A 277,292-nucleotide genomic window follows, 5' to 3' on the forward strand; every position below is an offset into this window, starting at 1 on the left:
TTTTAACTAGTTCCAGCAGTGGGTGAATATTGAGTTGTGAGTCAAGCGTACTATTTTGAGATATATATACACCCAAATATTTAAAACTAGATACAATAGGCAGCGAGGAGAGCTTCTAGCTGGGGAATTGGGGCGTGAGAAAGGGGTAGCAGAGCGGACTTCTCCCAATTTATATATAGACCTGAGTGTTTACGGAATCTATCTATAATGGCAATTACTTGTAGTAGAGTCTCATCCACTTCATCCATGAACATCACCATATCGTCAGCATATAGACCAATGGTGTCTACCCGACCCGCTATATTTATACCTTTAATACCAGGGGAAGATCTAATACGTATTGCCAATACCTCAATCGCAAGAACAAATAGGGCCAGTGAGAGGGGGCACCCCTGACGAGTCCCCCTATGCAATGGAAAAGACTCAGACACTGAGTTGTTCACTATAATACGGGCTTTGGCTTCATATATAGTATTTTGATGCATTTTATAAATTTATCCCCAAAGCCATATCTTTGTATGCACGCGGAGAGGAAAGGCCACTCAAGAGAGTCAAACGCTTTGGCAGCATCTAGCGATGCCAGTGCCCACTTGTTGTCTGGCATTAGAGAGCTATATTGGGCTTTTGACTGGACCCGTCTGATGTTAATGGAAGTGCTCTTACCAGGCATAAAACCTGTTTGATCAGAATGTATAAGGCTCAATATAATCGAATTCAGACTGGTAGCTAGAATCTTAGTAAAAATTTTATAGTCCACATTTACTAATGAGATAGGGCGGTAGGATTCACCTTCCAAAGGGTCGTTCCCCTCCTTCTTAAGCACTATGATATTAGCTTCGTAAAAGGATTCAGGCATAGATTTCCCTTCCCAAATTCCCTGAAATACTTTAACCAAAAGTGGCGTTAATATATCCCTATATTTTCTGTACAATTCAATAGGGAATCCATCCAGCCCTGGGGCCTTCCCAGCGGCCATGTCTGTTATGGCATTTTCTATCTCCTCCACAGTAAATTCAGCGTCCATAAGGGCCCGTTCAGGATCTAATGTAGGGAATGTCACATCTGACAGATAGTCTAAACACCCCAAGCTGTCACAGTCACTTTTAGATTCATATAATAATAATCTTTATTTTTATATAGCGCTAACATATTCCGCAGCGCTTTACAGTTTTGCACACATTAGCATCACTGTCCCCAATGGGGCTCACAATCTAAATTCCTTATCAGTATGTCTTTGGAGTGTGGGAGGAAACCGGAGTACCCGGAGGAAACCCACGCAAACACGGGGAGAACATACAAACTCCTTGCAGATTTTACCCTTGGTGGGATTTGAACCCAGGACCCCAGCGCTGCAATGCTAACCACTGAGCCACCGTGCTGCCCATATATTATAATATATATAATTACCTGTAATAATCATAAAAACAGCCAAGTATTTCTTCGGTTGAAGATACCAATGAATCATCCGACTTACGAATCTGTAGTATTGCATTTGAGGTGTTATGTTGGCGCACCAAATAGGCTAAGAGTTTGCTTGCCTGGTTTCCCAGCTTAAAATACGACTGGCGAGTAAAGAATAGATTACGCTTGGACTTAGTGTCCTTATGCTCAGCATATAACCTCTGAGCAGCCAACCACTCAGTCCCGTTACCGCTAGTTTGGTTAGATATATATGTAGCCTCTGAATCTTTCAATCGCCGCTCCATCTCATCATCCTCCCTTGAGTTTACCCTGTTAATATAAGAAATCGTGGAAGATAAGCAACCCCTCAGATATGCCTTAAGGGCATCCCAAAATAAATTGATATCTTGAGGCTCTGGGTGGGACGAGATGAAGCAATGCAACCGAGCGATCGTTCTATCTGGAGTCGCCATTAACTTTAACAAAAAAGGATTCAGCTTCCAGAACATCCTTTTATTTGGCTGCCCATATTTAAGTTTAAGAATGACCGGACTATGGTCTGAAATCCCCCTACTGCCATGTTCTATGTTGTCTACCCACATTGCCAGACCGCTGGATCCGAACATATAATCTATGCGTGATAGAGATCGCTTAGTGGATGAGTGGCAGATGTACTCCCTTGTTTCAGGGTGACGCATCCTCCATAAATCTAGCCACCCGCTGCCCTCCATAAATAATGACAGTTGGGTCACATTCAACGAAGAGACTCCCTCAGACATGCCTCCCTCTAATCTCAATTTGTCAAGGTGGGTATTCATGACCATGTTGAAGTCTCCCATGCAGATAACATCCGCGTCTGGATGATTTAAGGCAAAGCTCATTGTTTTTTGAAGAATGGACATATTGGCCGGTGTGGAGTTATAAACACATAGGATTACATACTCCCTGGTATTTATCAATGCATGTAAAAAGACAAAGCGACCTTCAGGATCCCTCCGGGTCTCCCTGGCTTCCCATCTAACTTCTCTATGTACCAGCAATTAGACCCCTCTCGAATAACTAGTGTGAAATGCATGGACAGACCATTGTACCCAAGGTTTCTGCACGCACTGAGCAGTATCTCTGGTCAGATGCGTCTGCACCAAGGCCACAATGTGAGGTTGATGTCTGATCTGCGAGAAAACCTTGATCTTTTTCCAGGGGGGCCTTTATACCTCTCACGTTCCATGTCATACATATCATCTCAGACCCCATACTTACTCCATTGAATATGGCATACAGTACTACCCGAGCAGAATTTAGAGGCACCACATAGAGATTGAGATTGCCATTGGCTGCTGTGATGAAGTCAGCTTACGCTGAGTCGACTTTTTCTTTAGAGTGGACCCTCTGGGTCGTGGCACCCACCCACCTAGGGCGAGCTGACCTTGTGAGGAACCACCCCCTATACAGGGAGTGTCAGGGGCAAGACCAAAGGGGTGAGCCACCACAACTGCTGGCACCAGACGGCCGGCTCAAGTAGACACTAGGTACGAGTGCAGGAATCAGGACAAGACAAGACGTAAGTTCAAGGTATCTTCATTAAGGCAAATTCAGGATAACATTCAGTGCAAAAACATGATAAGCAAAACACAGCAAGGTGCATGCGAGGGCACGCCAAGGTCCATAGCATGGTACGTGCCAGGTGGCACGCCTGGGTACAGGCAAGGGTTCAATGGCATCAGACTCTAGACAACTGGCAACGATCGACAGGATCAGGGCATCAGGATGTGGACATCAGCTCTGGACATCAGGCTGCAGTCATCAGGCTTACAATATCTGGCAGCGATCGGCAGGTTCAGGGCATCCGGCAGGCAAACCAGGGTTCAGGCAAAGAGGCATGACAGATCTCCAGGCATGGTGCGTGTTAGGGAACACACCGAGGTCCAAGGAAAGATTCCAGGCAGGGTGCGTTCTAGGGGCACACCAGGGTCCAGGGCAAGGTGCAAGGCAAGGTGCGTGTGTAGGGGACACGCCAGGGTTCAAAGTTCAGCATACAAGACAGGATGCGTGTGTAGAGACACGCCAAGGCACAAGGGACAAGGCAGAGTCCTGCGCGTGCAGAGGGGCACGCCAGGGTCATAGTTCAAAGCAGAGTCTTGCGCGTGCAGAGGGGCACGCCAGGGTCAGGGTTCAAGGCAGAGTCCTGCGCGTGCAGAGAGACATGCCAGGGTCAGGGTTCAAGGCAGAGTCCTGCACGTGCAGAGAGACACGCCAGGGTCAGGTTCAAGGCAGAGTCCTGCGCGTGCAGAGAGACACGCCAGGGTCAGGGTTCAAGGCAGAGTACTGCATGTGCAGAGAGACACGCCAGGGTCAGGGTTCAAGTCAGAGTCCTGCGCGTGCAGAGAGACACGCCAGGGACAGAGTACAGGCTAGGACCTGTGTGTGCGAGAGGGCACGACAGGGTACATGGCAAGACCTGCGTGTACTTTTACAGAAGCACGGGGAGGTATGCCACGGGGCAGGCGAAGGACTGCGCGTGCTAAGAGAGGAGCATGCAAAGCACAGTGCAAAGACAGCTAGAGTGCAAGGAAGCACAGAGAGCACGGCTGGGGCACTGGCTAGCTGGACGGGCTGCAGCACAAACAGGCGGCTAAGACTCCAGCGAACCCGACTGGGGCATAGCAGGCGACACAGCTGTCACTGACAGATGAGCACGGCTGAGGCACAAGCAGGCAGGCATGGCTAGGGCGGGCACGGCTCAGGCACAAGCAGGAGGCTAGAAAGGTCAGGCGCATGCAAAGGGCACATGGAGAAACAAGGCAAGGCAAAGCAAGAAACAAGGCAAAGCTAGGCAGGGTACGGAACAAAGAGCAGAATGTAGGCAGAAATACAGAGCCAGGTCAGAGCGAGAACAGAGCTAGCAGCGGAGCGTAGGCCAAAGCCCAGAGCCGGGTCAAGGGAGAACCTTGAGACTAGCATTGAAATGTGCAAGAGAGCACCAGAGGTAAGAGAGGAAGAATGGTGCGTGTACCAGGAGGCACAACAGAGCACCATAGGTAAGAGCAAGGAAGAGCTTAGGCAAGACAAAGCGAAACAGGCTAAGGCAGAGAACAGCGGAAGTACTACAAGGCAAAGCAAGGCAAGGACAAACATGGCACGAGAGACAACACAAGACATGGTATGAGACAAAAGACAGAGTACAAGCACAGAGCGTGGGCAGAGATGCACTACAGAGCAGAATACAGGGAGCGACCGAGCAGAGCAAGCAGCCATGCAGGGAAGCAACACGATACTCAGGCCCTGACCATAGGAAGGGGCGGTCTGATATAGCACCATAGCACCTGCAGTTCCGGGTCAGGATCAGGGAAGGACTTCCGGTTTAGATCCTTCAGGATCATAGAGAGCATTGCTAGATCAGACTGGGCAGAACCATAGAGAAGGTCACACGTTCAGGGCTCCAGGAATACATAGAGGATTGCAGAATCAGACAACGTGGAACATAGGAAAGGTCACATGATCAGGGGGTCCAGGAATACATAGAGGATTGCAGAATCAGACAGCGTGGAACATAGGAAAGGTCACATGATCAGGGGGTCCAGGAATACATAGAGGATTGCAGAATCAGACAGCGTGGAACATAGGAACGGTCACATGATCAGGGGCTCCAGGAATACAGAGGATTGCAGAATCAGAGCAGAGACGGATGGTTACATAGCAACGGCGTGCAGCCATGAGGTAAGGCGAACGTGCACACCGCTCCAGGCATCTTGCAGTACGAGACATAACGGGCATGAGAATTCAGTACACGTGCACACCGCTCCAGGAGTCATACGGCACACCAGACATGGCGGGCATGATAGTTCGGTGCACGTGCACACTGCTCCAGGGGTCATGCGGCAAAACAGACAAGGCGGGCATGACGGACATGACAGGCATAACGGACATGGCGGGCATGACAGCTGCGACTTTTACCTAAGTAACAATCAAAACTAATGTAAAAAAGAAAACAAAACAGGAACCAAACATTAGTGGAGCAAAGTCTCACGCTCCTAGCAGAACACAAGCAGGGGGATACCATCACTGATCACAGTGTCCGGTATAGTTGGTAAACTGGGTACCTGCAAGGAGAGCCCTCATTAGACCATTAAAAAAAGAATTTAGGTTAGTAGTAAGTATATTAGGATTCCTTTGCAGGGGATCCCATATGAGACCGCAGCCACTCAGTCGCCTCCGCTGGATCCATAAAAAAAACAGAGGAGCTCCCATGTACGACCCGGAGCCGGGCCGGATAGATCATTGAGTATATAACATTTCTCTCTTTGAGCCGCTTCTTTACATCAATGAATTGTGCCCTCTATTTCTGAAGTTCCATGGAAAAGTCCGGGAAAATCGAGATCACGGCATTGTTGAACTTGATGGGGCCTTTTTGCCGTGCAAGGTGCAGAATAGTGTCTCTGTCTTTACAGTTGAGGAGACGTGCCAGGAAAGGTCTAGGTGGGGCTCCCGGAGGAAGGGGTTTTGTAGGGACCCTGTGAGCCCTTTCAACGGCAAACATTGGAGAGAATTCATCTCCCAAAGAAGCCTTAAGCCAACCTTCCAGAAATTGCTCAGGATATTGACCTTCTGAGCATTCCGGCAGACCAATGACACGAATATTGTTCCGACGCATTGTATTCTCCAGGTCGTCCGCTTTTTGCCTCCAGGCGTTCACAGAACCTGTCGCTTTTGTTAACTTGGCCTCCATAGGCGCGATGGTGTCCTCCACCTGGGACACTCTTGTCTCCACTTCTGTAATGCGTCCCCTCATGGTTTGCATATCCTGTCGAAGTCGTCCCACCTCAGTATATACATCCTCTATTTTCTCAGTCAGGGATGTCCTAGTCAATGAGATGGCCTGCATCAACTGTTCGGACGCCTGTTTGAGGGTCAGTTCTTCCTGCTCAGATTCTTCTTCTCCCCCAGATGGACGATTTTTACGCGGAGCTTGAGAGGGATTGGTTCTAAGAGATCGTGCACTTTCAGAGGGATCGGGTCTGGCATATTCTTTCAACTTTTCTGCTGCTCCTGACCCCTTAGAGCGATTCATGATCAGTGGCAGTGTGGTACAGCAAGATAACTGGAGGTATATGCTCCGGTAGTTTCCCACGTCAGATGATAAACACAGCAGGGCTATTATTAAATGATCGGAGCCCAAGAATAATTCCCACACAGAGGAGCCATGTGAGCTTACGAGGACAGCATCCGGTGCCGAGTCAACAGGATTTCTTGCGGCGCGGAGGGGGATCCGCAGCACCCACAGAGACAGCAGCAGTGAAGGGAGTCCACAAGCTCCCACAGTAATGGCGCCAATGGGTATAGCGAGTATAACAGAAGGGGGGAGAAAACGCAGGGCCCAATCTTTCAGGGCACTCACCGCGCGTCCCCTCTAGTCCTCAGAATGGATGTTCACTACCCAGGTGGCGTTGCAGCTGTGAAGGCCGACGCCACAGCTCTCACTGCCAGAGTGCGCGTCTAAGAAGGCCGCCGCCTCGTGCAGGCCCCGCTGTCTGTCCCGACCTCCCCAGCAGTTAGCTCACCAGAGCCACTCCGCGTCCTCCCACGGGAGTTCAGGGGGTTCCCGATATCCAGGGGTCCTAGTACCGCCAAGTATATTGCAGTGATAAGGTCTTAGTTGCAGGATAAGGGCAGGATTCTTGGGAGCTCTCCCAACATGCGTCCTCTCTCTTCAGCTACATAGCCACGCCCACTTCATTGTATTATTTGTTTAATAAAGAATATACTTTTACATATTTAGCATTGGCTTCCTTATGCTTGTAGGTAGATATTTAATTTTTTAATTTTAGAAGTGCCATTAATCTAGGCCATTAATTATTTGGTTTGGACTTATCCATACAGTTTAACATGGTTATTGTTGCATTATGTTGGTATGTAAAACTTACGAATAGCGTTGAAAAATATTTCTGGATTAAATTACTCATCTATAGAGTATTACGTGCTTTGTCACATTTTGGTGCTATATAACACTACAAAAAAGCATTTAAAAATTTTGCTTGTTTGTTTACATTTCTTACCCATAGTTTGGGGGTATATTTTTGTTATAAATAATACTAAAAAAAAAATGGAAAAATTTTGCTGGGTTACATTTCTCAGCCTTACAGTATTGCGTGTTTTGGAGTACATTTTCTTGGTATATAACCCTCAAAAAACTTGTTTACAAATTTATTGCTATTATACTGCTCACCCATAGGGTATTGTCGATGGTTTACCACGACAGAAAGGAGGCAGAAATCCAAAGCATCTGATTTCTCTTACTCCTCCACTGATTACAGGCACTTCACCTTCACCTGGTGCAAGCTTCTTTTAGCAGTGCAATGGTTAATCTGGGTGTACATATCTCCTCCATTGGTAGGATACAATTTTTTCTGCCTTTCTGGACAGTGGGGTGGAGTTTAACCTGATGCTAGGAGCTAGGATTCTCCAGGTCCGGGGCTTCAAACCATATACAATGGGTACGGAAAGTATTCAGACCCCTTTAAATTTTTCACTCTTTGTTTCATTGCAGCCATTTGGTAAATTCAAAAAAGTTTAGTGTACACTCAGCACCCCATCTTGACTGAAAAAAAAACAGAAATCTAGAACTTTTGCAAATTTATTAAAAAAGAAAAACTGAAATATTACATTGTCATAAATATTCAGACCCTTTGCTCAGTATTGAGTAGAAGCATCTTTTGAGCTAGTGCAACCATGAGTCTTCTTGGGAATGATGCAATAAGTTTTTCACACCTGGATTTGGGGATCCTCTGCCATTCTTCCTTGCAGAGCCTCTCCAGTTCGGTCAGGTTGGATGGTAAATGTTTGTAGACAGCCATTTTCAGGTCTCTCCAGAGATGCTCAATTGGGTTTAAGTCAGGGCTCTGGCTGGGCCAGTCAAGAATGGTCACAGAGTTGTTCCAAAGCCAATCCTTTGTTATTTTAACTGTGTACTTAGTCATTGTCTTGTTGGAAGGTGAACCTTCAGCCAAGTTTGAGGTCCAGAGGACTCTGGAAGAGGTTTTCATCCAGGATATCTCTTTACTTGGCCACATTCATGTTTCCAACAATGGCAACCAGTCGTCCTGTCCCTGCACTGAAAAACACCCCATAGCATGATGCTGCCACCACCATGTTTCACAGTTGAGATTGTATTGGGCAGATGATGAGCAGTGCCTGGTTTCCTTCACACATACCGCTTAGAATTATCACCAAAAAGGTCTATTTTCATCTCATCAGACCAGAGACTCTTATTTCTCATAGTTTGGGAGTCCTTCATGTGTTTTTTTTTAACAAACTCTATGCGGGCTTTCATGTCTTGCACTGAGGAGAGGTTTCCATCGGGCCACTCTGCTATAATTATTAAAAATCGATTGGTATTTTATTGCTCATCCATAGTGTATTATATCTTCTTGGATGCTTTTTGCTGCTGTATAAGCCTCAAAAACCTTGATAAAAATGTATCAGTATTATATTGCTCTTCAATAGACTTTTACACGTTCTTGGGAAGGTTTCAGTGGTATATAAGCCTGAAAAAACTTTCAACAATTTATCGGTATTATATTGCTCACTCATAGACTATTCCATTGTATGAAGTACATTGCACTGCTATATAACCTTCAAAATACAATTTTGGTTTACTTAAATTTTATTTTTTTTAGACTGTTTTATTTTCACTCCTTAAAGTGGAGTAAAAGGGTTGCCACCATTGTTCTCAGCAGCAATCTGGGAGTCAGAGATGCTTCCCCATTCTGTTCTTCTTCGATCCAACACTTTTCCCATCCATTTCAACATTTTCACTGCCCCCAGACCTCTTTGCACGGTTGGCCGGAACAAAAGCTCGGCTTTCCCAATGACTCCCATTATACTCGTTACTCAAAACGAGCATTCATGTATAAGGCTAGGTTCACATTGCATTAACCCAGCCCGTTCAACGTACAGCGTTGAGGGCTGCGTTAACTGTATAGCATAACGCAATCGCGCTATGCTATACCCACTAGCGCAGATGATTCATCTGCGCTAGTGGTGACGGAGGCTCAGACGCTGCAGCCCGCATCTGAGGCTCCGTCACTGAATGATGGCACATCACCAACGCATACCACTTTACGGCATGCGTCGCGATGCACCCGACAATGGGGGTCAATGGCAGCGTTTACGGACTGCGTTACACCGCGTTATGCCGTGATGTAACGCAGTTCGTCTAACGGACTGCCGTAACACAATGTGACCCCAGCCTTAGGAATTGCTCGGTTCAAGCACCTGAGCATTTTAGTACTTGCTTATCTCTAGTATCCATACATCCTAGAGGAGCAGCGCCTCCTAAACATTCAGGAGCAATTTGGTGATGAACAACGTTTTCTTAGAATGCTGGAGACCATTTCACAAGGCAGACGGGATATTTAAGTGCCACATGAAACAAAAGTTCACTTCCCTTTTCCGATTCAGAACTTATGCATACTCTGTCAAGCCCATGTGTTCAGTTGTATGTAGTAGACGATAGAAATAACTATCGGACGAATCAGCATTCAGCTAACAACTGTTTATTGTTTATGGGCTTCCACACTACAAACTTTTCTATTTTTCTTTCTTTACTAAACAATGGATGCAAGATCTGCAATGAAGCATTTTCAATTAGTGTGATTATTACAATGTACCGTATTTATTAAAGAACAATCACATCATATTTACAATAGATTTTTGAATTCCTTCTGTTTACACAAAATAGATACTGCACGACAATCCATATTGCATGTATGATACACACACCGCCATCACTGCTGTCAGGGTCTTGTAAGGTAAGCACAGTATAGGCAGGGTAGAGATACAATTCTCCTTTAACTAAGCTGACACATTCTGTATGCCTGGTGCATCCAAAAATGAAATAACTATACAATCTTTAAGAAGGAAATAATATAAACACATGGCTTAAGCATACATGCTCCTCTTATAAATCCCTAAAGCTACTAAAAGCTGGTCTTAGAAAAAGCTAGACACAGTAAGTGCTATCTCCATACAGATGGCGGGTCACAAATCCATCTAAACCTCTAAATCATAGATTCAACTAACACTTTGGGAACAATCTATTCAAGTTGCCTCAAAATATGCTAACATAAAGGGTTAGCATTTGCTGCTATTACGCTTCATTTAATGCTATGCATTTATTTTTAATGCTTACATTGTGTCTTTATTTATTTATGCATGTTCTGGATGTATTTTTTTAATTGCAATAATATAGCATATTAAAATAATCTGCTGCTATGCAGGTTTCTGCTAGTGGATCTAGGGTTGGACATGTGGCCTGTATAGAGTATTTATCTACACTTACACAGAGGTTACATCAATGCAATCAGATAGGTCCATAATTGTGTCTGTGATTGATGGAAGGTGCAGAATCTGCGAGTCTGAGTAGTCTATACTAGCAGATGAAGAAGCAAGAGGAAGGAATCCTGCCAAGTTCACTAAAGGCTATTTAAAATGAACTGTACTTACAACAACCTTTGCATAAATTAGCGTTTGATAAAGGACGAGTTTCCCGCCTCAAATTCTAAATTATAGTTATTAAAGGGGAACTCTCTCTGCACCTCTATTGAGGTCCGATATTTACTATTAACGCTGAACTCGACTATTAACAAATAATAGCCACTTAGTAATGCCTTAAAGGGAACCTATCACCAGTTTTGGCCGATGTAAGTTACGGACATCACCTTTCAGGGCAGATATACAGCATTCTACATTCTATAATGCTGTATATCTGTCTCCAACCCGACCTGTAAGAGAAGAAAAAGAACTTATGTTATACTCACATGCGGGGCGGTCCGGTCCAAGGGTGTCGCTCTTCTTGGTTCGACACCTCCCATCTTCATGCAAAGCCATCCTCCTGCTTGCTTCATGTCGTGCTCCTGTGCAGGCGTACATCTCTGCACTGTTGAGGGCAGAGCAAAGTACTGCAGTGTGCAGGTGCCAGGAAAGGTCAAAGAGCCCCGATGCCTGTGCACTGCAGTACTTTGCTCTGCCCTCAACAGGGTAGAGAAGCATGCCTGCGCAGGAACACAATGCCAAGGAGACTGTGTGGATGATGCAGGGAGGCGTCATCCACACGAAGCAAGCAGGAGGACGGCATCGCAATTAGATGGGAGGGGTCAGACCAAGAAGACTGACACCCCTCAGACCAGAGTATAATAAAAGTTATTTTTCTTCTTACAGGTCGGGTTGGGGTCAGATATACAGCATTATCAGAAAGTACAAAGCACAATCTCCCCCAGTGTAGATGATAATCAGATTATGCATATATGCAAGTGTGCAAGTGCAAAGGAGATGTGGGATGAGTTACAGAACGTGCATGAAAGATCAAATTCCAGCAATAAGCTTTATCTCATGAGAAAGCTGTATCATTCTAAGCTAAGTGATGGACAGAATATGCAGGACTATATAAGAAACACTCTAGAGCAGTGTTCCCCCAACTCCAGTCCTCAAGAGCCACCAACAAGTCATGTTTCCAGGATTTCCTTTAAAATTGCACAGGTGAGATCTGCTCACTTGCACAGGCAATAATTTCACCATCTGGGTGATACTAATGAAATCCTTAAAACCTGACCTGTTGGTGGCTCTTGAGGACTGGAGTTGGGGAACATTGCTTTAGAGATTGTGGAGCATCTCAGGGGTATTAGAGAAGAAATTAAAGATTTTCATGTTGCTGCACTTCTATTAAGTGGTCTTCCAGAGAGTCATGACGCACTCGTGACTGCACTAGATGCACGGCCAGATGATGAGCTGACACTAGAGTATGTTAAAGGCAAACTTGTGGATGAATTCAAGAGAAAAAAGCAGCATGTAAGCAGTAATGAATCCAGAGCAGAAACAGCATTAAAAACACAGGATTTCCCTAAATATAAGAGCAATCTAAGAGAAACTTGTGAATGTTTTGTCTGGAAATTTGGAAAGCAAGAATGAGTCAGCTTAAAAAAGCCGAACAGTCATCAAAGGGTTAAAACAACTGTAAAGGAAGATTCTGCATAAGTTGAGGCTGCATTTAATGCCAGTACAGGCCCATCTCCAAAACATATATGGTGTATAGACTCTGTTGAAAGCAGCCATATGACAAATAACAAGGATTTCTTCACTGACCTTAATGAAAGCAAGTCAGAAAAGGTCATCTTAGCTAATGGTCACTATATGACTTCAGAAGGAGTAAGAGACGGCTACCTCCACTGTCCAGTTTCCTCAGCACAAAGCAGAAAGATCCCAATAAAGAATGTTCTCTATTTTCCCAGCCTTGAAAGCAAATGTCATGGAGTGACTGACCAGTGTGACACGACCCAACGGTTGGTCGGTCACCAAATGGCACAGCAACATAACGATGATGGAATAGGGAAGAGGAAGACCCTGACAATAGGGAATCAGGGATGGTCCCCTCCCGATCTCCACCCTGAGCCTGTCCCTGTTCTCACCTAACACCCTATGCAGGCCCTTCCCCCGCCAACATCAGGATACCTCATCCCTATTTGTCACCTAGATATGCCCTGGCTAGTGCACTGGCCAGCAAGGAGCTCTAGCCTCACCTCTGCAGATAAAACACACAGGGGGAAGTGAAATACACCAAATGGACAAGGTTACAAAAATACAACACTTAGCTTGTGCACACCACTTCTTAGCTCCTCACCGCAGCTAGCACAGCAACAGGACTCCAAACACCAGAGAGCTGTTTCTGCAAAGGTTAAGCCCCCGTTACACACTGCGATATCGCTAGCAATATCGCTGTAAAGTCACCGATTTTGTGACGTTACAGCGATATTACTAGCGATATCGCTGCATGTGATACTTACCTCCGACCGGCTCCCCCGCTGGTTATCGCTGATCACGCGAGAAGCTCCTGGATCATTCCTCGTCGGTCACTTCCTGCGGCGCTTCCTGCTGTGACGACGAGCGACGTGTGGAGCCGGGCGGGAGGACGCAGGATCGCCGCGTCTGACAGGTAAGTAGCGATCCCCGTCCCCTGCGATGTCGCTGGTGAGATCTGCCTGTGTGGCAGCTCACTAGCGACCACCCAGCGATTCACCAGTGATCCTGACCGCGTCATATCGCTGGTCGGGATCGCTGGTGAGTCGCTAGGTGTAATGGTACCCTTAGTCTCCAAAGAGGAATTGTATCACAAACAGCCAGCTGATGCAACAGGTGACCTTTTAAAGGATGTGGAAGTGGTCACAAACATCAGCCAACCCAGCAGCACTGCAGTAACACCAGCATACCAGCAGGGAAGAACTGCATTTAACCCCCACTGGCCTGAAAGGAAAAAAGATTTAATGTGAGAACAACCAGAGCTGCCACAAATCTAAAAATGGATTGTGACAGCAATCTCCTGTCAGTAAAGAAGCTCACACAAAAGGGGAATGTAGTTATTTTTAAAGATAACAGCTGCATCATCTCAAAGAAGGGTCACACTCTTGCAGAAGGAAAAATCCATGATGAACTTTATCAGCTAAAATGCAAAGAAAGAGTGACAGTTCTTGATCAGCATAAGAACTGTATCCATATATAGCACAGACATTTTGGGCACAGAGACCCAGAAGCAATAAGAAAGCTACTTGCAAATGATATTGAAATCAACCAGTGTAGTCAAATCATGAAGTGCAGTAGCTGTCTTAAAGGGAAAATGTCCAGCAAATCTTTTCCTAAAATAAGCACCGCTAGATCTGCACAGCAACTGGATCTGATACATACAGATGTATGTGGTCCAATGAGTGTTCAAACTCCTAGCAAGAAGAGATATTTTCTCACATTTACTGATGACTACTCCAGATATACAGTCACCTACCTGCTTCACAGTAAAGATGAAGTTCCACAGAAACTTGAAGAATATCTTGCTATAGTGTTTAACAAATTTGAAGAATGCCAAAAAGCCCTGCGTGCTGATAATGGATCCGAATATACAAGTGGTAAGGTGCAAACCATTTTGAAAAAGGATGGAATCATGTTCCAGACTATCATTCCATACAACCCAGCACAAAATGGCATTGCAGAGAGAAAGAACTGTACTCAATGTGAAAGTGGAAGGTATGTTGTTTGATGCAAATCTACCTACAACGTATTGGGGAGAAGCCATCATGACAGCTTGCTATGTTCAAAACAGAGTGCCAGGTAAAGCCACAAAAAAAAACTGCATATGAGCTATGGAACTGCGAAAAGCCTAACTTGAAGCACCTCAGGATATTTGGAAGCAAAACTTTTATGTATGTTCCCAAAAAAAGTTCCAATTGGGAATCTCATGCAAAGCAAGGAGTCCGGGTGGGCTATAGCGAAACTCAAAAGGGATACAGAATCTTGCACCCAGAGACCAACACAGTATCAATCAGCAGAGATGTGGTGATTGATGAAAACTCTGTATCGCTCAAATTCCATGAAGTTACACCAGTTATTCAACCTAAGAAGCAAGAACAAAAATCTCAATCACCAAACCCAGTTGCCGAAAAGGAAAACACTGAAGTGTGGATAAGCTCTGAAGCCACCAAGGAAGACACAGAAGAACCAAGTCAACCTCCAGTCAGGAGATCAGAAAGGCCAAACAAAGGTATCCCAGCTAGACTCCTTTCTTATATGGTCAGAACACTTCATGAACAGAGCCACAATCATGGCAAGAGATGCAAAAACTGCCTGTCGACGAGAAGCAGAAGTGGATAAATGCTGCTAATGAAGAGATGGAGTCCCTTCACCAACTCCAGACGTGGGAGCTTACTGAGCTACCACAAGGTAAAAGAACTACCAGATGTAAGTGGGGCTTCAAAAACAAATATGACTCACAAGGTAAAGTTCACCGGTTTAAAGCAAGATTGGTCGCAAAAGGGTACTCACAAAAGTATGTTGAAGACTATGATTCTACATGTTCTCCAGTTGCGAAGCAAACCACATTCAGAACTTTAATGTCCATAGCTGAAGTTCAACAGATGACAGTGAGACATTTTGACATCAAAACAGCCTTCCTACATGGTGACATTGAAGAGTTGTACATGAGCAAACCTGAGGGTTATATTAAAAAGGGTGAAGAGCACCTTGTTTGTAAAATGCAAAAATCTCTCTATGGACTTAAGAAGTCAGCAAGAGCTTGGAACTTGAAAATAAAAAAAGTTTTGATGGATGAAGGATTTAAAAGATCTCAAGCTGATCCATGTTTGTATACGAAAAATGTAGCAAAGGAGTTGATGTACAGTTGTGGCCAAAAGTATTGACACCCCTGCAATTCTGTCAGATAATACTCAGTTTCTTCCTGAAAATGACTGCAAACACAAATTCTTTGGTATTATTATCTTCATTTAATTTGTCTTAAATGAAAAAACACAAAAAGAATTGTCCTAAAGCCAAATTGGATATAATTCCACACCAAACATAAAAAAGAGGGTGGACAAAAGTATTGGCACTGTTCGAAAAATCATGTGATGCTTCTCTAGTTTGTGTAATTAACAGCACCTGTAACTTACCTGTGGCACCTAACAGGTGTTGGCAATAACTAAATCACACTTGCAGCCAGTTGACATGAATTAAAGTTGACTCAACCTCTGTCCTGTGTCCTTGTGTGTATCACATTGAGCATGGAGAAAAGAAAGAAGACCAAAGAACTGTCTGAGGACTTGAGAAACCAAATTGTGAGGAAGCATGAGCAATCTCAAGGCTACAAGTCCATCTCCAAAGACCTGGATGTTCCTGTGTCTACCATGCACAGTGTCATCAAGAAGTTTAAAGCCCATGGCACTGTGGCTAACCTCCCTAGATGTGGATGGAAAAGAAAAATTGACAAGAGATTTCAATGCAAGATTGTGCGGATGTTGGATAAAGAACCTCGACTAACATCCAAACAAGTTCAAGCTGCCCTGCAGTCCGAGGGTACAACAGTGTCAACCCATACTATCCGTCAGCGTCTGAATGAAAAGGGACTGTATGGTAGGAGACCCAGGAAGACCCCACTTCTTACCCCGAGACATAAAAAAGCCAGGCTGGAGTTTACCAAAACTTACCTGAAAAAGTCTAAAACGTTTTAGAAGAATGTTCTCTGGTCAGATGAGACAAAAGTAGAGCTTTTTGGGTAAAGGCATCAACATAGAGTTTACAGGAGAAAAAAAGAGGCATTCAAAGAAAAGAACACGGTCCCTACAGTCAAACATGGCAGAGGTTCCCTGATGTTTTGGGGTTGCTTTGCTGCCTCTGGCACTGGACTGCTTTACCGTGTGCATGGCATTATGAAGTCAGAAGACTACCAACAAATTTTGCAGCATAATGTAGGGCCCAGTGTGAGAAAGATGGGTCTCCCTCAGAGGTCATGGATCTTCCAGCAGGACAATGACCCAAAACACACTTCAAAAAGCACTAGAAAATGGTTTGAGAGAAAGCACTGGAGACTCTAAGGTGGCCAGCAATGAGTTCAGACCTGAATCCCATAGAACACCTGTGGAGAGATCTAAAAATGGCAGTTTGGAGAAGGCACCCTTCAAATATCAGGGACCTGGAGCAGTTTGCCAAAGAAGAATGGTCTAAAATTCTAGCAGACCATTGTAAGAAACTCATTGATGGTTACAGGAAGCGGTTGGTTGCAGTTATTTTGGCTAAAGGCTGTGCAACCAAGTATTAGGCTGAGGGTGCCAATACTTTTGTCTGGCCCATTTTTGGAATTTTGTGTGAAATGATCAATGTTTTGCTTTTTGCTTCATTCTCTTTTGTGTTTTTTCATTTAAGACAAATTAAATGAAGATAATAATACCAATGAATTTGTGTTTGCAATCATTTTCAGGAAGAAACTGAGCATTATCTGACAGAATTGCAGGGGTGTCAATACTTTTGGCCACAACTGTATGTTCTTCTATATGTAGATGATGTAATCATATCTCATCAAGATGAAAGAGAAATTGCAAAGCTAGGTGAAATTCTCAACCAGCACTTTGAGACTAAGGACCTTGGAAATGTGACATTTTATTTGGGAATCCAAACCCAGAGAGAGGAAGATGGGAGTTTTCTTCTCAACCAAAGTTCTAAGATTTCCGCAATACTAAACCAGTTTGGAATGTCAGACGCCAAAGGTGCGTCAACACCAATGGATAATAATAACAATAAATTTTATTTCTATAGCGCCGACATATTCCGCAGCACTTTACATTTCGGAGGGGATTTGTACAGACAATAGACATTACAGCATAACAGTAATCACATACAGTAGATTATAACAAATACCAAGAGGAATGAGGGCCCTGCTCGCAAGCTTACAGTCTATGAGGAAAGAGGTAGGCACGAAAGGTGGGTGGTAACAGTTGCCCTGATTGTATGGACCAGCCATAATGTTAAGTGTGTAACAGTACAGACACAGAGGGCTATTGGATGCATAAAGCAAATGGATCCGTCCTACTTAAAGTTGGAAGGAGAATAAGATCTGCTACCCATCAATGAAAGTTACAGACAAGCAGTGGGGACGCTTCTGTACACAACAGCCACAACTCCTCCAGATATGACAGCCACTGTCAGAATTCTCTGCTGACGTATAAGCAAGCCACACCAAAGTGACTGGAATGCAATTAAGAGAATTCTTCAAGGAATTCAAAGGCTGAATCTTAGGATATCTGCATCAGGAGATCTCACTCTCACAGGTTATGTGGGTGCAGATTGGGCTGGAGATTCAAGTGATTGGAAATCAACAAATGGTCACTTATTCAAGTTAGGAGAAAATTCAATTTCTTGGTCCAGCAAAAAACAAGTGTCAGTCAAATTATCTTTTACAGAAGCAGAATATATGTCTGCTGCTTATGCAAGTCAAGAAGTAATTTGGTTGAAAAAACTTTTGGAAGATTTTGGCAAGCCATTAGCTCAACCAGCAGTTATCTATGAGGACAACCAAACATGCATTAAATTTGTCAGCAGTGAGAAGATTAGTGCAAGGACTAAGCACATTGATGTAAAACATCACTACCTGCGTGATTTAGTGGAAACGGCATTTATAATGTCACCCCACAAGTGTTCTATCTGATTAAGGTCTAAGGATTGGGCTGGCCACTCCATAATCTCAATTTTGGTGGACTGGAACCAAGATTTTGCTTGTTTACTGGTGTGTTTAAGGTCCTTGTCTTGTTGAAACACCCAATTCAAGGGCATATCCTCTTCAGCGTAAGACACATGACCTCTTCAAGTATTTTAATATATGCAAACTGGTCCATGATCCCTGGTATGTGGTGAATAGTCTGGCACCATAGTAAGAGAAACATGCCCATATCATGATGCTTGCACCACCATGCTTCACTGTCTTCAGAGTGTACTGTGACTTGAATGCAGAGTTTGGAGGTCGTCTGATGAACTGTCTGCGGCATTTGAACCCTAAAAGAACAATTTTACTTTCATCATCCATTCATCTTTAGGTCAGCTGAAATGCTGTCTTCTTTGGCAAATTGTATCGGCTTCAGTACATGTCTTTTTTTTTAACAGTGGGACATTGCGGGGACTTCTTGCTAAGGGATTAGCTTCACACAGGCGTCTTCTAACTGTCACAGTACTCATCTGTTCTTCTGAAAAATGTCTCTAATGACCCATATTTCTCAGGCTTTCAAGAAGAAATGCATGTATAATATGTCCTTGTTTCACCCTGAAATAAGGACCACCCGATTCTCACCTATTTCTTTACAGAATGATTCACCTCACTAATTGAACTCCACGTTGCTATTATTTTGAACACCCCCTTTCAATTAATTAGGCTGGTTTCACATTTGCGTTTTTTTTCGCGGTAATTTAGCGCTAAATAGCGCATGCGGTTTTTTTCCTATACTTTGCATGGGATGCACTTATGTGCGCATACACATGCGTTTTACCGCGTTTTACCGCGCATGCGTTTTTTTGCGGTATGCGCTCGGGCGCACAAAATGCAACTTGTTGCATTTTTTGTGCGTCCGATTTGCCTCAAAAAAACACATGCACGCGCAATGCGTTTTTTTACAGCAAGACACCCATTATAAGTCTATGGTGAGCATATGTGCGCATTGGCATGCTTATGTATGCGTTTTTTTGCACAGGCGTTTTTTTTTTTACCATTAGTTTAGACAATGGAATTTAGGGGTTTGGGTAAAGTTAGGGTTAGTTAAGGGGGTTTAGGGTTAGGGTCAGGGTTAGGGTTAGGGTTAGGGTCAGGGTTAGGGTTAAGTATGGTTTGGTTAGGGTTAGGGTTAGGGTCAGGGTTAGGGTTAGGGTTAGGGTCAGGGTTAGGGTCAGGGTTAGGGTTAAGTATGGTTTGGTTAAGGGTTAGGGTCAGGGTTAGGGTTAGGGTTAGGGTCAGGGTTAGGGTTAAGTATGGTTTGGTTAAGGGTTAGGGTTAGGGTTAGGGTAAGGGTTAGGGTTAGGGTTAAGTATGGTTTGGTTAGGGTTAGGGTCAGGGTTAGGGTTAGGGTTAGGGTCAGGGTTAGGGTTAGTAAAGTCATGGTTTGGGTTAGTGTGAGTGGCCACCTAATGTTGGAAAAAAACGCAAACGCGGTAAAAACGCACTAAAAACGCATACAAACGCTTAAAAACGCTGCGTTTTTTTCATGCATGCTCATAAAAATGCTTGAAAAAAACGCAGCAGTTGTATGCTTTTGTATGCGTTTTTCAATGCGTTTTTTTGCGGGAAAAACGCGCTGCAAAAAAAAGCAAGTGTGAAACAGGCCTTATTCTAATACACAGACTCAAAACCATGCAGATCATAAATGAGGAGTCTGTTGGTTTTCTTAAAATCTACTACACCAAGTGATAAATTGTTTGACATGTGGTAATATAATTTATACCAAAAACAGTGATTAATCAGGTTAGTAATATTAGACTGCTATTATTTTGAACACTGCTGTATAATGTCCTACATGTTCCTGCAGCTTGTCTTTGTGAGCTAAAAAGTGAATGTAGAGCAAGCTTTTCCCCTCTCTTTGCTAAGTTGTCTATGGGAGAAATCACTGCGGCTTATCCATTCCCCTAGGCAGTGGATTGCAAATTACAGATAGGAGAAAACTGGTGAATGCAGGATAGACATCACATGACCGCCAGAAGTGGCGTTATTCCTCATGTACACACACAGAACACCTTATTATGAAACGTTACTGGAAAGGAAGCCCTTGGAAGTTACTTTAACCCCTTAACCACTGGAGCTTTTTTCGATTTTGCGTTTTTCACTCCCCTCCTTCCCAGAACCATAACTTTTTACATTTTCTGTCAATATGGGCATGTGAGGGCTTATTTGTTGTGGGATGAGTTTTGAATGACACCATTGGTTTTACCTTGCCATGTACTAGAAAACGGGAAAAAAATTCCAAGTGCGGTGAAATTGCAAAAAAAGTGCAATCCCACAGTTGCTTTTTGTTTGGCTTTTTTTTACTACTGTAGGTTCACTAAATGCTAAAACTGAGCTGCCACAATGATTCTCCAGGTCATTATGAATTTATAGACACCAAACATGCCTAGGTTCTATTTTACCTAAGTGGTGAAAAAAATTCCAAATGTTGCTAAAAAAAAAATTGTGCTATTTTCCGATACCAGAAGCATCTTCTCCATTTTTCGTGATCTTGGGTTGGTTGAGGGCTTATTTTTCTGTGCGCCAAACTGACATTTTTAATGATACCATTTTGGTGTAGATATAATCTTTTGATCGCCCATTATTGCATTTTAATGCAATGTCGCAGCGACCAAAAAAACGTAATTCTGGCGTTTTTGATTTTTTTTTGCTACACTGTTTAGTGATCAGGTTAATCCTTTTTTTATTGATAGATCGGGCAATTCTGAACGTGGCGATACTAAATATGTGTATGTTTGATTTTATTTTTATTGTTTTATTTTGAATGGAACAAAAGGGGGGTGATTTGAACTTTTTTTTTATATTTTTGAACACTTTTTTTTACTTTTGCCATGCTTTAATAGTCTCCATAGGAGACTAAAAGCTGGCACAGCTCGATCAGCTCAGCTATATAGAGCGGTGAGCAGATCGTCTCTATGTAGCTGAATTACCGACTTGCTATGAGCGCCGACCACTGAGTGTCTCCAGGAGACCTCGGGTTGTCATGCCGACATACCCGGTGACCTGTGATCACGTGATGTGGGTCAATGGTGTGCGTATTTCTTGCCCGATGGCCAGAAACCTCATCTAAATGCCGCTGTCAGTGTTTGACAGTGGCATTTAACTAGTTAGTAGCCGCAGGTGGATCGCGATTCCACCCACGGCTATTGCGGGCACATGTCAGCTGTTCAGAACTAGGCATGATGCATTTAATACCTCATCATCATGTCCAGTTGCCATCTTAAGTATGCTGATATAACTGAATATAGCAACACTAGTACAGGAAACCATCCCTGGTGCAGTGGTAAATTTTTTATAGATTTTAGCCTACATGTACTGCTTACACCACTTTATATGCATTTTATTGCATGTTCTTACAATCCCTTTATATATCCCAGTTGAGGGTGGTTTAGAGAAACCAATTGGACTGCTGGGCACAGATTTCCATGCAGCATGGGACATTTATAAAACTATTTTTCAAAATTACTCTGCCATATGTGGTAATATGAAGGGGTTGTAGGCAGTGGTGTAGCTATGATTGTAACCAGTGTAAAATTTGGATCTGGGTCCCCACCTACACATTGGTCCGACGTATTCGCTCTTATAGAGTTCTAAATTATATAAGCCATATGTGTTGCCCCCCCTTCATAATGTAAAAATGTGACCCATGTTGTACTAATATCACCCATCCTAGGCTCTTTCCTAGAATAGAGTTCTCCAATCCGGGCCCCTTCCTGTAATAATGTCCCCAATTCTGAGGCCTTTTGAGTAAGAATTTCCCCAATCCTGTGCCCCTTGCAGTAATAATGTTCAACATCCTGGGCCCCTTTGTGATATAATTTTCCCCATCCTAGCACCATTCATGCTATTATGTCCCACATCCTGAGCCCTTCCTGTAATAATATCTCTAACCTGTACCCTTCCTGGTATAATGTTTGCCCATCCTGGGTCCTGTCCAGTAATAACGTCCCCCCATCCTCGCCTCTTCCTGGTATAAAAAATATGTGGCTTTGAGGGACAGTTTCTCTCCAGTGTCTCCACACCTTTATTGTATCTCAAACATGCACCTGGGCAACTGTGTGCTCATTTCAAGCCCTATGACCTTCCATCAGATGACCCTCATAACATATCAGGTGATTGGGGAACCCCAACAATCTGAATTACCTGGGCCCTGACTACCATTGATCTGTCCCCATATCCAATGGTCCTTTGTTGAGTTCTTCTATTGGAGTTGGTAGGAGTAGGGAAGGCAAGTCATTTCAACTATTCAACTATTTTACTTTATATTATTATATTTTCTATTACTTTCTAATAATATGGATATTTCATATGACTGATAAAGCAATTCATTTGGTCCATTAATAATATGTGCCTGTTTTATTGCACATTGTATCTTGATGTCTAAGCTGGGTCATAGATTTGTTTTCAGAAATGAGTGTCATGTTGTGATTAACCCTGTATATATACTTTACCCCTTTCATTCTGTATGTGAATCTTTTTAGGTACTTCATTAGTTTTATTTTCATTAAAATATTTTGTGTTAGTTCAGTTTTGTTTCTAGCAAGATATTTAGCAAATTCCACCAAAAATATAAACCATATGACTGCACTTTTTGACTACTCTTTTGCAAAAATGTCAGATACAACTACCATATGTCAGGAACACTGCACTGAACTTGCTCACTGAGCCAGTGCGCGTGTCCTGAGTAAAGCGAACAGTGCTCAAAGATACCTGTGGAGCGAGTAGCAGCCGAGTAGATGCGTACTTCAGAGCCGCAGGACCTGAAGCACGTGACTGCTAGGGGCGTGGTCTAAACTCCACAGAGCTAGGAGCTGCAAGATAACTCCTAGCAGGGTAACTGCGAGACAAAGTTACCAGGGGGCATAGACAGGGAGAATAGTCAAGACGTAGCCAATGAGTCACACACAGAGATAGCTGCAAAGGTACAAGAGGGGCGAGCAGAGAGTAGTCAGGTCACAGGCAATAAGTCATACACAGACATAATAACACTGTACAAAATCAACAGGCAAACTCACAACGGGAAACAGAACCGGGTCAGAACCATATAAACAAGCTATAGCAACAAACAGGCACACAGGGGTCAGCACACTAGGCCAAAGGCAAAAGTATAACTGGCAGGGATTGAAGCTTCCCAGGGGTTTAAGAAGCTCTCCCAGAACCATAAAGAGGCCACAATCATTAACCACAGGTGTGCAGGTCACAACCTGCACCAAGCTCCAGACATTAACACCAGGTGTGCAGCTCAAAAACCTGCACTGGGATCATGACAGTACCCCCCTCTCAACGGGGGGCCTCTGGACCCCCAGGCTTCCCCGGGTACTTGGCATGGAAAGCCCGAACCAGGCGATCTGCATGTACCGAGCGAGCAGGGACCCATGAGCGCTCCTCTGGTCCATATCCCTTCCAGTGGACCAAGTACTGCAAAGAGCGGTGCACTCGCCGAGAGTCCAATATATTTCCGACCTCATACTCCAATTGACCCTCCACCAGCACTGGAGAAACAACAGACTCAGAGTTCTCTTTGACAGATCCTGCGGGTTTCAACAGAGATTTATGGAACACATTGGATATTTTTAAGGAGGCGGGGAGACGCAACCTATATGCCACAGGGTTGACTATCTCCATAATCTCATACGGACCAATGAACTTTGGTCCCAACTTAGCTGATGGTACCTTTAAGTTGATGTTACATGTGGAGAGCAAAACCTTCTCTCCCACCTGAAACATGTCTCCTGAGGCTCTCTTTTTGTCAGCAAAATATTTGTATCTCCCCTGGGCCCGAGAGATATTACGCCGGACTTCAGCCCAGAGGTTTTTTAACCGTTGAACAGACCCCTCTGCCCCTGGACAACTGGAATCCACCCGAGAAAACTCCCCAAAATGCGGATTAAACCCATAGTTAATCAGGAATGGGGACATGTTGGTGGACTAACTCACCCGGTTGTTAAAAGCGAATTCAGCCAACGGTAACGCATCACACCAATCCTCCTGTCTGGCGGAGGTCAGACACCTGAGAATTTGTTCCAGGGATTGATTGGTGCGTTCTGTCTGACCATTACTCTCCAGGTGATATGCCGACGAGAAGGAGAGTGAGATGCCCAATTTCATACAGAATGCCCTCCAAAATTTGGCCACAAACTGCACACCTCTGTCACACACAACATTCAGGGGTACCCCATGCAATCGGACCACATGCTGCACAAACAACCTTGACAATGTTTCTGCTGAGGGTAATGCTGCCAAGGGAATGAAATGGGCCTGTTTAGAAAACCTATCCACCACCACCCAGATCACGGTATTACCCCTGGAAGGTGGAAGGCCAGTAATAAAATCCATGGAAAGGTGAGTCCATGGCCTATCAGGAACCGGTAAAGGTATGAGTTCCCCAGCCGGTCGGTTATGCGAGCTTTTGGAACAGGCACACATGCCACAAGCAGAAACAAATTCCTTGACATTGGACCTTAATGAAGGCCACCAAAAACCCCTGGCTACTGCCTCTCTAGTGACCATGATACCTGGATGAGCACTCAGCCTAGACTCATGAAACTCCTGCAGAAGTCTAGGCCGCAATGAATCTGGAACAAACAGTTTATCTCCTGGCCTGGTTGCTGGAGCTAGGGCCTGAGCCCTTAGAATTTCTTGTTCCAACTCAGTTGAGACCCCCGCCACTACCACCCCTGGGGGAAGAATGGAGGACGGCGGTTCATGGGGAGACACTGGATCAAAACTTCTGGACAGGGCATCCGCTTTAACATTTTTGGACCCCGGTCGAAAAGTAATGGAGAACTGAAATCGTGAAAAAAAAGTGACCAACGGGCTTGTCTAGGAGTAAGCCTCTTAGCAGATTCAAGGTATGCCAAATTTTTGTGATCCGTGACAACTGTGATAGGGTGAGCCGCCCCTTCCAAAAAGTGCCTCCTTTCCTCAAACGCCAGCTTGACCGCAAGAAGTTTCCTATTGCCTACATCATAGTTTTTCTCAGCTGAAGAGAACTTCTTGGATAAGAAGGCACAGGGTTTGAGATTGGTAAGCATGGCCGGACCCTGTAACAGCACAGCCCCCACCCCCACTTCAGAAGCATCCACCTCCACAATGAATGGTTTGGACTGGTCAGGTTGTACCAACACCGGGGCAGACATGAAACATTTCTTAATCGCTGAGAAGGATTCTTTAGCGAGTACAGACCAATTTTTTACATCAGCCCCCTTCTGGGTAAGATCTGTGAGTGGTTTAACCACTTGTGAGAAACCTTTAATGAACCTCCGATAATAGTTCGCAAATCCTAAGAAGCGCTGGAGCCCCTTGAGATCTCGAGGCTGAACCCAGTCAGTGATCGCCAGCACCTTCTTAGGATCCATACGAAACCCCTCACAGGACACAATCAACTCCAAAAAAGACAGCTCCTGTACATAAAACGAACATTTTTCCAATTTAGCGAACAATTGGTTCTCCCTAAGTCTCTGGAGAACTGTCTTTAGATGTTGCAAGTGAGATTGACTGTCCGGGGAATACACCAAAATGTCATCCAAATAAATAATAGCAAAATGGCCTATCAGATCAGAAAACACAACATTGATGAAATTTTGGAAAATAGCGGGTGCATTAGTTAACCCAAACAGCATTACCAGGTTCTCAAAGAGTCCTTCTGATGTGAGGAATGCAGTTTTCCACTCGTCCCCTTCCCGAACCCTTATCAGATTGTAGGCCCCCTGCAGATCTAACTTGGAGAACCATTGGGCCCCAGCTAACTGGTTACATAAGTCTGGGATGAGGGGAAGCGGGTAAGAGTTCCTAACCGTTATCTTGTTCAGTTCCCGAAGGTCAAGGCACGGCCGCAAACCACCATCATTTTTCTTCACAAAGAACCCTGCTGCCACAGGTGACACAGAAGGCCTGATATGCCCTTTGCAGAGACTCTCAGCTATGTACATGGCTTGGCGCTTCATGGCTTGGTGCTCAGGCCCAGACAAATTGAACAATCGAGCCTTAGGTAACTTGGCTCCAGGTACTAAATCAATGGCACAATCGTAGGGTCTATGTGGTGGCAGCGCCTCAGCCTCACTTTCGGAAAAAACGTCTTCGAAATCCTTCAGGTACTCCGGAATACCTTCCAGACTGACAGACGACACAGACACGGATTTAACAGCGTTAACAAGATGTCCCAGGTTACCATATTTATTATTGCATCCCCATTGAGTGATTTCCCCTGTAACCCAATCAATGGTAGGATTATGGCGTTGAAGCCAAGGCATCCCCAGTACCAGTCCTCCAGGCAAGTTATCTAGCACAAGACAACTTAGTTTTTCCACATGAGTGGAACCCGCTTTTAGAGAAAAAAGTTCAGACCTGCAACAGATACCGTTTTGGGTAAGAGGCGACGAGTCAATTGCCACAAGTTTAACAGGATCGTGAAGCCTGACTGTCCCTATCTTATTAAGAGTCATAACCTTGGTATCAATCAGGTTCACAGCAGAACCGCAGTCAATAAAAGCAGTAGTCTGAACAGGACCATAACCAAGTTCCAGTTCCACCTGCAGCACCATTTTTGCACATGAGGAAAATTGTACCTGAAGGTCTGGGTAGCCTCCTCGACTACTACCCAGACCTAGTTGTTTCCCGCCATCTTGGAGGATGATGGACAGGAGGGGCAGTCCTTCTTCCAATGTCCAGATTTCCCACAATAGAAGCACAACTGCTTCTCCCGGCGGCGTCTTCTTTCCTTTCCCTCACAGGTGACAGCGCTTACCTCCATAGCCATAGGAAGAGTCCGGGTCTCATCTCCACTGAAGAATAATGGTGTTTCCCATTGCATAATGCCTCTAGCCCGCAGCCTGCGATCCATGCGAACCGCTTGGATCATGGCATCCTCCAGGGAGTCAGGCGGAGGATGAAGTGCCAAAGCATCCTTCAGACATTCACACAGGCCTCTGTGGAACAGCCCCCGAAGGGCGGCATCACTCCAGGAAATCTCGACTGCCCAACGTCTGAATTCAGTACAGAAACATTCGGCCGAGTGCTCCCCCTGACAGACACTCATCACCTTGTCCTCAGCCAACCACACTCTATCAGGCTCATCATAAATAAGCCCTAAGGCTTCAAAAAACGCATCCACAGACATTCTCTCAGGGGCAGAAGAGGAAAGCGAAAATGCCCAGGCTTGTGGGGACCCCCTAAGCAGGGACATCACCACCCCCACCCTCTGTTTCTCATCCTCAGAGAAGCGGGGTCTCAAAGAGAAAAAGAGCTTACAGCCCTCCTTAAATGCCCTGAAATCATCCTTGTTACCAGAAAATGTATCTGGCAATTTAACCGGGGATTAGGGTGGGACTAAAATGACATCTCTATTCCCCACCTGCTGGAAGCCTGCGGAAAGCACCCCCTGAACAGAGTCCTACACCAGCCGTTGGGACTGGGCCAGAGCTTGGTGTTCCAAGCTAAGCTTCTGCAGTGACTGAGTCAAGCATTTCACCTGCTCAGATAAAGCACACATTGGGTCCATGCTGCAGAAGTGAGGAGAAAAAAAAAATTGTAGGCCAGTTATAATGTCAGGAACACCGCACTGAACTTGCTCACTGAGCCAGTGCGCGTGTCCTGAGTAAAGCGAACAGCGCTCAAAGATACCTGTGGAGCGGGCAGCAGCCGAGTAGATGTGTACTTCAGAGCCGCAGGACCTGAAGCACGTGACTGCTAGGGGCATGGCCTAAACTCCACAGAGCTAGGAGCTGCAAGATAACTCCTAGCAGGGTAACTGCGAGACAAAGTTACCAGGGGGCATAGACAGGGAGAATAGTCAAGACGTAGCCAATAAGTCGCACACAGAGATAGCTGCAAAGGTACAAGAGGGGCGAGCAAAGAGTAGTCAGGTCACAGGCAATGAGTCATACACAGACATAATCAACAGGCAAACTCACAACGGGAAACAGAACCGGGTCATAGAATCATAGAATCGTAGAGTTGGAAGGGACCTCCTGGGCCATCTGGTCCAACCCCCTGCTCAAAGCAGGATTCGCTAAATCATCCCAGTCAGATGTCTGTCCAGCCTCTGTTTGAAGACTTCCATTGAAGGAGGACTCACCACTTCTCGTGGCAGCCTGTTCCACTCATTGATCACTCTAACTGTCAAAAAGTTTTTTCTAATATCTAATCTGTGTCTCCTCCTTTCCTTGTGCAAATGAGAATAACCATATAAACAAGCTATAGCAACAAACAGGCACACAGGGGTCAGCACACTAGGCCAAAAGCAAAAGTATAACTGGCAGGGATTGAAGCTTCCCAGGGGTTTAAGAAGCTCTCCCAGAACCAGAAAGAGGCCACAATCATTAACCCCAGGTGTGCAGGTCAAAACCTGCACCGAGTTCCAGACATTAACCCCAGGTGTGCAGCTCAAAAACCTGCACTGGGATCATGACACCATATATAGTAAAATGACAATTATTACACTCTAGCAAGCGCTAGATTACTAATAGATGTATAGTATTTGGGTGGAAATCCTCTTAAGATAGCATCATAAATTTCCATTTTCTTATTTCAACACCTATAGTTAGTTATTCCAATGACAATAAATATCTGTCCGTGTTATAGTTTCTGTTATATTTCCTTGTAGCAAGAATAAAAGGGTCTGTATCTGTCTGTTTTGCAGTTTCTCTTTTTTTATACTGCGTCCTTTTTCAATCCCTTTAAATATTTAAAACACAGTAGAAATAATATGTTGCTGTAATAGTGCGGAAAGAGAAGAAACTCCATCCTGAAGTCATGAAGAATATATCACTGGGTCCTGGTTTGATATACCATATACCAATATGCAGTCTGGAAGTAATATCGAAAAAAGGGACATCATCACCCACACAACCAGGAACCCCCTTTACTGGTAACCCCTACCTGACTTATGACGTACAGTTACATCATACTGTATGTCGGATCCCTGACTTGGATGTAAGCTCACAAGCCGAACCTGCGTCGTTCCAAGGAGATGATGGCCAAATTATTCAGCCATCATCTGCCTCTACTAGACACATGTGGAGCCGAGCTCCGACCGTGGCTCTTAACCTATTAAAAGCCAATGTCAATCTCCGACAGCGGCATTTAATGGGCGCTGGACTATTAAATACAATAAAAAGTGAAACAAAAATGTTTTTAAATATAAATATATATAGTTCACATCACCCCCGTTTTGTCACATTAAATATAAAACAATTTTAAAAAGTGAACATATTTGGTATCGCCTCATTAGTCCTGTCTATGAAAATATAAAATAAATTAATCCACAACATTGCAATAAGAGGCAATCAAAACATTGCATCTACTCCAACATGGTAATAGTAAAAATGTCAGATCAGAGCCCAAAAAATAAGCCTTCACAAAGCCCCATATCCTAAAAATTGAAAATGTGACGGGGCTCGGAATATGGCGACACAGGCAAATTTTTATTTATTTTTTTTACAAATTTCTGAATTTTTTTCACCACAAATGAAAAAAACGACATGTTGGTATCTGCCTAATCATACTGACCTGGAGAATCATAATGCTAGGTCAGTTTTGCCATATAGTAAACATGGTAAATAAAAAATAAAAACTTTTTTTGCAATTTCATTGTACCTTGGATTTTCTTTTCCTCCTTTCCAGTGCATCACGCTGTGCACCACAATTTCCTTCCCTACCACCCTTTAAAAATTTAAAAGGGTCTGAATACTTTCGGTACCCACTGTATATGCAAGAAAGAAAACAGAGCAAGCAATTCAATCTTACCTCTCCAAACAGCATCTTGATGAGTACTATGAAAATTTAAGTGCAGTAATTTGAGCACAACTATAAAAGCTGCAAATATTGTAGCATAACTAATAAAGTCGGTTTTACATTGGGCTCCATTTGGGCAAACAAAGTATTTTAAATAAAAATAAACAAATGTAAGTGAAACAGTAGTGGAAAGATTCTAAGTATAAATGATCAAAATAAAAGTATTTGTGATGTCATCAGCTTCTAGCGTGCATGGCAACAAAAAATACAGAACGAATATTGGTATATGCAGGTTCGGTGATCGAGATAATTGAGCCCAATATTTCGAAAAACCTTTCTAGTTTTCTTTTTGAATTCTTAAGAAATATACTGTGTGTCAGACTGATGGGATCCCTCCCCCTTAATAACACTCTGTAAGGATATCAGCATTCCTTTAGTCTGCAGTATTTATAAAACTAATTTCTGTATATTAAATATCATAAATGTTAGTTGATACAAGTTCCACACAAGCCTGTTTCAGTCATGCAAAACCACAAATAAACCGTGAGAATTAATTTTCTGCCGACATAATTACTTCCAGAATCTACCACAATTTGTCTGACACTAATTAAGCATCTATTGGCATGGATATTTTTCATAGATTTTATATGAAAATTAAAATCCATTCCCTGCTATGGGGAGGTAATGTATAGTTTTTTATTGCCTGAGCCCGTCATCTTGTCTTATATTTTCATTCAAATTTGCCTTCTTAATACAAGAATATTTCATGCTAAATTTTGTCACGGCACCTCAATGTATTATGCATGTTTCTCTCTTGAATGTGCCTGCTACGCCCTGATGTTCTGTATTATACCTGCCATACACCTATACCCCTAGCTACTGTAGATCGTGTCTTTTACAAAAGTTATCGAGGGTGGTACCTTTTAGAGATAGGCCACACATATTATATAAATGTTGGACAATCCCAATACACTATTCTCCCCATTGTACTGACAATGGTATGACCACCGCTTATTCTCACTACTTCATTGAACTAAATATGCATCCGTGGCACACCTAGGCATGAATATTAAACACAGAGTTTAGTGTGATAGCTATTTGCCATGTCTACATTATTTGAGACCATTATAAAATGATACTATAAGCCCAGGGTCACACTACCGTAGAATACGGACGAGAGCCCTCTGTGAGAAAACATTGCATAGCTCTCGGACCAGTGTTAATCTATGGGGCAGCTCACATCACCGTATTTTTTCCCTGGTGTATTCTACATGCGTGTAAAATCGCAGCATGCTGCGATTTTATGCGTACATCGGCAGTGTTGCCAATGCAAGCCTATGGGTGCGAGAAAAAGTTGGGCACCACACGAACCATGCAAGTGCTGTCCGATGTTTACGCACCGGTGTCCTTTGAAAAGCCGGAAATTCATGTGCATTGTACAGTAAAATCACACTGACAGGTTAGAATAGAATAGAATCTAATTATAGCTCCATATGTATGGATATGTGATCTGGTAGTTATATAATTGTGAACATTGATTTTCTATTATTAATCCCTTTCCGTTTACTCCCTTTGGGGTATGTTATGACAATATGGATACGTAGTCTTGTATTTGTTTATTGAATACCTAATAACATTTTGTGATTTTATGGTTGATTGGTTCGCTTCATTTTGGAAAAGGATAGTGTATCCTATTCTTTTCCTACTAGTGATTATAATTGCATTTGAAGTACCTATTGTATTTTTTCCAGGACATAGTGTTGTAAAATCTGAAATATGCCTGAAAAATAACTCCCTGCTATAGATGCTTCATTATTATTATTACTATGCTTCATTATTACTATCAATCTGACAATCGATCTGCTTCATCCTCAGGTACGTGTCCCCAATCAATCACCCCTGTATCTGTCTGCTATCAATGGTATGCATCCCGACTGCAATACCATCATCACCCATACTTCCTGAATCCCAATCAATCACCCCTGTATCTGTTTGCTATCAATGGTATGTGTCTCGGCTGCAATACCATTATCACGCATCTTTCCTGAACAAGATGAAACACAAACACAGGCAGAGAACAGACTGAGCAAATCGTGGGGCCCAAGCTGTCTAGACAGGACAGGATAGAAAAGATACTGTCTGCAATCACACACAAAACCCTGAAAAAGTCCAACACTACTGATATACAAAAAACCTGAGATCACACGATCTCACCCCCGCTGGATCAGCACTCTGGTATAAACTGGCAGCAAACAAAAAAGATACTAACATAACAGAGGACTGAACAAGCTGCAACATATGAAGCAGGGCACAGCATTGCCCCCAGCAGGGAGCACGCTGAACCCTAGCAGCAAAACAGAAAGCAAAAAAAGACACAACCAGATAAGATGCAAAGGATTAGCAAAATAATCACTTAGCTGAACTATGCAGATCAGGCAGGGGACAAAAGAGCTCCAAATGCACACTGACGAAATCACCAGCAACCTCCAAGAGCAGCCAGCTCAATTATATGCTCCCAGCCAGTAATCCCAGGTTTCCAATTATCGTCGTCAGGTGGGGAACTTCCATCCACCTGGCCAGCTCCACTACTCTCAGCAACCACCAGAGGGAGCAGAGGGAGCTTCGGCTCAGAACTCCTAGCAAGAGAATTCACAACAGTACCCCCACCGTGAGGAGGGGTCACTGAACCCGCATCCACGCCACCAGGCCGATCAGGATGGGCCCGGTGAAAGGCACAAATCAATCTCTTGGCATGGATGTCAGAAGCAGAGACCCAAGAATTATCCTCCTGGCCACAACCCTTCCACTTGACCAAGTACTGAAGTCTCCATCTAGCCAGACGAGAATCCAATATCTTCTTTACCTCATACTTCAAATTACCCTTAACCAGTACAGGGTCAGGGGGTGCTTCCATGGGAACGACTGGCTCCACAAACCCTTTTCAGCAAAGATTTATGAAAGCCGTTATGAATCTTAAACGTAACTGGAAGAGCCAAACTAAAAGAAATGGGGTTAAGGGTTTCCAAAATCTGATAAGGTCCAATAAACCTTGGCTTGAATTTTGGAGATGCAACCATGGGAATATTTTTTGAGGACAACCAAACCATATCACCCACTTTAAACCGGGGACCAATGGTCCTATGCTGGTTGGAAAAGCATTGGGCCTTTTCCTGAGAGTGGGACAACTTATCCACTGCTTGGTCCCAAATCTGCTGCATTCTCTCTACCACAGAATCCACACCTGGGCAGGCAGAAGCTTCTACCTGCCCTGAAGAAAATCGAGGATGAATCCCAAAGTTACAAAAGAAAGGAGACATCAAAGTGGCAGAACTAGCCCTATTGTTTTAGCGCAAATTCGGCCAAGGGCAAAAATGAGACCCAGTCATCTTGATCAGCAGATATGAAACATCTCAAATAGGATTCCAAAGTCTGGTTTGTTCTCTCAGTCTGCCCATTGGTCTGAGGATGAAATGCAAAGGAGAAAGATAACTGAATTCCCAGTTTGGAACAAAAAGCTCTTCAAAATCTGGAAGCAAACTGGACTCCTCTGTCCGACACAATGTTCTCAGGAATGCCATGCAAATGAACCACTTGTTGTAAAAACAAGGGCACCAACTCAGAAGAAGATGGCAATTATGGGAGCGGTACAAGATGGACCATCTTAGAAAATCTATCACAGAACACCCAGGTAACAGTCATTCTCTGAGAGACAGGGAGATCAAAAATAAAATCCATTGAGATATGGGTCCTTCTCCTCCTGGGCACCGGCATGGGCATCAACAAACCACTAGAACGAGAACAGGGCTTGGACAGAGAACAAGTCCCACAGGACTGCACAAAATTCCTGACATCACGAGATAAGGCAGGCCACCAAAAAGACCGACTCACCAAATCTCTAGTACCAAAAATACCTGGATAACCAGCTAACGCGGAGCAATGAATTTCAGACATTACTCTTCTCCTCCACTGGTCAGGGACATACAATTTTCCCATAGGGCATTGTTCAAGTTTGTCCTCCTGAAATTCCTCCAGGGCACATCTCAAATCGGGTGAGATGGCGGAAAGAACTACACCCTCATTTAGAATGGTAGTAGTCTCGGTCACATCAAGAGAATCCGCAAAGAAACTCCTAGAAATGGCGTCCGCCTTAACATTCTTAGTGCCCGGAAAAAAGGAGACCACAAAATTAAAATGCGTGAAAAACTTGGCCCACCTAGTCTGTCTAGGATTCAAGCGCTTGGCTGATTCAAGATAAATCAAATTCTTGTGGTTGGTGAGGACCACAACTTGATGTCTAGCTCCCTCCAACCAATGTCTCCACTCTTCAAACGCCCACTTCATGGCCAACAATTCCCGATTCCCCACGTCATAGTTACGCTCAGATGGGGAAAATTTTTGAGAAAACAAGGCACAGGGATTCGATTCATCTTAGAGGTTACTGGATCTCTTTGGGACAAAACGGCTCCTGCACCAATCTCAGAAGCATCTATCTCCACCTGAAATGGGAGTGAAACATCAGGTTGCCGTAGAACCGGAGCAGAAGTGAATCTCTGCTTAAGCTCCTGAAATGCTGAGCCTGCCTCTGGAGACCAATTCACCACATCAACGCCCTTTTTGGTTAAATCCGTCAGTGGTTTAACAATACCAGAAAAAATACTTATAAATTTACGGTAGAAATTAGCAAAACCCAAAAACTTCTGGAGAGCCTTCAGAGAAGTGGGCTGAACCCAATCATAAATGGCCTATACCTTGGCCCGGTCCATTTCAATAGCAGATGGGGACAAAATGAATCCCAAAAACGAAATCCTCTGTACACCAAAGAGACATTTTGATCCCTTAACATACAGAGTATTTTCCCTTAAAATCCGAAACAATGTCCGAACATGTTCCACATGAGAATCACAATCACTGGAAAAGATCAAAATATCATCCAGATAAATGATCAAAAACTTATCCACAAAGTCCCGGAAAATATCGTTCATAAAAGATTGGAAGACGGAAGGGGAATTAGTGAGCCCAAAAGGCATCACCAGGTACTCCAAATGTCCCTAGGGGCATTAAACGTCATCTTCCATTCATCCCCGTGCTTGATGCGAATAAGATTATACGCCCCCTGAGGTCAAGTTAGTTAAACCAGCAAGCACTTTTAACTCTGGAAAATAAATCAGAAATCAGGGGTAACATGTACTGATATTTAACAGTGATTTTTTTAAGGGAATGCTAGTCAATACATGGCCTTAAGGAGCCATCTTTCTTGGACACAAAAAAAAACAGCACCTAAAGGTGAAGAGGATGGTCTGATATGACCCTTCTCCAGTGACTCCTTGATATATGATCGCATAGCATCATGTTCAGGTACCGATAAGTTGAAAAGCCGACCCTTGGGAAATTTACAACCGGGCATTAACTCAATTGCACAGTCATAACTCCTATGAGGAGGCAAAGACGCGGACTTACTCTCACTAAATACATCACAAAAATCAGCCAAATAGTCAGGAATATCATAAGACTGGGGAGAGGTGGAGAAAATAGGATTGTCACTAAGAACACATTGACAACCCCAACTCACCACAGACACAGATTTCCAATCCAAAACAGGATTATGGGTTTGCAACCAAGGAAAACCCAATACAATAATATCATGCAAATTGTGCAGCACCAAAAATTTACAATTCTCTTGGTGGTCCGGGGCGACCCTAATTATCACCTGGGTCCAAAACTGGGATTTATTCTCCACCAAAGGAGTAGCATCAATACCCCTCAAAGGGATAGGAGTCCGCAGGGGTACCATGGGAAAACCACATTGTTTGGCAAAGTCAAAATCCATCAGATTCAAAGCTGCTCCTGAATCAACAGAAGCCTTAGCGGAAAATGTAAACAAGGAGCAGATCAAGGCAACAGCCAAAAGGAACTTAGGCTGTACAATGCCCACTGCAAATGCATGAGGAAAGCGCTTTTCTCGTTTAGGGCAGACAGAAATAGTATGAGAGGCGTCAACACAAAAAACCACAACTTATTACGCTTGACGTTGCGCCCTAGACAAAACACTATCACATTGCATGTGTTCAGAAGTTTGTTCGAAAGGCCGCACCGCCTCTCACGTAGTTTTACGTCGATCAATTTGAATGGCTAATGACATAGAGTCATTAAGATCAGAGGGGACAGGAAATCCCACCATAACATCTTTTACGGTTTCTGCAAGACCGTTCCGAAAAAGAGCTGCTAGGGCATCATCATTCCATTTAGTGAGGACCGCTCACTCTCGGAATTTTTGACAATATAACTCTGCAAAATCCTGACCCTGGTTCAATGCCAATAAGGCTTTCTCAGTTTGATCAATAGCATTAGGTTCATTATACAACAACCCCAGGGCTTGAAAAAGCGCATCCACATTAGCCAGAATAGGATCTCCAGGTGTCAAAAAAAAGATCAATCCTGGAGATCGCCGCACAGCAGGGAGATGACAATTCTAACCTGCTGCACAGAGCTCCCCGATGAGTTAGGTTTCAAAGCAAAAAATAGTTAATTATTCTTAAAATTCAAAAATTTAAACCGATCCCCAGAAAACACATCAGGAGTAGGGATCTTTGGTTCTACAGCAGATGATTGAGCGAGATAGGCAGAAATTCCCCGCACTTCAGCAGCGAGCTGTTCAACACGATTGGACAATTGCTTAGTCTCCTTTAGAGAAAAATCCTCCTACGGCCCCAGAGAAAAAGAGGAAAAAATATATTTAAAAAATTCTGACACTTTTTTTTTTTTTTTACAATTCTTTCCTTCTTTAGAGTACCCTAGAGTCTACAGTATGGCTGGTGATTCTGTTATGAAAAGGTCACCGAGGAGGATGGCAGGAATAGGCTAGGCCACCAGGAAACCAGAAAGGTTGGTAACTTAGCGGATTGAAGACCCCTAATCCTAACAACACAACTAGCAGTAGCCGTGGAGCATACCTACGATGCCCTAGATGCCTCAGCATAGTCGGAGAAGTAACTAGGCTGAAAGCAAGAAGGGTGAAATCTAAACTGCCTCGGAGTCGAACCCCAAAGAAATAGATAGCCCCCAAACATATATTGTCGGTGAAACCAGATGAGGGACAAACATAGGCAGAAAATAGACTGAGCAAATGATGGGGCCCAAACTGTGTAGATAGGATAGGAAAGGAAAGACATTGTCTGCAATCACGCAAAAACCCTAAAAAATCCAACACTTCTGATGTACAAAAAACACGACCTCTCCCCCACTATATCAGCATTCTGGTGTAAACTGGCAGCAAAGCAAGAGAGACTAATATAACAGGGGACTGAACAAACTGACACAAGCTGTAACATATGGATAAGGGTCCAGCACATCCCCAGCAGGGAGCACGCTGAATCCTCAAAACAAAGCAGAAAGAGGCAAAACCAGATCAGAAACAAAGGATTAGCAAATGAACAACTTAGCTGAAAAATGCAGGAGCAGGCAGGAGACAGCAGACCTCAAGTTGCACAGAAGAACTTGTTAGGCGTCAGGTCTCAAGCCTTGCCATCTGCGGTCTCCCATTCCTCTCCGGCCACAGTGGAGCCTGCTCAGCAGACTCCACGATCCTGGCGTTCTGCCCACACCAGCAGCGTGGGATCGGTTGCTGCTGCAACCTCTGGTCCAGTTATGGCAATGCAGCCTGTCCAGCAGCAAGAGACTCCAGAGTCTAAGTTCTCCCTTCGCTCCACTGAGCATGCTCAGGAGACGATCTCCCTTTGGGGATCAGGAGTCACATGCTCAGGTCCTTCCCCAGTTCCAGTTGGTCCATCTGGAGGATCAGGAAGGTCCCGGAAGGGCATGGCTATAAAAGGCGTGCATGGCTGCCCCGCCATGCGCTATGATAGACTCTGAGGCTAATGCATTTAGTGTATGTGTGATGATGGATGAATGAGCCTGGTGACTGACGCATTATATTTTCCCCCTCTTTGGATATTACATATGTGTTAGGGTGAGGGATTAGAGTCAGTACGTTAGCTCTACACTGCATAGTGCCGCAGTGTTGCTCCACATCCACCGCTACCGCCTAGGGTGACGACCAGTATAGGCCTCCTTGGCCACTGCTATCGCAGCATCCGCTAGTTACGCTGTGCGCTTTAGTAGCGCTTTCTAGGCTGGCTAGTGGCGTCCGTCAGGGCGGATACTGCACACGTTGCAGCAGTGGTTCATACCCCGTGACCTGTGACATTAACAGGTTGCAGTTGTTCGCCGGCAGGCACGTGTTATGTGAAGTAATGGCGCACGTGTCTGTTAGCACCGGCTCAGTGGTTATGCACCGGTGTCCGGCTTTACTCTTACACGCCTTTCCCTCATTGTTTAGCAGCAGTTGGTCACCTCTGCACGGTGGGCCCTGGGCTGCGAACGCACCTTATATATTATTTCATCTTTATTATTTGGTGCGTTCCACCAGCCCGATAACAGAACTAATCACCAGCAACAATTGAGGGAAGCCTGCTCACTTAAATGATACCAGTGCTGGGTGACCGACACTTCTGGGGTTAATGTTCTGATCTCAGTGCAGACTCTCACCTGCACACCTGGGACCTATTATGGTGGTCTCTCATTGGTTCTGGGGAGGCTTCTTATAGCCTCAGGAAGCTCCCATCCCCATCAGTTATACTTTCGCCCTTGGCATTGTGTGGTGACCCCTGAGTGTGTTAGTGCTGTGTTCTGGTTGCTTGATTCTCTGTGTATGACTCGGTCTGTTCTCTGGATATCGCTTTGGATTCTGCTTGGTACCTTCTATGTCCGTTTGGTTTTTTATCTCTGCTTGGCCCTAACTGTCCGTTCTGTCTCATCCCTGGTACTGTATTGATATCTTGTGTATGACCTTTGGCTTTGTCTGACCTTCCATCTGTTTATCCCTCCTGTACCCCGCGTGTCTGTATTGTGCTTGACCTCTGCTTTGCCTTACTCTGAGTTTTGTTCCTCCTCTGAAAGCAGGATGTTAAGCCCCGCCCCCTTGCAGTCACATGACCATTCACATAACCGTAGGTCCTGTGCCTGCTTTCTAAACTTCTACATTCAGGTCCCGTGCATCTTTATTTTCCAGCTGTTCTTGTCCCCAGGAGTCCCTACGGTGGCGGCTGAGTCCCCGCTTAGCGGAGGCTGTACACTGGCACTGTCGGGACCCTGACATTATAACTGACCATTAAGTTTTTTGGGTTTTTTTATGCAGAGAGTTATGGATCCTATACAGTCTCTGGCTGACCAGATGAAAAGTCTGAGTCAGATGTTTCAGGGTTTATCTCTGGAGCAGCAAGCTCTGGCTCGTTCTCCGCAGCAGGTTTCTGAGACAGTGCAGGGGGCTTTAGCTGTTGGGTCTCTGGGGGCTGCATCGAGTGATGTTGTTTTGGTGTCCCCAGAACCACCTGTTAAACTGCCTGACTTTTTTTTCTGGAAACAAAAAGGAGTTCAGGGTCTTCACGGAGGGGTGCAAACTTTTTTTTAGTTTGAGACCACGTTCCCCTGGGGACGAAAGTCAGAAGGTTGGGGTCATTATGTCTCTATTAAGAGGGTCCCCACAAGCTTGGGCTTTCTACCACTGCCCCTGAGAGAGTGTCTGCGAATGCATTTTTTGAGGGCCTCGGGCACATTTATGATGAGCCTGACCGAGTGCATGTGACGGACTCAACTCCTGCTGAGCCCATTTTTTGAGTGGACCCTCTGGGTCATGGCACCCACCCACCGAGGGCGAGCTTACCTTGTGAGAATCCACCCCCTATACAGGGAGTGTCAGGGGCAAGACCAAGGGGGTGAGCCACCACGACTGCTGGGACCAGACGGCCGGCTCAGGGGACACTAGACGAGTGTCTGACGACAAGGACGAGCAGGAAGCAAGACGAGACAAGACGTAGATGTAAGGTAACTTCATTAGGATAACTCAGGATTACATACAGTGTAAACAAGCAAAACGTGCAAGGTGCGCGGGTGGGCACGCCAAGGTCCATAGCATGGTACGTGCCAGGTGGCACGCCTAGGTACAGGTAACGGCACGATGGCATCGGACTCCGGACTGCTGGCAACGATCGACATCATCAAGGCATCAGGCTGCGGACATCAGCTCCGGACGTCAGGCCGCAGTCATCCAGCTCATGATCTCTGGCAGCGATCGGCAGGTTCCGGGCATCCGGCAGGCAAACAACGTTTCAGGCAAGGAGGCACGACAGATATCCAGGCATGGTACGTGTTAGGGAACACGCCGAGGTCCGAGGCTAGGTGCAAGGCAAGGTGCGTGTGTAGGGGACACGCCAGGTTCAAAGGGAGGTGCGTGTGTAGGGAACACGCCAGGGTTCACAAACGAGACAGGGTGCGTGTGTGGAGACACGCCAAGGCACAAGGTACGAGAGAGTGCGTGTGTAGATACACGCCAAGGCACGAGACAGAGTGCGTGTATAGAGACACGCCAAGGCACAAGGTACGAGACAGAGTCCTGAGCGTGCAAAGGGCACGCCAGGGTCAGGCGAGGCAGAGTCCTGCGCGTGCAGAGAGGCACGCCAGGAACAGGGTTCAAGGACCAGGCAAGACAGGAATCAGAGCAGAGCAAAGTTAACAAAGTGTTGTGCAAGAGTAGCACGAAAAGGCACAGTGCGAGAACCAGCGTGAGTGCAAGGGAGCACGGAGACCACGGCTGGGAGCGCCGGCAGGTGGTACTGATGATGGCAGTTGCAGGCGGGCACGACTAGAGGCGGCACCGCCGTGGGGCCACGCAGCCAGACCACTATAGCACTGGACGGGGCACGGCTGAGGCACACAGGCGAGCACGGCTAGAGGCGGCACGGCTGAGGCACACCAGGCAGGCACAGACGACCAGGCACATGCACGGAGGCACGGAGCCACAAGGCAGGGCTAGGCAAAGACACAGGACAGTGACACGTACAGACAGTACGGCAGAGCCTTGTGCGAAAAGTGCAAGGGCGCATGAAACATCAGGGACAATACAAAGAACAAGGCAGAGACCTGCGCATGCAGAGAGCATGCCAGGGACAGGGACAGTCTAGCAGCGGAGCGTAGGCCGAAGCCCAGAGCCGGGCCAAGGAAGGACCTTGGGACTAGACAGAGCGAGGCCTGCACGTGTAGAGACACGCCAGGGACAGGGTACACAGGCGAGGCAGAGTCCTGCGCGTGCAGAGAGGCACGCCAGGGACAGGCGAGGCAGAGTCCTGCACGTGCAGAGAGGCACGCCAGGGACAGGCGAGGCAGAGTCCTGCGCGTGCAGAGAGGCACGCCAGGGACAGGCGAGGCAGAGTCCTGCACGTGCAGAGAGGCACACCAGAGACAGGCGAGGCAGAGTCCTGCAGAGAGGCACACCAGGGACAGAGACACGCAACAGAAGCAGACAAGGACTACAAGGCAAAGCAGAGCAGGGACAGAACATGGCACGAAGGACAACACAAGACATGGCACAAGACAAGAGATGGAATACGAGCACGGAGCGTGTGCAGAGATGCACGACAGAGCAGAGTGCAAGGGCACAGAATAGAGGGAGCGCCCCACAGACCAAGCAGCCATGCAGGGACACCACACACAATACTCAGGCCCTGAGCATAGGAAGGGGCGGCCTGATATAGGGCATAGCACCTCCTCTTCCAGGTCAGGACCAGGGGAGCACTTCCGGGTTCAGGTCCACAGGATAACAGAGCACAGTCACATGATCAGAGTTCCAGACATGACGAGACGACTGTAGATCCAGTGCTGAAACCTAGACAGGTCACATGATCATAGTTCTAGACATGACGAGATGACTGCAGAATCAGTGCTGAAACCTAGACAGGTCACATGATCAGAGTTCCAGACATGACGAGATGATTACCGAGCCAGACAGTGCAGGATCTTTAGGAAACGTCACATGATCAGCGTTCCAGACATGAAGAGATGATTGCAGAACCAGACAGTGCAGGATCCAGGCAGGGACACATGATCAGGGACTCTAGACAAGACGAGAAGATCACAGAAGGCAGAGCAGAAACGCAGGCATCCTGCAGTTCAGACATGAGGTGAGTGTGCACACTGCTCTAGCGAACATGCAGGACAGCAGACAAGATATGCACATGCACATCGCTCCAGGAGTTCATGAGACAAAACAGACATGGCAGACATGACAAACATGGCGGACATGACAGTGCGATTGGCAGAGGACATGATGATGAGTGTCTGTCAGGGGAAACACTCAGCTGAGTGGTTTTGTACTGAATTCCGCCGCTGGGCCGCAGAGGTCTCTTGGAATGACGCCGCACTCCGAGAACTCTTTCGCAGAGGCTTGTCCGAGCGGCTGCAGGATGCCTTGGCGTTAAACCCCCCACCTAACTCTCTCGAGGACACCATGACCCAGGCCATCTGGATGGACCGCAGGCTGCGGGCCAGAGGGGTAATGCAGGTGGAAACTCCATTGTTCCCCAGTGGAAAAGAGACTGCCCCTGAGCCCATGGATGTAGGCGCCCTCTCCCTGAAGGATACGGAGAGGAAACGCCAGAAGGATAAGCAGTTATGCTTTTACTGCGGTAAAGCGGGACATTGGAAAAGGGAGTGTCCTGATTGCCCGTCTTCAAACCCGGTCGGCGGGAAACGACTAGGTCTGGGAAGTCAACGGGGAGACTGCTCAGACCCTCAGGTACCATTTTCCTGTGGAACTATTTGTGGACAGTAGTTCTTTTTCCTCTACAGCCTTCGTGGACTGCGGGTCATCGATTAATCTCATTGACTCCCAATTGGTCACACACTGCAAGATAGGGACAGTTAGGCTCAAGGTTCCAATCAAGGTGATGGCCATTGACTCCTCTCCCCTCACTAAGGAGGGAATTCTCTGTATGTCTGATTTGTTTTCGCTCAGAGTGAGCGCTACTCATGTGGAAAACCTAAGTTGTTTTGTGCTGGACAATATACCTGCAGGGTTGGTGTTGGGCATGCCCTGGTTACAACGCCATAACCCAGTTATTAACTGGAAAACGGGGGAGATTGTTCAAGGGGGGTTTAATGATTTTGAGTTATGTGATAAATCCTCACTGCTGGTTGAATCTGTTAAATCTGTGTCTGTATCATCTGTCGAGCTGGAAGGTATTTCGGAATGCCTGAAGGACTTCGAAGATGTATTCTCCGAAAGCGAGGCCGAGACGTTACCTCTACATAGACCCTTTGACTGCGCTATTGAGCTGGTCCCGGGGGCTAAATTACCTAAAGCCCGTCTGTTTAATTTGTCCGGTCCTGAGTGCTTGGCTATGAAGGAGTACATTGCTGAAAGTCTGCGCAAAGGACACATACGTCCTTCAGTCTCACCTGTGGTGGCAGGCTTCTTTTTTGTAAAGAAAAAAGATGGCGGGTTACGTCCCTGTCTCGAGCTTAATCAGATTACTGTACGGAATACGTACCCCCTTCCGTTGATTCCCGATTTATGTAACCAACTATCAGGGTGTCATGATCTGACAGTTTTGAATTGCACTGGGTGAACTTTTTTTACTTTGGAAAGTTCTAAGGTGTCTTGACTGTCCCCGGTGGTGGTTAGTGGTATCACACTTTAGGGTTTTGTGCACGTAATTATGGATCAGGTGTGACACCCTATAAAGGTGTGCTAGGGGTGTGCAATCACTGCCTGTGATATTGTGAGATTGTAGTCACTCTGAGTTTGAGAGCCTGGTGGAAGGATGGAGCTGGAGAGGAGTCCTGCGCAGCTTAGCCAGGGGGGACGTGTTTCAGCTATGGTGTCTGGACGAAGGGCTGGCATGGCGTGGTGGGGTCGCAGTGATGGTGTCGGCGGGAAGTGTCTGCATGGACTGGTGGAGTGGCGACTATGGAGAGTGGCACTCACCATGTGGGACTTGGCTGCTGAGCTGGACTCAAGCATGCTTGACTTCGTGTCAGAAGCTGAACTCATCCTTGGGACTCTGTTTCTAAGCAGCAGCAACTGGTGGTGGACTCTGCTCCAAGGCTGCACTATGGTGCAGGATCCTGTTATGGTGATGGATCCGGGTGGAGGAGAAGATGCACGCAGGTGGAGGGCTCTGTTGCTAGGAGCATACGCAACAGAGCAAAGCTAAGTGGTGTTTCCCCTGTATTGTCTCTTTCCTCATGTGTGTTATTAGTGCAGTGGTGGGATTAGTCTCCGCACCGACCTATTCCCTAGTGAGGGTTTAGGGTCAGGGTGAGCAAGGGCGTTAAGGTACGCGTGCAGCGACAGGTGCGGAGCCTGTATAGGGAATGTAAGGAGTGCAGGGACACTGGCTCAGGGGAGCTTAGAAGGTCTCCACGTCCCCCATTCCCTATCGCAGGGCCCACCATTGTTAATGTTTCCCAGGTTCCCCCTTATTATTTAAATTCGCCTTACTGGAGGCGGGGTTTCCAGAATTATTGTATAACGTGTAATACCTAAATTCGCCAGGTGGAGGCGGCGTATCCACCTGCACGTTTTATTATTTAAATGCGCCCCACTGGAGGCGGTGTTTCCAGGGTCACGTGTGTTATGGGTTCGCCTTGCGGTAACCGCTGCGTCCAGAGACACGTGACCATGACACAGGGTCAAAGTGGTTTTCTAAACTGGATCTTCGGGGGCATATAATTTGATAAGGGTCTGAGAGGGGGATGAATGGAAAACCGCGTTCCTCACGACCGAGGGACTATTTGAAAATTTCTTCATGCCGTTTGGTCTTACCAACGCCCCCGCCATATTTCAGAATTTCATCAGCGTGGTATTCTTGGATCTCATTGGTCATTTTGTCGTTATCTATTTAGATGATATTTTGATATACTCCCCCTACAAGCATTCTCATTTGGAACATGTACAAACTGTTCTCCAAAGACTGAGAGAAAATCATCTGTATGCCAAATTGGAGAAATGTGTATTCTGTGTGCATGAATTGTCTTTTTTGGGGTTAATTGTATCCGGTGAGGGTTTTCGCATGGGCCCCAAGAAGGTGCAGGCCATTGCGGATTGGGTGCAACCCCAAGATCTTAAGGGTCTTCAGCGCTTCTTGGGGTTCGCCAATTATTACCGCAAATTTATCCGGGGGTTTTTGCAAGTGGTCAAACCTCTCACGGATCTAACATGCAAAGGTGCGGATGTGAGAAATTGGTCCTCGTTCGCAAAAGAGGCCTTTGCGACGCTGAAAAAATGTTTTATGTCTGCTCCTGTCTTGGTACAGCCAGATCCTTCCAAGCCATTTGTGGTGGAGGTGGACGCCTCCGAGGTGGGGGTGGGGACGGTGTTGTCCCAAGGACCTGCCACTCTAACCAAACTCAGGCCATGTGCCTTCTTTTCCAGGAAGTTCTCTGCTGCTGAAAGAAATTATGATGTAACATAGTAACATAGTTATCAAGGTTGAAGGGAGACTTTAAGTCCATCTAGTTCAACCCATATCCTATCCTAACTTGCCCTAACATGTTGATCCAGAGGAAGGCAAAAAAAAACCCATGTGGCAACAGTAAGCTTCACATTGGGGAAAAAAATTCCTTCCCGACTCCACATACGGCAATCAGACTAGCTCCCTGGATCAACGTAATATTAAGGAAACTAGTGTATATACCCTGTAATATTATACTTTCCAAGAAAGGCATCCAGTCCCTTCTTAAATATTAGTAGGGAATCACTCATTACAACATCATATGTCAGAGAGTTCCATAGTCTCACTGCTCTTACAGTAAAGAATCCGCGTCTGTGAGTATGCTTAAACCTTCTTTCCTCCAGACGTAGAGGATGCCCCCTTGTCCACGTCACAGGTCTAAGAGTAAAAAGATCATTAGAAAGGTCTTGGTATTGTCCCCGCATATTTTTATACATTGTAATAAGATCACCCCAAAGCCTTCGATTCTCCAAACTAAATAACCCCAAGTGTAATAACCTGTCTTGGTATTGCAGACCCCCTAGTTCCCTAATAACCTTGGTCGCTCTTCTCTGCACCCGCTCCAGTTCAGCTACTGTATGTCTTTCTTATACACCGGAGACCAAAACTGTACACAGTATTCTAAGTGTGGTCGCACTAGTGACTTATATAGAGGTAAAATTATGTTCTCCTCATGAGCATCTATGCCTTTTTTAATGCATCCCATTATTTTATTTGCCTTTGCAGCAGCTGCCTGACACTGGCCACTAAATGTGAGTTTGTCGTCCACCCATACACCCAGATCTTTTTCAGTGACTGTTTTGCCCAGTGTTTTACAATTAAGCACATAATTATACATCTTGTTTGTTCTACCCAAGTGCATGAACTTACATTTATCCCCATTAAAGCTCATTTGCCATTTATCAGCCCAAGCTTCTAGTTTACATAAATCCTCCTGTAATATAAAATTGTCCTCCTCTGTATTGATTACCCTGCAGAGTTTAGTCTCATCTGCAAATATTGAAATTCTACTCTCTATGCCCCCTACAAGGTCATTAATAAATATGTTAAAAAGAAGCGGGCCCAAAACTGACCCCTGTGGTACCCCACTGCTAACTGTGACCCAGTCCGAGTGTGCTCCATTAATAACCACCCTTTGTTTCCTATCCCTGAGCCAGCTCTTAACCCACCTACACATATTTTCCCCTATCCCCATTGTTATCATTTTATGTATCAACCTTTTGTGTGGCACCGTATCAAAAGCTTTTGAAAAGTCTATGTACACCACGTCCACTGCATTCCCTTGGTCCAGTCCGGAACTTACCTCTTCATAAAAGCTTATCAGATTAGTCTGACAGGAACGGTCCCTTGTAAACCCATGTTGATATTGGGTCATAAGGTTATTCTTCTCCAGATACTCCAGTATAGTATCTCTTAGAAAACCCTCCAGGATTTTACCCACAGTTGAGGTTAAACTTACTGGCCTATAATTTCCAAGTCCAGTTTTTGTCCCCTTTTTGAATATTGGCACCACATTTGCTATACGCCAGTCCTGTGGTACAGACCCTGTTATTATGGAATCTTTAAAGATTAAAAATAATGGTCTATCTATGACTGTGCTTATTTCCTTCCGTACTCGGAGGTGTATCCCATCTGGGGCCGGGGATTTGTCAATTTTAGTGATTTTTAGACGCCGCTGTACTTACTGCTGGGTTAAGCAGGTGACATTTAACGGAGAATTTTTATCCCTGATCACGTTATCCGTCATAGGATTTTCTTGTGTAAATACTGTTGAAAAAAAGTCATTTAGCATATTGGCTTTTTCCTCATCCTCATCCACCATTTCACCCAGACTATTTGTAAGGGGACCAACACTATCATTTTTTAGCTTCTTACTATTTATGTAGTTAAAGAATATTTTGGGATTATTTTTACTTTCTCTGGCAATGAGTCTCTCTGTCTCAATCTTTGCAGTCTTGATTTGCTTTTTACAGAATTTTTTTAATTTTCTGTATTTATTTAATGCCTCATCACTACCTACTTGCTTTAATTCTCTAAATGCTTTATTTTTATCTCTTATTGCGCCCCTTACAGCTCTATTTAGCCATAGTTGTTTCCTCCTATTTCTAGCATGTTTATACCCATATGGTATATATTGTGCACAGGTCCTATTCAGGATGCTAATAAACGTCTCCCATTTTCTTTGTGTATTTTTATGTCTCAGGATATCGTCCCAGTTAATTGCACCAAGATCATCTCTCATCCATTGGAAATTTGCCTTCCTGAAGTTTAGTGTCCTTGTAACCCCTCTACTACACATCTTATTAAAGGATACAAGGCAGTAGAGAGCTTCTTGCGGTTAAGTTGGCGTTTGAGGAATGGAGGCACTTTTTGGAGGAGGCCAATCACCCGGTTACTGTGATCACTGATCACAAAAATTTGTCTTACATCGAGTCTGCTAAAAGATTAACGCCCAGACATGCCCGTTGGTCACTTTTTTTTTCTCGTTTCCAGTTTACTATTACATTCCATCTAGGGTCAAAGAATGTCAAGGCTGATGCCTTATCTCGTAGTTTTCACCGTGTCTGTCCCTGAGCCACCGTCCTCCATTCTGCACCCTGGGGTGGTGTTAGCAGGGATCTCGTCTGAATTGGAACGGGAAATTGAGGGGGCCCAGTTTGCTGACTCCTGCCGCCAAGCCAGGGGGCAAGTTGTTTGTCCCAGAGCAACTTCGCCTTAAACTCTTGCAAGAGTTCCACGAATCCAAGTTGTGTGCTCACCCTGGTATATCAGCCACGCGACTGGCGGTGGCTAGGATCTTCTGGTGGCCTACTCTGGGTTCTGATATAAAGAAATTCATTTCTGGTTGTGCAGTCTGCGCTCGTTCTAAAAGCTCCCATAGCCGGCCGACGGGGGAGCTGATGCCCTTGGAAGTTCCCGAAAGACCGTGGACCCTTCTGTCCATGGATTTTATTACCAATCTTCCCTCTTCCAGGGGTAATACGGTGGTATGGGTAGTGGTGGACAGATTTTCTAAGCAGGCTCATTTTGTACCCCTGTCCGCATTACCTTCTGCTGAGATCTTATCCAGATTGTTTGTGCAGCATGTGGTCCGCTTGCATGGGGTACCCCTGAATGTGGTGTCTGATCGTGGTGTGCAGTTTGTGGCTAAGTTTTGGCGTGCTTTCTGCAAAAAATTAGGGATATCTCTGTCCTTTTCTACTGCATACCATCCTGAGAGTAATGGTCACAAGGAACGCACTAATCAGTCTCTGGAACAGATCCTCAGATGTCTGACTTCTGCTAGACAGAATGACTGGTGTGATATACTGCCGTTGGCTGAATTTGCCTTCAATAGTTGGGTGAGTCAATCCACTGGTATGTCCCCTTTCTTGATCAACTATGGGTTCAGTCCTCATTTTGGTGAGTTTTCTCGTCTGGATTCGGGGTGCCCTCGGACTGAGGACTCTGTTCAGCGGTTAAAAGATACATGGGCAGAAGTCCAGCAGCATATATCTAGGTCTCAAGGCAGGTATAAGTTTTTCGCGGACAGGAAACAAACACCTGGTCCCATGTTTCAGGTGGGAAAGAAAGTTTGGCTCTCCACGCGAAACATTAAGTTAAAGATTCCGTCAGCCAAGTTGGGCCCCAAATTCATTGGCCCATACAAGATTGTGGAAAAAATCAACCCAGTAGCATACAGGCTGTGCCTTCCTCCCTCTTTCAAGATCCCTAACGTCTTCCATAGATCTCTACTGACGCTGTTTGAAGCAGTCCGGGAAGAATCCGAGTTCGCTGCTCCTCCGGTTTTGGTTGAGGGACATGTGGAATATGAGATTGGTCACACTGTAGATTCTAGGTTGGTACGGCGGTCAGTACAGTACCTAGTTCATTGGAAGGGGTATGGGCCGGAGGACAGGTCCTGGGTGCCGGCCCGGTTGATGCATGCGGATCGTCTGGTTCGGGCTTTCCATGCTAGGTACCCGGGCAAGCCTGGGGGTCCAGAGGCCCCCCGTTGAGAGGGGAGTACTGTCATGATACCAGTGCTGGGTGACCGGCACTTCTGGGGTTAATGTTCTGATCTCAGTGCAGACTCTCACCTGCACACCTGGGACCTATTATGGTGGTCTCTCAGTGTTTCTGGGGAGGCTTCTTATAGCCTCAGGAAGCTCCCATCCCCCATCAGTTATACTTTCGCCCTTGGCATTGTGTGGTGACCCCTGAGTGTGTTAGTGCTGTGTTCTGGTTGCTTGATTCTCTGTGTATAACTCGGTCTGTTCTCTGGATATCGCTTAGGATTCTGCTTGGTACCTTCTATGTCTGTTTGGTTTTTGATCTCTTCTTGGCCCTGACTGTCCGTTCTGTCTCATCCCTGGTACTGTATTGATATCTTGTGTATGACCTTTGGCTTTGTTTGACCTTCCATCTGTTTATCCCTCCTGTACCCCGCATGTCTGTATTGTGCTTGACCTCTGCTTTGCCTGACTCTGAGTTTTGTTCCTCCTCTGAAAGCAGGATGCTAAGCCACGCCCCCTTGCAGTCACATGACTGTTCACATGACCGTAGGTCCTGTGCCTGCTTTCTAAACTTCTACATTCAGGTCCCGTGCATCTTTATTTTCCGGCTGTTCTTGTCCCTAGGAGTCCCTACGGTGCGGGTGAGTCCCCGCTTAGCGGAGGCTGTACGCCGGCGCTGTCGGGACCCTGACACCCAGATCTCCAATCATCATCATGAGGTGGCAGACCTCTGTCAATCCGGCCAGCTCCACTACCCACAGTAAACACCAGAGGGAGCCCCGACTCAGAAGTAAGAGAATTCACAACAGAAAATCCTATAGCATCTTTGACTTTTCTTTTGCTTTTGACATACTCCCAAAATCCATTTTTATTGTTTTTGGTCTCCCTTGCAAGCCTCACTTCATTGCTGGCTTTAGGTCTTCTATCGCTTGCCCTGCATTCCCTGAAGACAGCATTATTTTCCTCTTTAGATGTGTCCCCTTTTTACATTCAATATATATTTCTTTTTTTTTTCCTTTTTAACAAGTGTTTAAGTTCTGTGTTCTTCCATCAAGGTCTCTATAAATGCTTCCAATTCTTCCTTCTTTTCCAGGTTGTTACTGATTGTGCAGTGAGAATTTCATTCAGTAAAATCTCCCATCCTTTTTGGACACTTCTGTCCTTTAGAATATCCAGCTATTGGGCCTTTCTTACCCTCTTTCTGAGTTCATTAAAATCTGCCTTTCTGAAGTCCAACCTTAATGTCGGAGTCCTCGTTGCTCTTCCTCTTCTGGTAATCCAAAATTCTAGGATATTCCTCAACCACTTCCTCCCTGTTGGTAATAATAATAATAATTTTTATTTCTATAGCGCCGACATATTCTGCAGCACTTTACATTTTAGAGGGGACTTGGTAAGAATTAGGTGCAAGATTGCAGATCCTCTTGTTCTCTCTTCTACCTTTTGAAAGATAAAGTTGTCAGAAAGAAAAGATAGGATTTTTTTGGACCCATTGCTTTTGCCTGAGAAAGATTCCCAACAAATATCTGGATAGTTAAAATCTCCAATGATCACTATGCCTTACTTTTTTGAGAACAGAGACATCTGATGTAAAAAGCATTCATACATATCTTAACTCTGTCCTGGTGGCCTATAGTAAACATCTACGATAGTGTCCTTTCTTTTCTTCTCTCCTTGTATTCTTTCCCAAACAGTTTCTGCAGAGCTACCATTCTCTGAAGCTTTGATCTCTGTGAAGATATACGTTTTCCTAATATACAATGCAACAGCTCCTCCCCTCTTGTTAATCCTGTTTCTAATAAATAAATTGTACCCTTTCAGGTTTGCATTCCAATGATGTATATCATCCCACCAAGTTTCAGTGATGCCTATTACATCATATCTCTCTTCATGTGTTAGCAGCTTAAATTCTCCTTGTTTGTTTCCCATGCTCTGTGTATCTGTATAGCCACATTTTAGTTTGTAGTTGGTGTCTCCTGGTCCTCTATTTTCATTCAGAATTTGTTGTTTTTGTTCTTTATTTCCACTTCTAATAGCAGAGTTCTCAAAAGAATTAATTAGCTGCATATTTTTTTCTGGCCTTATATTTCCCATCCCATATTGCTCTAGCTTAAAACTTTCCTAAAGAGTGTAGCAAAGCATCTACCAAATATGTGCTTTCCTATTTTCGCAAGAAGGAACCCATCTCTAGCAAGGAGTTCATCATACAGTTATTTAACCCCTACATTCCAGGAGCTTTTTTCGATTTTTCGTTTTTCGCTCCCCTTCTTTCCAGAGCCATAACTTTTTTATTTTTCCATCAATATGGCCATATGAGGGCTTATTTTTTGTGGGATGAGTTGTACTTTTCAATAACACCATTGGTTTTACCATGTCGTGTACTCGAAAATGGTAAAAAAAAATTCCAAGTGCGTTAAATTGCAAAAAAAGTGCAATCCCACAATGGTTTTTTGCTTGGCTTTTTTGCTAGGTTCACTAGATGCTAAATCTAACCTGCCATTATGATTCTCCAGGTCATTACGAGTTCATAGACACCAAATATGTCTATGTTCTCTTATATCTAAGTAGTGAAAAAAAAATTCCAAAGTTTGCTAAAAAAAAAAAAGCGCAATTTTTTTGAGACCCGTACGTCTCCATTTTTCGTGATCTGGGGTCGGGTGAGGGCTTATTTTTGTGGGCCGGGCTGACGTTTTTAATGATGCCACATTTGTGCAGATATGTTCTTTTTATAGCCCGTTATTGCATTTTAATCCAATGTCACGGCAATCAAAAAAACGTAATTCTGGCATTTTGAATTTTTTTCTCGCTACGCCATTTAGCGATCGGATTAATGTTTTTTTATTGATAGATTGGGCGATTCTGAATGCGGCAATTCCTAACATGTGTATGTGGTATTTTTTTATATATATAGTTTTATTTTGATTGGGGCGAAAGGGGGTGATTTGAACTTTTAAGTTTTTTTTATTTTTTTATTTTTAAACATTTTTTTTTACTTTTGGCATGCTTCAATAGCCTCCATAGGAGGCCAGAAGCATGCACAACCCGATCGGCTCTGCTACATATGGGTGATGAGCAGATCGCCCATATGTAGCAGATTTACTGCTGTGCTTTGAGCGCCGGCCACCGATCACGTGACGGGGGTCGGCGATTAGCTCACTTCCGGACCGATGGCCGGAAGTGCTATTTAAATGCCCGCTGTCAGCTTTGACAGTGGGATTTAACTAGTTAATAGGCGTGGGCGGACGTCGATTCCACTCGCGCCTAATTGCAGGCACATGTCAGCTGTTCATAACAGCTGACATGCCGCAGCTTTGAGGTGGGCTCACCACCGAAGCCCACCTCAAAGCAGGGGATCCTTACTGATGACATACTATTCCGTCATCGGTAAGGAAGGGGTTAACTTCATGGTCAAGAAACCAAAAACCTTGCTCACGGCACCATCAATGTAACCAGTTATTCACCTGTAGAGTCCTGTTCAATCTCCCTGGTCCATGTACATCCATTGGGAGGATAGATGAGAAGACGATCTGCACTCCTAGTTCTTTCACTTTCCGCCCTAGGTCTTCATAGTCTCTTCATATGGTCTCAGGTCCCTTTTTGCTGTGTCATTTGATCCTATGTGTATTAGTAGGAGTGGGTAGTCATCTGTAGCACTGAAGAGTCTTGATACGCTATCAGATACATCTTTTAATTGGGCACCTGGAAGACGGCACACTTCTCGTGAAGTAATGTCTGGTCAACAGATAGTGGCTTCTGTTTTTTTCAGTATAGAATTCCCCATGACCATCATTCTTCTTTTCTTATTCACCACAGTGCTTCTTTTTCTCCCTTTAAGAGGATTCTGATTTCTTACTGGAGTGTTCTTTGTGGACAAAGCATCTTCATAGTTGTCCTGCATGAGAGCCTGGTAGCAGTTCTTCAGTGGTATGGGTGTTGACTGTCTCCACACATCCTCCATGCTTCCATTTCTCTTCTTTTTCAGGTACATTGAAAGGTGCTTGTCTTGGAACATTCTGAATAGTTATTTCTACAATGCCATTAGCTTCTGCAGGAACACTGAAAAGTTCTGCTCTTGCAACATACTGAAGAGAGTCTTCTGTTCTGTTAAGGAAATCCTCATCTTCTTTGATGAGCTTCAGTGTCTATTTTCTCCTGAAGACTTTGCACCTATTCCTCTAAGGCCTCTTTCACACATCAGTACTTTTGATCAGTATTTCATCAGTATTTGTATGCCAAAACCAGGAATGTCTCCAAAATAAGGAACAGGAGCTAGTCTTTCAATTATATCTTTTTCTCAGTAAGTTCCATTCCTGGCTTTGGCATACAAACACTGATGCAAAATACTGACCAAATACTGATGTGTGAATGAGCCTTAAGAGTCACAAGCTTGTATTTTTTGACACGTAAAGTTTGTCTTTTCCTCTGACAAGTCTGTAAACATATAGTGCACATTACAGCACACCGTATGAGTAATCTCCTCCATGTTGAACAAAACAAATTTCTGTGGAAACGCCGTAAAAAATTGCACATTTAACTTTGTTAGACTTCTTGCTCCTGGGTGATACCACTGTGTGGAGCTAAATGTGTAGAATGTAAACCCAGGGGAGATCTGTGCTGCTGTCAACATGCTGGATATAACTATATAGGAAGCAATATAATATGGAAATACTGTTCATTATGGGTCATTAGTTGCATGAGTAGACTTGAAGAAGAAGCAAATTATATAAACCTTGTCATCTTTTATTCATTATGGCTACTTCTAGATGTGTGTTTATAGCTAAAGACTCAAATTAACCCTGTATATGTAGCTGTTTTTTTCTTGTACAAATTAACCTTTTAGAATCCTCTTTGTTCTTCTCTTGCAAAATATACCTTTTAGCAGCAGCCTTATTCATCTCCCATGTTTTCTAAAAAAAACAATTTTCTCTACGAAGCAAAGTCTAGGCTCCTGATGGAAGGTGTGGAAATATTTTTTTTTTAATCTAGTCATTGTTGTATTCAGTGCATAGATTGTAATTATTGTAATTACACCCGCTGTTTCTTGCTTGATGTCCCATACGGAATATTCTATTTAGTGCTTACTATGCATAACCAAGCGTTCTGTACTGTTTAGCCAGCATCAGACTGATTCAATCCAAGGCCTTAAGAAGCATAATGAAGAAATAATGACCAATGTGGTTAAAATACCACAAGGAAACTGCAGACCTGTTCAAAAGCTGTATCAGGTATTGCAGCTCAGCATTACTCATTTCAAAGGAACTGAACCACAATGACAGACACAGCTCGTAGAGAGGTCTGACAGAAAGCAAACTTTTTTTTATTATAGTGGTAACTTCTGGAGGTTGATTTCACGCATCTATTTTTTAACATCCACAAAAAACTGACTGTTCACTTCTTGGATCAAATTTTCATCTGTTTTTGGTTCAAGTTTGATACATTTTACTCATTAGAGAAAAGAGTGACTAAAGTTTCCTAAAATTCCTGAGAATCTCCTAACATCCATAAATTTACCAAAAGTACTAATGTAACCATGCATAATAAAACTTAGATATACAGATATACAGTACAGTACATGAAACTGTTGTTGCAAAACTTGCAGAGATTTCAAAACTCTAATCTGAAATAAATGAGAAACTAATCTCACCCCATGACGAATCCAGAAATGCATGTAAACAAAAATCTCCATGATCTATAAAATATCTAGTATTCCAGAATGGAGCTACCATTGAAAAGCTAAACATTCTTACATTAACCCCTTACTGCCATTGGACGCAATAGTACGTCCAATGGCAGTACCCCCACTGTGATGAGAGCTCCGGCGGTGAGCCCGCATCAAAGCCGGGACATGTCAGCTGTTTTCAACAGCTGACATGTGCCCACAATAGGCGCAGGTGGAATCACGATCCACCCACGCCTATTAACTAGTTAAATAACGCTGAGAGCGGGATTTAACCAGCACTTCCAGCTGCCGGGCTGGAAATACGCGCATCGCCGACCCATCACGTGATCGGGGGTCAGCGATGCATTGCCATAACAACATGAGGTCTCCTAGAGATCTCTATGGTTATTGATGAGGCATTGCTATGAGCGCTCATAGCAATGCTGTGTAATTCTGCTACATATAGGCGATCTGCTCATCGCCTATATGTAGCAGAGCTGATTGAGTTGTGGATGCTTCTAGCCTCCCATGGAGGCTATTGAAGCATGCCAAAATTTAAATTAAATGTTTTAAAAAATATGAAAAAAAATTAAAAAATATAAAAGTTTAAATCATCCCCCCTTTCGCCCCATTCAATATAAAACAATAAAAAAATTACACATACACATATTAGGTATCGCCGTGTTCAGAATTGCCCAATCTTTAGAAAAAAAGGATTAACTCGATCGCTAAACGGCGTAGCGGGAAAAAAATCAAAACGCCAGAATTGCGTTTTTTTGGTCGCCACAACATTGCATTAAAATGCAATAACGGGCGATCAAAAGATCGTATCTGTACATATATGGTATCCTTAAAAACGTCAGCTCGGTGCGCAAAAAATAAGCTCTCACTCAACCTCAAATCACGAAAAATGGAGACGCTACGAGTATCAGAATATGGCGCAATTGTTTTGTTTTTTTAGCAAACTTTGGAATTTTTTTCACCACTTAGATAAAAAAGAACCTAGACATGTTTGGTGTCTATGAACTTGTAATGACCTGGAGAATCATAATGGCAGGTCAGTTTTAGCATTTAGTGAACCTAGCAAAGAAGCCAAACAAAAAACAAGGGTGGGATTGCACTTTTTTTGCAATTTCACCTCACTTGGAATTTTTTTCCCTTTTTTGAGTTCATGACATGCTAAAACCAATGGTTATGTTCAACACTACAACTCACATGGCCATATTGATGGAAAAATAAAAAAGTTATGGCTCTGGGAAGAAGGGGAGTGAAAAACGAAAATGCAAAACCGAAAAAAGCTCCTTCATTAAGGGGTTAAATATGTTTCGTATTATCCACCATCCTTGGACGAGCTTTTGTAATGGAAACTATTTAAATTTAGGAGTGCTTAATTGCCCAGACTCCAAAATCTCCAACATATTTTTTAAACCCAAACTGTTTGGTGAATTTTGTAACAAGGTACATTAAAAAAAGCATACTTTTTCTATCAGGTTAAGCTGTTCTGCTATAAAACATTTTTTTAAAAAGACAGAAGCCTCCACATTCCATCAATAGGGTATCTAATACATTTATGTGTTATTTGGGGTGGTTTTTCCCTCTAGATCAAATAATTTATTATCTGCTCAAGCAATTTGAAAAAAAACATCCTCAATTCAATGTCAAGAATATATTGGAGCTATGGAAGAAAAATAATTTTTACCAGTGCTATTCATGATGAAAAGGTAAGGGGCAAACGTTTCCAGATATTTATCTTGTCTCTCATTTTATGAATCACTGGATTAAGATTCAAAAGCTCATTCTGTGTTAGAGAACTGGAAAAAAATTCTCAAATGGTTAAAGTTGCCTTCATTATCTAAAAATTTAAAGGAATATTTAACTGGATTTCATTCTAATGGGAGTAAAAAGGTATTTATCTATCTCAAATCATTTTTATCACAGAAAAAGAACCAAATTTACCTGCAATGTCCATTACTTTCTCTAGGGACTATACACAACAGAGAGTAAAGGTCCTGTTATATTTAGCAATGCACCAGCGATCCTGACAATGATACGACCTGGTCAGGATCGCAGGTGCATCGCTAAATGGTCGCTAGTGAGCTGCCAAAAAGGCAGATCTCACCAGCGATGCAGCAGCGGTTGGCAGTCGATACTTACTTGGCGCACGCAGCGAGGGTGACGTCTTCCGCCCGCGTCCATGGAGTCGCTCGTCAGCGCCAACAGGAAGCCGACAACAAAAAATGGACCATCCCGTTCTCACGCCATCAGCGATATCCAGCGGGGAGCCGGGTCGGAGGTAAGTGTCACATGTAGCGAGATCGCTAGCGATATCGCTGTTGCGTCACAAAATCGGTGACGCTTTAGCAATATCGATAGCGATATCGCTATGTGTATAGGGGGCTTAAGATTTAATCCACATGTAGACTAATCTTCTCCCCTCTCTCTGGATACATTAAACCTCTAATTTATCAGACTGAATAGCACGAGTGAGTGGTTCCATTATCAGGGAGTACAGGAGGGGAGATAAAGGACAGCCTTCTCTGTTTCCCTTTTGAAATTGTAAAAATCTCGAGGACCATCTATTTAAACTGATTCTTGCTCAAGTAGTAGTATAAAAGATTTTTACCCATTTTCTATAATTGGGTTTAAAAAACATTTTCTAAAATTTGTTACATAAATTCCAATTCAACGCTATTAAAGGCCTTGAAGGCATCTAAAGATAGCACACTCTGCGGCCCAGAATGGAAAAGAAAACTGGAGATTAGTAAATAATCTCATAATATTTATTCTGGATGATTTATTTGGCATAACACTATACTGATTTGTATGAACAATTTTAATAATTATTTTTAATATAATAGCTAATATACGAGCAAGAAACATTTACAGTACATCAGAATTTAGTAATGAAATAGATAAGAATCAAACGCTTATGGGACTTATGTCCGCCTCTTTTATAGATGGAGCGAGATAAATATACTACTTAAGATAAGCAGGTGGTGCCCACTTATCTCGCCATCAAACAAGGATTTCATCAGTTCTTGTGGCTTTATTATTTGCCTATAAGATAAGTTTGTTTTTCTGCACTCAGAAGAGCCTCTAAGAGTACAGTTACACTAAGTGACGCACCAGCGATCCCGACAACGATATGACCTGGTAAGGATCCCTGGTGCGTCGCTAAGAGGTCGCTAGTAAGCTGTCAAATTTAACCAACGACGCAGCAACGATCTCGGTGGGATCGCTGGTGCGTCGCTTAAGGTACTGTCACACTTAGCGATGCACCAGCGATCCCGACAACGATATGGATGGTTCATCGCTAAGTGGTCACAGCGATGCATGCTGGCCAGCGGGACACCAGCGATCAAAAAATGGCCCAGGACATTCAAGCACGATCAGCGACATCGCAGCAGGGGCCTGGTCTCTGCTAAGTGTCACACATAATGAGATCGCTGGCGAAGTCACTGTTGCGTCACAAAATTGGTGACGCATCAGCGATCTTGCTTAGTGTGAAGTACCCCTAACTCGGGTGAATCCTCCTGTGGTATTCTTGGGAGAACAATTACCTCTATATATGGATGGATAACACTATAATATGGATTTAAATACATTTTTAAAATGTAGTCAAACAAAAAAAGACAAGAACCTCTAGAATTTCAAATGTGTTATTTACTAAGTGTCCATCTGCTACTTTGAGTCCCTCAATAAAACTGGAACTCTGATGCTTCTTTACTATATTTAAACATCCATTTCAGGAGATCAACCGACCGGCACTGTCGCGTGTATATACCCCAGGAGTATGCATTGCTGATTAGAAAAGAACGTCAGACACGGTAGTGCTTACTGCGTAGCAATACTATCTTCCAAAGTTCAGAGAAAAGAAGGAAAATAGGTAACACTCACTATTGGCGTATTATTTTGTGCTTTATTAGTCGAAGGTGATATGAGAATACAGAGTGAAGAAGACACACAGATTGAGCCCAGTGTCTGCGGTTGCGGCCAGATCCCGTAGTCCGGTTTTTTGCCGCCCCATGCTGGATACCGAAAGCCTGAAGTGTGAAAGCGGCCTTAAATGGAACTTGTCACCAGAAAAAAATACTATTATCCTGGAGTTGTGGGGTTAATCTGCAGGTTAACAGAGATATTAACTTGCCTGATGCCTGCCCGTAGCAGAACGCTGTGGAGAGAAAATTATTTTTATTCCCCCCAGCAGCGTTTGGGTTTCAGTCATGGGTGTGGTGCCAGTGCGGTTCAGTCACCACTCCGAATATACACAGCAAGACTGTAACCACGCGGTTACAGGCGCCGCTCTGTATTCTTAGAATGGTGACTGAACAAGCGCTGGCGTCGCCCCCGTGACTGAAATTTGAATGCCGCTGGAGAGAATAAAAATAATTTTCTCCCACAGCATTTGGCTACGTGCAGACGATAGGCAGGTTAGTAACACTAGTAACCTGCAGATTAAGCCTATATCTGCAGGTTAATAGCATTTTTTCTGGTGACAGGTTCCCTTTAAGATCTCATCTCTAAGAGGCTCTAAGATAAGCCTTAAAAGCTTCAGCTTTGCAGACGTATAAATTATCTGATTTGCCAAAATAGAAATTTCATTAATTCTGCATAGTATAAACTTGACTATAGAAATATCTAAAGAGCAAGTCAATCAAACGTCCACTCTTCATGACGACTTTGGTATGTCATTTCCATCAAGCCACTTTAAAGCTTCTTAAGGTGAAAAAAGAAAAGTGACTGCTCATTATATAGATTTTCAATTTCGCAGCATATAAGATTTCATACTGGAGACCCTCTTTATGCAATCTTTTCTTAAAGTCTGCTAAGCTGCTTCTATTTTTTGTGCTGTAACTAAGTAGTCTGAGAACAGTATGATATTATGGCCATTATAGAACAATTCCAAATTTCTGGCTCTTCTCAAAATTGACTATTTGGACCTAATTCATTAAACAGTTCTTGCCAGATTTCTGGCATAAAACACATCACTGGAGAAAGACATTATGGTTGGAAGAATAGAGGGAACAAAAGAATCAAGAATTTTGAGAATGAATGATCCATCCAGGAGGAGAAAGAAGAGTTCTCTAATAAGTTATACTATAAGGCCCTGTGCACACGGTGCAGATTCTGTGCAGTTCTGCATGCAGATTTGGCCCTGCAGAACTGCAAGTGATGTACAGTACCATTTAAGGCTATGTAAAACAAAAATCGCAGTGCACATGCTGCAGATTTTTCCGCGCAGATTTGGTGCAGATTTAAAACTGCAGCATGTTACTTCTTTTGTGCAGTTCTGCAGCAGTTTTTCATCTGTTCCATTATAGAAATCTGCAGGTGAAAACTTCAGGGGAAATCTGCACAAAAACTGCACTAAATTTGCACTAAAACTGCACTAAAACTGCAGGTAAAATGTAGGTCATTTTACCTGCAGATTTAGCTAAATCTGCCCCAAAAATTCTATAGCAGAATCCGCACCGTGTGCACATAGCGTACAGGAGAAGGATGTTATCCATACCATGGATGGCAAAAAGAACAAACAAATCAATTCTGGAGCAAATTAAGACAGACATGTCATTTGAAGCAAGGATCACCAAGTTACGACTTTGAACACATAATGTGAAAAATGCAATAACTGGAGAAGGACCTCATGTTTGGTAGAATAGAAGGAACAAGGTGAAAGAGGAATACCAGCAACCCTATAGCTTGATACTTTCAAGATAACATCGGAGAATACCCTGGTAGACCTTCAAGTAGAAAAAAGAACAGCATCCCTTACAGATGATTAGAAGATTTCAAAAACTTTATTCTGCCAAAATGCAACGTTTCGACCTTTGCAGGTCTTTGTCAAGCATACAAGATTCATAAAATGGCGGTCTTATATAGTGAATAAAAAAGAAAAAATGCCAGCTTACCCGGTTGGTTCAAAAGATAAGCTGCTATACTGTATAGGCTCTCAGCAACGGATAAATGACAGGAGCTCTTGCCAACAATAAATGCGAAAAGGAGATGAATCCAGCGAGCCAAGTTTGAAGTACATAAAAAATCTTTTTCTTTATTTTAAACGTAGATTAAAAATATTCATCCATAGCAGCATATAATATAGGCAGAGATAGGAAAAATTACTGCTGTAAAGCGCATGGCAAGATGCGTTTCGGCTAAACCTTTATCATTGCCATTATGGCAATGATAAAGGTTTAGCCGAAACGCGTCTTGCCGTGCGCTTTACAGCAGTAATTTTTCCTATCTCTGCCTATATTTATAATATGCTGCTATGGATAAATATGTTTAATCTATGTTTGAAATAAAGAAAAAGATTTTTTATGTACTTCAAACTTGGCTCGCTGGATTCATCTCTTATATAGTGAGGTGGCTCACACAAACCACTTCCTCATCAAAAAACACCCACTCTTATCAAATACAAAAGTTGTACATAATAAAAAAAATAGTAATTCTCATTAATACATTCAGAGTTTACAAATATATCAATCACATATGAAATACCCTACTAAAATTTAAGAAGGGACTGGATGCCTTTCTTGAAAAGTATAATGTTACAGGGTATATACAGTAGTTTCCTTAATATTGCGTTGATCCAGGGAGCTAGTCTGATTGCCATATGTGGAGTCGGGAAGGAATTTTTTTCCCCAATGTGAAGCTTACTGTTTGCCACATGGGGTTTTTTTTGCCTTCCTCTGGATCAACAGGTTAGGGCAAGTTAGGATAGGATATGGGTTGAACTAGATGGACTTAAAGTCTCCCTTCAACCTTAATAACTATGTATGTTACTATGTATACATCAAATATTCAACAACAAGATATAGAAAGTGCACATAAAAGCACATCCAATCATATAACACAGCATAGTATGTTAATATGGTGACCACAATCCAATCACACCTAATCCCATCGCATGTTTACATTTAGACCCAATCAGCATTTGTCTTTCATTCATGTCTTTAGCAAATCCAATTGACTCATGATGCTGCATTCTTTGTTAAAGATGATGTTATTCATTCCTCTACCTCCTGTGTCTCAGTGCCTGCACAATAGTCTACCAGTGTCAGCATGCACATGACAAAGTCATGTGACCGCCCACAGACACTGCAGACACAGTGCACAAAAACAGGCACACTTTTTCATCATGCTGACTCACAAAGAAGTGAATGAAAAGCAATGAAAAAGTCATTTGTAAAAAAAAAAATGGCACACATTCGGCAAAAAAATAAAAAAGTTACAGTTCAGAATGCGACGGTCCAAAAAAAAAGTAATTTTTTGGAAAATATTGTTTTTAATGTGTAAATGTAGCAAAGCATAACAAATATAAAACTGGTATCACTGTCATTGTACCGACCCAACAAACAAATCAGTCTTATCACTTTTACCACAGGGTGAATGACGCAGAAAAATAACAAAAAAACCATAACTGAGTTGCTGGTTTGTTCATTCTATGTCTGAAAAATCTGAGTAAAAAGCGATCAAAAATGTTATAAATCCCAAAATGGTACCAAAAAATGTAACATGTCCCGCAAAAACAAGCCCTCGTACAGCTCTGTTCGCCAAAAAATAAAAAAGTTACAGCTTTCAGAATATAGTAATAAAGTTCAATCACCGCACAAAGATGCTTGTGAGGACTTTATTGTACAGATATAGATGCAGCAATAACACAGTTCATGAATAAGGAATTGATGCAGGGATAGAGAAAATGGTGAGGCAACGAGAAAAATAATGTTTTGACCCTCATAGGGTCTTATTCATATAGTCGGTGTAGAAGAAAAACAAGGTAATCGAGAACAATTCCATAACAAAATTACAAACAAAAAACATAAATAAAATACAAGTATACACATGGTAAAAACAATAAGCTTACAAGATTTCGAGAAACAAAATAATGGTGATTTAAATCATAATTGCAGTCATGTATAGGTCTGAAATAAGTCACATATAGGTCTAGAATAAGCCATAGGAGCCATCAAATAACTTCCCAAGGCAAAAAATGGCAATCCTTTAGAGGGCAATGGGTACAAGAGGCAATATCAGGATAAATATGACTCAATATGTTTGAATATAGGGGAATAAGCCCCAATTGACAGTGCCATAAATACAGCTCTGACAAAAATTAAGTGACCACTGCAAAATGTTCAGTTTGTCTGATTTTTCTCTCTATAGGTATATTTTTGAGTAAAATGTAAACTGCTCTTTTATTCTATAAACTACTGACAACATGTCTTCGAATTTCCAAGCAATAAATTTTGTATTTATTTTCAAAAAATGAGAAATGGTCAAAATAACAAAAAAAATGCAGTGCATGCAGGCCTCAAATAATGCTAAGAAAACAAGTTCATAATCATTTAGAAACAACAATACTAATGTTTTACCTCAGGAAGAGTTCATAAATAAATATTTTCTGGAATAACCATGATTATTAGTCACAGCTTTCATGCGTCTTGGCATGCTTTGCACCTGTCTTTCACACTGCTTTTGTGTGACCTTATGCCACTCCTGGTACAAAAATGTAAGCAGTTCTTCTTTGTTTGATGGCTTGTGACTATGCTTCTTCCTCTTGATTACATTACAACCAAACGAAAGGACATGAACCAAAAAATATTTCCGAATTGGATATAGCTGTAAAATGTAATATCCAAACTTAAAACGTAATAATAAGGGGTTAATGTCCAAAAACAATTGAATGGCAAACCATTCGGAATACAATCCTAAAATACCGCCAAGATTAAGATTAAAAATACAAGGGAGATATAAAATAAATAACAAAAATAATAGTAAATGAAAATGAAAAAAAAAATAATAATAATAGATATAAAAATGATTAAATTATATATAAAAATTAAATGAAATAAAAAATATAAAAAATAAATAAAAAAAGGAAAATAAAAGTAAAAAATAAAATTGTGTGTAAAATGATAATAAAAGGACAAGAAGGAGGAAGATAAAATAAAAATAATAATAATAATAATAAATTTTATTTTTATAGCGCCGACATATTCCGCAGCACTTTACATTTCAGAGGGGATTTGTACAGACAATAGACATTACAGCATAACAATAATCACATACAGTAGATTATAACAAATACCAAGTGGAGTGAGGGCCCTGCTCGCAAGCTTACAGTCTATGAGGAAAGAGGTAGACACGAAAGGTGGGTGGTAACAGTTGCCCTGATTGTATGGACCAGCCATAATGTTAAGTGTGTAACAGTACAGACACAGAGGGCTAATGGATGCATAAAGCATGTGGGAACATGATGCTGGGAACCTGGTTATGGTAAAACTTTTGGCTCTGCCACACAGGGATAGGTTAGGTTAATGTGTTGAGGCGATAGGCCAGTCTGAATAAATGCGTTTTCAGGACACGCTTAAAATTGTGGGGATTGGGGACTAATCGTATTGACCTGGGAAGTGCATTCCAAAGAATTGGCGCGGCACGTGTAAAGTCTTGGAGACGGGAGTGGGAGGTTCTGACTATTGAGGATACTAACCTCAGGTCATCAGCAGAACGGAGGGCGCGGGTAGGGTGGTATACTGAAACAAGGGAGGAGATGTAGGGTGGTGCTGAGCCATGGAGGGCTTTGTGGGTGAGGGTAATAAGTTTATACTGAATTCTGGAGTGGATGGGTAGCCAGTGTAATGACTGGCACAAGGTAGAGGCATCGGTGTAACGATTGGTGAGGAATATGATCCTGGCTGCAGCATTCAAGACAGATTGGAGAGGGGAGAGTTTTGTAAGAGGGAGACCGATTAGAAGAGAGTTACAATAGTCGAGACGAGAATGAATAAGAGAAACAGTAAGAGTTTTTGCAGAGTCAAAAGTAAGAAAAGGTCGAATTCTAGAAATGTTTTTGAGGTGCAGATGACAAGAGCGAGCCAGTGATCGAATGTGGGGGGCAAAGGAAAGCTCGGAATCAAGTATGACCCCAAGACAGCGGGCATGTTGCTGGGGAGTAATAGTGGAACCACAGACGGAAATGGCAATGTCGGGTGTAGGTACATTAGTAGCGGGAGGAAACACAAGGAGTTCAGTCTTTGACAGGTTCAGTTTCAGATATAGTGAGGACATGATATTAGACACAGCGTTTAGACAATCGCCAGTGTTTTCTAGAAAGGCTGGCGTGATGTCAGGAGAAGAAGCGTATAATTGGGTGTCATCAGCATAGAGATGGTACTGGAAACCAAATCTACTGATTGTTTGACCAATAGGGGCAGTGTACAAGGAGAAGAGGAGGGGGCCTAGAACCGATCCTTGAGGAACCCCAACAGTAAGGGGAAGGTGAGAGGAGGAGGAACCGGCAAAAGAAACAGTAAAGGAGCGGTCGGAGAGATAGGAGGAGAACCAGGAGAGAACGGTGTCCTTGAGGCCAATGGAATGGAGCATAGTGAGGAGGAGCTGATGATCCACAGTGTCGAATGCTGCAGAGAGATCCAAGAGAATTAGCATGGAGTAATGACCATTTGATTTAGCTGTTAGCAGATCATTAGAGACTTTAGTGAGGGCAGTTTCAGTGGAGTGTAAAGAGCGGAAACCGGATTGGAGAGGGTCGAGAACAGAGTTTTCTGAGAGATAGCGGATAAGACGGGAGTGGACCAGGCGTTCCAGGAGTTTAGAGATGAAGGGAAGATTAGAGACAGGTCTATAGTTAGCGGCACAGTTTTGATCGAGGGATGGTTTTTTAAGTAGTGGATGTATGATGGCATGCTTAAATGAGGAGGGAAAAATACCAGAAGAGAGAGAGAGGTTAAATATTTTAGTTAGGTGAGGGGTGACAGCAGGGGAAAGGGACTGGAGGAGATGTGACGGAAATGGGTCACTGGTGCAAGTAGTTGGGCGAGAAGATGCAAGGAGCCTGCTTACTTCTTCTTCTGTGACTGGTTCAAAATCAGAGAGTGAGTTAGATGCAGTGGGGGAGGGAGGACAGTGCATGGTATGAGGGGATTTGGAAAAATGCATTTATTAGTGCAAAAATTGGGCAAATGGGTGCAAATACATAAGGGTGTCCACACAAAGAAATAAATGAATTTTTATATACAAAAGGCTGCCAAAGAAATGGCAATACTATGTATGTATATATAAATGTTATAATAATAGCAAAATATTATATATGAAAATTGTATAAAAATTGTGGTCCACTACTGAAAAAATGCTGCTAACTAGCCATTAAAAACAACAAAAGAGACACATACTGACCCGCATATTAATACTACACAATTAATTTATTAATAAATAGTGACCACAGATCAGCAATAAGGAAGACAATCTATTGTGAGTATCATGGAGTATGAAACACTCCACACGAGACAGAAAAATGGCCAGAAAAAATATATATTTGTGGAAGGTAAATACCTAATTAGGCAGCTGAGGCAGACCACGAGTTTGTGCGGAGCACTCCCCGACGAGAGTTTCGGATTGGCGTTCTTCCTTTTTTCTGGCCATTTTTCTGTCTCGTGTGGAGTGTTTCATACTCCATGATACTCGCAATAGATTGTCTTCCTTATTGCTGACCTGTGGTCACTATTTATTAATATATTAATTGTGTAGTATTAATATGCGGGTCAGTATGTGTCTCTTTTGTTGTTTTTAATGGCTAGTTAGCAGCATTTTTTCAGTAGTGGACCACAATTTTTATACAATTTTTATATATAATATTTTGCTATTATTATAGCATCCATATATACAAACATATTACTGACATTTCTTTGGCAGCCTTTTGTATATAAAAATTCATTTATTTCTTTGTGTGGACACCCTTATGTATTTGCACCCATTTGCCCAATTTTTGCACTAATAAAGGCATTTTTATTTTATCTTCCTCCTTCTTGTCCTTTTATTATCATTTTACACACAATTTTATTATTTTTATTTTCCATTTTTTATTTTTAGAATTTATATTTTATTTTTATTATATTTGTTATTTCTTTATTCATTTCATTTTTATATATAATTTAATCATCATTTTTATATCTATTATTTTTCTTATTATTTTTATTTTCATTTATTATTATTTTTGTTATTTATTTTATATCTCCCATTTATTTTTTTTCTTAATCTTGGTGGTATTTTAGGATTTTACGCTTGATTACATTCCAGAGGTTTTCAATGGGGTTCAGGTCTGGAGATTGGGCTGGCCATGGCAGGGATTTGATTTGGTGGTCCTTCATCCACACATTGATTGACCTATCTGTGTGGCATGGCACATTGTCCTGCTGGAAAAACCAGTCATCTGAGGTGGGGAACATTGCCTGAGCAGAAGGAATCAACTGTTTTCCAGGATAACCTCGTATGCGGCTTGATTCATGCGTCCTTTGTAGAGATTAACTTGCCCAATTCCAGCCTTGCTGGAGCATCCCCAGATCATCACCGATCCTCCACGAAATTTCACAGTGAGTGCAAGACTCTGTGGCTTGTACGCCTCTCCAGGTCTCCGTCTAACCCTTAGACGACCAGGTGTTGGCAAAGCTGAAAATTAGACTCAACAAAGACGATTACCTTACTCCAGTCCTCTATGGCCCAATCCTTGTGGTCTTTGGCAAACTTCAGCCTGGCTCTCCTTTGCTTCTCATTGATGAAAAGCTTTTTTCTACCTTTACATGACTTGAGCCCTGCCTCTAGGAGCCTTTTACAAACTGTTCTTGCCGTCCACTTCACCCCAGCTGCCCTTTGCCATTCCTTTTGTAGGTCACTTGATGTCATCCTGTGGTTGCTGAGTGACATTTGAATAAGATGACTGTCATCCCGGTCAGTGGAGAGTCATTTTCACCCTCTGCCGGTCGGTAGTTTTGTTGTCCCCAATGTCTGCTGCTTCACCTTGTTTTAATAGACTGCCGTCTTAGAAATTTTAAGGATGGAGGCAACATGACGCTCACTGTATCCCTCTGCTAGTAAAGCCAGAATTGAGCCCTTCTTTTCCTCACTCAAGACTTTTCTTTTCAACTCCTTTGGCATGGTTAAAAGTTATTTTTTAATTCCTATTACTTTTGGTATATTACTAGCACTTGTTTTCCCATTCAGCTTGTCCTATTGCAAGAGGATTGTGAACACCACAGCAGGGTTTTTTATAACTTTCCTTCATTAAATAAGATTTGGTTCAGGTGATCACCTAATCAGAAGCACAGTAAGTAGAATGAGGTGTACTCTGGTTGGAATACAACTGACACTGGAATGGAATGGCTGTCAGACATGTAGAGAAGCTGATTTTTATAAAACTGCAGTGGTCTCTTAATTTTTGCCAGAGCTGTATATGGTAGGGTGGATACCCTTATGCTAAGATGTACCCATTAAATATGAAGTTGATGCTGAGTAGGAAAAGATGTAGCCCATATTACCTGTTGGCAAGGTTCACTGAACGGTATAAAGGATATTCTGCTTGCAAATGACACCTGTTATAGGAAAGGGGATTTAGTACTCCTAAGGAAAATAAGCAGAGTAATATCTGTAAAGAGTCAAGGGGCTGTGGATTACCTGGGTACAGGGTAGGTCCGGCACACCTGTGCCTTGGATTGTAGGCTGCAATGTGCAATATGGATGCATTGGTGGCTTTAAATAGTGTGCTGAAGCAGCCACCTAACAAGCAATGTGCGGGTGTCACGTCCCCAGAAATTACTTCGGTGCTGGGCAGTGTAATGACCAAAATGAGGCTTGGAACACAATCACCAGAATGAGGCTTGGCCATAGCCAAAAGAAAAAATGGTTGCTCAACTATGCGTATGGTGCTCAGTAGAGAAGAAACTTCGGCACTCAAAAAATATCTTGCATAATTTATATGATTTCAAAAATAGCAGTGTCTGCATTTGTCTTTGCAAACTCACAATATGTACTTTTTTGTGGATTTAGCATTCCTGTGAATCACTAACCTAGTATTTAATTGTATTCCCACAGTTTTTTAGAACTGCTTCACATCCATGTTGCATAGAGTCAACCAACTTCTGGCCACTATCACCTGCTGTTCCAGCCCTGGATGTTTTGACTACGTCCCATAATATTTTGGCGATTGTTGCCTTTGCCTCAGAAATGCCATTTTTAATGTCACCCCACAAGTGTTCTATTGGATTATGTTCCAGGGATTGGGCTGGCCTCTCCATAACCTCAATTTTATTGGACTGGAACCAAGAGTTTGCTCATTTAGGCTGCTTTCACATTAGTGTCTGTTTGCGCAGCATTTCATCCGCAGCAATCCATATGCGTCATGTTTCCCTATCTTTAACATGGTGGACGCAGGGGCATGCATTTGCATCAGTTTGCATGCCTCCGCGTCCAAATGCATTGTTTATCGGTGTGTGGCGGGGTCCGGCGAACGCATCATGTTGGATTTTTGGAAGCGGCAGAAATCCGTCAAATATGTACATTCATGCGCATGCAGATGAGTGTGTCAAATAAATGCATTATTGTCTATGTGAACGCATGCGTATGCAAGGAAATGTGTACACACATGCATTCTATACACATGCATTTTTTTAATGAGTTGGTCCAGGAAGTGATTCATCCACCTGATAATTGAGAGCTCTATAAAAGGAAGTGTGGACACAGCAAGGCCATAACTCTCTGGACTATGGACGTTACCACAACACTGGCTATGTAAGTATACAACCTTAGAAAATGTCTGTCTCTCACTGCTTTTTTTACTTTGTACTAATTTTTTTTCTGTTTACTTTTAGTAGTGTATATTGGCCTGGTACAATGGTTGGCTCCTGGTTGGCTCCTGCAGCGAGTTTCTCCAGTTCGTCTCCTGGTGCTGCTTTCTGTCGTGGTGAGGACAACACTGTCTATGTAAGTATTGAAGCTTTGGAAATGTCTGTCTCTCTGAATGCTTTTTCTGTTCCTTGTAGACTGGCCAATTCTCTCTGGCGCAGTTGGTGTTTCCTGGTGCAGCGTTTGTCTCCATTTCATCTCCTGGTGCTGCTTTTTGTCATGGTGAGGACAACACTGTCTATGTAAGTATAGAAACTTTGGAAATGTCTGTCTCTCTGAATGCTTTTTCTGTTCCTTGTAGACTGGCCGATTCTCTGTGGCGCAGTGGGTGTCTCTCCTGGTGCAGCAGTTTTCCTGTTGTCATCTCCTGGTGCTGAGGATGGGTCCTGTTGCTGCCGTGTGTCCCTGACCTGTGCTGACTGCTGTGGTGCTTGACTACTGCCTGTAATGTAAGTATTGTTGTCCTTTTTTTTTGGTCTACATTGTTTTTGGATCTTTACAAGTTTAATTTTTACTCTGTTCTTTTCTGTTGTGTTTCACTTGAGTGCTGCCTGCTCTTCAAAATGTCCTCAAGGGAAGAGCAGACTTCTTCCCACGGTGGACCGGACAAAGATTATGTAATCACATTTGCTATACTGATTGGTATGTATTGACTGGCAGTAGTAAGTGGGCTGTATGACTCATCAAGAAGAAATCTGACAGGTGCCACGCCCCTATCAAAGTGTATCAAACACGCCCCTCTTATATCAATTTGATATCAAATTGTTATAAAAGGGTTGTGTTTGATATACTTTTATATCAATTTGATATAAATTTGATTTAAAAGATATTGTATCATAGGACAAAGTATTTATATGTCCAGTTATTTTCTCTTTTATAGGTCTTTTAATAAAGTAGAATAAAAGGATCGTGATTGAATCACTTTTATATCAATCGCTATTGTTTGATACAAAAGGCTGTGTTTGATACGCTTTTATATGACCAATAAAGGCTCCCTTTTATAGCCTTTTTATACATTAATTAGTATTGATTCATTGGGCATATTAATTATATGGCCAATATTTTAATAAAGGAAACATTTTATTCGAATTGTAAATAAAAATGAGAGACGCCATTTTTATAAAAAAGATAATAGTGTTTATTGAACAACAATCAAATACATTTTTATAAAGCATTACATTTGACATTTCCACTGTCATTTTAGAAGTATATTCTATTACATTTTATTTATCACACAGCGCTGCAGTTAATCAAATCAATATATATATATATATATATATATTATACAGGACAATATAAAGTGTTACAAAAAGTGTTACAATCATATATAACAATTTGTATATTTAATATTATACCCATATACATCATGTTTCTTACATAATAATTTAATGCATTACAATTGAACAGAATCGATGTTACATAGTGAGCCACATGGATTGTAGTAACGGGAGAGTACTTTTTTTAGGCATCAGTGGTCCTTGTGTGATACCTAATGGTGAGAAGTGTAAAGGCCGGGTCGACCGGCTGGGGGAGGATAGGGCTCAAGGATTATACGCGCCATCAGTTTCATTCATGGGCATTTTTAATTTATCTAAATGTGCTCTAGTAGTGGAATTACCCACAACTGTGGATGGCATATTTAACTCGGCCATAGCATGCATAAATGTATTCCAGCCCCTTGGTAAATTCCTGCCGGTTAGGGCATGGTTCTGAGTTGTGTTACGCACCAAATCTAGCATATTATAACCAGTAAAAAACAATAAAAAATCAAAATTATGTTTACTAAATACCCTTATTATTATTACTACCTTTATGCATTATTTGCAGTATATTTTTTACTTTTTAGTTCAGGATATTTGTGTTTTTTGCTTTTTGTTTTCTCTGGTTAATGGTCATGTGTTAATATGCACTTACATTGTGCATACACATTAACTTACTTTCTCAGTTCAGATTTGTTTTTTATTGATTTCATTGTGCATTCAGTGCATATATGGGTGTGACCGCCCTTTTTCTGAGCTGGGAAAGCCATCCAGTCCGGCCTAAGCTGTTACTAGTGGTTCAGCCGCTCGATCCTTATTCACATCACGTCACTTGGCAAGTGAAAAGGTTTTAAATACTAGAGTAGGGACTGTCCCACAAGGGTTGCCGTGACGTGGCGGGATGGCTTGTGCATTATTTTGATCAAAATTATGTTTACTAAATACCCTTATTATTATTACTACCTTTATGCATTATTTGCAGTATATTTTTTACTTTTTAGTTCAGGATATTTGTGTTTTTTGCTTTTTGTTTTCTCATATTAGAACCAGGTATTACAGTACCTTTGAAAATAAACTCGCTTTTATCATTCCACGATGTAATATTTGTGTTTTGCAACATCTTGTTTAGTAGAAGTTCTGCATTGATTTTATATCGTGGATTTACATGACTTACTGCCAGCAGGAATAAAACCAAACAATATTATCAGGTTTATGAGAAAAATGAGTGTCAATATTAGGTAACAATTGTTTTACAAAGTAACTTTTTCCAGAATTAGACGGGCCTGCTAGAATACATGAGAATGGATGTTGTAGACATGGGTCCATCACGAGTCACAATTAATATCCAAATGGTACGGTGGTAAAATCGTCTAATACTCTGCGCTTTGTGTAAACACACTTTTGTGTTTTTCTTAATGGCCTTGTTTGAATGGACCAGTACTTTTTATTTTTCACAATGCCGGGCTGCTCGACGACAGTACGTTTCTGCGTTTCAGAATCAGAATTATGCGGGTAGTCCAGAACAAGATCTTTTAGACTGCTGAAATTAATAGATTGAGCATTACCAACATTTAATGTTATTCCCTTTACTTTTAAGACAGTTTTACCGGTGTTGAGCTTGTATCCGTAGGTCTTTGGCCAGCAGATGCAAACTCAGTGATGTAAGTGTCATGAGGTATCTCACTGGTCAATTCCCCCAGGTAATCACCTAAAGGAGGACTCCACTCACCTTCTCTCTGCACAAAGATAACAGAATCAGTATCGTGATAAAGGCACCTTTCCTGCAGCCTGTCCAGCAGAGAGTAAAGCTCTAGTCTAGCATACGCTGTTGTAAAACAGGCTATAAAAATGTTTGTGTTCTTGTTGATGGTGTGGTGCCCTTCTGCATATTTCCAGTCAATTGTTGCGTTTTCATCATCAATAACATGCAACATCGAAACGTCGTAATACGGTAAAAAAACATGTTGAAACAGTTCATCAGGATCGCTAATAATGCTGGTACATGGTAAATTAGATTTCTGGGCAAACTTTCCCCATAAAGAATTTAAGAAAAGTTTGGAGATCTGTCTCTTAGCAGGGTTCTCTCCTATATTTTCAGAGCGTAATTGCACCCCTTCTTTTTCAAGAAAGGAATCAATGTACTGTTGTTTCTTACTGTCATCAGTGCACCAGCTGGGATAACCTGAGGCTTCCTGCTTATCCCTAAGATGTAATTTAATGTACCGAGAAAACAGGCGATCACTGGTTTTAGGAAAATCCCAAATTTCATAGATGCGGGCTATCCTATTGCCTTTCTCTATGGCCATCTCAAGCTCTATAGTGCACCATGTACCTGTCAGAGCCCGCTCTTCATCACTATGTGTACATTCCTCTGTCTGCGAATTTTCAGAGCATGTGTAGCAAAGAGAAAATAATAATTTTTTGCTGAGTTTTACCGGTAGAAGAGGAAAAAATAAATCTCTCGGAGGGTAGACCTTGACTTTGGCAATGCCAAAGTAATTTTTAGTGAACCCAAAACCCTCATAGATAATGTGTGGATGACCAACGGGATATGTTTTAGTTTTGTTTACAAAGGGATACAGGCTGGTGAAATCATAGTAATGTAGTGTCTCCCCAGGTTTCAGTTGGTGATAAAGTTTAATGGCATTAGTACGTCCCCCATAAAGTGCATCGCGGGGATCTAAAGGGGTAGGGAATTCCATTTGGAGAAGAAATGATTGAAGATTAGAATCTTTTTTAATCATTTCATTCCATTCATGTTCCCACAGTACTCTCACTGTATAGCCACACCATTGCAGGTAACGTTTTTTTTAGCTAAAAAGGCATAATATACTTGACCATAGGAGGTGTTTGTGACCTTATTTCCATCGTATTCATTATAGCAGGTTGGGCACCCATGATAAAAGCACCCCTGAAATTCGAATGCAATATGTCTGTCGTTAACATAGGCATAACCATCTAAAAAATATTTCCCAACTCGTTTTTCACCCCCTCTTAAAGCAAGTTGGATTACTATGTTCTCTGTGTGGGATACATACATGAGCCACTGTATAGCGGGTAATGAAAAGCGTTTTTTTGTATTTGTAAAATGGCAATGGTCTTTTTTGGAAGAAATTTAAACCTGTACATTGGCATACATACAGATGCAAGGGTTACGAGTTGAAAAGGATCAACACATCTGGACACTTCAATTTTTTTCTTTTCTCGCTTACAGTATATTTTAACATTTTTCTGCATCATTTCCATGACACGCTCCATATAAAGTTCACATGAGTGTCTCAGAATCTCAACATCTTGTTTGCAGTAAAGTCAAAAGTTGTATTTTCCTGCGTCTCATACCAATCCATGAATACCCCTTTCTCACTAGGAGACATACTCTACCCCATAATATTTTACAGCTGGTAGTGGACCCAAATAGTTTTGATTTTCTTCGGTGTTAAAAAAGTGGGGGAAATGTCCTTTTGAACCTGAGAATCCCATAGCCTGCGGCATCTTACTAAGTTTCATCCAAATCAGGCAGCGTTACACACAAGAGACAGCCGCCTCGGGATATCAATTTCACACAGAGTTTTTCAGAAATCAGTTCCTTAACAATAAAGTATGCGTCGTATCTTCCAGCATTGTGGGCTATAAATGTATATCCAGAAAATTTACTGGATGTAAAGAATTGCACAAAATCATGAGTTGCTGATTTACCTTCAAACTCCCAGGAGGAGCTACCATACAGCATTGTAATAGTAAAAGAAAAAAGTAGCACACACCAGCATAACTGCCATATGGGGGATATATCATAATATAGGCAATATAGCAAAAAATTACCCCATAATACTCACAGTGCTGTGGACTGTAAAGAGACCAATTGTCAAACTGACATAAGAGGAGGGGGAAGATAAACAACTTCCAAACGACAATAAGGGTCAAAATATAAAATTGCTTTATTGGACACAGGGCAAGGAACAATACAGATTTAAAATAATAGCTGATAGCTTGTCACAGAGAGGTCAAAAGCACCGTGGTCCACACATGCTGCTTCAATGTATCCCATATAGGGAGGACAGGGAGGTGTGCCCATCATTCAATGTAATATATAGAAGCATAGACTACTCAATTTAACAATGATAACACATGAATACACTGCAAGTGACCATATAATAAGTAGTCCTACATTACCTAGTATGTGCATGTGCACGCAAACAAGTGGCAAGACCCGGTGCAATGGGATACATTGAAGCAGAATGTGTGGACCACGGTGCTTTTGACCTCTCTGTGACAAGCTATCAGCTATTATTTTAAATCTGTATTGTTCCTTGCCCTGTGTCCAATAAAGCAATTTTATATTTTGACCCTTGTTGTTGTTTATCTTCCCCCCCTTCATACAGCGTTGTAGCATAAATATAATTTGGGATGTGCGTACCTGTCTCCTGCATACATTCAAAGTCATAAAATATATATTGATCTGTTGCCTCCTTTGGTACATACCAGCGCATGTAGCAAAGGTGCTCATCAAATTTATTTAAACGTCTGTGACAGACAGGACAACGCAACCCTTTACATTTATGTTCGGAATCACTTTCTCTGGGGACAAAATGGTGACATTTTTCACAAAATGTTTTAAGTCTGCAGAATGTTGGATTATCTGCAGATAAATGAGTGTGGTGATCTAAGCACTCACTTGACCGACCAAACACACGACAGATTGGACAGCAAGGTGGCTGATGCGTGTCGGTACTCTCCACAGAACTCTCTCTTTGACATGCCTTGCAAAAATATTGACGCGAATGATTAAATTTGTGATGAAACAGCGAATTGCATCTTTCACAAAAGTAATCCGCGCCGATAAAACCCTTCATATTTTTGATACCGTAGTAGTGATTATCATGATGCAATATGAAAATAATTCTAGCTCTAGGGGTATTACCTGTTTGAAAATAACGCCAGTCGCCCTGACTGTAGTACAGTACTTTAATGTTGATGCTCAGATGTTTCTCAAAAGCTTCAATATCACTAAAACTTATAAGCTGGTCTTCAGGAATAGCCAGGGCCGCATGTATGGTTTTGGCACGATTCAGTAAAACTGTATCACCTACATCAGTGTCGGTGATCAGGGCGCACACGCTAGCTGCAAAGCACAGATTTGTGCTGTAATTGTTATAGTCGTACAGCCACCGTCTCTTTTGCTTAATGATTTGACTACTCGCTATACATTTCAGACGTCTTTTTATACCTCCGCGTCTGTTTTTAATAATTGTTACAACTAATTTCAGGGTGCTGTTTGCTAAGCATTCAGCATTGCTTTGCAATGTGCGAGCTACGGCATTTAAGAATGCTACAGAACTAAAATCCTCCCTTGTTTGTTTTGTAGTGAAAATGGGATCTAACGTGTCACCGCCTTCAAGTCTTAACTGAACAAAGTCTCCAGGATCAATGTCTCTGATGACTCTGTCAAGTAAAGACTGAATGGCTCCATGCACAATGTTTAGGGCCTCTACAAATGATTGAATGCGGTCTAAATTTACAAATCTGAAATGATCAATATACATGTGGGCATTGAAATTGCGGACATCTCTTTGATGGTGATAAAGATGTTGTAAAAATACTGAATGATCTACGTCCTGCACATTATCATCAACATGACCATCAGCTGCAACATCATGTACATTTTCAGCATGTGTTTCAAGAGGCTCAAAGCTTTGAGCAATTGGAGACACATTGGTGCTAACATCCCTAGGGGTATCATGGCTGTGAAAAGAGGGACTCTGTGCATGTATCAACAGCTGAGGGCTTTGTGTAGTTATCGGTCTGTGAGTTGCCTCTCGTAGGCTTCTAGCTGCTAGTGAATATCTTGCACTAACCAACAGCCTTCATGCACGTTTAATTGTTCTCGATCTATAACCCCTTTGTGGAGATATTTTAGACAACTTCTGCAGACCATAACCAACCATTCCTAGTCACATTGAATTATTTTTATTTGATTTCACAATGACTAATGGCCCATCTGCATAATCTCTTTTGAACGCATATAGCTCATCAACAATGTCAGGTGTTGGGGTAGCAGTTTGTAACCTTTCATAAGTGTCACAGAAATATTTTAGTTGAACATAAGAGCTTTTGTAATTTATGTACTGAGATCCCAGATCATGAAACACCTTATAGTGTTCTTCAGGCCATCCAGGGGTAATTGGGGTATTGTGTACTTTTTGTTTTTTACTTGCCCTCTGGGTCTGGGTTGATACTGATCGTCTCTATAAAGGGTTTACAAGTGCAAAATCATTAGACGACCCTGCAAAAGTAATATCTGCAGGATGTATAGTATGACACACATGTATATTGTCCAAATTAATTGTCTTCTTACCCTCAGCAAGCTGATCAGTTTCTCTGTTGATGGCTTCACATTCAACTTGTGGCACACCATCCACGGAAATGTTTGAATGTGTAATATTGGGAGTGGCTGAGTCACCGTTATATTTTCGGGCTGAAGACATCGGTCCCGCCTTCCTAGTTTGCTTGGTTTTCACAGGGCTGTCTTCATCCGACAGAACGATGATTGGTGAAAGCGGAGTTGATCTCACAGCTGGATTAACTCTTTGTGGGGGGTTCTCTGTTGGTCCGTAAGTACGCTCCTGCAGTACTTGAGGTTGCAGCAATGGCTGTGCATCTTTTTTTAGCATATTCTTTGTATCTAAAAGAAAAAAGTTACATGTGTCAGTTATCCATGAAGCTTGAGTAACAATGGAAAGTGTTTGTATAAAGATAGTATTTTAGGTTGTACCCCTTATGAGCAGGGGCATCATTAATTTTGCTTTAATTATTGTTTTGATAACTGTTAATTATGACTGGCTGGATATGAATATCTGAATTACAAATCTCTGCAGAATATGTAAGTTCTATATAAATAAACATTATTATCATTAGTACAGAAAAACTAAATATATACTTACAAGAACGATCTGGGTATTGGTCTTCTGCAGGCTCTGGGTTCATAGCCGTCTCACTATTTACCGTCAGTGGGATGGCTGCATTTTCATTTGAATATAGCTTTTTTTCTGGCCGCTTGTTTATCAGCTGTAAATAAAATAAAACTATTACACAGTCCAGAAATGTTTTTCTTCATGGTACTGAGTACCTATTGTTTTTCAAGGTCACATTACCTTTTCGAATCAGCTGCGCCATATTTTTTGGTTTCCCGTTAGGCCTGATAGAAACTCAGGGAACCCTAATCTTGAGCGCTGTATTTCATGGTTTCCGTGGCTTTTTAGGACTGTTAGAAACCATGGGACCATCAACGTAATAGAATTTTTTCAAGTGTTGGTTACCTGTATAAGAAATTAGGGGAAATTTCTTACCTGCATACATACAGGCTCTTTTTTCAAAGAGATGTTTCTTTTTCCATATGTTCTTACCTTTTTCATATGTTTGTCGCCTCCGCAGCGGATTCGCCAGATTTATAGGCTCTTCAGTAACATGGCTGTTTTCTTGCTTATCGGCCGCTTGCAGCATCTCAGCATCTGTATGAGAAATTGTATTTAGTTTCACGTCTACATAGATTAAAGCAGTTATTATACAAATATACAGATTACCAGTGATAGGATAATGTGAAATTGTTGTGCTTGTTTCTCCCCCAGTGTTAAAAGCCCCTAAAGGGTCTGCATTTATGGAAGCCAAATCCAAAGTCTAAAACATCTCAGGATAGGTGTTCTCTATAGACTCTTCTTAAAAAGAGCGAAATATTATATAATTAATATACAAAACAATACTTTAATCAGACTGTCTAATACTCCGTCCTTATATTCAATATAAGCCCTACCTATTTGTTGGCATTGTATGCTCGTAAAAAGAGGCTTGGCTTGTTCAAAATCGTAGGCTTCCATCTTAACTAAAATGATTAAAAGTGTGAATACTATTATACTTTTAAAATTATTAACTATAACTATGCAGTGGAAAGTACCATAGTAATTATAATCTAAGGCTGGTTTCACATTTGCGTTTTTTAGCGCTGGAAAAAAACGCTAACCTGCGCATGCGTTTTTTCCCCTATATTTAACATGGGTGCGCATACCTGCGCGCTTGTAAGCGCATGTATGCGATTTTCATGCGCTGCGTTTTTTTGGGGTGTGCGATTGGATTTTCCAGACGCATCATGTTGCATTTTTTGGCCCTGCAAAAAAGCGCATGCGCACATATGCGCACGTTTTGCGCTAAAAATGGCCATTATAGCCTATGGATGCGCATATGTGCGCACTGGCATGCTCATGTAAGCGTTTTTTTGCATATGCGTTTTTTTTTTTTAAACAAGGAATTTAGGGGTTTGGGTTAGAGTTAGGGTTAGTTAAGGGGGTTTAGGGTTAGGGTTAGGGTCAGGGTCAGGGTTAGGGTTGGGTTTTGGGTCAGGGTTAGGGTTAAGTATGGTTTGGTTAAGGGTTAGGGTCAGGGTTAGGGTCAGGATTAGGGTTAAGTATGGTTTTGTTAAGGGTTAGGGTCAGGGTTAGGGTTAGGGTTAGGGTTAGGGTCAGGGTTAGGGTTAGGGTTAGGGTCAGGGTTAGGGTTAGGGTCAGGGTTAGGGTTAAGTATGGTTTTGTTAAGGATTAGGGTCAGGGTTAGGGTCAGGATTAGGGTTAAGTATGGTTTGGTTAAGGGTTAGGGTTAGGGTTAGGGTTAGGGTCAGGGTTAGGGTTAGGGTTAGGGTCAGGGTTAGGGTTAGGGTCAGGGTTAGGGTTAAGTATGGTTTTGTTAAGGATTAGGGTCAGGGTTAGGGTCAGGATTAGGGTTAAGTATGGTTTGGTTAAGGGTTAGGGTCAGGGTTAGGGTTAGGGTTAGGGTTAGGGTCAGGGTTAGGGTCAGGATTAGGGTTAAGTATGGTTTGGTTAAGGGTTAGGGTCAGGGTTAGGGTTAGGGTTAGGGTTAGGGTCAAGTATGGTTTTGTTAAGGGTTAGGGTCAGGGTTAGGGTTAGGGTTAGGGTCAGGGTTAGGGTTAGGGTTAGGGTTAGGGTTAGGGTCAGGGTTAGGGTTAGGGTTAGGGTCAGGGTTAGGGTTAGGGTTAGGGTTAGTTAGGGTTTAGGGTTTGGGTTAGGGTTAAGTATGATTTGGTTAAGGGTTAGGGTCAGGGTTAGGGTTAGGGTTAGGGTCAGGGTTAGGGTTAGGGTTAGGGTCAGGGTTAGGGTTAGTAAAGTCATGGTTTGGGTAGTGTGAGGGGCCACCTAAAAATGTTGGAAAAAAACGCAAACGCGGTAAAAACGCACTAAAAACGCATACAAACGCTTAAAAACGCTGCGTTTTTTTCATGCATGCTCATAAAAATGCTTGAAAAAATCGCAGCAGTTGTATGCTTTTGTATGCGTTTTTTCAATGCGTTTTTTTGCGGGAAAAACGCGCTGCAAAAAAAAGCAAGTGTGAAACTAGCCTAAGTCTATGCTGAGGAAATACATTTTATATACTATATGATAAATGATACAAAAGGCAAATAAAATTATACGCTAACATCAATTAAATAATATATTAAATATCTAAATATCTTCTAAAAGAGTAAATCTATTCTAATAATAATAATAATCTTTATTTTTATATAGCGCTAACAAATTCTGCAGCGCTTTACAGTTTGCACACATTATCATCGCTGTCCCCAATGGGGCTCACAATCTAAATTCCCTATCAGTATATCTTTGGAATGTGGGAGGAAACCGGAGTGCCCGGAGGAAACTCACGCAAACACGGGGAGAACATACAAACTCCTTGCAGATGTTGTCCTTCTAAGGAAAATACAATTATATCCTATATAATAAATATTACTATACAACAATTGACAATAATATTAATTAAATAATGTGTTAATCCTTACTATTTTTAAGAGTGGAAATTGCTGCCCAGTATAAATGGAAAACTGCCTCTGATGCTGAATGTGTTGAGGAAAGCACCTAAAGGCCTGTTTTAAAGCCAGGCAGCTGGATCACTCCACCTACAAACACATACCAGTTACACCTCACCAAAAGGACTCAAGCAATCAGCAGAAAGTCCACACCTCTGGTTAACACCCACAAGAGCCTCCAAGTTTCATCCCACCATGCTGACCCAAGCAATCATGATATACTCATATTATACTGCTATCAAACATGATATACTTGTATTACAGTCCACATTTAATATCATTTTATACATTTTGAATTTCTGATAAAGACAGCAATGAGAACATGCTTTCTAGACACAATGAAAAAATATTAGAGAAACAATATTTTACACCTAAAGCGTCAGGATCATACGGTGGCATTGATAAATTATATAGAGAAACTAGAGATTACGGAATTAAAAAAACAATTGTGCGTGATTGGTTAAATAACCAGGATAGCTATTTGTTGCACAAACCCATGAGAAAAAGATTTCTGACAAATAAGATCATGGTCTCAAACATGGATGCGTTGTGGCAAGGAGATTTAGTGAGTTTAATTGACTATTCGAAGGAAAATGATAATGTTAAATATATCCTTGCCGTGATTGATTGCCAATCGAAATTTGCGTGGTGCGTAGCCTTATCAAGCAAGACTGGAGCCGCTGTAGCCAGTTCATTCGAACTGATATTTCAAAATGATAAGCGCATACCAAAGAAATTACAGACGGATCGGGGCAAAGAATTTATTAATTCACCGATGAAGCGTCTTTGTAAAATGTATGATATTCTGCATTATCTTACGAATAATGCAGTTAAGGCCTCTATTGTGGAGTGGTTTAATTGTACATTAAAAACTCGAATGTGGCGGTATTTTGCGAAAAATAACACTAATAGGTATATTGATATTTTACCAGATTTGGATGATAGCTACAATCGAACCTATCATTCTTCCATTCGATGTAGACCAATTAATGTTACAAGCAAAAATTCGCTACAAATATGGAAAAATATTTATGGCTCTAGCATGAAAAATAAGCGTATTAAGCCTTCTTTTAAAATTGGTGACAATGTACGTTTGGTCCAATATAAACGTATATTTATGAAAGCGTATGAACAATCATATACCGATGAAATATTTATCATAACCGAAATTAACACAAAATTCCAATTTCCTCTCTACAAAATCGTGGATTTGTACGGAGAACCTGTGATTGGATCATTTTATAAGGAGGAACTACAAAAAGTCACATCAGATGAGAATCACATCTACAAAACAGAAAAAGTATTAAGAAAAAAGCGCGTCAGAGGGTCCACCCTGTATCTCGTCAAATGGGTTGGCTATCCCGAAAAATTTAACACTTGGATTAAAGAAAACCAGCTGACGGACCTCTAATCATGGATTCTGGATCATTTTATATTACCCTAGCGTGTAATGCATCAAGTAAGCTATTCCCAGATATACGATTTCGACTTTTACCACTAAACTGGAAAAACCTGTACATCTTGTAGGCCCATATGAAGTTGCACTCACAGAATTTCAGTATCCCCACACCTGGTTTACTTTCAAAAATAGCGAAGGTACGTTTTTTCTTGGAAAACGAGGGGATGTGCTAAGAGAATATTTCATAAAATCAGGCTATTATATTTCGGAACTTATAAGGGCCATTAATGAGCGTATCAACAGCTTGAAGATCGCCTCCGAAGGCTTTAAACTTCGTTACAGTGAAGTGAAGTGTTACTCTATTGGATTCGCCCACGATACATTTTGCTCCAGGACCAAAATTAGCTCATATTTTAGGGCTACCACCTTATATTGAGGCCTATGATAATAGTGTGAGTAGAGCCAAGGAGAAGAACTATGCAGATATCATGAACGGATTTTATACATTATTTGTTTACTCAGACATTATTTACCATCAGCTAGTAGGAGATTCTTACGTCCAGCTTCTGAGAACTGCGCAGGTGACCGGTAAAAGTGGGGAGATCATCACACTTCAATACACAAGACCTGATTATGTGCCTCTATGCAAACAGCACTTTGATTCTGTAAGCATCTCTATCTTGACTGATCAGGGTACACCTGTTAAATTCAAGTATGGAAAAACTATTTTGCGATTACATTTTAGGCCGCGTCGTGATTTACACGTCAAAATGATGTCGCAACGTGTTTACGGAAACCAGACCATTTATGCCTGCTACTATATTGCTCAGATGGGCCACGGTTTAGAGGGTTTTCGCGGTTATGAGTACATGTATGGGGCAGGGCTTGCAGGAATATTTAGAGGCTTATTTAGAAAAGGGGTTCCTCTATTGAGAAAAGGACTCAAATTAGTAAAGCCCCATGTAAAGACCGCTGTTTCAAATATTGCTAAGGATGCCATTGCCTCTTTCTCAGCATCCGCTATGAATAGGCTAAACACCCCTCCTCAGGAAGGATCCGGTATTGTTTATGTTGCTAAAAACAGAAAAAAAGAAAAAGGCGTGTTCGCTATTCACCCCCGCCAATGCTCATGAATAAAATTACTCCCGCAAGGCGCAAACGCCAGAAAAGAGTAAGACGCTGTGTTGAAGACATTTTTTAAGCAAAATATACAAAATAAATATATAAAATGGCCTTCATACATGATGCTTCAGTGAAGTGCATGAAATCAGAACTGGATATTTTTCAAATACCTCCTACGCAGGTTTCTGTCGAGAAATCAATATTTATAGAAGTTCAGTCTATTGCAGCTCTTGCGGACAACGCACCACTGAAATTTTTCATATCGGGAAGTGGTGAATATTATTATGATTTAAATAATACCCTACTTTACATAAATTGCCGGGTCGTAAAACAAGATAATTCTGCCATCGCGGACGGTACCAATGTAGCTCTCATTAACTATCCTTTAGCGACTCTTTTTATTCAAGTTGATATCACCCTGGGTGATCGCCTCATCTCGCAATCAGACAATCTATATAGCTATAGGGCCTACATTGAAACTCTGTTAAATTACAGCGCCCAGACTTTAGCGTCCCAATTCACATCAGGATTATTCTATAAAGATACAGCTGGACATCATGATGTACGAATCCTGGATGGTGCGAATGTGGGTTTCAACAATCGGGTTAATGCAATTGCGCACTCTAAACCGATTGATTTGCTGGGACCAATTTATTCTGATATTTTTAATCAGCCGAAGCTTATATTGAATGGCATTGACCATAAAATCAAGCTGACGTGAAATAAGGACACTTTCTGTTTGATGTCTGCTGAAGCTGACCCACTTAAAGTACAAATTATGAACGCTTGTCTCTATGTAAAGAGAGTCCAAGTGGCACCTGCTGTGAGGATTGGTCACTCTCAGGCCTTACTATCTGCTACAGCAAAATATGCTATTGATAGGGCCTGTATGAAAGTGTACAGCATACCTGCAAGCACACGAATTTCGAACATAGAGAATCTCCTTTTTAGGGACCATCCCACAAGTAATTATATTGGGTTTTGTAGATAATGAGGTCTTTAGCGGAACGTATAATAAAAACCCACTGTATTTTCATCATTATAATGTAAACCATGCGGCTTTATATTTGGATGGTTAGCAGATACCCTCCCAGCCATTCCAGCCTAATTTCAATATTGAATTAGCTGTAAGAGAGTATATGGCTCTTGCTCATATTTCTGGAATGCAGAAGGCTGATTATGCGCTGGCAATTGACCGAGAAAAATTTATGGACGGCTATACATTTTTTGCATTTGATCTATCAGCCGACCAGGAACCTGGAGGTCACTTCTCTCTCATTAAAACTGGGAACCTGCGTTCTGAAGTCCGATTTGTGATAGCCACACCTCATACGTTAAATATGGTGGTATATGGCATGAATTCGTCTATTCTAGAAATTAATAACGCCGTGTAGTATTGTATGATTTCTACTGATGATGGATTCCTTGCAGCTCACTACATTATTGAAAGCCGATCACTATACAGAGTCCATATTTTATGGGGTGTATCCGTGTGACTTGCTACCATCAAATAGAGTAACTCAGAGGCCTGCGGCGTACATCGTAAATACAGACCGGGCCAATCAGAGCGGCAAACATTGGATATTAATTCTACTTTGCAACAAAAAAATGCGATATTCTTTGACAGTTATGGACTCTCGCCAGACAGCGTACTTTTTCCGGATGAATTTATAATCTTCCTAAAGAGAAATAGCGAATTATTCTGCTATCAAGACAGGCAAATTCAAAATAATTATAGTACTGTGTACGGACATTATTGCGTGTATATCCTAAAGAAACTTGCAAGGGGCATTTCATTCCATTTACTGATGACTTAAATCATAATGATAACTTAGTATATAAATCTGTAAAGCAAGATTTACTTGAATCAAACTGCTATTCCTGCAAAAATTCATTTATTTTTAAACAGTGTTGCTTATCACTTTGTAATATGTAGGATTCATCATAAACTGTGCTGGTTATGATGATTCCTACATATTACACTGAGTATATGATTCCTTTATTATTATAAAAGTCAAAAAATGAATACTAATTAAAGTTAGCCACGGGAAAGCGTCCAGGATGCTGTGACATCTGTCTTTCAGTTGTTTCTGTTGAATAAGTTAGGTATGTAAATTGTGACCTCTGTTTTGCTCAATTAAAATACATAGACCCTATTGTAAGGCCATACCTTAACAACTTGTTATCTTGACATCTTTACATCTGTATCCCTTTTCTGCATTGCCCTTTCTGCCCTGTTCAATTAAAATACATAGACCCTATTGTAAGAACATACCTTATCAACTTGTCATCTTGACATCTTTACATCTGTGTTGTGAGTTTATTTTCCCCTTCACCATTGAGGTCTGATGAACTCCCTCTTCTGGTGAAGGAAGGTAGTGAGGCTGATTACCAAGCACCTGAGCAGAATGATGATGACTGGGTGACTGGAATTGCTGACTGGATATAAGGCAGCCGACGCCCTTCTGCCTTGCGGGTGATTTCTCTGAGGGATTCTAGGAGACCAGTCTGATTCCTGCTCCTCAAAAGCTAAGTTTTCTGCTCTGCTTTTTGCATTTGTGTTTTGGTTTTGTTTTGCCTTGTTTTTCTGGATTTCTGCCATTCCCTGCTGGGGTGAGCTGAATTCCTTTTTGCTCTGTCTTCAGAAAATACCTGAGTACTGATATAGTCTTTTTGAAGCCTAGCGTCTTCAGGGCTTTTTTCCCTATCAGTCTGTTGGCTCTTGTTTTGATAGGGTTTTGGTGGATTGCAGACAGCAGCTTTTCTATCCTGTCCTATTTAGTTAGCTTGGGCCCCATCTTTTGCTCAGCCTATCTTTCTATCTGTGTGAGTGTTTTTTCATCTTGCTTCACCGTCATTATATGTTGGGGGCTGCCTATTGCTTTGGGGTCTGCTCTGGGGCAGTTTAGATTTCCCTTTCTGTCTTTAGGCTATTTAGTTCTCCGGCTGTGATCGAGGGGTCTTGGGCACCGTAGGAACCCCCCACGGCTACTGCTAGCTGTTGTTGATAGGTTCAGGGGTCTGCAATCCGATAGCTGCCAACTTCTCTGGTTTTCTGGACTTGCTTGTATTTCTGTTTTTGCCTCCTACGGTGACTCATTCATAACACATCTGTATCCCTTTTCTGCATTGCCCTTTCTGCCCTGTTCAATTAAAATACATAGATCCTATTGCAAGGCCATACCTTAACATCTTGACATCTTTACATGTTTATCGCTTTTCTGCATTGCCCTTTCTGCCCTGTTCAATTAAAATACATAGACCCTATTGTATTGTAATGGTATATCCTGGCCTCTGTATTCTGTTTTTTGCTTTTCTGCATTGCCCTTTCTGCCCTGTTCAATTAAAATACATAGACCCGATTGTATTGTAATGGTATATCCTGTCCTCTGTATTCGGTTTTCTGCATTCCTGAAGTACTAGCAAAACCAGGAAGTACCCACAAGTTTTTTTATATTGCCCTGTATTATGTGTGTGTGTGTGTGTGTGTGTGTGTGTGTATATATATATATATAATATATTATATATTTTGACTTGATTAACAGCAGGGCAGTGTGATAAATAAAATGTAATTGATTTTACGTCTAAAATGACAGTGTAAATGTCAAATGTAATGCTTTATAAAAATGTATTTGATTGTTGTTCAATAAACCTATTATCTTTTATATAAAAATTGACATCTCTCATTTTTATTTACAATTCGAATAAAATGTCTCCTTTATTAAAATATTGGACATGTAAATAATATGACCAATGAATCAATACTAATTAAAGTATAAAACAGGCTATAAAAGGGAGCCTTTATTGGTCATATAAAAGCGTATCAAACACATCCTTTGATATCAAACCAATAGCGATTGATATAAAAGTGATTCAATCACAATCCTTTTATTCTACTTTATTAAAAGGCCTATAAAAGAGAAAATAATTGGACATATAAATACTTTGTCCTATGATACAACATCTTTTATATCAAATTTATATCAAATTGATATAAAAGTGTATCAAACACAACCCTTTTATAACAATTTGATATCAAATTGATATAAGAGGGGCGTGTTTGATACACTTTGATAGGGGCGTGGTACCTGTCAGATTTCTTTTTGACAAGTCATACAGCCCTCTTACTACTACAGGCAATACTCCACATGTGTTAAATCATTTAATTTCTTTACAGGTACCTGGCAGTGATGAAGAGCAGGAGCAGTCCAATGGAGAGGATTCTTCCCAAGGTCGTCGGGCTCATGTGTCTCAGGAGGAAAGCCGGGGTATAAGTATTCCTTTCATCAGTGTTGTAATACAATTTTTTTCAGTTTTACTTAAAATTCTTTTTTTCCATTTTATCTATAGGTTTCACAATGGGAAGAAGCCACACTGGATATAGATAACGAACTCATCCACCTTGTGCAAGAGCGAGTACTGTTGTGGGACACCCTTGACCGTCAGCACTCCGACAATGTGGTTATTCGATGGCTCTGGGAAGAAGTGGCAACATCACTGCTGCCTGGTTGGGATGGTGCCACGCCACGTCCCAGAACAGATTTTGATAAGTATTGCAATATGGTCTGAAATATCAGTGAACCTGTGAATGAATGTGCATTGTTTTCTAATTTATTTTTTTTCCCCCCTTCACAGTGAACCGAATCAAAATCCGTTGGCGCTCGATGAGGGACCACTTCAACAAGGACATGAGAGAGGAGCTTCGGGTTTGAAGTGGTTCTTCTGCAAGTTTCTGCAAATACAAATACCACCGGGACCTTGCCTTTCTGAGATCTGCGCTTGCTCAGCGAACGTAAGTATAGAATTTTTTTCTTTTTCTTTTTACTAATGTTTAATTTTTTTTCACACACAGAACCACAGGAGCAGCACAACACAACCTTGATTTTTGCACTAATTTTTTTCTCTTTTCCACACAGAACCTGGTGCAACACCACACAACCCGGATCATCCTTGGTTGAAGCAGCCCCTCATCTACCAGGCACTGAAAAGACGCAGTCCCAGTCATCCACCAGCGATGGAGCAACCTTGCAGGCTTCACAGGCTGGGGAAGAGGCAGCCGGTCCATCAGGTTTTCCCCTCTCCCAGCCCTCTGCCTCTGCTTTTGCTGGGTCTTCTTGTCAGTGGCAGAGGGCCAGGGAGAGGTCAGGCATGCCCGAGTTTCTGCAATTAAGCTTGGTCTTCCACGATGGGGTTAGGTTGATTGCTGACAGAGTAATATAGTAACATAGTTTTGAAGGCTGAAGGAAGACCTTATGTCCATCTAGTTCAGCCTATTTTTAGTGCAGCTGTTCTGCACTGTTGATCCTGGGGAAGGAAAAAAAACCCACAGAGTAGAAGCCAATTTTCTCCATAGGGAAAAAAATTCCTTCCCCTAAGCTGGGTCAACCATCTACCTATAATATTATGTTATTCGTAACCTTCTATACTGTTACTCACAAGAAAAGCATCCATTCCTTTCTTAAATTCATTCAGTAAGTTGACCATCACCACTTCCTCAGAAAGAGAATTCCAGAGTGAAGAGTGGGTTCAAGGAAGTCAACAATCGCCATGACAGCCTGGAAGCTGACCTTAATAGACCGGCATAACTTTTTTTTCTGCAATTGAGCGGAGCGTGTCGGAAAACCTTATGCCTTAACTCCAGCTGTCCATCATGCAGACCTGCCAGGTTGCTTACAGCCACGCATTACAGCAGCAGCAGCAGCAGCAGCAGTCGTCCCAGCTGCAGTCACAATCCTACAATCAACAGGCCAGAGGATACTACCAGCAGCCAATCTACTATCCAGCTCCCACAGCACCGAACTATCCGTCACCACCACCGCATCCAGTTCACCAAGCGACCACACTGCCAAGTGTATCAACCCTGCAGCCGCCAGCATCCACCATGCTCCAGAGTCCAGCACCCATGCGGCCAGCAGTATCCACAATGCGGCCCAGTCCACCACCTCTGCCCAGTCCACCACCCCTACCCATTCCAGCACCCCTGCCCATTCCAGCACCCCTGCCCACTCCAGCACCCCTGCAGCCAGCAGTATCCACAATGCGGCCCAGTCTAGCACCATGCCAGATGACTACTACAGAGCCCAGCACTCCAGATCGGCTAGGTGAATTGCTAAGGCTAGAATCGAGATGTATTTATAAGCTTAATTCAGTAGGACCCAATGGCATGAATGAAGAGCTTTGCTTCACGGGGTTCCTAATGGGATAAGGTGGGAAGTCCAGGGGTCTCTTTGGTTCAGGAGTATATAAGTGTAGGGGAAAGGGAGATCTCCTTATGGTCTATAGAAATGGAAGTATGATGTGTATGCATTATTATGGTGAGCATATTAATTAACTAATTCATCCATGGTGTGCATATATATTGGAAAAAGGAAAAAAATAAATAAATATAAAATGGCTATATATCCTTTTGTGACTGGTGTTATCGCCATTTCTATGGAATAATTGGCACTTGTGGTTTTATTATTATTTTTATCTATATTTTGTATAACACATTTGACAACAAAGATAGCAAATGTTAGTCACTGTTCAATAATTAATGCTTACCATTTGTGAGTACATGTGTATTACCCGCTAGTGTTATAATGCCTTGTCATCAAAGGAGTGAAAAAATAAGTTAGATTGCACCAAATATATATGGCATTATATAGCCTTGCAGACATAGTCCGTAGGAATATGCCAATTTTTCATCTTTAGTTTGGAAGCGATCGGTAACATGTTGGTGTTATAATTATCGCAAGAAGTTTGTACAAAATGGGCAGTAAAGGGTGGATCTTAATAAGGCTCTATTTAATATCTTTGTGCAAAGGGTTATTGACACCTTAGGCTAACATGTCAGCTTATACTTTGATATATGTGCATTATAGCAGGGGTCCCCAACCGCCGGTCCGCGGCCCAGCACCGGGCGGGCCGCTGCATTGCCCTTGCCGGTCCGCGGACACAAGGGGAGCCAGGGGCGGTCAGTGGCGTAGCGGGGGCTGGGGCGGCGCGCAGCAGTTCTTAGCGGCGGCCAGGGAGCGATCCAAGCAGCTCCGCTGCCTGCAAGAGGGAATAGCAGGAGCGGAGCTGCAAGGACCCGTCCTGCTTCCTGCCCGCCGCCCGTGCTTCCTGTCTGACTGACACAGAGAGGAGCGCGCCGCTGCTGTGTCAGAGCGAGGAAGCGCGGGCGATGCTGCGGACAGGTGAGAGGAGAGAGGTGGTGTGTGTGTGTATGTATAATGTGTGTGTGTGTGTGTACGTGTGTGTGTGTGTGTACGTGTGTGTGTGTGTGTGTGTGTGTGTGTTGGTCTGTGTTTGTGTAGCCTGGCCCTGGAGGAGATGGGGACATGAGGAGAAGGCCATGAGGGGAGTGATGGAGAGACGGCAGTGATGGGGTGAAGGCAATGATGGAGAGATGGCAGTGATGGGGTGAAGGCAATGATGGGGAGAAGGGAGTGATGGGGTGAAGGCAATGATGGAGAGAAGGCAATGATGGGGTGAAGGCAATGATGGAGAGATGGCAGTGATGGGGTGAAGGCAATGATGGGGAGAAGGGAGTGATGGGGTGAAGGCAATGATGGAGAGAAGGCAGTGATGGGGTGAAGGCAATGATGGAGAGATGGCAGTGATGAGGTGAAGGCAATGATGGGGAGAAGGGAGTGATGGGGTGAAGGCAATGATGGGGAGAGGGGAGTGATGGGGTGAAGGCAATGATGGGGAGATGGCAGTGATGGGGTGAAGGCAATGATGGGGAGAAGGGAGTGATGGGGTGAAGGCAATGATGGGGAGAGGGGAGTGATGGGGTGAAGGCAATGATGGGGAGAAGGGAGTGATGGGGTGAAGGCAATGATGGAGAGAAGGCAGTGATGGGGTGAAGGCAATGATGGAGAGATGGCAGTGATGGGGTGAAGGCAATGATGGGGAGAGGGGAGTGATGGGGTGAAGGCAATGATGGGGAGAAGGGAGTGATGGGGTGAAGGCAATGATGGGAGAAGGGGTGATGGAGCACTTATTCAAAACCTATGGTGAGTTGAGTCACATTATAAATGTTATTTAATTATAAGTATGCACTGCTAAACTACAACCGTGTCCATAGCCCCGCCCCCTTATGACCAAAGCCCCGCCCCTGCCACACCTCCATCCCCGCCTTGCCGGGCCATGGAAGAATGGTCTTGCTTGAAACCGGTCCCTGGTGCAAAAAAGGTTGGGGACCACTGCATTATAGCATATATTTTACAACTATCATCTCCTCATAGTGGAGTGCGTTAGTGCCATTTCTAGACTAAATAAACCGCTTTTTTTTTCCTCCCCATTGCAGTTTCATCTGTGTCTGTGATTGAGTTGCAACATATTGGTGATATCTTAGACTCATATAATGGTTTATTTTTGATAAGTGTGAAATGTCTATACATCTACTACCCCTTCCTCATATATGCACTTATTCCCCTTATATAAAGTAGGACTGATATCCCAGACAGAGACGGCTGTTTTCTGTTATGTGTGGAGTGCATTATATAACTCCTACTTTCTCCCAGTGGGGCGCATCAGCGCTACTTCTTGATGAAGTGAATTGCATCTGATATATGCGCAGTCTGATCTGATCAGTTTGATATGTTTCCTGTCAGTGGAGCACATCAGCGCCATCTCTAGACTGGGTGAACTGCATTCAGCGCATGCCCAGTCAGATCCCTGCAGTTTTGCTTTCACTTAGATTAGAAATGCCAGGGAGACGCCGCACACAGGTGTCGGCGTGACTCAGAGCATTAGCAAGTGCACTTGCAAGATATAAAAAGGGACTGAGCACAGAGAGACTACTTCCCTGACGAAGCTGTCGCGGGGACAGCGACATGTGTAGGACCGGACAAACCTGACGGTATGCCTGGGGTGATGGGTTATATTGCTGCATTAGTATGCATTAATTTGTAACTGCTATTGCATATACTTGTCAATTAACACAGGGCCATTGCTGAGGGCATCTATGGACATAGTTAAATTATTGAGCTGGACTTAGTTCCAGATAATGTTATTTATAAACTATTGATATTAGATTTCTGTGGTACAGATATATCTATATAACACTGGTAGTATATACAAATTATTTTTCATAAGCTTCCCTAGCTATGAGCCATGTGTTTTTCATGTTTTAGCATCTATTTGCTATTGTTCATGGTGTGTTTATTTGTAATTCTATGATGCATGCATATGCTAATAGGGAGAGGGTTAAATTAACCCTTCACAGTTGATCCAGTGATTTCCAAATTAATCCACAGGGCGTTGCTAGCAACTGGGAATGACCACACGGAGACGGGGGTCTCTGTATGGGAGGATCGAGACAGATCACTAGTCCCTTTTATTTTAGTCACTTCTTTTATAATATTTTGCTTAATTATGCAAAATTCTCAACTACCAATAGCATCATTTCACTTTATAAGCCAAAAATATTGCAAGAAAACCAGAAACTGCATATATATCCAAATAGCATAGAAAGTCTTATAATGGCATATTCTTCAGAATTCTACACCCTCAGTTCCCTTATCTTGCACATGATGGGAACAGTCTGGTTTCATGACAGCCTGAACATTTTCATCCTAATTACAAAAATTTATCTTACAGCAACAAAAATGGAGAAATGAAACCTTCAGAAAATGGAGAAAATGAAACTTCAGCTCTGATTTTAGTTTTAACCCTTCACAATCCCCCCTAGATAAATTTTTTTAACACATATGCAGCATCAGAGGTGGTATTCCAAGCTAACAGCTTGAGGGGTACTGGTCTTCACATGACTGATGCCGTGTTACCAGTCTTGGCTGTCGCGGTGCACCCGTCCCTCCTGTATACTGCAGTTCACAAATAACAATTTTTGATGACCGTGGTGGAGATCTTTTGTAGATAGCCATATGCTTGGCTTCAACATCTTCATCAAGTAGCCTTTTGAGATCGGTGCAGAGAAGAGCAGGGGCAACGACACATTTGGTATCATCATTAGCTGTCTTAGTGCAGAATTTCATAATACATACAGAAATACACCAAAGAACAAGTTTTAGTATCACATATGCAACAAGGATACAGGCAGCAATATGCAACAAGCTCTGTAAGATCCCAGCTATCCAGCCCCCAATTCCCTTAAATCAATTGGCTGGATTAAGAAAGGAGAGTGTCTGACCACCAACTGTCCTTATTACAATCATTGTCTTTATCGTATTGATCTCTGAGTCTTTGAATATCTTCTAACTTTAACTTTTAACTTCTACCAATAATATGGAAAATGCAAAAAACCAAAACATTATGTCCCCTTTATTTGCTATTGGCTATTTGGATGATGAGGTGGACTTGATAGGGACCGTCATACAAGGGTTCTAGTCCGTGCTTCCTGACATGTCTTTTCACGACTACCAAATCACCAGGTTTCAGGTTATAACAGGTGTCGGTTTCTGCTGAATCTGGAAGAGAAAAAGAATCTAGAGCATGGGTGTTAGCAAGATTTTTACTAAGCTGAATAACACATTGAACAGCACGGTCAGTTTCTTCTGATAACTGCTGAGGCTGGAAATTTGCAATTGGGGGCCTAGTACCAAACAATAGCTCATGTGGAGACAAGCCATGTTTTGCAATAGGGGTAGTACGAATGTGGTATAGAACAATGGGTAAGATTGTTGGACCCTGAGGGGCCCCGCCCACCAAATTGGACCCTGAGGGGCCCCGCCCACCAAATTGGACCCTGAGGGGCCCCGCCAACCAAATTAGACCCAGAGTGGCCTCACCCACCAAATTGGACCCTGAGGGTCCCCGCCCACCAAATTGAACCCTGAGGGGCCCCGCCCACCACCAAATCGGACCCTGAGGGGCCCCGCCCACCAAATTGGACCCTGAGGGGCCCCGCCCACCAAATTGAACCCTGAGGGGCCCCGCCCACCAAATCGGACCCTGAGGGGCCCCGCCCACCAAATTGAACCCTGAGGGGCCCCGCCCACCAAATCGGACCCTGAGGGGCCCCGCCCACAATAACAGACCCTGAGGGGCCCCGCCAACCAAATTAGACCCTGAGGGGCCCCGCCAGCCAAATTAGATCTTGAGGGGCCCCACCCACCAAATTGGACCCTGAGGGGCCCCGCCAACCAAATTAGACCCAGAGTGGCCTCGCCCACCAAACTGGACCCTGAGGGGCCCTGCCCACCAAATTGGACCCTGAGGGGCCCCGCCCACCAAATTGGACCCTGAGGGGCCCCGCCCACAATAACAGACCCTGAGGGGCCCCGCCCACCAAATTGGACCCAGAGTGGCCTCACCCACCAAATTGGACCCTGAGGGGCCCCGCCCACAATAACGGACCCTGAGGGGCTCCACCCACAATAACAAACCCTGAGGGGCCTCGCCCACCAAATCGGACCCTGAGGGGCCCCGCCCACAATAACAGACCCTGAGGGGCCCTGCCAACCAAATTAGACCCAGAGTGGCCTCACCCACCAAATCGGACCCTGAGGGGCCCCGCCCACCAAATTGGACCCTGAGGGGCCCCACAGGCCAAAGTGGCCCCTGAGAGGCACCCACAGTTAAAATGGATTCTGAGTTGAAAGTCTTGCTGGGGCAGCAGGCAAGTCTCTCTTAAAGGGGCAGCCTGGGCACCATTTCAAAGCACTATCTGTACTTCCTTCAGGAAATACACATCTAGTTCTATTTCAGACCTTAATAGACCAGCGCAACTTTTTTTCTGCAATTGAGTGGAGCGTGTCGGAAAACCTTATGCCTTAATTCCAGCTGTCCATCATGCAGACCTGCCAGGTTGCTTACAGCCACGCATTACAGCAGCAGCAGCAGTCGTCCCAACTGCAGTCACAATCCTACAATCAACAGGCCAGAGGATACTACCAGCAGCCAATCTACTATCCAGCTCCCACAGTACCGAACTATCTGTCACCACCACCGCATCCAGTTCACCAAACGACCACACTGCCAAGTGTATCAACCCTGCAGCCGCCAGCATCCACCATGCTCCAGAGTCCAGCACCCATACAGCCAGCAGCATCCACAATGCGGCCCAGTCCAACACCTCTGCCCAGTCCACCACCCCTGCCCATTCCAGCACCCATGCCCATTCCAGCACCCCTGCCCACTCCAGCACCCCTGCAGCCAGCAGTATCCACAATGCAGCCCAGTCTAGCACCATGCCAGATGACTGCTACAGAGCCCAGCACTCCCACTCGGCCAAGAAAAGCGAGGTCCAAAAAAAATCTTGGCATCAGGACCAAAACCAGGAGCCAAAAAAATTTGCCCACCTTGAACCCACCACCTCCACCCTCACCTATCAATTTGTCACTACCTTCCCTTGTGTTTCTGTCTGTTCCTTCCAGTTTGTCTATCGATTCCTATGATTCCACTTTGTCATCTATCCCCAATGTCTCCACTGCCATCCCTGATCCAATCCTTCAATTTGTTGCCCCTTCCCCTGTAGACTCTTCCCCTGTAACCCCTTTCTCATCAAGCGCCACCCAATCCTCACAGCTCCACACCCCCAAGGTCCTCCCCATTTCACCCTCGCGCAAACCCCGAAGAAAAAAATCACCCCAATCTTATCCTTTTTGTTGTTGTAAAAGTGTTTAAAAGAAGGGGTAAATGATATTACATGTCCATGGTAACATCACAGGTACATTTAAACATAACAGGTATGTAATGTTCGACATTACAGGTATGTTTTAAACATAACAGGTACAAAACATAACAGCTACATTTAACTTAGCGGCTTAAATCATTTCGTCTTGCAATGCCACATGTCCATTATCTGAAAGAAAATAAGCGGCAAACTTATCCCTCATCCACTGTCATGGGGTGAAATTGGCAATCATGCAATGTAATGGGTTCCTCACGTTATAAGCTTGGTCGCTCTTTCACCATGATGTAGTTGTACAGAACTACACATGCTTTCACAGCCTCATCATTAGTGTAATTTTTTAGATTAATGGATGTGCACAAAATGCGCCATTTTGATACTAGCAATCCAAGTGCACACTCCACGGTTCTTTGTGCCCTTGTCAGTCTGTAGTTGAAAATTTTTTTTTTTGTGTGATCTAAGTTTCGACTTGAGCATGGTTTAATGAGGTTGGCACACATCTGGAACGCCTCATCACCAACAACAACAAAAGGCATCGGCGATCCATCAGTGTTGGGCAGAGGTCGTGGCGGAGGAAAATTAAAATCATTCACATACAGACGTTGGCCCATGTCTGAGTTTTTGAATGTCTGCGAGTCATTGCCTCGTCCGAAAGAACCAATGTCCACGGCAACGAATCTACAATCGGCATCCGCAATAGCCATTAGAACAATGGAAAAAAAAAATTAGAATTGAAGTACTCTGTACCACTTCCAGATGGTTTCATAATCCTAATGTGTTTGCCATCCACAGCCGCCACACAGTTAGAAAAATTGAACATTTCCAGGAATTTGGAAGCATTTTCAATCCAGAGTTCACTTGTGGGTTGGGGGAGAAATTATTTCCACAGAATGCCAACTAAAGCACGACAAGTGTCTACAATAATCCCAGAAAGGGTGGATACTCCAATCCGGAATTGGAAATGTAACTAGGACAATGTCTCCCCAGTAGCCAGGAATCTGCGGAAAAGAAAATTAAAAACAAAAATCAGTACACTGCTTAGGGTTAGGGATAGGGTTAGGGTTATTTGTGACAGGAGTTTCTTTTTCAACACTACGTACCTCAGGGTGACCAAGAGATGTTCCTCAGTAGGAATTTTTCGATGGAGCTGTGTGTCCTGCCTGGCAATGGATCCTTGGACATGTAGCAGCAAGTCATGGAAGCTCTGTTATGACATCCTCGTATAGTCAAAAAGCTTCTCTGGGTTTTGCTGCAGGTTGGTGTGGTAGGCTCCACGGCTCTCTTGGAGTTCAAGGATGAGATGTTGCCAATAGCGACAATGATGTCTTCTCAGTCTTTCTCTTCTGTGTTCTTGACAAGCAAAAGCAAAGGCAGCAGCCAACATAAATTGTAAATCCAGATCTTCTAGGAAGCTGTCCAGGTCAAGATCCATCTTGCAGCTAGATACAGCAGCCAAAGGCGAGGATTTCCTCAGTGCAGTGTGTCTATATATATATATATATATATATATATAAATCCCATGAGAAAAGTCTACTAGGTGTCTGATATCAAGAAAAAGCTACTGGAAAAAATTGGAAATTTCTAATGCATGCGCATAAACAATGCAAATGCATGCAAAAACGCATACATATGCATGCAAACGCTGTGTTCTTTTGCCGTCATGCGTAAGATTATGCGGATAAAATGCTGTGTAAACATGTGTTTGCATGCGTTTTTGCATGCGTTTGAGAACGCGGATGATACACTGTGGATTCACACGCAAATGTGAACCTAGCCTTACTAGTGTGTTTAGGGTCGTTGTCTTGTTGAAATACCCATTTCAAGGGTATATCCTCTTTAGCAAAAGGCAACATGTCCTCTTCAAGTATTTTAATATATGTAAACTGGTCCATGATCCCTGGTATGTGGTGAATAGTCTGGCAACATAAAGTAGTAAGAGAAACATGCCCATATTATGATGCTTGCACTACCATGCTTCACTGTCTTCAGAGTGTACTTGGCTTGAATGCAGAGTTTGGGGGTCGTCTGACGAACTGTCTGAGGCAATGGACTCAAAAAGAACAATTTTACTTTCCACAAAATGTTTCTCAATTTCTCTTTAGGCGCGTTGATGTGTTCTTTGGCAAATTGTATCCACTTCAGTACATGTCCTTTTTTAACAGTGGGACATTGCAGGGACTTCTTGCTAAGAGATTAGCTTCACACAGGCGTCTTCTAACTGTCACAGTACATCCTGGAGCTGATCAATGGCTGAACCTTTGCCATTCTGACTATTCTTCCATCCATTCGAATGGTAGTCTTCCATTTTCTTGAGTGTCTCCTTGGTTAGGCTTTCCATTTTAAAGCATTGGAGATCATTTTAGCTGAACAACCTATCATTGTCTGCACTTCTTTATACATTTTACCCTCTCCAATCAACTTTTTAATCAAAGTGAGCTGTTTTTCTGAACAATGTCTCGAACGACGCATATATCTCAGGCTTTCAAAGAGAAATGCATGTATAACATGTCCTGGCTTCACCCTGAAATAAGGGCCACACGATTCTCACCTATTTTTTCACAGAATGATTCACCTCACTAATTGAACTCCACACTTCTATTATTTTGAACACCCCCTTTCAATTAATTATTCTAATACACAGACTCAAAACCATGCAGATCATGAATGCTGAATCTGTTGGTTTTCTTAGAATCTACTGCACCAACTGGTAAATTGTTTGACATGTGGTATTTATACCAAAAACAGTGATGAATCTGGTTAGTCATATTGGACTGGTATTATTTTGATCATTACTGTACAGTACTGTAAATACTAATGAAAAATGAAGGCTGCTGCACTTCTAAAAGGATGTGATCTTTATTCTTTAGTGTTACAAATATTCAGCTTCAATATTGCTGAAATGTTACTCAGGATGGCTCGTATGTGTGACTTTTATGGCTGTCATTCGTATCTGCTGCATTCTAGCATCTATTGGGCATTGCACACTGTTAGCTTATAATCAGAAATCTGACAATATGGATCTCCCTGACCAATTTTCTTTATCTCCCCAGTGATCAGGAATTACACTTATCACCCCTTGCTCTTAAGAACCAACATGTACAGTATATTCAGGCAATTTTTATATATCTACAGAAATGAACTGGTAAAGTGGCCACATTATAGGCCGACTGTATTGGCCTTTCTTTAAAGTTGTCTCGATTACTGCTCTGCTTTAATGGGACTCTGTTACCCCATTTTTGCTGTATGAGCTGCGGCCACCGCCATCAGGGGCTTATCTACAGCATTCTGTAATGCTGTAGATAAGCCCCCGATGTAACCTGAAAGATAAGAAAAAACAATTATATTATACTCACCCGGGGGTCCGATCTGGTCCGATGGGTGTCGCAGTCCGGTCCGGTGCCTCCCATCTTCTAGCGATGCCGTCCTCCTTCTTAGTTCTGCCACGGATCCTGTGCAGGTGTACTTTATCTGCCCTATTGAGGGCAGAGTAAAGTACTGCAGTGCGTAGGCGGCGGGAAAGGTCAGAGAGGTCCGGCGCCTGCGCACTGCAGTACTTTACTCTGCCCTCAACAGGGCGGATAAAGTACGCCTGCGCAGGAGCCATGGCAGAAGTAAGGAGGAGGACGCCATCGTATGAAGATGGGAGGCGTCGGACCGCGACACCCATCGGACTGGACCGCGCCCCCCGGTGAGTATAATCTAACTTGTTTTTCTTATCTTTCAGGTTACATCGGGGGCTTATCTATGGCATTACAGAATGCTGTAGATAAGCCCCTGATGGCGGTGGCTGCAGCTCATACAGCAAAAATGGGGTGAGAGATTCCCTTTAACATAATGCCTGATAAAGAACGAAGATTATTTATGAAATGAATACATTTTCCCACTGTCCGAAGAATAGACTGGGCATTTTTTCAACTTCTTTGTACCAAACATCCTCTTTGGCGCAAAATGAGAATTGTAATAATCACAGTAATATTACTATACAACAAATGAGCAGATTGTGGGGGGACAGACACAATAAATCCCAAAACACGCATGGAGAGAATAGATTGTTCCCAGATCTGTTATGAATATTATTATTCTTGGAGGAAAACCTGCATAAATAGCCGACTGTCAGAATTAGAACCCTTTACATCCAGTATAAAAAAAAACAGTATATCTTACATAGCAGATATCCAACATGACTGATGCGTGCTCCCTGTCATGTACAGAATTAACCTTTCCTATGTGTCGTTACTCCACTTGTGGTTATTTTTAGATATGTTCATTTCCAGATACTCTCCAAGTCATTCTTAAATCGCGCTGTGTGAAATGATGAGAGAAGAGCACAGATTGGGGAGGAACGCAGACCACTATTGTCAGTTGCTACCTAGCAGTTTATGACATGGTTTGTAGTGGGAGGTCTGTAAGACTGAACCCAGTCACTCTGGAAGAAATGATATTCCTGGGGAAATCACTATGTAATCTCATTGTGGAGACTGCTCTTTCTACTTCTGCCATGTGAGTTTTAATTAAAAGCAAAAGTGTATATTTTTTCAGCTTTTCTGGATTCTCATCTGTGAGCTTTTTCCTACAATGTGGTGTTGGAAAGTCAACAAGCTGAGCAGATCTGAAATAGGGAAAGAGGATTCCTATGGCACGGACTGCCTTCAATCCAACATGGACTTGTGAGATCCACAAAATCCTGCTGGAAATGATTATACTGTACGTTTAAAGAGTGCGGAGGAGCGCACAGGCTGAAAATGGACTTCACATTGTACAACTCTTGTAAGTGACTTTTCTAAACGTGTTGTTTGTGTGCGTTTCCCATGCGGTCAAAATGCATTTTATTCCTTGGACTGTTTGCATTAATTTTCTTCTTGTATATGTAAAAAAAAAAAAAAACAATATTAATCCCAATTAATTTTAAAAGCCAATGCAAGTCTTTTACCGAGCTGCAAAGTGAGTCGTAATACACCAGACTACTGTAATCTACAGTTATTATTGACCAGACGTCAGATATAGAAATTCACCTAGTGATAATTATATCAGCAGGGAGATTTTTTTTTTTTTCAATTTCTGAGACGGATATATTCTCAGGGTGGCACTTACAGATCTATTACTATTGTGATTGTTTTCCTCAGATTCCTCAGGAGGTGAAGGACTTAAACACCGGGAGAAAGATTACAGTTTAGGATGATTGTCACTTGCTGAAAACTTCCTAATTCAACATCAGTTCAGACTGGAATAAATGCATTTGTTATCTGATGCCTGAGTATAAAAGGAACCGCAGAAAATTGCTCTCCTGACCTGCAGTGATGCTAAGGAACCTATGGATCTTACAACACAAAGACTTATGGTGGACACCCAAGTGAGCTTCTCAGTAGGATGCTGGACCAACTCTTATAAACCTCTCCGTTGTGGATTAAAAGCAGACCAATGCTTGAGAAAAGTTACTCCCTTCTGTTCTTTCATATCATTTCTCTGCAAAACTCAGGATTAAATATGGATATTCTTGATAAGGAGAACTTTCTGAATATCTCCAAGAGCTCTCTCTTCCATCTAAACTCAGACAAGGGATCCTACAACAGTGAACCCACCACCGGTGGGGATAATACAACTGATATTTTCAATTGGACCTTGAACTCGGAAAATGTATCACGTCTCAATCCAGAAGGAAGCTCTTTTTCTCTAGAAAAGAATTGGCCAGCCCTTCTGACAGTCACAGTCATTGTGTTGACCATTGCTGGGAATATACTAGTGATTATGGCTGTGTCTCTGGAAAAAAAGCTTCAGAATGCCACTAATTATTTTCTTATGTCCCTTGCCATAGCTGACATGCTTATAGGATTCCTTGTCATGCCCATCTCTATGCTAAATATTCTGTACGGTAAGTACAATTCCACAAACACTGTCTGTAATTACAAGTGTATATGAATGTATGTGTATACCCAGCAATGTTCTAGGGATAATGTAGGAAAGAAGCAAATAAATAGTCAGATATTTTTATTTAATATGACTGAAGGTGGAATTCCTCATATTGACACTACTCCAAATTAAACTTGTTGCTGATAAATCAGATTATGTTTTCTGCTAACCTAAGCTGGTGTCCTTTTGGCCTCTGTGGCACAGACGTACCTTTGTTTTGTGGTATGAAATAGCGTAGTGAATCACTCATTTCCATATGGTACATAGTAAAAAAAATATATTTATTTATTTTGTATGCCTATACAGTGGGATATGTTGCAGCCTTCGGACAGGAGATCCCCCTGACACCTACAGTACATACTTATAGTGTTCGCTAAACGTGATGTGAAACTTGCACAAGTAAAATATTTATCATTGACAAAGTTCATAAATTATACATAGCGCATCGAGACTTGGCTTGTGTGGCGCCCCATTGAAGAGTTTCAGTTAGATATCCACTATATGAATACTAATTGCTAATTAAGACAGGAAGTTGCATCGCAAAAAATAATATATAGCGTATTTTATTATCCAAAATGAAATCATAACTTAGTGACAATGGCACCGTAACAGTAATGCATTTTATTGGACTGTTGTTTCCATCTATAAAGCTAGAATAATGGCTAAATATTTGGAAGATCAGTTATAGTTTTAATTTAGATACACAGCATAGTAAACACATATAGATAATACATGCCTTCATTTCAGGCAAGCAGCTGTTTGTGTATTGAATTTCTGTAGGACTACAGCTCCCCCTGCTGGTGACAAGTAAATTTCATTACTACAGGCAACGGAGATGAGTTCTAATATTGACATATCATGCATTCTGTTTGACAACAAGGGAATCAGTAAGACACAGACGCTTACTGTACCTTTAAATCAACAGCCATATAATGAAATGATGAAAATATGTAAAAAAAAAAAAAAAAGAAACACAGGCATCGAATAACATCTTGATAGTACACGTTTACAAACCCTTAGATTATGACAATTTTGTTTAATATATCTGAATATAGTGGGACCTTACATTTTTACTGAAGGCACATCCAGTACAGGAGACAGACAGATGAAGATCTAAACACAATAGGGTTATCATCCTCGGTTGGACACAAGTGTGATATAAGAATGAATCTTCAGACTATACAGTAATGCAGAGTCATTAACAGCTCCAGACTTCATTAACATTAGTTTATAGTGTTACAAGGAAATACACATCATTCTGATGCCCGACGTTTACATTAGCAACCAGCGTCCAGCGTCGTTGATCGCTGGTCTCTTGCTGCCACACGCAGCGATGCGCGCTGGGCAGCGGGAGACCAACGTTCGAAAAACGGCCCAGGCCGCTCGAGCACGATCAGCGATAACTGGCAGGGGGGGCTGGTCGCTGATCCCCGTCACACACAGCGATCTCGCTGGCGTGTCACAAAATCAGCGATCTCGCTAGCGAGATCGCTTAGGCTACTTTCACACATCAGGTTTTCAGCGTCAGGCGCGATCCGGCGTCGTGCCGGAGCGCCGGATCCGGCAAATATTTCATAAAACCGGATGTGACGGATCAGTTTTTCTGCCGGATCCATCTTGTTCTTGACAGACAAAACCGGATCCGTCTCATCCGGTTCATCCGTTTTTTGATCCGTTTTTCGACGGATTACGCCGGATCCGGTTTTTAAAAACACCCCTTGTGGCCTACCGAACGGGATTGGCTACTGGAAAACTATATATAGCGTGTTCCTACAGCCCTTCTTTGACAGGTTGTAGAGGAGAAAGTGCAGGTTGGAGAGAAGAGCAAGTTACTGGCGAAGATGGATGTTGTCATTGGAAATATTTTGAAGAATTTGGCGGATTTTACAGCGGAGGCGAATCATTTGAGGGTGATTGTTCTGGAGAAGGAGAGAGCGAGACAGCAGCGCATCAGGCATCGTAGACGACGTTTGTGGATCCACCCCATCACAGCCAAGAGAATGACGCGTGGGGTCTATTCTACACTCTGCATGGACCTTCGACGAAACCCGGATAAATTTTTTGGATATGTTCGGATGAAAATGGAGAATTTTGATTACTTGGTGGAGCGCATTGCACACCTCATAAGAAAAGCGGACACCTATTGCCGCTTCTCTGTTTCACCCACAGAGCGTCTGATGGTGACTTTAAGGTAAGCCACATTTATTGGATGTGATCGCATCAGAGCACACTTTCACTGCAATCTTTTGGTGGTAGTTTGTATCTCCAAGTGTTATAGCTGAGTTTTGGTATGTAATGCTGTGATTTAAAACTAATTGATTGTTTTTTAATTCCCCACAGATTTCTTGCAACTGGAGAATCCCTTTCGTCACTGCATTTCCAGTACAGACTCGGGATTTCCACCATATCTGGAATAGTGAAGTACACATGCCGTGCACTGTGGGACTCCTTAGCTGAAGAGTTTTTACCAGAGCCCACAACAGAGAGGTGGATTGAAATTTCAGAAAAGTTTCAACAGATATGTCAGTTTCCCAACTGCTTGGGCGCTGTGGACGGGAAACATATCCGCATTGTAAAGCCAGCCGGATCGGGATCGGAATATTTCAATTATTTTTCAATTGTCCTCATGGCCATCGCTGACGCGGAATACAAATTTATTGCTGTTGATATTGGGGCCTATGGCAGCTCCAATGACTCTCAAGTTTTCAAACTGTCTGCCATGGGGCATAAACTGTATGGAAACACCTTCCAGTTCCCACCCCCTAGACCGCTGCCGCAAACATCTGGTCCACCTATGCCATTTGTCTGTGTAGGGGATGAAGCCTTCCAGCTGTCAGAACACCTTTTGAAACCGTACGGTAGCAGAGGATTGTCAAGAACAAAACGCATTTTTAATTACCGCCTCACAAGAGCAAGAAGAATGGTTGAATGTACCTTTGGAATTCTGACAGCCAAATGGCGGGTCCTATTGACTGCGATCAACCTCAAGACAGAAACTGTGGACGAGGTGATCAAAGCTTGCGTGGTACTCCACAATTTTGTTATCTGCAAGGAACCCATTTCCATTGACACCTCTGAAGAAACCACCTTGCAAGTTCTGTGACGGTTTCAGTAATGAGGGACAATTTTGCAGAATACTTTATGTCACCTCAAGGCAGAGTACACTGGCAGGATGACAGAGTGTGAAAGATTTGTGCCCTTAACCAAAATTGTGTACCTTCTGTACCAACAGTATATACCTTTGCCAACCAAAGTTGGCTATCTTGTCATGGTCTTACTATTTTTAGCTTTAGGCCACAGGTGTGTACCTGGTTGTGTTTTATGCAAAGTATTTCACCTTTTAACAAAAGTTGTGTACATTGTTAGGAAATCACCAACAATAAACATAACTTTTTAGGTGAAATACTTTGCTTCAAACACAACCAGGAACACAACTGTGGCAAAAAGCTAAAATTTACCCACAGTTATATACCTAGTTTTGAATACCATTTTACCTTTTAAATACCCTGTATTTAACCTTTTTGGCCGCAGAAAGAAATGACAGACAACCAGTGTAAAATAATTTAACTTTTATTGAAAAATGTTTTTTTTTAGTAAACTGTTTTTAAATTTTAATAAACTTTTTTAATAATGCTTTGAAACCATAAAACTGGTCATTTTTATTAAAATACACACATATTATAAATCTGTGTAGTGTGGGGTGGAAATACTGCTGGAGGGGCTGCGGGACACTTCGACACTGGGAGTGTGGAGAGAGGACTGGGATCGTGGTGGGGAAGGAACAGTTAGAGGTGAAGGTGTGGAAACAGCTACAGAATGGGTGGAAATGTAGGAGGCAGAAGAGGTGGTGGGCGGTGGAGTGGAGGGTTGGGCAGGGACTGTAGGAGCAGATGATGTTGATGGCAAGTTGTATGGGGAAGGAGTTTGGTATAGGGCAGGTTGCTGGAAGTGGGGAGATGTCTGGTACTGGGGAGGTTGCTGGTACTGGGGAGGTTGCTGGTACTGGGGAGGTGGATGGTATGTAATAGGAGGGGGAGGATGGAAAGTGGCTGGAGGGGGTGCAGGTGGAGGAACCTCTGGGGTGGGAAGAGGAGGTTGGGAGGTAACGTGCTGGAGAGCACCATGGCATGAATGCATTACATGCATCTGCTGGGTAGGAGATAGCGTTTCCATGCGCTCCACAACAGACCTGAAAAAGGTGTGGTTTGGCGAAGATCTTGCTTCTGAATGCATGGTTTGCAGAAGTGTCTTCACCTCCAGAATGCTGGAGTTGATCTGCTGAAAGCCTGCGGAGATTTGCTCTGACAAGACTTTTAGACAGTTCTGGAAAGATGCATTCAGATGCAAGAACTCTGGCGCATAAGTCTTTTCCTGACCCCTCTGCCGCTGCCGCCCAGTACCCGCAGGTGTACTAGAGGTGGCAGGGGCAAAAGGGTGGGGTAAAGGGAAAGCGATCTCCTCACCAGCAGCTTCATGTAATGTAGGCGGCCACGATGCTCCTGTGCTGGTGGATGGGACAGACGGGTCGAATGTGTGGGAAGACTGTGAAGGTGCAGATGTACCGGGGCGGTCGAAGTGTCCCTCGGTGCCGGTCTCCTCAGGGATCGCCTCAGAAGGGTCCAACCGTGCAGGCTCCCGAGTGCTGCTCACCGTGCTGTGGAATAAAGAGAAAAAAAAACAATTAAAAAAGTGACATGGCATGGCCCTGGCTGAAAAAAAATTGTTACATCTAAACATTTTTTTTTCACATGTGTTGTGTAATATTTACCTTCTGGTGACCATTGTATCCCGGAGGAACGACAGGGCTTGTGCGTACTTGTACTTGCTCCTGCGTCCTCCAGATCCACTCGGGGCCCGCATCTCTTTATTGAACTCCTTCTTGAAACGATCCCTCACAGACCGCCACCGCTTCACAATTCTGTCCCCTGAAATGAGAAAGGAGTGGTTAGTATACAACATCAGTGTTTCCCAAACTCCAGTCCTCATGGTCCCCAGGGGTCATGTTTTCAGGATTTCCATAGTAAATAGAAATCCTGAACACATGATCCGTGGGGACCACGAGGACTGTTGTTCGGGAAACACTGGTTTACATCAAGCAACCGGTACTGTATATACTTACGCTCTTTAATCTGGGCCCAAGCATCGAGGTCCTCCCAGCGGTCCACAAGGAGCGAACAGATTTCCTCCCAGAGTCGTCGGGTAACGATCAGGTCAGCGTGGTGGCGGTCAGCCATATTCCAGAGCGGCTCCCTTTCTCTGACGAGATCGATGAGGTGGTCCACATCGATTCCTCCATCCTCACCGTCAGAGTCAGGAGCACGCTGTGAAGGCTGTTAAAGAAAAAGACAAAAATAACATAATTAGCCTCCACAAAAGAAATGAAATAAAAAGTGCAAAAAAACAAAGCAAAAATATTTATACTTACACGCTGGTGACCGCCGCGTTGCTGTCGCCGACGACCCTGGGAGGCACTGCGAGGACCTCTTGGCCGAGCACCAGATTGGGAAGACTAGAGAAGAAAACAAAAAATGTTATGTCTTTGGATGTAGGCATTTGTTTGCTGTGTGTGGTCTGCAGAACATTGTTTTCTATGTGTTGTGTGTAGTGTGATGTTGTGTTTCTGCGTTTGATGCAAAAAACTTACCAATTGTGAGCCCACTCCAGGTGTCTGTCCACCCCTTCCTTCTTCTTCTGGGAGCTCCTCTTCATCTTGTGATTCCTGTTTTGAAATAAAAGGCAATGAATAGACATATATTACAGAGATGATGGATTTTGGAAATAAAAACTTACCGTCAAACGCTGACGATGCGAGGGAGGGCTCCCAGAAGAAGATGTGCTGTCCTCTTGCTGGCCAGACTCCATGGCTGTGGGTGGTGTTACAGCTGCTGCCAGTGAAGCCAGTGCTGCTGCTGCTGCTGCATCTCTTGGGCGGCTGTTGAATAAAGAGAAACAAAGGGCCAATGAATATCTTGATATTCCATGGCCCTAGTTTTGAGGAATGGGGGATTTGATAATTACCGTCTCTCATCTGCTGCTGGACTCCCCTCCTCAGCATGTTCCATTTGCTGCTCCATTTGGCGTGGTGGTGGTGCTGATGGTGCTGCAGTGGTCTCCTGCCTTCTCCTGCGCCTGGTTGCTGTCTTGGGTGGCATGTTGGGTGTGGCTGAGGGTCCCACTGTCTTGCTTTTATATATGTGTCTTGTGGGCAGAGCTACTGAGCATGCTCAGACTAAAAAAAACGGATCCGGCGCATTGCGGCGCTCATAGGCTTTCATTGTGTGAAAAAGCCGGACGCGCCGGATCCGGCGTGTCCGGCTTTTTCGCCGGAGACAAAAAACGTTACAGTAGCCGTTTTTTCCAGACGCCGGATTGAGACACATTGCCGGATCCGGCGAAAACCAAATGAAACGCATGGCCATCCGGCACGATCCGGCGCAAATGCAAGTCAATGGGGGGGAAACCGGATCCGGCATTGCATTTCGCCGGATCCGGTTTTTGTCAAAAGCGCCGGATCGCGCCTGACGGCGAAAACCTGATGTGTGAAAGAGGCCTTAGTGTGACGGGGCCTTTACAAACAAGCATAAATGGTGTTCCAAGTGGTTGTCACTCACTGATGTGGTGGACTCACACAAGGGTTTCATATCTATTCCGTCTCCATTGACAAGTAGACTGTTAATGGGTTTCTCAGGAAATTAAATAAATACATTAACCCCTTCCTGACATCAGATGTACTATCCTGTCCATGGGACCCGGGCCCCTATGCCCATGGACGGGATAATACGTCTACCGCGATCAGCGGCGCCCACGTGGTGAGCGCCGCTGATCGCGGCCGGGTTTCAGCTGATTATCACAGCTGACACCCGGCACAATGTGTCAGGGGCGGTCACGGACCGCCCACGACACGTTAACCCCTTGCACACCGCGATCAAACATGATCGCGGTGTACCGGGGGTTAAAGGGAAGCAGCGGCAGGGAGGGGGCTCCCTCCGTGCTTCCCTGAGCCCCCCACGACAGCGCAATGTGCAGCGCTGCTGCGGGGGGCTCCTTTCCTGCAGGCCCCCGAATCCAAGAAGGCGACGGGGGCCTTCGGGGACCTGCAGGAAGCTGACTTCCTCAGTGCCTGCAAAGCGCAGGCATGAGGAAGCCTTCTGCACTGCCTGTGACAGATCGCTGATCTGTCACAGTGATCTGTGATGTGACAGATCAGCGATCTGTCACAGGACAGTGATGTCCCACCTTGGACTATTTAATAAAGTTAAAAAAAAATTTAAAAAAGTGTAAAAATAAATTTAAAAAAATCGCCAAATAAATTAGAAAAAAAAAAAAATATTCCCCCAAATAAATCCATTTTTTGGAAATAAAAAAAAAAAACAATAAAAGTACACACATTAGGTATCGCCGCGTCCGTAACGACCCGCCCTATAAAACTGTCCCATTAGTTAACCCCTTTAGCGAACCCCTTAAAAAATAAAAATAAAAAACAAAGCAAAAAATAATGATTTATTATCATACCACCAAACAAAAAGTGTAATAACACGCGATTAAAAACACGCATATAAATATCCATGGTACCGCTGAAAACGTCATCTTGTCCCACAAAAAACGAGTGGCCACACAGCATCATCAGCAAAAAAATAAAAAAGTTAGAGCTCGCAGAATAAAGCGATGCAAAAATAATTATTTTTTATATAAAATAGTTTTCATTGCATAAAACCGACAAAACATAAAAAAACCTAAATGAGGTATCGCTGTAACCGTACTGACCCGAAGAATAAAACCGCTTTATCAATTTTACCGCACGCGGAACGGTGTAAACGCACCCCCCCAAAAGAAATTCATGAAACGCTGGTTTTTGTTCATTCTGCGTCCCAAAAATCGGAATAAAAAGCGATCAAAAAATGTCACGTGCCCGAAAATGGTACTAATAAAAACGTCAACTCGTCCCGCAAAAAATAAGACCTCACATGACTTGGTGGGTCAAAATACGGAAAAATTATAGCTCTCAATATGTGGTGATGCAAAAACTATTTTTACAATAAAAAGCGTTTTTTAGCGTGCGACAGCTGCCAAACATAAAAACCGCCAGAAATAGTAAATCAAACCCCCTGTTATCACCTCCTTAGTTAGGGAAAAATAATAAAATAAAAAAAAGGTATTTACTTCCATTTTTCCATTAGGGCTAGGGTTAGGGTTAGGGTTAGGGCTAGGGTTAGGGTTAGGGCTAGGGTTAGGGCTGAGATTAGGGTTAGGGGTGTGTTGGGGTTCGGGTTGGAGTTAGAATTGGGGGTTTCCACTGTTTGGGCACATCAGGGGCTCTCCAAATGCAACATGGCGTCTGATCTCAATTCCAGCCAATTCTGAGTTGAAAAAGTCAAATGGTGCTCCTTCCCTTCCAAGCTGTGCCATGCGCCCAAACAGTGTTTTACCCCCACATGTAGGGTATCAGCCTACTCAGGTCAAATTGCAAAACAATTTTTGGGGTCCAATTTCTCCTGTTACCCTTAGGAAAATAAAAAATGGGGGCAAAAATATCATTTTTGTGGAAAAAAATGATTTTTTGATTTTCACGTCCGAGCGTTATAAACTTATGTGAAGCACTTGGGGGTTCAAAGTGCTCACCACACATCTAGATAAGTTCCGTGGGGGGTCTAGTGTCCAAAATGGGGTCACTTGTGGGGAGTTTCAATAGTTTAGGTACATCAGGGGCTCTCCAAACGCACATGACACCCGCAGACCATTCCATCAAAGTCTGCATTCCAAAACGTCACTGCTTACCTTCCGAGCCCCGACGTGTGTCCATACAGTAGTTTTCTCCCACATATGGGGTGTCAGCGTACTCAGGACAAACTGGACAACAACTTTTGGGGTCCAATGTCCAATTTCTCCTGTTACCCTTGGGAAAATAAAAAAAATTGGGGACTAATTGATCATGTTTGTGGAAAAAATACGATTTTTTAATTTTCATGCCCTGGTATTATAAACTTTTGTGAAGCCTTTGGGGGTTCAAAGTGCTCACCTCACATCTAGATAAGTTCCTTAGGGGGTCTAGTTTTCAAAATGGGGTCATTTGTGGGGGGTTTCCACTGTTTAGGTACATTAGGGGCTCTCCAAAGGCAACATGACACCCGCAGACCATTCCATCAAAGTCTGCATTCCAAAACATCACTACTTCCCTTTCGAGCCCCGACGTGTGCCCATACAGTAGTTTTCTTCCACATATGGGGTATCATACTCAGGACAAATTGGACAACAACTTTTGGGGTCCAATTTCTCCTGGTACCCTTGGGAAAATAAAAAAATGGTGACTAAAATATCATGTTTGTGGAAAAAATACGAATTTTTTATTTTCACGCCCGGGCGTTATAACCTTCTGTGAAGCACTGGGGGGTTCAAAGTGCTCACCACACATCTAGATAAGTTCCTTGGGGGGTCTAGTTTACAAAATGGTGTCATTTGTGGGGGGTTTCCACTGTTTTGGTACATCAGGGGTTTTCCAATCGCGTCATGGTGTCCGATCTCAATTCCAGCCAAAAACGTCAAATGGCGCTGCTTCCCTTCCGAGCTCTGCTATGCGCCGAAATAGTGGTTTACCCCCACATGTGGGGTATCAGCGTACTCAGGACAAATTGCCCAATAACTTTTAGGGTCCTGTTACCCTTGGAAAAATAAGAATTTAGGGTGAAAAGATCATTTTTGTGGAAAAAATATGATTTTTTAATTGTACGGCTGTATGTTATAAACTTCTGTGAAGCCCTTGGGGGTTCAAAGTTCTCACCACACATCTAGATAAGTTCCTTAGGGGGTCTAGTTTCCAAAATGGTGTCATTTGTGGGGGGTTTCCACTGTTTTGGTACATCAGGGGTTTTCCAATCGCGTCATGGTGTCCGATCTCAATTCCAGCCAAAAACGTCAAATGGCGCTGCTTCCCTTCCAAGCTCTGCCATGCGCCCAAATAGTGGTTTACCCCCACATGTGGGGTATCAGCGTACTCAGGACAAATTGCACAATAACTTTTAGGGTCCTGTTACCCTTGGAAAAATAAGAATTGAGGGTGAAAAGATCATTTTTGTGGAAAAAATATGATTTTTTTAATTGTACGGCTTTATGTTATAAACTTCTGTGAAGCCCATGGGGGTTCAAAGTTCTCACCACACATCTTGATAAGTTTCTTAGGGGGTCTAGTTTCCAAAATGGTGTCATTTGTGGGGGGTTTCCACTGTTTTGGTACATCAGGGGTTTTCCAATCACGACATGGAGTCCGATCTCAATTCCAGCCAAAAACGTCAAATGGCGCTGCTTCCCTTCCGAGCTCTGCTATGCGCCGAAATAGTGGTTTACCCCCACATGTGGGGTATCAGCGTACTCAGGACAAATTGCCCAATAACTTTTAGGGTCCTGTTACCCTTGGAAAAATAAGAATTTAGGGTGAAAAGATCATTTTTGTGGAAAAAATATGATTTTTTAATTGTACGGCTGTATGTTATAAACTTCTGTGAAGCCCTTGGGGGTTCAAAGTTCTCACCACACATCTAGATAAGTTCCTTAGGGGGTCTAGTTTCCAAAATGGTGTCATTTGTGGGGGGTTTCCACTGTTTTGGTACATCAGGAGTTTTCCAATCGCGACATGATGTCCGATCTCAATTCCAGCCAAAAACGTCAAATGGCGCTGCTTCCCTTCTGAGCTCTGCCATGCGCCCAAATAGTGGTTTACCCCCACATGTGGGGTATCAGCGTACTCAGGACAAATTGCACAATAACTTTTAGGGTCCTGTTACCCTTGGGAAAATAAAAATTGGGGTGTTTTGGTACATCAGGGTCTCTCCAAACGTGACATGGCGTCCGATCTGAATTCCAGCCAATTTTGCATTGAAAAAGTCAAACGGCGCTCCTTCTATTCTGAGCTCTACCATGCGCCGAAACAGTCGTTCCCCCCACATATCAGGTATCAGCGTACTCAGGACAAATTGCACAATAACTTTTGCAGTCCAATTTCTCCTGTTACCCTTGGTAAAATAAAAAAAATTGAACCTGAAGTATTTTTTTTGTGAAAAAAAGTTAGATGTTCATTTTTTTAAATATTCAAAAAAATTCCTGTAACGCACCTAAAGGGTTAATAAACTTCTTGAATGTGGTTTTGAGCACCTTAAGGGGTGCAGTTTTTAGAATGGTGTCACTTTTGGGTATTTTCTATCATATAGACCCCTCAAAGTGGCTTCAAATGTGATGTGGTCCTAAAAATAAAATGGTGTTGTAAAAATGAGAAATCGCTGGTCAACTTTTAACCCTTATAAGTTCCAAAAAAAATTTTGGTTCCAAAATTGTGCTGATGTAAAGTAAACATGTGGGAAGTGTTAGTTATCAAGTTTTTTGTGTGCAGTATCTCTGTGATTTAAGGGCATAAAAATTCAAAGTTGGAAAATTGCGAAATTTTCAAAATTTTCGCCAAATTTCCGTTTTTCTCACAAATAAACGCAAGTTATTTGAATGAAATTTTACCACTAACATGAAGTACAATATGTCACGAGAAAACAATGTCAGAATCACCGGGATCCATGGAAGCGTTCCAGAGTTATGACCTCATAAAGGTACAGTGGTCAGAATTGTAAAAATTGGCCCGGTCATGAACGTGCAAACCACCCTTGGGGGTGAAGGGGTTAAAGGAAATGTCATTATGAATATATTGCTAACTACAATTAATTTGAAAATAAAATGTTTGGTCTAGAGAGATAATCACTATAGACATCAAAATAGCCACCGTTTTGTTACACTAATAGAAACTGGTCCTAGAATGTTAATAGGACAGATACTTGTGAGCCAGTGCAATAGGTTCTGCCCTCTCCCTTCATGTGTCAGAAGAAGTGGTTCTAGTGGATATTCTGAACTATTAGTGGACATACCAGAAGCGGAGAGGTAACTTGAGGCTGCTCACACTGTGGTCCACCCTATCTAATGTAATATTGGAGATAACAGGGGTACTGAGGTAAGTAGAGGCTGCTCACACTGCTGTCCATCCTGTCTATCTGATCTAATAGTGGAGATACCAGAGGTACTGAGGTAAGAAGAGGTTGCTCACACTGCTGTCCACCATGTCTAAGTGATCTAATACTGGAGATACCAGGGGCAGTGAAATAACAAAGGCTGCTCACACTGTTGTCCACCATAACTATGTGATATACTGTTATTCTGGAGATACCAGGGTTGCTGAGGTAAGAAGAGGCTGCTCACACTGCTGTCCACTTTATCTGATCTAGTCTTGGAGATAACAGGAGTGCTGAGGTAAGAAGAGGCTGCTCACTTTGCAACCACTCTGTCTTTCAGATCTAATACTGGAGATAACAGGTGTGCTGAAGTAAAGAGGCTGGTCACACTGTTTTCCACCATGTCTTTCTGGTCTAATACTGGATATGCCAGAGGTCCAGAGGCAGAAAGAAACTGCTTACACTGCTGTCCACCTTATCTAATATAATTCTGGATATACTAGGGGTTCTGAGGCAAGGAAAGGCAGCTCACACTGCTGCCCACTCAGTCTTTCTGATCTTATACTAGGTATACAAGGTGTGCTGAAGTAAAAACATCCTGCTTACACTGCGGTCCACCCTATCTAATATAATACTGGAGATAACAAGGGTGCTGAGGTAAATAAGTGGCTGCTCACACTGCTGTCAACCCTTTCATCTGATCTAATACTAGAGGTACCAGGGTTTCATAAGTAAAAAGTTGTTAATACTGCTGTCCACCCTGTTATTCTGAATGCTACGTAGCTGCTGTGACCTGGAGATAACCTAAATCATGTGCTGTTAGGCTATCTAACTGTGTTATTTCATATGGCACATGCTCAGAGACACATGACCTATTAACATACTATGACATGTTTTTGTCAATATAACAATGACAGCAGCAATTTTGATGTACAACAGTAGCTACCACCCTAGTCAAACAAATATGATTTGTGAAATAAAGATTTTAGTATTTCAATCATAATGACATTTTCTTTCCTTTTCTTCTATTCCCAGAAATAATTTAACCGATTAGTGACTGAGATAATTTTATTGTTAATGACCAGGTCAAATTCTTGAATACTGACCAGTGTCACTTCATGTGGTAACTCTGGAACGCTTCAATATATTCCAGTGATTTTAAGAGATTTCAAGAATGTTTTTTAATGACACATTGTACTTTATGTTAGTGGTAAATTTAGGTCGCTATGTTTTGTGTTTATTTGTGAAAATAACAAAATTTTGGCAAACATTTTGAAAAATTCGCAATTTTCAAACTTTCAATTTTGATAATCTTAAACCAGTTAGTCATGCTGTACAAAATAATTAATAAATAACATTTCACATATGTCTACTTTATATCCGCATCATTTTTCAAATGTCATTTTATTTTGTTAGAATGATAGAGGGGTTAAAATTCTAGCAGAAATTTCTCTTTTTTTTCAGCAAATTTATAAAACCTGTTTTTTAGGGTCGGTCCCCTGTCACGTGATTGCCTTTATTCACTGAATAACAGCGATTACAAAAAAAAGTATGGTTTTCCATTCATTTCTCTCTCCTCTGATATGATCTAGCATACCAGAGGAGAGCGAAATAGGGTCCCCCGAGTCACCGCAGTACCTTTGCCATCCCCGGATCCTTCTGCTCGGTCTCCCGCCCCTCCATATCATCTTCCAGGAAGAAGATGCATGCGCAGTGCGCCCGACGGGATCTGCCAGCCGGTACCCGGCAACAATAGGATATTTTTCCTGTTGGTTCATTTTGATGACTGTGATAGACACTATCACAGTCATCAAAATAAAAAAATAGTAAATTAGTTGTGTTGGGGTTAGGGTTGTGGTTAGGGTTTGGGTGTGTTTGGGTTAGGGTTGGGATTAGTGCTGTGTTAGGGTTGGAGTTAGAATTGGGGGGTTTCCACTGTTTAGGCACATCAGGGGGTCTCCAAGGTGCCCGCCATCGATTCTAGACAATTATGCATTCAAAAAGTCATACAGTACTCCCGCCCTTCTGAACCCTGCCGTGGGCCCAAACAGTGGATTTACCCCACATATATGGTATTCATGTACTCAGGAGAAATTGCACAACAAATTTTGTGGTCCATTTTCCCCTTCTACCCCTGAAAATAAAAAAGTTTGGGTCTAAAGTAAATTTTTTGTGAAAAATGTTCATTTTTTTCCTTCTACATTGCTCTAGTTCTTGTGAAGCACCTGAAGGGTTTATAAACTTCTTGAATGTGGTACTGAGTGTCTTGAGGGGTGCAGGTTTTAGAATAGTGTTACTTTTGGGTATTTCCTGTCTTATAGGCCCCTCAAAGTCACTTCAAATGTTGTATGTTTCAAAAATTGTGCTGATGTAAAGTAGACATGTGGGAAATGTTATTTATTAACTATTTTGTGTGACAAAATTTTCAAAATTTTTTGCCAAATTTCCATTTTTTTCATAAATAAACGCAAGTCTTATCAAAGAAATGTTACCACTAATATGACGTACAATATGTCACAAATATCAATATCAGAATCAGTGGGATCCGTTGGAGTGTTCCAGAGCTATAACCTCATAAAGTGACAGTGGTCAGCATTTTTAACCTATAGGTGATTCACAAAAAATTTTGTAGCATTTAGATGTGAAAACAAAAAAATTACATTTTTTCCACTAAATACTGTTTTAGCACCAAATTTATAATATACATGAGGGGTAGTAGAAAATGGACCCGATAATTTGTTATGCACTTTTTACCGAACACAGTGATACCCCAATTGTGGTTGTGACTCTTTTGTTTGAGCACACAGCAGGGATCGAAAGGGAAGGAGCGCTACTTGGCTTTTAGAATGCAGAAGCAAATTAGAACAGACTCCATAATGTAAACATATTCCCAATCCCAGAATCAAATATACTGGGACGAAACAGGACCAAAACTAACATTCGGGACACCCATAGATATTAGGAGACAAAAAAGAACAAGGTGTAGATCCCATATATATAAAATTACAATACTTTATTAGAAAAAATAATACAATATCACAAAAATGACTAGTTACATAATGCAGGGGATGGGTAAGCAAAAAGTATATGTCACACCAGGTCTGAATGGATATATAAAGAGGTGGAGGAGCGGCAACTCCTACACATAGATTACAAAAAAGTCACATATAGAATGAGACCAGAGTTTGTATTAAGAAAACAAATGAGGAATAAAGTCACAAAAAACAAGTGCCCAAGGCTTAGTATAGAAAACCTTATGGCTAAAACAGCCAAATAGGAACAAGTAATTTCCCCATAAATCTTAGAATATAAGTAGTGCCACTCTTACCCATAGTACCTCTATTCAGAATTGGCTTTTAGAATGCAGATTCCATTTGAGTAGATTGTGGGCTACATTAGCCAAGCCCCTGAGGTGCTAGAACAGAAGAAACCTACACAAGTGACCCCAGAAACTCCACTGCTCAAGGATTTCATCTGGGGATGTAGTTAGTATTTTGAACCCACAGTTGCCCCACAGAAGTTTATAACATTGGGACATGGAAATATAACATTTTAGTGGTGATTTTTTTTTAATTTGCTGCAAATTTGTGACACAAGGGTTAATAGGTAGAACTGGACCCCACAATTTAATGCATAATTTCTCCTGGGTGTGATGATGCCCTCAATATATGTCATTGGAAACTACTTTTAGACAACACATAAGATTGAGAAAGTAGGAGTGCTATTTGGCTTTTAGAGAACAGATTTTGCTAGAATAGTTTGCAGGTGACATTTGCAAAGCTACTAAAGTCCCAGAATAGCTGAAAAAAAAACAAAAGTGATGTCATTGTAGAAATTGCACCTCTCAATGAATTCATCTACAGCTGCAATGACTCTTTTGTAACATCACGTCAGGCTTTATTGTGGAGAATTGCAAATTTGCCAGTTTAGTGTCCAAACATTGTGCCTCCATACAACGTAGTGCACCCATATATTGTAGCATCCCCATAAATTGTACCCAGCTTGTACTTCTGAAGAATTGTTAAGTGCGCTCTACCCATTACAAGAATACCAAACATGTGGCCTCTTACAGCAGTTTAGGCACAGTGGGGCTTGGAAGGAGATGGTATTTGAATTTGGAAGCACGGATTTAACAGGATTTTATTTGAGAGAGTGTAAACAATGTCGCTTTTCCAGAGTCTTTGCTCTACCAGTAATGTGGGAAGACCCTATATTTCCAGTGACAGATAGTGGACCTGAATGGTGGCTGGTACATGTTAGGGTCTTTGTTGGTAATATTTTGGGGCACATAACATTTCTAAACACTTCTTGGTTGAGAACTATGTAGTGAGGTAATTTTTATCACAAAACGAAAAAAAATGGCAGAATCATTGGGTTTTTTACAATTTTACTATACATTATAAACTGAAACTCATTTAACAAAAAAAACTGTAACCCTGATGGTTATGGACCCACTGTGCAATATAGCCTGGAGGGAGTAAATTCCCATAAGATATGGCCGTGCCTCCCTATAGCCAGGTGGAAACTCTCTAGGAGCTGAGCACATGGGAACACAGAAAGATGTTCTGACATTGGGGAAGCAAAGTGGTGAATGCAGTAAGTATGGTGTCACTGAAAATGCGTGAGAGATGCCGGCATGACAGCACTCCCCTTACGCTCCTCCCTTTTTAGGCCAGATTGCCAAGGGAATCTCTCAGAAATGGTAGGGGTGCAGATGTTTTCAGCAGGCTTGTTCCTGGAGGGCTTATTTTTACTAGCGCATGGTGGACAATTTGTTAAAAAGTCCCGAACATCCTTGGCCAGCTTGGATTTATATCTCCAGGACAGGATTCTCCTCCTCCTAGTTGAAGAAAAGATCTTATTATCCGGATGGACGTCTTTTACAAGAACAGGAGCTGCTTCAACAATCTTAGCTAGGTTAAACTAGATAATGATCCAAATGATTGCACAATATTTCCGAGCTAAGTGGTTCTTTTTAGCAGATGTTCTCTTTCATGGTTCATTTAAAAAGATTATGGCTATGTGTCTGGGTGCACCTTCCCATTTCTTTAACCCCTTAATGTCCAAGCGATTTTTCATTTTTGAGCTTTCATTTTTTCTACTCCTTTTCAAGAGCCATAACTTATGAGCCATATGAGGGCTTGTTTTAGCTACGGCAGGGTTTCGCACACCTTCTCCCTACACTCACTATTTTGCTTCCACAGTGCCAGAACATCTTCATGTGCTGCCTTATGCTCACTTCAGGCTCTGCTACTAGAGAATCTCCAACTGGCTGTAGGGAGGCGCAGTCACATCCTACAGGAATTTAATCCTGCTGTGTCCTGCAGAGTTTGCCATCTCCAGTTTATCCTTAGGCAGCAGTGAGTTTAGGCAGCTCCTCCCACCACTCCTTGCCCAGTTGTTGGCTCTGAGTTGCTTGTCTCTGGCTCCTGTGGGTGCATGCTTGTTTTGTTTTTCCTGGTGTTGACCCGGATTATTTAACATTTTTCCTGACCTTTCCACTCCTGATCTCAGCTTTGTACTGTGCTGCCTGCAGGGCCGGTTTTAGACAAAGTGGGGCCCTGGCTGGGCAAAAGTTGAAAGTGGGGCCCAAATACTCACATATTGCACCATCACACAGAAACATTTCTGTTGTGTTTACATGCGCTGAGTTCAGGCCGTTAAACAAGCGTGATCAACAATATTGAAGTCATTTGACATTTGTTTCCCAGCCTCTTTACACCAGCTAAGGAAGAATGATGGGTACAGATAGTCCTCGATACATTATAATGCAGGTCCCATAAAGTACATATGGTATAATACACTGACCATGGTCCTTGATAGAGTATAATGCTGCTTCCCTCAGAGTATACTGCAGTCCCACACACAGTAAAATGCAGCCTCCCACACACAGTACAATTTAGCCCCCCACCACACAGTATAGTGCAGCCCCCACCACACACAGTATAATGCAGCCCCCTCCTCCACACACAGTATAATGCAGCCCCCTCCTCCACACACAGTATAATGCAGCCTCCTCCTCCACACACAGTATAATGCAGTCCCCACAAACACTGTATAATGCAGCCCCCCACACTCTGTATAGTGCAGCCCCCACATACACAGTATAGTGCAGTGCCCCCATACACAGTATAATGTAGCCTCGCCACTCAAAGTATAATTTAGCCCCCTCCCACACACAGTATAATGCAACCCCCTCTCTCACACAAACACAGTATAATGCAGCCCCCCCACACACAGTATAATGCAGCCCCCCACACATAGTATAATGCAGCCCCCCATACATCGTAAAATGCAGCCCCCCACACAGTATAGTGCAGCCCTACACATACACAGTATAGTGCAGTCCCCCCCACATGGTATAGTGCAGCCCCCCAAATTCCATAGAGTGCAGCCCCCCACATGCACAGTATAGTACAGTCCCCCCACATATATAGTACAGTGCAGCCCCAGACCCACACACAGTATAATACAGCCCCCCACATATACAGTATAGTACAGCTCCCCCACACAGTATAGTGCAGTCCCCCACATACAAAGTATAGTGCAGCCCCAAACCCACACACAGTATTATGCACCCCCCACACACAGTATAATGCAGCCGACTGCCCATCACTATTCTACGTGGGTTTTCTCTGGGCTGCCCATCACTATCAGCTCCACTGCTGGCACACGCTGAGTCAGAGGGGGAGTGATGGGAGAGGGAGTGCCATCTGACGCTCTCTCCTCTATCACTCCTTTCATAGTATGATTGAATGCGAGGGGGGCTTCGCTGTGCCCCTCTTACTCACAGGCCCCATAGCAGCCACTGGCTGGGAGCCCCTGGAGGAGCGGGGCCCTAGGCGGCTGCTTGGTCTGCCTGCCTCTAGCGCCGGCCCTGGCTGCCTGCCCTGACTTTGGACCATATGACTACTCCTCTACCTCGCCTTCCTGTACTGCATCCTCCTGTTAGATGCTGCAGTCCCAGGGACTGCCCTGCTGTGGTATCTGGTGTCTACCAGCATTCTAGCTTGTATTCAACATCAGAGGTCCTAGTCAAGACCCAGTAAACACTTAGTCATGCCCCTCCATGGTAAGCATGGCTCGTGGCACAGTGGGTCCACACCCACCAGTGTTACATTACCATTGGGCCATGGATCCAGCAGACAAGTTGAGACCCAGTGACACCAAAGCTCTAGTATAAGTGTTGTATGAAGAGGTAAGTTCTCAATGGGAGCATCAAGAACAGCTGATGCAGGCCATTAATGTGATGGTAACTCAGCTGTAGGATTTGTCCAGTTCTGTGTCCACCCTGTCCCACATCTTAACCTCACCAGATTCCCCTTAGGCTACTTTCACACATCAGGTTTTCGGCGTCAGGCGCGATCCGGCGTCGTGCCGGAATGCCGGATCCAGCAAATGTTTTGTAAAACCTGATGTGCCGGATCCGGTTTTCTGCCGGATCCGTCTTGTTCTTGACAGACAAAACCGGATCCGTCTCATCCGGTTCATCCGTTTTTCTATCCGTTTTTCGACGGATTACGCCGGATCCGGTTTTTAAAATTGACCCTTGTGGCCTTCCGAACGGGATTGGCTACTGGAAAACTATATATAGCATGTTCCTACAGCCCTTCTTTGACAGGTTGTAGAGAAGAAAGTGCAGGTTGGAGAGAAGAGCAAGTTACTGGCGAAGATGGATGTTGTCATTGGAAATATTACCACTAGAAGTTCTGTGACGGTTTCAGGGACAATTTTCCACTATACTTTATGTCACCTCAAGGCAGAGTACACTGGGATGACAGAGTGTGAAAGATTTGTGCCCTAACCAAACTTGTGTACCTTCTGGACCAACAGTATATACCTTTGCCAACCAAAGTTGGCTATCTTGTCATGGTCTTACTATTTTTACCTTTAGGCCACAGGTGTGTACCTGGTTGTGTTTTATGCAAAGTATTTCACCTTTTAACAAAAGTTGTGTGCATTGGTAGGAAATCACCAACAATAAACACCAACTTCAAACACAACCAGGAACACAACTGTGGCAAAAAGCTAAAATTTACCCACAGTTATATACCTGGTTTTGAATACCTTTTTACCTTTGAAATACCCTGTATTTAACCTTTTTTTTAAACATAGTTCGCCGCAGAAAGAAATGACAGACAACCATTGTGAAACGATAATTTAACTTTTATTTAAAAATTTTTTTTTTTTTGTAAAATGTTTTTAAAGTGCAAAAAACTTTTTTAATAAAGGTTTTAAACCCAATGGGCATTTTTATTACAAAAAACACACATTACAAATCTGTGTACTGTGGGGTGGAAATACTGCTGGAGGGGCTGCGGGACACTTCGACACTGGGTGTGTGGAGAGAGGACTGGGATCGTGGTGGGGAAGGAACAGTTAGAGGTGAAGGTGTGGAAAAAGCTACAGAATGGGTGGACATGTGGGAGGCAGAAGAGGTGGTGGGCGGTGGAGTGGAGGGTTGGGCAGGGACTGTAGGAGCAGATGATGTTGATGGAAAGTTGTATGGGGAAGGAGTTTGGTACGGGGAAGGAGTTTGGTACGGGGAAGGAGTTTGGTACGGGGCAGGTTGCTGGAAGTGGGGAGATGTCTGGTACTGGGGAGGTTGCTGGTACTGGTGAGGTTGCTGGTATGTAATAGGAGGGGGAGGATGGAAAGTGGCTGGAGGGGGTGCAGATGTAATAGGAGGGGGAGGATGGAAAGTGGCTGGAGGGGGTGCAGGTGGAGGAACTACAGTGGTGGGAGGTGGAGGTTGGGAGGTAACCTGCTGTAGAGCACCGTGGCACGAATGCATTACATGCATCTGCTGGGTAGGAGATAGTGTTGCCATGCGCTCCACAACAGACCTGAAAAAGGTGTGGTTTGGCGAAGATCTTGCTTCTGAATGCATGGTTTGCAGAAGTGTCTTCACCTCCAGAATGCTGGAGTTGATCTGCTGAAAGCCTGCGGAGATTTGCTCTGACAAGACTTTTAGACAGTTCTGGAAAGATGCATTCAGATTCAAGAACTCTTGCGCATAACTCTTTTCCTGACCCCTCTGCCGCTGCCGCCCAGTACCCGCAGGTGTACTAGAGGTGGCAGGGGCAGAAGGGTGGGGTAAAGGGAAAGCGATCTCCTCACCAGCAGCTTCATGTAATGTAGGCGGCCACGATGCTCCTGTGCTGGTGGATGGGACAGATGGGTCGAATGTGTGGGAAGGCTGGGAAGGTGCAGATGTACCAGGGCGGTCGAAGTGTCCCTCGGTGCCGGTCTCCTCAGGGATCGCCTCAGAAGGGTCCAATCGTGCAGGCTCCCGAGTGCTGCTCACCGTGCTGTGGAATAAAGAGAAAAAAAAACAATTAAAATACTGACATGGTATGGCCCTGGCTGAAAAAAAAAAGTTACATCTAACATTTTTTTCACATGTGGTGTGTAATATTTACCTTCTGGTGAGCATTGTTTCCCGGAGGAACGACAGGGCTTGTGCGTACTTGTACTTGCTCCTGCGTCCTCCAGATCCACTCGGGGCCCGCATCTCTTTATTGAACTCCTTCTTGAAACGATCCCTCACAGACCGCCACCGATTCACAATTCTGTTCCCTGAAACGAGAAAGGAGTGGTTAGTATACAACATCAGTGTTTCACAAACTCCAGTCCTCATGGTCCCCAGGGGTCATGTTTTCAGGATTTCCATAGTAAATAGAAATCCTGAACACATGATCCGTGGGGACCACGAGGACTGGAGTTCGGGAAACACTGGTTTATATCAAGCAACCGGTACTGTATATACTTACGCTCTTTAATCTGGGCCCGAACATCGAGGTCCTCCCAGCGGCCCACAAGGAGCAAACAGATTTCCTCCCAGAGTCGTCGGGTAACGATCAGGTCAGCGTGGCGGCGGTCAGCCATATTCCAGAGCGGCTCCCTTTCTCTGACGAGATCGATGAGGCGGTCCACATCAATCCCTCCATCCTCACCGTCAGAGTCGGGAGCACGCTGTGAAGGCTGTTAAAGAAAAAGACAAAAATAACATAATTAGCCTCCACAAAAGAAATAAAATAAAAAGTGCAAAAAAACAAAGCAAAAATATTTATACTTACACGCTGGTGACCGCCGCGTTGCTGTCGCCGACGACCCTGGGAGGCACTGCGAGGACCTCTTGGCCGAGCACCAGATTGGGAAGACTAGAGAAGAAAACAAAAAATGTTATGTCTTTGGATGTAGGCATTTGTTTGCTGTGTGTGGTCTGCAGAACATTGTTTTCTATGTGTTGTGTGTAGTGTGATGTTGTGTTTCTGCGTTTGATGCAAAAAACTTACCAATTGTGAGCCCACTCCAGGTGTCTGTCCACCCCTTCCTTCTTCTTCTGGGAGCTCCTCTTCATCTTGTGATTCCTGTTTTGAAATAAAAGGCAATGAATAGACATATATTACAGAGATGATGGATTTTGGAAATAAAAACTTACCGTCAAACGCTGACGATGCGAGGGAGGGCTCCCAGAAGAAGATGTGCTGTCCTGTTGATGGCCAGACTCCATGGCTGTGGGTATTGCTGCTGCTGTTGCTGCTGCCAGTGATGCCATTTCTGCTGCTGCTGCTGCATCTCTTTGGCGGCTGTTGAATAAAGAGAAACAAAGGGCCAATGAATATCTTGATATTCCATGGCCCTAGTTTGGAGGAATGGGGGATTTGATAATTACCGTCTCTCATCTGCTGCTGGACTCCCCTCCTCAGCATGTTCCATTTGCTGCTCCATTTGTGGTGGTGCTGATGGTGCTGCTGCTGCTGCAGATGTCTGCTGCCTTCTCCTGCTCCTGGTTCTTGGCTTGGGTGGCATGTTGGGTGTGGCTGAGGGTCCCATTGTCTTGCTTTTATATATCTCCTGTGGGCAGAGCTACTGAGCATGCTCAGACCAAAAAACCGGATCCGGCCGCCGGATCCGGCTTTCGCCGGATCCGGCGCATTGCGGCGCTCATAGGCTTTCATTGTGTGCAAAAGCCGGACGCGCCGGATCCGGCGTGTCCGGCTTTTTCGCCGGAGACAAAAAACGTTACAGTAGCCGTTTTTTCCAGACGCCGGATCGCGACACATTGCCGGATCCGGCGAAAACCGGATGAAACGTATGGCCATCCGGCGCGATCCGGCGCAAATGCAAGTCAATGGGGGGGAAACCGGATCCGGCATTGCATTTCGCCGGATCCGGTTTCTGTCAAAAGCGCCGGATCGCGCCTGACGGCGAAAACCTGATGTGTGAAAGAGGCCTTACTCAGCATCAATATCATCTCCAGGGGAGCTGCCTCCAGTTCCAGTGTAAGGTGAAGAAGCTAGAGCTTCCACTTCCGCCCCGCTTTGATGGAGATCCCAAGGAGAGCCACAACATCGTAAATCAGTGCCAGATGCACTTCACTCTCCATGCTCATCTTTTTCCTTCAGACCAGACCAAGATTGCGTTCATGGTCTCTCTCCTGTTCAGATGAGCCCTGGCATGGGCTAAACCCATTTGGGTGCATGGAGGTCCTGAGACTCACGATTTTGGGAGATTCTTGGAGATGTTCCAGACAGTATTCAAGAAACCTGGCTGCACTTCTCCTTCTGCCTTGTCCCAGCTGACTATAAGACAGGGCATGGATATTGTGGCTCTGTATGCCTTACGCTTCCGCACCCTGGTGGCGAAGCTTGCCTGCAGTCAAGAAGCCATGGTGGCAACCTTCTGGCAGAGCCTGTCTGATCATATTAAGTGTGAGACTTTAGGAGGTACTCCTGGAATGAACCCGCTGGACCGTGGCAACGAACCTCCCACGGGCGAGCTGACCAGGTGGACCACCCCTATACAGGGAGTGTTAGGGGCAGACCCGCGGGAAACTATCACCACGGCAGCTGGTACCCAGGGAAGGACACAGGAGTCACGACGGGAGGCCGGAGAGGCTGGCGGAGGATCACCCAAGGACAGGAACACGGATGGCGGACAGGACTGGAAACACGGACAAGACGGCAGGGTCCAGGCACGGACTGGAGGACACAGCTGGGAGACCAGAACAGGACGGAACGGAGCCACGGACTACCAGGCCCTAGGAGAGAGAACAGCGGAGAGGACGGATAAGAGATAGGCAGGAGAGCGGAGGCTGCAGGCAGAGACACGCACAGCGGGACATGGGGCCAGAATCATTTGCTAGGCACAAATGATAATCAGGCACCGCCAGGAGGGAGAGACGGCCTGATATAGGGAATGTGCCAGGGACTTCTTGGTCATGGCCCCCTCAGAGCAGAGTGAGGAGAGCGCGCGCCTTCAGAGGGGATGGAGGGTGCGTGTGCTCCTGAACACAGTGTGAGCATGCGCCCGTCGAGGAGCAGGAAGCCAGGCAGGGGCGCGCGCCCGTCAGAGAGCAGGAGACAGAGTGGGAGCGCGCGATGGGTAAGTGTGCCAGGGAGCGGGGAGCAGCGGTGAGACCCAGGGTGGCCGCAGCAGCGGCGTGGGAGCCGGCGGGGACCGCGGCAGTAGCCGGGATGGCCGCAGCAGCGGCGTGACATTAAGCTACCATCCTCTCTGGATGCCCTTATACATCTCACTACTAGGATTGATCTCCATTTCCAAGAGCAAGCTCTGGAACAGGCTCAAATGTTTTCTCTTTTCAAGGAATCTCCCAGGTCAGTTCCAACCTTTTAAGTACCCTGTTTGTTGCTACAAGCTCAACCTCCTGCTCTAGAGCCAATGAAGGTAGAGCAAGCCAAACTCTGTTCAAGAGCAAGAGCGAAGATATGGTGACGTGTGCATGTACTGTGGAAGAGGGGGGCATTATGTTTTTTAGTGCCCCGGTGAGGCCTGGAGGCCTCCAGCGGGACAGTCAGAGACAACCCTGGATGGTAAAGTTAGCTCTCCAAAACTTTTTACCCATATCACCTTGGTTTGGGGAAAAAGGTCTCTCTGCAGCCAATTTAGACTCTGGATCCATTGGTAACCTCATCCATCACAGCCTGGTTCATCAGCTTTATCTTCCCATGCAACAGCTAGTTTGGCCCCTGGTTGTTGCCTCCATTGACAGACAAACCCTGGTGAAGACTAAACGTCATATCATGCTGCAAATTGGAACCCAGCGCTCTGAAAGAATCTCTTTTTATATGTGCTATCTCTGTAAACTTTCATGGTTTTGACTACACACTGGTTGTTGACTGGCCACTGGTCAGGTGTTTCAATAGAGATTGCTGTGTTCTACCAACTTCCTTGCCATGGTCTTGCCCAAGTCCCCACCTTCCATGCCTTCGGACTTGCTACCAGTCTTAAACTCGTGTCTTGTCTTAATCCTTTCACGCGTCTGATTCTGAGGAGGAATCTCAGCACATCTTAAGCCTTTTTTTGTCCGATAATAAATTTAAAAAATTCTGAATGGCAGTTGCATAATTTTATAATTTACTGAAATTTAATAGCAACCAATGTTACACTGTATCTGAGATCAGTGTGGCAATCTACTATAGGCTAGCTGCTATATAAGAGATGTCTCATTTATCACAAGACTAGGTGTCTTATATCATAACCTCATAACCTAGCCAATATACATTGGTGCTGATAATATAGGTTTGATTTATGCCGTTAATAATACAGCTGTGCCTTGATCATTTCCCTTCAGCGAGGCATATGTTCTGTACATTTGAATATATCCACTAAAACCAATCAATCATTTAAGAATTACATTAAAGAACAGAGGCAAAAATTTCCTAATAATGTTTGCAAGAATGGACATCATTCACAAATACCTATCAGACAAAAATGCACTAATAGTGGGTGAAATGAGTACTAAACATGTCACCAGTTTTCTAAGCAAATATGTTTCTAAAGGTGATATTGACGTGAAATTCTCACCAGATGTCCATAACAGACCATCCAATCCACACAAGCAAATAAATCAAACCATAGCTGTCTATAAATTAAGCTATATGTAATAATGTGAAATGATACAGGGAAAAAGTATTGAACACATGAAGAAAGAAGTGAAAAAAGACATGGAAAGTCATGACACCAGCTGAAATCTATCAGCAATTAGAAAACAATCCTGCCACTGTGTGAAAAAGAATATGAGCTGGTTCAACTGATGGCCTTTGAAAAGGTGTTTCATTGTCAAAGTGCCACACAAGAAACATCTCGTAATGGGTAAAACCAGTGAGCTGTCTCAAGAACATCGTAACTTTTACTATTTCCAAACATTCTGATGGCATTGGTTACAGAAGAATTTCTAAACTACTGAAAGTTCCAGTTAGCACTGTTGGGATCATAATCCAGAAGTGGAAAGAACATAATTTCACCATAAACCGGCCATGACTAGGTGCCCTCCACAAGATTTCAGACAGAGGAGTGGAAGAAATTATCAGAAAAGTTGTCCAAGAACCAAGGACCACCTGTGGAGAGCTGAAGCAGGAACTGTTGTATCAAAGAAAACTATAAGTAATGCTTAAAATATTCATAGCATGTATATATGCTCACCACACAAGACCATTGCTGACCAAAAAGAATGTTCAAATGTATTTAAAGTTTGCTCAATAACATTTAGACAAGTCTGTGAAATACTGGGAGAATATACAGTGTTCAGATTACACCAAAATTGAACTCTTTGGATACAATGTTTGGAGGCTAAAAGGCACTGCAAATCACTCCAAAAACACCATACCAAAAGTAAAGTTTGGATGGCGGAACATCATTGTTGAGGGCCTGTTTTTTATCATATAGCACTGGCAAGCTTCATATAATTGAAGGACGGATAAATGGACAAATGTACAGAGAGACATTCTTGAAAAAATCTGCTGCCATCTACCAGGATGAAGATGAAATGAGGGTGAACAAGACAATGATCTCAAGCATACAGCAAAGGAAACTTTCATTTGGTATCAGAGAAAGAAAATAAATCTACTAAAATGGGCCAGCCAATCACCTGACCTGAATTCAATAGAAAATTTATGGAAAGAACTAAAGCTCAGAATTCATAGAAGGAGCCCAGGGAACCTTCAGGAATTGAACAGCGCTTGTGTGGAAGAGTGGGCCAAAATCACACCTGAGCAATGCATGTTCTCCATAGAAGAGGAGTCTTGAAGTTGTCATCACCAACAAAGGCTTTTGTACAAAGTATTACATACATTTTAGTAAGCATGTTGATTACTTTTTCCCTGTGTCTTTTCTCATTACTACACATAATTTATTAATATCTATGGTTTGATTTCTTTGCCTGTGTGGATTGGATGAGTTGTTATTGACATTTGGTGAGCATTTCATGTCAATAGCATCTTTAGAAATATATTTACTTAAAAAATTGTTGACATGCTCAATATCTATTTTACCAGCTATATATGGTGACAATTTGATGCTTATATGCACTTTCATCAATTATCTTCACACACAGGAAACTTCTGGCCAAGTGGGATGATGAAAAGTCAATTTGTTACATACTAATAGCGGTACATCAATGTCTGATTGGTCAGGGTCCCACACCCACGCTGATCAGCTATTCTCAGTGTCAATGGTGCCGGCCAGAGATTCTCAATTGCGGAGCTGCTCCATCTTCTGATACTGGGCATGGCCGGATACTGCACATCCACTGCCTGTTGATTTGAATAGAAGGCGGATGAGCAGTACTCAGCTGCGGGCATTATCAGAAGACTGAGCAGGAGCTCTGCAACAGTGTACTTCAGGCCAGCATCCGCCGCTGTTGACACCAAGAACAGCCTATTGTCGGGGGTGTCAGATGTCGGACAGGTGCCAGGATAAGGCATCAATGACAAAGTAGTGGGCAACATACAGTATTTAAGAAGTATTTTTTATATGTTATAGGCCCTTAAAACACCTTATAGGGGACGAAGCCATAATAAAAATTTTGCCTCTCATGTCCACATGCGTTACTGCATTTGCCAGACATTATACTTTATTCAAATATGTTAATAAGATGCCCGATGCTATGAAAAATTGTATACGGCACGCATACAGCAATGAGAGAGGTGTATTATTTTTTTCTTTCTATATATCCCTTTTAGCTTCTGATGAAGGTCTGAGTAAAGTCCGAAAATGTTCAAAAACTAATGTATTCAAAATAAATGGAATTCTTATTTTCAACACTATCTCATCTAAGTGCCAAGTCTTTTTTGATTTTATTAAGATGCCCAATGCTGTCAATCAAGGAAGATGGGGTGTGGGGGTGATAAATGCACCAAGCGCCAAATAAAGAACAATTTCTGGCAATTGGAGCAGTACTGTTAGGCGTCAGGTTTCTGCATCTCCTCTGCAGGAATCCAGAGCCTCACATTCTGCGGTATCCTGCTGTCTATCTACCGCAGAGGAGATTGCTTTGCAGCAGATCGCTCCAGAGACTAAGTCCCTCTGTTCTCCTACTGGGCATGTTCATGAGACGATCTCCCATTGGAGATCGGGAGTCATGTGCCCAGGTCCTGTTCCAGATCTCATTGGTCCATCTCGGAGATCTGGAAGCTTCCAGAAGGTTCGGCAATGCGCTTGTATAGACACTAGATGCTAACTGTGTGTATGATGATGGATGAATGGACTTGCAAATGACTCATTATGATTCCCCTCCCTCTGATATTAAGTATGTGGACAGGAAACTAGTCTTAGAGTCAGCGCCAGTCAGTGGCACGTTACAAGCCACGGTCTCCATTTTCACAGTGCTAGCGTACGACGGTGCGCCTGTCCGGGCATTGTCGTATTGCGGCTAGTTTAGTCGCCGCACTGAAGGGTCTGGCTAGTAATGGCAGATCAGCAGCAACTCCTACAGTACATTCAGTAGCTAGAGGACCAGTTGGCTAATCTTGAGAGTGCTATCTCAGCTGCGAAGTCTACTGAGGCTGCTGTACAGGCAATCGCAGAGGCGGTTTCACGTATGTCCGTGTCCTTCCCTGCGCCGACAGTTTCCTGCCTCCCGTTGCCCGATAAATTTTCTGGCGATGGTGCCTCCTGTAGGGGTTTCGTGAGCCAGTGCTCTATCCAGCTGGAGTTACAGGCTGCGCGATTCCCTACAGAACGGGCTAAGGTGGGGTTTATTGTTTCCCTTCTGTCGGGCAGGGCATTGGAGTGGGCTACGCCACTATGGGAGCGTGGTGACCCAGAGGTCTGGACCGCTGCTCAGTTCTTAACATCTATCAAGTAGATCTTCCTGGGACCACGCATGATACCTCTCTTCAGCTACTTGCATTAACTCAGGGATCTCTCTCGGTCAGCCAGTATGCCGTTCATTTTCGGACACTGGCTTCCGAGCTGGAGTGGTCTGATAAAGCCCTTATCCCTGTGTTTTGGAGAGGTTTAGCGGAGCATGTTAAGGATGCTCTGTCTACTAGAGAGGTGCCTGTAAGTCTGGAGGAGCTGATTGCCATTGCCACCCACATTGATCTCCGTTTTTCGGAGCGTGGGCTGGAGCGTGCTCAAACCAGATGGAAGGTTACTTCGGCTCCCAATCTTTTGAACCTCCGGAATTACCCGAGCCAGAGTGTTCACTCCCAGAGCCCATGAAGGTGTCGCGCGCCAGTCTCGAGGCGCGTCCGGCACTAAGCTCCACTGTCAGCACTCGATTCCCCAGGATAACGGGGCCCCGCAATGGCCAAACTCTGTGCCGCCAGGCAAGACCTTTGTCCCCCCTCACCTTCTGCTGAAGGTTCTTGTGTGGGCACACGCGTCCAGGGCGGGTGGTCACTGTGGCTACATGCAGACCACAAACCTCCTGGCAGGGTCTTATTGGTGGCCGCACAGGGCTCGGGACACTAAAAAAATATATTTGGGCATGTGCCTCTTGTGCTCGTAATAGCTTCCTAAAGTAGAGAGTGATGACGCCCGCCGACACACTGCGGCGTTCCAATATTACTTCTGCTCCTGACAATTTTTCCGCTCCCGTTGTCTCCCACATGTCCATTCTTAAACCTGGTGATCTTGCCACCTCTGATACCTTCCACGTGTCCCGGTTTTCCGTGTCACCTGCCGGGACATCAGACTTGCCTTCGGACAAGTCTGAGGCCTATGCCTCTGATGGGCACAAGGTGGTGGATTGGAAGGCTCAGAGGGGAGGGGGCCCTAGGAGCAGGGTAATGTTAGGCATCAGGTTTCTGCATCTGCTCTGCAGGAATCCAGAGCCTCACATTCTGCGGTCTCCTGCTGTCTATCTAACGCAGAGGTGATTGCTTTGCAGCAGATCGCTCCAGAGACTAAGTCCCTCTGTTCTCCTACTGGGCATGCTCATGAGACGATCTCCCATTAGAGATCGGGAGTCATGTGCCCAGGTCCTGCTCCGGAAGGTCCCTGCTATAAAAAGCACGCATGACCGTTCAGCCATGCGCTAGTATAGACAAGGAATGAAGCACTTAGGCTGGTTTCACATTTGCGTTTTTTCTAGCACTGGAAAAAAACGCATACCTGCGCATGCGTTTTTTCCCCTATATTTAACATGGGTGCGCATACCTGCGCGCTGGTAAGCGCATGTATGCGATTTTCATGCGCTGCGTTTTTTTGGGGTGTGCGTTGGTATTTTCCAGACGCAGCATGTTGCATTTTTTGGCCCTGCAAAAAAGCGCATGCGCACATATGCGCACGTTTTGCGCTAAAAATGGCCATTATAGCCTATGGATGCGCATATGTGCGCACTGGCATGCTCATGTATGCGTTTTTTTGCATATGCGTTTTTTTTTTTTAACCATGGAATTTAGGGGTTTGGGTTAGAGTTAGGGTTAGTTAAGGGGGTTTAGGGTTAGGGTTAGGGTCAGGGTCAGGGTTAGGGTTGGGGTTTGGGTCAGGGTTAGGGTTAAGTATGGTTTGGTTAAGGGTTAGGGTCAGGGTTAGGGTCAGGATTAGGGTTAAGTATGGTTTTGTTAAGGGTTAGGGTCAGGGTTAGGGTTAGGGTTAGGGTTAGGGTCAGGGTTAGGGTCAGGATTAGGGTTAAGTATGGTTTGGTTAAGGGTTAGGGTCAGGGTTAGGGTTAGGGTCAGGGTTAGGGTTAGGGTTAGGGTCAGGGTTAGGGTTTGTAAAGTCATGGTTTGGGTAGTGTGAGGGGCCACCTAAAAATGTTGGAAAAAAACGCAAACGCGGTAAAAACGCACTAAAAACGCATGCAAACGCATAAAAACGCTGCGTTTTTTTCATGCATGCTCATAAAAATGCTTGAAAAAAACGCAGCAGTTGTATGCTTATGTATGCGTTTTTTCAATGCGTTTTTTTGCGGGAAAAACGCGCTGCAAAAAAAAGCAAGTGTGAAACTAGCCTTACAAGCCTTTTCCAATCCTTTTTAACCATAACTGCATACATACTGAACATCAGAATTTAAGGCAATAGCTCATTTTCATTAAACAGTTCTCTCCATTTAAATTAGGTTTTGACTGTTATCCTTAATTATGATTCAACCATCGCAATTAGTTGAAGTATTTTTTTGCAATTAGAGATTTGCCAATTGAAAGTAAAATATTGCAGTGCACATAGTTGTAGCCAGTGTTTTTATGCAATACACGTCGTCAAGTTATAAGTCAATGATGTTGTTGAACCGTTGGATCAAATTGACAGAAATGTTCTACAACATTCTGTTAGTGTTGGCTGATTGCACTGAAAAAAAATAAATAATAAAGTGCAATCGCAACCCGGGGTCCACCGTGTAGAGATGTAAAACTGCTGCTAGTGTACAATGGCGGAACTATACGGTGAGCGATCACCTTAGACGCACTGTGTTTAATGCCACACAGTGCGAACAGAACACAGAGTTCCCAGCTCAGTTACTTCACAGAGTGGAACTACAAACAGAAAGCAAAGTACTAAGCCCTGGCAATTAATGTTCCCTCTTTCCCCTGTATTAAGAATTTTATATGTAAAATACAGACTATTATCAATGGTGATTCAACATTGTATCATCTTATTGCAATTGATGACTGAATTCTGATATTGGCTAATAATCATACTGTATATATATAAACAGCCAGAAATTAATGGATACTCAGAAACTACGTAAAATCAGTTCTGTAAGACCATGTTCACACATTCGGTATTTGGTCAGTATTTCACATCAGTATTTGTCAGCCTAATCCAGGAGTGGGTGATAAATACAGAAGTTTCTACATACAGACATGTTTCTATTATACTATAATACTGAGGTAAAATACTGAACGTGTGAATGTGGCCTTAATGTGAGAAAATTAGGAATGAGTATTTCATTGGGTGCATGTAGTGAACCCTCCTACTATCCCTTTTGGGTGTTCACAAGGGAAGGGGAGAGGATAGCTTTTGGAATCACAGTGCAGCGCCACTTAATTAGTGACTGTATTGTGATTCTGACATGTGTGATCGCCCTATTGTCAGTGAACGACAATCTCTGGAGCAATATATGGTACTATTGAGGAGCAGCTGGTTGTGTGCTTAAAGCTCTTATCCACCCCCTATCCACTGCCACCGTCCTTCCATAACAAACTTGTCTGAGCATACCAAGGTTTGTATTGTCGGAAGCTGCAGCTGTCAGCATTGCTTCTACTTCCACTTATAGGTTCTGGCGGCAAAGATTTAAGCAGTATTTACACTGAAAGAAAATCATGACTGAGTGTTCACAACAATGCTTGTTTCACTATAATCTTTCAGTGTAAAAAAAGTTGCCGATCACCTTATGAATGAGCAAGATGCTAGTGAAGTGTAAAGATCATAGTCCTCGGTGGTGCATCATCCTGTGTAAACTAGACTCTCACTGTTGAGAGCTAAGGGTCCCGCTACACTAAACGATGCACCAGCGATCCCGACAACGATACGACCTGGTCAGGATCGCTGGTGCGTCGCTACATGATCGTTGGTGAGCTCTCAAACAGGCAGACTCACCAGCGATCAGGACCAGCGAGGACGCTGGTATCCAGGGTAAATAGCGGGTGACTAAGCGAGCGCGTCGCTTAGTTACCCACTGTTTACCCTGGATACCAACGTGCTCGCGCTGGGAGCTGGTATCCAGAGTAAACAGTGGGTAACTAAGCACGCGGGGCGCTTAGTTACCCGCTGTTTATCTTGGATACCAGCTCCCAGCTCGAGCACGCTGGTATCCCGGGTACACAGCGGTTAACTAAGCCACGCGCGCGCTTAGTTACCCGCTATTCACCTTGGATATCAGCTCTCAGCGCTGGGAGCTCGCTGATCGTTGGTCTCCCGCTGCCACACGATGCGTGCTGGCCAGAGGGAGACCAACGATCAAAAAATGGCCCTGGACATTCCTGCACGATCAGCGATACCCGGCGGGGGGGGCGGTCGCTGATGCGTGCCACACATAGCGAGATTGCTGGTGAGATCGCTAATGCGTCACAAAATCGGTGACGCATCAGCGATCTCGCTAGCGATCTCGCTTAGTGTGAAGTACCCCTAAGGAGCACAGACCAATCCATATAGATCACTCAGTGCTCATTGTGTACACCTGTCTGTGTAAACAGGCTATTAAACCACAGTCAATCAGTATTGTAATGTTTTTTTTGCCCCTGGTTAATCCGTGTATACTTACCCTTATTGGAGCCCAGGGAATCTTGCTGGGTTTGAAAACCATTGTGGTAAGCTAACTGCACATAACATAGAGCATGTAAAGTACACTCCCGATGTGGTCACAGCACAGGAGACAATCGGAAACCATTCCTACTCTTCTTTGTCCTGTGTGTGCCATCATTTCTGTGTGCAACTGTCATGTATTGACACATTATACAGACACAAATACAAATTGCAGCTCCCCGCAGCAGGAAAAAAAGATGATAATAATTCGCATAACTGTTAGTTTAATTATTTATTTAAAAAAACATTAAATCATAACTACTTTTTATTAATAAAAAATGAGACACATTCCCTTAAAAAAGTAATAAAAACCCTCTTCAATATTTCCAATAAAAAATTATTTAAATTGGAAAAAAATATATATATTTTTATCCCATACTGTGAAAAACAAACAAAAATAAATACGCATAACACAAAAAAAAGTATCACGTCCATGTAGGGTTCGAGCAGGCTCACAGGATGCAGTGACGAGACACGAGACTGAATGTGGTGTGAAATAAACTTTTATAAATTTCAAGCCGCAAGGGCTAAACTGTTTCAACAAAAAGGGGTAACACCTATTTGTCCTCGCAGGGACTCGGGAAACAACGTACAAACTAAGGGTCCTTATTTCTCTATATTGCACTTAGCCTTCCGGGAGTCGCTCGAGTTCACGGATACGACCACTCAGGGATTCCGGAAGGACTTGGGCTCGTCCGGCCCTGAAGAAACCAGAACGGTGGGGCGCAGCAGGCCCTGAAGAAAACTGGAATGATGGTGCGCAACAGGCCCTGAAGAAACTGTATGGTGGGGCGCAACAGGCCCTGAAGAAAACTGGAATGATGGTGCGCAACAGGCCCTGAAGAAAACTGAACGGTGGGGTGCAACGGGCCCTGAAGAAAACTGGTACGATGGGGCGCAACAGGCCCTGAAGAAAGCGGTGCCGGTGGGGCGCAACAGGCCCTGAAGTAAGCAATGCCGGTGGGGCGCAACAGGCCCTGAAGAAAGCGATGATGGTGGCGAGCGGTGATGACACAGTTCCCCAGATGACCTGTAGCCGTCCTTTATTAAGGAGTCGCTCCCAAAGCCGGGGTAATGGCCCTTTAATCTCACCTAAGACGAGGTGGCGTATCTTCAGGCCGGTGACGGCCGGGTCGGCGTAGTGGGGCAAGGCTGGGAAGTGTCCACGCCTCTGTGGCCTGGTTACGTGTACTCACGGCCACAACCTGAGGTAAAGTCCCTCTCCCACAAAGGCCGGGGGCAGCGGGGATGATTCTCTGAGAACGGGGGAGGGGAGCAGTCTCCGGTAACAGTCTCTCATGTCTCTCTTGTCGGACAATGCGCAGTTTTCTTCCCACAGGCTCCTGTCGGTGCCCCTGCAAGTCACCCTGCCTCCTGCTTTTTCTCTCGCTCTCTCCTAACTGCCACATCAGCGCGCCCCCTGCTCCTTGTGTCCTAGCCCCGCCCCCTGCTGCCCTGACAACTTCAGTCGCATGTCTCCCTTTGTAATCCCCCTGGTGTGGTTCCTTCAATAATCCTGATGGCGGTCTCCCTGGTTCCGGCCCAAACACTATATGGGGGTCCTCCTCCCCACATCCACACGGCTGCATGTTTTGTGGTTGATAGACAGCCACAAAGCATGCGGGGATTGCACATGTTTTTCAGGCAATCTCAGCGTGTTTTGTGGCTGTCTAATATCCACAGAATAAGCAGCAGAACAAGGAGCACCCGCGATACTCAGTGCATACCTGAGAACCCTAGGCAAACTAGAGTAGCGATCACTTGCCCTCATCACAACTAATTAATTTAAGATCTATATTTTGTCCAGCATAGACAAAGAATAATATGATGGTTGCCTGCAGCCTCAAATAGAAAAAGCAAAGCAGCTTACTTCATATAACAAGATACAGTAAGCTTCTGAGATTCCTTTAGTAACTGTAAGCAGTCATTTGGGTGCTCGATCGAGTACCAAGCAGTGTCAGATATCGTTTCTGAGCTGCACACAACTGAAAACAGGAATTCTTTCTCTCTCTATCCTCCAACCCCACAACCCCCGAGTAAAAGCCTGCTGGAAAAATGCTAGACTTCTTCATTGACGTGCATTGTGTTTTGCACTCGAATCAAGAACCCGAGCATTTCAAAGTACATGATTTGACTACTGAGCACCCAAGCAGTTTACTGCTTGCTCATCAATAATTAGCACCCTTCTCTCAATGTACAGTGTACACAGAAAGCTGCCAATTTGTGGGGTGGGCGCAGTTATTCGGAGCTCAGCATTCTGAGCACTGCTAGATATGAAGCAGAGAAACAATGATTGTATCAAAATGACAACAAGCAGCCCTCCAAGTGACACATTGATGGAATCAGGGTGCGCTCATATTAAATAGCAAAAACCTGCTGACATACAGTGCCTTGCGAAAGCATTCGGCTCCCTGGAACTTTTCAACCTTTTCCTACGTATCATGCTTCAAACATAAAGATACCAAATGTAAATTTTTGGTGAAGAATCAACAACAAGTGGGACACAATTGTTAAGTTGAATGAAATTTATTGGTTATTTTAAATTTTTGTGGAAATTCAAAAACTGAAACGTAGGGCATGCAATATTATTCGGCCCCTTCAACTTAATACTCTGTTGCGTCACCTTTTGCTGCGATTACAGCTGCAAGTCGCTTGGGGTATGTCTCTATCAGTTTTGTGCATCGAGAGACTGAAATTCTTTCCCATTTTTCCTTGGCAAGCAGCTCGAGCTCAGGGAGGTTTGATGGAGATCGCTTGTGAACAGCAGTTTTCAGCTCTTTCCACAGATTCTCGATTGATTTCAGGTTTGGACTTTGACTTGGCCATTCTAACAACTGGATACGTTTATTTGTGAACCATTCCATTGTAGATTTTACTTTATGTTTGGGATCATTGTCTTGTTGGAAGACAAATCTCCATCAAAATCTCAGGTCTTTTGCAGACTCCGACAGGTTTTCTTCAAGAATGGTCCTATATTTGGCTCGATCCATCTTCTCATCAATTTTAACCATCTTCCCTGTCCCTGCTGAAGAAAAGCAGGCCCAACCTTGTGAAGACTTACAGAAAACATTTGAACTCTGTCATTGCCAACAAAGGATATATAACAAAATACTGAGATGAACTTTTGTTAATGACCAAATGCTTATTTTACATAGTGACATAGTATCATAGTTATTAAGGTTGAAGGAAGACTTTAAGTCCATCTAGTTCAACCCATATACTATCCTAACTTGCCCTGACATGTTGATCCAGAGGAAGGCAAAAAAAACCCACGTGGCATACAGTAAGCTTCACATTGGGGAAAAAATTCCTTCCTGACTCCACATATGGCAAACAGACTAGCTCCCTGGATCAACGCAATATCAAGGAAACTAGTGTATATAACCTGTAACATTATACTTTTCAAGAAAGTCATCCAGACCCTTCTTAAATTTTAGTAGGGAATCACTCATTACAAAATCATATGGCAGAGAGTTCCATAGTCTCACTGCTCTTACAGTAAAGAATCCACGTCTGTGAGTATGCTTAAACCTTCTTTCCTCCAGACGTAGAGGATGCCCCCTTGTCCCCTTTTCTACCATAATTTGAAAAATAAATCTTGCCAAATCAGACAAGGTGATTTTCTGGATTTATTTTCTCATTTTGACTCTCATAGTTGTGGTCTACCTATGATGTCAATTACAGGCCTCTCTCACCTTTTTAAGTGGGAGAACGTGCATAATTGGTGGCTGACTAAATACTTTTATTCCCCACTGTATTACCATATAAAGTGACACTGGTCAGATTTGAAAAATTGGCCCGGTCACTTAGGGGTTAAAGAGGTATCGTAATCTTATGTTATTAAGTTGATCTAGTTATTTAGACAGCATGAAAAGTAAGTTTACAAGTGACTTGCTTTTTATTCCTGCAGTCATTCTTCTACTGTGAAAGCTTTTATCTTACGTAGTGTTAGAGTTTGCAAAATAGCTACATTTAGTAGTTAACTCCTAACATTCCAGTCACCTCTCTTCAGCCCACTGATTTCTGTACAGCAGTTAGCCGTTCACCTCTCTCCCTCTCCTTCTCTGCTCCTTTGCAGTATCAGCTTCCAGAGCAGTTCTTCAAATCACAGCTCTCACTTTCCTGAGCTGTGTGCTTTGGTTTTTCAAATGCTCTGTTAGCTCTATATTTAAATACAGTAGTGTGGACTCGGAACAAATGCTGGCAGACTGCAAATGTGCTGTAACAGGATAAAGCAAAGCTCCTGGATCAAAACTGTCACTCAATGACTTAAGCCCACCTCCAAAAGTATCAAAAAAGTAAGGAAACTGCAAAGCTGTGTGAATACGCCTGGAATAAATAAGAATTTATCTGTGTAGCTAAAGTTTGGTCATTCTCTTTTATTGTTATAAAAATATCAATATTTTGTAAAAGTGAGAACAGCCATAACTGCTTATTGGTAATATTTTCACGTAGATATTTTTGGCTATTGGAGGGAGGTTAGTCCCTTTTGGATATTAGATCGTATTAATGGAAATAGCCATCAGATATTCAGCCAAAATCATGGTCCATAAACCATTAGTGCAAAAAAATAAAGCTCATTACCTGCAACAAATTCGACATTATAAGTTGTACGCAGGATCTTACCTAATTTATATAGTCATGTACTAAAATATTCATTGCATAGTTATGCATTATTTATTACCTATCATTTAAATAGCCAAAATAGTAAAATGTTTAGCATATATTATATATTATTCATTGCGTTTTATTCTTAAAGTCAATATAATAAAATATTCACTCCATATTTATATATATTTAATGTATTTTATTTAGCTAATGGAGTAACATTTTCATGATTTATTCTATAATATTAATTAATATTAGTGCAAGTAATACATTCTATTATGTAAAAGTTTGATTCCAATACATTTTTATTTTGAATTTTTTTTTACTATTACTTGCATAAAATAGATAAAACTCTTTGTAAATGTTGCATAATTTTATTCTAAAAATATTACTTTTTCTTATCTCATAGATTATGAATGGCCGTTACATAGAAAGCTGTGTCCTGTCTGGATATATTTGGATGTACTTTTCTCCACTGCTTCTATTATGCACCTCTGTGCAATTTCACTGGATCGGTATATTGCAATACGAAATCCTATTCATCACAGCCGCTTCAACTCAAGAACCAAGGCTTTCACTAAAATAATTGCTGTATGGACTATATCTGTGGGTAAGTGCGGTAATATTTCAGGCATAGGAAGCAATTATAAAGACAAACTATGACAGAATAACAGCCACCTTACAGATACCGGAGACGTGACAAATAGCTAGTTGTAGAGCCTTACTTTTTTATTAACATCTTTAATACTTTTACTTTATTTTGCCGATAGAAAATGTAGAACAGAGCCACCGCGTCCCAGTTGTAATAGTAAAGTAATAATTCAATAGTAACTGCCGCCATTTGATCAAACAACGCCAAAAACAATTATGGGAAAAAGCTATAAAGCAGGCAATGGCCTAGGTGAAGTCAACAAGAAAAAGTTTCAAGCAAACAGTAATGTAATAAAGGGGCTATGTGGGACTAACAAATAGGTTAATGGTTATGTAGCCCCCTTAAGTGTAATTTGGGGGTTGAGTGCTATGTCAGCAACCCTTCTTCAGGTGTTCTGTGTTGTGAGCTCATTTTCGGGTTTGCCTCTGGCTTCTGGTGAGGGTTATGGAGCTGGGTGTGCTGACAGAGGAGTAGTGAGTTCTCTATCTGGACTCCCTCTGTTGGTGAAGGGAGTTAATGAAGCTGATCTAAATGGCAGAGACCGGCCACCTGAAGAAGAGGACTGCGATTGGACATCAGGAGTTTCTGATTGGATTTAAGGCAGCCGACTCCCTAGTTTCTTGCTGGTGATTTCTCCTTACTGTGGCTTCTGGTTTCCAGTTTGGTTCCTGCCTTCTTAAAGCTAAGTTTTCTCTGCTATTGTTCATATGAGTTTTTGTCTGGTTTACTTAGTTTTTGTGTTCAGCCAGCCCTGGCTGGGACTGGGCTGAATCTCCATTTTGTCACTGATCAGTTGATCTCTTTTGTTCTGTCTTCAGAATATACCTGAGTGCTGATATAGGGAATTGAAGTCTAGCGACTTCAGGGCCTTTTTCTATCAGACGTGTTGGACATTTTTTGGCAGGGTTTTTTGCGTGATTGCAGACAGCAGCTTTTCTTTCCTGTCCTTTCTAGTTAGTGAGGGCCCCATCGTTTGCTCAGCCTATCTTTCTATCTGTGTTTGTGTTTTCATCTTGTTTCACCGACAATACATGTTGGGGGCTCTCTATTGCTTTCGGGTCTGCTCTGGGGCAGTTTAGATCTTCCCTTTCTTTCTTTAGGCTTATTTAGCTCTCTGGCCATGAGGAGGCGTCTAGGACCACCGTAGGCACGCTCCACGGCTACTGCTAGTTGTGTGGATAGGATCAGGGGTCTGCAATTCGCTAGTTACCAACCTCTCCGGTTTTCTGGGCTTAGCTTGCTTTTTGTTTTTTCCTCCTCGGTGACTCATTCATAACAGTTCTGGTACTTTAGAAAGAAATTAAATCTATGAGAGCAGATCTTGAAGACCATGGTTACAATTTATCTGTTGTTTACATAAAGAGTGCCATGGACAAGGAACACAAGAACTGTACAAACGCATTCTACATCCGAGAGCGCTCTCCTTGTAGAATAGCTACATTGTAATACATCAGTTCATTTGTTAACGACAGAAAAACCATTTCAATTGGGTACAATAAAAATGGTTGTCCAAAGAACAGGACTCAGAGGGTCAAGGTAGCAGCATCTGCTTGGGGTCAGAAGTAAGAAGAAGTTGATGTGCCATGTGCTATCATACACACATACGTTACGGTGCCTTGAGAAATAGAGCATTTTTACATATGATTCCTAGAAGGCTGAAGTAAGTATTGGGGAATCATTAAGTGAAAGATAAGAAAGTAAAGAAAACTTGAACTCTAGTGCCATCTATTGGAAGTAGAAATCCTAAAAGTCAATATCGACCTTTTAACGAGTCTTATGACTTGGGATAAAGATTCCGATTTGGCTTATATCCTATGTCATATGACAAGACGCAATAAAAGATTGATATTGACTTGTAGGATTGCTGCTTTCAATAGGTGACACTAGAATTCGAGCCCTCTTCTTCTTTGCAGAGGCAATTTGCATGTTTAATTTCCCATAAACTTGCTTTGTAACATCATTCACTATTATTTGTTAGCCATTAAAAGGTATCATACCCACAAGATTCCTATTTTGTTTCTCTCACTGAGAGCACTTTACATATTTTTTTTTTCTACTGGCTAACACGGTACCAAACCACTTTTTTAATTTCCCATAGGAGCATTGCAGGGCTTATACACCTCCTCACACTGCCACCATGGCAGGATTGCCTTGTCACTCTCCACAAGGAGAAGCATTACCCCTTAGATCCAAGAAAGTAGAGAGCAATTTTAGCTTTTGCAAAAGGTTCAACCATACTGGGAGCCTTGACATGATCACAATTTTTTTGGATTATAAGAAAGGAAACATCTAAAGAAGATTGGGCATTGAATAGGCTACATTTGTGACTGAGCTGGTGGCTGTATCCAGTAACATTTGTTATATTATTAGCGGTTTGTGTATATAATCACCAAAACTGGCATACCTAAGGAAAAGTTCGAGTTTACCATTTTATTGGCACTAAGTATATAACTTATGCGCAATGAATTAAGGATGTTTGGGAGCAGCATAAGGTCATAAAGAGTACTATACAGCTGCGCCTCAGTACACAGTCGCCGAGTCCAATTTGCCACTCCGAAACTCCTCTCAATGTAAAGAGTTTGAAGTGGACTTCTCTTATTTTTTAATAAATTTGAAGCTCTCACTTTGTATCCTGTCAATCACTATATGTCAAGAAAAATTGAGATTATGGGTCATAAACATTAGGATTCCCCCTATGTATGATCTATGTTTAATTTTACATTGTTTCTGAACTAGAGGGTAGAAACTAACTGACATAATGTTTCCAATAAACTACATAAAGAGACCTGAGGGATACTTTCTCCCCTATCTCTCTGTATCCAATTTTTTTCATATTTGAATTGATTTATGCAACGTTTATGCCGTAAAACGGCAAAAGTTGCAACATTTTTGCACAATGATGCAATGCACAAAAATGTTGCAATCTTTCAATGCGTTTTATACCATGTTTCTGGCATAAACACTTTGATGAACTGAAACCTTGGTATTTTCAGATAACTTGACATACATTTCAAAAACCTTAGTATAATATTAAAAATATATTTATTTGTTCTGAGCTAGAAAAATTTGCTGTGTAGCCATGGGTATAGTACAGAAATAGGTGCAAGTAAAGTCTTCACGTAAATTTCATTCATTGAAAACCCCATTTCAATGGGCAGTGATGAGCACCAATCAGTAATCATTGGCAACATCTGCCAACAAACATTTGTACGTTCGTTCGTTAGCAACAGGTTTCATTATTGTTGTTTATTCGAGGACGTGCTGCTGACAAAAAATGATTTTTTTATGTCCGCATAGAACATGCAATCAAATAACAAATGTCAGTTGCTCAGAAATCATTTTATTGTGGGAAAATGATTAAGAACCAACATTTGAACAATGGATCGTTGGGCCAATTTTTGTTCTGTACAATTGGACCTCAAATTGATTTTCCATGAATTTCTTCAGCCTATTTGCTTTTTCTAAGATAAAATAAGAAACAAACTTAGGATTTAACTATTTCACTTGTGCTGCAAAGCTTATATCTACTGAGATGATGATTTGTTTGACAAGTTTAAAGATCTTTAAAACTGTAATTAGATTTATTGTGGAGTTCTTAGAACAAAGGCCCAATCTATTTTTCTCTAATACCTTTGGTGGGTGGATGAAAAATACATTTGGTTGAAATTTCATTAATGTAGATGGGCCACTTAAGATTTTTTTTTGTCCTTCAAAGATAAATAAAAGGAGGCAAAAAAGAGTTTTCATTTTTTTTTATTTTTCAAAAATGGATTCGTTCAAAAATGAAAACTTTGGTTTCTATTTTACATCTGTTTTTGCCATGTTTGTAATGGATCCAATTCTAATACAGCATCCTGTACAAGTGGAAGACAATTAGGCATTTGAACTGAGCCTTAGAGTACAGGGTATAGAGAAGGTTCTTAATATAATTTTTTATAGCCTAAATAACCGAGAAATCAGGCGTAAAATGCTAGGTATGCATACATTCAAAATTAGTAGCAGTAATAACATGTTTATAGAGGTCTAAATTTACTTTTAGACTATGAAAGCCTGTTTCTATAGGAAAAAGGGAACTTGCTGAAGTGAAAGATTTCACATGAATACACCAAGCAAGATATATTGATATGCAAATTATGCCCACATTATTAAAGGTTGTCAGAAGGCCAAAGTCATTTTCCTTCTGTCATATAGAGAAAATAATAAATCTATACAGACATCTCCAGGGAATGGGACTCATCACCCTCATATTGAACATATGGGGAAGTGAGAAAACTAATTATAACAGTGGTAGAAGGAAAGACACCTAACACCGCTATCTCCATTCAAGTAGCAGCCACCTGCAGTGGCCAGGTAATTACACCAGGGACATTTGCTGGGAGACAGACAAACAGTCTGAGATTCGTTTACACAGAGGAGAAGACCTGCCTTCTCAGGCATAAGCTTCCTCTCATCAATGCATCTTTTTTAGACACTGTCTTTGGTGTTCAGTGATGAATATTGGAGTTTGCATTGATCCAATAATTAGGGGAGATACATTATGTCATAGCAAAGGGACAAACAACAGATTCACTCACATCATGTAAGGCCATTCTAACCTCTCCAACCTAATAAAGCTCCAATGAATGATGCTATACAGGCCATGTTTGATCTACATATAAAGTAAAATCTCAATAAGACACATGACGACAATATCTACCACTTGGGATCTCCAGGGACGAAGATATCCATGAAATTGGGGATCAACAGACTTAACACATTCCACATTCATCCCCCACATGAGGTGATCAAGGGTATAGGTATGTGGGAATAACCTTGAACAAATAAAAAGAATTTGGATTTAGGTCTTTGTTCATTCTAGAAGTCTATAGTTGCTGTGAGGGTGGTCCATTTTACCAATTGGGGTGGTTCCCTCCCCTAAGCTCTGAACTACTTCTGTGACATCAGGTTTAGTAATTCTCTTTCATCATTCCTTTTTATTATATGTAATTGTAAATATTATTTTGCTTTGTTCCCATTTTGTATCATATTTGTATATTTTTATATACACTGCCTACCTTTCTGAATTAAATCTATAAAATTTAATAGATCTGTTCCTCTTGTTCTGTAAACCGCAACCCCGAAGCCATACACTACCTATAACGGGTGTCCCATCAACCTGTATAAATGATTGGAGGTAGCAGCAGGTGGATCTTTTTGTTATTCTGGAGCTGGCAGTGACCATATCGGGGTGTATGTATATATATGGATATATATATATATATATATATATATATATATATTACATGCATTGGAGTTGGAGGTGCATATACCATACGCTCACTTTGAGTTTCCCAATAACCGACCTAGTAGTGGAAGCAGCCTTGTCCATCACTTGTCACTTAATTGAGTAATTGTCTTCATGATTGTTGATGATTGAAGGCAATGGAGTTATGTTTCCTTGACAACTTTTGACAGTGGTGAGATCTGTGTGATCTCCTCGGTGTTATCTATGACAAACTGGTAACAGTGATGGTGTCACAATATTGCAGTAGCATTTCCAGGGACAATGGGCACCTACCCTGTCCGTCAAGCTAGGAATACCCTAGGCTATCCCTATCCCCCAGATAACCCCTGATGGTGGGGATGCTGGGATCTCATACCTTGCTATGCTCCTATAGGCACGCTTATCTGTTTCCTCCCCCATCTAGTGAGGTATGGGACAGAAATGTAAATTCACAATCATACAAATATGCTCACAAGATGACTGAGGGGAAATCACAGGACTAGTAAGTGGGACAAACCAAATGGGAAGATTAGGAGAAACACACAAACCAAATCCACATATAAATCTTCTACAAATAACTCCAACCTTCTGCTCCTATCTCTGAACGCTCCTTCAACTCCAAACCAGGAAGCAGTAAACTATCACTGGGAAGGAAAGAAGCCAAGAGGTGGGTCATTAAATCTGGAGTAACAAACTCAGAAAGGTTCCTACAATAAGACAGGCAACTCCAGGAGTCTCACTAAGCAGTTTAACCCTTGTAGAAAAAGAGCAACAAAAAAAGCGAGAACTGCTAATAGGAGGGAGAAACCATTTTAACAACCACAGGTATATGTGTCACAAGACGCTGCAATCATCTGACCCCACTCTGTCGCGGAATTCTCATGACAGGTGGGATCTGTGTGACCCCCCAGGCTGTTATCTTTGACAATTGATGGCAGTGGTGGAATCTATGCGACCCACTGACTGTTATTCGTGGCACCTCCTAAATCCCTATCTCTTTGGTGCCATAATCTAAACTATTTTCTAACATGCTTGCATTAAAAATTCCATATCCTTCCCTCACTAGACTATCGAACTACATTTCTATTATTCTTATTTCACTGCCTTTTGATGACACTTCATTTGAAAATCCTAGTGCTTGCTGGCATACTCAAATGAAGCATCATTAGGGGGATGAGGATGCAGTCACTGCCATAGCCTCTGCCCTCCCTGAAAGGAAGAATCATCAGTGACAGTCATTTCAGAGACTGAACTAGTCCCTTCGCGCTGTGCAGTGGGCGATGTGCACAATGACCGCGCTCTCTAATGCCAGCTGCAATCAGCAGTAACGAGCCTGCAACTGAGTGTTGTGACAGAATACCCAGTATGCATAAACCAGCACCACACCCGCAAAGACGCCACTTGTCTTTGCAAGCCAGCTAGTCTGACATCGCACTCTGTTGCCAGCTCGTTACTGCTGATCACATTGCACAGTGCACAGCAAACAGGGACTACCCCAGCCCCTGAAATGGATGTCAATGATGATGCTTTGTTTCAGAGAGGGGGCAGGAGCTGCGTCAGTGACAGCAACCCCTGCCCCCTTATTACGGATTGCTTGAGGATCCCAGCATATACTGGGATTCTCAAATGAAACATCGTCAAAACATGAACAGTCAGTGTAGTTAGGGAAGAATAGGACATTTTTAATTCAAGAATATTAAAAAAATAGATAGATTAGATTATGGCACTAAAAAGATAGGGATTTAGGAGGAAAGTTATTTTGACCTTTAGACCACCTCTTTAAGGTGCGCACAATGGGAGAGACAGGACTATACAATTTATGCCAAGTCAGGTCAGAGATTCAGGTTAAGCTTATAATGTGATTAACATAACAAGTATTACTGTATAAACTGGGCTAAAAAGTTACAAAACTACTCTTCAATGTTGTTTTGCCTTCATTCATGCAGTAAGTACATAACGATCTTTGAAACACTTATGGGAGATTTTCATCTTGGAAACATCATTACTCCAAGTTTCCTTTGATCATTAAACTAAATCCAGAGCATTAAAATTTAATTAATCACACTTAACGAGATTCCAAAAACATCTAAGGGAAATGTATTTTTTCTAAGCAGTTAAGGGCATCATTTTAGCAATGTGTTTAAAAGATAACCTGGTTTAGTGTGCACTCCAACACATGCTGGATGGACTGCATGCTGTGCTACAATAGACTTTTAATGCTTCATTCGGAGATAAGAGTCCACAATTGCATTAATAGTCAATTTCATTGCCATACGGATTTCTGAGTGGAAAAAATAATATATATTCCTTGTATTCTATTGACAAAGAAACTGTTGCCTAGACTTCTTTTGTAGAAATTTGTAGCTATAGAGACTTGAAAAGCTGCTTTCATGTCTAAAGAGGAGTAACTCCTTCCTGACCAGCAATTTTAAATTTTCTTTGTATTTTCATTTTTTCCTCCCTTTCCTGCCATACCTTTTTTATTTTTCTGTGCATTTAGCCATATGAGATATTGTTTTTCTGTTGTAGTTTTGAATGACACCATTCATTTTACCATTCAATTGACTGAAAAATGGGGGTTAGAAAATCCATACACAGTGAAATTGCACAAAAAAATGCAATTTTACAAAAGTTTTTGGAGTTTTGTTTTTACGGCCTGGCAATAAGATTCTCAGTCAGATTTCTCAGTAAGACTATGAGCATCATACTAAACATTTTTAGTTTTTTTTTATTTAATGGGTATATTCGGAAATTCAGGGAAAAAAATGATTATTTTGCCATGTTTTGAGTCTTGTAACATTTTATATTTTTCAGTCGATGGAGCTTTGTAAAGACTTGTGTTTTGCGTGTCAAGTAGTGGTGAGCGACTGTGCTCGTTACTCGAGTTTTGCAAGCATGCTCGGGTGTCCTCCGAGTATTTTGGGTGTGCTCAGAGATTATGTTTCAGTCTCCAGAGCTGCATGATTTGCGGCTGCTAGAAAGCCTGAATACATGCAGGGACTGCCTGTTTGTTAGGGAATCCCCACATGTATTCAGGCTGTCTAGCAGCCGCAATCATGCAGCTGCGGGGGACTGAAACAATCTCCGAGCATGCCAAAAATACTCAGAGGACACCCGAGCATGCTCGAAAAACTCGAGTAACGAGCACGCTCGCTCATCACTAGTGGCAAGCTAATGTTTTTATCAATATCATTTCAGGATATGTTTCAATTGCTTCTTCTTGCATTTTTTTGTGGTGGTGCGCCGATCAATTATTTTTTGCTTTTATGATGTTTACGGATCCCTTAAATTAATTTGATATTTTGACAGATCAGGGGTCCGACAATACAGTCTTTGACACACTGTCATATGCATGACAGAACGGCAAACACTGCTTCAGATCAGGTGGAAACCATCTCCGCCAGTTAGAGAGACGCGGTTCCCATGCTGTCAAAAAACAGAGTGAGCGTTCAGCTGTGATCGGAGGTATAAAGTTCACCTTCGGTCACTGGTGTCAACTGATGGGACAACAGTTCCCATCATCCGACACCTGCTGCCACTAATAACAATGAGAGCAGGAGCGGATGATGGAAATGTTCATCAGCGGCTCCTGCGCTGTAAATAAATCATTTAAAAAAAAAACAACAAGGGTTCCCCCTATTTTTGATAACCAGCTAGGCAAAACTAACAGTTGGGGACTGCAGGTCTCAGTTGTCAGTATTAGCAAGGCTGGTTAACAAGAGTAAAGGAGTCCCCATGCTGTTTTTTAATTATTTAAATAAATAATTTTAAAAAAACGGCGTGGGGTCCCCCCTATTTTTGACAACCAGCCTTGTGTTGTCAGGTGACATCAAGCCCTGAGGTTAATAATGGAGAGGCAGCTATAAGACACCCCCATTACGAACCCCATAGTCACATTGTATAAAAACATACTGTAGCAATGTAATACTGCTTACTCGATAAGTAAAGGGAGGTCAAACAATCCAAGGTCAGGTCCAGGAAATGGTGCAGTACAATAAGGGTTAGTCATAGATGAAATCCAAATCACGAGCCGGGGTCAGGAAAACTAGTAAGGCAATATAGTTTACAGGGAGCAGGCAAAATAGAACTCAGATCACAAGCAAATGAGTCTAAGTCCAGGAAGGGAATAAAGTCAGGCTGGGTCAAGAGCAGAGCACAGAGTGATCAGACTTACACACAACAGAAAGTGCACAATTGACACAGAGTGAAGGAGCAAGCATGCTTAAGTAGAAGACCATCAAGGAAAGTGAACACAGATGATGCAGCACAAACCAAGAAACACCCCATCACAAAGTAACATATCAGACAGGAACAGAGTGGAGATTGTGATATACACAACAAGAATAAAGTCCTTTAATAGAAAAAATGACACAGAGTCCTGCAACCCCTTTACCCCCAAGGTTGGTTTGCATGTTAATGACCAGGTATATTTTTACTATTCTGACCGCTGTCCCTTTATGAGGTAATAACTCGTGACAAATTGTATTTCATGATAGTGGTAAAATTTCTTTGATATAACTTGCATTTATTTGTGGTAAAAAAAAACAAAAAATTTGGTGAAAATTTTGAAAAATTAGAAATGTTCCAACATTGAAATTTCATGCTATTAAGGCCGGGGTCAGACTTGTGAGAAACAAGTCTCTCATGTCAATACCCGACACTGCCACCGTCACTCGGATCTGAGCGTTCAGCTGTATTTCTATGCAGCTGAACGCTCCAATCCGAGTGCCGGCGGCAGTGCCGGCTATAGATGTTCGAGACTCGTCCAAGTTTCTCGCAAGTCTGACCCTAGAATAAATCACAGAGATATGTCACATAAAATACTTAATAAGTAACATTTCCCACATGTTTACTTTATATCAGCACAATTTTGGAACCAAAAATTATTTTCTTAGGAAGTTAAAAGGGTTAAAACTTAAACAGCGATTTCTCATTTTTACAACACCATTTTTTTTAGGGACCACATCACATTTGAAGTCACTTTGAGGGGTCTATATGATAGAAAATACCCAAAGTGAAACCATTCTAAAAAGAAGTTTATTAACCCTTCAGATGCTTCACTGGAATTTTTGGAATGTTTGAAAAAAATGAACATTTAACTTTTTTTCCCAAAAAATTACTTCAGATCCAATTTTTTTTTATTTCACCAAGGGTAACAGGAGAAATTGGACCACAAAAGTTGTACAATTTGTCCTGAGTATGCTGATACCCCATATATGCAGGTAAACCACTGTTTGGGAGTATGGCAGAGCTCGGAAGGGAAGGAGTGCCATTTTACTTTTTCAATGCAAAATTGGTGGAATTAAGATCGGATGCCATGTCACGTTTGGAGAGCCCCTGATGTGCCTAAACAGTAGAAACCCCAATTCTAACTCCAACCCTAACCCCAACACACCCCTAACCTTAATCTCAACCCTAACCACAAACCTAACCTAACACACCCCTAACCCTAACCCTAATCCCAACCGTAACCGTAATCCAAACCATAACCCAACTCTAGCCCCAACCCTAACTTTAGCCTCAACCTTAACCCTAACTTTAGCCCCAACCCTAACCCTAACTTTAGCCCAACTCACCTTAGCACAACTCTAACCCTAATGGGAAAATGGAAATAAATACATTTTTTTATTTTATTATTTTTCCCCAACTAAGGGGATGATAAAGGGGGGGTTGATTTACTATTTTTTTTATTTTATTTTATTTTAGACCCTATCACAGTGATCAAAATGAACCAATAGGAAAAATTCTCCTATTGTTGCTGGGTGACAGCCGTCAGATCTCGGTGGGTATACTGCGCATGCGCCCGCTGTTTTCCCCAAGAGAGAAATTAAATGGAAAATCCAACTATTTTTTGCGGTCACCGTTATACCGGTAATAACGGTGATCGCAACACAGGGGTCTGTAAAAATCGACCTGAATCAAGTTCTCTGGGGTCTCGGCTACCCCCGGCAGCCGAGACCCAAGAGTATGTCCGATGCTGGGGGTGCTATAACCTTAAACCTCAGATCCGTTAAAAAGCAATGTTGTGACTTAAGTACCCTTAACTGCCGCTGTTAAAAGGTGTATTGATGGTCGATAACGGGTTAAATGTATCTCTCATCATTCTCCCCTGCTTGCATGGAGAAAAATGAGAGCCGTGTTCAGTACCCAGAGCAGGGGAACAGCATTTACTATTTTTTTATTTTATTTTATTTTAGACCCTATCACTGTTAGGAACGGCGGAACGCACTAAATAAAATAATAATAAAGTGCGTTCGCCGCTCGGGGTCCACCGTGCAGTAGGTGGTATAACTGCTGCTAAGTGGTGGCAGACAAGCAATATGGCGGTATGATGCACACGGGTTAAACTTCACCCGGAGTGCACAGAGCGGCCTCTGTTCACACACAGAGGGGCCGCAACAAAAAGCATACAAAACGCTGAACCTGTTAGTGACACAGGCTTCAGGTAGATGCACACACAGTATCTGGTCACAGGAGCAGGACCCAAGACTGAGGAGCTGCGTCCCTCTAGACCTACCGTGTGTGCAACGTCGCTGCTGTGAACGCCTAGGAGGGCTGCAACTGCAGCGCGGCGTAGGACACTGCCGCTCGATGATAAAGCGAGATAGCAAGCGTGATGTCGGACGCTAGCGTAGCGGTGCGGTGAGCACAGTGGCTTAAGGCTTGCCACTGACTGGCGCTGACTACTAAACTAATTCCCTATCACCATGCGTAATATCAGAGGGAAGGGGTTTCAAATGAGTCAGTCACCAGAGTAATACATCCGTCACCATTCACACATAGCAAGTATAGTCTATACTAGCGCATGGCGGAACAGCCATGCACGCCTTTTATAGCAGCCGGGACCTTCTGCACGCTTCCAGATCTCTGAGATGGACCAATGAGAACTGGAGCGGGACCTGAGCACATGACTCCCGATCTCCAATGGGAGATCATCCCATGAGCATGCCCAGTAAGAGGACAGAAGGACTTAGCCTCAGGAGAGATTTGCTGCAAGGCAATCTCCTCTGCAGTGGAAAAATAGGAGGAGAGTGCAGAATGTGAGGATCTGGATCCCTGCTGAGTAAACGCAGAAATCCGACTCCTAACAATCACAGTGATTAAAATGAACCAATAGGAAAAATTCTCCTATTGTTGCTGGGTGACGGCCGTCAGATCTCGGTGGGTATACTGCGCATGCCCCCGCTGTTTTCCCCAAGAGAGAAATTAAATGGAAAATCCAACTATTTTTTGCGGTCACCGTTATACCGGTAATAACGGCGATTGCAACACAGGGGTCTGTAAAAATCGACCTGAATCATGTTTTCTGGGGTCTCGGCTACCCCCGGCAGCCGAGACCCAAGAGTATGTTCGATACTGGGGGGTGCTATAACCTTAAACCTCAGCTCCGTTAAAAAGCAGTGTTGTGGTTCAAGTACCCTTAACTGCCGCCGTTAAAAGGTGTATTGACGGTCGATAACGGGTTAAATGTATCTCTCATCATTCTCCCCTGCTCGCACGGCGAATAATGAGAGCCGTGTTCAGTACCCGGAGCAGGGGAACAGCGTTTACTGCAACGCTTCTTCCCTGGCGCTCATCCGTGTGGTACTGATGCAGCACACATATGCCACATGTGTACCGCAAGTATTACACACACGGACACTGACATCTCCAGTACCGGAAATATCAGGACGTGTGAAAGATGCGTTATAGTTAGGGGGGTTTTGGCAGCTGTCACATGCTAAAAGTCACTTTTTATTGCAAAAAATAGTTTTTGCATCACCACATTTTGAGAGCTATAATTTTTCCATATTTTGGTCCACGGAGTCATGTGAGGTCTTGTTTTTTGCGGGCTGAGTTGACGTCTTTATTGGTATAATTTTCGCGCACATGACATTTTTTTGATCACTTTATATTCCGATTTTTGGGAGACAGAATGAGCAAAATCCAGCAATTCATGAATTTCTTTTGGTGGGGGTGTTTATAGCATTCCATGTGTAGTAAAATTGATAGGGCGGTTTTATTCTTTGGGTCAGTACAATTACAGCACTACCTTATTTATATTTTTTTATGTTTTGGCGCTTTTATATAATAAAAAATATTTTATATAAAAAATAATTATTTTTGCATTGCTTTATTCTGAGAGCTATAACTTTTTCTATTTTTCCGGTGATGGAGCTGTATGGGGGCTTGTTTTTTGTAGAACAAGATGACGTTTTCAGTGGTGCCATGTTTATTTATATCCGTCTTTTTGATCGCGTGTTATACCACTTTTTGTTCACCGGTATGATGATAAAGCATTGTTTTTTGCCATTTTTTTAATGGTGTTCACTGAAGGGGTTAACGAGTGGGACAGATTTATAGGTCAGGTCATTACAGATGCAGCGATACCAAATATGTGTACTTTTATTGTTTAGATTTTTTTTCATTCAAGTATTTATTTAGTGATAGAATATACATTGATTTTTTTATTTTTATTTTTTTAAATGTTTTTACAATTATTTAAAAAAAAATTTTTACTTTATTTTATCTTTTACACTTTGTCCCACTATGGGAAAATCATTTTTTGCAGGTTGATCGCTTCTATAGCATGCAGATGAAGCAGTATCTGCATGCTATAGAAGCTGTCAGCGCTGCACTTACTGAACTCTGACCTCAGAGACTTCATGATCATGCACTGCGCATGAATGGGAAGTTTCTCAGCTATGGTAACCTGGATGTCATCATGACGACATCATGTTACCATGACAGCAATTGGGACCCTGTATCACGCCGCGGAGTCTCCGATCCAAATGCAGAGGGGCTGTCAGTCCTCGGCCTGCTCCCGGAATGCTGTCAGTGTTCGATCGCAGCATTTTGGGGGTTAAAGTGCCCGGAGCGGTATGGGACCCTCCTGGCACTAGATGCTGGGTGTCAGCTGTGAGAATCAGCTGACACCCGATGGCAATTGTGGCCAATCGCGATGGCATACTATTCTGTCCATGGTCACATGGACGGAATAGTACATTTAATGTCAGAAAGCAGTTAATCATCTTAATTAAACAATACTTACAACCTCGCCTAATTCCACAGAAGCCATCATTCTCCTGTAATAAGCCAAAAATAATTAAGCAACAATATCCCTCAGCTCTCCGTCGTTCTGTCCAATGCTGTAATCCATGTCTGGGGGAGAAATAGTTTTCAACCTGGATGGTGCCAGTGACGTCACCGCTAGACACTGACGCTGTGCTCCCAGCAGCAGTAGCTCATTCACCAGTGGTTCTCAGCCTGGACAGTCGCATCTTGGCACCGTCCAGGTTGAAAATGATTTCTCCCCCAGACATGGATTATGGTGTGGGACAGAACTACAGAGAGATGAGGGATATTGCTGTTTTATTATTTTTGGTTTATTACAGGAGAACAAGGGCTTCGGTGGAATTAGGTGAGCGTACCAATTATATGGGTACTATGGAATCTGATTCCGTGGGATGATATGAACCTGAGACCAAAGTTGATGCAAATAAGTATATTTAACAAGTGTGACAAAACTAACAGAGCACTTCCTGCAATAGTAACGAAAACACAGTACAATATGGAATGATGCAAGTAAAGTAAAACTAGCAGAGCACTTCCTCAATAGTAACAAATGCACAGCTCAATATAGAAATGTCCAGAGTAACTGAAGAGCGGGGTTCGACCGCTAATATAACCAGTCCAACAGTATTATAACGCAGGTGTATGCAAGGCACTAAATGTAGGAGTCCAGCAGAAAATATGTGAGTATGCACACCGCATTTAATGAGGCAGTCCAGCGATATTTAAGAATGAGCATGCACACAGCACTAAAGTGTAGAAGTCCAGCAATCATAAGGGTGGAATTCACACAGCACTTGAACGTAGAAGTCCAGCATTATATAGAAGTGGCATTAACCAGAGAAGGTCACTATGTGTAGGAGATGATGATTTCAGGATTCCTTACTGGTCACAGCAGCTCCAGGGGCGAATAGCACCAACTAGCAGTCAAGACAGTAGTTAAGCACAGACAGCATCAGGGAGATGCACAGAGGACTGTAGGCAGCAGAATATGGAGAGGCAGAGCACCGATTAATGAGCAGCAGCAGGGAGTCCACCAGCAGACAGACAAGAGCTCAGGAGCAACAGCAACAAAATACTCAGTCAAAGAGGAGCACACAACCCAGACTTAAATAATCAGAGCAGACAGGAAGTTCCATGACAGGGCGAGATGCAAGACTTCATCTTGGATCAGGGCAAAATAGGCAGAAAGAAAAGTCCGGAATCCTTACAGCGAGGTTGTAAGTATGGTTTCATTAAGATTATTAAAGAAGTCTATGTCATTTTTTTCAATTAAAGGACTTTATTCTTGGTGTGTGTGTGTTTTTATACAATGTGACTATGGGGTTAGTAATGGGTGCGTCTTATTGAGGCCTCTCCATTACTAACTTTAGGGCTTGATGTCACCTAACAATATAAGGGTGACATCAACCTCAGAAAGGTGAACCTCACTTGCCACCGCTAAGTGCCAGAATTGGTGCATCTTAAAGATGCACCTTTTCTGGGCACCTGAGAGCTGATATTTTTAGCCTGGAGGGCCAGTATCCATGGCCCCTTCCTAGGCTATTAATATCAGCTCGCAGCTGTATGCATAGCCTTTGCTGGTTATTAAATATAGGGGGACTCTACGCCCCTTTTTTTAGGACCCCCCATTTTAATAGGCTAAGTATACAGTTGTGAGCTGATATTAATAGTCTGGGAAGGTCCATGGGTATTACCCCCTTCCTAGGCTAAAAAACATCTGCCCCAAGCCATTGGCTTTCTCTTTGCTGGTTAAGAAAATTACGTGGCTTCTCACGCCATTTTTTTCTGAAAAATTATCTTTTATTAATTAAATACATGTACAATAATTTGCACACACACTGTACTAATTGTATTTGTCACAGACATCTGTATATCTACCTACTCTATATGTAGTTACTGTGTGTAATTCATCTCTTCTATCTTGTCGGCTCCTGCAGTGATTTTACTCTACGCGGCACATGTATCGCCGGTTTTTCTGCTATCTATCTGTGTAATATATATATATATATATATATATATATATATATATATATATATATCTGTGTCACTGACTCACTGACATTTATATATCTATGCATTCTATATACCTATTCTATCTATTGTATTCTAACCTGTCATGCTGTGATATTACTGTAGGCGGCAAATGAATTGCCAGCTTTTCTTCTATATATCTATCAATCAGGAAGCCGGGTTCCCACTGTAGCTGAATCGGCAAGCACTACATCTTGCAGAATAAGAACGAACCAAAGATATTCGCTCAACTCTATTGAGCACGTCACTAATTTTCTGGTAAATATATTTCTCAAGTTGCTATTGACATGAAATTATCATCAGATGTTGGTACCAGCCGATCCAGTCTACTCCGGTAAAGAAATTAAACCATAGATGTCCATAAATTAAGTTATGTGTTTTAATGAGAAATTACACAGGAAAAAAGTACTGAACAAATGAAGAGAGGTGCAAAAAGTAATGGAAAGTCATGACACCAACTGAAATCTATCAGTAATTAGCAAACAATCCTGTCTCTTAATAGTGGCTGGTTCAACTGATGACCTATAAAAAGATGTCCCATTACCAAGGTGCAACACAAGAAACATCTCATGATGGATAAAACCAGTGAGCTGTCTCAAGACCTTCACAGCCTCATTGTTGCAAAACATAATGATGGCATTGGTTACAGAAGAAGTTCTAAATTACTGAAGGTTCTAGTGAGCTCTGTTAGGGCCATAATCCGGAGGTGGAAACTTAGTTTATGGATATCTATGGTTTGATTTCTTTGCTTGTGTCGATTAGATGGGTTGTTACGAACATCTGGTGAGAATTTCATGTCAATAGCACCTTTAGAAATATATTTACTTAGAAAATTGGCAGCATGTTCAATATTTATTTCACCCTCTGTATATATACTGCTCAAAGAAATAAAGGGTACACAAACAGCCTGTTGCAAATGGAATAGCGTTCCCTTTATTTTTTTGAGCAGTATATATTAAAATTGCATTAAAAAGTGGTCACCTAAAGAGTAGTCTTCTCAAAGAAGCTGGTCAGTATAGATAACATAAAAGGCTTGAAAATCTTTCACAGGTAATCTCCCCTGGAAAAGGGCACAGTTTTCTCAAAGAGATGATCTTTTGGAGAGGTTTCGCTCTTTTTTTTTTACTGCCTTCTACTTTTGTTGCTCAAGTTGGATAAGCTAATTAAGGTGTAGCATGGGTGAAGTGACTGTTACAGGACCCGCAGGTTCAATATTCTGCTTCTCCCAGAGAAAACCACTTTCACTCTTTAGATAGATAAAAATTATTACTCCTTCTTATACCTTGTATCAAAGTGAGTGCATTGAGATAGCTTGAAATGGGAAAGATCCTGTTCACACTTAAAATACAGTTTTATAGGGTTAGATACAGGAAGATAAGCAGTTGCCTCAGCCACAAGCTGACAGATGATGCTATAGGTATGCACAAATTGAGAACTCTCTTTGCAGATCGTGTTCCTGGGGGAGTTAAAAGCGATTTACAGCCTCCAACATTATGTCTGATGCAGGAAATAAAGAAAAGAGATCAGTGGTTAATCTGAGGCCCTCCACGTACGTCAGCACGTCTGGCATGCAGCAATTCATATCGGAGGGCTCATTTTCCCGCTCTGGCGCCATTGCTGCCTCAGCTTGGAAAAAGAAGCTGTCTTGACCCTCATGATGCGTGACAGCTCAAGCCTGTAGGTCCTGCACTGACTTCTCTCTTTCTACAAGAAAACAGCTCCACAAATCTCCCTGTACTCTCACCGAAGCCCATATCCTGAGCAGTGATTAATTCACATGGAAATTTAACCCTTCGCCAGCCACAGGGGATTCTGATATGTGGAACGCCATAATTGATTCGTATATCATATTGCGTACACTGGCTACCCATCCACTCCAGAATCCAGTACAAACTTATTACCCTCACCCACAAAGCTCTTCATGGCTCAGCACCACCCTACATCTCCTCCCTTGTTTCAGTATACCATCCTACCGCGCCCTCCGTTCTGCTGATGACCTGAGGTTAGCATCCTCAATAATCATAATCTCCCACTCCTGTCTCCAAGACTATACACGTGCTGCACCAATTCTTGGGAATGCACTTCCCAGGTCAATACGATTAGTCCCCAGTCCCTACAATTTTAAGCGTGCCCTGAAAACTCATTTATTCAGACTGGCCTACCGCCTCAACACATTAACCTAATCTATCCCTATGTGGCACAGCCAAAAGTTTTACCATAACCAGGTTCCCCGCATCATTTTCCCACATGCTTTATGCATCCATTAGCCCTCTGCATCTGTACTATTACATACTTAACATTATGGCTGGTCCATACAATCAGGGCAACTGTTACCACCCACCTTTCGTGTCTCCCCTTTTTTCCTCATAGACTGTAAGCTTGCGAGCAGGGCCCTCATTCCTCTTGGTATTTGTGTTTATTGTTATGCTGTAATGTCTATTGTCTGTACAAGTCCCCTCTGAAATGTAAAGTGCTGCGGAATATGTCGGCGCTATAGAAATAAAATGTATTATTATTATTATTATTATTATTATTATTAGTACATAGTAAAAGACTCTAAATAGCCTCGGAAAAGTTCTGAAAGGTAAAAAATAATGCAGATACAGTTGTGGCCAAAAGTATTGACACCCCTGCAATTTTGTCAGATAATAGTCAGTTTCTTCCTGAAAATTATTGCAAACACAAATTCTTTGTTATTATTATCTTCATTTAATTTGTCTTAAATGAAAAAACACAAAAACAATTGTCCTAAAGCCAAATTGGATATAATTCCACACCAAACATAAAAAAGAGGGTGGACAAAAGTATTGGCACTGTTAGAAAAATCATGTGATGTGTCTCTAATTTGTGTAATTAACAGCGCCTGTAACTTACCTGTGGCACCTAACAGGTGTTGGCAATAAATAAATCACACTTGCAGCCAGTCAACATGGATTAAAGTTGACTCAACCTCTGTCCTGTGTCCTTGTGTGTACCACATTGAGCATGGAGAAAAGAAAGAAGACCAAAGAACTGTCTGAGGACTTGAGAAACCAAATTGTGAGGAAGCATGAGCAATCTCAAGGCTACAAGTCCATCTCCAAAGACCTGAATGTTCCTGTGTCTACCGTGCGCAGTGTCATCAAGAAGTTTAAAGTCCATTGCACTGTGGATAACCTCCCTAGATTTGGACGGAAAAGAAAAATTGACAAGAGATTTCAATGCAAGATTGTGTCGATGTTGGATAAAGAACCTCGACTAACATCCAAACAAGTTCAAGCTGCCCTGCAGTCCGAGGGTACAACAGTGTCAACCCGTACTATCCGTCGGCGTCTGAATGAAAAGGGACTGTATGGTAGGAGACCCAGAAAGACCCCACTTCTTACCCCAAGACATAAAAAAGCCAGGCTGGAGTTTGCCAAAACTTACCTGAAAAAGCCTAAAACGTTTTGGAAGAATGTTCTCTGGTCAGATGAGACAAAAGTAGAGCTTTTTGGGCAAAGGCATCAACATAGAGTTTACAGGAGAAAAAAAGAGGCATTCACAGAAAAGAACACGGTCCCTACAGTCAAACATGGCGGAGGTTCCCTGACGTTTTGGGGTTGCTTTGCTGCCTCTGGCACTGGACTGCTTGACCATGTGCATGGCATTATGAAGTCTGAAGACTGCCAACAAATTTTGCAGCAATGAGTCCAGACCTGAATCCCATAGAACACCTGTGGAGAGATCTAAAAATGGCAGTTTGGAGAAGGCACCCTTCTAATATCAGGGACCTGGAGCAGTTTGCCAAAGAAGAATGGTCTAAAATTCCAGCAGAGCATTGTAAGAAACTCATTGATGGTTACCGGAAGCGGTTGGTCGCAGTTATTTTGGCTAAAGGTTGTGCAACCAAGTATTAGGCTGAGGGTGCCAATACTTTTGTCTGGCCCATTTTTGGAGTTTTGTGTGAAATGATCAATGTTTTGCTTTTTGCTTCATTCTCTTTTGTGTTTTTTCATTTAAGACAAATTAAATGAAGATAATAATACCAAAGAATTTGTGTTTGCAATCATTTTCAGGAAGAAACTGAGTATTATCTGACAAAATTGCAGGGGTGTCAATACTTTTGGCCACAACTGTACTTTTGCATCAACATAGATGTTAAAAAGGGTTGTCCAATACTTTTTGTTATGTCATTAATATTAAATCAGTGTTGCTCTGAAACCTGGCACCCCTACCGATCAGCTGTTATAAGCACTGGCGCTGTGTATGGAGACAGAACATCACAGTGTAATATGTAATAGCCGTTCATGGATACTATAAAACAGATCCTAGTGAAGTGAATAAGAACAGTACCCAACGGTAAATTAATAATAATAATAATCTTTATTTATATAGCGCCAACATATTCCGCAGAGTTTTAATGGCTGATATTTTTGAACAGAAAATAGAATCTGTCACCAGGTTTTTGCCTTGTAATCTGACAGCAGCACTCTGTAAGGGCAGAGACCCCGTTTCCAGCATTGTATCATTTACTGGGTTATTTGCTGCATTTTTGACAAAATCGCAATTTTATCTGTTGAAGATCTACCATTTTCCTGAATGCTGAGCTCTGTATAAGGCGATTTTCGCATGTCCAGTAGTAAACAGTTAGAACAGATCCAGCAGCAATTTGTTGGAAAAAAAGTTGTTCTGACTAGTGTTGAGCATTCCGATACCGCAAGTATCGGGTATCGGCCGATACTTGCTGTATCGGAATTCCGATACCGACTTCCGATATTTTTTCAATATCGGAATTCGGCATCGGAATCGGAAGTTCAGTTGATTGACGGCCTGACGTCATCATGATGCGCGGTGTGTGCGCATCATGATGCGCCGTCATTTCGGGCCTTCCGGGGGTCTCTGCCGGCCTGCCGGGGGGCTGTGCCGGCCTGCCGGGGGGCTGTGTGGACTGCCCGGGGTCTCTGCCGGCCTGCCGGGGGGCTGTGCCGGCCTGCCGGGGGGCTGTGCACCCTGTGGGGGTCTGTACCGGCCTGCCGGGGGGCTGTGCCGGCCTGCCGGGGGGCTGTGCTGATGTCCGGGGGTCTGTGCAAGCATCGTCCGATGGGACTACAAGTCCCATCGGGCGATGCCTGCTACCATGACAGTGATTGACACATTAGCCAATGATGGGACAGTAGTAGTCCCATCATCCGGCTAATGTGTTAAATGTTAAAAAAAAAAAAAAAAAAATACTACATACATACTACATGCTACATACATACTACATATATACTACATACATACTACATACATGCTACATACATACTACATGCATGCTACATACATACTACATGCATGCTACATACATACTACATGCTACATACATACTACATATATACTACATACATACTACATACATACTGCATGCTACATACATACTACATACATACTACATACATACTACATGCATGCTACATATATACTACATGCTACATACATACCACATGCATGCTACATATATACTACATGCATGCTACATACATACTACATATATACTACATGCATGCTACATACATACTACATGCTACATACATACCACATATATACTACATACATACAATACATTCATACAATACATACATAGACATACAGTACATATAACATAGAGTAACATACTTACCAATACTTGTCACATTGTTCCCCGAAGCCATTGTCTTTCCGGAATAAATATTAACATAACAAACCACAAAAATACTCACCCACGATCCGAAGCAGTCCACGAGTGTGTCCCACGACGATCTTGGGTAGAGAACTGCAGCATCAGATGATGCTGCCGTTCTCTACGGGCTGCAGGAATCCAATGACGGAAGGTAGGTATCCTTCCGCACTGTATTCCTCCGCCACTTAAAAAAAAAAAGTCCCTAGTCTCACTTTATGCCATTGCTGCGTGGGAAATTCCCACACAGCAATGGCATAAAGTGAGACTAGGGACTTTTTTTTTTTAAGTGGCGGAGGAATACAGTGCGGAAGGATACCTACCTTCCGTCATTGGATTCCTGCAGCCCGTAGAGAACGGCAGCATCAGCTGATGCTGCAGTTCTCTACCCAAGATCGTCGTGGGACACACTCGTGGACTGCTTCGGATCGTGGGTGAGTATTTTTGTGGTTTGTTATGTTAATATTTATTCCGTAGACGACAATGGCTTCGGGGAACAATGTGACAAGTATTGGTAAGTATGTTACTCTATGTTATATGTACTGTATGTCTATGTATGTATTGTATGAATGTATTGTATGTATGTAGTATATATGTGGTATGTATGTAGCATGTAGTATGTATGTAGTATGTATGTAGCATGCATGTAGCATGTAGTATGTATGTAGCATGCATGTAGTATATATGTAGTATGTATGTAGCATGCATGTAGTATATATGTAGCATGTATGTAGTATGTATGTGGTATGTATGTAGCATGTAGTATATATGTAGCATGCATGTAGTATATATGTAGTATGTATGTAGTATGTATGTAGCATGTATGTAGTATATATGTAGTATGTATGTAGTATATATGTAGCATGCATGTAGTATATATGTAGCATGCATGTAGTATATATGTAGCATGCATGTAGTATATATGTAGTATGTATGTAGTATATATGTAGCATGTATGTAGTATGTATGTAGTATATATGTAGCATGCATGTGGTATGTATGTAGCATGTAGTATATATGTAGCATGCATGTAGTATGTATGTAGTATGTATGTAGTATGTATGTAGCATGCAGTATGTATGTAGTATGTATGTAGTATATATGTAGTATGTATGTAGCATGTAGTATGTATGTAGCATGCATGTAGTATGTATGTAGCATGCATGTAGTATGTATGTAGCATGTATGTAGTATGTATGTAGTATATATGTAGTATGTATGTAGCATGTAGTATGTATGTAGTATTTTTTTTTTTTTTTTTTTTTTAACATTTAACACATTAGCCGGATGATGGGACTACTACTGTCCCATCATTGGCTAATGTGTCAATCACTGTCATGGTAGCAGGCATCGCCCGATGGGACTTGTAGTCCCATCGGACGATGCCTGCACAGACCCCCGGAGCCTGCACAGACCACCGGCAGGCCGGCACAGCCCCCCGGCAGGCCGGCACAGCCCCCCGGCAGGCCGGCACAGCCCCCCGGAGCCTGCACAGACCACCGGCAGGCCGGCACAGACCACCGGAGCCTGCACAGACCGCCTGGCAGGCCGGCACAGCCCCCCGGCAGGCCGGCACAGCCCCCCGGAGCCTGCACAGACCACCGGCAGGCCGGCACAGACCACCGGAGCCTGCACAGACCCCCTGGCAGGCCGGCACAGCCCCCCGAAAGGCCCGTACAGACCCCAGAGAGGCTGTACAAGGGCAGGAAAGGGTTTTTCTTATTCCGATACCGGAAGTCCCATAGACTTGAATGGGACTTCCGGTATCGGAATCGGCGATACCGATACTTTTTTTAAAGATCGGCCGATACCATCCGATACGATACTTTGAAGTATCGGATGGTATCGCTCAACTCTAGTTCTGACACAATTTTTTCGTCCATTTTTAAATAACTGATCTTTGCTGGATCCATTTAACATTGGAGTCTATGGAAAATGGATCTGTTAATCAGCTATCCTTTTTTCTTTCATTGTATTTCTTTCATCTGTTTTTTTTTTGCTTACTTGATCCAGGACCGGATGCATTTTTTCAGTAAGCAAAAAACAGATCTGTAATAAATGAAAGATAAATGGATGTCCAATTAATGAATCCATTTTCCATAGACTTCAGTGTTTAAACAAAACTGATCCAGTAGAGGTCAGTTATTTAAAAGCGGACTAAAAAGTTGTGTCTACATAACTTTTTTTGCCAACATATTGCTGAATCCTTTCTAACTGATCACTACTAAACACTAGAACATAGTCTTACCCTGCCCACACCACTGATTGGCAGCTTTCTGTAGAAAACTGCCAGTTAGTTGTGGGGGGCGGATTTCCACAAAGCAGGAGGACTACACTGCACGAGGCAACCAGTCATCTAGTGATAATCTCCTGCTGAAAAAACACAAAGTTTAATGAAACAGCAACACATATCCCAGTAAGTAACACATCACAGGAATTGGGCTCGTAGCCTCATTCTGCTCTTAGATTATACAGCAAAAACCTGCTGACAGATTTTCTTTAAATCTTAAACTGCGAAGACTCAAGAGAAATATTAACATTAATTATTCAAAGCGAGGAGTAAATGCCTTTTTTTATTATTATTCATCCGGTTTTAATGAATTAGATGTATACGTGTAATCATACATTGAAAAATAATACATTTGCGTTAAAAATAATAGCAAAGACAGTAGAATATAAATCCCTGTAAATACTTATGGCATGAGACACAGTTTTCAGTTCATCCAAAGCTGCTATATTATTATAAAAATGGCTGCGTAAAAACGGCATTTACGTATCTGGACTATATTCGTGTAGTTCATTCAAGTCCTGTTGAAATACAGCTATTAAAAATGATTATAGCTCTTCGTGTAACGAGTATTTGAAATAACATTGTATCCTATGGAGAAACTGTGCCCATGAGTGCTTTTGCCATCATCCCCAGACACTGTAACCAGCATTAAGGGGATGTAATATTGTTGTTCTGCTTCACAGCAGCTCTACATAAAATGCATCGCCAACCAAAGGACATAGTTCCAAAATTACTTGTTACTTTATCCCCAGTTTACCTGTACAGCAGTTTTACAATTTCATTGTCTGTCACAGCCAGACAATTGTATAAAATGTGTTGTATTTTGGGGCAAAAATATGATTTGTACTGTATAGAGTTGAGCGACTTTGGTCGGAACGGGTTTCATGAAACAAAATTTGTTTCAGATGAAACTGGTCCGACTAGGGCAAAAAAAGTCAGAGTTTCATCCAAACCCGACCCCAATGCAAGTCAATGGGGAATAAAAGTCGGCATTGAGTGGATGAATGTCATACGACTTTTTTTGCCCTAGTCGGACCAGTTTCATCTGAAACAAATTTTGTTTCATGAAACCCGATCCGACCAAAGTCGCTCAACTCTAGTACTGTATGTTCAGTTTATTACATTAAGTTTTATACTATTATACATAGAATAGGTGGTGAGCCTGCTGAATAACAACTGCAAAAGCAGCAAAAGCTGTCTACAGTGAGAATCTGCATAATTATTATGCTTCCTTATATAGCGCTATTATATTCTGCAGCGCTTTACATACATTGTCATTACTGTCCCCAATAGGGCTCACAATCTAAACTCCCTATCAGTATGTCTTTGGAGTGCGGGAGGAACACGGGAGGAAACCCAAGTAAACTCTTTGTAGTCCTTGGTGGGATTTGAACCCAGGACTGCAAGGCTGCAGTGCTAACCACTGAGCCACCATGCTGCCCATAAGAGTATGTGCATACAATGTCTTTTTCAGGCACATTCCGCCACAGAAATCACCTCAAAAACCTATCATAAAAGATACACAAGAATGAACGTATACATTTCTAAGTAAAAAGGAGTCACTGTGTAAACGTTCAGGCTTGTTATCGGCACCAAGACTCAGCGTTGGTTCCAGACAGGGTACGTAAAGCACTCTTTATTTGTTTTTTTATTTTACCACTAAGGGAATTTTTAGGGAAAAAAGCATTTTTTGAAAGGGGCCAACTTTAAATTGTATGTTGATTTAAAGTGAACCTGACAGCTGACACACGTTGCCCATACTTTAAAAGCCACCAGAGACTGAGCACTTCTGGAAACTTTTTTGACAGGTAGGTCCACGGTGACCTTTCCCCTCCCACTGCCCTTTATTGACAAGTCTGTACCTATGTTTATATGTTTATTGTCATGGGAACCGGTAGACTGGAAATGACTCCGTGACTAGAGTTGAGCGATACCGTCCGATACTTCAAAGTATCGGATCGGAATGGATCGGCCGATCTTAAAAAAAAGTATCGGTATCGCCGATTCCGATACCGGAAGTCCCATTCAAGTCTATGGGACTTCCGGTATCGGAATAAGAAAAATCCTGTTTTTCCCTTGTACAGCCTCTCTGGGGTCTGTACGGGCCTTTCGGGGGGCTGTGCCGGCCTGCCAGGGGGTCTGTGCAGGCTCCGGTGGTCTGTGCCGGCCTGCCAGGGGGCTGTGCCGGCCTGCCAGGGGGGCTGTGCAGGCTCCGGTGGGCTGTGCCGGCCTGCCGGGGGGCTGTGCAGGCTCCGGGGGGCTGTGCCGGCCTGCCGGGGGGCTGTGCAGGCTTCGGGGGTCTGTGCAGGCATCGTCCGATGGGACTACAAGTCCCATCTGGCGATGCCTGCTACCATGACAGTGATTGACACATTAGCCAATGATGGGACAGTAGTAGTCCCATCATCCGGCTAATGTGTTGAATGTAAAAAAATAAAAATAAATTACATGCTACATACATACAACATGCATACTACATACATGCTACATTCATACTACATACTACATACATGCTACATTCATACTACATACTACATGCAACATACATACTACATATATACTACATGCATGCAACATGCATACTACATATATACTACATGCTACATACATACTACATATATGCTACATTCATACTACATATATACTACATGCATGCTACATACATACTACATACATACTACATATATGCTACATACATACTACATGCTACATACATACTACATATATACTACATGCATGCTACATACATACTACATATATACTACATACATACCACATACATACTACATACATACTACATACATACTACATGCTACATACATACTACATATATACTACATGCATGCTACATACATACTACATGCTACATACATACTACATATATACTACATACATACTACATACATACTACATGCATGCTACATACATACTACATGCTACATACATACTACATATATACTACATGCATGCTACATACATACTACATGCTACATACATACTACATATATACTACATACATGCTACATACATACTACATGCATGCTACATACATACTACATGCTACATACATACTACATATATACTACATGCATGCTACATACATACTACATGCTACATACATACTACATATATACTACATACATACTACATACATACTACATGCATGCTACATACATACTACATGCTACATACATACTACATATATACTACATGCATGCTACATACATACTACATGCTACATACATACTACATATATACTACATGCATGCTACATACATACTACATGCTACATACATACTACATATATACTACATGCATGCTACATACATACTGCATGCTACATGCATGCTACATACATACTACATACATACTACATGCTACATACATACCACATATATACTACATACATACTACATACAATACATTCATACAATACATACATAGACATACAGTACATATAACATAGAGTAACATACTTACCAATACTTGTCACATTGTTCCCCGAAGCCATTGTCTTTTACGGAATAAATATTAACATAACAAACCACAAAAATACCCACGATCCGAAGCAGTCCACGAGTGTGTCCCACGACGATCTTGGGTAGAGAACTGCAGCATCAGCTGTTGCTGCCGTTCTCTACGGGCTGCAGGAATCCAATGACGGAAGGTAGGTATCCTTCCGCACTGTATTCCTCCGCCACTTAAAAAAAAAAAAGTCCCTAGTCTCACTTTATGCCATTGCTGTGTGGGAAATTCTGTGTGTAGTATGTATGTAGTATGTATGTAGCATGTAGTATGTATGTAGCATGCATGTAGTATGTATGTAGTATTTTTTTTTTTTTTTTTTTTTTTTTAACATTTAACACATTAGCCGGATGATGGGACTACTACTGTCCCATCATTGGCTAATGTGTCAATCACTGTCATGGTAGCAGGCATCGCCAGATGGGACTTGTAGTCCCAACGGACGATGCTTGCACAGACCCCCGGACATCAGCACAGCCCCCCGGCAGGCCGGCACAGCCCCCCGGCAGGCCGGTACAGACCCCCACAGGGTGCACAGACCACCGGCAGGCCGGTACAGACCCCCACAGGGTGCACAGACCACCGGCAGGCCGGCACAGCCCCCCGGCAGGCCGGTACAGACCCCGGGCAGTCCACACAGCCCCCCGGCAGGCCGGCAGAGACCCCCGGAAGGCCCGAAATGACGGCGCATCATGATGCGCACACACCGCGCATCATGATGACGTCAGGCTGTCAATCAACTTTCAACTTCCGATTCCGATGCCGACTTCCGATATTGAAAAAATATCGGAAGTCGGTATCGGAATTCCGATACAGCAAGTATCGGCCGATACCCGATACTTGCGGTATCGGAATGCTCAACACTATCCGTGACTAATATGGAAAAGTGTGCTCCAGCTATGCTCTGAGACCTGTACTGAGGTAACTGTGCATGAGAAGTTAGAAAAAGCTGTACTGAGGATGAATCATGTGCCGCAGACATTGTGGGATTATGTTTCATTTGGGACAAACAGCAACAACAGTATATCTTTGGAGTTTGTGGGGAAACCAGTCGGAGTACCCAAAGGAAACCCACACACAGGGAGAACATAAACACTCCTTGAACCCAGGACCTCAGTGCTGAAAAGCCAGTGAGCCACCATGATGACCAAATAGTCCTTCAAAAAGTATAACTATCCCTCAATATAGCCCTTGGCCTCCACATAGCCCTCAAAACAGTTTAATTGGTCCCCACATAGCCCTCTGATCAGAATAATGATCTTGTATAGTCCTTGTGACAAATCACACAGGGGAAGGGGGTGGCGACTACGCTCTCCTCAGGGGAGGGGAGAGAATGACCCAGTAAGGATTGGCTCTTTGGCTCCACCACTTGCCCCAGGTCCGTCAGGGAACTGCACCAAGGGCAAATAGTCACCAGAAAGGCTTCCCTTATAGGTACGAGTTAATGAGGTGCTCCCAGTGAGGGGGGGGATATATATCCCCAGTCCAGGCTGGGGATATATATATAAACCTCCTGGCCATCATTGCCAGAGTTCCTCACTAAAACAGTACAGTATTCTGCCACCAGTTCCTCATTCGACATAAGCCTCATCAGACAACAGGCTTATATCAGGTCAGAAACCAACCCGCGTAGCGTACAATTGACTAACCGAGCGTGGGGACATGGGTATTCGTGAATCAAGATAAACGAGCAGCTCAAGATTAATTTTATATTTAATCGCCGAAAAGGAACACTAGAAATATACAGGTATATATTTACAAGAACAATATCAGGTATACAGTCAGGAGTGTAGTACAAGGATAGGGTATAGATATGTTGCAATTACCTTGTTATGTAGCATGTGACCACAGGAAGGCACTAATGGATCACAGGTCCAAATCTTAGTTGCGTGGTTTTCCTGGCTGTATCAGCTAACGTAACCTCCTGCCAGTAGAAAAACTCAGTCCAAAATGAGGGTCTGCCTTATATCTCCCGGGCTGCTCCCTCCCACTTTGTGCCCACTCGTGGGCTTGTGCAGCCTCTCTCCTCCCACATAGTCGAGTATGATTTTCTGCCAAGAACCGTGGAGGCTCATAACTTTCCACTCAATTCTCTGAATGAAATGGCAGCGATGCCACTGGATTCTGCTGGAATTTATCTGCGCATAGAGATTAAATATGCCTACCATTATTCCTGGGAGGTATGCTTTGTAACTCAATAACGCAGAGTGCTACAGGTGGCTGTCAGGCACAGGCGTGGGGGGGGATGTCGATTCCGATTATGTGCTTTTATAGTCTCAGAGATATTGCATTCAGTTATTATAGGTCATTTTCCAGATTCAACACCTCAGATCCTTACTGTGACCTATAGTGCCACTCTGTCTCCATGTGCCTGAGTCAGACAAAAGAATCCAATTTTCCTGTAGCTGCAGAGAGCTCAAACTCTGGTGCTATTTGGTGGGGATTGAGCTTCAAAGAGCTTGTTCCTAGAGTTTATTAAAGGAAAGCATTGCATTGCTTTTTATGACCTGAGTGAATGCAAGGGTGGGGCACATTTCTCACAGTCCTCCAAACAGTATAAATGCCACCACATAGCCTTACAAATAGTATAATAGCACCCACATAGTTCAGATGTGCAATGGGAATGATGGAGGAGGTATTAGCTCCCTGTTCCATCACTGCTTTCAACTGTGTATGCAGCCAGGATTCAAATACAGATGAAAATGTTATTCTGGGCCAGGAGGGTCTGATTCACGTGCCCCATAGCGGCCGCCTAGTTGCCGCTATTAGTGGTAGGCCACTGAACAAGAAAGGTTGTACAATACAGTCTAGAGAGGAAAACTACATGTAAATAAACAAAGTCAAACAGTTAAACACAGTACCATCTGCTGTCAGTTTCACACAGTAACTCCACAGCATAAGTTGCAGTTGTATACTTCAAAATTAGTTACATATTTCAAATGGTGTGATAAGTTACCGTATATACTCGTGTATAAGCCTAGAGTTTCAGCCCATTTTTGGGAGCTGAAAGTCCCCCTCTTGGCTTATACACGAGTCATATACCGGGAGGTCGGTGGGGGAGGGGGATCGGGGGTGTCAGAGATCATAGGTGCAAGAAAAAAAAAGTGTTCAGCTAACCCTTTGTACTTCCATGTTGCTTTCAAACACAGGCCATAGCTCTGTCAGGCAGTAGACAAAATATGGAAAAGACGGTCCAGCTCAAAAGGGTAAAATCCAAAATATTTTATTTAGATATCCATAAAATAGGTATACAAAATACAAAAAATGCATATACCTGACCGGAAAACCGGAGGGAAGTTTAACTCAGTTTAAAAACTTTTCGAAACGCGTACAGTGTCTCCTCAACCTTCCCTTCGGTTTTCCGGTCGGGTATATGCATTTTTTTGTATTTTGTATACCTATTTTATGGATAGCTAAATAAAATATTTTGGATTTTACCCTTTTGAGCTGGGCTGTCTTTTCCATATTTTGTCAGAGATCATACTCAGCCTCTGCAGCCCCCCTGCTTGTTCCATGTTCTCAGCGCTGTTGTACTCTTCCTGCTTCAGCGGTCACGTGGTACCACTCATTAAACTCATGTATATGCGCATATTTATGACTTTAATGAGCGGTACCACATGACCGATGAAGCAGGAAGAGCACAGCTGCGCTGCAGAGATGAGTGCCAGGAGAGGGTGAGTATGAAAGGGGGGGGCCATATTCCCCTGTCCCCATTCCAGAGCCGGCAACGCTGATGAGCAGCAGGCAGCAGGAGGTGAGTATACAGTTGTTTTGTTTTTGTTTTTTTTTAACAGAGACAGCAGCAGCAACATGATGGGGCCACTCACTGTCCTCATTATCTGGGGCCACACACTGTGCAGCAAAATTGGGGCCACTCACTGTGCAGCATTATCTGGGGCCACTCACTGTGCAGTATTATCTGGGGCCACACACTGTGCAGCATTATCTGGGGCCACTCACTGTGCAGCATTATCTGGGGCCAAACACTCTGCAGCATTTTCTGGGGCCACACACTGTACAGCATTATCTGGGGCCACACACTGTGCAGCATTTTCTGGGGCCACACACTGTGCAGCATTATCTGGGGCCACTCACTGTGCAGCATTATCTGGGGCCACACACTGTGCAGCATTATCTGGGGCCACACACTGTGCAGCATTATCTGGGGCCACACACTGTGCAGCATTATCTGGGGCCACTAACTGTGCACCCTAGGCTTAAATGCGGGTCAATAAGTTTTCCCAGTTTTTTGTGACAAATTTAGGGGGTCGGCTTATACGCAGGTCGGCTTATACATGAGTATATACGGTATCTGTGTGATCAAATATCATCTGTATGTATGGATTCTCTTTATACAGTATTGATACATACAAAACTGGAAGTGTCAATAAAATGAAAAAATAAATCTTAAAATTAAAAAATATTTTTAATATGAAGATTTAATTCAAACTATAGGTACACACAATACCTTTAAGCACTATATAGGCAACCTTTTGGATTTTCACACATACTGTACGTTTGTAAAACACTGTTGTTGGGTATTGTAACAAGTGATGGAAGATCCTAAAGGAGAAAAGATGTGGCACTATCTAAGGGTAGTAAACTTGGATCAAATGAAAAGGTGATCTGTGAGAGAAACTTACTCATATGATGTGGTTGTGCATTCTGAGGCACAACTTCTGCTCTAGCATAGATTTTTTGCAATGAATTGCAGCAGCTGACCTGGTGAAGTAGGAGACCCGCTTCCATGGATTTCCCACAGCATAGAAACTAAGGAGAAAAACAGGAATAGGCGCTGTCTTTGCCACTGAGTTAAATCAAGGTGAAGATCTTCAAATTCCTTCAGAAGAGATTTATTTGTACCATTAAAACCATTTAAAAACAAACTGTATACACAACGCATTTTGGCTGAAGAAGGCTGTAACCAGCCAAAATGCACTATATATAAAGTTTGTTTACCCCATATATATTAGTATAATGCACCCCATAGTCATATTCATTATTTGTGGAAAAAAACTGGAAATTTGGCAACAATTTAGAAAATGTAGCAATTTTCATTTTTTTTAATTTTTATGCCCTTAAATCACAGTTATGTCTCAAAATAGTTAATAAGTAAAATTTCCACATTTCTACTTTACATCAGCACAATTTTTGAAACATAACTTTTTGGGGGGTTAAAAGTTGACAAGCAATTTCTGTGTTTTTTCATCAAAATATACAAAACCATTTTTTGGGGACCACATTACGTTTGAAGTGACTTTGAGGGGTCAATATGATACAAAATACCTCACAGTGAGACCATTCTAAAAACTGCACACCTCACAGTGCTCAAAAACATATCCCAGAACTTTATTAACCCTTCAGGTGCTTCACAGGACTTTTTGGAATGTGAAAGGAAAAAATGAACATTTAACTTTTTCCACAAAAACTCTACTTTAGACTCAACTTTTTTATTTTAACAAGAATAAAAGGAAACAATGGACCCCAAAATTTGCTGGGCAATTTCTCCTCAGCATGCCGATACCCCATATGTGGGGGAATACCCTTGTTTGGGTGCATGGCTTGGCTTGGAAGGGAAGGAGTGCCAATTGACTTTTTAAAAATTTGCTGGAATAATTAGGTGATGCCATACTGCGTTTGGAGACCCCTGATGTGGCTAAACAGTGGAAAACCCCACTAGTGACACCACTTTGGAAACTAGACCTCTCAGGGAACGTATTTCGATGTGTGATAAGCACCTTGAATCCCCAGGTGATTTACACAATTTTATAACATTGAACCATGAAAATAAAAAAAATCACGTTTTTCCTACAAAAATGTTTTTTCGACCCAAATTTTGCATTTTCACAAGAGTAATATGAGAAATTGCATTTTGTTGTGCAATTTCTCTTGAGTACTCCAATGCCCAATATGTGGAGGAAATCTACTGTTTGGGCATACAACAGGGCTTGGAAGGGAAGGAGCTTGACTTTTTGAATGCAAAATTTTCTGGAATAAGTTCCTAAACAATTTTGGAAACCAGATCCTCAGGGAACCTCAGGGAACTTCTGTAGATGTGTGCTGAGCACCTTGAAACCCCAAGTACTGCACAGAAGTTTATAACATGAAAATAAAAAAACAAATATTTCCCACACAAATTTTCCTTTAGTCCCAAATATTTTATTTGCACAAGGTAACAGGAGAAAATGGACTCGCAGAACAGAGCTCAGAAAAGAAGGAGTGACGTTTTGGAGTGCAAATTTTGATATAAAGGTCTGCCTGTGTCATGTCGCGTTTGGAGAGCCCTTGATGTGGCAAAACAGTGGAAAACCCCACAAGTGATCCTGCTTTGGAAGCTAGAAGCTCAAAGAATTTATCTAGATGTGTGGTGAGCACTTTGAACTCACCTAAAATATTATTTTAGCCCCCAATTTTTTAATTTTCATAAGGATAGCAGGAGAAAACAGAACCAAAAATTAATTGTGCAATTTCTCCTGAATGCGGCAATACCATATCAGTGGTTGAAAACAACTTTTGAGGCACAGTGCAAAGCTCAGAAGGGATGAAGCGCCATATTGGAGGTCAGATTTTTCTGGACTGGTTTGAGGGTGCCATGTCACATTGGCAAAGCCCTTAAGGTGCAAAAATAGAAGAATCACCTCTAAGAGACCCCATTTTATAAACTACACCTCTCAATGTATTCATCTAGTGGTGCAGTGATTATATTGACAACAGAGGTGGGTCACAGAATTTTACACCATTTTCACACCATGTGAAGAAAAAAAATAATTAATTTTTTCCCACCAAAATTTTGTTTTAGCCCCAGAGTTTATATTTTCACACTGGGAAATGGGTAAAAATGGCACCGAAATGTGTCCCACAATTTTTCCCTAATTTAGAAATACCCCATATGAGGCTGTACAGTAGTGCTAAACCATGCGGCGAGACTCAGGAGTGACGAAGCGCTATTTGCCACCTAGAGCGCATATTTTCCTAGAATAATTTGCGAATTACATAGACAGAGCCCCTAAGTGCTAGAAGAGCACAATTCCCCTTCAAATGACCCCATTTTGGAAATTGTACACCGTTAGGAATTTATTTACAGGTATAATGATGATTTTGACTCCTTGGGTATTTTCCAGAAACAAGCAGCAGTGGACGTTGCTGAGTGAAAATTGCAAACTGCCATTGTAGTGACTAGTAGGTTGTAGTGACCAGTACATTGTAGTGCCCAGTATGTTGTAGTGACCAGTACGTGATAGTGCCCAGCTCATGCTTCTGGAGACATGCACCTGTAAATTAGCAGCAGAAATGCCAAGCATGTGGACGCTAAAAGTGGTTTAGGTACACTGTGGGGCACAGAAGGAAGATAGATATTTGGATTTGGGAGAATTAGCTGGCTTTCTTTTGGGGAGCGAGAAGCCATTTTGCTTTTCCAGAGCTTTTGAACTTCCAGTAAAGTTGAAGCTCCCTATATTTCCATTGACAGATGACGGACCTGAAAGGGGTCTTGCATTTTTTTGTAGATTGATTTGAAGCTTTTGTTAGGACCAGTCTACATAACGTTTGGGATCGTATTATATGGCGCTATACGTTGAGCACTAACATGGGTGTCTCCGAGTGACGTGATTCAGATGAAATCCATTCACTGTAACAAGGCAGCAGAGTTACTCTGGACTCCTTCTGAACTCTGTTCAGCATTGTCCTTCTTTTCAAAGGTGCACAAAACTGACTGACAGCACTTTTATGGCTAGTTTCACACTAGCGCCGTCTGCAACAAAATGCAACATGTTGCGTACGACGCAGCTCGGCGCAGCATCAAAACGACGCATGCGGAGGCATCCGCATACATCCACATGGCCTGCGAACCCAATGTTAAAGATAGGGTATGCAGGACGCATGCAGACGTAGGCGGAGCTGAAGGAAGAGGTGCTGCAGTGGGTGGGGCTTAGCTGAGGAACTACGCAGCCCTCCGCAGCTCTGCAGAACGCTAGTGTGAAACTAGCCTATGCACAATTAAAAAGACGGACTCCGCCAGATCATGGGGCAGAAAGAGTTCACAGTGCCTTTATCTGCATCATTATAGGGAATCTTCTGCTGTCTGAATCATGTATTTCAGAGATTTACATGGAAATTCCGATGTAAGAGCTCAGCGTAGATCGCAGGATAAATATGCTCCGAGCCTTACTGAAATCTGTGGTAGGCAGAATGAGAGCTATAAGTTTTCCATATTTCTACCTACAGAGTCATATGACAGTTTATTTTTGCAGGACGAATTGATGTTTTTAATGGTACCATTGTTTGGGCACATGAAATTTTTTAATCACTTTCTGTTCCAAATTTTGGGAGGCAGTATGAACAAACACAGCAATTCAGGAATTGTTTTATTGGGAGGAGTGTTTCATGTTGTTCCGCATGTGGTAAAATTGGTAAGGCAGCTTTATTCTTCGGGTCAGTGCGATTACAGCGATATCACCTTTATATCATTTTTTCTGTTTTGGCACTTTTATACAATAAAAACTATTTTATAGAAAAAAATATTTTTTTTTGCATCGCATTATTCTGAGAGCTATAACTATTTTATTTTTATGCTGATTGAATTGCATGCCGACTTGTTTTTTGTGGAACAAGATGATATTTTCAGCAATAACATCTTTATTTACATTCATGCTTTTGATCACGTTTTATTTCACTTTTTGTTTGGTGGTATGGTGAAAAAGCATGATTTATTGCCTTTTTTGTGTTCACTGAAGGGGTTAATTGGTGGAACAGTTTAATAGGTAGGGTCCTCCAGATGCAGCGATACCAAATATTTGTACTTTTTTGTTTTTTTCATAAATATATGTATTTATCGGTGCAATATATTATTTTGTAATTTTTTAAAAAATATTTTTACTTTTTCTTTCCTTTTTTTACTTTTTTACTAACTCCCTCTATGGGACTTTCATTTTCTATTGTCTGATCACACCAGCATTGCAATGCATTAGAACTGTCAAGACTGCAGACACTAGTTAGTTAGCAGTTAGTGTCTACCCAGCAACTTAGAGTGAATTGTAAGTTAGGGATAGAGCCTGAAGGTTGAAAAACTGGTGAAAATGCAGGATACACATCATGTAATTGTAAGGACTCACCAAGTGATGTGGATCCACTAAGCCTCTGATTTGTGTGGTCAGACTGATCCCAGGTGTTGGTGCAGCTTCTAGAGCAGGGTTCCCCAACTCCAGTCCTCAAGGCCCACCAACAGGTCATGTTTTCAGGATCTCCCTTGTATTGTACAGGTGATGCAATTATCACCTGGGCAATACTAAGGAAATCCTGAAAACATGACCTGTTGGTGGGCCTTGAGGACTGGAGTTGGGGAAGCCTGTTCTAGAGAACACATGGAATTATGGGGACTAGAACCAAAGCTCCCAACCGTCCCGGATTGGGCGGGACAGTCCCGTTTTTGCCCCGCCCACCCGCTTTCCCGCCTGGGACTCTATTTTTCCCATACTGCAGGGAGATAAGCCACACCCCCCCATGCACCCCTTCCTCGCCCTCCCAGAGACCCACCGAAGCCTCTCACAGCCTGCAATGAGGTTGCTAGGCTGTTCTTCTTTTCTGTGCGCACAGAAGAGGTCACAGGAGGGGAAGGGTCAGGAGACACATAATCATCATGTGACTCCTGACTCCTCCCCTCCTGTGACCTCATCACAGGTCCAGTGCACACAGAAGAGATAAACAGCGTAGCGACCTCATTGCAGGCTGTGAGAGGCTGCGATGATCAGACGTCTCAGTGTATGCAGGACTCTCTGCTGTGCTGGGTGCCATGGTGCTGGATGAGAGAAGTTTATGTGTGGGGTCAGGATGGGTTTACAGTGTGGATGTAGCAGAGCCATATGTGTACGGTGTGTGCAGAGCAGAGCTGTGTGTGCACGAGGTGTAAGGAGCAGAGCCGTGTGTGTATGAGGTGTACGGAGCGGAGCCTTGGGTGTACGAGGTGTACGGAGCGGAGCCGTGTGTGTATGGAGCGGAGCGTGTGTGTCTACGGAGCGGAGCCGTGTGTGTATGGTGTGTGCGGAGCAGAGCCATGTGTGTATGGTGCATGTGGAGCGGAGCCATGTGTGTTGTGAACACTTTTGACCTGGCTTCTGAGTTTGGGCTCCCTCTGGTGGTTGATGCTGGTAATGGAGCTGGTCTGGCTGACAGAAGTCAATCACCTGAGCAGGATGATTGGAGGTCAGGTGTTACGGACTGGAGAGATTTAAGTGAGCAACCTTCCCGCTGGCGATTTGGTTTTCCTCCTGAGCTTTTTGGAAGTCTGCTTGCCTCCTGCTTCATCCTGCATCTTTCAGATAAGTTATTTGTCTGCTTGAATCTTTTTGCATTTGATCCATTTTTTGCTTTTCTCTGATTTCTGCCTTGCTGGTGTGAGTCCAGCCTGGTTCCCTCGTGGGACCTGTGATGGACTCTGTTTCATTTGCCACAGCTTATGTCAGTTTTTGCAGTATTTCCAATCCCCTGGTATATCAGTATCTTTTGCTTGCGTCCAGTCACACCAGAGTTCTGATTTAGTGGGGGAGAGGTCTTGTGGCCTCGGTTTTTTTGCATATCAGACGTGTTGGAATTTTTCTTAGGGTTTTTTGCGTGATTGCAAGACAGTATCCTTTCCTGTCCTATTCTATCTAGACAGTTTGGGCCCCATCATTTGCTTAGTCTATTCTCTGCCTGTGTTTTGTGCCTCATCTTGTCTCACCGGCAATATATGTTCGGGGGCTTTCTATTCCTTTGGGGTTCTACTCCGGGGCAGTTTAGCTTTCCCCTATCTCACTTTAGGCTTAGTTAATTCTTTGGCTGTGCCGAGGCATCTAGGGCATCGTAGGTATGTCCCACGGCTAATTCTAGTTGTGTTGTCAGTTTAGGGGTCTGCAATCCGCTAAGTTATCAACCTCTCTGATTATCTGGTTGTCTCGCCTATTCCCCTGTTATCCTCCTCGGTCACCTAATCATAACACGCGTGTGTACGGAGCGGAGCCATGTGTGTACGAGGTGTACGGAAAGGAGCTGTGTGTGTACGAGGTGTATGGAGCGGAGCCGTGTGTATGAGGTGTGCTGAGCAGAGCCGTGTGTGTACAGGGTGTACGGAGTGGAGCCGCGTGTGTGCAGCGTGTACAAAACGGAACCCTGTGTGTATGAAGTGTAAGCAGCTGAGCCATGTGTTTACAGAGCTGAGCAGAGCCGTGTGTGTACGGGGTGTATGGAGTGGAGCTGCGTGTGTATAGAGCAGAGCCGCGTGTGTACGAGGTGTATGGAGTGGAATCACGTGTGTACGAGGTGTATGGAGCAAAGCCGCATGTGTACAAGGTTTACGGAGTGGAGCATGTGGGAACAATGTGTACAGAGTTTGGTGCGTGTGTACAAGGTCTACGGAGCACAGCCTCATGTGTACAAGGTTTACGGAGTGGAGCTGTATGTGCGCAAGGTGTACAGAGCGGAGCTGTGTGTGTACGAGGCATACAAAGCAGAACCGTGTGTGTATGAGGTGTGCAGAGCCATGCATGTAGAAGGTGTATGGTGGGGAGCGTTCATACCTCCCAACCAACCCAGATCCAGCAGGACAGTCTCAATTTTGAGTGTACGAGGTGTACGGAAAGGAGCCGTGTGTGTGGGAATGTTTAGTTTGCAAAAGAGAAGACTGAGAGGAGACTTAATAGCTGTCTACAAATATCTAAAGGGCTGTCACATTGTAGAAGGATCAACTTTATTCTCATTTGCACAAGGAAAGACTAGAAGCAATGGGATGAAACTGAATGGGAGGAGACACAGATTAGATATTAGAAAAAACTTTTTGACAGTTAGAGTGATCAATGAGTGGAACAGGCTGCCACGAGAAGTGGTGAGTTCTCCTTCAATGGAAGTCTTCAAACAGAGGCTGGACAGACATCTGACTGGGATGATTTAGCGAATCCTGCTTTGAGCAGGGGGTTGGACCAGATGGCCCAGGAGGTCCCTTCCAACTCTACGATTCTATGATTCTATGATTCTATGAGTCTGCCTCACTGCCCTGGCCAGGAGGTTACTTTTCCCGCGGACACAGGAGTACATGGCGGAGCACTTTAAAATTTGCACGTGACGTTCCACAGGAAATGACATGCGGGAAGCTGACCAAAAATGAGGTAATTTCGGAAGGAGATTGTGACGGAACCATGGAGGCACTTCAGGGAATGCTTCAGATCCATCACGTGTCCTCCTCCAACAGCGCAGACAGTGGGATCGCCTTGGACTTGGGGATGTTGGCCATGTGAGCGGATCATGATATGTCCTGCATCAGGAGACTCAGTTGGGCACTACAATGTGAGCCGAGCTGCTGTGGTATCTTTATAGAATCTTTATTTCTTTCTCTCTCTCTTCTTTTTTTCCCCTCATCCTTTCTCTCTCTGTTCTTTCTTTCGCTCTGTTCTTTCTTTCTTCTCTTTCTTTCTCTCTCTAATCTTTCTTTCTCTCTCTGTTCTCTTTCTTTCCCCTCTTTCTTTCTCTCTGTTTTTTCTTTCCTCTCTTTCTCTCTCTGTTCTTTCTTTTTTCTCTCTCTGTTCTTTCTTTCTCTTTCTTTCTCTCTCTGTTCTTTCTTTCCCCTTTTTCTTTCTCTCTTTTCTTTCCCCTCTTTCTCTCTCTTTTTTACTTCTTTCTTCCCCCTCTTTCTTTCTCTTTGTTCTTTCTTTCACTCTGTTCTGTCTTTCTCTTTCTTCCTCTCTTTCCTTCTCTCACTCTGTTCTTCCTTTCTCTCTCTCTGTTCTTTCTTTCTCTGTTCTTTCTTTCTCTGTTCTCTTTCTTTCCCCTCTTTCTTGCTTTCTTTCTCTCTCTCTCTGTTCTTTCTTTCTTCTTTCTTTCCCCTTTTTTCTCTCTCTGTTCTTTCTTTGCCCTCTTTCTTTCCCTCTCTGTTCTTTCTTTCTATTTTTTTTCTCTGTTTTTTCTTTTCCTCAGTACCAGTCAGTGTGCCCACAGTACCAGCCACTGTGTCCATAATGCCAGCCACTGTGCCCATAATGCTAGCCACTGTGCCCTCAGTACCATTCAGTGTGATCAGCAGTGCTAAATGGGTTCAGTTGGGACGTGGACATGGGTGTGACTAGTTGATAAATGGGTGTGGTCAGGGCGTGACCTACAATTTGCCACGTGCCGCAGCTTTAGTCCCTCTTTCCATTCTTCAAAAGTTGTGAGGTATGTTGGAACTAACTGGAAACTCAGAATCAGCCATAAAGATGGAGTGGAACACAACAGGGACGGTTGTGAATTGAAAAAAACTAGTACAAATAAAGGAGAATACAAAATAAGGAACACTATAAAATTAATCCTAAAACATAGGTGTGTGCCAATGGGCCTTAAATATGTCTAGGGAGATCCACCTATGGCAACCTGGAATAGCCAACGTGGAGCGCAGCAGAGGGCAACGGACACAGAGGAAGGAAATAGAGCCCTCAATACCCGAGAGAGGTGTGTATCAGTAATGGCCAGAAATACGGTTATTCCTCATGTATACACACAGAACAGTTTTCTCTAAAAGTTACTTGAAGTACAGTAAGTGAAAGTACAGTTACTCTTACAGTATAACTTACTTTATTAGATTTTTAACATATTATGGGAAAACAAAATTAAAATGGACAGTTAATAATTTTAAATCATGTTTTCTTCCCATTAGTGTATTTAGTTAATGTTTAAAAAACATTGTTCATATTGTAAAATACTGCAGGATTAACAGTAAGTTGCCGAACTTATTTCATTAGTTTGTCTGGTATCTGACGTGATGCATGTTGCTTCTAATGAGGTCTATTTCATTTTACTTATTTACTTTATTCCTTTAACTTCAAACTTACATGCATCTTTCTATGTTTACAGACAAGCTCCATATTCTTAATTTGAATTATTATATTATAATTATCTAATAACAATCATTATCAGGATGTTAGACTTCCACTCAGAAAAAGAGAGAATTGTGGCACTCACTATTGGTAAAAACATTTCTTGTTTCTTTATTGACTACACATGGCTACATTATGGAACAAAGACTCTCAGCAGCAGCTGATTTACATATAGTTACACTTCCTATAGGGTTTGATGCCTGATATCATTATTTTCTTACATACAAATGTATGTATGTAATCATTGCAAAACTCACAAAGGAGACACTATTCACCACTAAAAACTACACGCAAATATACTACTTAGTATCCAGTAAAAGAATCAATTAGAAATATCATGGAGGGCAATTAAAATATTTATAGATAATGACTTAAATAATTTTGGTCATTTAAACAAAGAGAAAGTATCTTGGCAGTTCCAACGCTGCCTGCTTCCTCATCAAGGAATTATATCTATCACCACTCCTGGGCAGCATGCGCATATAAAATATGTCAAAGATATTAAGCCGTGGGGTCCTGCAGATCCCACCACTGTACTAGTTTGTCACAGAAGACACCGGAGAGCTCACCCAGAACTCACCGCTGCCACCAGTTTGTCAAAGGAATGCAACGCTGCTGCCTCCAGTCATCAGGGCAATTACACAATTGATTTACGAGTGATGGATGAGGCCGTGGTTGCTTCCACTACTAGGCCGGTTATTGGGGGACTAGCTGTCTCTTTTTTGAGACTTGCCTAAAGAATTGGGGACATACATATGACATATTAGGATGCTGTGAAAGAGGGCTTACAGGTACTGGCCCAACTTTATATTGGGAAAACCTGGTGTCAGACTAGCTTTAAACTTCTTTTTTTAATAACTGTAATTTTTATTAAATGTTATAAAATTTTATAATCAGAAATGAGACAAAACAATCACAATTTGGCTTACAAATTAGAGGGTCAAAAAGAATGGAGTACAATTAGAATGAACTCTTGGAAGATGTTTCCCCCATCAAAACATATTGTGCAATAAAACAGAAAAAGACAGAAAGTTCAACAACAGTTCTAAATGATGCCAAGTTAAGATGACTCCATCCTCATACTCATATTTAATTTTTTATAAAACCACAATACTTAATAAGATGAGACATACACAGAGGGAAGGGAAGAGAAGAAGAAACATATTCAAAACTAACATGCTCCTACAGTAACTGTGCTTTGGGCCCTAAAATAGTCCCAGTGAGCCCAGACGGTCTCAAACTTGTCCAAACTCATATTCAATTAGGCTGTCATGTGCTCCATCCTGCGGTGTTGGCTATTCTATCCAAAACCTTCTGATAAGAGGGGGGAGAAGTCTGTCTCCAATGAAGGGCAATCAAACATCTAGCTGCCATCAACAGATGTAACAGCAGTCTGGTCGAATTTTTCCCCATCCATCTAAGGGAAACATTTAGTAGGTATATAGCAGGGTCCAGCTTAACCCTCACATATACAGTTGAGGCCAAAAGCATTGACACCCCTGCAATTTTGTCAGATAATACTCAGTTTCTTCCTGAAAATTATTGCAAACACAAATTCTTTGGTATTGTTATCTTCATTTAATTTGTCTTAAATGAAAAAATACAAAAAGAATTGTCCTAAAGCCAAATTGGATATAATTCCACACCAAACATAAAAAAAGAGGGTGGAGAAAAGTATTGGCACTGTTCAAAAAATCATGTGATGCTTCTCTAATTTGTGTAATTAACAGCACCTGTAACTTACCTGTGGCACCTAACAGGTGTTGGCAATAACTAAATCACACTTGCAGCCAGTTGACATGGATTAAAGTTGACTCAACCTCTGTCCTGTGTCCTTGTGTGTACCACATTGAGCATGGAGAAAAGAAAGAAGACCAAAGAATTGTCTGAGGACTTGAGAAACCAAATAGTGAGGAAGCATGAGCAATCTCAAGGCTACAAGTCCATCTCCAAAGACCTGAATGTTCCTGTGTCTACCGTGCGCAGTGTCATCAAGAAGTTTAAAGCCCATGGCACTGTGGCTAACCTCTCTAGATGTGGACGGAAAAGAAAAATTGACAAGAGATTTCAATGCAAGATTGTGCGGATGTTGGATAAAGAACCTCGACTAACATCCAAACAAGTTCAAGCTGCCCTGCAGTCCGAGGGTACAACAGTGTCAACCCATACTATCCGTCAGCATCTGAATGAAAAGGGACTGTATGGTAGGAGACCCAAGAAGACCCCACTTCTTACCCCGAGACATAAAAAAGCCAGGATGGAGTTTGCCAAAACTTACCTGAAAAAGCCTAAAACGTTTTGGAAGAATGTTCTCTGGTCAGATGAGACAAAAGTAGAGCTTTTTGGGCAAAGGCATCAACATAGAGTTTGCAGGAGAAAAAAAGAGGCATTCAAAGAAAAGAACACGGTCCCTACAGTCAAACATGGTGGAGGTTCCCTGATGTTTTGGGGTTGCTTTGCTGCCTCTGGCACTGGACTGCTTGACCGTGTGCATGGCATTATGAAGTCTGAAGACTACCAACAAATTTTGCAGCATAATGTAGGGCCCAGTGTGAGAAAGCTGGGTCTCCCTCAGAGATCATGTGTCTTCCAGCAGGACAATGACCCAAAACACACTTCAAAAAGCACTGGAAAATGGTTTGAGAGAAAGCACTGGAGACTTCTAAGGTGGCCAGCAATGAGTCCAGACCTGAATCCCATAGAACACATGTGGAGAGATCTAAAAATGGCAGTTTGGAGAAGGCACCCTTCAAATATCAGGGACCTGGAGCAGTTTGCCAAAGGAGAATGGTCTAAAATTCCAGCAGAGCATTGTAAGAAACTCATTGATGGTTACCGGAAGCGGTTGGTCGCAGTTATTTTGGCTAAAGGTTGTCCAACCAAGTATTAGGCTGAGGGTGCCAATACTTTTGTCTGGCCCATTTTTGGAGTTTTGTGTAAAATGATCAATGTTTTGCTTTTTGCTTCATTCTCTTTTGTGTTTTTTCATTTAAGACAAATTAAATGAAGATAATAATACCAAAGAATTTGTGTTTGCAATCATTTTCAGGAAGAAACTGAGTATTATCTGACATAATTGCAGGGGTGTCAATACGTTTGGCCACAACTGTAGAACCTTTAGTATTAAGGTTTTCACCTTTTCCGAAAATCCAGCCAGCCCAGGGTAAGACCAGAAAATGTGAAACTAAGAGCTCGGTGCTAAGCAACAATGCCAGCAAATATTTGGGAGCTGGTGGTTCAGTCTATGAAAGAGCTCTGGAGTGTGATACCAAAACATCAACATTTTATAATGGTTTTCCTTATAAAGGGTGCAGATAGAGGACTGGACACCTTTACCCATAAATTCTGCCAGCATTGAGGAAACAACGTCTTTCCCAGAAGAGACTCCCATCTAACCATATATACGAATGTTTCAAGAGGTTAGTCTGAGGAGAACCCAAGATCCTGTAAATATCTGTTATTAACCCTTTAGTTGATGTACCTTTCTTTCAAAGCATTTCAAATTTCTTTGGTTGAGACACCTTCAAACAGTCATATAGTGAAGATGCCAGGTGCTTAATCTGCATGAACAGAAAGAACTCTCTATTAGTTATAGCAAATTTAGATTTTATATCATCAAACGAGAGAATTTCCAATGTGTTTCCATCCACCAAATCTGCAAAACTAAATAATCCTGCCAAAATCCAGGGGTGGACCATTGTCGGTTCCAAACTGTTTGGTATCAGAGGCTGGTATATAAAAGATATCATTGGGGAATTGAGAGAGACCAAACCAAAACACCTTGTACATGAGAGCCACAGATAACTCGTAAACTGCATAGGGCCCAACAAAGTAAATGGTATCTTAGTAGACTTAGTCGACCATATTTCAGTCCAAATATTGTAAGCCCATAATTAAGCCCACGAGGGAATCCTCCTCAGGTGTTCTGCCCAAAAGTATTTAACGATATCCAGAACAGACAAGCCCCCTTGTGATCTATGAGATGTGAGAACACTTTTGGATATTCTATGGCGTCTTTTGTTCCATATGAACTTCATTATAGCAGCTTGGAAAGACCTAAGTTCCCCAAGGGGAACCTTAATGGGGAGAGTCTCAAAATAATAAAGTAGTTTAGGCAGGAGAGTCATCTTAACTGAAGCTACCCAGCCAATCAGTGAGAGCGAAAGTGGCATTTACTTAGTCAAAAGCCTCCTCAACTCTCCAAAAAGAGACAGATATTTACAATTATATAAATTGTTATAGGAAGAGTACAGACTAACTCCAAAGCAAAGAAAAAAGCGAACGGCACTAGAGAGCACAAATCACCACTTTTCAGTCACGGATCCACATACATCTGAACTCCGCGATAAAATAACAGCTGGTATTGGTGCTTACACGAAATCAGATAAATACAAGTGAACAATGAAAAGAAACTGTAGCACTCACCAGCAGGAGAAACAATCCAATAGTCCTTTATTCACATAAGTGCCATGGACAACAAATGGACAGACAGGACATATGAGACATGTGGGGAAAAAGGAGAGGACAATGGCCGTTTCATGATTACTCGCTTCCATGGGTCCAGGTGGAAAGCCCTCTAATATCTTTTCTTCTTTTTTGGTTCCAAACCGGCTGTGGTGCCCCCGGAGGCAGAGGGGCGTCCCAGTCCACTAATTTAGGAGGTTGTAGATTAAGGACTTTACAAAAATCTGGCAAGTCCTTATCCCCTTGGGCTTGCCCCTGACACTCCCTGTATAGGGGGTGGTCCTCACTAGATCCGCTCACCCTGGGAGGGTTGGTGCCACAACCCAGAGGGTCCACTTCAGGAGTCGTCACAGATCCCCTTCCAGCATGTCTATGCGACCTGTCAGTTGCTGCAAATCTTGTCTTATACATGCTATCTCAGATCTGCAAGTATCTTTAACCTTTTTAATTAAAGCTTTAAAATCATCTTAGAGGGAAAATGTAACAAGTATCTCTTACAAGCAGCTGAAGAGGGAGGATCATGTCAGTCCCTCATCCTCCTCCCCAGAGGAATCATCATGTGTGTCAGTTCAGTCCACATCTTTATTAGTAGGATAAAGTGCCTCTGGATGATCCTTTGCAGAACATGTGGCTCTTATATCCCAGTCTCCCCTGGCCTTTTGTATGGAGACTTCCTTCCTTCCTGTCTGTAATGTGTGCTTAGGAATTTGATGCAGCCTGGGGGGAGGGAGGCTGCAGAACAGAGTTTCCTGAAGCCAAGCAGCCATTTTGTGAGGTGGACAATGAAAAAACGACTCTGCTCCTTCAGACCCTTCTTTAATCCTTGCTGCTGGTAAACCTCCTCTTTGTGTCCATCCACCTCACCCCCTGCTGGCTCATCATCTCCTGTCCTGATCAGCAGCTCCCCTGTGTCTGAGCCTCCAGCCTCAACTTCTTCCCTTTGTGAAGCAGCCATATCAGCTGGCTCTCTGAAGAGGTACGCATCCAGGGCTGTCGCATAAGCAGCCGACACTGTCCTAACATGTGCCGGGGGACCTGGCTCTCCTGGGGCCCATCGCTGAATGTAATTTGGCTGGAAATAAGGCTGTGGAGCCTTGTAATCTGGAATATCTGGAGGGAGCTCTCCTTCTGCACGTCCACTCAGCACAGCATCCCGAACATGCCCTTCCTTTAAACTTCTTTTAATAATTTGTGGGAAAATAAATCAAGAGTTGAACCGGCAGAAAAGGGCAAATTCACTGTAGATGGTGTTACATCTGTGAAGTTATTGTGCTTACAAATTGCTCAGTCTTCATTCGAGACATCAACTAATGGACAAGGCCAACTTCAATGCTTGGTTGTAATGAGGGCTAACACTAAATCCCAAGGGATTCATAATTAATGTTATTTCTCTATAATCAGTCTGCTTTGCCTGACCTGCATATAAGCGATGTAAATTAATGCTACATACAGCCTTTTACAAGTCAGTTTCAAAATCACAAAATGTAAAAATATTAGTTATACAAAAATTAAGCCCTTTTGATAACACTGATAAGCAATCAACTGATAGGTGAATGTTAAGGAAATATAAATCAGTAACGGTGTACAATATTAATTGGTACGCAAACTGTACTGTATTGTCTATCCTTAGCAAGTTCTCCTACGTTTGCTAAGACACTTGCTTGTCCTTGACCATGCGTTGTTGCTTTTTCTGTTTTTTCGGCCACTTCTACTGTGGTGCCTTTGGGTTTCCCCAACATCAGCCACCTGGACATTAGAAGGGTCCATCATATACTGTTGTGGTGCATCTTCTCCATAACAGGAGTCAAATCTCTTTTCTGTTGTCTAGTATTCTGTATTCTTTTGATTCTTAAATGTGCAAATCTGTTTATTCTTCTTGCTACTCCACTATTAAAACCTTGCTTATCTCTTAGGAGCGTACTTATCCTTCTTTCCCTTTTATCTCTGAAAAGGAATTACTTTTTTTTTGCTCAATTCTTTTCAATATATTCCAGAATTGATTTTCTAGCTTTTACCTCCAATTTGTTTCAATAAGTTTTTTATAGAACATCATATTCATAGAATGTTTTACATGAAGCCGCTTCCATTCAGCAGAGAATTCCTAGCCTTCATTGCCTAGCGTTATGTCTTTGTGGACCCTCAACACACGTGGTGAATGATTACATTTGCTGCATTATCAAAATGAATTTGCAGTCCAAAGCTATTTAACTTCTTTCTATGTCTAAAAATGGCAATCTTCCGGTTTTGTGTTTTGCTTCTTCTTCTCCTTCTCCCAAGAGCCAAAATGTATTGTTTTTAGTCGACATAGCCATATGAGGGCTTGTTATTTGTGGGACGAGTTGTAATTTTAAGTGGCAACATTCTTTTTATCATATGATGTACTGGAAAGCGGTAAAAAAAATCCAAGTGAAATTGCTAAAAAAGAACAAATCAGCAATAGGTTGTTTTTTTTTTATTTGTTTTTTTAATCATATGGCAATATGATTCTCCAGGTCAGTACAATCCCAGGGATACCAAATAGACAGTTGTTTTTTTAAGTGAAAAAAAAAATTGTAAAATAAAGTTACTTGTGTCACCATAATCCAAACCCTGTAAGGTTTTCAGTTATGAATGATGTGGCTGTGTGAGAGCTTGATTTTTGCGCTCTGACATTTATATTGATACAATTTTGGGGAAAGATACCATGTATGATCACTCCTTATTGCACTTTTGTGGTGTTGTGGAGTCTTAACAACTGCAAATCTTAATATTTTTTAATTGCAGAGATTGTAGGTTACCGTAATTCATTTCCTCTTTTGATAGATTGGATATGGAAATAAGGATACCAAATATGTGTATTTTTTAATTATTTGTAATGGGGGAAAAGGGAGATGATTTGAACTTTTATATATTTTTTCTTCTTTACATACTTTTAAGTACATTTTGTTTCGCTATATTTCTTAGTCCCTTTAGGGAACCTGAACCTGCAGTCGTCTGATCGCTTCTACTATACACTCCAATACTACAGACTGCTTTGTATAGCACAAATCACGGTCTCCAGTAAAGCCCAGCCAGAATAGCAGACTTTAAATTCTACACAGAAGAATAAAGAATTGCGGCACTGACAGTGTACAAAAGAGCTTCTTTAATCCCTTAACCCCTTTCTGCCAGCAGACGTACTATCCCATCCATGTGCCCTGGGACATAATTCCCAAGGACGGGATAGTACATCTAATGCGATCAGTGTTGCCCATGTGGTGAGCGCCGCTAGTCGCGGCCGGGTGTCAGCTGATTATCACAGCTGACACCCGGCACAATGTGTCAGGGGCGGTCACGGACCGCCCCGACACGTTAACCCCTTGCACACCGCGATCAAACACGATCGCGGTGTACCGGGGGTTAAAGGGAAGCATCGGCAGGGAGGGGGCTCCCTCCGTGCTTCCCTAAGCCCCCCACGGCAGCGCAATGTGCAGCGCTGTTGCGGGGGACTCCTTCCCTACAGGCCCCCGGATCCAAGATGGCGACGGGGGCCTTCGGGGGCCTGTAGGGAGCTGACTTCCTCACTGCCTGCAAAGCGCAGGCATGAGGAAGTCTGCAGAACTGCCTGTGACAGATTGCTGATCTGTCACAGTGATCTGTGATGTGACAGATCAGCGATCTGTCACAGGACAGTGATGTCCCCCCTGGGACTATGTAATAAAGTTTAAAAAAAAAAAGTGTTAAAATAATTTTTTTTAAAAATCGCTAAACAAATTAGTAAAAAAAAAAAAATATTCCCCAATAAATTCATTTTTATAAAATAAAAAAAACAATAAAAGTACACATATTTGGTATCTCCGCATCCGGAGCGACCTTCCCTATAAAACTGTCCCATTAGTTAACCCCTTTAGTGAACCCCTTAAAAAATAAAAATAAAAAACAAAGCAAAAAATAATGATTTAATATCATACCACCGAACAAAAAGTGCAATAACGCGCGATCAAAAAGACAAATATAAATATCCATGGTACCGCTGAAAACATCATCTTGTCCCGCAAAAAACAAGCCACCATACAGCATCATCCGCAAAAAAATAAAAAAGTTATAGCTCACAGAATAAAGCGATGCAAAAATAATTATTTTTTATATAAAATTGTTTTCATTGCAAAAAACCGACAAAACATAAAAAAACGACCTAAATGAGGTATCGCTGTAACCGTACTGACCCGAAGAATAAAACCGCTTTATCAATTTTACCGCACGCGAAACAGTGTAAACGCACACCCCCCAAAAGAAATTCATGAAACGCTGGTTTTTGTTCATTCTGCACCCCAAAAATCGGAATAAAAAGCGATCAAAAATGTCACGTGCCCGAAAACGGTATCAATAAAAACGTCAACTCGTCCTGCAAAGAATAAGACCTCACATGACTCGGTGGGTCAAAATACGGAAAAATTATTGCTCTCAATATGTGGTGATGCAAAAACTATTTTTACAATAAAAAGCATCTTTCAGCGAGTGACAGCTGCCAAACATAAAAACTCGCCATAAATAGTAAATCAAACCCCCCGTTATCACCCCCTTAGTTAGGGAAAAATAATAAAATAAAAAGAAAATGTCTTTATTTCCATTTTCCCATTAGGGTTAGGGTTAGGGCTAAGGTTAGGGTTAGGGCTAGGGTTACTGTAGGTGTTATGAATGAGTCAACGTAGGAGGCAAAAACAGAAATGCTAGCTAAGCTACTTTCACACTTGCTTTTTTTTGCAGCGCGTTTTTCCCGCAAAAAAATGCATTGAAAAAATGCATACAAACGCATACAAATGCTGCGTTTTTTTCAAGCATTTTTATGAGCATGCATGAAAAAAACGCAGCGTTTTTATGCGTTTGTATGCGTTTTTAGTGCGTTTTTACCACGTTTGCGTTTTTTCCAACATTAGGTGGCCCCTCACACTAACCCAAACCATGACTTTACTAACCCTAACCTAACCCTGACCCTAAACCTGACCCTAACCCTAACCCTAACCCTTAACCAAACCATACCCTGATCCTAACCCTAACCCTAACCCTGACCCTAACCCTGACCCTAATCCTAACCCTAACCCTAACCCTGACCCTAACCCTGACCCTAACCCTAACCATACTAACCCTAACCCTAACCCTTAACCAAACCCTACTAACCCTAACCCAAACCCTAACCCTAACCCTAAACCCTAGCTAACCCTAACCCTAACCCTAGCCCTAAACCCCCTTAACTAACCCTAACTCTAACCCAAACCCCATTGTCCAACTAATGGCAAAAAAACGCATACATAAGCATGCCAATGCGCACATATGCGCACCTATAGACTTATAATGGGTGTCTTGCTGTAAAAAAACGCATTGCGTGCGCATGCGTTTTTTTGAGGCAAGTCGGACGCCCAAAAAATGCAATAGGATGCATTTTGTGCGCCCGAGCGCATACCGCAAAAAAACGCATGCGCGGAAAAACGCATACAAACGCATGTGTATGCGCACATAAGCGCATCCCATGCAAAATATAGGAAAAAAACGCATGCTTTTTTAGCGCGAAAAAACGCAAGTGTGAAACCAGCCTTAAGTCCAGAAAACCAGAGGAGTTGGCAGCTATCGGATTGCAGACCCCTGAACCTATCAACAACAACTAGCAGTAGCCGTGGGGGGTTCCTACGATGCCCTAGACCCCTCGATCACAGCCGGAGAATTGCCTAGCCTAAAAACAGAAAGGGAAATCTAAACTGCCCCAGAGCAGACCCCAAAGCAATAGGCAGCCCCCAACATATAATGACGGTGAAGCAAGAAGAAAAAACACTAACACAGATAGAAAGATAGACTGAGCAAATGATGGGGCCCAAGCTAACTAGATAGGACAGGATAGGAAGGCTGCTGTCTGCAATCCGCGAAAAACCCTATCAAAATAAGAGCCAACAGACTGACAGGGAAAAAGGCCCTGAAGACGCTAGGCTTCAAAAAGACTATGTCAGTACTCAGGTATTTTCTGAAGACAGCAAACCGGCAAAAAGGAATTCAGCTCACCCCAGCAGGGAATGGCAGAATCCAGAAAAGCAAGGCAAACTAAAACCAAAACACAAATGCAAAAATGCAAAGCAGAAAACTTAGCTTTTGAGGAGCAGGAATCAAACTGGTCTCCTAGAATTCCACAGAGAAATCACCAGCGAGGCAGAAGGGCGTCAGCTGCCTTATATCCAGTCAGAGATCCCCGTCACCCAGTCATCCTCTCCCAGCTCAGGTGCATGGTAATCAGCCTCACTACCTTCCTTCACCAGAAGAGGGAGTTCATCAGACCTCAATGGTGAAGGGGAAAATGAACTCATAACAGTACCTCCCCCTTGAGGAGGGGTCACCGAACCCTCATCCACGCCACCAGGGCGATCAGGGTGAGCCCGATGAAAGGCACGCACCAATCTTTTGGCATGAATATCAGAGGCAGAGACCCAGGAATTATCTTCCTGACCATAACCCTTCCACTTAACCAAATACTGGAGTCTCCGTCTAGCCAGACGGGAATCCAGTATCTTCTCTACCTCATATTCCATGTTACCTTCAACCAATACAGGGTCCGGAGGTGCCACCCCAGGAACTACTGGTTCAACAAACCTCTTCAACAAGGACTTATGAAACACATTATGGATTTTAAATGTGACAGGAAGAGCCAACCGAAAAGAGACCGGATTAATGATCTCCAAAATCTTGTAAGGCCCAATAAATCTAGGCTTAAACTTAGGAGAAGCTACCTTCATAGCGATATTTTTTGATGATAACCAAACCATATCACCCACCCTAAACTGGGGACCGACGGTCCTATGTTGGTTGGAAAACCGCTGGGCCTTTTCCTGGGAGAGAGATAACTTATCCACCACTTGGTCCCAGATCTGGTGCATTCTCTCCACCACAGTGTCAACACCTGGGCAGGCAGAAGGCTCCACCTGCCCTGAAGAAAATCGAGGATGAAACCCAAAGTTACAAAAAAAAGGTGACATCAAAGTGGCAGAACTAGCTGTATTATTTAAAGCAAATTCGGCGAAGGGAAAAATGAAACCCAATCATCCTGATCAGCGGAAATAAAACATCTCAAATACGACTCCAAGGTCTGGTTTGTTCTCTCCGTCTGCCCATTGGTCTGAGAGTGAAACGCAGAGGAGGACAACTGAATTCCCAGCTTGGAACAGAACGTCCTCCAAAATCTAGACACAAACTGAACTCCTCTGTCAGATACAATGTTCTCAGGAATCCCGTGCAAGCGAACCACCTGTTGCAAAAACAGGGGCACCAACTCAGAAGAAGATGGCAACTTAGGGAGTGGTACAAGATGAACCATCTTAGAGAACCTATCACAAATCACCCAAATAACAGTCATTCTCTGAGAGACAGGCATATCAGAGATGAAATCCATTGAAATATGGGTCAATGGCCTCCTGGGGACCGGTAAAGGCATCAACAACCCACTAGAGCGAGAACAAGGTTTAGACCGGGAGCAAGTCCCACAGGACTGCACACAATTCCTGACATCACGAGACAAGGCGGGCCACCAAAAAGACTGACTCACCAGATCTCTAGTACCAAAAATACCTGGATGACCAGCCAATGCAGAGCAATGAACTTCAGACATCACTCTCTTCTTCCACTGGTCAGGAACATACAACTTTCCACTGGGACAACGCTCAGGTTTGTCCTCCTGGAACTCTTCCAGAGCACGTCTCAAATCTGGTGAGATGGCAGAAAGAACTACCCCTTTGCCTAAGATGGTAGCAGGCTTGGTCACCACAGGAGAATCAGCAAAGAAGCTCCTAGAAAGAGCGTCAGCCTTGACATTCTTAGTGCCAGGAAGAAAAGAGACCACAAAATCAAAACGTGTAAAAAACAAGGCCCATCTAGCCTGTCTAGGGTTCAAGCGTTTGGCCGACTCCAGGTAAATCAAATTCTTGTGGTCAGTGAGGACCACGACTTGATGTTTAGCTCCCTCCAACCAATGTCTCCACTCCTCAAATGCCCATTTCATGGCCAACAGTTCCTGATTCCCCACATCATAGTTACGTTCAGATGGGGAGAACTTTCGGGAAAAGAAAGCACAGGGATTCATTTTAGATGTTACAGGATCCTTTTGGGACAAAACAGCTCCTGCACCAATCTCAGAAGCGTCCACCTCTTCCTGGAACGGGAGTGAGGCATCAGGTTGCCGCAAAACCGGGGCAGAAGTGAATCTTCGCTTCAGCTCCTGAAAGGAAGAAACAGCCTCCGGAGACCAATTCAACACATTAGCACCCTTCTTAGTCAGATCAGTCAATGGCTTGGCAATACTAGAAAATTTTGCTATAAATTTCCGATAAAAATTAGCAAAACCCAAAAACTTCTGAAGGGCCTTCAAAGAAGTGGGCTGAACCCAATCATAAAGGGCCTGTACCTTGGCCGGATCCATTTCAATAGTTGACGGAGACAAAATAAATCCCAAAAATGAAATCCTCTGTACCCCAAAAAGGCATTTCGATCCTTTGACATACAGGGAATTCTCCCTCAAGATCCGGAACACCGTCCGAACATGTTCCACATGAGAATCCCAATCCTTGGAGAAGGTCAAAATTTCATCCAGATTGATAATCAAAAATTTATCCACAAAGTCTCGGAAAATGTCGTTCATGAAGCACTGGAAGACAGAAGGGGCATTAGTGAGCCTAAAAGGCATCACCAGGTACTCAAAATGTCCCTCTGGAATATTAAACGTCGTCTTCCATTCATCCCCATGCTTAATGCGGATAAGATTATACGCCCCCCTGAGGTCAAGCTTGGTAAACCAGCAAGCACCTTTAACTCTGGAGAATAGATCCGAAATCAGGGGTAACGGATACTGATATTTAATAGTAATTTTGTTGAGGGCACGATAATCAATACAAGGCCTTAATGAACCATCCTTTTTGGCCACGAAAAAAAAAACCAGCACCTAATGGTGAAGAGGAAGGTCTAATATGACCCTTCTCCAACGCCTCCTTAATATAGGATCGCATAGCCTCGTGCTTGGGTACAGATAAATTGAAGAGCCGACCCTTGGGAAATTTACACCCCGGGCTCAGTTCAATTGCACAGTCATAACTCCTATGAGGAGGCAAAGACGCAGACTCATTCTCTCTAAATACATCATAAAAGTCCACCAAATAGTCAGGAACATCATGCGACTGAGGAGAGGTGGAAAAAACCGGAGCCTCACTAAGGGCACACCGACAACCCCAACTCACCACAGACACAGATTTCCAGTCCAAAACTGGATTATGAATTTGCAACCAGGGAAACCCCAGAACAATGGTATCATGCAAATTATGCAACACCAAAAATCTGCAATTTTCTTGATGGTTTGGGGCGACCCGCATTACCACCTGGGTCCAAAACTGATGTTTATTTTTCACCAAAGGAGTAGCATCAATCCCCCTCAAAGGGATAGGCATCCGCAGAGATGTCATAGGAAATCCACAACGTTTAGCAAAATCCAAGTCCATTAGGTTCAGGGCTGCTCCCGAATCCACAAAAGCCTTGGCGGAAAATGTGGACAGGGAGCAGATCAGAGTAATTGCCAGAAGAAACTTAGGTTGAACACCCCCCACAGAAAACGTGTGTGTAAAACGTTTCTCTCGTTTAGGACAGACAGAAATAATATGCGAGGCATCTCCACAAAAAAATACAGCTTATTACGCTTTCTGAACTCCTGACATTGCTCCCTGGACAAAACTCTATCACATTGCATAGGTTCAGACACTTGTTCAACAGGTGGCCACACCTCTCGTGCAGTCCTGCGTTCACATAAACGCCGATCAACCTGAATGGCTAATGACATAGAATCGTCCAGACCAGAGGGAACAGGAAATCCCACCATAGTATCTTTTACGGCTTCTGACAAACCCTTCCGAAAGAGAGCTGCCAAGGCATTATCATTCCAGGCAGTAAGGACCGCCCACTTTCGGAATTTTTGACAGTACAATTCTGCAGAATCTCGACCCTGGCTCAATGCCAACAGGGTCTTTTCAGCCTGATCAATAGCATTAGGTTCGTCATACAACAACCCCAAGGCTTGAAAAAATGCGTTCACATTAGTCAGACTAGGATCATCAGGTTTCAAAGAAAACGCCCAATCCTGAGGATCGCCACGCAGCAAAGAGATGACAATTTTAACATGCTACGCGGGGCTCCCTGACGAGATATGGTTCAAAACAAAAAATAAATTACAATTATTATTGAAGTTCAAAAATTTAGACCGATCCCCAAAACACACATCAGGAGTAGGGATCTTTGGTTCAGCAGCATGTGAATGAGCAAGGTAGGTGGAAATTCCCCGCACCTCCGCAGCGAGCTGCTCCACACGATCAGACAATTGCTTTATCTCCATTGAGAGAAAAAAAATCCCCCTACGGCCTCAGAGATATTGAGGAAAAAATATACACTTTTTTTTTTTTTTTAATTCTTTCCTGCTATTGAGTACCCTAGGATCTGTGGTATGGCTGGTGATTCTGTTATGAATGAGTCACCGTAGGAGGCAAAAACAGAAATGCTAGCTAAGTCCAGAAAACCAGAGAAGTTGGCAGCTATCGGATTGCAGACCCCTGAACCTATCAACAACAACTAGCAGTAGCCGTGGGGGGTTCCTACGATGCCCTAGACCCCTCGATCACAGCCGGAGAACTGCCTAGCCTAAAGACAGAAAGGGAAATCTAAACTGCCCCAGAGCAGACCCCAAAGCAATTGGCAGCCCCCAACATATAATGATGGTGAAGCAAGAAGAAAAAACACTAACACAGATAGAAAGATAGACTGAGCAAATGATGGGGCCCAAGCTAACTAGATAGGACAGGATAGGAAGGCTGCTGTCTGCAATCCGCGAAAAACCCTATCAAAATAAGAGCCAACAGACTGACAGGGAAAAAGGCCCTGAAGACGCTAGGCTTCAAAAAGACTATGTCAGTACTCAGGTATTTTCTGAAGACAGAGCAAACCGGCAAAAAGGAATTCAGCTCACCCCAGCAGGGAATGGCAGAATCCAGAAAAGCAAGGCAAACTAAAACCAAAACACAAATACAAAAAGGCAAAGCAGAAAACTTAGCTTTTGAGGAGCAGGAATCAGACTGGTCTCCTAGAATTCCACAGAGAAATCACCAGCGAGGCAGAAGGGCGTCGGCTGCCTTATATCCAGTCAGAGATCCCCGTCACCCAGTCATCCTCTCCCAGCTCAGGTGCTTGGTAATCAGCCTCACTACCATCCTTCACCAGAAGAGGGAGTTCATCAGACCTCAATGGTGAAGGGGAAAATGAACTCATAACAGTTAGGGTTAGGGCTAGGGTTAGGGTTAGGGCTCAGATTAGGGTTAGGGGAGTGTTTGGGTTAGGGTTGGAGTTATAATTGGGGGGTTTCCACTGTTTGGGCACATCAGGTGTTCTCCAAATGCAACATGGCGTCTGATCTCAATTACAGCCAATTCTGCGCTGAAAAAGTCAAGTGGTGCTCCTTCCCTTCCAAGCGCAGCCATGCGCCCAAACAGTTTTACCCCCACATATAGGGTATCAGCATACTCAGGACAAATTGCAAAACAACTTTTGGGGTCCAATTTCTCCTGTTACCCTTAGGAAAATAAAAAATGGGGGGCAAAAATATCATTTTTGTGGAAAAAAATGATTTTTTTATTTTCACGCCCAGGCGTTATAAACTTTTGTGAAGCACTTGGGGGTTCACTTGTTGTGGGGTCACTTGTGGGGAGTTTCAATAGTTTAGGTACATCAGGGGCTCTCCAAACGCACAAGACACCCGCAGACCAATCCATCAAAGTCTGCATTCCAAATCGTCACTACTTCCCTTCCGAGCCCCGACGTGTGCCCATACAGTAGTTTTCTCCCACATATGAGGTATCAGCGTACTCAGGACAATTTGGACAACAACTTTTGGGGTCCAATTTCTCCTGTTATCCTTGGGAAAATAAAAAAATTGGAGACTAATTGATCATGTTTGTGGAAAAAATACGATTTTTTTATTTTCATGCCTGGGCATTATAAACTTCTGTGAAGCCCTTGGGGGTTCAAAGTGCTCACCACACATCTAGATAAGTTCCTTAGGGGGTCTAGTTTCCAAAATGGAGTCATTTGTGGGGGGTTTCCACTGTTTAGGTACATTAGGGGCACTCCAAAGGCAACATGACACCCGCAGACCATTCCATCAAAGTCTGCATTCCAAAACGTCACTACTTCCCTTCCGAGCCCCGACGTGTGCCCATACAGTAGTTTTCTCCCACATATGGGGTGTCAGCGTACTCAGGACAATTTGGACAACAACTTTTGGGGTCCAATTTCTCCTGTTACCCTTGGGAAAATAAAAAAAATGGGGACTAAAAGATGATGTTTGTTGAAAAAATACGATATTTTTATTTTCACGCCCGGTCGTTATAAACTTCTGTGAAGCGCTGGGGGGTTCAAAGTGCTCACCATACAGCTAGATAAGTTCCTTAGGGGGTCTAGATTCCAAAATGGGGTCACTTGTGGGGGGTTTCCACTGTTTAGGTACATCAGAGACTCTCCAAAAGCAACATGACACCCGCAGACCATTCCATCAAAGTTGGCATTCCAAAACGTCACTACTTCCCTTCCGAGCCCCGACGTGTGGCCATACAGTAGGTTTCTCCCACATATGAGGTATCAGCGTACTCAGGACAAATTGGACAACAACTTTTGGGGTCCAATTTCTCCTTGTACCCTTGGGAAAATGAAAAAATTGGTGACTAAAAGATCATGTTTGTGGAAAAAATACGATTTTTTTATTTTCACGCCCGGGCGTTATAAACTTCTGTGAAGCACTGGGGGGTTCAAAGTGCTCACCAACCACACATCTAGATAAGTTCCTTGGAGGGTCTAGTTTCCAAAATGGTGTCATTTGTGGGGGGTTTCTACTGTTTTGGTACATCAGGGGCTTTCCAAATGCGACATTCCAGCCAAAAACGTCAAATGGCTCTGCTATGCGCCCAAATAGTCATTTACACCCACATATGGGGTATCAGGGTACTCAGGACAAATTGTACAATAACTTTTAGGGTCCTGTTACCCTTCGAAAAATAAAAATTGGGGGTGAAAAGATCATTTTTGTGGAAAAAATATGATTTTTTAATTGTACCGCTGTACGTTATAAACTTCTGTGAAGCCCTTGTGGGTTCAAAGTTCTCACCACATATCTAGATAAGTTCCTTGGGGGGTCTAGTTTCCAAAATGGGGTCACTTGGGGGGGTTTCCACTGTTTAGGTACATCAGGGGCTCTCCAAACGCGACATGGCGTCCGATCTGAATTCCAGCCAATTTTGCATTGAAAAAGTCAAACGGCGCTCCTTCCCTGCTGAGGTCTGCCATGCGCCGAAACAGTGGTTCCCCCCCACGTATCAGCGTACTGAGGACAAATTGCACAATAACTTTTGCAGTCCAATTTCTCCTGTTACCCTTGGTAAAATAAAAAAAATTGAACCTGAAGTATTTTTTTTGTGAAAAAAAGTTACCGTAAATGTTCATTTTTTTTTTAAATATTCAAAAAATTCCTGTGACGCACCTAAAGGGTTAATAAACTTCTTGAATGTGGTTTTGAGCACCTTAAGAGGTGCAGTTTTTAGAATGGTGTCACTTTTGGGTATTTTCTATCATATAGACCCCTCAAAGTGGCTTCAAATGTGATGTGGTCCGTATAAATAAAATGGTGTTGCAAAAATGAGAAATCGCTGGTCAATTTTTAACCCTTATAACTTCCTAACAAAAAAAAATTTTGGTTCCAAAATTGTGCTGATGTAAAGTAAACATGTGTGAAATGTTACTTATCAAGTTTTTTGTGTGCCGTATCTCTGTGATTTAAGGGCATAAAAATTCAAAGTTGGAAAATTGCGAAATTTTCAAAATTTTCGCCAAATTTCTGTTTTTTTTCACAAATAAGCGCAAGTTATTTGAATGAAATTTTACCACTAACATGAAGTACAATATGTCACGAGAAAACAGTGTCAGAATCACCGGGATCCATGGCAGCGTTTCAGAGTTATTACCTCATAAAGGGACAGTGGTCAGAATTGTAAAAATTGGCCTGGTCATTAACGTGCAAACCACCCTTGGGGCTTAAGGGGTTAAGGACTGGATCATTTTTAGTTTTTGAGCATTCTCTTTACTCACCTTCCAAGAGCCATACCTTTTTCCTATTTTTCCGCTAACATAACCGTATGAAGCCTTACGTATTATGGGACCAGTTGTACTTGTGAATGATACCATTCATTTTAACATTGCAATGTACTGGAAAACAGGGCAAAACAATTACTGGTACTAGTGCAGTGAAATTGTGAAAAAAAAAAAACACAATAATGAATTTGCAGTTGTTTTTTGGGGTTTAATTTTTAAGGTGTTCATTGTTTTGTAAACATTTCCTGGCAACATGATTTTCCACATCAAAACAATTACAGCGATTACAAACATACATATTTAAGTGGAAAAAAAAGAAAAATATTACAAAAACTTTTTTTCTTGTACTGCCATTTTCCGAGACTCATGACTTTTATTTCCATCAACAGAGCTGTGTGAGGGCTTGTTTTTTGCGTGGCAAGCTGATTGTTTTTTTTAATACCATTTTGGGGTAGATACAACATTTTAATTGCTTCTTATTGTTTGATTTTTTTTTTCTTGTTACGATTTTTACCTATCAGGTTAATTGATTTTATATTTTGTTGTTTTGGCCTTTTACAGACACAGCAGTATCATATGTGTTTATGTCTTTATTTTTTTTATTTTTAATGGGGTAGAAAAGGGAGTCCAGTTGTAGAAATAGAAAAATATCCAGCGTGTTGAATAAAATTCAGAAGTCTTCATTGAAGAGTTAAAAAGTCGTACCAGTGTACATGGGCAGAAAAAATGTGCAAATCTAGCATATGCATTTCAAAATTTAATCCTTATTCATTGCATGCATTAAATTGTGAAATGCGTAGGATAGATTTACAAATTATTTCTACCCATGCACAGTGGTGCGATTTTTTAATTTTTCAATAAAGAATTCTGAATTTTATTCTACGCGCTGGATATTTTTCTATTTCTACAAATGGTTCCCTAGTTGTGGCACTGCAGGTTTCCTTGCGTGGTATCCAATGAGAAGGTGAGCTGATATTTTTCTCTTTTTTTAGAAAAGGGAGTCGTTTGAAATTTTGTTTTCTATTCTTTTTCACATTTTTCTTTTAGTCCCCTTATAGGACTTGAACCTGAGATTTTCTGATTGCCTATACTATATACTACCTATATATTGCTATACCTCTATATTGCAGTATATACAGTAGGATAGATCACTGTCTCGTCTTCATAGGAGCATTGTTATGGTAGGCAGGTAGTCTTCAGCTGGCCCCCAACACCCATTGCAACCCATCAACACCCTGCAATCATGTGATAGAGGGGCTGATGGGCACATGAAACGGTGCGCCCTGCGTGCTGTAAGTGCCACTGACCAAGATTAACAGCTACATTTATCGGATTAATAGCAGCGGGCGGAGCTTGGTTCCACTTTCTGCTGCTAGAGCACCCAACAAGTGCTGTAAATATACGGCACGCGTCAATAAGAAGAAAGATGTTTGGCCTCACTCACACTTGAGTATTCGGGTTACATTTTGGATCAGTATTTGTAAGCCAAAAACAGGATTGGAGCCTACAAACAGAAAAGCTGGAAAAGTTGCATCACTATTGAGGTCTACAAATACTGATGCAAAATACTGATTAACATTTCATTTGCATTACATGGCATTTTTTAAGACAAGTGTTTATTCCATCATTTTTTTTTTTAAAGATGAATGAATATATTATAATTGCCAAAATGTTCTTTGATGAATAAATTCTGGAACTGTTTATTTTCTTTCCTAAAATGTAAAAGGATTATGTTACCAATACATCATACATGCAGAGTGCAATAATAAACACAAGCCTCATGAATGGCACATGAATAGTTGGAGAATTTTCTCATACTGAAAAAAAACTGGGAAAAAAGGAAGACGTGGTAAACACTGATGTTTGCTTTATATAATTGTCTTTGAAATCTGAAATTTTGTTGAAAGAAGTATCAGATATATTACACATATACAGTATAAACACATTTATTTCCTGGTAAGAACAAACTTGTCCTGTCACCGTAATGCAACATTTGCTAAATTCTTTTTTGCTGTGATAGAAAACACAAATGAAAGTAATAATACATGTGTCAATGAGGAAATGTACGAGCTCTACAAATAATTCTCACATGATCACTATTCTTCCATATTTCCAGTGATGGGATTTCAAAAATACACAATTAGTGGAGGAATAGTAGTGTTTTAAATAACCTTATTGTAGAGGTGGGCAATTAATTTTTCTGAAGGGCCACTTGGTTGTGGACAACCAAACCAATACATAGAAATTAATTCTGTTCAATATTATCATTAACATATATTATACATTAATTTAATTGCTTTTTATTCAGCAGATCAAAACCATAAAATTTACTGAGTTTTATAAAGTAAATAAAATGCAGTAAATTGTACTGCTCCTATTTATTATTCAAACTTTGCACTATGATCAACAGCGTCCCCTAAAACAGTGTCCTCACAGTCCCCTTTACAGAGTATGTTGTCCCCACAGCCATTACACACAGAATAATGATCTTAAAGCTCCCACACAGTATACTGGACCCCAAAGCCTCCATACACAGTATGATTCCCCTTTAGCCTCCCCAACTCAGTAAGATGGCCTTACAGCGCCGCACACAGTATGAGTCTTTAAAGCCTCCTACAATGTATGACACCACAGCATGATGGCCCTGAAAAAAAAAGAATGCCCCCACAGTTCCTCACACAGTATAAACCCCCAATACAGTCTAATCCCCGACAGCCCCCCATATGATGGCCCTGACAGCCCCACAAAAAGTATGATCCCACACAAAGAATTATTACACCCATACAGTTGTGGCCAAAAGTATTGACACCCCTGCAATTTTGTCAGATAATACTCAGTTTCTTCCTGAAAATGATTGCAAACACAAATTCTTTGGTATTATTATCTTCATTTAATTTGTCTTAAATGAAAAAACACAAAAGAGAATGAAGCAAAAAGCAAAACATTGATCATTTCACACAAAACTCCAAAAATGGGCCAGACAAAAGTATTGGCACCCTCAGCCTAATACTTGGTTGCACAACCTTTAGCCAAAATAACTTCGACCAACCGCTTCCGGTAACCATCAATGAGTTTCTTACAATGCTCTGCTGGAATTTTAGACCATTCTTCTTTGGCAAACTGCTCCAGGTCCCTGATATTTGAAGGGTGCCTTCTCCAAACTGCCATTTTTAGATCTCTCTACAGGTGCTCTATTGGATTCAGGTCTGGACTCATTGCTGACCACCTTAGAAGTCTGCAGTGCTTTCTCTCAAACCATTTTCTAGAGATTTTTGAAGTGTATTTTGGGTCATTGTCCTGCTGGAAGACCCATGACCTCTGAGGGAGACCCAGCTTTCTCACACTGGGCCCTACATTATGCTGCAAAATTTGTTGGTAGTCTTCAGACTTCATAATGCCATGCACATGGTCAAGCAGTCCAGTGCCAGAGGCAGCAAAGCAGCCCCAAAACATCAGGGAACCTCCGCCATGTTTGACTGTAGGGACCGTGTTCTTTTCTTTGAATGCCTCTTTTTTTCTCCTGCAAACTCTATGTTGATGCCTTTGCACAAAAAGCTCTACTTTTGTCTCATCTGACCAGACAATATTCTTCCAAAACGTTTTAGGCTTTTTCAGGTAAATTTTGGCAAACTCCAGCCTGGCTTTTTTATGTCTCGGGGTAAGAAGTGGGGTCTTCCTGGGTCTCCTACCATACAGTCCCTTTTCATTCAGACGCCGACGGATAGTACGGGTTGACACTGCTGTACCCTCGGACTGCAGGGCAGCTTGAACTTGTTTGGATGTTAGTCGAGGTTCTTTATTCAACATCCGCACAATCTTGCGTTGAAATCTCTTGTCAATTTTTCTTTTCCGTCCACATCTAGGGAGGTTAGCCACAGTGCCATGGGCTTTAAACTTCTTGATGACACTGTGCACGGTAGACACAGGAACATTCAGGTCTTTGGAGATGGACTTGTAGCCTTGAGATTGCTCATGCTTCCTCACAATTTGGTTTTTCAAGTCCTCAGACAGTTCTTTGGTCTTCTTTCTTTTCTTCATGCTCAATGTGGTACACACAAGGACACAGGACAGAGGTTGAGTCAACTTTAATCCATGTCAACTGGCTGCAAGTGTGATTTAGTTATTGCCATCACCTGTTAGGTGCCACAGGTAAGTTACAGGTGCTGTTAATTACACAAATTAGAGAAGCATCACATGATTTTTCGAACAGTGCCAATACTTTTGTCCACCCTCTTTTTTATGTTTGGTGTGGAATTATATCCAATTTCGCTTTAGGACAATTCTTTTTGTGTTTTTTCATTTAAGACAAATTAAATGAAGATAATAATACCAAAGAATTTGTGTTTGCAATCATTTTCAGGAAGAAACTGAGCATTATCTGACAAAATTGCAGGGGTGTCAATACTTTTGGCCACAACTGTATAGTATAATCCTGCACAGCTTCCTATATGCAGAATGATGACATCACAGTTTTATTCCCTATAGACCCCAACACACTATGATGGCCACCACAGCCCCCAAGCAGTATGATGTCCCCCACAGCCTCCCTATACAGTATAATGGCCCCTATAGTTCCCCCATACATGATCTCTTGCAGCTCTAAAACACAGAATGATGACCCCCACAACCCCCAAACACAGAATGGTGATCCCCACAGTATGATCCAACACAGCCACACAACACAGAATGAGGACTCCATAGATTGATCCTCCACAGCCCCCCAAAACATTATGATGGCCCCTACACAGTTTAAATCCCTAAAGCTCCCCAACACAAATGACGATCTCCAAAGCCCCCCAACATGATGTCCCCCACAGTATCCAAACACATAATTATGGTCCCACATATTCCCATTACAAGTGAATGACAATAAAAATAAACAAACACTACTGACCTTACCCCTGTTTTCCTGGGCGCACTCCTCCGGTAAATACTCTGGAGACCTAGGCTCCATAGCAGGTGCAATCTAATGACGTCATCACATGTGCTTTGGTGAGACACTCACACAGACTGAGTGGTGATGGAGGGAGCCGATAGCTCCCTCTTTTACATTATATTCACCATTACTGCATAACGAGGAAATAAATACCAGTGAATTCGTGTTGTTGGAATGAGGTGGAGAAGGCAGCCATTGTGTGCAGCCCACGAGTCACTGCTTCCAGCACTTTTGCTGTCCCGAACAGTTTGAGGTGAATTACATATATCTCAAATATTACAAAACAAGAACATTCTCCTGAATCTGATTTTTTGTGATTGCATTTGAGTTCAGCTAGATGGTGGTCAGACGTTATTTTGCTGATTCGTACAGGGCAAGCAACCTCACTGGGCTGGATTATGTTGCCTAACCATCATCACACTTTACAGTATATTGTTGGTTTTAGGGGAGGCTGTATAGTATGTATGTTTTACGCAACTGTCTCTCTAAGGCTGGAGTCACACTAATGTATGCATCCAATGCGAAAGCATTGGATGCGACATGCTAATGACCCTCGGCTCCTGCTCTGCTGTGTGCGGGAGCCGAGTGTCATGCTGCTGTAGGGACCCAGTCCAGAGTGTGTCCATCCCTTTAAGTAATGCTGAATTGTGAGTAGCTTCTGTACACTACAGCTCACTCTCTAACTGGCCCTCTACATTATTTGTGAGCTGTAATTCTCCAATTCAAGTCACCTCCATTTTAGATGCAAAGCATTTCTCATTTGCTGTGTTCTGGCACCAACTAATGGTGAAAGTGTACAATGACTCATAATTATTGTTTTGTAAGGATCTGAAATGTGAATTCGGTCTCCTATTGGCCAGCTGCTAGTCACATGGTTAATAGGAGGAGCTGTTTTTCCAGGCAAGTCTAGATTGTTCTGAAGTCTAAGGGATGTCTTCAGGGAGAGCAGAACACATGTGCAGGCTGTTTTTACCTCAAGATCTCCTGCAGGCCGAAGAGCTTGAATTCCCTCTAACTTGCACAGATATCATTCTAAAGTCTTTATGACTGGATTCACCACATCTAAAGTATTTCTGACAGGATTCACCACATCTAAAGTATTTCTGACAGGATTCACTACAGTTTCTACATTCACCTATAAGTACTTGTGCACGTGCTGTGACACACTGAGGAGCTAACCTCGAGTACAGTTCTGTAACCTCTAATTGCTGCGTCTACATCCTTCTGTAAAATACCAAAAGACACTGTCCAGTGCTCTTAAAGCTCCAGACCCCAATCACATCTCAGCATCTAAGTGTGAACTGTAATTGCCGTGGACTACCCATGAGAGACTGTTCCTTATTAGTTCCAAGTTATAATTCCCGTTCCTGCTGAAGTAAAAGCAACTGTTATCCCCGAGACCGGTGTGTGTCATAATTCCTTCGGCTGCGGACACCATGTGGGGGTGGATAGCAGGTAGCGTTCGGCCTGGTCATTACACTATTGTGCTTCAATCCTCTCGCACAGAGAGGACCGGAGCATTGCTGCAGAGGAGGTGGGCAAAGTAATTTCTCCACCTCCTCTGCTATGGGTGTCGGTGTATATCGCACCGCGTTCACATGACATCCGAGTGTTGTGCTTTGTGCCACTCACACCCATAGACTTATATGGGTGCAAGCGAGCCGAGATTTGGCCAAGTCTCGGTGTCAATCGCAGCATGCTGCGATTTCACAAGCACACCAAATACCGCAGAGAAAAACTACATTGATCTGGATTTTCCCATAGAGTAACACTGTGCCGAGTGCTATGCAATGTTTTATCTCATAGCACACGGCCATATTGTACAGCAGTGTGACTCCGACCTAAAGCTTGTTTCAAGCCTAGATCTTCAGCTACAACATCCTTTTAGAGAAAATGGACATCACAGAGGGAATTCTTCTACTCAGGATCCCTCTCTGCGCCGGAATAGACAGCCACCCTTTATGACAAATTATTGCTCTCTGCTCAGAATGTTCAGCATATAATATTAGATTTCCCCACCAGCAGCTTTTCTCTGTTCATACTAAATATTGCTTTAATTAACCAGTTGCTTAGAAAACTTCAGCCTATTTCCTGTACAGTCTGTCTATGTAAACAGCATAGAATGTGAAGCTGTTCATAGCTTTCTGATATTATTATAGAATTATTTGCAAATTCTCTGATATAATGTAGTAAGAAATTGCTTGTAATTTAAGTTGTGAATTTATTCACATTGTCAAATTTTACGTAGTTATGTGGTACGTAGTCACTAGACGGAAGAGGGTCCACCTCTTACTAGTGTCATCCTGCGGGTCTTCTCTTGATTATTTGGCCTGGTGTGACATCACATGTGCATCAAGCCACAATGATGACGTCATTCTAGGATAGCTAATCAAAATAAGGGCTGCTGATGCTGGCAGTTGAGAGGCAGTTCTCTCTCCTGTCCAGGGGCCACAGACCACAGCCATGGCTGATGGAATGGGTTGTGTGAATCAGTTCGCACCAACTTTGTATGAAATAGAATCCCCTGATAAAATATGAATGTCATATAGGGAACTCGGCTCTCAGGACATTGCTCAATGAGCTAGAACTTCTGTTTTGATGACTCAAGCCATCCATGTGTAATATAGATGACTATTAGGGCTCATACCCATATGCGAGAAAAAAAATGGTCCGATTTCCAGACCGAAAAAGCATATGAGTGCTATACGAGTGTCAATGTTATTTCTGTGGGATCTTTTAACGGAACATCCTTACGACATGTGTATGCAATCCGTATGCAATGCGATTTTAACATGAACTTTTACATACAGCAGTTCTCTGTCCTTTACACATCGTTTTAAAACAAAATATTTTTCAAAACACATATATCTATATATATAATTACCAACAGCCATATTGGGACACCCAAGTGACTGAAATTACAGCAGGGGATCACAGAGGATTTATTTTGTGAGGAAAAATATTTCACTGACTGTTTTTAAACAATATTTTACCTCACAAAATATATCCTCTGCGATATCCTGCTGTAATGTCAGTACTGTCTTTTGCTTCCTCCCCTGCCCAGGAGCTATGGTAAGTTCTGTACATGGTCAGACACAGACAATGAGAGGAGAAGACAGCAGATGGGGAGAGAGAAAGCACACAGCGGTGAGAGAGACAGAGCACAGGGGGGAGACAGCTCAAGCGAGACAGCACATGAGGGGAGAACACAGCACAGGAAGGAGAGAGACAGCAGACAAGGGGGATAGAACACAAGGTAGACAGGTCAAAGGAGAGAGTACAGATGGGAGAAGTCAGCACATGGGGAAAGAGAGAGTTGATTGGTGGGTGAGCACATGGGGGAGAGATTCTCAACGCTGCAAAGCCTGTCCCCATCGTGGCATTACCACCCTCCTGATGCGATAGCATCGGGCCTCCATCTAGCATATATATATTATATATACAATATATATATATTGTGAGGTAGCGCTGTCATTTAAGTAGGGGATCACTCGCTCAGCAGCCACAAAATCAGATCCGGCACAGATTTTCCATAAACCAGTATAGTCCATGCGGTTTATTAAACATCATAAACCATGACCAGCAATATATAAACGGCATAGCGTCCATGACAGAGCTTCACTCTGTTAGCAATGTCCAATACTCAGGCTTTTCAGCCTCACAGTTATATCTCACCCCGTCAGGGTTCTCTCATGGCTGCTTCTCCATACTACAGACATTCATTCCCTCCAGGGAACTCTCAGGCACTTGCAGCCATTACTCACAGCATCTACACGTGCTGTCAGGCAGGAAGCCCCATCTCAGCGGGACCTTCCACACTGGACCAACCGGGTCCAAGCATTCACCACATGTGACCTACCCTGGCCACATTATATGGTCCATAGCCACGCCCACCGGGTCACATGACTCTGACCTCATCACAGGTCCTTCAAGCATTTACACACCCTTTACAACAGTGTTCTTTAAACACACCCCCTGGAGGGGTTTGTAGGTAACCAGGTCCTCCCATCTCTCTAGTTACCTGGAGACTTCTCCCTGACACATTGAAGCAACACCTCACCAATGTCATTGCTGATCCACAGACATACATAAGTCTCCATCTCAAGGCCACCCACCTTGAGATACATAATGGTCATTCAGTATTTTGCCATTCATCCACTCTCCTGGGACATCCATACAGCGCCCCCTAGTGGACACAGTGGTCACTACACCACAATATATATATATATACATATACAGTGGGGCAAAAAAGTATTTAGTCAGTCAGCAATAGTGCAAGTTCCACCACTTAAAAAGATGAGAGGCATCTGTAATTTACATCATAGGTAGACCTCAACTATGGGAGACAAACTGAGAAAAAAAAATCCAGAAAATCACATTGTCTGTTTTTTTTCATTTTATTTGCATATTATGGTGGAAAATAAGTATTTGGTCAGAAACAAGCAATCAAGATTTCTGGCTCTCACAGACCTGTAACTTCTTCTTTAAGAGTCTCCTCTTTCCTCCACTCATTACCTGTAGTAATGGCACCTGTTTAAACTTGTTATCAGTATAAAAAGACACCTGTGCACACCCTCAAACAGTCTGACTCCAAACTCCACTATGGTGAAGACCAAAGAGCTGTCAAAGGACACCAGAAACAAAATTGTAGCCCTGCACCAGGCTGGGAAGACTGAATCTGCAATAGCCAACCAGCTTGGATTGAAGAAATCAACTGTGGGAGCAATAATTAGAAAATGGAAGACATACAAGACCACTGATAATCTCCCTCGATCTGGTGCTCCACGCAAAATCCCACCCTGTGGGGTCAGAATGATCACAAGAACGGTGAGCAAAAATCCCAGAACCACGCGGGGGGACCTAGTAAATGAACTGCAGAGAGCTGGGACCAATGTAACAAGGCCTACCATAAGTAACACACTACGCCACCATGGACTCAGATCCTGCAGTGCCAGACGTGTCCCACTGCTTAAGCGGTGTGCTTTGGATCTGTCAGGAGTGCCCTGGTCACAAGGACGGTGAACCCAGTTAGACAGCTTCCCCAGGAGAGAGGACTGACAGGAGGTCAGTGTGTGGAGCAGAAGCTCCAGGAAGGTAACTCCAGAAATGAGGTTATAATAACGGCAGAGAAGTATCTGTCATTGGAACAGATACGGTGGTTATTACGTTCCGTTGATATACAGTATATAATGAACTGTTTGTGGTGCGGTTTATGCTCTGGAAATAAACCGGAAAGACTGTTGTGTGAGAAAAACATGCCGGTGGGCTTTAGTCCCATTGCGAAGCAAGTGTCCCCCAACACTTTCGGTGTACACCGTCTTACATATGGTGCTAGACTGCGGGCAACAATCCAGGAACCACAACATTTTTTCAGGACAGCTTGCTGTGGCTCGGCGGGGTCATGAAGATTACAAGCGTCTGGCTGTAACTCGGCGGGGTTACAAGGTTTGCTGTGGATCGACAGATCCACGAAGATTACAAGCTTCTAGCGGTAACTCAGCGGGGTTACAAAGATTTGCTGTGGATCGGCGGGTCCACGAAGTCTGCGGTGCAGAGCCTGGCGAAGAGGAGCAGCAGTTGGAGCAAGAGGTTCTGCAGCAGCAGGAACTGCAGTTGCAGTAGCAGCGGCTTGTGATCATCAGCTGGAGGTGCTGGTGGCTTGTGGCTGCAGCAGGAGCTGTGGCAGTGCCAGCAGGAGCTGATGAGATGACATAAGGACATTATTGGTTCAAGTCATGCAAACTCTTAAAGGACCAGTGCAAGCCCAGAGACATATTGGTGTACTGTGCCAACTGGAGCCTGAGAGTGCCCTTAGGGAGTCCTCTGGGTGTTCTCTGGGGAGGGGTGGTTGTTGTGAATTCGCTTTCTGGCCTACCTCTGGTTACTAGTGAAGTTAGTGGAGCTGGTTATATTGACAGAGGGGTCGCAAGTTCTCTTTCTGGGCTCCCTCTGGTGGTTACTGGAGGTAATGGAGCTGATCTGATTAACCGAGGCTTGCCACCTGATAATGAGGAGGACGATTGGAGATCTGGAGTTTCTGACTGGATTTAAGACAGCCGACTCCCTTTATCCCTGCTGGTGATTTTTTCCTGCCTCCTGAGGTCTTAGTTTCCAGCTCAGTCCCTGCATGCTCAGCTAAGTGTTCTTTTGCTATTGCTCACATTTGATCTGGTTTTGTCTATTTCAGTTTTGTGTGGTCAGCCAGCTCCGCCTGGAGCTGTGCTGAATTTCCATCCATATGTTACTGCTTGTGCCAGTTTGTTTTTGTCCCTTATTAGATTGGCCTCCTTTTGCTCTGCTTTCAGAACATACCAGAGTGCTGATATAGTGGGCTAAGTCGTGCGACTTCAGTATTTTTCTATCAGACGTGTTGGACATTTTTTGCAGGGTTTTTTGCATGATTGCAGACAGTGTCTTTCTTTTCCTGTCCTGTCTAGTTAGTGTGGGCCCCATCATTTGCTCAGTCTATTTTCCTACTTGCGTTTGTGTTTTCATCTTTTCGCACCGACAATATAAAGTATGTTTGGGGGCTATCTATTCATTTGGGGTCTGCTCTGGGGCAGTTTAGATTTCCCCTTTCTTGCTTTAGGCTTATTTAGCTCTCCGGCTGTGTCGAGGCATCTAGGATCATCGTAGGTACGCTCCAGGACTACTGCTAGTTGTGTGGGTAGGATCAGGGGTCTGCAATCCGCTTAGTTACTAACCTCTCTGGTTTTCTGTGGCTTAGCTTGGTCGTTCTTTCCTCCTCGGTGACGCAATCATAACAGAATCACCAGCCTAAACCGCAGACTCTAGAGTACTCAAAGGAAGGAAAGAATTGTAAAATAAAAAAAAGGTGTCAGAATTTGTATTTTTATGTAAAAATTTTTTTTCTCTTTTTCTCTGAGGCCGTAGGAGGATTTTTTTTCTTTAATGGAGATTAAGCAATTGTCTGATCGTGTGGAGCAGCTCGCTACTGAAGTGCGGGGAATTTCCACCTATTTCGCTCAATCATCTGCTGTTGAACCAAAAATCACTACTCCTGATGTGTTTTCTGGGGATCGGTCTAAATTTTTGAATTTTAAGAATAATTGTAAACTATTTCTTGCCTTGAAGCCTAACTCATCAGGGAGCTTTGTGCAATAGGTTAAAATTGTCATCTCCTTGCTGTGTGGCGATCCCCAGGATAGGGCTTTTTCTCTGACACCTGGCGATCCTGTGCTGACTAATGTGGATGCATTTTTTCAAGCCTCAGGGTTGTTGTATGATGAACCTAATGCTATTGATCAACTGAGAAAACCTTATTGGCATTGAACCAGGGTCAGGATTCTGCAGAGTTATACTGTCAAAAATTCCGAAAGTGGGTGGTCCTTACTACATGGAATGATGGTGCCCTAGCAGCTCTCTTTCGGAAGGGTTTGGCAGAAACTGTAAATGATGTTATGGTGGGATTTCCTGTTCCCTCCGGTCTTGATGATTCTATGTCATTAGCCATTCAAGTTGATCAGCGTTTATGTGAACGTAGAACTACATGAGAGGCGTTGCCGCCTTTTGAACGAACGTCTGAACCCATGCAATGTGATAGAGTTTTGTCTAGGGTGCAACGTCAAGAGTTTAGAAGGTGTGTGTTTTTTCTGTGGAGACGCCTCTCATACTATTTCTGTCTGCCCTAAACGAGAAAAACGTTTTGCGCACACATTTGCTGTGGGCAATGTACAACCTAAGTTCCTTTTGGCAATTACTCTAATCTGCTCCTTGTCTACATTTTCTGCTAAGGCTTTTGTAGATTCAGGAGCAGCTTTGAATCTGATGTATTTAAACTTTGCTAAATGTTGTGGTTTTCCCATGATACCCCTGCGGACTCCTATCCCTTTGAGGGGTATTGATGCTACTCCTTTGGCGGAGAATAAACCCCAGTTTTGGACCCAAGTGATAATGCAGGTCGCCCCGGACCACCAAGAAAATTGTAGATTTTTGGTGTTGCACAATTTGCATGATACAATTGTTCTGGGTTTTCCCTGGTTGCAAACTCATAATCCTGTTTTGGATTGGAAATCTGTGTCTCTGGTGAGTTGGGGTTGTCAGTGTGTTCTTAGTGACACTCCTGATTTCTCCACCTCTCCCCAGTATCATAATATTCCTGATTATTTGGCTGAGTTTTCTGATGTATTCAGTGAGAGTAAGTCTGCATCTTTACCTCCTCATAGGAGTTATGACTGTGCAATTGAGTTAATGCCCGGGTGTAAATTTCCCAAGGGTCGGCTTTTCAACTTATCGGTTCCTGAACATGATGCAATGCTATCTTATATCAAGGAGTCATTGGAGAAGGGTCATATTAGACCATCCTCTTCACCTTTAGGTGCTAGGGTTTCTTTTGTGGCCAAGAAAGATGGTTCATTAAGGCCTTGTGGTGATTATCGTTCCCTTAACAAAATCACTGTTAAATATCAGTACCCGTTACCCCTGATTTCTGATTTATTTTCCAGAGTTAAAAGTGCCTGCTGGTTTACCAAGCTTGACCTCAGGGGGGGGTATAATCTTATTCGCATCAAGTACGGGGATAAATGGAAGATAGCGTTTAATACTCCGGAGGGACATTTTGAGTACCTGGTGATGCCTTTTAAAAAAGAAGAAATGCCAGCTTACCCGGTTGGTTCAAAAGATAAACTGCTATACCCCTATAGGCTCTCAGCAACGGATAAATGGCAGGAGCTCTTGTCAACAATAAATGCGAAAAGGAGATAAATCCAGCGAGCCAAGTTTAAAGTACATAAAAAATCTTGTTCTTTATTTCAAACGTAGATTAAAAATATTTATCCATAGCAGCATATTATAAAAATAGGCAGAGATAGGAAAAATTACTGCTCTAAAGCGCACGGCAAGACGCGTTTCGGCTAAACCTTTATCATTGCCATAATACACATTGCTATTTTTCTGGGATATAAGAAGGAAAAGATCCTACGATAGGTGGTGCTATAGTTGATTAAGCGTTAATAGATCACACTTGTGGGCATCCACCTATAAGATTAACTATTTAAAAACAAGTGTTAACCCTAACAAAAGCTAATACGCTAGCAGTAATTTTTCCATATATTTTACAAATATTTTGCAATACATGATATAACAGAATACATATACACAGATTTTCTTCTCATGTTATCCTCCACAATACTTCCATAATATAATTTTTACTCAAAAAAATATATATATTTATGAGCTTAAGACAGAGCAGGTTATAATTAACATAAGAATCATAATTTTAGGATTTTTAACAAATTCTAACTAAATCTTGTCTATTGTTTAAGCAATTTGGCATCCTAGTTTCCAAAGTAAAAATCCAAGCAGATTCTCTGTTAAGTAGTTTACGTTTTCTATCGCCCCCTCTGGTAGACTGTGTTACTAATTCTATTGCTTTAAACCTGAAGCTATCAAAATTGCCAGAATGATAATGTGAAAAATGCCTGGAGACCGCTGATGGATTGAAGCTGGAGGGGTTAATAGCATCAGAAATGTGTCTTCTAATTCTTTTCCTCAGTTTTCCCGTTGTACAACCTATATACTGTTTACAACATGATGTACAGTCAATCAAATATACTACATAGGTGGAATTACAGTTCAAAAAACTGTTAATAGGATATTCTTTGTTACTATGGAATGAGGAAAATTTGTTGATTTTATGTACATATTGACAACAAGTACATCTCTTATTTCCACATTTAAAAAACCCCTTTAAATTCAGCCAGGTGTCACTGGTTTCCCGCAAGGAATTCAAATACAGAATGGGCGATAGTTTATCCTGCAAAGTAGGTGCTTTTTTTGCTACATAAGTGATTTGGTTTTCTGCAATAATTTGTTTTAGTTTTGGATCCTGGCTTAACACTGGAATATATTTCTTTATAATGGAAACTATGTTGTTATACTGAAGACTATATGGAGTAGAGAAAAAAAAAAAAAATTTATTATTTGGAAATTGTGATTTTTTTGTTGTTTTTTTATTTATTATTAAATCCTTTCTATCAATATGCTTGACCATTTTGGTTGCTCTGTGTAACATCCAATTTGGATATCCTCTGTTTTTTAGTCTCATATTAACTGATTCCTGTGCATTTTTATGTTTTTGGATCAGTCGAATTTCGTTTATACCTTATAAGCTCTCCTATGGGGATATTTTTTATCACATGTTGAGGATGGCAAGAATCAGCTGCCAGTAATGTATTTTTGGCAGTGCTTTTGCAATAGGGGCTAATAAAGATTTTTTTGTTGTCATTTTCATCTAGACCTGCTGTTAATGTGACATTTTAACCTCTCTCTCTCTTCTGGTATTTTTCCCTCCTCATTTAAGCATGCCATCATACATCCACTACTTAAAAAACCATCCCTCGACCAAAATTGTGCCGCTAACTATAGACCTGTCTCTAATCTTCCCTTCATCTCTAAACTCCTGGAACGCCTGGTCCACTCCCGTCTTATCCGCTATCTCTCAGAAAACTCTGTTCTCGACCCTCTCCAATCCGGTTTCCGCTCTTTACACTCCACTGAAACTGCCCTCACTAAAGTCTCTAATGATCTGCTAACAGCTAAATCAAATGGTCATTACTCCATGCTAATTCTCTTGGATCTCTCTGCAGCATTCGACACTGTGGATCATCAGCTCCTCCTCACTATGCTCCGTTCCATTGGCCTCAAGGACACCGTTCTCTCCTGGTTCTCCTCCTATCTCTCCGACCGCTCCTTTACTGTTTCTTTTGCCGGTTCCTCCTCCTCTCACCTTCCTCTTACTGTTGGGGTTCCTCAAGGATCGGTTCTAGGCCCCCTCCTCTTCTCCTTGTACACTGCCCCTATTGGTCAAACAATCAGTAGATTTGGTTTCCAGTACCATCTCTATGCTGATGACACCCAATTATACGCTTCTTCTCCTGACATCACGCCAGCCTTTCTAGAAAACACTGGCGATTGTCTAAACGCTGTGTCTAATATCATGTCCTCACTATATCTGAAACTGAACCTATCAAAGACTGAACTCCTTGTGTTTCCTCCCGCTACTAATGTACCTACACCCGACATTGCCATTTCCGTCTGTGGTTCCACTATTACTCCCCAGCAACATGCCCACTGTCTTGGGGTCATACTTGATTCCGAGCTTTCCTTTGCCCCCCACATTCGATCACTGGCTCGCTCTTGTCATCTGCACCTCAAAAACATTTCTAGAATTCGACCTTTTCTTACTTTTGACTCTGCAAAAACTCTTACTGTTTCTCTTATTCATTCTCGTCTCGACTATTGTAACTCTCTTCTAATCGGTCTCCCTCTTACAAAACTCTCCCCTCTCCAATCTGTCTTGAATGCTGCAGCCAGGATCATATTCCTCACCAATCGTTACACCGATGCCTCTACCTTGTGCCAGTCATTACACTGGCTACCCATCCACTCCAGAATTCAGTATAAACTTATTACCCTCACCCACAAAGCCCTCCATGGCTCAGCACCACCCTACATCTCCTCCCTTGTTTCAGTATACCACCCTACCCGCGCCCTCCGTTCTGCTGATGACCTGAGGTTAGTATCCTCAATAGTCAGAACCTCCCACTCCCGTCTCCAAGACTTTACACGTGCCGCGCCAATTCTTTGGAATGCACTTCCCAGGTCAATACGATTAGTCCCCAGTCCCCACAATTTTAAGCGTGTCCTGAAAACGCATTTATTCAGACTGGCCTATCGCCTCAACACATTAACCTAACCTATCCCTGTGTGGCAGAGCCAAAAATTTTACCATAACCAGGTTCCCAGCATCATGTTCCCACATGCTTTATGCATCCATTAGCCCTCTGTGTCTGTACTGTTACACACTTAACATTATGGCTGGTCCATACAATCAGGGCAACTGTTACCACCCACCTTTCGTGTCTACCTCTTTCCTCATAGACTGTAAGCTTGCGAGCAGGGCCCTCACTCCTCTTGGTATTTGTTATAATCTACTGTATGTGATTATTGTTATGCTGTAATGTCTATTGTCTGTACAAATCCCCTCTGAAATGTAAAGTGCTGCGGAATATGTCGGCGCTATAAAAATAAAATTTATTATTATTATTATTATTATCTAGAAAATTCACTGAATTTTTGTTCCAAAAATGTGTAAAGGCTAAATTGAAATCATTCACATTAATGCTGTTTATAAAACTGGAGGCTTCCTCCTGTGTTCCTTTCCATATAATGACTAAGTCATCTATATAACGCCCTGTCCACACCAGGCTTTTAGAAAAAAGGTTGGAGTCAGCATATAGGACCAATTCCTCCCATCTGGCCATAGCTAGATTTGCCAGAGATGGGGAGAACTTGGCCCCCATGCTGACTCCAGTCTTCTGCAGAAAAAATCTGCTATTAAAAGAAAAATAATTGTGACTGAGTAAAAACCTTACTGCCATTACCAAAAAATCCTTGATTTCTATAGCATAATTACTAAATGTTTCTAAGTGATAAATTAAGGAATCTATGGCCACCCCATGAGGGATCGATGGATATAATGAAACCACATCACTTGTAATCCAGGAGTATTGATCATCCCATACAAAATTTTCCATCATGGTAACTAAAGCTTTGGTATCTCTGATGTAACTAGGGATTTCTTTGACCAGAGGCTGTAAGTAATGATCCACCCATTCTCTTAATCTCTCTCCCAAAGATCCAATACCTGCCACTATAGGGCGTAGTGGAGGTGGAAATACATCCTCATGGACCTTAGGGAGGGAATGGTAAATAGGAACAATTGGACAGGTGACATGTAAATAGTCAAATAACCTCTGTGTTAGAGCCCCATTGAATAAGCCCTCCTCTAGCAATGCTTTAAGCTCCCCATTAAATTCAATAGTAGGGTCATAGAATATTTATTGATAGGCATGAGAATTCTCAAGGTCTAATAAATTCAACTTTTCATACAATCCTGCATTAAGAATAACTACTCCCCCTTTGTCAGCCTCACGTACTAACAGATCTTTATTACTAATTAAATCCTTTAAAGCCATTCTTTCTTTTGTAGATACATTATTTCTATTTATAGGGTTATTTCTAATTTCTTTATCCAGCTCTATAAGTTCACTTTCCACCAGCTCCTGGAAAGAATCCAGGACTGGTGGTCGTGACTTCAGGGGATAAAATTGAGGATTTTTTGTATGAAAGGTTGAATTCAGATCTATATAGCTATCTGTGCTTTCACATTGTAGTTTTTTTGCAGACAAAAGTGTTTTTTGTTCTTCATAGGATAACATGATATCTTAATCTATAATAGTCATATCATCATATAACTTAGTAACATTATCATCAGAAAAATGACATTTAATAGTAAAATTGCGTGCCAATTTGTTAACATCTAACAAGGTTTTATACAAATCAAAGTTATACGTCGGACAATAGCCTAGTCCTCTAGATAACAGGGAAATTTGATCTTCCATTAGTATATAACTAGAGAGGTTCCATATAGGAACCTCTAATACCTCCGATTTTTGTTCCTTTGCAGATTTCTTCTTGCTGGCACTATGGTGTTTCCGCCCGCCTCTTTTCCTCCGTTTTTTTTTAAACCTTTCTAGAATAAAAAGTCCTTTGTTGTATTCCTGGATTGTATACGCCATCATTTTCTTCAATAGAAGTGAATAAAGATGAAGAATCCAAAGTGTCCTCTGTAGAATTGTATGAAGAGGAATCTGAACTTTTATTCCCATCTGAGAAAGTCTCTTTGTTTCTATTCTGTGTATACAGATTTTTCTTTAATATAAGGCGTGGATAGGATTGCCAATTATAGACTTTATTTTCTTTGTAGTCTTTCAGATCTCTTTCAAACTTTCTTTTCTTAATATCTGTAATAGAATTTTCCAATATTTGCCTTTTGGGCTCACTAATGCCACTTCTGTCTTCCAATCTTTTATGAATGACATTTTCTGGGACTTTGTGGATAAGTTTTTGATCATTTATCTGGATGATATTTTGATCTTTTCCAGTGATTGGGATTCTCATGTGGAACATGTCCGGACTGTGTTCCGGATTTTGAGGGAAAATTTCCTGTATGTTAAGGGATCGAAGTGCCTCTTTGGTGTACAGAGGATTTCATTTTTGGGATTCATTTTGTCCCCGTTGGCTATTGAAATGGACCCGGCCAAGATACAGGCCATTTATGATTGGGTTCAGCCCACTTCTTTGAAGGCTCTCCAGAAGTTTTTGGGTTTTGCTAATTTCTATCATAAATTTATAAGTAATTTTTCTGGTATTGTGAAACCACTGACTGATCTGACCAAAAAGGGCGCTGATGTGGTGAATTGGTCTCCAGAGGCAGTCTCGGCATTTCAGGAGCTTAAGCGGAGATTCACTTCTGCTCCGGTTCTACGGCAACCTGATGTCTCATTCCCATTTCAGGTGGAGGTAGATGCTTCTGAGATTGGAGCAGGAGCCGTTTTGTCCCAAAAAGATCCGGTGACTTCTAAAATGAATCCCTGTGCCTTCTTTTCTCGAAAATTTTCCCCATCTGAACGTAACTATGATGTGGGGAATCGTAAATTGTTGGCCATGAAATGGGCATTTGAAGAGTGGAGACATTGGTTGGAGGGAGCTAGACATCAAGTTGTGGTCCTAACCGACCACAAGAATTTGATTTATCTTGAATCAGCCAAACGCTTGAAACCTAGACAAGCTAGGTGGGCCTTGTTTTTCACGTGTTTTAATTTTGTGGTCTCTTTTCTTCCGGCACTAAGGCTGGTTTCACATTTGCGTTTTTTTGCGCTGGAAAAAAACGCATACCTGCGCATGTGTTTTTTCCCCTATATTTAACATGGGTGCGCATACCTGCGCGCTGGTAAGCGCACGTATGCGATTTTCATGCGCTGCGTTTTTTTGGGGTGTGCGTTTGTATTTTCCAGACGCAGCATGTTGCATTTTTTGGCCCTGCAAAAAAGCGCATGCGCACGTATGCGCACGTTTTGCGCTAAAAATGGCCATTATAGCCTATGGATGCGCATACGTGCGCACTGGCATGCTCATGTATGCGTTTTTTTGCACATGCGTTTTTTTTTGTTAACCATGGAATTTAGGGGTTTGGGTTAGAGTTAGGGTTAGTTAAGGGGGTTTAGGGTTAGGGTTAGGGTCAGGGTCAGGGTTAGGGTTAGGGTCAGGGTTAGGGTTAAGTATGGTTTGGTTAAGGGTTAGGGTCAGGGTTAGGGTTAAGTATGGTTTGGTTAAGGGTTAGGGTCAGGGTTAGGGTTAGGGTCAGGGTTAGGGTTAGGGTTAGGGTTAAGGTCAGGGTTAGGGTTAGTTAGGGTTTGGATTAGGGTTAAGTATGGTTTGGTTAAGGGTTAGGGTCAGGGTTAGGGTTAAGTATGGTTTGGTTAAGGGTTAGGGTCAGGGTTAGGGTTAGGGTCAGGGTTAGGGTTAGGGTTAGGGTCAGGGTTAGGGTTAAGGTCAGGGTTAGGGTTAGTTAGGGTTTGGGTTAGTGTTAAGTATGGTTTGGTTAAGGGTTAGGGTCAGGGTTAGGGTTAAGTATGGTTTGGTTAAGGGTTAGGGTCAGGGTTAGGGTTAAGTATGGTTTGGTTAAGGGTTAGGGTCAGGGTTAGGGTTAGGGTCAGGGTTAGGGTTAGGGTTAGGGTCAGGGTTAGGGTTAGGGTTAAGGTCAGGGTTAGGGTTAGTTAGGGTTTGGGTTAGGGTTAGGGTCAGGGTTAGGGTCAGGGTTAGGGTTAGGGTTAGGGTCAGGGTTAGGGTTAGGGTTAAGGTCAGGGTTAGGGTTAGTTAGGGTTTAGGGTTTGGGTTAGGGTTAAGTATGGTTTGGTTAAGGGTTAGGGTCAGGGTTAGGGTTAGGGTTAGGGTTAGGGTCAGGGTTAGGGTCAGGGTTAGGGTTAGGGTCAGGGTTAAGGTCAGGGTTAGGGTTAGTTAGGGTTTAGGGTTTGGGTTAGGGTTAAGTATGGTTTGGTTAAGGTTTAGGGTCAGGGTTAGGGTTAGGGTTAGGGTCAGGGTTAGGGTTAAGGGTTAGGGTCAGGGTTAGGGTTAGTAAAGTCATGGTTTGGGTTAGTGTGAGTGGCCACCTAATGTTGGAAAAAAATGCAAACGCGGTAAAAACGCACTAAAAACGCATACAAACGCATAAAAACGCTGCGTTTTTTTCATGCATGCTCATAAAAATGCTTGAAAAAAACGCAGCAGTTGTATGCTTTTGTATGCGTTTTTTCAATGCGTTTTTTTGCGGGAAAAACGCGCTGCAAAAAAAAGCAAGTGTGAAACTAGCCTAAGAATGTTAAGGTGGACGCCCTTTCTAGGAGTTTCTTTGCGGATTCTCCTATTGTGACCGAGCCTACTACCATTTTAAATGAGGGGGTAGTTCTTTCCACAATCTCACCCGATTTGAGGCGTGCCCTAGAGGAATTTCAGGAGGACAAACCTGAACGTTGCCGTATGGGAAAATTGTATGTTTCTGACCAGTGGAGGAAGAGAGTAATGTCTGAAATTCATTGCTCCGCGTTGGCTGGTCATCCAGGTATTTTTGGTACCAGAGATTTGGTGAGTCGGTCTTTTTGGTGGCCTGCCTTATCTCGTGATGTCACGAATTTTGTGCAGTCCTGTGGGACTTGTTCTCGGTCTAAACCCTGTTCTCGTTCTAGTGGGTTGTTGATACCCTTGCCGGTGCCCAAGAGGCCATGGACCCATATCTAAATGGATTTTATTTCCGATCTTCCAGTCTCTCAGAGAATGACTTATCTGGGTGATTTGTGATAGATTTTCTAAGGTGATCCATCTTGTACCACTCCCAAAGTTGACATCTTCTTCAGAGTTGGTGCCCTTGTTTTTACAACAGGTGGTTCGGTTGCACGGGATTCCTGAGAATATTGTGTCGGACAGAGGAGTCCAGTTTGTTTCCAGATTTTGGAGAGCTTTTTGTTCCAAACTGGGAATTGAGTTATCTTTCTCCTCTGCATTTCACCCTCAGACCAATGGGCAGACTGAGAGAACAAACCAGACTTGGAGTCCTATTTGAGATGTTTTATATCTGCTGATCAGGAAGACGGGGTCTCATTTTTGCCCTTGGCCGAATTCGCGCTAAACAATAGAGCTAGTTCTGCCACTTTGATGGAAATACCAAGGCCAGGTATCCATCCACAGACAGCTGTTTCGGGGTGTTGCCCCTCATCAGTGTGGAGTAGGATTCTGGCTAGGTGGGAGCAATGCCTAGTAGACCAACATCACAAAACAATCAATAAAGTCCTTGGCTCCTTTCGGAAACAGCTGTCTGTGGATGGATACCTGGCCTTGGTATTTCCCTTGTCATATCTGTAAACTTGTAAAGAGCTGGATATTGACTTAAAGGGCCACTTAATATGGTGGTAATGGTGGTTTCCGAAAGGAGCCACTCCTTGGCTGGGTCCCTCCCTGGAGGAAGATCCAGCTAGTCCCATGTTTGAGACTCTTAAATGAGGCTCCACGGACTTTATTTGCATATTTGTATTTCCCAGGGAGCAATGCACCTAGGATTTCACTGATTGAGCGCCTTTGCCGGCTGCCACAGTGTTTTGTTTGACTGGTCTCCCTGAGGTCAGTGATTGTTTCGTGATGTTGGTCTTCTAGGCATTGCTCCCACCTAGCCAGAATCCTACTCCACACTGATAAGGGGCAACACCCCGAAACAGCTGTCTGTGGATGGATACCTGGCCTTGGTATTTCCCTTGTCATATCTGTAAACTCGTAAAGAGCTGGATATTGACTTAAAGGGCCACTTAATATGGTGGTAATGGTGGTTTCTGAAAGGAGCCACTCCTTGGCTGGGTCCTTCCCTGGAGGAAGATCTGGCTAGTCCCGTGTTTGAGACTCTTAAATGAGGCTCCACAGACTTTATTTGCAACTCTGGGATTTGGCAGACGTGACCATAAGTGTGACCGTTGAAGATGGGGAAGCTCCAGGAATGGGGTCCAACACCGTTAGAAGTGGGGACTGCTGGTTCCAGGATGACTGTTCGGGTGGTGGTGACTCCCATACAGACAGTGATGGGAAAGAGTGCATTAAAGCTGACTCGGGTACAAACGGCAAGTCTTCCTCCCGTTGCCGGAGACGTAAAAGGAGGAAAGGGGCTGAACAAATTGCACCCTTTGAGGATATTAATAAAGAAAAAACTGTGACTTGTACTTTAAATCAAGGTGTTAGTACTCTTCTAGACAATGAAGAGGTTGGGAAGGAAGTTGACGTGTCATTGCCCATAGCAACCACTAGGGTGGAGTTCTCTGAAGCTGCAGAGAATTGTGAGGTACCTAAGGGTGACCGGGCAGAGCCTCAAGAGAGAGGGAAGGTGTCAAGTAAGGAAGCTGGTCCATCAGAAAATGCATTGAAAGAAGTTATAGGGCAACATGTGCTAGCCAAAAGAGAACAGGATCACAAAATAGAGCTCTTTGAAGAAACTGTGCAAGAGCATGTTGAACGAGAAAGAGTCCTGGGACAAGCGGCTGAGCAGAGTGGATGAGCTGGAGAAGTGTTATGAATGAGTCACCGAAGGAGGAAAAAACAAAAATACAAGATAAGTCCAGAAAACCAGAGAGGTTGGTAGCTATCGGATTGCAGACCCCTGATCCTATCCACAACAACTAACAGTAGCCGTGGGGGGTTCCTACGATGCCCTAGACCCCTTGATCACAGCCGGAGAACTAAATAGGCCTAAAGAAAGAAAGGGGAAATCTAAACTGCCCCAGAGCAGACCCCAAAGCAATAGGCAGCCCCCAACATATAATGACAGTGAAGCAAGATGAAAACACTAACACAGATAGAAAGATAGGTTGAGCAAACGATGGGGCCCAAGCTAACTAAAAAGGACAGGATAGAAAGGCTGCTGTCTGCAATCCGTAAAAAACCCTACCAAAAAATGTCCCAACCGTCTGATAGGAAAAACAGGCCCTGAAGTCACTAGGACTTCAAAAAGACTATATCAGCACTCAGGTAAATTCTGAAGACAGAGCAAAGAGACAAACTGATCAGAGACAAAAATGGAACTCAGCACACCCCCGACCGGGGATGGCTGAACTCCAAAAAAACAAGGAAAAACAAAACTAATAAGTTCAATAGCAGAGCAAAAACGTATCTTTGGGAAGCAGGAATCAGACTGGTCTCCAAGAATCCAGCAGAGAAATCACCAGCGACTCAGAAGGGCGTCGGCTGCCTTATATCCAGTCAGAATTTAGTGAATCCTGCTTTGAGCAGGTGGTTGGACCAGATGGCCCAGGAGGTCCCTTCCAACTCTACGATTCTTTGATTCTATGATTCTATGATTAATTTGCTGTTACCCAGTCATCATCTACCAGATCAGGTGTTTGGTAATCATCCTCACTACCTTCCTTCACCAGAAGAGGGAGTTCATCAGACATCGACGGTGAAGGGGAAAATGAACTCACAACAGAGAAGGAAGTCTCTGAGCTCAGAGGTCATCTGTCAACGTGGCAAACCATGACCAAGGCCCTAAGGGAAGATGTGGAAGTGCTCAGAGAAGCATTAAGAGGTCCTCTGCAAGAGAAAAAGGTGGTGGTCGCAGACTTACAGCGGCTGTGCCTGAGCGGTAACCAGGCGGAGCTGCAAATGTCCATTTTGGCAAAGGTTCTTAAAGAATGTAAAGCTGAGGAAGAGTTTGTGCTAAGAGCGGAACAAGACAATCACCCGGTCGTGGCAGATATCTTGATGGAAAGGACCCTGGCAAAGCGGGAGCCATCCGTTCATGAAAAGAATGAGACTTCGCTTTTCAAGTGTGTGACAGAAGTACCCGAAGACATGCAAGAAGCATGTACCAGTGAGAGTGTGTATGAGGCCTTTTAAAAGGCAGTAGAAGCATGTAGTGTGAACTGGGCACCAGAGAAGAAACAGTTGGTGATACTGTTAACCAGGGAAATCACAGTGAAGCGAGTGTCAATTGTGGCACCCCTGAGGGTTCAGTCACCACAGAGGTACTGCATCTCATCCAGAGGTGTGGTACCCCACTCTCAGGTAAGGAGGGAGCACCATCCAGGACTCTAACACCTGCACCCAACACAGACTATTGCAGCAAGGCACCCTGGACGTACCCGAAGAGAGGATGGTCTCATCCCAGGCTGGGTAGTAAAGGGGTTGGGGGAGTGGGTGGAGAAGGTAGGAAAAGAGAGGAGGGACTAACAGTGGGAAAGAACGGTGCAGAGAGAGTGAGAGAGGTGAGGAGAAAGTGAAAGTGAGCAAACATGCTGTGATGCAGCTCCCAATCAGGAGGAGCTGCAGAAAGGAACAGATTGAAAGAAGCTCCAAGAAGGAGAAGGGGTCCTTGCGGCATGAGAAGTCCACCTGTGGGACCCATATCCACGCTGACTGCTGTCAGGTGGAGGGATCAGATCGCAGTGGGGTACTGTCCCCTGAGACTAGTGGAGAAATCACCAGACTTAGCTAGTAAGCCAGAGGCAGGGGCACCTCTAGGTGCTTCAGCCACAGCAACAGTTATCTTCGCTGAAAAGGCAGTCATATAGGAGCAAGGGGATGCAGAGAGGACGTCATCCAACAAGGTGTACGGCTGCTGGCTCGGGACACTGACCATGAAGTGTTGGGTAGGAAGGGCGGAAAGCCAGCAAAGTGAGATGGCCAGGAGAGGCATAGAGGCATATACAGAAAGAAGTCCTAGAAAGGTGTATCCTGATCTACCTGGGAGTTTGCTGGACCCCTCAACTAGAGGACATGGCACCAAGCGGGCACCTTGTACACAAGAACTGTGAGTAAAGCTTTAGAAACTGCACTCTGCTGTGTCTCCTGAATCATTCCTGCATCATCTGCCCTGCACCACATTCTACCATCTCTACTGCCCTGTCACCATCCCAGAGGATCTGCATTGCAGCGTCGGTCCCCTGACCGAATACCACAGGTGGCATCACGAACACTTTATTATAAACTTTATCCCTTGTAAATATCCCTTTAATCGGACGCCCAGGGCCACCGACCAGGTCACTGCTGCCGTGACACATCCCCTTTAAAAACCGGCCCAGTACCGAGTATCCCCACAGCCCTAGCAGGCGATCCACAATCCTGAGGGATGTGGACCTACAATGCCTCCGCAAGAAACAGATGATCATGTTGAGGAATAAGGAAGCCACTCAATGTCTGGTGCGTGCAAGGAAAGCTCAAAGTCGGCTTGACTTGGTGGAAGACAGTTCAATTACCCAAAAATTTGGTGGGGAAAGTCATTGGGAGACTTGGAATGGTGATGCAGGGGCTGTTGAATATGATGGCCGCCGGGGAAGAAGCAGCTACTGTAAGCCGCTGTTCCCCGGCATGTGGTGCTGAACGCGGCTGTCATTCTCCCTTGCTCTGCTGGCAACAGCACGAGCAGGGAAGATTGAATCTTAGACAATATTTTTACTGCATTTATTCATTGGAATCTTGTGAGTTCAATAAATGCTTTGAGATGTTATTCCTTATAGGAAAAGCTGTGCTTTACTATTGTAGTGTCCTTTGGCTTTTGCTACACCACTAGTTTACTGGAAGGTGAGATCCAACCATCGCCGAAGGTCTGATGTCTGTGTCTGCTATTCAAAACCTGGTTGTTGGAGAATGGGATATCACTGTCTTCATACATGCTTTTGCAATATGAGTATTTGATTTTAGGTGTTGATCTATGCCTTTTTACACCTTTTTTTTACACCTGTTGCGTTATTTATTAACTTGTGACTGTTTGTTTTCTACCTTTCAGATTTTTTAATTTCTTGAGTTTGATATGTAAAAACAATTTTGCATCCATAGCCTTTAAAGAGGACCTGTATTCCATTTTTGTCTTTTTAAAATCCACCATAAGGTTCCACAACCACTCTCAACCTACCAATCCATGGAAGGGGTGGTTGGCTGGTATATTAATGCACATAAGATAATTATCTGTAAGCGGCGTTACTCACATGTAGATGATGCAGAGCATATGGCTTACAGCCTATTAGTGATGCCCATACTCTTAGATCAGGCGGGCTGCCCAGTGCTAACCAAAATGCATCCTGTGTGAACAGAGGCCACAGTTTACAGAGCCATTTGGGACCACTGCACCCTGAAAAATAACTAAAATGCAAAACACATATCAATATATGTGAGGTATTAGTTGATATTATGGTTAAACTAAGGAAACTCGCAAACTGGTCAATTGCCTAGGGCTTCCACACATTTCTATTCGGAGGTTAAAACTGCTTAACGACCTTTGATGAAATCACGGTCGTGTGCCCATGATGTCAACAAAAGTCCTTTAATTGCAGTAGTCTAGAGAAACTAAAGAGGAGACAGGCTGGTATGTACCATATGTGCATTGTGTGTGTGCATATACACTAGTGGTGAAAATTGTGGATATACTTCAAATTTTTGTCATTTTTTAAAGTTTTTAGCATGCAATCATACAAAGTGTTTATAACAATAATGCCACAAGTATCTGCAGACATTTTAGACATTGTCTTGCAGTGTGATACAGTGCTCCAGCCTGTTGAAAAATAATTTTGGTCTGTTCCTTGCCAACCTCACGAATTGATGGGATGAGTTTTGGTTCAAGGACATCATGAATATGTTTTGAAACATTTACAGTTCCCTCAAGGATCTGTATTATCCCAATTCCATGTGAGGACACACATCCCCATATCATAACACTCTCAGGATTTTTGATTGCAACTGTCATACACTCTGGAAGACAGTCTTCCTTTGGCCTTTTCTGAACATAACGCACTTGTCATGATCCATGCTGGATCATGACAGATACAATGCACTTGTAACCTTTTTTTTTCCTTAAGCTGTGTGCTTAAGTTTGGTTTTGCCCCAGTGGCCATTGGGGTTATTGCACGGTGGTGTCTTTTGTTCTAGTATGCCCCCGGTGGTGGTGAGCATCATTGCATTCTGGTTTCTTTAGTTTAGTGCATGTGATTATAAAGCAGGTGTGATTGCTCTGGCTCTGCTATAAAAGAGTGTCAGGTGTTGCAATCACGGTTGGTGATAGTGTTCATTTCCAACCATCCTTGGTGGAGAAAGGAGCTGGAGAGAGTTCCTTGCAGCACAGTCAGATTCCTGGTGTGGAAGGAGTCAGAGGGGATTTCCTTGCAGCTCTGACAGAGCTGGCGGAAAGCTGCATTCTGGTGGTTGACTCTGTTGCTGGGAGCAAGAGCAACAGAGCAAAGCTGTCATGATCCAAGGTGGATCTGACAAGTAAATGGACAAAGTGAACTTTTTTTCCTTTGGCTTTGTGCCAAAGTGGGTTGATTGCCCCCGGTGGCCATTAGAATTATTACACGTGGTGTCGTTTGTTCTAAGTTGCCCCGGTGGTGGTGAGTGGTATTACACTTTAGTTTTAATGTGCACGTATTACAAATCAGGTGTGAGGCTCTATAAAAGAGTTTCAGGTGTGTTTGATGATCGTTGGTGATATTGATAGTTAGTCATTCACAAGTAAGCCTGGGTGATGAAGGAGCTGAATGAGAGTCCTGGGCAGCCCAGCCAGAGGGGTTGAGTCAGTTATGGAGTCTGCAAGGAGTGCTGGCATGGATTGGTGGAGTCCAACGATGTTGTCTGCAAGAAGGGCTGGCATGGCGTGGTGGAGTCGCAGCTTATGGTGTCAGCAGGAAGTGCTTGCATGGCTTGGTGGAGTGGCGACTATGGTGAGAGCTGCACTCAGCATGCTGGACTTGGTTGCTGAAAACTGGACTCAAGCATGCTGGACTTATTGGCAGAAAAGTTGGACTCAAGCATGCTGGACTTTTTGGCAGAAGCTGGACTCATCTTTGGGACTCTGTTTACTGGGCAGCTGCAACTGGTGGTGGACTCTGCTCCAAGGCTGCACTAGGGTGATGGATCCAGTTGTGGTGATGGATCCGGTTGGAGGAGAAGATGCACGCAGGTGGTGGGGTCTGTTGCTTGGAGCGTACGCAACAGAGCAAAGCTAAGTGGTGTTCCCCCTGTATTGTCATTTTCCCTTATGTGTGTTTAGTGCAGTGGTGGGATTAGTTTCCGCACCGACCAAATCCCTAGTGAGGGTTTAGGTGCAGGGTGAGTCAGGGTTTGAGGTACGCGTGCGTCACCCAGTGTGGAACCGGTATAGGGAACGTTAGGAGTGCAGGGACACTGGCTCCGGGGAGTACAGGAGGTCTCCATGTCCCTATTCCCTATCGCAGGGACCACCATTGTTATTGCTACCCAGGTTTCCCCTTTATTATTTAAATTCGCCAGTTGGAGGCGGTGTATCCAGCTGCATGTTTTACTTAAAGTCACCCTACTGGAGGCGGTGTATCCAGGGTCACGCGTGTCATGGGTTCGCCTTGCGGTACTCGCTGCGTCCAGACACACGTGACCGTGACAAAAGCTAAGTGGTGTTTCCCTGTTTGTGCCTTTCCTTTATGTGTGTTTCAGTGCAGTGGTGGGATTAGTCTCTGCACCGGCCATTTCACTAGAAAGGGGTAGGTGCAGGGCGAGCTAGGGTTTAAAGGTATCCAGTTCGGCACCCGGTGCGGAACCGGCCTAGGGATAGGTAGAAGTGTAGAGACACTGACTTAAGGGAGTGCAGGAGGTCTCTACGTCCCCATTCCCAATCGCAGGGCCCACCATTGTAATTGTTTCTTCCCCTTATTATTTAAATTCGCCCTGCTGGAGGCGGTGTATCCAGTTTCACGTGTATTTCTGAAATTCGCCTGCTTGAGGCGGTGTATCCGGCTGCACGTCTTATTGTTTAAATTCGCCTTACTGGAGGCGGTGTATCCAGGGTCACGTGTGTCATAAATTCGCCCTGCTGGAGGCGGTGTGTCCAGTCACACGTTGATCATTACAGCACTCCATCACTACCCAAAATTGATATTCTCGTTTCATCACTCCAAATTACTTTCTTCCAATCTTCAATTGTCCAGCTAAAAAGTTCTTTGGCCCAGGAAATTATTTTACTTCTCTGTTTAAGATTTAGGAGTAGCTTTTTCCTTGGTGAACTCACCACCTCTCGTGGCAGCCTGTTCCACTCATTGATCACTGTCACTGTCAAAAAGTTTTTTCTAATATTTAATCTGGATCTTCTCCCTTTCAGTTTCATTCCATTGCTTTTTTGTTCATTGTTTCCATGTGCAAATGAGAATAAAGATGATCCCTCTACACTGTGACATTCCTTCAGATACTATGTAGACCTCTATTAAGCTTCTTCTTAGCCTTCTTTTTTGCAAGCTAAACATTCCCAGATCCTTTAACCACTCATTGTAGGACATAGTTTGCAGTCCACTCACCATCCTGGTAGCTCTCCTCTGAACTTGCTCCAATTTGTCAATGTCTTTTTTAACCCCTTCATGACCGGCGGTATTTTCAATTTGGCGTTTTTGTTTTTTACTCCTCTTCTTCTCAAAGCCATATCTTCTTTATTTTTCCCTCAACGTGGCGATGCGAGAGCTTGTTTTTTGCGGGACAAGTTGTGCTTTTGAATGACACCATTGGTTTTACCATGTCTTGTACTAGAAAACAGGAAAAAAATTCCAAGTGCCATGAAATTGCAAAAAAAGTGCAATCCCACACTTGCTTTTTGTTTGGCTTTTTTACTAGGTTCACTAAATGCTAAAACTGACCTGCCATTATGATTCTCCAGGTCATTACGAGATTTATTATTATATAAGTGGTGAAAAAAATTCCAAACTTTGTTTAAAGAAAAAAATTGCGCCATTTTCTGATACCCGTAGCGTCTCCATTTTTGTGATCTCGGGTTGGGTGAGGACTTATTTTTTGCATGCCGAGCTGATATTTAGTGATACCATTTTGGTGCAGATACGATCTTTTGAACGCCCATTATTGCATTTAATGCAATGTCTCTGCGACCCAAAAAAAGGAATTCTGGCATTTTGACTTTTTTTCTCACTACGCCGTTTAGCAGTCAAGCTAATCCTTTTTTAAATTGAGAGATCAGACGATTCTGAATATGGTGATACCAAATATGTATATGTTTAATTTGTCTATTGTTTTATTTTGAATGGGGTGAAAGGGGGTTGATTTGAACTTTTATTTTTTTTATTTATTTGACATCTGGTTGTCATGCCAACCCACCAGTGACTCACGATCATGTGATGGGGGTCACTGGTGGGCGGGTTTACAGCCCAATGGCCAGAAGCGCAAGTTAAATGCCGCTGTCAGCGCTTGACAGCGGCATTTAATGTTTAAAGGGTTAGTAGCTGCAGGTGGATTGCAATTCCACCTGCAGCTATTCCGGGTACATGTCAGCTGTTCATAACAGCTGACAAGTCCTGGAAAAGATGTGGGCACACCGCCGGGGCCCATAACAAAGAAGGGAGTCCGACATCATAAATTTAAACCCAATGTCGGAATGGGGTTAAAATATGGTGCCCAGAACTGGACAAAGCATTCCAGATGAGGACTGACCAGGGAGGAGTAGAGGGGGATAATTACTTCATGTGATCTAGACTCTATGCTTCTCTTAATACATCCTTGAACTGTTTGCTTTTTGCTGCTGCATCACACTGTTGGCTCGTCTGCAGTCTGTGATCTATTAGTATACCCAAGTCTTTTTCACACATGCTGTTGCTTAGTTCTATTCCTCCAATTCAATAGATGTAAGTTTCATTTTTCATTCCCATTTGTAATCTTGCATTTCTCACTGTTAAGTACCTGTGACTATCGTCAGCTTACGCTGAGTCGTTCTTCTTTGAAAGAGTGGACCCTCTGGGACGTGGCACCCACCCACCTAGGGAGAGCTGACCTAATGTCTGTGACGAGCGTCAGCTTACGCTGAGTCGTTCTTCTTTGAAAGAGTGGACCCTCTGGGCCGTGGCACCCACCCACCTAGGGCGAGCTGACCTAATGAGAACCACCCCCTATACAGGGAGTGTAAGGGGCAAGACCAAGGGGGTGAGCCACCACGGCAGCTGGACCAGACGGCTGGCTCAGGGAAACAAGACAAGGCAAGACGAGTCGTTAATTCAAAGAAACTTCATTAAGGAAGACTTCAGGTACAACAGGTGCATAACATGGACACACAGAACATAAGGCAAGGTGCGTGCAAGAGCACGCCGAGGTCCAAGACTTGAGGAACTCTTCAGGGCGCAACAGGAGCAAACGTGAACACACAGAGTTCGTGGAACAGGGTGCGTGCAATGGCACGCCGAGGTCTAAGCATGGAACGTGCAGATGGTACGCGGACATCGGACTCCGAACAACAGTCCACGATCAACCAGGGCATCAGGGTCTGTAGCTCAGAGGATGATCGGCAGGATCCGGACATCCAGAAGTCAGACAGGGTTCCATGCAAGGAAACAAGATAGAGTTAGTGACATGGTGCGTGTCAACGGACACGCCAGGATCAGGTTCACAGAACAGAGACCTGCGCATGCCAAGGGGCATGCCAGGGACGGGTCAGGTTCACAGGACAGTGGCCTGCGCATGCCAAGGGGCATGCCAGGGATGGGTCAGGTTTACAGGACGGTGGCCTGCGCATGCCAAGGGGCATGCCAAGGACGGGTCAGGTTCACAGGACGGTGGCCTGCGCATGCCAAGGGGCATGCCAGGGAGAGGCACAGAGTACGGTGGCATCGGAATCCAAATGCTGGCATCGACCGACAGGGTCCAGGTATCTGGCTACGGACATCAGCTCCGGACATCGGGCCGCAGTCATCTAGGTCCGGACCTCTGGCAGTGGTCGGTAGGTTATGGAATCCGGCAGGCAAACTAGGGGTCAGAGAAGAGCAAAAGAGACAAAGGCTTTGTGCAAGAGTAGCACGAAAAGGCACAGTGCGAGAACCAGCGTGAGTGCAAGGGAGCAGAGAGACCACAGCTGGGAGCACCGGCAGGTGGTACCGACGATTTCAGTTGCAAGCGGGCACGACTAGAGGCAGCACCGCTTCGGGGCCACGCAGCCAGACCACTATAGCACTGGACGGGGCACGGCTGGGGCACACAGGCAAGCATGGCTAGAGGCGGCATGGCTGAGGCACACCAGGCAGGCACAGGCGACTAGGCACGTGCACGAAGCCACAATGCAGGGCTAGGCAAAGGGTACAGGACAGAGCCACATGCGAGACAGCATGGCAAAGCCTAGTACGAAATGTGCAAGAGCACACGAAACAGGGACAAGACAAAGAACGAGGCAGAGACCTGCGCATGCGGAAAGCATGCCAGGGACAGGGACAGTCTAGCAGCAGAGCATAGGCCGAAGCTCAGAGCCGGGCCAAGGAAGGACCTTGGGACTAGACAGGGTACAGAGCAAGGCCTGCACGTGTAGAGACACGCCAGGGAGAGATTCAGAGCGGAGGCCTGCACGTGTAGAGACACGCCAGGGACAGTCTAGCAGCGGAGCGTAGGCCAAAGCCCAAAGCCAGGCCAAGGGAGGACCTTGGGATTAGACAAGGTACAGAGCAAGGCCTGCACGTGTAGAGACACGCCAGGGACAGGGACAGAGACAGAGGCCTGCACATGTAGGGAGACACGTCAGGGCAGGGTACAGAGACTGAGGCCTGCACGTGTAAGGAGACACGTCAGGGACATGGTACAGAGGCAGGGTACCTGAAGCCACAGAGCAGAGCGAGACATGAAACAAGGACAGAAACACGAAACAGAATCAGAGCAAACAATGACTACAAGGCAGAGCAGAGCAGAGACAAAACATGGCACGAAGGACAAACAGTAGACAAGACAAGAGACGGAATATGAGCACGGAGCGTGTGCAGAGACGCACGACAGAGCAGAGTGCAAGGGCACAGAATAGAGGGAGCGCCCCACAGACCAAGCAGCCATGCAGGGACACAACACAATACTCAGGCCCTGAGCATAGGAAGGGGCGGCCTGATATAGGGCATAGCACCTCCTCTTCCAGGTCAGGACCAGGGGAGCACTTCCGGGTTCAGATCCAAAGGATAACAGAGCGTAGTCACATGATCAGAGTTCCAGACATGACGAGACGACTGCAGAATCAGTGCTGAAACCTAGACAGGTCACATGATCAGAGTTCTAGACATGACGAGATGATTACCAAACCAGACAGTGCAGGATCCTAGGAAAGGTCACATAATCAGCGTTCCAGACATGACGAGATGATTGGAGAACCAGACAGTGCAGGATCCAGACAGGGACACCTGATCAGAGATTCTAGACATGACGAGAAGATCACAGAAGACAGCAGAAACGCAGGCATCCTGCAGCTCAGACATGAGGTGAGTGTGCACACTGCTCTAGGGAACGAGCAGGATAGCAGACAATATATGCGCATGCACATCGCTCCAGGAGTTCTTGAGAGAAAACAGACAGGGCAGACATGGCGGACATGACAGTACCATTTCTATTAATATATGACCTTGTCTTATTTCCGGAGAAACATGGTATGTACACTCATGCATAAGACACAATGGACATAGAATACAATATATTAGCTTCTATTTGCACAAAATCACTAATAATAATTATATATAAAATATTAATCAATTAGCTCATTATTATAGAATTATGACATTTACAAAAGAGACTGAATATAATGCATCAGAAGTGTATATGTTATATTTTACATCCATTGTTTAGGAACCTCCTGTTACATAATATTACAGCATGGAAGATGACAAGTCTAGCTTAAGCAGATTCATTTATTCCCTGTTGCATTTTGCATCATTTTGAAGAAGGAGGAATGTAACCAAATATTGCCATTCTAAGTAGGATTCATGAAGCACTAATGCTGTGCACTGCATGGGGCTTTTACATTGCGTTTCACTCTAGATGACCTAAATCTTATGCTTTCCGCAGCCCCCCCTTCCCCACTTCGTGACTCATTCCTTACTGTGTTACCGCATGAAAGGAAAACTGATAAAGATAAAAAGAAGCAAAGATTGATATGATAGAGATAAACACAGTGAGACATTTCTATAGTGTATTATTTTGTGATGTTGACATGAAGATAACACTAAGGAACACACATCTGACCATAGAAAAGTAAAGTTCAGCACATCCTACACTGGCAAATAGACCATAAAGATCTATTAATAGAGTTTTACGGTATTTGCAGTTTACCCTTGGTAATTATAAATGTATAGATCTGGGAGATGCATGTACAGAATTCCCTGGAGGGCACAGTCAGACGACCATAGGATTGAGATCGGACCTAGGGATGAGCGAGTAGTGAAATACTCGGACTCGTTGTACTCGTTACGAGTAGATCCTATTACACGGGGACTCGTAATGAGTAGCAAGTCCAATGTAAGTCTATGGGAAATGTGAGTAATGGGCAGAGAATGTGTGTGGGCAGAGAATGTGTGTGGGCGGAGACTATTTGTGCATAGAGAATGTGTGCAGTGGTCTGTGGGGCTGTGTGTATGTGTGTGCAGGGCCTGAGCTGGCATCGTCCGATGGGACTACTTGTCCCATCTGGTATGACCGTTACATTGCCAGCATTAGCGGATGATGGGAAAAGTAGTATTCCCATCATCCGGCTAATGTGGTGAATGTAAAGAAAAAGACATACAGAACATACAACAGAGTACGTACCCACCGCACAGACCTAATTCCCCAAAGCCATCGATCACCTGCAAAAAAAATTAAAATAATAAAGCAACCTATACTCACCTTTCCGCCATAATCCCATTAATAGGGAGGGTCCCACATCGATCTCCAGTGGAGAGCAGCCGCATGAGCTGATGCGACCATTCTCCACTGATACAGTGATGCTGCGCTGCCAGCCAATCACGGTAATGCCACAACAAAGAAGGCGGCGGCTTTACTGTGATTGGCTAACACATGCCGGGTGGGAGATCTGAATATTGCGAGGCGAGTAGTGAAATTTACTTGCTAGGATTCGAGTACCACATGTACCTCATTGCTCGCCGAGTACCGAATCCTAGCGAGTATACTCACTCATCCCTAATCGGACCGCAATGTGTGGACTGACCAGCGGCTCCCCTGTCCCGAGCTCGACAGCTGCATTGAAATATATGAAGCCGTAACGCTCGGGTAGGGAAAGCTGTTGGCCAGTCCGTGCATTGGGGTCCAATCTCGGTCCGATTTATACGGCTGTTTTACTGCTCCCTAGTATCGACTTATTATTGTCAGGACACATAAATTAACAGATAATAAATAAGGGAAATTAGTAGTGTTTTCCAGTTGTTACATCTGGTATAAATGGGAAGCGCTACAATACCAGTCAAAGCCACTAGACAGAAGTGATGCTGTGTTTGAAAGAAAGCAGCCAAGGTTATTTTCCTAATCACAGGTAGACTTCTGTGTATATCATTTAATTTAATGAGTTAACATTACAATTTGCCTTTTTTTTCATTTATCTATCAGTCAGAGAGGTAAATGGGTGGTTCAGCACAACTTGCCCATTAGAAACAATTGTTGGGCACTTCTGGGCAGCAGATTTTTACACTTGTAAGGAGGAAGACCGGGCTGTAGGTGCTGACAGAGCACCGTGTCCGTAACTGCTGGGGCCATGCCTCTTGTTACAGGGGGAAGGAAATTGAGGATGGAGAGGACCCATGACCTGTAGAGAGGGGGCGTGGTAAGCCAGGGAGAGACAAGGGGTTGTTGCGCGGGAAGAGGCAGAGATTTCCCACCGTTGTAGCGAGAGGACAGGGACCTGCAGCACGCCACGGGGAGAGTTAGTCCAAGCACTGGTGAGAGGGAATGAGTGCAGGCAGGACCGAGCGGGAGATTGTAGTGCAGAGCTCCCGATTTTAGAGCACACCGAACGGGAGAGTGTTTTTCGGGGCTCCCGATTGCAGAGCACGCCGAACGGGAGATTGTGGTGAAAGACTCCCGGCTGCTTAGCAGTGTGATGGACTAGGGGCTCAATGGGTCAGACTGGAGACTGCCCTTTGCTGCGAGAAGAGTGCATACCAACCTGTTGGGCAGGGAAGTCTGAAGACCGCAACACCGGTATCAGTCGGCTGTCCACTTTTATCTTTGAAGAAGTGAACAATCAAGGATCCATGATAAGTGAAACAGTTAATGCCAAGACTGTGGCTTTACGTTAACCTGTTATTTGTGTTCATTAGCCTAATATCTGTTTTAACCCCTTTTGCTTCCTGTGAGAAGAAACATCCCTTTGGTAATTAAACCAAAGCCCTGTTAACCCTTGCTCTGCACCTCTGTGTTGCTGCATCCAAATTACCTGCATTATACACTCACCGAGCCATAAGTGGCAGTAGCTGCTTTGGTCTTCTGCATGTCTGATAAGGAGGGTGAGCTCTTATCCGTCATCATCAGGTTGTCTTTAGCCGGGATTGCAGTTCTCTTAACTAGTGCTGTGCTGCTATAGCTGAGCTTTGTTGTGCACACATGGGTTATCTGCCCCACAGTCTACTGTCATAATGATGCCAAGTGCTGCATGGACTGCTTGGCCTTCTACCAGCAGAAGCAGCCATGCACTACATGCGGATTGCATATAACTGGAATCTTTCTATCACTATTCGGCTATGTTTACAGAACCGTATTTTCAGTTCGGGGGCTGTCCATGTGAAAAACTGATATCACGCAGACCAATTTATTCAATTGGGCTGATCAGATGATTTTTTTTACCAGATGTCTGCGTAAAAAATTGTAGCATGCACTAGTCTCTTCTGTACTTCGAATTAATTCACCTGTTCAACTCTGTGGGTATGGCTGCACAAAAAAACATTGGATCCCATACGGGTCATCCATATTGTCTACTATCTTTACAGATGCAATGATGTTATTAAAATAAAAAAAAAAACTGTATTTAACCTTGAAAATTTTACCCCTTTTTGCGTTTCTGTTTTTGGCTCCCCTTTTTCCCAGAGCCATAACTTTTTTATTTTTCCATCAATATGGCTATGTGAGGAGTTGTTTTTTGTGGAATGAGTTGTACTTTTGAAGGAAATCATTGGTTTTACCATATAGTGTACTGGAAAATGAGAAAAAAAATTCCAAGTGCAGTGAAATTGCAAAGAAAATTGCAATTCCAATTTTTTTTTTGTTTTACCATGTTTACTAAATGCTACTATTGACTTGCTATTATGATTCTCCATGTCATTACGATTTTGTAGATATCAAACATGTCTAGTTTATTTTTTATTTATGTGATGAAAAAAACAAAACAAAATTTGATTAAAAAAAAAAATGCATTATATTCCGAGACCTGTAGCATCTCTATTTTTCGTGATCCGGGGCTGGGTGATGGCTTTCTTTTTTGTGTGCCAAGCTGATGGTTTAATTGATACCATTCTGGTATGGATACAATGTTGTGGCTACCAAAAACATGTAATTCTGTAGTTTTTAGTTTTTTTCTCATTACACCATTTACCGATCAGATTAATTATTTTTATATATTGATAGATCGGGTGATTCTGAATGTGGTGATACCAAATATGTGTATTTTTTTAATTTATTTTACATTGTTTTATCTTGAATGTGGCCAATGGGGGATGACTTTACACTTGCTTCAATAGTCTCTATGGGAGACTAGAAGCTGCGATCATCCGATCGCTTGTGCTACACAGAGCAGGGCTTCAGAAATGCTCACTTGCTATGAGCACCGATGGGCAGAATTAGTGATGCTCCTACGGTGCGATCATGTTAAATGCCGCTGTCAGAGATTGACAGCGGCATTTAACAGGTTAACAGCTGTAGGTGGATCTCGATTCCAACCGCAGCTGTTAGGGGCCCATGTCAGCTGTTGAAATCAGCTGACGTGCTGGAAAAGATGTGGGCTCAGCGCCGAAGCTCACATCAAAGGGGGAGACACGACATGCACTATACATGTCGTGAAGGGGTTAATAACTGCTGGTGTATAAATATTAATGCCATACTGATGACAATACAGATTAAAAATTGTCCATTTTTTTATGTGCAAATTGCCTCTTTAGAGAGAAAGAGGACTTGAACTCTATAGCGCCACCTGTTGGTAGTAGCGATCCTCTTTCTCTCTGAAGAGGCAATTTGCATAATAAATTTCCCAGAGGAGCATTGCACATTGAATAAGCCAACTTACCTTGACAAGCCTGAGCTGGTATGTTACTCTCCACATGGAGAAACCTTACCCCTTAGACCTCAGTCCATTTTTTAAGGATATCGGACAATCTTTTAATACAATCATGTGAACTTGTGGGAACGACTGATTAAAGTCCTGAACAACAAATTATAGTTTAGGAGAGTGTGTATTAATTCCTAACCCCTTGCATTAGAGGGGGACCAGATATCGTTAATCCCACCCCTCATCACTTGGAGTGACAAAAACCCAAACAAGAGAATGTGGAAAAAAGCCCAAAAGTCGTGGAAAAAAGCCCAAAAGTCATGTAAAGGTTGAGGAAGGGGAAGCAAGCACTAATACAAGGAGATGTTGAGTCCATGATATGGCTACCCAATTCTTCCTTGCACACTCCTACTCCAATATGTAATAAGATAAATATGCCTAAAAAATAGTTAAAAGGTTGGTATTCATTACAAAAAGTTTGTAAATTACTTCTTGTAAGTAAGCGGAACAATGCATTCCGATGTGTGCGGAATTCCCGCGATTCTGCACAAAGAATGAGCACGCTGCGTATTTTTCCACAATGCGATTCCGCCGCGGAAAAACGCGCAGCATTAGCACAGCATGTGCGGAATACCATAGGATTGCATGGGCTGCATTTTTGCGTTTTTCGTTAAAAAACGCCGTGAAAACGCCAAAAAAAGCTACGTGTGCACACAGCCTTACAGCACATTTTCTTTTAGACCAACCACCGCTGCGAGACAGCAGAGCATGTGCAGCGCTCACAAGCTTTTTCTATTGAGCTTGTAAGCACTAATTTGCAACTGGGCTGGATCGCTGTAGTGCCCTAGTATCTCTTAATCCTAAAATGCTTCCACGTAGTGCTTACAAGCTAGACAGCCATGGTGGTCGGTCTCCTAGGAAACGAAATGCAAACAAGTGTGTTAAATCTGCAAGAACAGCGGAAGTTTTGAATAAACCGTAAATTGTAAAAATGCTTGTTTTGTACAAGCACCATGCGACAATATTCATCTATGAAGATGGGAATAACCCTTTATATGGAAAATTCCATTATTTGTCAGCATCCTTATATCACTAATATGTTTTCACAGATAATCCTACTCTTTCTATCCATTACAGTCTATCTGCAGACTCCGGCTTGGTTGTGAGCTTTACACCATGACATCTGCTGTTTTTCTCCTGCTTTGAAATAATCACAAAGTAAAACAGTCTCAGCTCTCACAATATCAGAAACTGGTTGTCCCGCTGCTTTAAATGAGCGAGTATATGGTTGACTCTGCGGGTTACTACCTGTAATATCTAAAAGCACAATAAAATAGAATGTGTCTAACAACTATATATATATATATATATATATATATACACATATAAACAAAGGTGGGAGATGTGTAGTGAGTGTCAGAATGTCTGCATGTGATCATGACCATTCTTCCTTGCTCGATGAAGTTAATGTTAGCTTTGCTGAGTGGGAAGTCTCCCAAGGAAGAGCGGTAGCAAACAGCAGTATTAAAGCAACCCTCCACCCTAAGGCCTTTTTCACATTTCAGTTTTTTTACGTCAGTTGAAATCCACCAAAGATTAAAAAAACAGATCCGTTTCCACTTGATAACAAGCGGATGCACCAGATCTGTTTTTTGGTCGGATCTGCTGCAGCCGCCAAAGTCAGGAAATTTAAAGGAACCGCGGGCTGGAAAAGGATAGAGAGAGAGTGTGAGTTTAGCTACGGCTGAGTCTAGTGAGGCAGATGTTCCAGTCCTCTTGCATCCGAGATGGCCAACCCAGTGGCAAAAGGCTGATCGCGCTTGAATGTCCTGGGCCGTTTTTTCCTCAATGGCATCCCGCTGGCGCCAACTAGCGATGCATGGACACAGGCCGAAGTCGTCATCATCGCAGCGGTGTGACAGGTAAGAGCGACCACCGACGGATCGCTTGTCGCTGCTGCGTTGCTGGTAAGATCTGCCTGTTTGGCAGCTCACTAGCGACCATTTAGCGATGCACCAGCGATCCTGACCGGGTCATATCATTGTCGGGATCGCTGGTGCATTGCTAAATGTAACGGGACCCTAAGTCTAAAGCATGCCTTAGCTGCAGAGTAAATGCAGGAGAGACGTGATTCAAACTTACCCCTGGCAGTCTCTGCAATGGCGGCAATGTGAAGCAATTGAAGTAGACCAGGAAGTGTGACTATAAATCAAATGTGCGAGGTTGGGGGTCTTCTCAAGGTCACGTTTACACATTCAGTATTTGGTCAGTATTTTATCTCAGTATTTGTAAGCCAAAACCAGATGTGGGTGATAAATGCAGAAATGGTGACGTGTTTCTATTATACTTTTCCTCTGATTGTTCCACTGCTGATTTTGGATTACAAACACTGATGTGAAATTCTGACCAAATACTAAACGTGTGAACGTGGCCTTAGCCTTATATACAGCCTCCAGAACTATCCATATTTACCAATTTTCTTATGTTTTGCTCAGGTATCTCCATGCCAGTGCCTGTGTTCGGACTCCAGGACGACAGCAAAGTATTCAACCAAGAAAACTGTTCTTTATCCGATGATCTCTTCATCATTGTTGGTTCCTTTGTGGCTTTTTTTATTCCTCTAATCATAATGGTGGTCACATACTTTTTAACTATAAAATCACTCCAGAAAGAAGCTGACCTGTGTTTCAATAACCTGGGGGCAAAGAGCAAGCTTGCGTTGTTCAGTTTCCTCCCGCAAACATCTCTTTCATCTGAGAAACTATTTCAGCGTTCTTTGCCAAAAGAATTTGCTCCGTATGGAAGAAAAACTATGCAGTCCATCAGCAATGAGCAGAAAGCCTCCAAGGTCCTGGGGATTGTGTTTTTCCTCTTTGTGATTATGTGGTGTCCATTTTTCATCACTAATGTGATGGCTGTGTTCTGCAAGGACTTATGCAACGAACATGTTATGGGAGAATTGTTGAAAGTATTTGTTTGGATTGGTTACCTATCATCAGCAGTAAATCCATTGGTTTATACACTTTTCAACCAAACCTACCGTTCTGCATTCTCGCGCTATATTCAGTGTCGGTACAGGGAGGAAAAGAAGCCTTTACAATTAATTTTGGTGAACACCATCCCAGCACTGGCTTACAACTCAAGCCAACTGCAGCTAGCACAAATGAAGAACCTGAAGAAGGAAACCAAAACTAAAACAAATGACTATTCTTTGGTGACTATAGGACTGCCCGTGTTAGATAAACCATCTGTTAATGAAAATGTTAGCTGTTTGTGAATGTGGTCATGTTGTAAGAGTCAACGTGTTGTATAACTGACTGACGGCGATAAAAGAGTAAACTATGGAAATCAAGACCGCCTTCAAGATTTTATGATGGAAACCAGGGTGGGATATTCTATCTGGACAATATAGAAGTATCCAATATACAAATATTTATTTTTCACTGTAAGAAAAGGAAATAAAAGAGTAAAGAGTAACTCGATTTTATATGAGGAATGCCTCATTCATCTTACTGTACCTCAAATTACTCCATATATCTGTCATTGAACTCTTAGTAATCCATGCTCTAGTATGGGGCAGCCTTCAATTAAGAGGGTTTCAAGAGATACCATGAAACACTTCAGATATACTTGAATAGTTTTTCCACTTCTACGGAAAAATATGATGTATAAAAGACAAGTAATAATAAATCAAAACAGGTATAATAGCATTAAGGGCCCATACTCACTTGCGAGAGACTCGCACGATTCTCGTGCGAATCTCTTGCATGAAAACCAGGCACTGCCGCCGGCACTCGGGACCGACATTCACAGTATGAAACTACATAATAACATTATACATTCTTTTTCTTAGGGCTCATACTCACTTGCGAGAGACTCGCACGATTCTCGCATGAAAACCTGGCACTGCCGCCAGCACTTGGACCAGAGTGTGTGTCTGCATAGAAATACATGTAGCTGCACGCTCCGGTCCCGAGTGCCGGCGGCAGTGCCTGGTTTTCATGCAAGAGACTCGCACAAGAATCGTGCGAGTCTCTCGCAAGTGAGTATGGGCCCTTAATGCTATTATACCTGTTTTGATTTATTATTACTTGTCTTTTATACATCATATTTTTGCGCACTGAAACACCTCCTGTTTGACCGTGGAGAGCAGTTTAAGTTCCACTCCAGTAACAGATGGAAGGTAAAGGAGGAAAAAAAAATCTTTACTTCAATGCATTTTTTTGGAGCTGAAAATAGTTTTTGCAATTGGGTTTCATTGAACATTTTGCAACGCTTGACTTTTACAAGCTCTTTCTGTCCTTACACGTTCTACATTCATGATTTTTGAATGTCTGCGGTTATAAATCAGCTAAGAATAGCTCAGAAAAAGACATAAAAAAAGTTACAAACACAATGTGAAAACGTCATAGCTGGCAGACTTAAGCTATGTTCACATGCTGTGTTTTTGCTGGCTTTTTTGATTTGCTGCATGTTACAGTCCCAGTAAAAGCGATGAAATTTCAGAAATCTCATGCACACACATTGGTTTTTTTTTCATGACTGATTTGGAAAACTGTTGTGTTTTTGCAAAGTGCTCAGTGCTTTTTTCAATGTTTTTTCATTGTTTTTTCACCCATAGAAAATAATGGGTAAGTGCAAAAATGCAGCAAAAAACGCAGGTATCAGGTTTTTCTGCGTTTTGGGTGCATGGACTTTAAGGAAGTTGGATCACGATTTTTTGGAGGGGCACTAAACTTTATTAGCATGCACAAGAGATAATAAAAAGGCAAAAAAGTAGCAAATACGCAGCAGAAAGCAGTAAAACCTGCTTTTGTAAGCACCCTGTTTACTGCCGGCATAGCAGGCTTTGCCTGCGGAAAATAATGCAGGAAAAAAATGCAGCAAAAACGCATCATGTGAACATAGCCTAATGCACCCTGTGAGTGCCCTATAAAGGCTAAAGAAGGTAAACAGTGTAAAAAAAATTAGCTTCAAAGTCCCTGCAATTAGGTAAGAAAAATATATGTCCCCAAAAGTTGGACCACCCTTTTAGGCCGGGGTCACACTTGCATGTGCAATGAGAGAAACTTGCGCGAGTCTCTCGCGTCAATACCCGGCACTGCCGCTGACACTCGGACCGGAGTGTGCAGCTGCATAGAAATGCATGCAGTTGCACACTCCGGTCCTGAGTGCCGGCTGCAGTGCCTAGTATTGATGCGAGTTTCTCGCATTGTACTCGCAAGTGTTACCATGGTCTTAAAGAGAGTATCTCTTCTACTCCTGGGATCCTCAGCAAACAGCTGCAGGCAAACTGGATTATCACATGGTGACACATGCATGGCTATCCTTGTAATGCATGAACTGATTCAATAAAGTGACGTTTGTTTTGGCTCATTGATGATGTCCATATGCCTCTATGATGTCCATGAGATGACCTTACTCTCTTTTTCTCATTTTTTTTTATTAAAGGGCTGGTCCACTACTTTTATATCCCAAGGATAGGTCAGCAAAATCTGATTGATGGGAACCCGACACCCAGGACCTCCACCGATCAGCAGTTCTTAGGCCACATGCACACATTGAGTATTTGGTGTTTTTTTTACCCCAGTATATGTAAGCCTAAACCAGAAGTGGGTGATAAATGCAGAAGTGGTGCAAATATTTCTATTAATGCTTTTCCTCTGACCGTTCCACTCCTGGTTTTGGCTTACAAATACTGGGGTAAAAAACTCACCAAATATTCAATGTGTGCACATGGCCTTTGTGTTGGCGAAGACAAACAATACTAAGTTTTACTGTCTAGTGGCCTGGTACTGCACATCCGCTGCTATCCATTTGAATAAGGGAGGATTTAAAGTACGTGGCAGCGGCCACTACAATAAAATCAGCTTTGATACAAAAATAAACATCTCATTCACCACCCCTTTTAACAGGAAATGTCTAACTGGCTAATTATCCTCTGATCTCCCACAATTCGCTGCTTTCTATTAGAAGGTACGGTATTTATGTGAATGGAGAAGAATATATAACGTAACTCAAAATTTGTGGGAGATAAAGAAAAGTATAGTTACTGAAGAACATATGTAGATTTTAATTTGAATGTTATAAATTATACATACTTGCATCACAAAAGTCTAAAAGTATAATCTGATCAAAACCTAAGACTATTCCTCCTTTCCCGCTTTACCATGTGAACGTTGTTTTACTGGGTCACCTCAGGCCACCCATCTAATAGGCACCAGTAATCATCACTGTTCACCAGTAATGTTTTCCCTAGCTAAAGGGGTTTCCCAGATTATAAGGCTTCTCCGCTTTGGACAATCTCTACTTGCCAGAAGGTTACCTTGACAATAACTTGATCACAGTTTCCCCATACTATAGAGAAAACTGGCAGTAATTGTCCACATTCTCTGCAGCACCTCCACAGGAGAAATTAAGAATTACACAAGATCAATTCAAATTAATGAGCTGTCCGCAGAACTCGGGACAGAACAGGTCCTCTAGAGCAAACAGTGATATTTGTAACTGTGCTCTCCTCTGACTCAGAGCTGAGGAACCCTTCAGTTCTTTAAGGGTGTGTGCACACGTTGTGGAATCTGCTGTGGATTTTTCAGCGCGGATTTGCCTAAATCCGCAGGTCAAAAGACCTGCATTTTACCTGTGGATTAGCCTGTGGTTTTCCTCTGCGGTTTGACACCTAATCATGGAGCAGGTGTCAAACCGCTGCGGAATCCGCACAAAGAAATGACATGCTGTGGATTTAAAACTGCAGCAAATCTGCTCGGAAAAATCCCGTGGGCACTGCGTTTTTGGTTTTGCATTGAATATAATGGTACTGTACACCGCAGCAAAAACTGCTGCGGATCCGCAGGGCCAAAACCACAGCAGAATCCGCAACGTGTGCACACACCTTAACAGTTACAATTGTAATGGTAAGCCAGACGTTAATCCAACCCCCCCAAAAGTGACTCCAACCCATCAGTTATGTCACTCAAAAAACCCACCATGGTTTTTCACTTAGACCTCATTCACATGTCCATTTTTTCCGTACAAGTGCTATCCAACAGGTATACGGAAAATTACGGACACATGTCCGATTTTGATCCAAGGGTCAGATCAAAATTGGTAATGCAAGTCAATGAGTCCATGAAAAAAATCAGACTGGAGTGTGGTCTGATTTTCAAAGACTATCAGAATGCAGAAGGTGGAGAAATTATTTTTCGGACAACACTTGAACCACTCTCTGAACAATGTCTGATGAAACTCTAATCAGAGTTTGATCAGAATAATCAGAAAAATAGGACATGTGAATGAGGCCTAAGGCCATGTTGACAAGTTCAGTATTTAGATAGCTTCTCACATCATTATTTGTAAACCAAAACCAGGATCGGGTGACAAATGCCGAAGTGGTGACGTGTCTCTATTATACTTTTCTTCTGATTGTTCCACTCCTGGTTATGGCTTACAAATACAGATGTAAAATACTGACCAAATACTGAACGTGTGAACGTGGCCTTAGGCCTCTTTCACACATCAGTATTTTTGATCAGTATTTCATCAGTATTTGTATGCCAAAACCAGGAGTGTCTCCAAAACAAAGAACAGACATCAGTCTTTGGCCGGGGTCACACTGGCAAGGAATACGGACGAGTGAGAGGCGTTAAAAGCACGCATTACACACGGACAAATTATTCTCTATGGGTTTGCTCCCAACAGCCGTATATTTCTCGGGCGTATTCTACGGCCCGTGCCAATCGCAGCATGCTGCGATTGTCAGCGTACTACGCCCGTAATACGCCAATGCAAGTCTATGGATGCGTTAAAAATATGCATTACACACGGACCAGATGTGTGACTTGCGAGAAATACGCACCCGGTGTCCTTTAGAAAAGCCGGCAATTCAGTGTGCGATACAGTAAAATCACACTGACAGGTTTAATAACACAAACGAAAGAATAGATATAGACACATAGAATACATATACATATATATATATATTTCACAGAGTTCTTCATAGCAGAATAGCCGCTAATTCAATTGCCGGCTTTTGTCAAATCATTCCCCAACCCGACATGAAATGACACATGGTTTACATACAGTAAACCATTTCATGTTTTTTTTGTATGTCTTTCATTAGTAATTAGATGAGGGTTGATGTTTAAAATTTGGGAGGTGTAGGTGTTAATTTAAGGTTTAAGGGGTTAATTCGTTGTAAAAAAATGTGTGGGCTCCCGCATTGACAAATTACCGCAGGAGCCCACACATTTTTTTACAATGAATTAACCCCTTAAATTAACAGCTACACCTCCCAAATTTTACACATCAACCCTCATCTAATTACTAATGAAAGACATACAAAAAAAAACATGAAATGAAATGGTTTACTGTATGTAAACCATGTGTCATTTCATGTCGGGTTTGGGAATGATTTGACAAAAGCCGGCAATTGAATTAGCGGCTATTCTGCTGTGAAGAACTCTGTGAAATATAAATATATATATATATATATGTGTCTCAATGACGTGTGTATATATATATGTGCGTATTCTATGTGTCTATATCTATTCTTTCGTTTGTGCTATAAAACCTGTCATAGTGCTCCATTATATGTCCATTTTGCAAGCCGGCGAGAAAATCTCAGCATACGGATGGCATACGGATTACATACGGATGCTTACATGCACAAAATACGCGACCACACCTTGCTTACGGATGACATACGGATCACTATTTAGGGGTCATTCATCCGTATTACGCCTGTAAACTACGGACCGTATTTTGCGTGGGTTAGTGTGACCCCGGCCTTTCAATTATATTTTTTTCTTGGTAAGTTCCATTCCTGGCTTTGGCATACAAACACTGATGCCAAATACAGACGTGTGAATGAGCCTTTAGACTGAGATTGCTTTTTGTTTCTCAGGAGATTGTTGGCGAGCATGAGATTCACTTCTGAAGCCGTGATCAGCACTTCAGCAGCCCATTTAATTGATGCAATTATTTCAACCAATTTATCTTGAAGGCTGAGATCTTCAAAGGTTTTAGTTATTAAAGTAATATATTTCTTAAAGTGGTTAGCTTATTTAAAGTCATAGATCCCCCTTGAAGACATTTTTACAGTTTATATATGGATAGAAACAGTTTATTGCTTTACAGGTCCTATACTGATTCTTAGGCCAGAGTCACACGAACGTATAACATGGCCAAAGGCTATGCGAGAAAATATTGCATAGCAGTCGGATCAGTGTTATTCTATGGGGCAGGGATTCGGCATGAGAGAATACTCGCAGCATGCTGCAAATGGCTCTGAGAATTGGATCACACTCACTTATACAAGTCTATGGGTGCGTGTGAAACATCGCACTGCACTCGGATGTGATTTGAGTGCAGTGTGATTACTGCGGATGCCGACAATGGAGAAGATGGAGAAATTAACTTAAAAAAGGTTCAAATTGATTGAGGAATTTATTGCAAATCTGAAAGTTACTAATTGAGGAGTATTCATACCAAAAAACTGGCGAACATGCAATGATCAATCAGGCCCAATGTATTTGTAAGGCCGGGGTCACACTTGCAAGTGTTATGCGAGAAACTCGCGCATCAATACCCGGCCGGCACTGTTGCCGGCACTCGGGACCGGAGTGTGCGTCTGCATAGAAATACATGCAGCCGCACACTCAGGTCCCAAGTGCCAGCGGCAGTGTCGGGTATTGATGCAAGAGATTTGTGTGAGTTTCTCGCATCACACTCGCAAGTGTGACCCCAGCCTAAAGTCCACTTTACCATTGGGTTTATTAGATCAATGAAGACTGATTTCATAAAAGTACAAGCTGAAGTTTGTACTTATTTTTGCTCTGCTGGGGTTTCAGCACTTTTAAGGCCATGTTCAGTATTTGGTCAGTATTTTACCTCAGTATTTGTAAGCCAAAACCAGGAGTGGAACAATCAGAAGAAAAGTATAATAGAAACACGTCAACACTTCTGTATTTATCACCCACTCCTGGTTTTAGCTTACAAATACTGATGTAAAATGCTGACCAAATACTGAACGTGACCTTACTATTCTGTTAGACCTAAGTGACCCGTGTTCCTTTCTGAAATACAGATTGGAATCATGTCCAAGTTTACATAGTTACAGTAAATTAAACTAACCTAATATAATAAAAGTTTAGAAACTAATTACAGAAGAAACCATCAACCCGCTTAACTATTGACCTGGCTTGCTCTTACCGCCTGGATGTACCAATTCTAGAAATGGAGTTCTAGAGAAAGTTATTGACGTGGATGATTTGGGGTGATAGATACCACCTCAATTTTTGCAGTCTTATTACTATGGTATTTATATTGTAACAAATATTTATATGGGTTTCTGAATACATTTTTGTTACATCTCTTGACTGTGCTTTGGAAATGCCACATGAAGATGTCACTGGATTGTGGATTTTTTGTATATTTTAGCTTAAGCTAATAATCATAAAAAAATTAAATAAATTGAATGTACCTGTGGCATTTGTACCCATTATCTGCATATTTTACAGTGTTTTCCATGTGTTATTTAATATATTAATGTTTTTAATTCTGATGGTTCATTTTTGTGAAGATGCATTGTATATTTTTGAGCAATATTATAAATTAAATCAATGCAGTTATTTTTAATGCTGTGTTCTGTTGAGTTCACTTGAATATATCTGAGACGCAAATATTTTAAACACCTTTCCAAGATTGAAATTAACTAAAATATCTGATGCTCCTTTAAAGAAGCACTCCCATGAGATTTCTTTTCATTAAACATGTACCTACCACTGTCTTCTCTGGGATCCAGCCTCCTTCTGCTCCTCTTCTCAGTGACATCACCGCTCTGCAGACTCTCCGGTTCACACTGCGCAGTGTCTTTTAGGCCGGGGTCACACTTGCAAAGAATACGGACAAGTGCTATATGATAAAACATTGCATAGCACTCGGACCAGTATTCATCTATGGGACAGCTCCCATAAACGTTATTTTTCTCGGCCGTTTTCAGCGTCCGAGTGAAATTGCAGCATGTGAGTCTCGGCTCACTCGCACGCATATAAGCCTATGGGTGCGAGTGACACAGCGCACATCACTCGGAGATATCATCTGAGTGCTGTGCGCTATACACCAACGCCGGCAATGGAGGAGATAGTGAAATTACTTTCTCTGACTCCTCTGTAGATGTGTTCCGATCCTCTCTGTGTGAGAGGCTCGGAGCACAGTCGCATGACACTTGGCTCCTGCGCACATCGGATGCCATATGCAAGTGTAACCCTGGCCTTACAATGTTAGTCTATGGAGCATCAGAACGAGGTATCATAGAGTCATATCGTAAGAGACTTAGGCCAAGATCACAAGGCTCGTTTATTCTAATGACATTAGGCTCAAACTCTGTGAAGGCCAGTTTCACACGTCCAGATAATTCCGGTCCCGGAAAAACCGGTGCCAGAGCTATCCGTGTCTGTGTATCCATGTGGATACGTAAGCCATCCGTGCGTGATCCGCGTGCTATCCGTATGTCCGTGTGTACCATCCGTTTGTGATCCGTGTGCTGTCCTTGCATTGAAAAAATTGGTTTCAATGTTAACCCTATGACTTCTAAAAACGCACGCGGATGGCACACAGACGCCATCCGTGTGCGGTACGTGTTTACACGGACCCATTGACTTGTATGGGTCCGTGTGATCCGTGCTGTTGCACAAAAACGGACATGTCAGCGTATTTTGCACACGGACACACGGTCCGTGAAAACACGCTGACATCTGCATAGACACATTCATTAGAATGTGTCTACGTGTGTCAGTGTCTCCGGTACGTGAGAAAACTGTCACTACACGTACCGGAGCCACTGACGTGTGAAACTGGCCAAAGTCTGAGCCGAGTGTCAGCTTAGTGTGATCTGATTCTCTCACATGACAGAATTGTATCACAAGTGCGGAGAAGACGGAGAACTTAATTTCTACATTGTCTGAGTCCACTGATGTCGGAATACACTAGGATGGCATCCGAGTGTAGTCTGATGTTTTACATGCAACCATAGACTTGTATGGGTGCACGTGATCCATATTCCGTAGCCACTCACAATATGCTGTGATTTTTTTTCTCTCATACTGAGTAAGCATGAGAAAAAGATTGCATATCTGCTCTGCGCCATAGTGTAACATCCCAATGTCCGATAAAACATCACATAGCACTCGGCCGTGTTATACGCTCATGTGAGCGAGGTCTTAGTCTGTAGAGTGTTGACATCATTCAGAAGAGGAGTGGAACAGCTCTGGATCCTGGAGAAGGCCCCGAAAGGTGAATATATTAACACACTGACACTACGATGCATACAGTTGGGAAAAAAAAGTATTTAGTCAGCCACCAATTCTGCAAGTTCTCCCACTTAAAAAGATGAGAGAGGCCTGTAATTGACATCATAGGTAGACCACAACTATGAGAGTCAAAATGAGAAAACAAATCCAGAAAATCACCTACTCTGATTTGTCAAGATTTATTTTGCAAATTATGGTGGAAAATAAGTATTTGGTCATCTAAAAACATGCAAGATTTCTGGCTCTCAGAGACCTGTAACTGCAGCGCCCCACAGGGCCTTAGGTTACTCGGTACCAGGCCAGACGGTTCTTAAAGGGGATGCCACGGCAGCAGTGACCCGGTCCGTGGCCCTGGGTGTCCAGTAAAATTAATAAAAGATGATGATGATGGGGTAGATAAAAGATGATGATATAAAGAGAAAAAATAAGTAGGATGGCACTCACCGTTCTTATGAATCAAATCACTTTATTTCATGAGTACAGGGCATAGGCATTGGCACGGGAACAATGTGCTGAGAGACGGACCGTTTCACGCTTAATACACTTCAACAGGTCCTATGATCAAACTATGGGAAGTGAACATTTAAACACATGTGTGCACATTAACTCCTCCCCTTCACCTGAGCGTGTCTATAAACTCTTTTACCTTTAAAAACATTTTAATGAAAAGCAAAAAACATACAAATAAAACACGTAATTTCCTTCCAGCATAGCATTGCGAATAGAGAAATATTAAGTCTCATCTATTCAAAGAAACACAGCCATGTCTATCTTTTCATTTAAACCAAGTGGACCTGTGGCTTTGGTACGAAGGGTCCATCTAGCTTCCACTTGTAAAAGGAGATCCACAACATTGCCCGGGGAAATAGGGGGCATGTATGATGAACTACATCCTCCCTGAAATAGCTCAAATGTGCTGGTAGTCATGGTATTCCGTATGGCTTCTGAGTTAATGTCCATTAAAACTAAGGCATCATCTCTGATATCTGCCAGGGAACCGCAGCCTGCCATGAATCCTAAAGGGCCAATGCTGCATGGAATCTCCCCCGGGCAAACGCCTTTATTGGAGGAAGCATTAGACACAAAAGATTTGTATAAATCAATTTTTCTCAGGGCCTTGAATAGGTCTATTTGAAATTCAACCATATCAAAGTCCTGAGGAACACAAAAATTCAATCCTTTTGCTAATACTGCAAGATGTCTTTCTTTCAAAATATGGTCAGTTAAATTAATGACAGAAATATTTGCAGAATTAATTTCTACAAACTAGTAGTCCAACAGGGAATTCTAAATGCAAAAATTGTTCCTGGTGCCCTTTCAAATTGAGTGGAAAAATTGTAAAAATGGGATCAGTGTATCATGAGGTCAAAGAGTTTATTTCTTGTAAAACCGCTTTTGTAGTTTATGCCTTATTCTGTCCATGTGGCTTTTTTTATATTGGAAAAACAATTCAGCCCCTTTATATCAGGTTCAGGGAACATTTTAATTCCCATTAGCACAGGAAGAAACATTCTGTGTATTTCTCTCCTGGCTATCTCACTGTACTGGTTTCCGGTTTTTCTGCCCAGCACCTTCTCAAACAGTGTCCCCAAACCAGCAGCCGCAGACATTATCGGGCGATGTTGGTTAGGCCCCGAATCCTATATGGCTACCTTTTCAGTGAATAGATGTGGTTGCGGCTAAGGTACGTACAGTTACCTCAGCCTCCGACTTGCTAACCGATTCTTGTAGTCCTCCGCTACTCTTAGGGGCCGACTCCCCCACTGCAACCTAATCCCTCCACTTCTGGATATGGTCCGCAATAACGGACCGCAAAAAGTTTGCGGAGCGCCGTTTTTTATTTTTCCAATACTATGGAAATAGTATTGGAAAAAAAAGTAGCTTCCGCAAAACCGGAAGTCGCAGTGCACTGCAAAAACAAACTTCCGTTTGTTTTTGCGGACCCATCGGTTACAATGGGGGCCGTGTCCGTACGCCATATAAAAGATCGAGCAACCTCGATCTTTTATCACGGCCACAAAAATGGCCCTCACGGCTGTGCGGCACAGAGCGCATCGTGGAATTTTTGCGGGCCGATTTTGCGGCCCCATAGAAATCTATTGGGGCCACAAAATCGGCCCGCAAAAACACGGTAAGTGTAAAACCAGCCTAAAGGGAATCTGACACCAGGTTTTTGCTAACTCATGAGAGAACAGCATTAGTGTTTGATTACACATTCTGTTTTTGGTGCAGTTTTTTTTCAACTTTTTTTATGCTAATTTTAGCTGTATTTTGCAGTAACATCTATGTCTATGAGATTTCAGAAATCTCATGCACACAGCTTGAGTTTTTGTCCTCAGTATTTTGCAAAATAGAGCATGTCACTTCTTTCAGTGTTTTTTCAGCGTTTTTCACCCACTGAAGGAACTGGGTGGTGAAAAATAAGGCTGAAAAAATGTAGGTATCAGATTTTGCTGCATTTTTTGTGCCAAAACCTGATGAAGTAGAATCCGATTATTTTTTCATTTTTTTTTTGGGGGGGTGGGCAATAAACTTTATCAGCATGCAAAAGAGACAAATGTAGCATGACAAAGACGCAACAGAAAAACAAGCAAACCTGCTTTTTTGCAGTAGATTTCTTACTGTCAAGAGAGGAGTAAAAAAAAAAAAAAGAGGCACAAAAAGCAGCATGTGAACATATTCTTATGTAGGAAAGAGACTCTGATTCCAACGATGTGACACTCAGTTTACTGGGTGCAGCAGTTGTAACACAATAAATCAGTGTTTTTAGATATAGCAGAGCTCAAATCCCACCCACATAGCAACTTTCTGTGTACATATTGACAGTAAGCTGCTAATCAGTTCTGGTGGCAGAGTTGGACCAAGATGCACGGGAACTGTTGTTCAGCAGTGTTAATCTCCTGCTGATAAACCACTCATTGTAGTGAAACAACAGCACACAGCCCATTAGATGACATATCCCTGTAATCAGTGTCTCAGCCCCTTCCTCATTCTGCACACTGATTAAATATGAAAAACCTACTGACAGATTCCCTTTAAACTGAATTTACATGTGTTTATTTCAAACTAACATAATGAAAACTGTGTTACTTTGTACATTTCAGCAGTTAAAGGGGTTATCTCATTACAGAAATTGGTGACACTCTATAACTCTGCTTTCCTCTTTCCAGGTGGCTGCATAAAAACCACTAAGTGCAGCCGACAGCAGAAAAAATTCCTAGCTGCTTTGGTCCGTTGTTTTAGCAGTCCATGGGGCCATCGTTCTGATCTTAGCTGTATAGAGTAATGCCTGTTTTAGATAACCCAATGAAAGCAACATCTGAAATAAAATGATCTCCAATATAAAATATTCATTTACACCAAATGTGTTTGCATATGAAGTTCATTAGATGTTCTTTTCATATATTGGAAGTACTGTAGATGGTATTTTAGCTCATATTTTATCAATTATGTATAGTCTTCTTTATGCACAAAGAAATGAAAAGTAGTAAGTTTAAATTAATGAGAAATAAATGGGTGGCCATTAGATATCAAACATGTTGTACTATATTGTACCACAGTGCCTGTAAAATTCAGTATATCATGGTATGTATTCTATGGGAAGCCATATCCACACTCCAGATAAATACCATAGCCAGCTGCAATATCACCACACACTTATAGCAGGTCAAATAAGCCATTATTGCAAAAACTATATCCCCTGTGGATGGCTCATGTGGCAATCAATCATAATGACATAAAACTGTAAATTCTTCCATCGTTAGGAAATACAAGATGCAGAATAGGCAGATTCTCTGTATAACAGGCTCTTCATGCCTCACAGTCACATTAGACTTACAGGACTGCCAGACACAGAGACATTTAGGTTGTTCTATCAATATACGCGACTACAGCTAGACCATGAGATGACATTTCAAGTGTCTATTAGACATAGCCTCTCGAATGGGGACTGAAGCCCCTGAAGATATTATTCTCATGCAAGCTTGACAAGCAGATGATATGAGAAATGTTCCAAAAATAACAGCATTGTAACAATATGGTCCTGTTGTCCCTGGCTGAGATGTATATTGGGAGTCCAAAACACCTCTTAGGTGGATACCTGGGTGAGTGTTATTACCTCGTGTATATACACGCCAAGACCCAACTTTTTTAAGATGATAGAGAGGCAGGAAAATGAAAATGAACTTTTCTTTATTTGAACTTGAAAAACATATATACTGTGCATCTGGTAGCAGGTATGACACTTTGTTAGGTTATCTTCTGCACATAACCGAGGTTTAATCTTGATGGTTATAAGTGGCGGCACATAGCTTGTGAAACAAGATACAATTGTACAGTAAGTTTCTCTGGTCATTTTCATCCCGTCAGTAAAGAGTCACATGAGTCAATGTGTGTCAGTATGACTTCCCTCAAACAGTCTTACATTTTGCGTAAATAAGGGTCACTCTCCTAGCTTCAGTTTCTTATATGAATGTATTCCAGCCTGGTTGGTCCCGTAATCCTTTCAGGTCTGGTATACACTATGACTTTCTTTACAAGTTTCATCTGTATAGGTGCCTGCTGTAGGTAGACACTTCTGCCACTCTTTAGTTGGTTGCCATCAGGACTTGCTACCTGAGTACTCCAGAATGCTCTCTCTTCTACACACAACCTAGAACTGTGCAGTCTACAATTTGGAGGTTACTTCTCCTTCAGAACTCTCTTTCTAACTGCCAAGAAAGAGGAACTCAGTTCCTGATGCCCAATGAACTCCTCCCAAACCATGGCCGGCCCTATGGTTAACCCCCTTTTCCTCTGAATCACAAAAAGTGCAGCCTACATGAGGATAAACACATAAAAACAACAGGTCACATTATATAGTATATTAGGGGTCTTTAGAGATGATGTTTATTCATCTTCTCCACCTCTACAGTCCTACCAAAGAATTTTAAAGGGAACCTATCAGCAGGTTTTACTAAAAACAAACCAAACACATGTACAGGGGCATTTAAAAGTTTGGGCACCCCTTGTCAAAATTACTGTTATTGGGAACAGTTAAGCAAGTTGAAGATGAAGCGATTGCTAAAAGGCCTAAAGTTAAAGATTAATAATTTCCTTTGTATTTTAGGCAAAATAGATATATAATTTTATTTTTGACATTTTAAAAATTTCAAAAAGGAAAATGGACCAGTGCAAAAGGTTGGGCACCCTGCATGGTTAGTACCTAGTAGCAACTCCTTTTGTAAGTACACTGAGTACAGAATTATTAGGCTAATTAGTATTTTCATCACATCATCCTTTTTATACATGTTGCCCTACTGCAAGCTGTATAGGCTTTAAAGCCAATTGCCAATTATGTAAATCAGGTGGTTTGCATCTCTGTAATGAGGAGGGATGCTGTCTAATGACATCAACACCCTATTTAAGGTGTGCTTAATTATTAGGCAACTTCCTTTCCTTTGGCAAAATGGGTCAGAAGAAAGATTTGACAGACTCTGAAAAGTCAAAAATTGTGAGATGTCTTGCAGAGGGATGCAGCAGTCTTGAAATTGCCAAACCTTTGAAGCATGATCACCGAACAATCAAGCGTTTCATGGCAAATAGCCCTCAGGGTCGCAAGAAGCGTGTTGATAAAAAAAGGCGCAAAATAACTGCCCATGAATTGAGGAAAACCAAGTGTCAAGATGCCATTTGCCACCAGTTTTGCCATATTTCAGAGCTGCAACGTTACTGGAGTATCAAAAAGCACAAGGTGTGCCATACTCAGGGACGGGACATGGCCAGGGTAAGGAAGGCTGAAAAATGACCACCTTTGAACAAGAAACATAAGATAAAACGTCAAGACTGGGCCAAGAAATATCTAAAGACTGATTTTTCTTAGGTTTTATAGACTGATGAAATGAGAGTGACTCTTGATGGGCCAGATGGATGGGTCCGAGGCTGGATCAGTAAAGGGCAGAGAGCTTCACTCCGACTCAGACGCCAGCAAGGTGGGGGTGGGGTACTGATATGGGCTGGTATCATCAAAGATGAACTTGTGGGACCTTTTCGGGTTGAGGATGAAGTGAAGCTCAACTCCCAGACCTACTGCCAGGTTTTGGAAGACACCTTCTTCAAGCAGTGGTACAGGAAGAAGTCGGCATCATTCAAGAAAAACATGATTTTCATGCAGGACAATGCTCCATCACATGCATCCAAATACTCCACACCGTGACTGGCCAGTAAAGGTCTAAAAGAACTAAAAATAATGACATGGCCCCCTTGTTCACCTGATCTGAACCCCATAAAGAACCTGTGGTCCCTCATAAAATGTGAGATCTACAAGGAGGGAAAACAGTACACCTCTCGGAACATTGTCTGGGAGGCTGTGGTGGCTGCTGCACGCAATGTTAATCGTAAACAGATCAAGCAACTGACAGAATCTATGGATGGAAGGCTTTTGAGTGTCATCGTAAAGAAAGGTGCCTATACTGGTCACTGATTTTTTGTTTTGTTTTTGAATTTCAGAAATGTTTATTTCTAAATTTTGTGTTGTTGTATTAGTTTACCTGGTGAATATAAACAAGTGAGATGGGTATATATTTGGTTTTTATTAAGTTGCCTAATAATTCTGCACAGTAATAGTTACCTGTTTTATATCCTCCTAAGATAGCCAAATCTAAAAAAAAAACCTCTGCAACTTCCAAAAATATTACGCTTTGATATTTATGAGTCTTTTGGGTTGATTGAGAACATAATTGTTGTTCAATAATAAAAAGAATCCTCTCAAATACAACTTGCCTAATAATTCTGCACGCAGTGTATCACAGCTTGTAAACACTTTTTGTAGCCAACCAAGAGTCTTTCAATTCTTGTTTGAGTGATTTTAATCCTTCTTCCTTGGAAAATTCTTCCAGTTCTGTGAGATTCCTGGGTCATCTTGCATGCACTGCTATTTTGAGGTCTAGCCACATATTTTCAATGATGTTCAGATCAGGGGACAGTGAGCGAGATTGTAAAACCTTCAGCTTACGCCTTTTGAAGTAGTCTATTGTGGATTTTGACATGTGTTTAGAATCATTGTTCATTTGTAGAAGCCATCTTCTTTTCAACTTCAGCTTTTTTACAGATGGTGTTATGTTTGCATCAAGAATTTTTTGAAATTTAACTGAATCCATTCTTCCCTCTGCCCGTGAATTGTTCTCCATGCCCTTTGGCTGCAATCCAACCCCAAAGCATGATTGATCCACCCCCATGCTTAATGGTTGGCGAGATGTTCTTTTCTTGAAATTTGTGCCCTTTGTTCTCCACACATACCTTTCACCATTGTGGCCAAAGAGTTCTATTTTAACCTCATCGGTCCTCAGGACATGTTTCCAAAATGCATCAGACTTGCTTAAATGTACTTTTGCATACTTCTGATGCTGAATTTTAGGGCAAAAAAATCTAAATTCAACGGAGATAAAAATTACTTTTATGGTAACAAAGCCTATAAGTGGTCCCCCAATGGCAACCATAGACCTTTAAGATCTAACAGAGTCCTCACTACTACTAAAAATTTAGATACAACTCCAGCCAGTCATGAACCCTCCTCCAGTGATTTTTTGTCCTCAGATCCCAGCGACTAAGAAAACCCACCCGGAGAGGCAAACGCAAGCCCTCCAAACCAAAGAAAAAGGAACAGGAGGTTTCAGGTTTGGTCACCATCCTACAAGAGGAAGCATGGCTAACGGTGGGAGAGGAGCACATATTAGAAGATTTGAAGGAGTTATTAGTGACTGTTGCTTGGTTTGTATGCATGGTAATTCCTTATCCTTCTCTGTTTTTGTTTATTCCCCTACCTTCACACTCCAGTGCATTCCTCTTTTACATGTGAGTGAATATTTTGTATACCTGGAGTTTTTTTACCTTGTCCGTGTTGCCTTGTCTGTGTTGCTTTATTTGTGGGCTGGTGTACTACGGTGCACAGTAGCGCCCCTTCTTCCCTGGGTGGGGAATAGACGGAGTGCTAACTTAGGAGATGAGGCAAGGGCGGAGGCCCCGATATCTTCGCCATCTGAAGTATCCCGGGGAGTAGGGCGAGCTGTTAAGGACAGGGAAGTAGCCCCTGGTCCAAGGTCACCCGACAGCTGTATTGTCAAGGGAGGAAATGTGGTCCTCTGACCTGCTGAAATGTACACCAAGGTAGCCCATAGACAGGTTGGGAACAGTAACGCCTACCAGATTGCACTATCTAACCCCACAGAACTTTTTAAAAACAGAATGGACAGGCTTTTGGCCAGGGCCTTTGGGTTGGGTATAATTAATAAAAAATAAAGGGACTACTTGACCACAAAATACCCAGTTATTCCAACCTTCTACCTCTTCCCCAAGGTTCACAAGTCCATCAGTGAACCACCTGGCAGGCCCATTGTATCAGGTATGGGGGAGCTTTATGAACGTCCATGTGCATATCTTGATTTTTACCTACAACCCACTGTCTTTTCCTTAGGATCTTACATCTGTGCCACTTCACATTTGATTTTACAATTGGATGATCTAATATTGCCCCCTGCAAACCCTGATGGTTATCATAGATGTCGAGTCCCTTTACACCTGCATTAACCACAACCTTGGATTACGGGAAGTCTCTTTCTTTCTGAACTCCAAAATCTCAGGTGACCATCTCCATGACTCATTCATCCTTGACCTGCTCAAACTTGTACTCAGCAACAACTACTTTGTATTTGATCTCAACTTTTACAAGCAAATCTCCGGTACTTCTCTGGGCAGCAAGTGCACCCACTTTTATGCCAACCTCTTTCAAGGTTGGTGGGAGGAGACCTATGTATGCCTGGTTTACATCTTTGAGTTACTTGTGGTCAAGTGATACCGGATTATAGACGATATTTTGTTTTTTTGGTTAGGTTCTCTGGAGGCATGTCACCAATTCATAAATTATTTGAACTGTAACCCTTGGAATATCTCTCTCACCTATAGTGTCTCTCTGCCCTGCAACAGAATTCCTGGATTTGAGAATCCTCAACAAGGATGGCCGTATGACCACCACTCTCTACAGGAAGGCCACCTCAACAAATAGTCTGCTACATTATGGTAGCTTTCATTCTCAACATATTCGTGATGGAATACCCAAGGGCCAGTTTTTCCATGTACGCCAAAACTGCAGTGATCCAGAAGACTTCAAAAGGGAAGCAAGAGACTTGACATCCCAATTCAAAGCCAGGGGTTATCTGCATAAAACAGTGGCATGCACCTTTCAGGCTTCTGCTCAAGTGGACCGCAAGGATCAAAAATCAATGTCATCACTCCCTACAATGACAATGACATTGTATAATGTCAATGACACCTAAACAATGACACCTATAAGATTCTGGAAAAGAACTGGGGCATTTTCCTCAACGAACCAAGGCTAACTCCATTAATGACTCCCCCAAGTTCATTGCAAAACGAGCTAAAAATCTCAGGGACTCACTTTGTTCAAGCCATTTTACATGACCAACTAGGACTCTGGGAAGTGGTACGAAATTGGTTGGCAATTGTAACATCTGCCCCCATGTTGTTTCTGACAGAAGGATCACCATCCCATCCCACCCGTATCCTATTTGCATGCAGCACTATTCCAACTGCTGCACTAGAAATGTGATTTATCTCCTTTTCTGTGGCTGTCCTAAATTTGTTCCTGGAGCTGTGGGAGAGGGACCTCTTCCTATCAGATTGCCTGTCATCACTGGAACGTGTTCTTTTTTGGACACGGTACATTGATGACATATTTTTAATCTGGCAGGGTAACACTGAATCATTGAAAGAATTTATCTCAATACTTAACAACAACAAATTAAACATACATTTGACATATCATTCCGATTATACTTCGATTGAATTTTTAGATATCAAAATCAAAAGGGATGAGTCGAATTGCTTACAAACAGATTTATTCCGGAAACCAACAGCTGTCAATGCACTTTTGCACGCCTCTTCATCACATCCTCCAGCGTCAATTAAGGCAATACCAACTAGCCAGTTTTAAGAATTAGGAGAATTTGTTCGCGTGATACAGACTTTGAAAAAGAGGCTATGATACTTAAGACTAGGTTTCTCGAAAGAGGCTATAGTAGGCGCTCTATCAAGAGGGCCTACAATAGAGCCAAAAATATGTCAAGACAAGAGACCTTGTACTCTACTAAACCACCCACTTCGGATTCAACCGTGAGATTTATAACACAATATCACGGTCAAACTGAGTTGATGTTCAATTTCTGAAAAAATCATGGTTCATCCTACAGGCGGATTCAGTGATCTCACATTACATTGGGGAAAGACCTAAAATTACATATAGGAGGTCTCAGAACATACGTGATGCAATAGTTAAAAGCCATTATACAAACAAATCTACAACCTTCTTTTCCCACTTTAAAGTTCCTCACGGATGCAAACCCTGTGGCAAGTGTGTGGCATGCCCCAATATTGATCGGGAACAAAGATTTACGGATACAGGAAATCATAGATCATATGAAATTAAACCTCAAATCACCTGTACCTCAAAGGCCGTAATATATTATGCCACTTGCCCTTGCCAATTAATTTACATTGGCCTTAAAACACGCCAGTTGAAAGTTAGAGTGCGTGAGAACGCCTTAGGCATTGAGGCAGCCAGAAATGTTGAGGATATTAATGAATTGAAGACGCTGCCTCGACATTTTAAGATACATCACCAATGTAATGCCTCCCTTTTGCATGTGATTGGTATTGACAAGATCCAACCACAGATGAGAGGTGGAAATATTAGTACAAGGTTAGCAAAAATGGAGACTAAATGGATTTGGACACTAACCACCACTTCCCCTATAGGCCTTAATGAGAATATTAGCTTTGCCCCTTTCTTGTGAACCATTGCTTACTTGAAACATTTTTAAAAATGTTTATCTTTTTTTAAATATATACTTTTTTAAATATATACTTTTTATTAATTTTTATTAACTGAAATATTCTTATTCATTTTTTATTTTTATAGTTTTAAATATGATGTGGTTGGCCACTCTGGATATATGTGCAATATGGTCCTGTGGAATCTTTTGATTATCACTATACAAGTTGATGGATTCCTGTGATATGAGAAGAACGTTGGAAGATTGATGGAATTCTTCTACTGCATCGTTTCTTATATAATGGTGCTTCCTATGATTTATGAAGAATCTGACTGAGATTTAATCGCTTACTTGGATGGACCTTGCCTTGAAAAATGAAGAAATTTATGGAAGATGGACTCAATTCCCTTTCCCTCCTACCTCCCCCCCTTTTTTTTTTTTTCAATTTTTCCCCTCAAAATGTTTTTAATTATTATTTTCTCATTATATTTTTTATTATATATTTTATTTACTATTATTTATTATTTTTTATTTATTATTTATTACTTTTTATTGTATTTATTATTATTTATTTTTAATTTTTATTTATTATTTAATTTATTTATTTTTTATTAATTTTTATTTATATATTTTTTTATTTTATCTTTATTATTATTTGATTATTATTTTTATTTATATTATCTTTATTATTATTATCATTATTATTATTTTATATATATTTCTTTATTTTATTTTTACTATTATTTTTTTATTTTTATTTATTTCATTTATTATTCTGTATTATTATACCAATGTATTATTATTTCCTTTTTTCCCTTTATTATTTTCTCTGATGTATTAATATTTTGTTATTATATTTATTATTAATTATTATCAACCATTATTCCCATTATTTATTTTGAAACTTTCTTCCACATATATAAGTTGTTATATAACCACATGAGTCCATCTCATGCAGTCAGCTTCTATCTTTTTATTCTCCTTCATTGGTGAGGACGGAACCCAAATGCATGCGCAGTTTGGTGCCCGGGATAGTGTGTCGCTTCCTGCGTCTCCGTGTTGCCATGACGCCGGGTTGCGATCACGTGACCCGACGTCAGTGGTCACATGACGTTGGGGCTGAGCGCTCCCTGGGTCTCCTGACACGCATGCGTCAATAGCGCTCCCACTCCACCAATGATTTATGGCCCCACGTATATATAAATCTCCGTTTTCAAGTAACCTACACCCCCTGACGAAGGAGAAAATTTGAAACGCGCGTCGGGGCGCGTTTATACATCACTGCACACTATATTGGCCCTTACTATAAGGTATTTACTACTTCCTCTTTCCCAAGTTACCTGCGCTAGTGTGCTGATAATTGTTTGGATCCTGCTGAGTATTATCAGGCATATGTTCGCCCTGCAATTTGCACACAGGATTTGAGACCAGTTAGTACACAGACGCTATACACCTACCAGCTGTTGAATCCCCTGCACTTAACACTTTAGTGTGACACTGTGTCACTGGATGTGTTTGCTTTTCAATCACTATAATATATTTTCTGATCATTTATTGCACTTTTATAAAGATTGAATATTATATGTGGGTATTCACTAAATTTTATAATTACATTACATAATGTGTTACACTGCTTTGTATTAGGTATTGGCACTTTGCACTTTATATATATATATATATATATATATATATATAATAAAAAAAATAGTTTTTTTAATAACATTTTTTGCTTTTTATTGTATTTTTTTGATTGCCCCAAAAATGTGTGACACTTCTATTTTGAGTGTTGGCACCTTGCACTTTACATATATTTTTCATATATATACACTCACTGGCCACTTTATTAGGTACACCTGTCCAACTGTGTGTTAAGACTTAATTTCTAATCAGCCAATCACATGGCGGCAACTCAGTGCATTTAGGCATGTAGACATGGTCAAGACAATCTCCTGCAGTTCAAACCGAGCATCAGTATGGGGAAGAAAGGTGATTTGAGTGCCTTTGAACGTGGCATGATTGTTGGTGCCAGAAGGGCTGGTCTGAGTATTTCAGAAACTGCTGATCTACTGGGATTTTCACGCACAACCATCTCTAGGGTTTACAGAGAATGGTCCGAAAAAGAAAAAAAATCCAGTGAGCGACAGTTCTGTGGCCGGAAATGCCTTGTTGATGCAAGAGGTCAGAGGAGAATGGGCAGACTGGTTCGAGCTGATAGAAAGGCAACAGTGACTCAAATTGCCACCCGTTACAACCAAGGTAGGCAGAAGAGCATCTCTGAACGCACAGTGCGTCGAACTTTGAGGCAGATGGGCTACAGCAGCAGAAGACCACACCGGGTACCACTCCTCTCAGCTAAGAACAGGAAACTGAGGCTACAATTTGCACAAGCTCATCGAAATTGGACAGTAGAAGATTGGAAAAACGTTGCCTGGTCTGATGAGTCTCGATTTCTGCTGCGACATTCGGATGGTAGGGTCAGAATTTGGCGTAAACAACATGAAAGCATGGATCCATCCTGCCTTGTATCAACGGTTCAGGCTGGTGGTGGTGGTGTCATGGTGTGGGGAATTTTTTCTTGGCACTCTTTGGGCCCCTTGGTACCAATTGAGCATCGTTGCAACGCCACAGCCTACCTGAGTATTGTTGCTGACCATGTCCATCCCTTTATGACCACAATGTACCCAACATCTGATGGCTACTTTCAGCAGGATAATGCGCCATGTCATAAAGCTCGAATCATCTCAGATTGGTTTCTTGAACATGACAATGAGTTCACTGTACTCAAATGGCCTCCTCAGTCACCAGATCTCAATCCAATAGAGCATCTTTGGGATGTGGTGGAACGGGAGATTCGCATCAGGGATGTGCAGCCGACAAATCTGCGCCAACTGTGTGATGCCATCATGTCAATATGGTCCAAAATCTCTGAGGAATGCTTCCAGCACCTTGTTGAATCTCTGCCACGAAGAATTGAGGCAGTTCTGAAGGCAAAAGGGGGTCCAACCCGTTACTAGCATGGTGTACCTAATAAAGTGGCCAGTGAGTGTATATATACATATATATATATATATATATATATATATATATATATATATATATATATTGCTTTTTATTGAATTTGGTTACCCATTGTGACACTCTATTGTATATATTTTTTGTACAAAAAATATATTTTTTATAAATTGTATGCAGTCCGTGCATGTACTTTTTGGGACCTATATGGTAGACTATAATTGAGTGGGCCTTTATTAAACTAATATTGTGTATAATTTAAAGGGAAGGTGCCATGTTTTTTCATAATTTAATGTAAAAAAGAAAATAGTATAAAAAGATATTGTCCCCTAAGCTTGACTCAGTGGTGTGTATGGATTTTTTTTTTCTGTAGTAATGCAGCCACTGGGGCTGCCATCTTACCTCTCTGGCTGCTGAACGACACTTTCCATGCTCATTTACGGCAGTCCCTGGGCATAAGAGACAATAGTCGGCTGCCGACCCTATCTCTTTCATTGCAGCTGCATCAGGAGTGAACTGGCCACGCCTCTGTGGGCAGCTCAATTCACAGCTGTAGGTGTGGCCAGGCGCCATCTTATTAGAGCCCAGTGCTTTTCTTTTAGCTTCATTTACACTCTATTGCATTGCAAGCCCTGGATGCTGTACTGTTCCAGCATAACAGGGCTTGGATGTTCACTCTGCACATACCAGCTGCAGGAGAGGAACCAGGACGAGCTCTTGGACACCAAGCTGCTCTTTCCAAAACACACGGCCAGCTGCTGCCCCTGCTCTTGCAAAACATAGGAGGAGCTGCTCCCTGCTGTTTCAAAACACTTGGCAATCTGCTGGACATCTAATTCTCTCCTGTGTGATACTGACTGCTGAGCCCTGTATCTAATCCTCTCCTGTGTGATACTGTGTGCTGAGCCGTGTATCTAATCCTCTCCTGTGTGATACTGTGTGCTGAGCCGTGTATCTAATCCTATCCTGTGTGATACTGTCTGCTGAGCCGTGTATCTAATCCTCTCCTGTGTGATACTGTCTGCTGAGCCGTGTATCTAATCCTCTCCTGTGTGATACTGACTGCTGAGCCGTGTATCTAATCCTATCCTGTGTGATACTGTGTGCTGAGCCGTGTATCTAATCCTCTCCTGTGTGATACTGACTGCTGAGCTATGTATCTAATCCTATCCTGTGTGATACTGTCTGCTGAGCCGTGTATCTAATCCTCTCCTGTGTGATACTGTCTGCTGAGCCGTGTATCTAATCCTATCCTGTGTGATACTGTCTGTTGAGCCGTGTATCTAATCCTATCCTGTGTGATACTGTCTGCTGAGCCGTGTATCTAATCCTATCCTGTGTGATACTGTGTGCTGAGCCGTGTATCTAATCCTCTCCTGTGTGATACTGACTGCTGAGCTATGTATCTAATCCTCTCCTGTGTGATACTGTCTGCTGAGCCGTGTATCTAATCCTCTCCTGTGTGATACTGTCTGCTGAGCCGTGTATCTAATCCTATCCTGTGTGATACTGTCTGCTGAGCCGTGTATCTAATCCTCTCCTGTGTGATACTGTCTGCTGAGCCGTGTATCTAATCCTATCCTGTGTGATACTGACTGCTGAACCGTGTATCTAATCCTATCCCGTGTGATACTGCTCTCCTGAAATACTCTGTGCTGCTGTCACCCTGCTCCTCCACCATATATCTCCCTCTGTGCCCCCCATAGACCAGCACACTGCTCTCCTGAAATACTCTGTGCTGCTGTCACCCTGCTCCTCCACCATATATCTCCCTCTCTGCCCTCATAGACCAGCACACTGCTCTCCTGAAAAACTCTGTGCTGCTGTCACCCTGCTCCTCCACCATATATCTCCCTCTGTGCCCCCCATAGACCAGTACACTGCTCTCCTGAAATACTCTGTGCTGCTGTCACCCTGCTCCTCCGCCATATATCTCCCTCTGTGACCTCCCCCATAGACCAGCACACTGCTCGCCTGAAATACTCTGTGCTGCTGTCACCCTACTCCCAGAATCCTTGCTGCCTGCCATCCTCGGTGACCGAAGAACCCATTCCTCTCCTCAGATCCCGTCCTGGCGATGTGTGAAAGCGAGGCAACAGGGGCCTGATATATGGTGGAAGGAGCAGGGCGACAGCAGCACAGAGTATTTCAGGAAAGCAGTGTGCTGATCTATGGGGGGCGCCCTGTTCGGTGCCAGGGATTGTACATAGAGCGCTGTTTTATACACATGGATGGACCATCTGCTTGTCTGATCCACAGAAATCCAGGAAACATTTTTGCTGATTGATGACCTGTCCTGATCCAGACTTTGCATGCAAAGACAGTCAGTAACTTTGCAGGCCCCATCAAAATGGCTGCTCACTGTGTTCCTAAATGTCATCCTCTCTTTTCTCTTAGCAAACACCCAGAAGGGGAGGAGAGGAGTGACACCACACCCAAGTCAGCAGATTCCGCCCATAATTACTGTAGGGCAGTAATGTGAGCTAGTTGTACACTAGGTTTTTGTGCCAAATTTCAGTAGCTGCTCCCCCTAGTGTTAACAAGTGGAAATGCCAAACTTTTTAAAATTATTTTTCATATTTTACAAAATTAAAAACATGATAATATTTTTTGAGAAAATGTAAACATTAATTCTTCACTTTTTCAATTGCTGAAAAAAAAATTTTTGGATGGCACCTTCCCTTTTACATTTGGTTACGGTGTGCTTTTAATTTATCTAGTATTATTTTACTACCAATTGTTAAATAAAATTAATTTTTATATGTTATTATGCTGCATGTCCCTTTATTCACATATTTGAAATTTAAAAATTTTTTTTTGATACAAACCCTTCCATCTTGTCCAGCTTTTGTTTGTTTAAGATACCAAATGGTCTGCCATTCAACCTTTCATACAGATAATATATAGTCATTTGAATATTAATATATATATATACATACAATCTTATAATTTTCGTACATGTCATAGCCATCTCTTTAATTCGTTTGTCACTATTTTATTATTTGTTGTGTTTTACTAGGACTCTGGTAAGTGGTATTAAATTGGTTGGCAATTGTAACATCTGCCCCCATGTTGTTTCTAACAGAAGGATCACCATCCCATCCCACCCGGATCCTGTTTGCATGCGGCACTATTCCAACTGCTGCACTAGAAATGTGATTTATCTCCTTATCTGTGGCTGTCCTAAATTGTACATGGGCCAGACTAGCCAAGAACTACATCGGAGTGTGCAGTAACACACATCCAACATCGCTGGATAAAGCACTCGGTAAGCCCATCACTCCAGTAACATCCCATTTTTTGCAATTTCATAATGAATCATGTAGACAATTACAGGTCATGAAAACAGAAAAAAACAGAAAAAAATGGAGTTCTATACCATATATAAAAAGTATTTAAAAAAACCTTTATTGAATAATTATAAACACATTTTGCAAGACATTATTTTTAATGTACAAAATCAAAAGAACGAAGAAAAAAAGACAAATTACCCCAGTAAAAATGCGTGGGTTCAAGGCATAAATATGCAGCCATAGTGAAAGCATCATGGTAGTGAAAAAGGAACAGGCTGATCACCAAAACACCAGTGCACTCTGGCAGCAAAACACAAGTAAACAGAGTTAAGGCAAATGCAATATCAGTGATTCTGCTACAATGCACATGGTGCTAGAGATCAGACCATCTATGACCTGTCATGGGCTATTCCCTCAAAGTATCATAGTTAATGTTAGGGCTGGCGGAACGCACCAAATGATAAAAGATGGTAATAAGGTGCGTTCGCAGCCCGGGGTCCACCGTGCAGGGGTGGTAAACTGCTGCTCAGTAATGGCGGACGCTATATGGCGGTATAATAGAGGAACACATGCGGGTTGGGTTATCGTCACCCGGTGTGTACAGGGGTGGACTCTGTCGCTTCACAGAGCCGCACTACCGCTGAACATAAATGTCGGAGCCTGTTAAAGCTCACGGGGCTCGGCAAGGCAAATGCTCAGTATCTGGTCACAGAACTCAGCCCCAAGGACACAGGGTCAGAGTCCCTCTAGACCTACTGAGCGTGAAGCTGGCAACCGTGGAGTGTCGTCCAAGTGAACTGTTGCATACAGACCGAGCCACCACTTGGCGTTGATGCCAGTCTCCGACTCTGCCTCCTACTTGCTCCTCAGCCTGGGCGCTGACAGGTTAGGCTACACAACACATGCGTACCAAGGGTAGGGGTTTCCAATGAGTCATTCACCAGAGACATTCATACATGCATACAACACTCATTCCACATGGTCTAAATCTTTGTCTATATTAGCGCATGGCCGAGCAGCCATGCGAACCTTTTATAGCTGTGTCCTTCCGAGACCTTCCTGACCCTCCTGATGGTCCAATCCGAGCTGGAGCAGGACCTGAGCATGTGACCTCCGGTCTCCAATGAGAGATCGTCCCATGGGCATGCTCAGTGGACCGAAAGGAGGACTTAGTCCCTGGAGTAGTTCGCTGCTGACCAGCATGCGTTGCTATAGCTGGAATAGAGGTGGCAGCAGCAACCATACCCACAGAGCTGGTCTGAGCAGAGCACCTGAATTGACAAGTTTGCTGAGCAGCCTCCTCTGCAGCTGGAGGGGAATGGGAGACTGCCAAATGCAAGGCTCGGCTGTGCAGCGACAGGAACCCGACGCTTAACAGTTACGTTGCAAGTCAAAGACAATAATACGATTATATCCATTAGTGCTTACCCATGAGGTAGGTAAAGATATGCCAAAGAGCCAGGCACGATCCCTGACGCGTGTTAGCTTTGTCAAAAAGGGAATGAGCGAGGAATCTACAGGCTGACATTTTATAGTTTAGCTAATTAGATGGCATGTCAAGTTTGCTAATACTGACATATCTCTTTCCCAGATATGTTGAGCTCCTGGATCTGTCTGGTCCTCTATCTTGTTCCTCTGGTCCCTGATAAAAATAAAATATTTTTTACCTTTATGTAAAAACCAAACTGTGCCTAGACATCTTCATAATTTTGCATCCACTATCATTTATGCTCTGTGTGTTACATTACTTAAAATAAAATATTCATAAACTAATAATTTAAATCTCTTCTGGTGTACATATGATATTCTTCAGCTTACTTACCCCTTTACCATGTTTCCTTCATGGTTTTGGCATTAGCTCATATCTATTTTGCTCACATTGTAACTGCGCAAATCAAGACATTTGTTATATATCAATATATTTACTCAGCTCTTATTTATGTACTCAGGGGCGTATCCAGGGGGGGGCAGCTGGGGCATTTGCCCTGGGCGCAGCCGACAGGGGGCGCCATCGGGCTGCCTGATGCGGCGGTCCAAAGAGGAGACTCCCATCGGCGGCATCCTGCCGCCCGTAAGCGCCGCTGCGCCGCCACTACCAGCGGCGCCTCACCGCCGCCGGCACTTCTGCATGCACCAGCAGCGTGATCAGGTTACATGATCACGTTGCTGACGTCACACACCGGCTCTTCAGAGGCGAAGACTCGGGCAGTGAGGCAGCGTTGCGTTTGGTGCGGTAAGTGCTACAGACGGGTAGCTGAAGACACTACCGACTGTGCAAGAGAAGATTGGGGGATGGCTGCAGGGTCCCATGGAATGGATAGGGAGGGAGCAGGGGGAGTAAATTTACTGAGGACAGTTTGTGAGGACTCGGAGCAAGGTCAGGGTGCAGACATATTCATGTGGTGTGGTGGAGAAAGATGAGGAACATATGGGGGGAGGAGGGGGAAACCTGAGGACATTATGGGGTTAATGTGGGGAAGGGGGTTAATGAGGGGGGAAGGGGTGTAATGAGTGGGGGGTTAATGTGGGGATGGGGGGTTAATGAGTGGGGGGGTTAATGTGGGGATGGGGGTTAATGAGTGGGGATGGGGGTTAATGTGTGGGGGGTTAATGAGTGTGGATGGAGGTTAATGTGTGGGGGGTTAATGAGTGGGATGGGGGTTTAATGTGTGGGGGAATAATGAGTGGGGATGGGGGTTAATGTGTGGGGGGATTTGGAGTAGGGGTACATAATGTGTTGGGGGATTTGGGAGTAGGGACAGGGGGTTATTGAGTGGGGATGGGGTGTTATTTAATGTGTGTGGGGATTTGGAGTGGGGATAGGGGGTTATTTAATGCGTGAGGGGATTTGGAGTGGGGATGGGAGATTATTAATGCGTGGGGGGATTTGAAGTGGGGATGGGGGGTTATTTAATGTGTGTGAGGGATTTGGAGTGGGGATGGGGGGGTTATTTAATGTGTTTGAGGGATCTGGAGTGGGGATGGGGGGGTTATTTAATGTGTGTGAGGGATTTGGAGTGGGGATGGGGGGTTATTTAATGTGTGTGAGGGATTTGGAGTGGTGATGGGGGATTTAATGTGTGTGGGGGATTTGGAGTGGGGATGGGGAGTTATTTAATGTGTGTGAGGGATTTGGAGTGGGGATGGGGGGGTTATTTAATGTGTTTGAGGGATCTGGAGTGGGGATGGGGGGTTATTTAATGTGTGTGAGGGATTTGGAGTGGGGATGGGGGGTTATTTAATGTGTGTGAGGGATTTGGAATGGTGATGGGGATTTAATGTGTGTGGGGGGATTTGGAGTGGGGATGGGGGGTACTTATTGTGTGTGGGGGATTGGGGATGGGGGGATTTAATGTGTGTGGGGAGATTTGAGGATACAAAATGAAGAGTATGTATGAGGAAACAGTATGGGGGATGAGTGCAGACACTATGGGGAGCAAACGGGTTAATGTATGTGGACACACTATGGGGAGTGAGGGTGATGGCATGTGTGCAGGAACAGTATGAGGAGTCGGGGGTATGTGTGAGCAGAGAGTATAGAGAGTGAGGGGGTAAATATATGAGGAGACAGTATGGTGAACACGTGGGATATTAGAGGAGACAGTGTGAGGCGACAGTATATTGCAGATATTTTTATTCAGGAGCATTATAATGACACTTCTATCTTTAAGGACGTCGTGTGGAAATTTGCTGCAGAAGACCGGAGAAGATGGAAGTCTGCAGAGACGGCTGTGGATGAGAAAACTCATCATGGGGTCTGGACAAGAAGAAGAAAAGAAGAATGACTCCAGAGACGATGTCATCTATAAGGTACCTGGATGTAAATATTATTTGTGATACTGACTTATTCTCATGCTTTTATTTGTTAGGAGCATTAAAGGGGTTGTCCAGGTTTGTGCTGAGTCTGTTGTCATTCTATGTGACTGCAGACTTCTGAATTCTCACAGTGCTCACTGAACGCTGTCAGGATTCTCTCGTGCTGGTAATGTGTGGCCTCACTCAATGAAATTGAACGGAGCGAGGCCGGGCACGTCTAGTCGGAATGTGACCAGAAGTATACAAATCACATACTTGTGCGGACATGACAAAACATCGGCAAGGGAGAATCCTAAAAGTGTGCAGTGCATTAGTTGTTAGAATTCAGAAGCTGCAATGTCAGGATTCAGCTCTGCAGGTTCCAGTAGTCATCACATAGACACTTCACTCATGTGCAATTTTCATAGTTATGGTCCTGTGACCATGAGCTTCTCTTCCTGCTTTCAGTTTTTTACTGAACATTAAGAGCATTAGGGAGAGCAGCTCGTGGGTACATGGCTAAGTGTGCAAGTCGCATATGTACTTGGGGGGGTCACCGAACGAAATTCTTGCTCTGGGTGCAAGAAAGCCTAGATACGCCTCTGTATGTATTTATTTTTTATATCTAGGTTATTTATAATAATTTGGTACATATGTGCCATCATGTTCAAGTTCACACTACTTGGCTGAGCGCGTCTTTGATAAATCTTATAATTTCTCCCATGAAAAAGTTAGGTACTTCCTCTATAGTATATTTGCTCTACCTACTAGGCATGTATGCACCATTTTTTCTTAGCCCATATTGTGTGGATGGATACCTCTTTGTGAGTCTTACAATTATTTCTTGTATGCGGTCACTTGCTTTCTTGCGCTTACCACTTTTTTTGATACCTGCTTTTCCACCAGCAGTGTCCTCTTATGTATGCACACGCGTTGAGTATGTGCCTTTTCTTTTCAATAAACGTGGACTGTTCGCAATGTGCCATCACGTGACCATAAGGTCCTGACACACAGGTCCTTCTATTCTGTAAAAGACTCACCGCAAGGTATCTCTGTTGCGCATGTGAAAACATGGGACCAACAGGTCCTACAAGCCTTGTTGTTTTGCGCATGCGCTGGCAGGCTTCCACCATGTCCCAATGGACATTATATTAACAGGGCACTCTCAGCGAGCATGCGAACATACATTATTCACTATGGACCAGGAAGTGGCTTTTTTCTACACGGGTGTGTCACAGAATTTTATACCATTGGGCAGTGAAGAAAAAATAACTAGATTTTTTACCAACAAAATTTTGTTTTAGCTACAAATTTTACATTTTCTCACAAGAAGTGGGTAAAAATGGCATCAAAATTTGTCCCACAATTTCTACTGAATGTGGCAATACCCCATATGTGGTACATGGTACTCAGACATGTACACACAAGCAGAAATGCACACATACAATATGCAGACATATACGCAAACAGTACGCAGAGATGCACACATACAATACACAAACATGCACTTAAACAGTATGCAGACATGTACATACATGCAGACGTGCACACATACAATATGCAGACATACACACACAATATGCAGACATGCATAGAGGAGGTGCACACATACACTATACAGACATCTAGATCAGATACAAGTACCAGTGTTGTTCCTGATGTCTCAAACCTGAGTTCCTGATGTCTTCTCCCAAAGTTCCTGATAGGCTCACCCTGTGATCTCCTGATTGAGCACACCACTTAAACCTGGCACTGCACTTCCTTCATTGTGAGATTATTGAGCTGCCAGTCTTTAGTCTAGCTTCTTCCCACCTGTTGCTTATCCTCAAGATCCTACAGCTTCTCCATGTACCGACCTCTGGCTAAATCCTGACTACTTTTCTCACTTATCCTCAAGATCTTACTGCTGCTCTGTGTACTGACCTCTGGTTATATCCTGACTATGATTCCTGCTTATCTCTCCCACTACACTGCTGCTCCATGTACTGACCTCTGGCTATATCCTGATGACGTTACCTACCGATGCTGCCCCTAGTGGTTGCAATAGTTTCACTCCAACTCAGGTGAGTCCTTTAAGAGAATCTGTCACCTTTTTTTTGACTATCAGCTGCCGGAATTGACATCAGGGGCTTATCTACAGCATCGCGGTCCGATGGGTGTCGCGGTCCGGTCCGACGCCTCCCATCTTCATACGATGCCGTCCTCTTCTTCCCTTCCTGTAGTGGCTCTGGCCAGACCTCTCCCGATGCCTGCGCACTGCAGGACTCTGCTCTGCCCCCAACAGGGCAGAGCAGTGAACCTGTGCTGGAGCCACTACAGGAAGGGAACAAGAGGACTTCATCGCTGCAAGATGGGAGGCGCCGGACCGGACCACGACACCCATCGGACCGGACCGGGATGTTTTTCTTATCTTTCAGGTTTCATCTGGGCTTATCTACAGCATTACAGAATGCTGTAGATAAGCCCCTTATGTCAATGCCGGCAGCTGATAGTCAATAAAAGGGTGACAGATTCCCTTTAACACATACTAGCATACGTACATATACATATTTGAAAACAAATTCTCAAAAATACATATAAATAAATATATACACAGTGTAAGACAGTGAGGCAAAGCATATGCAAGGGCAGTTTTGTATCCCCCAGAATGTGATTAGAAGCAAACTGAACTGCTGGACTACGTTGTAATCAAAGCTATGGCTATGGTTATCGTGCAAAAGTATGAACTAGGTCAAATTATTTGACCAAGTCAGTTTAGGAAAACTTGTCTTGGGCTTTAGTTTTGGAGAGATCTGTAGGATAGTACTGGGAAGGATCTCTCCCTTCAGTCCCGTCCTTACAAGTGGCCCATGGTCACGGTTTTCTTTTAAACCTGCAGTACAGGTTTGGGTGTGTCAGTTTGTGCTTGGTTTTCACATGTAGCAGAGCTGAAGGTGCCATGGACATATGCTTGGCTGTGTGGAGCTAACACAGACCAGAGCAAGCGACCTGGGCAACCATGATAGCACCAGTGAACCTTGCGGGGGTGCAAGTGTCGGCTGTACTGGACTTTATTTATGTGAACCCAGCTGAGATATGGAGGTCAGTAATTTCATATGTGCAATATATGGACAACAAAGGACGTTTTACTTAACTTGCCTGGGTCACTGTCTCATTAAATTCACTGGTGGAAATGGTGCTGCAAAAGGCATCTTTCACACGTCCTGATGATTCCTGTACAGGAAAAAACAGTACTTGTGAGTTCTGTGATCCGTGACTATATGCCATCACAATGTACGTATGTCACTTCCATGTATCCGTTTGCGGTTTGTGTGTCACATCCGTGTTGCATCCGTGTGACACGTACCAGAGCCTGAGAAAAGCAATACAGTTCGCGCTGATCCCAGGTGCCGAGTGTTGAAGGCATCTCTCATCATCTTCGCCTGGTCTCCCTGAGCTTGGCGCGACCATGCGACAGTGATGAGAGTTGTATTCAGCACCCGCTGTGTACCTCCTGGGTAAAATAAAGAATTTTAAAAAATGGCATGGGGTAAAGTGCACAGCTAGGGGATCATGTTAATGATCTGGAAAAAGGGACAGTATTCCAAAAGGTTCCCAGGCTTTTAATAACAGCTTAGCCTTTACTGGTGAATTTACAGGGGGACCCTAGAAAATAAATGACGTAGGGTTCCCCTATAAATTCAAACCAACAAAGGCTAAACACATAGCTGTGCATTGATATTAATAACCTGGGAAGGGACCATAGATATTGCCCCACCTCCCAGTCTACCAACAAAACCCCTCAGCTGCCCCAGAAATCGCGCATGCCTTGCTCTTCCCACTTGCCCTGTGGCTGTGGCAAGTAATAGGGTTGGGGTTGATGTCAGCTTTGTATTGTCATCAGATGACATCAAGTCCAGGGGTTAGTAATGGAGAGACATCTATAAAATGGCCCCCATTACTAACCCCATAGTAAGTATGGAAATAAACACACAGCAAGCACAACATCCTTTATTTGAATTAAAACAAAACACCTTGTTTTACACATTTATTTAAAAATAAAAAGCAAAGTTATACTTACCTTTACACTTAATCCATTGAAGTCCATGTCCCCTGTAAAAAAACAAAAATAATAAACAACCATATCCCTCACCTGTCCGACATGAAGATAATCCATACTGTGCAATGCCGTAATCCAT

General features: G+C 42.8%; 1 protein-coding gene across 1 annotated transcript; it reads left to right on the forward strand.

Moving 5' to 3' along the window:
* Positions 1-42,118: 42,118 nt before the first annotated feature.
* On the forward strand, positions 42,119-243,375 carry HTR2A (5-hydroxytryptamine receptor 2A). Its single transcript, XM_073580252.1, has 5 exons — positions 42,119-42,207; positions 100,644-100,871; positions 101,228-101,973; positions 140,505-140,705; positions 242,379-243,375. Exons 3-5 carry the CDS (start codon positions 101,523-101,525, stop codon positions 243,158-243,160), a joined length of 1,434 nt encoding a protein of 477 aa, XP_073436353.1. The 5' UTR covers positions 42,119-42,207; positions 100,644-100,871; positions 101,228-101,522; the 3' UTR covers positions 243,161-243,375.
* The last annotated feature ends 33,917 nt before the right edge of the window (positions 243,376-277,292 follow it).

Source organism: Dendrobates tinctorius, unplaced genomic scaffold, assembly GCF_039654945.1.
Source record: "Dendrobates tinctorius isolate UK_male_01 unplaced genomic scaffold, ASM3965494v1 ptg000064l, whole genome shotgun sequence".
NCBI classification, from domain to species: domain Eukaryota; kingdom Metazoa; phylum Chordata; class Amphibia; order Anura; family Dendrobatidae; genus Dendrobates; species Dendrobates tinctorius.

Coding starts and splice junctions, on each gene's coding strand:
- HTR2A (XM_073580252.1), top strand. CDS start 101,523: ATGCTTGAGAAAAGTTACTCCCTTCTGTTCTTTCATATCATTTCTCTG. Junction 101,974..140,504: donor TATGCTAAATATTCTGTACG/GTAAGTACAATT, acceptor CTTATCTCATAG/ATTATGAATGGCCGTTACAT. Junction 140,706..242,378: donor TGTATGGACTATATCTGTGG/GTAAGTGCGGTA, acceptor TGTTTTGCTCAG/GTATCTCCATGCCAGTGCCT.